The sequence below is a fragment of the Balaenoptera ricei genome, chromosome 7, assembly GCF_028023285.1.
Source record: "Balaenoptera ricei isolate mBalRic1 chromosome 7, mBalRic1.hap2, whole genome shotgun sequence".
Taxonomy (NCBI): domain Eukaryota; kingdom Metazoa; phylum Chordata; class Mammalia; order Artiodactyla; family Balaenopteridae; genus Balaenoptera; species Balaenoptera ricei.
This window is the reverse complement of record NC_082645.1, coordinates 103,508,640-103,784,742: the sequence shown is the minus strand read 5'-3', so window position 1 is coordinate 103,784,742 and position 276,103 is coordinate 103,508,640. Positions and strand designations below refer to the sequence as shown.

General features: G+C 53.8%; 12 protein-coding genes, 1 long non-coding RNA gene and 1 pseudogene across 45 annotated transcripts; 4 read left to right on the top strand and 10 right to left on the bottom strand.

Annotated features, from left to right (window-relative positions):
• Positions 1-39,162: 39,162 nt before the first annotated feature.
• On the bottom strand, positions 39,163-52,687 carry SLC4A3 (solute carrier family 4 member 3). 8 transcript variants are annotated; one of them, XM_059928792.1, is made up of 24 exons: positions 52,527-52,687; positions 52,213-52,357; positions 51,717-51,882; positions 50,841-51,118; positions 50,586-50,701; positions 49,977-50,176; positions 48,190-48,356; positions 47,877-48,057; positions 47,262-47,397; positions 46,797-46,980; positions 46,269-46,368; positions 45,637-45,821; positions 44,737-44,962; positions 44,305-44,523; positions 43,840-43,988; positions 43,469-43,663; positions 42,801-43,019; positions 42,358-42,447; positions 41,666-41,832; positions 40,950-41,203; positions 40,458-40,627; positions 40,128-40,301; positions 39,952-39,981; positions 39,416-39,481 (listed from the first exon to the last, which is right to left on the bottom strand). In XM_059928792.1, the coding sequence occupies exons 2-23, from the start codon at positions 52,261-52,263 to the stop codon at positions 39,964-39,966; spliced, it is 3,645 nt and encodes a 1,214-aa protein (XP_059784775.1). In that variant the 5' UTR covers positions 52,264-52,357; positions 52,527-52,687; the 3' UTR covers positions 39,416-39,481; positions 39,952-39,963. The 8 variants fall into 8 exon arrangements, with proteins under 8 accessions (XP_059784773.1, XP_059784776.1, XP_059784774.1 ...); XM_059928790.1 differs by lacking the exon at positions 39,952-39,981 and having other exon boundaries at positions 39,163-39,481; XM_059928793.1 differs by lacking the exon at positions 39,952-39,981 and having other exon boundaries at positions 39,163-39,481; positions 43,469-43,531.
• Positions 52,688-64,655: 11,968 nt separating this feature from the next.
• On the bottom strand, positions 64,656-79,031 carry STK11IP (serine/threonine kinase 11 interacting protein). Of its 3 annotated transcripts, XM_059928788.1 has the most exons (25): positions 78,971-79,031; positions 78,716-78,801; positions 76,432-76,637; positions 76,145-76,219; positions 75,771-75,866; positions 75,265-75,372; positions 75,068-75,139; positions 73,916-74,042; positions 73,570-73,673; positions 73,345-73,440; positions 73,052-73,093; positions 72,708-72,854; positions 72,446-72,530; positions 71,595-71,900; positions 71,220-71,425; positions 70,794-70,910; positions 70,518-70,695; positions 68,611-68,835; positions 68,414-68,517; positions 67,278-67,375; positions 67,007-67,185; positions 66,719-66,800; positions 66,444-66,514; positions 65,721-65,968; positions 64,656-65,060 (listed from the first exon to the last, which is right to left on the bottom strand). In XM_059928788.1, the coding sequence occupies exons 2-25, from the start codon at positions 78,774-78,776 to the stop codon at positions 64,911-64,913; spliced, it is 3,183 nt and encodes a 1,060-aa protein (XP_059784771.1). In that variant the 5' UTR covers positions 78,777-78,801; positions 78,971-79,031; the 3' UTR covers positions 64,656-64,910. The 3 variants fall into 3 exon arrangements, 2 of the variants coding, with proteins under 2 accessions (XP_059784771.1, XP_059784772.1); XM_059928789.1 differs by lacking the exons at positions 78,716-78,801; positions 78,971-79,031 and having other exon boundaries at positions 76,413-76,543; XR_009504311.1 differs by lacking the exons at positions 64,656-65,060; positions 65,721-65,968 and having other exon boundaries at positions 66,498-66,514; positions 66,719-66,893.
• Positions 79,032-86,203: 7,172 nt separating this feature from the next.
• Positions 86,204-86,932, top strand: LOC132368822 (UBX domain-containing protein 2B-like; annotated as a pseudogene).
• Positions 86,933-92,372: 5,440 nt separating this feature from the next.
• INHA (inhibin subunit alpha) lies at positions 92,373-95,057 on the bottom strand. Its single transcript, XM_059927431.1, has 2 exons — positions 94,730-95,057; positions 92,373-93,365 (listed from the first exon to the last, which is right to left on the bottom strand). Exons 1-2 carry the CDS (start codon positions 94,989-94,991, stop codon positions 92,533-92,535), a joined length of 1,095 nt encoding a protein of 364 aa, XP_059783414.1. The 5' UTR covers positions 94,992-95,057; the 3' UTR covers positions 92,373-92,532.
• Positions 95,058-95,535: 478 nt separating this feature from the next.
• On the top strand, positions 95,536-115,398 carry OBSL1 (obscurin like cytoskeletal adaptor 1). 4 transcript variants are annotated; one of them, XM_059928784.1, is made up of 21 exons: positions 95,536-97,047; positions 98,607-98,876; positions 98,961-99,212; positions 99,378-99,680; positions 99,852-100,148; positions 101,420-101,692; positions 102,785-103,057; positions 103,699-103,971; positions 106,797-107,069; positions 107,839-108,114; positions 108,188-108,475; positions 108,664-108,939; positions 109,567-109,836; positions 109,976-110,248; positions 111,262-111,528; positions 112,386-112,498; positions 113,039-113,195; positions 113,371-113,532; positions 113,838-113,942; positions 114,249-114,518; positions 115,250-115,398. In XM_059928784.1, the coding sequence occupies exons 1-21, from the start codon at positions 96,036-96,038 to the stop codon at positions 115,396-115,398; spliced, it is 5,832 nt and encodes a 1,943-aa protein (XP_059784767.1). In that variant the 5' UTR covers positions 95,536-96,035. The 4 variants fall into 4 exon arrangements, with proteins under 4 accessions (XP_059784767.1, XP_059784768.1, XP_059784769.1 ...); XM_059928785.1 differs by having other exon boundaries at positions 95,537-97,047; positions 115,246-115,330; XM_059928786.1 differs by lacking the exon at positions 115,250-115,398 and having other exon boundaries at positions 95,717-97,047; positions 114,249-114,322; positions 114,427-114,514.
• A 332-nt stretch (positions 115,399-115,730) lies between these two features.
• TMEM198 (transmembrane protein 198) lies at positions 115,731-122,450 on the bottom strand. 2 transcript variants are annotated; one of them, XM_059928783.1, is made up of 6 exons: positions 121,669-122,450; positions 121,330-121,549; positions 120,812-121,016; positions 118,017-118,592; positions 116,761-116,963; positions 115,731-116,405 (listed from the first exon to the last, which is right to left on the bottom strand). In XM_059928783.1, exons 3-6 carry the CDS (start codon positions 120,975-120,977, stop codon positions 116,268-116,270), a joined length of 1,083 nt encoding a protein of 360 aa, XP_059784766.1. In that variant the 5' UTR covers positions 120,978-121,016; positions 121,330-121,549; positions 121,669-122,450; the 3' UTR covers positions 115,731-116,267. The 2 variants fall into 2 exon arrangements, with proteins under 2 accessions (XP_059784766.1, XP_059784765.1); XM_059928782.1 differs by having other exon boundaries at positions 121,330-122,450.
• On the top strand, positions 121,925-126,803 carry CHPF (chondroitin polymerizing factor). Its single transcript, XM_059928781.1, has 4 exons — positions 121,925-122,455; positions 123,503-124,076; positions 124,586-124,765; positions 125,098-126,803. Exons 1-4 carry the CDS (start codon positions 122,142-122,144, stop codon positions 126,355-126,357), a joined length of 2,328 nt encoding a protein of 775 aa, XP_059784764.1. The 5' UTR covers positions 121,925-122,141; the 3' UTR covers positions 126,358-126,803.
• A 1,137-nt stretch (positions 126,804-127,940) lies between these two features.
• On the bottom strand, positions 127,941-149,713 carry ASIC4 (acid sensing ion channel subunit family member 4). Of its 2 annotated transcripts, XM_059927429.1 has the most exons (10): positions 149,117-149,713; positions 133,250-133,394; positions 133,036-133,163; positions 132,683-132,845; positions 132,120-132,176; positions 130,007-130,160; positions 128,836-128,927; positions 128,680-128,759; positions 128,243-128,347; positions 127,941-128,042 (listed from the first exon to the last, which is right to left on the bottom strand). In XM_059927429.1, exons 1-10 carry the CDS (start codon positions 149,696-149,698, stop codon positions 127,941-127,943), a joined length of 1,608 nt encoding a protein of 535 aa, XP_059783412.1. In that variant the 5' UTR covers positions 149,699-149,713. The 2 variants fall into 2 exon arrangements, with proteins under 2 accessions (XP_059783412.1, XP_059783413.1); XM_059927430.1 differs by lacking the exon at positions 132,120-132,176.
• A 7,915-nt stretch (positions 149,714-157,628) lies between these two features.
• On the bottom strand, positions 157,629-164,638 carry GMPPA (GDP-mannose pyrophosphorylase A). 6 transcript variants are annotated; one of them, XM_059928776.1, is made up of 13 exons: positions 164,539-164,638; positions 163,598-163,658; positions 163,395-163,492; positions 162,406-162,509; positions 161,951-162,137; positions 161,532-161,591; positions 160,346-160,476; positions 159,176-159,310; positions 158,965-159,062; positions 158,750-158,883; positions 158,480-158,572; positions 158,189-158,357; positions 157,629-157,928 (listed from the first exon to the last, which is right to left on the bottom strand). In XM_059928776.1, exons 2-13 carry the CDS (start codon positions 163,635-163,637, stop codon positions 157,828-157,830), a joined length of 1,350 nt encoding a protein of 449 aa, XP_059784759.1. In that variant the 5' UTR covers positions 163,638-163,658; positions 164,539-164,638; the 3' UTR covers positions 157,629-157,827. The 6 variants fall into 6 exon arrangements, with proteins under 6 accessions (XP_059784759.1, XP_059784760.1, XP_059784758.1 ...); XM_059928777.1 differs by having other exon boundaries at positions 164,298-164,626; XM_059928775.1 differs by having other exon boundaries at positions 163,598-164,626.
• A 659-nt stretch (positions 164,639-165,297) lies between these two features.
• Positions 165,298-167,144, bottom strand: SPEGNB (SPEG neighbor). The gene is made up of 4 exons (XM_059927428.1): positions 167,017-167,144; positions 166,364-166,671; positions 165,634-165,775; positions 165,298-165,439 (listed from the first exon to the last, which is right to left on the bottom strand). Exons 1-4 carry the CDS (start codon positions 167,142-167,144, stop codon positions 165,301-165,303), a joined length of 717 nt encoding a protein of 238 aa, XP_059783411.1. The 3' UTR covers positions 165,298-165,300.
• A 2,459-nt stretch (positions 167,145-169,603) lies between these two features.
• On the bottom strand, positions 169,604-226,008 carry SPEG (striated muscle enriched protein kinase). Of its 12 annotated transcripts, none has more exons than XM_059928761.1 (43): positions 225,361-225,912; positions 217,844-217,886; positions 216,890-216,924; positions 216,201-216,290; positions 215,782-216,118; positions 211,370-212,673; positions 209,396-209,539; positions 208,869-209,051; positions 199,715-199,890; positions 199,392-199,480; positions 198,287-198,462; positions 195,562-195,822; positions 194,276-194,434; positions 193,983-194,172; positions 193,653-193,876; positions 191,219-191,338; positions 190,869-190,973; positions 190,083-190,289; positions 189,575-189,698; positions 189,285-189,460; positions 186,625-186,737; positions 186,109-186,277; positions 185,765-185,861; positions 185,463-185,663; positions 184,367-184,424; positions 183,696-183,773; positions 183,399-183,577; positions 182,848-182,874; positions 182,061-182,213; positions 181,841-181,883; positions 180,742-180,810; positions 178,223-180,179; positions 177,786-177,920; positions 174,957-175,073; positions 174,648-174,815; positions 174,432-174,554; positions 174,086-174,253; positions 173,342-173,957; positions 172,611-172,850; positions 172,302-172,525; positions 171,421-171,496; positions 171,032-171,181; positions 169,604-170,670 (listed from the first exon to the last, which is right to left on the bottom strand). In XM_059928761.1, exons 1-43 carry the CDS (start codon positions 225,737-225,739, stop codon positions 170,478-170,480), a joined length of 9,876 nt encoding a protein of 3,291 aa, XP_059784744.1. In that variant the 5' UTR covers positions 225,740-225,912; the 3' UTR covers positions 169,604-170,477. The 12 variants fall into 12 exon arrangements, with proteins under 12 accessions (XP_059784744.1, XP_059784745.1, XP_059784749.1 ...); XM_059928762.1 differs by having other exon boundaries at positions 177,786-177,917; XM_059928766.1 differs by having other exon boundaries at positions 215,959-216,118; positions 225,361-225,909.
• An 8,473-nt stretch (positions 226,009-234,481) lies between these two features.
• On the bottom strand, positions 234,482-242,185 carry DES (desmin). Its single transcript, XM_059928774.1, has 9 exons — positions 241,507-242,185; positions 240,195-240,255; positions 239,978-240,073; positions 239,701-239,862; positions 239,415-239,540; positions 238,787-239,007; positions 237,109-237,152; positions 235,499-235,581; positions 234,482-235,286 (listed from the first exon to the last, which is right to left on the bottom strand). Exons 1-9 carry the CDS (start codon positions 242,082-242,084, stop codon positions 235,245-235,247), a joined length of 1,413 nt encoding a protein of 470 aa, XP_059784757.1. The 5' UTR covers positions 242,085-242,185; the 3' UTR covers positions 234,482-235,244.
• A 23,276-nt stretch (positions 242,186-265,461) lies between these two features.
• LOC132369247 (uncharacterized) lies at positions 265,462-266,088 on the bottom strand. Its single transcript, XR_009504306.1, has 2 exons — positions 265,934-266,088; positions 265,462-265,513 (listed from the first exon to the last, which is right to left on the bottom strand). It is a non-coding gene; the product is annotated as an uncharacterized LOC132369247 (long non-coding RNA).
• DNPEP (aspartyl aminopeptidase) lies at positions 265,731-275,487 on the top strand. Of its 3 annotated transcripts, none has more exons than XM_059928758.1 (15): positions 265,731-265,785; positions 266,386-266,479; positions 266,564-266,652; positions 266,748-266,861; positions 267,046-267,171; positions 267,390-267,520; positions 267,816-267,891; positions 268,004-268,111; positions 268,855-268,932; positions 269,917-270,000; positions 271,026-271,186; positions 271,588-271,627; positions 271,753-271,854; positions 274,810-274,977; positions 275,348-275,487. In XM_059928758.1, the coding sequence occupies exons 1-15, from the start codon at positions 265,780-265,782 to the stop codon at positions 275,396-275,398; spliced, it is 1,428 nt and encodes a 475-aa protein (XP_059784741.1). In that variant the 5' UTR covers positions 265,731-265,779; the 3' UTR covers positions 275,399-275,487. The 3 variants fall into 3 exon arrangements, with proteins under 3 accessions (XP_059784741.1, XP_059784743.1, XP_059784742.1); XM_059928760.1 differs by lacking the exon at positions 265,731-265,785 and adding an exon at positions 265,802-265,973; XM_059928759.1 differs by lacking the exon at positions 265,731-265,785 and adding an exon at positions 266,181-266,200.
• The last annotated feature ends 616 nt before the right edge of the window (positions 275,488-276,103 follow it).

The following is a 276,103-nucleotide window of genomic DNA, read 5'->3' as shown; positions in this document are numbered from 1 at the left end:
CTACAAAAAACAAAAAGACATGATGAATACACCCTGCTGTCACATCTCCCAGCTCACAGAGCATTTTCACTTTCAAGAGCCAGTATCTTCTTCACTACTCCCCCTGACAAAGAGGAAACCTGGGGCAAAATCCACGTGCCTTGGGACTTCCCTGGTGGCCCAGTGGTTAAGAATCTGCCTGCCAATGCAGGGGACACCAGTTCGAGCCCTGGTCCAGGAAGATCCCACATGCCACGGAGCAACTAAGCCCCTGTGCCACAACTACTGAGCCCGTGAGCCACAACTACTGAGCCCACGTGCCACAACTACTGAAGACCACATGCCTAGAGCCTGTGCTCCACAACAAGAGAAGCCACCGCAATGAGAAGCCCGTGCACTGCAACAAAGAGTAGCCCCCGCTTGCCATAACTAGAGAAAGCCTGAGCGCAGCAGTGAAGACCCAACACAGCCAAAAATAAATAAATAAATAAATAAATTTATTAAAAAAAAAAAAATCCATGCGCCCAGTTTTCTAAAGCTCATCTTGGATAAACCAAACTACCCAGGGTCACATGTGGCTCTTTGGTGGCAGAGTCAGGACAAGAATTCGCATCTTCCAACTACCAGACCAACATAGCTTTTCCTCTATAACATTCAATAGACAACTTCATGCATACATATCTACTTGTTGATATAAAAGATGGGTGAGGGGTGCCTGAAAATCCCTGCCTTAGCAATGAGCTAAGGGTTAAAGGTATTGAAGCTCCCTTTTAAAATGCAAATAGCATCTAGGATCCTAGACACATAAACCACTATCTTTCGTTAATCCTACATCCCAGACCAGTTTAATCACTAGCTTTTCCCCATGCTGCTCAGAGAACACTAACCTGGGACGTGTCTGGACTAGATACTGAATAGGCTTGGGACAGGGTCTGGCAGGACACCTGTGTTCTGGCCTCAGTGTTTTCACCTGTAGAACAAGGAGGGATGGATTATCTTATTCAACAGTAAAATGGTTGTGTTATTTTGATTACATTCTCATTCCTTGGCAACTGTCTCATTTTCCTTTTGTAAAAGGAATTCAGACACCTAACACAATTGTACATTTATCTCTAAAATCCTGGGGTCAATGCTCCCCCCCTTCCATCAGAGGGTAAACTCTAACTTGGACATGTCTTGGGACTCCTGGCAAAACAATGTCCCCCCGCCAGATCCCCCTCTGTTTGGCATTTTTATCCAAATCTCTTTGTTCTGTTAGGCAGCTGTTTAGGGCTTTTTACTCATTTAACAGGTAGATCTTTTTGAAGTTCTCATTTGAAATAATTTGATATTCAAGCAGTATGTGTGTGGTTGAAAGTCATAAAATTATTCATTTGGAAGATTTCTTTTCTCTTGGATACCAACTGAAGTGTGTAGCAGTTCCCTGGAGCAAAGCTCGCTGCCTAGAAAAGCCTTTTTTCAGCAGTGCTTCGCCACCATCACTAAATTGAGTTATTCCAACAGCCTTTGATGCTCTGGGTTTTTTTTCCTACATGTGCATGTGAAAGCTGAACAACAGCATAATTTAATTCTTCAAGATTTACTTTTTAATCACTGGCGTGGTTCTTCTGGGGTAGAGAGAGTTGACCCTCTTTTCTCAAGTTGAAATTGATTTAGGTCAAATAATTCTTGGAATTTGAATTAGGTATTTTTCTCCTTATCAGCATGAACTTCAAGCTTCATTTTCCTGCAGCTGGGAACATCTTTGCTACCTATGAATCACGGATGATTGGAGGAAACCAAATGTGGACAAAGAAGGTATTCACAACGCACTGAATTCTATCCACAAAATTCTTCATGGTGATCTGAATTGGTGTCAACGTACAATTGTGTTTGTTAGGTGTCTGAATTCCTTTTACAAAAGGAAAATGAGACAATTACCAAGGAGTGAGAATGTAATCAAAATAACAAAACCATTTTACCGTTGAATAAGAAATCTTTCTTTATAAACAACGACATATTATTCCAGAATAAGAAATATTTACCCCAAGGGGATTCTATTGAAAAATATGTAATGAAATGTTAAGAGCCATCTTCCTCTCAACTCCAACATGCACCCACAGCATTAAAGTCTGATTATTTGTTCAATGAGCAAGGGACAACTCTATAATAAAGCACCCAGCTTATATCAAAAAGGTGTTTCTCGGGCTTCCCTGGTGGCGTAGTGGTTGAGAATCTGCCTGCCAATGCAGGGGACACGGGTTCGAGCCCTGGTCTGGGAAGATCCCACATGCCGCGGAGCAACTGGGCTCGTGAGCCACAATTACTGAGCCTGCGCATCTGGAGCCTGTGCTCCGCAACAAGAGAGGCCGCGACAGTGAGAGGCCCGCGCACTGCGATGAACAGTGGCCCCCGCTTGCTGCAACTAGAGAAAGCCCTCGCACAGAAACGAAGACCCAACACAGCCAAAAATTAATTAATTAATTAATTAATTTTTTAAAAAAAAGATAAATGGGCGAAGAACATTCAAAAAAAAAAAAAAAAAAGGTGTTTCTCCAAACAGGGATTGAGTTTAAATATATAAATACTTCCATATGGTTTGTCAATTACCTTTAGTAATAAAAAATGCTAACTTAGGTTCCCCCAGTGGAAAAAGATTCTCTTAAAACTAATTGGAAATGAAAGCAGAAGGTGGGTTAACTTAAAGTTCAAGGACCTAAGGCAGAGCATCTCTGGTGATGTCCACCTGCGGCTCCACCCCTCAGCTGCCTGCAGATTCATACCTTCATTTGTCTGGTCATCTGGACACCCAGTGAATTAAGCTCCATGGATGTCCAGCTACCCTCTCATAAACCCGGGATAGGATTTTTAGGAGGACAAGAAAGGGTAGATCCCTAGACCTGGTCCCCAAGAGGACATCAGTGTCAGGGAAGTCCTAGAGATTCAGACTGGACCAGGGTATCATGAGAGCATTTTTCTCCCCATCAAGGCAACAAAAACATCCCCAGCAAAAGAAAGAAGACTGAGACACCTTTATATTAATTAAATAGGTACCTCCTAAGCACCAATTATATACCCGGAACTGTAATCAAGAATTCAGAGACAACCTATGGAATGGGAGAAAATATTTGCAAACGATGCAGCCGGCAAGGGATTAATTGCCAAAATATACAAATAGCTCATACAGGTCAATATCAAAAAAACCCAAATGGCCCAATAAAAAAGATGGGCAGAAGACCTAAATAGACATTTCTCCAAAGAAGACATACAGATGGCCAACAAGCATATGTAAAGATGCTTAACATCGCTAATTATTAGAGAAATGCAAATCAAAACTACAATGAGGTATCACCTCACACCAGTCAGAATGGCCATCATCAAAGAGTCTACAAATAATAAATGCTGGAGAGGGCGTGGAGAAAAGGGAACCCTCCTGCGTTGTTTGTGGGAATGCAAATTGATGCAGCCACTATGAAGAACAGTATGGGGGTTCCTCAAAAAACTAAAAATAGAGTTACCATATGATCCTGCAATCCCACTCCTGGGCATATATCCAGAAAAGAAGAAACTCTAATTCAAAAAGATACATGCAGCCCAATGTTCATAGCAGTTCTATTTACAATAGCCAAACAAGCCATGGAAGCAACCTAAATGTCCATCCACAGATAAATGGTTAAAGAAGATGAGATAGATAGATAGATAGATAATAGATAGATATAGACAGATATAGATATATAGATTCAGTTATACACATATAACTGAATCACTTTGCTGTATACCCAAAACCTTGTAAATCAACTATACTTCAATTTTAAAATAAATAATTTTTTTAAAAAAAAGGATTCAGGCATAAGACGACACAGGTCGTGTTCCAGTACACATTAAGTATTTGGTATTTATTGAATGAATCAACTGAGGAAGATGCCAGTATGAACCAGAAGAATAAACATAAAGACATTGAGCTCATAATAATCACATAATAATTACACAAAAAAAATTTGAGGAATTAATGAGTGGTTGGATGGAGAAATAAAGGGGGAAATTGAACTCTGGCCCCAAAGGTTTTGAACCTTGGGGCCTATAATAACAGGAATACCATGGATGCAAATACAGGATTTGGAGGGGAAAGTCAAGGATACTTTAGTTTACAGTAACAGCAGGACATTCTTGTGGAAATATGTAGCCTACCTTTCCTCACGTAGGGCCAGCCCAGAGCTGACACAAACTGCCCTAGGATGGAGCCCCAAGGGGAGGACTCTGAAAGTCCAAGTTATAGTTAAAGAAACAGAAATTCTCACAGTTGGGGGTTTCATTAAAGGCCTATATTTCAGCCATCCATATTATCCATTAATTTATGGTTTATGTTACCCAGATTTTCCTTAGATGAGCCCCACATCTGCCTTTCTGTAATAACTCAGTTACATCACGTCATTTCCAAAATTTTGCATTTCCATCTTTTTAAATCAATTCGTCCATGGTATCTAAAAACACATTCTTTGGGTCTTTCTGCCTCCGTTCAATATCGCCCAGCCTCCTCCCTCAGTGGAAATAGCAGCTGCTCATTCCCTTTGCTTTCCTGAGACTTGGCAGATCTGCTCTTTCTCACTTAGGAGGAGTGAGGAGTCTGGTGTCTGGAGAGGGAAGCCATGGGTTCAGGCTCACCCAGGCTGTATCAGTTGTTCATGATTGATCAAAATGATCAGCTTTTCAAAATTCCACTTTCCCATGTAGTGTGACAGCCCCACTCCAGTGCCCTGCACTGAGGATCAGTCTGCCTGTTTCCCCTGGGAGCCCCCCTCCCAGAGGTTGGAGGGGATAGGGTCATGGGGAGGGCGTGGGCATAGGATGGGGCAGTCACTCGACTGACCCAGTGACTCATCTCTGTGGCCGTTCACAAGTGAAAGACAAAAAGAAGCCAGGAGGAAGCCAGAGGAAACTTCCTGCTAAGCACCCTCACCTGAATGTAAAAATGCCCAAAGATGTCACCAATCTCAATATTTTTGTGCTGGAAATTCTTTTAGACAAAGTGACCTAGTCTACTACCTCTGGGAGTCATGTCCCACCGTACTCATTTTACCTTCTTCATTTTCCACTTATATCTACCATTTTCTTAATATTTTTGTTTACATCAACTTACATTTTATTTAGGTAAAGTTATGTCACTAGAAAACAAACTTATGGTTACCAAATGGGAAAGAGGGGGTGGGAGGGATAAATGAGGAGTATGGGATTAACAGATAAAAACTACTATACATAAAATAGATAAACAGCAAGGATTTACTTTATAACACAGGGAACTATAGTCAATATCTTATAATAACTTATAATGGAAAATAATCTGTAAAAATATATATATGCAACTGAATCACTCTGCTGTACACCTGAAACTAACACAATATTGTAAATCAACTATACTTCAATTTAACTTTTTGAATTTTTTTTAAAGTTATGTCACTGTTATAAAGAGACAGTTTCACTCGCCATATAATTAGGAGGTAACCATAAAAATAAATATAATGAAAAACAGTACCATTAGAGTCTAGCTAACTCCGAAACTAAGCCCTGCTCTCTATTAAAGAGAAATTAGTAAATGCCTAGAGAGGGTGTTAAAGACATGTTAGCATCAAACTGAGACCTTCTCTTTAACTAACCAGAATCATTGAAAATAAATTCTTCGTCATAACAATAAATACTTACATAACTATGTGCCAGACACAGTTCTCATGACAACCCCAAAAGGCAGATAATCAATCTTATCCCCTTGAGAAATGTGGAAAGTGAGACACAGAGAGATTAAGTAAATGGTAAAGCTGGGATTCAAGCCAGTGTGACTCTAATCAGAATCCCTTTCTCATGATGTTACTTAATGCTGTATATCCATCACCTAAAATCCCCATCCCTTAGCAACCGCTGAGCAAGAGCAGCCTGAATCAGAAGGGAGACATCCCAGCCCAGGTCCACACGTTTAGAGTCAGGACTAGTATTCGCTACACGGAGACCTTGATAAAAACAACTCCTGCTCTCAAGGTCAATCTGCCTTATTGACATGTTACCTTGAACAAGTATTTCTTTTACAACTCACTGGTCATTTCCGTTTCTAGGTGAGCTCTGCCTGTTGTTCTGCTTCTTGTTCAAATAATGTGGTCCTTCTTAAAAGGAACAGACACATTTCAAGACACTTGAACATTCAGCACTTAATTTTCAGTTTTACCATATTCAGACTTCAAATCTTATCACATGATTCCCCAAGGGATGGGAAGGAAAAAAAAAAAAAAAAAAGACATCCAATCCAGGCCTCTGCAATTCTTCCAGAGAAAACATGGAGGAGGCAGAAAACAGAAGCCTCCCAGCCTCCTCGGTCCTGAGACCTGATTAAAGAGGCAGCAGCAATTCCAGCCATTTTAGAATTACTGACGGACGAGGTGCCGCTGGAAATTGCTAAAGCCAAAGTTGGAGGCTAAATATACGTGTGCTTGGATTAGTTAATAGCTCAATTCCACGAGGTTATGATTGTAAATCCCAGGACTGCTGGTTTAGCTTAATTTGCGGCTCAGGACTGTCTGTAAAGTTGCCATTTACAGTCAATTTCCTGAGAGAAAGAGACAGAGAGAAAGAGAGAGGAGGAAATGAAAAAGGGGAATATTTAAATATCAAGTGAGCCCTTTCAATGGAGTCCCAGGAGAACCACAGTGAAGTTGGCAGCACATAAGCTGCGGCCACATGTTACCCCCTTTGGAGTGACACATTCTTTGATTAGAATCTCCCATGGTGGGTATCAATGGTGGAAAATGTGTGAGCCTGACCCCACATCTCCCAGCTTCATCCCTCATCCCTCACCCAAGCCAGGTCCCTACCCCACCCCCGGGCTTGTCTCACTGCCTCTCCTGGCTTGAATCCTGTCCAAACCCCTCAACTGACGCTCCCAAAGCCACCTTGATCACGTCCCTGTTTTAAGAGCACCCCAGAACCAGTTTCTGGCATAGCCCTGCCAGCCCGGATGAGGGCCAGGAAAAGGCTTTAGAAGCTACGTATCTAGCTTTGCTACCTGCTAAATTACTTATACAAAAGGCCAGGTCCTTGATGAGGCTACAGCAAGACCACTCCCCGACTGGACCGTGTTTATCAAACATGTGCAGAAACAAGCTAAAATAAGTACGAAACCAGCGAAAGGGAAGGAACTGGGGTCATTTGTTGCAACTGATGGCAGCCTGTCCCTTGGAGCCCAGCCAGGAGAATGCCAGCTCCTTTTTCACAGCAGTGGGGTCCTAACTTTGGACTCAAACACTGCAGGGCCCTCCACCTACTGCCTTGCCCTCTTGATAAACCCCTATTCTCCTAAAGGTGGCAGGTTGGGGTTTCCTTGCTCTCTCCCGAGCTAGGATGATAAAAGGCCACCCCAGGGCTTTGGTGAGGTGAGAAAAAGAGATTCCAGGAACGTATTCATGCGCTTGACTTTTGCTCTCAAAGGAGATGGATATTAGCAAGAGAAAGACGCTAGTCTTTCCACTCTGGGATGGCTGGAAAAAACCAGGCACAGAACCAGAAGCAGCTTTTCTGAGAAGCTAATGAGGCCCCCTCGGAGGCCCTGGGTGGGGAGAGAGGGGTTCTACAAGAACTCACAAGGTCAGTGATTTTATAAAATTTGCAAAACAAGACATTTTTGTATTTTTTTTTTCTTAAAGGAGACTCCCCAGACAGCATAAACTTCAGGCCCTATAAAATCCAACTCCACCCGGGCTTCCCTGGTGGCACAGTGGTTGAGAATCTGCCTGCCAATGCAGGGGACACGGGTTCGAGCCCTGGTCTGGGAAGATCCCACATGCCGCGGAGCAACTAGGCCCGTGAGCCACAACTACCGAGCCTGCGCGTCTGGAGCCTCTGCTCCGCAACAAGAGAGGCTGGGATAGAGGCCCGCGCACCGCGATGAAGAGTGGCCCCCGCTCGCCGCAACTAGAGAAAGCCCTCGCACAGAGACGATGACCCAACACAGCCAAAAATAAATAAATTAATTAATTAAATTAATTAAAAAAAATTAAAAAAAAAAAAAAAATCCAACTCCACCCCTGCCCAGACCCAGGACCAGGCCTTCAGCCCCTCCTCCTACTTGCACCATCCCACCCACCAACCACAGGAGCCTGAGGGTAGAGGGGGGAGGAATGGGACCAGGGAGAGGACCGCCAGACCACCAGGGGAGGAAGAAGGAGCTAGGAAAGAGGGGCTTTCTGAAGTGCCCCTGCCCCACCCCAAGATATCCTCCAAGCGGACTGGTGAGCAGCAAGGCAGAGATGTTTCCCAAGGTCTTTTGGACTCAGAGTGTAGTCAGGCAGCAACATACAGTGGAACCAGACCGCCTGGATTCAATACTGGCTTGAACACTTATGGGCTGGGTGACCTTGGGCAAGTTACTGAACTCTCTGTGCCACAATCCCTTCATTGGTCAAATAAAAGAGTAGCTACCTCACTGGATTGCAAGGATTGAACCAGCATATGCATGTAAAAGGCTTAGAACAGCATGTGGCATATAGAAAATGCTAAATGGTGGCAGTACTTTCCTGCTCTTCTAAGCACTAAATGCATAGCCAAGGTATTCTGTAAGTAATGCCAAGACCACTGTATGTTTTGTCACTCCAATCACCTTGCAAATGACAACACTACCTTCCTAAAACATCTGGAGGCCAACTTCCCTCCTGTGTACTTGCTACACCAGCAGTAAAGACCTGCCCATCTTCCAGCATCCTCCCCACTTCCTCTCACACAAACTGCCCTTTCCAGCCGGTGGCCTCCTCTCTGCCATGATCAAGTCATGCTCCTGTCAACCTCAAACCTTTGCTCTCCCCTGTCAGGCATACCTTTCACCCTTCTCTCTAAATCCAAATCTCTGAGTTCCTCTGACACTCAGGTATTTCCTTCTTCTTCATTCTTGCACTGAATGATTGACCTTTGGCTCAATAAAGAATCTCTTTGGGGGCTTCCCTGGTGGCGCAGTGGTTGAGAATCTGCCTGCCAATGCAGGGGACACGGGTTCGAGCCCTGGTCTGGGAAGATCCCACATGCCGCGGAGCGACTAGGCCCGTGAGCCACAATTGCTGAGCCTGCGCGTCTGGAGCCTGTGCTCCGCAACGGGAGAGGCCACGATAGTGAGAGGCCCGCACACCACGATGAGGAGTGGTCCCCACTTGCCGCAACTAGAGAAGGCCCTCGCACAGAAACGAAGACCCAACACAGCCATAAATAAATAAATAAATAAATAAATAAATAAATAAATAAATAAAATTAAAAAAAAAAAAAGAATCTCTTTGTATTTCATGTTAATTATCATCTGAGCCTCAGCTTACACATATCCCCTCATCATCCTTTCACTCATTCATTCATTCATCCATTCATTCATCCATTCATTCCAATAATGGGTATGGATGCCCGCCATGTGCTTAGATTCTATGAAGAGGCGCAGCGTTAAAGAACAGTGAGCGTCAGGATCACCTGAAGGGCTTGTTAAAAACAGATTCCCAAGTGTGGGGTTGGTCTTGTGAATGCATTTCTAACAAGATCCCAGATGATTTGAACACTGCTCGTTCAAGATCACACTCTGAGTAGCGTTGCCACAGAAGGCAGATCTATGATGACAGTGACTGACCTATGATTCCTAATTCACGGGCATCTTACATGCACTATTCACGCACCTTTGCATGAATGTCTGCCTGTGTCAGGGCCTCTGCACATGCTCTTTCCTCTAAAATACTCTCCAACCCCTCCCTGCAATGACCCCCCCCACCTTTCATTACATAGCTGGCCTGTCCTCATCAAAAAGTCTCCCCACCGTAACACACACCCAGACACACACACACACACACTATATCCTCTATTTCTGCTCCCTGTTTGTCTCTTCTATAGAACTCCCAAGAATTTGCTTTAGGTACTTGTTTGTTTACGTATCTCTCCCACTAGACTAGAAACTTCATGACAGCAGGAACAGTGTCTATTTCACTCTTCTATGTATCCCCAGTGCCTAGCACAGAGCCTGGGATACAGCAGGTGATCAAAAAATATGTTGATCCATTGACTAATTCCTTTGACAATTATTTCACGAGTGTTTACTCTGTGCCAGGCACTGTTCTAGATGCTGGGGATACAGCAGCGGACAAAAATGGCAAAACCCCCTATTCTTAGAGCATACATTTTCATGGGGGGCACTGACAATAACCCATGAGTATAATAAATAACTAAACCATATGAAGTGCTATAAGGTGTTAAGTGCTATAGAAAAAATAGAGCAGAGTGAGGGGAGCAGGAATGATCGATAGGGAACTAGGTTGTGGGGTGAGATTTTAAATTGGGTGGTTTCAGCGGGGGGCTTCTTGGAAAAGGTGGCATTTGAGCAGTCAGGATTTGAGGGAGTTTGCCACGTGGATGTCTTTGGAAAGAGCTTTCCAGCCAGGGTAAAGTCTTAGGGCAGCCCTGTCCAGTAGAACTGTCTGTGATGGTGGAAATACTCCATCTGTGCACTGTCCAACATGAGTCACTCACCACATGGGGCTGGTGGGTACAGAATTGGGTGATGCAGCCCTCAAGTGTGGGCGTGCCAGGGACACTGAGGGAAGGCGCAGTGGAGAGAGTGGCGGAAAGCAGGAGCAGATGAGGAGGTCAGGTAGGAGGACCCTGCCAGTCATCACAAGGACTCCGACTTTTATTCTGAGTGAGATGGGAGCCATCAGAGGGTTCTGAGAAGAACAGTGATATGATATGATTTATGTTTTAAAAGATTCCTCTGGCTGCTGTGTTGAGAATAAACTGTAGGGGCTGAGGGTAGACACAGGAAGACAAATCGAGAGGCTGGTAGGGGCAGGCAGGTCAAAGAGGATGGCGGATCAGAGCTGGATAGCGGATCAGAGCTGGATAGCAGCAGTTTAAGGAGGTGCTAAGTGTCAGGTTCTAGATATATTTTGAAGATTGACCCCAAAGGATTTTCTGACACGTGTTGATTAAAACATATATTAAGCTCCCAATATATGCCAGGCACTAGCTATGAACTTCTTCTAAGCCAGATTTGCCCAAGAAATGTCACCCAGGTTTTGACTGGTACCAGCTTTTCCCAAGAGAGATTGCGCTATGGGGCATTTCTCACTTTCAGTCTCCTACAATTTGGTCTTCAAACATTGCCTTTTCAGATCAGAGCCAATATAGCCTGTTGGCACTGGAAAATTTGTTGTTATTATTATTCACCCAGCATCACTCCATGATATGCACATTAATAGATGACCCAAGTTCTCCATAAATCCTTCATCCTCCTGCTTTATTCCCCTGTCCATCACCTCCTCATCTCTTCTTGATATTCAGGTTTTGCATTCAAGGCCAGCAGCTCTCTGGAGGACTTACATCTTCCTCCTCTCATATCTGCCCGGTCCTCCTCCTGGGACTCACACAGCCTGAGGATGGGAAATTAAGTCATCTGTCTTCTGTAACCATATGGATAAAATGTAGTCATTACCATTGTCGGCATTGTTGTGCTTTGGAAGCTAATTAAGACAATTAGTACTAAATACCAAAAACAATTAAGCTAATTGAAATAAAGTATATGCAGTTTACACCCTTGCATAGACAAAAAAATTAGCATGTGGCTAGATGGTGGCACTTACAGACGTTCTGGTGTCAAAATAAATCAGGGAATATGGGAGCCAAAGATGGAGGTGTCTTAGCACCCAACCAGTTTACCACCACAAAATGTTTCTCAAAACCATTTGGCTTGATTCTTGGAGGTTTCTTCTATATTGGGGGAAAAAAAGTGTATTCCTACCCAAATATTTCTTTCAGGCTATAAACCAGCAGAATCGTGCTGTTACCCTGCCTCTGACTCAACTCCATGGCTGGCTGAAGCATCCAAAGACACTCAGAGGAGAGAAGCAGCCTACTCAGGGGCCCTCTGAAGATTATCTGTAAGTTCACCAGATCCCTAGGTGGAAAAGTGTTTCCCGTGGTTTTAGGTTGTGACTGGCAGTTTTAGATCACATAAGTAAATTCCAAATCAAGAACAGGAAAAGGGAAGAAAAGTCATGGACACCAGGGAAAACTCTATAAGGAATGTGTGTTCATCTGGAATTTTGGGCGGCGCACGTGCCAAATACCTCTACTAGAATTTGCTTCTGCAAAAAGTGGAATTACCTGGGAAGGATGAGCTGCAGGCAACAGAGCCTCAGGGGCTCCCCGGAACTCAGCCCAAATAGTACTCTGTCTCTCTGTCTGTCTCTCACCTCTGCCAAGCTCTGTGCTGGCCACACTCGGGCTGCAGAGAGGCCCTCTCTGTGTGGCAGGGGGCATGGAGGCTGCAAGTGCCAATTTAGCAATCCTAGTGGATGAAAAGAACTCATACCAAATGTCCATGTATCCCTTTGTCCGTGCGTGCCCACACCTTGGACCAGTCACTGTGGCCAAAATATGGGATAGGATGGTTGATTGGATCCCTATCCACAGGCCCACTGCCGCCCACTACCATGCCACCTATAGCCAAATGGAGAAGCATGGGAAGGAAAAGTTTGCTGGAATAGCAAAACCAATAGCTACATGGGCCCTAGACTTGGTGCTAAAGAAAGAATCAGAATATGATAGCAAGAGAGTAGAGAGGATATCGCCTAGGGAAACGTACAAAGATATCTGAGCCTTCATGCGGTTCCATTTTTTTGTAATTCTACCATCTTGCCATTTCTTTGCTGAATATTCAAAGAACAAGATAATCAACAGTAACGATTTCATTCCCCCAGAGCCCTCCTCACCTGCAGTCCACAATTGCCTTGTATAAAATGAGGGTAGCAATGAACTAGAGAGGAATTAGCCTTAAGAAGAGCCCAGTTTCTTCTTCCTCTCATAAGTGATCTGAATCATTATTCATTTTTTGATAGACATTTGTTATTTGGGGGGTGAGGTGGTCACCCAGTATCTAAACCCACTTTCTGTTTGGGAAATTCCTTACCTTATAAGCAGTGGTGTCCTGGTAAAAGTTTAACAACCTGCTATGAAGGGAGGGGAGAACTAACTTGCAGTGTTTGCCCATTTCTGTGGTGTAGATCCTCCTACTGTCTGATTTCAGGCTTAGCAATGTGATGTCACCGAATGCAGAATTGGGAAGAGAGGCACCGTGGCACATCATTATAGAGTGTTTCCACCATTCAGATACAAAAGGCAGAAATAACTTCAGGAGCGTCAATAATAGTAAAAGCAATAAAATAATTAGGAAGTGACAACTTTTGAGTATTTAATACCTTTGTTTTTAATATAATGTATTCAATTGAGTTTATATGATTTACTTTTTTTAATTGTTTTTTTATGCTGAGATCAATATCACAACAAGGATACTGACCTTGACACAGACAATATATATAACACTGCCATCACCATGACGACCCTTCATGCTGTCCTTTTATAGCAGCCCACTTCCTTCCTACCCACATCCCCTCCTTAACCCTTGCAAATCACTAACCTGTTCTTTATTTCTATAATTTTGTCACTTTAAGAATATTATATAAGTGGAATCTGGGGACTGTGTAACCTCTGGGGATTGGCTCTTTTCACTCAACATTATGCTCTGGAGATACACACAGATTGTGTGTGTATCAAAAGTTCATTCTTTTTCATTGTTGACTATTATTCCAGTTTGTTTAACCATTCACCCATTAAAGGATATCTGGGTTGTTCCCAGTTTTTGGCTATAATGAGTAAACTGCTAGAAACATTTGTGTACAAGTTTTTGTATGAACATAATTCTTCATTTCTCGGGGATAAACGCCCATGAGTTCAATTGCTAAGTCACATGATACTTACATGTCTAAGTTTTGAAGAAACTGCCAAACTGTTTTCCAGAGAGGCTGCTCCATTTTACCTTCCCACCAGTAATGCATGAGTGATCCAGTTTCTCCATATCTTCATCAGCCTTTGGTATTGTCACTATTTTTTATTTTAGCCATTCTGATAGGTATGTAGTGGTATCTTGCAGTTTTAATTTGCATTTCCTTAAAGGTTAATAACACTGAACGTCTTTTAATGTGCTTATTTGTCATCTGTATATCTTCTTTAGTGCAATGTTTGTGTGTTTTGCCTATTTTTTCAAATTGGATTGTTTGGGTTTTGCTGTTGAGTTTTGAGAATTCTTTATACATTCTAGATACTACTCCTTCATCAGATATGTAGTTTGCAAATATTTTCTCCTACTATGTAACTTATCTTTTCATCTTCTTGGGGTCTATTGCAAAGCAAAATTTTAAAATTTTGATGAAGTCCAACTTATTAATTTTTCCTACTATGGGTCATGCTTTTGTTCTCAAGCCCAAGAACTCTGCCCAGCCTTAGATCTCAAAGATTTTCTCCTATATTTTTCTGAAATTTTTATAGTTTTAAGTTTTACAATTAAGTCTGTGATCTATTTCAAGTTAATTTTTATATAAGGTGTGAGGTTTAGGTCAGGGTTCATCTTTTTGCCTATGGATGTCCAGTTACTCTATCCTCTTTTGTTGATAAGACTATCTTTCCTCTATTGAATTGCTTTTGCACTATTTGTCAAGACTCAGTTGGGCACATTTGTATGGGTCTATATATGAGGTCTCCATTCTGTTCCCTTTATCTATGTGTCTGTCCCTATACCAACACCACACAGCTTTGATTACTGTAGCAATGTAATAAGTCTTGAAATCAGGTAGACTGATTCATCCCACTTTATTCTTCTTTTTTAAAAATTGTTTTAGCTGTTACAGTGGAGGATTACTGGACTGAATGTCAATACTATGACATAGTATGAGTGTGTTTCATGTTTGGTAATTGCAATCATTGTTGCTTTTGTTGTGGTCATCCATGTACAATGCTTGGTGTCAGTCGATTTATCTCTTGTAAAAATAAAATACAGTGTGTGTGTGGAAAAAAAAAAAAAATTGTTTTAGCTATTAGTTCTTATATCTTTCCATATAAATTTTAGGACAATCTTGTATATATCTTCAAAAAATATTGCTTAGATTTTAATAAAAATTGAATTAAAACTATATATCTGGATGAAATTAGAGATTATCATACTAAGTGAAGTAAGTCAGAAAGAGAGAGACAAATACCATATGATATCACTTATATGTGTAATCTAAAATATGACACAAATGAACCCACCTATGAAACAGAAACAGAATTAGGGACATAGAGAATAGACTGGTGGTCGCCAAGGGGGAGGAGGGTGGGAGAGGGTTGGATTGAGAGTTTGGGACTAGCATATGCAAGCTGGTATATATAGAATGGATAAACAAGGTCCTACTGTATAGCACAGGGAACTATATTCAATATCCTGTGATAAACCATAATGGAAAAGAATATGAAAAAGAATGTATAACTGAGTCACTTTGCTATACAGCAGTAATTAACACAACATTGTAATTCAACTATACTTCAATAAAAAAAATTTTTAACTATATATCAATTTAGGGAGAATTGACATCTTTATGATGTTGAGTCTTCCAATCTGTGACCACAGTGTGTCTCTCAATTTATTTGGGTCTTTTTTGATTTCTTTCATAAACTTTATATAGTTTTTTAGCATATAGGTCCTGTACATTTTTGTTATATTTATGCTAAGTATTTCATTTTTTTGCATGGCTATGGATGGTATTATATTTTTAATTTTGGTGTTCACATGTTTTTTACTAGGATATAGAAATGTGATTGATTTCTGTATGTTTATCATGTATCCTCTGACCTTGTCAACTCACTCATTAGTTCTAGGAATTTTGTTTTGCTTTGTTTCTATAGATTCCTTAGGCTTTTCTATGTAGACAATCATGTCACCTGTGAACAAAGACTATTTTATTTCTTCCTTTCTGATCTGTATGCCTTTTATTTCTTTTTCCTGCCTATTGCACTGGCACAATGTTGACTAGGAGTGGTGGGAGAGGACATTCTACCTTGTTCCCAGTCTTCGGGGGAGTGCATTCAATCTCTCACTATTAAGTATAGATTAGCTGTAGATTTTTTGTAGATGCCCTTTATTATGTTGAGGAAATTCCCCTCTATTTCTATTTTTCTGAGAGTTCTGATCATGAATGAATGTTGAATTTTGTCAAATGCTTTTTTCTGTATCAATTGATACAATCATGTGTTAACATAGTGGATTACATTTATTGATTTCTGAATATTGAACCAGCTTTGCATCTCTGGAATAAACCCCACTTGGTCATAATGTATAATTCTCTTTTGTATTTCTTTCTTTTTTTTTTTTTTGGCAGCACTGCATAGCTTCAGGGATCTCAGTTCCCCAACCAGGGACTGAACCCAGACCACAGCAGTGAAAGCCTGGAATCCTAACCACTAGGCCCCTAGGGAACTCCCTCTTTTTTATATTTCTGGTTTATATTTGTTAATTTTTAAAAATATTTCTTGCATCTGTATTCATGAAGGATACTGGTCTTTAGTTTTCATTTTTTGTATTATCTTTGTCTGGTCTTGGTATCAGGGAAATAATTCATCAAATGAATTAGGAAGTGTCCCTTCCTCTTCTATTTTCTGGAAAAGACTGTGTAGAATTGGTGTTAATTCTTCTTTAAATGTTTAGTAGAATTCTCCAGTGAAATGATCTGGGCTTGGAGATTTCTTATTCTGGAGTTGTTAAAGAATTCAATTTCCTTCATTTTTACAGGACTATTCAAATTATCTCTTTTATATTGAGTGAGTTATGATAGTTTGTGTTTTTTGAGAAACAGTACATTTCATCTAAGTTGTCAAGTTTATACGTACAGACTTCTTCACAGTATTCCCTTATCGGTCTTTTGATGTCTATAGGGCTGGTCATGATATCCCCTGTCATTCCTGATAGTGCTAATCTGTGCCTTCTCTTTTTTTCTTTGTCAATCTTGCTAGAGATTTGTCAATTTTCTTGACTTTTTCAAAGAAAAATCTCTTCATTTCATTGATTTTCTCCATTTTTTTTTTTTTTTTTTGGTTTTCATTTCTATTGATTCCTGCTCGTTATTATTGGGTTGGCCAAAATGTTCGTTCGGGTTTTTCTGTAACATCTTATGGAAAACCCAAACAAATTTTTGGTCAATCCAATATTTCCTTCCATTTGCTTTGGGTTTAGTTTGCTCATCTTAATTCTGGATTCTTTAAGTGGGAACTTAGGTTATCAATTTGAGACTTTCCCCCTTTTCTAACGTATGCATTTAGCACTATAAATTTCCCTCTGAGCACTGCTGTAGCTGTGTCCCACAAATTTTCATATGTTGTATTCTCATTTCATTCAGTTCAATATTTCTTTTATTTCCCCGAGACTTCTTTTTTGACGCATGGATTATTTTATTTTTTATTTTTTCAGGTTTAAAAATACAATTTATTCATGATCCTTTTTGTACAATCCAGCATGCATTCCTAATTATAAAGGAAACTTGAAAATAATGTGATACTTTATTTTCCAAATCTAAATATTTTTTTTAAAAGTCTTTGCATCAGTTTGAATATATGAACACTGAGGAACTTAGATGAAATAAAAATCTACTGACAATTGTTAGTACAATTATATACAACTATCTTAAACAACATTACATAAAACATTTTTATTTAGAAATACAACATTTGTTTTCCTTTCTTACCTTGTATTAAACAATTTTATCTAGGCTCTTGACTTGCAGTACTGGCATCAATCATATAGCCAATTTTTGCATCATCTAACACAGTTTTTGCATTTAAAAATATACATATAGCTCTGTTTCCTTATGATGCTTTCACAAAAAAATCAAATCCTAAACCACATATCTAAATGTTACAAAAATTTATACCAGTTCCCCAAGCCTCCCAGTACTTAGTTGGCATGTGTTTGGTACATACACATCAGTTTGTTGCTTTTAAAGGTGAAATTTTAGAGACTTGTTTACCATCATATAGAGACAATTACAATTGTAAACTTCATGTTAAATGTTTTATCTAATTTGATAGTGTTTCCATCAGCTGAGTCTTCTAATCAGAGATATGTTGGGAAATATTTAAAACAGGCTCTGGCAGTGATGGGAAGTTCAAATCCTGATTTGTACTATTTTCCAATTTCCATAGTGTAAATACTCCTACTGTGGTTAATTTTAAGCTACCAACGTGAAGTCAACTGTCTTGCAAACTTCCTGAAATTTTAACAGTGGGCCCTCCTGAGCCAGCGTGAGCCCAACCCACAACACCAATAAAAAACCGCAAACATCTTTCTACCTACAAATCTGGTTCTTTTCCACTTAGCACTCCCAGGTGCTTGTCTTTAATCTGGGTTACTCAACAGTCTCCATCTTTACTGGCTGCTTCTCTTCAATACAAACTCACTTATATTTACTAAAATCTCTCACTCAGTCCCAGCTTAGGCTCATTTTAACAAAAATAATTTTCATAATATTGACATTGACAATATTCAACCTCATGTTAACTCCAAAGCTTAGTGAAAGTTTTGTTCTAATCATTTACATTGCTCTCCGGTCACTAATTACCATGCCACGGCCAAATTTGAAGGTTCCTTTGCAGTTTTCCCAACTCATTTTATGAGACCAGTATTATCCTGACACCAAAGACAGTACAAAAAAACAAACCGACCCCTCTGCATAAAACCACTATGCAAAGTTGATTTAACATATGAAAATCAAATTAAATCCACGATTCCAACATGCTAAAGAAAATTATTTGAGAAAAATCCAACACGATAAAAACTCTCAGAAAGTTACAGAGGAATTACCTCAACTTGATAAAGAAAATCTACAAAAAACAAAAAAACCACTAAAACCAACATCCTACTTAATAGCAAAAGACACAAAGCTTTCCCTCTAAAACTGGAAACAAGGCAAGGATGTGCTCTCACAACTCTCATTCTCCTCACTACAGGAAGTTCCAGCTACTACAGTAGGCAAGAAAAAGACATAAAAGGCACAAAGACAGCAAAGGAAAAAATAAAACTCTCTCTTTGCAGGTGTCCATGATTATCTATGTAGACCAACCCAAATAATCACCAAAAGAAAAAAACAAGAACAAGTAAGTGAGCTCTGTGAGGTCACACAATACAAGATAAACACACAAAAATCAATCACATTTCTATATATTAGCATAAAACAATGAAGAAAATAACGTTCTTATATTTTAGAGTTAAGTACTGATACATTCACAAACAAAATAAAATTTCTGACATTCATTTCAAAACAATTTGCTGAGGAGGACGGGGTAGGGATATACATAAAGCAAGATTGGTCCTAGGTTGCTGGTAGCTGAAGTTGGGTAATATAGAAATCTTTATAAGCACTAACCTCTCTTGTTTCGCTGTTCTCTAAGCGTGGTCCTTGCACCGGCAGCACCGTCCTCCCTGCAGAACTTGTTAGAAGAACAAATGCTCCGCCCCCAACCTATTTATTTTGAATCAAAGGCTCTGCACGTGAGGCCCATTACTCTAGGACTTAACAAGCCCTTCAGGTGATTCTGATCCAGGCTAATGATTCCAAACCGTGGCTTGTCAACTGCTCTCACCTGAAGATGTTACCGAACCAAACTTGGGTCCGCTTGCCCACGCGCTGTAAAGCCAATCTACTGACACTGGGTTCTGGTGAAGGAAAGTGCAGCGTTCACTGAAGGGCATCAAGCAAGGAGGCCAGGACAGCTAGTGCTTAAAAGACCCAAATTCCCCGAAGGCTTTCAGGGAAAAGTTTTTAAAGACAGGGTGAGGGAGGGAGGTTTGGGGGGGGGGGGGGCGGGTGTGATCTGCTCATGGACATTCTGATAGGCTGGTGGTGAGGTAGTCAGGAGTCAAGATCATCAAACTTTAGGTTCCAACCGGTCTGGTGTCTCCGTGCTTGTGAGCAGCAGTCAGTTAACCTCTTTCACCTGGCGGGGGTTTCAGTATCTGCAAAACAGCTCAAAGGACATGGCTCAGAATATTACCTATAGCGTTTGAGGAGGAACTAAAAGTTCTTGATTTTGTTTAATGGCTAAACTGTTATTATTTTCTCTTATTTGACTGTTTTTCTTTTTTTCTGCATTTTCTCACTTCTCTGATTAAATTTATTCTTTGACTAACGTTTTTTTTACGGACAAAAGGCAGGCAGAGGATATGGGGGAAAGGACCATAGGGTCCTGCTCTGTCTCAAAGACTGGTAGATTTTGTTATGTTTTAAATTATCCACAATACGATGGGGAAATAAATGAAAACACCTATGCCAGATGTTTCACTAGCAAATTAGAATAAACTTTGAAAACATACAATTCTAATCTTAAACACTTTCAGAGGACAGCAGAATGGAATCTGTTCCCTAACTCAGTTTATGAGACTAGAAAAATCTTAGCCCTGGAATTGAACAAAAAGTATGAGAAAAGGAAATATCAAAGCCAATCTCACTCAGGAACACAAGATTCAATAATTTTACGCAGGAATTAAGGAAATTGCATCCAGCAGCATATACAAAAACAAACAAACAACAACAAAACCCCCACCATAACTAAACTGCAGTTACACTAGGAAAGCAAAGTTGGTTTAACATTGGAAAAACTATAAACGGAAGGGAGTATGAGAGAGGTTTGTTTATTCCTAATATATTCTGTTTCTTGCTCCAAATGTTGGCTACCTGAGTATGCTTGACTTTTAAAAATGTATTAAGATGTATGCTTATGATTGTTACGTTTCTGATTGTAAGATAAACTTAAATGAATATTTTGAAAAAATCTTTAAAATTTTTTTTTATTCTCAAAGTTCTTAGTCATTATTATAATAGATAAAAAAAAATAGGAAACATAGGAAACTCTATTATCGTAACATAATACACTGAGGAAAGTACAATGATAATAATTCTGCAGATTTTCCTCCAGATAATCTTGAGATACTTTCATCTACTGACATTTGATTTTTAAAAAACCCAAAACTTCAAGGTTTTTCAATACTATAATAAGCAAGTGTTTAAAAGAGTAAATACAGTGATGATTAAAACCAATTGGGCTTTTTAAATATTAAAATAAACTGGAACTTACTTAGAATACAAAATATTAACATAAAACATTTGATTATTTAAAATGAAAATGCAATTATGAATATTAGAGAATGAAATCAGTCTTTGTCTGATGTTTTAAAACATCATTGGTTCACAACTGCAGGAGTTCCTGAGGTAAAATCTGAAACTGGGCCCCTTACACGGAAGGCAAGGAGAGACCAAAGAAAGAGGAGGTCACCCTAGATTGGTAGGTGGCAGGTTTAATAAACAGGGGAACTTATATGTGTGTCTACTGGATGAGTAGATCTTTGCAACTGCCCACGACAATCTTAAAATTTTATATAGAGGCTTTAACTGGGTTCAGTCACATCAACCATCCAGATTGTCTCAACACCACCTCGCTCTCTCAAGAATGTGTCCTTGGAACAGCTCCTAGTGTAGGAATGGTGGGCAGAATGTACATTCCCAGGACAGGAGATGGGTGACGAGCCTCAGATTGCCCCATCCAGCTTGACACATCCAACCTGTGTCACGTCTTCTCAATGACCTCCTCAAACAAGCATAATAAAATTTCCTCCTATCTTTCAATATCCCTTTGGTCCCGAAGTCAAGTATGACACAAAATGTCAATTAAAAATTAATTTAGGGGCTTCCCTGGTGGCGCAGTGGTTGAGAATCCGCCTGCCAATGCAGGGGACACGGGTTCGAGCCCTGGTCTGGGAAGATCCCACATGCCGCGGAGCAACTGGGCCTGTGAGCCACAATTACTGAGCCTGCGCGTCTGGAGCCTGTGCTCCGCAACAAGAGAGGCCGCAATAGTGAGACGCCAGCGCACCGCGATGAAGAGTGGTCCCCGCTCGCCGCAACTGGAGAAAGCCCTCGCACAGAAACGAAGACCCAACACTGCCAAAAATTAATAAATAAATAAATAAATTTATTTTTTTTAAAAATGCTGTTCCTTTGCCACGGGAAACTGTGCATTCTAGCTCTCTAAGAACACCTGGTTTAAATAAAAAATTCAGTGATTGTGGGCTTTTTCACATTAAAAAAAAAAATTAATTTAGAAACAAATTATAATTTTCTTAAACATTTAATTATCACACACCATTGTTATTAAATGAAAAAAAGTCCAAGTTTGGTTTTATATGACTAACAATTTATGCATTTCATTCAAATGAATGAATTATATATAATTTAATAAAATAGTAACCAACAATGAAAATATTTTATATTCTAAATAAAATATTTATATCTAAGAATAATCAAATTATTTTTAATATCTTTAGAGGATTGGTAGATTACATATTGCCATGGAAGATGTTGAAATGCCAAAAAAATTGGAAACTCCTAATTTAGTCTCTAGAAGCATATTAGCGTGTCACAAATTAGAATCTTTTATATTTTTCAGAAATATAGAGTATTTGTACTTGCTTGTCTTCATAAAAAACGTTTTTTACTTGAAGATATTCTGAGCATTTCTTTGATCAAAATCATTATTAGCAAAAAAAAAAAAAAAAAAATCATTATTAGCAGTATTTAAAAGAAGAGAAAAATAAATTAATCCAGGAAGATACTCAATGTATATATTTGACTTTTAGAATAATTTAATCAGCATTATACACACTTTTGATTCTACTTTAATGTTTGTGTGACGAAACAATTTCAAGATTGTAATGATCAAAATAAATATAATAATGACTGGGAATAGTATAACACACCCTTTGGTGAATTGAATCATTATTTTTCCTTAACTAGACAAAATTACAGCCATTTCTAAAGGCTTTTTGACTTCACTGTGCATGTAGACTTTATGAGGAAAAATAAATTTATTATCCAAACTCCGTAACGTCAACCTCTGACTTTTCATGCTGGCACTAATTGCATGTCTGCTGCTTCTATGTTTATATGTCTTATTATCCCAGCTTTCACTGGGTGACCTCTTAATACAAGTGACAATCCCACAAAACATAATGCTGCTTGTTTATTAATTTGTCATCTAAAAATTATCATTCACTTAATTATAAAACTCACCTGCGTGTTTGTATGTTTCCCATCTAATTCTTGTTTATATTCACACAAATATTACCCACGTTTATGTGTATATAATAGGTTTATAGAGATTGTCACTAGTAAAATTGCCATTGTTTTGTTTGCTTCCTTCTTTTCCTCTAAAACATATTTTTTTCCCCCAACTCAGGTATTCTTTATTTTATTTTATTTATTTATTTTTATACACAACACTGTATACATGTCAATCCCAATCGCCCAATTCAGCACACCACCATCCCCACCCCACTGCAGTTTTCCCCCCTTGGTGACCATATGTTTGTTCTCCACATCTGTGTCTCAACTTCTGCCCTGCAACCCGGTTTACCTGTACCATTTTTCTAGGTTCCACATACATGCGTTAATATACGATATTTGTTTTTCTCTTTCTGACTTACTTCACTCTGTATGACAGTCTCTAGATCCATCCACATCTCAACAAATGACTCAATTTCGTTCCTTTTTATGGCTAATATTCCACTGTATATATGTACCACACTTCTTTATCCATTCGTCTGTCGATGGGCATTTAGGTTGCTTCCATGACCTGGCTATTGTAAATAGTGCTGCAATGAACATTGGGGTGCATGTGTCTTTTTGAATTACGGTTTTCTCTGGGTATATGCCGAGTAGTGGGATTGCTGGGTCATATGGTAATTCTATTTTTAGTTTTTTAAGGAACCTCCATACTGTTCTCCATAGTGGTTGTATCAATTTACATTCCCACCAACAGTGCAAGAGGGTTCCCTTTTCTCCACACCCTCTCCAGCATTTGTTGTTTGTAGATTTTCTGATGATGCCCATTCTAACTGGCGTGAGGTGATACCTCATTGTAGTTTTGATTTGCATTTCTCTAATAATTAATGATGTTGAGCAGCTTTTCATGTGCTTCGTGGCCGTCTGTATGTCTTCTTTGGAGAAATGTCTATTTAGGTCTTCTGCCCATTTTTGGATTGGGTTGTTTGTTTCTTTAATATTGAGCTGAATGAGCTGTTTATATATTTTGGAGATTAATCCCTTGTCCGTTGATTCGTTTGCAAATATTTTCTCCCATTCTGAGGGTTGTCTTTTCATCTTGTTTATGGTTTCCTTTGCTGTGCAAAAGCTTTGAAGTTTCCTTAGGTCCCATTTGTTTATTTTTGTTTTTATTTCCATTACTCTAGGATGTGGATCAAAAAAGATCTTGCTGTGATTTATGTCAAAGAGTGTTCTTCCTATGTTTTCCTCTAAGAGTTTTATAGTGTCCAGTCTTACATTTAGGTCTCTAATCCATTTTGAGTTTATTTTTGTGTATGGTGTTAGGGAGTGTTCTAATTTCATTCTTTTACATGTAGCTGTCCAGTTTTCCCAGCACCACTTATTGAAGAGACTGTCTTTTCTCCATTGTATATCTTTGCCTCCTTTGTCATAGATTAGTTGACCATAGGTGCATGGGTTTATCTCTGGGCTTTCTATCTTGTTCCATTGATCTATGTTTCTGTTTTTGTGCCAGTACCATATTGTCTTGATTACTGTAGCTTTGTAGTATAGTCTGAAGTCAGGGAGTCTGATTCCTCCAGCTCCGTTTTTTTCCCTCAAGACTGCTTTGGCTATTCAGGGTCTTTTGTGTCTCCATACAAATTTTAAGATGAATTGTTCTAGTTCTGTAAAAAATGCCATTGGTAATTTGATAGGGATTTCATTGAATCTGTAGATTGCTTTGGGTAGTAGAGTCATTTTCACAATATTGATTCTTCCAATCCAAGAACATGGTATATCTCTCCATCTGTTGGTATCATCTTTAATTTCTTTCATCAGTGTCTTATAGTTTTCTGCATACAGGTCTTTTGTCTCCCTAGGTAGGTTTATTCCTAGGTATTTTATTCTTTTTGTTGCAATGGTAAATGGGAGTGTTTCCATAATTTCTCTTTCAGATTTTTCATCCTTAGTGTATAGGAATGCAAGAGATTTCTGTGCATTAATCTTGTATCCTGCAACTTTACCAAATTCATTAATTAGCTCTAGTAGTTTTCTGGTGGCAGTTTTAGGATTCTGTATGTATAGTGTCATGTCATCTGCAAACAGTGACAGTTTTACTTCTTCTTTTCCAATTTTTATTCCTTTTAGTTCTTTTTCTTCTCTGATTGCCGTGACTAGGACTTCCAAAACTATGTTGAATAATAGTGGTGAGAGTGGACATCCTTGTCTCGTTCCTGATCTTAGAGGAAATGCTTTCAGTTTTTCACCATTGAGAATGATGTTTGCTGTGGGTTTGTCGTATATGGGCTTTATTATGTTGAGGTGGCTTCCCTCTATGCCCACTTTCTGGAGAGTTTTTATCATAAATGGATGTTGAATTTTGTCAAAAGCTTTTTCTGCATCTGTTGAGATGATCATATGGTTTTTATTCTTCAATTTGTTAATATGGTGTATCACATTGATTGATTTGCGTATATTGAAGAATCCTTGCATTCCTGGGATAAATCCCACTTGATCGTGGTGTATGATCCTTTTAATGTGTTGTTGGATTCTGTTTGCTAGTATTTTATTGAGGATTTTTGCATCTATGTTCATCAGTGATATTGGTCTGTAATTTTCTTTTTTGGTAGTATCTTTGTCTGGTTTTGGTACCAGGGTGACGGTGGCCTCATAGAATGAGTTTGGGAGTGTTCCTTCCTCTGCAATTTTTTGGAAGAGTTTGAGAAGGATGGGTGTTAGCTCTTCTCTAAATGTTTGATAGAATTCACCTGTGAAGCCATCTGGTCCTGGGCTTTTGTTTGTTGGAAGATTTTTAATCACAGTTTCAATTTCATTACCTGTGATTGGTCTGTTCATATTTTCTGTTTCTTCCTGATTCAGTCTTGGAAGGTTATACCTTTCTAAGAATTTGTCCATTTCTTCCAGGTTGTCCATTTTATTGGCATAGAGTTGCTTGTAGTAGTCTCTTAGGATGCTTTGTATTTCTGCGGTGTCTGTTGTAACTTCTCCTTTTTCATTTCTGACTTTATTGATTTGAGTCCTCTCCCTCTTTTTCTTGATGAGTCTGGCTAATGGCTTATCAATTTTGTTTATCTTCTCAAGGAACCAGCTTTTAGTTTTATTGATCTTTGTTATTATTTTCTTTGTTTCTATTTCATTTATTTCCGCTCTGATCTTTATGATTTCTTTCCTTCTGCTAACTTTAGATTTTGTTTGTTCTTCTTTCTCTAGTTGCTTTAGGTGTAAGGTTAGATTGTTTACTTGAGATTTTTCTTGTTTCTTTAGGTAGGCTTGTATAGCTATAAACTTCCCTCTTAGAACTGCTTTTGCTGCATCCCATAGGTTTTGGATCATCATGTTTTCATTGTCATTTGTCTCTAGGTATTTTTTGATTTCCTCTTTGATTTCTTCAGTGATCTCTTGGTTATTTAGTAACATAGTGTTTAACCTCCATGTGTTTGTGTTTTTTACGTTTTTTTCCCTGTAATTCATTTCTAATCTCATAGTGTTGTGGTCAGAAAAGATGCTTGATATGATTTCAATTTTCTTAAATTTACTGAGGCTTGATTTCTGACCCAAGATGTGATCTATCCTGGAGAATGTTCCGTGCGCACTTGAGAAGAAAGTGTAATCTGCTGTTTTTGGATGGAGTGTCCTATAAATATCAATTAAATCTATCTGGTCTATTGTGTCATTTAAAGCTTCTGTTTCCTTATTTATTTTCATTTTGGATGATCTGTCCATTGGTGTAAGTGAGGTGTTAAAGTCCCCCACTATTACTGTGTTACTGTCGATTTCCTCTTTTATAGCTGTTAGCAATTGCCTTATGTATTGAGGTGCTCCTATGTTGGGTGCATATATATTTATAATTGTTATATCTTCTTCTTGGATTGATCCTTTGATCATTATGTAGTGTCCTTCCTTGTCTCTTGTAATATTCTTTATTTTAAAGTCTATTTTATCTGATATGAGTATTGCTACTCCAGCTTTCTTTTGATTTCCATTTGCATGGAATATCTTTTTCCATCCCCTCACTTTCAGTCTGTATGTGTCCCTAGGTCTAAAGTGGGTCTCTTGTAGACAGCATATATATGGGTCTTGTTTTTGTATCCATTCAGCAAGCCTGTGTCTTTTGGTTGGAGCATTTAATCCATTCACGTTAAGGTAATTATCGATACAGATGTTCCTATGACCATTTTCTTAATTGTTTTGGGTTTGTTTTTGTAGGTCCTTTTCTTCTCTTGTGTTTCCCACTTAGAGAAGTTCCTTTAGCATTTGTTGCAGAGCCGGTTTGGTGGTGCTGAATTCTCTTAGCTTTTGCTTGTCTGTAAAGCTTTTGATTTCTCCATCAAATCTAAATGAGATCCTTGCCAGGTAGAGTAATCTTGGTTGTAGGTTCTTCCCTTTCATCTCTTTAAGTATATCATGCCACTCCCTTCTGGCTTGTAGAGTTTCTGCTGAGAAATCAGCTGTTAATCTTATGGGAGTTCCCTTGTATGTTATTTGTCGTTTTTCCCTTGCTGCTTTCAATAATTTTTCTTTGTCTTTAATTTTTGCCAATTTGATTACTATGTGTCTCGGCATGTTTCTCCTTGGATTTATCCTGTATGGGACTCTCTGTTGTTCCTGGACTTGGGTGGCTATTTCCTTTCCCATGTTAGGGAAGTTTTCGACTATAATCTCTTCAAATATTTTCTCTGGTCCTTTCTCTCTCTCTTCTCCTTCTGGGACCCCTATAATGTGAATGTTGTTGCGTTTAATGTTGTCCCAGAGGTCTCTTAGGCTGTCTTCATTTCTTTTCATTCTTTTTTCTTTAGTCTGTTCCGCAGCAGTGAATTCCACCATTCTGTCTTCCAGGTCACTTATCCATTCTTCTGCCTCAGTTATTCTGCTATTGATTCCTTCTAGTGTAGTTTTCATTTCAGTTATTGTATTGGTCATCTCTGTTTGTTTGTTCTTTAATTCTTCTAGGTCTTTGTTAATCATTTCTTGCATCTTCATGATCTTTGCCTCCATTCTTATTCCAAGGTCCTGGATCATCTTCACTATCATTATTCTGAATTCTTTTTCTGGAAGGTTGCCTATCTCCACTTCATTTAGTTGTTTTTCTGCGGGTTTTTCTTGTTCCTTCATCTGGTATATAGCCCTCTGCCTTTTTATCTTGTCTATCTTTCTGTGAATGTGGTTTTTGTTTGACAGGCTGCAGGATTGTAGTTTTTCTTGCTTCTGCTGTCTGCCCTCTGGTGGTTGAGGCTATCTAAGAGGCTTGATGGGAGGGTCTGGTGGTGGGTAGAGCTAGCTGACTGTTGCTGTGACGGTCAGAGCTCAGTAAAACTTTAATCCACTTGACTGTTGATGGGTGGGGCTGGGTTCCCTCCCTGTTGGTTGTTTTGCCTGAGGCAACCCAACACTGGAGCCTACCTGGGCTCTTTGGTGAGACTAATGACAGACTCTGGGAGGGCTCACGCCAAGGAGTACTTCCCAGAACTTCTGCTGCCAGTGTCCTTGTCACCACAGTGAAACAGAGCCACCCCCCACCTCTGCAGAAGACCTTCCAACACTAGCAGGTAGGTCTGGTTCAGTCTCCCCCAGGGTCACTGCTCCTTCCCCTGGGTCCCGTTGCACACACTACTTTGTGTGTGCCCTCCAAGAGTGGGGTCTCAGTTTCCCCCAGTCCTGTCGAAGTCCTGCAATCAATTCCCACTAGGCTTCAAAGTCTGATTCTCTATGAATTCCTCCTCCCGTTGCCGGACCCCCAGGTTGGGAAGCCTGATGTGGGGCTCAGAACCTTCACTCCAGTGGGTGGACTTCTGTGGTATAAGTGTTCGCCAGTCTGTGAGTCACCCACCCAGCAGTTATGGGATTTGATTTTACTCTGATTGCGGCCCTCCTACCGTCTCATTGTGGCTTCTCCTTTGTCTTTGGATGTGGGGTATCTTTTTTGGTGAGTTCCAGTGTCTTCCTGTCGATGATCGTCCAGCAGCTAGTTGTGATTCTGGTGTTCTCGCAAGAGGGAGTGAGAGCACATCCTTCTACTCCGCCATCTTGGTTCCTCTCCCCGAGATTATGTCTCTGATGTAGATTCCTGTAGTTTCTCTCTCTTCCTCTTCTTTTTCTTACCCTTTCAAAAGAGAGCGGTGTGTGTGGTGAGTCTAGCCTCCAGCCGCTGGGCCCAACCCTGACTGATGCATGGATTATTTAAAAGTGTGTTATTTAATTTTCAAGTTTGAGGTTTTCCTGTTATTTTCCTGTTGTTGATTTTCTAGTTTAATTCCACTGTGGTCAGAAAATAAATTCTGTATGATTTTGATTCTTTTAAGTGTGTTACAATTTGTTTTATGGCCCAGGATATGGTCTATCTTGGTATATGCTCCATGATCACTTAAAAAGAATGTGTATTCCGATGTTGTTGGGTTACTGTTCTATAAGGCTCATTTGATCCTCCTGGCTGATGGTGTGTTTGAGTTTTTCCACATCCTTGATGATTTTCTACCCATTGTTCTATCAATTGTTGAGAGAGGAGTGTTGAAATCTCCATCTAGAATTGTGACTTGTCTACTTCTCCTTTCAGTTCAGTGTTTGCTTCACATATTTCTTTGCTCTGTTGTTTGGTGCATACACATTTGGGATTGTTAAGTCTTCTTGGTGGATTGACTTATCATTATATCATATTCTTCTCTGTCTCCTACTGCTGGGCAACAGTGAAAGTTCCAACTCCCCACTAGGTCTCTTCTAAAACCACCCTGATGGGAGGGAGAAGGGGCCTCATCACTGCTACGTGGGGTGGAAATCCAGGCCCGCTACTTGGCCTCTATGACACCACCCCAGCAGGGTTGTTGAAGTGCCTTGTCACAGTCTCTCAAGGTTGGAAATCAGGGTTCCCCACTTATCCTTTCTTGGCATGGGTGGGAATGGGGCCACAGTTTTCTATGGTGTTTGGTGGTTACTGTACGAAAGTTTTCTGTCTTGCTGTGTTGTTCCTTTCCTGGTCCTTTGGCTAGAAAAAGCAGACTTTGCTGGAGTTTTTTTTTTTTTTCAAACTCATTGACATTTCTGACTTGCCAGCTACTTCAGCTCCAAATTTTGGAAATATGAGGCATAAAAAAAAAAAAAAACCAATCCCAAGGAACTCATCGATGTGTTCTTCCTCTGGTCCCAAGGTCCCTCCTGCTCTGCCACCTTCTTTACTTTCAGTTTTCTTGTGTTTCTTTTATATATAGTATCCAGGGGGGTTAGTTGTACTTTTCAGAAGGAGTAGGGGAGAGTATACCTACTGTCATTTATTTTTTAATAAAAGTTGTATTCAACAACCAGCTCACCAGTCCCTAAAATTTAACAACTGGCTCTTGTAAGCTGGCTCCAACATCAGACTGCTATGAGTTTCAGAGGGAGTCAGAGACCATCTGCCACCACAGAAGCTAAAAATGCCACATGCTCTCATTCCTAGCCTTCTCTGCAGCTTGGGCACAGACACATGATGTCAGCTTGGCCAAGGAGATGCATCCACCTGGGACCATGGATCAGGCACTAGTGATGCAGCAGGATAGTGGAGGATCCGTCTGGTGGCCATTCCAGGGGCAGCCATGACAGCAGTACCAGGGATGGCATCCACCACCAGGGACTCAAACTGCGGCACCTCACGCTCAGTGGTGACAGCAGCGTTCTCTCCAGACTTTTTCTATGACATGTCTTTGTGGTTCTAGCCAATGTCACTTCTGAGTTGGATTCTCCTACTTTCCCAGTGGTTCTATGAGTGGCTTTCAACAGCTCTGTTTCTGCTTAAATTGGCTAGGTCTGACTTCTATCGGGTGCCAATAAGCATTCTGACTGATTGCACATTGCACTGGCTCTCAGCTGCAAACCCCTCTGGGAAACAAAAACCTCAGCCTCTACCACAAACATCTTTATTCTTACTTAGGGGAAATGATTTGGGGAGTAACTTACAGCTAACACAGCAGTGGAACTCAACCTAGAAGGGGCTGCTGAGAGGAGCTGCTAGGAGCCCAAAGCCTCAACAACGCAGCTCACTATCTTAGCTGCCAAATGCCCCCGTCGGCTATTCTGACCGCCCACACAGTGACTTAATTATAGTCTCTCCTTGTGAGATGAGCAAGTGGCCATTGGGTGGAATGCACTAACTAGCCTGACCTTGGGAACAAGACAATCCAGATGACACTAAAATCTTATTCTCTCTTCTGCACTTCCCACTCACCCTCCCCCCTCCCACACTGCTGAAGACCTGATCACTGGTTTTTTATGTCCTTGAGGGTGGCTTTTGTGCATGAAAAAGACCACTTATAGCTTTACTCAGGTCTTGAAAATTAGAATTTGATTTACTAAATGTATAGATTCAGAAATATATGGCTCTTCCTTAAGCTTTAAAACATCAGCTTATTATCCTATTTATAAGTCTAACAAATATTAACAATCACTTTGAGAGGGCTTTTGATTAATGTTTAGCCCCATTTATACACTTAGCTAATTAAACCTCTTTAACATTTTAAGCAGCTTTTATAAATGTAATATATTCAATTCCTTTTTTAAGTACTTCATCTGGCAAACTTTCCCGAGTACTAAAGTGACTCTTATAGATTTAATAAATTAAGCATACAAAAAACAGTCAAGTTTAAATTCTCTTAAATTTCCAATTTATACGTAAACTTAGATTTCAACTTAAAATCACAAATCTCAATCAATTATTCAAGTGAAAGCACAAAAGAAGAATGTTAGTGGTCTATTATTCTAATAGCCAAATTCTCTTTAAAATTGTATGAACATTGGGGCTTCCCTGGTGGCGCAGTGGTTAAGAATCCACCTGCCAATTCAGGGGACATGGGTTCGATCCCTGGTCCGGGAAGATCCCACATGCCGTGGAGCAACTAATCCTGTGCGCCACAACTACTGAGCCTGCGCTCTAGAGCCCGCGAACCACAACTACTGAGCCTGCGTGCCACAACTACTGAAGCCTGCGCACCTAGAGCCCATGCTCCGCAACAAGAGAAGCCACTGCAATGAGAAGCCCGCGCACCACAATGAAGAGTAGCCCCCGCTCGCCGCAACTAGAGAAAGCCCACACGCAGCAACAAAGACCCAATGCAGCCAAAAATAAATAAATAAAATAAATTTTTTTAAAAAATTGTATGAACATAAAGTATCATTGCTATTGACTGAATGTCTGTGTCCCCCACCAAAATTCATATGTTGAAATCCTAACCCCCAAAGTGATGATATTAGAAGGTGGGGTCTTTGTGAGGTGATTAGGTCATGAAGGTGGAGTCCCCATGAGTGAAATTAGTGCCCTTATAGAACACCCCAGAGATCTCCCTTGTCCCTTCTGCCATGTGAGGACACAGCAAGAAGACAGATGGCCAATTGCAACAACATGGATGGACCTGGAGGGTATTATGCTTAGTGAAATAAACAGAGAAAAACAAATATTGTATGTTTTCCCTTATATGTGGAATCTAAAAAATAAAACAAATGAATGAATATAACAAAACAGAAACAGACAAACAGAACAGAGGACAAACTAGTGGTTACCTCTCCCCAGGGGTAGGGGAGAGGCAAGATAGAGGAAAGGGATTAAGTGGTACAAACTACTAAGTATAAAATAAATAAGAGGGACTTCCCTGGTGGTCCAGTGGTTAAGGTTCCATGCTACCACTGCAGGGGGCATGGGTTTGACCCCCAGTCAGGGAAATAAGATCCTGCATTTTGTATGCCACATGGCTCAGCCAAAAAAAAAAAAAGAGAGAGTGATATATTTTAAAAATAAATAAATAGAGACATCAGTATGTAATGCACAGCACAGGGAATATAGCCAATATTTTAGAGTAACTTTTAAGTGGAGTATAATCTATAAAAATATTGAATCATTATGTTGTATACCTGAAACTAATATGATATTGTAAATCAACTATACTTCAATTTTAAAAAAAAAGAAGACAACTGCTATCTATGAACCAGGAAGTGGGCCCTCACCAGACATCAAATCTTCAGCACCTTGATCTTGGACTTCCCAGCCTCTAGAAGTGTGAGAAATAATTTTCTGTTGTTTATAAGCTACCCAGTCTACAGTATTTTATTATAGCACCTTGAATGGGCTAAGATAATAATATATGCACAAATTCTTTGAACTTGAAAATATTAAAACTACAGCTTTGATTCCCTTAAACAGTTGTGTGCTGAATTTTTAATTTTCCCTAGGCTACGGAAATGTCTATGCATAAGGGAGATAATTTCCTTTTCTCTGAAGTTGTTAATCCATGAGATTTTGGGTAGGATGCTGACTGCATCCTCACTGGTGACTCTGTGGACCAGTCAAGCCCTATTTGCAGTCTCTAATTTTCTGACTTAAAGATGGAGGTGGCCAAAGAGATCACTCCCTTAGATACAAGTGGTTGATTACTGGCTTTCAAATCAGAGCCCAGTGCATGACCCCCATCCAAGACCCATACCTGATTTTGTAACTATTTGACGCTTAAAGTATGTAGCTATGTTTTTTCCCATATAACTTTAAAGGATCCTGCATTCTTTTCATATGATTCTTATCTCTTGGGGCTGCACAATTCTTATGGATGTTAAACTTCTATCTAATTTAATTCTGGTTATCTCTCAGAGCTTTGTTTGATTATTCAGTCATAACTCCCAAGGTCATTCTCCAAGGTCATTGCTCAGCCCCACCTCTTCACCCTCCTTTACCCACTGTGGTCCCTGAGTTCCTAATTCCCCTGGGAATGGAAGAGCAGGCTCCCTCCAAGATCTATGCTCCCTTCTACCTGGCAAGGCTAAGTAAGAAACTTCTTAAGCCTAGTACCTTCTCCCAGAGATTGTCTGGAGTTACCATGGCACTACAGCCTCCTGCTTCCCACCCTCCCAAAGCAGGCACTACAATGACCAAGGTCTCTTGGAAGAACAAGGTCCACATCAGAGGCACTGGGGCAAACCCCTAACCTCCCAGGAGGATGAGAGGACATAACCAAGTCACCAACCAGTTCCTGGACTAAGGTTACAACCCAGGACTCCCAACTCCCAGCCCCGCACTGTGACCACTCAACCACAATGCCTTCAACAACAGCAAAGTCAGCAGAGCCAGGAAGGAGCTCACAGATCACCCCAGCCAACCAGCCCAAACATTAGAGTGTGCTGCGTACAGCCCTTTCAGTTGCTTGGTAAACAGCATAGAAATAGGCATGGCTCCTGCCCTCTCTAAAATAAATATACATACCATGTATTTGTGTTTTCACACTAGGGAGAAGCGACAATAAGAGATGACTGTCAGCTATAGTGGGAAGAGAGGGTAGGGTTGGGCCCCAATGAGCAGAGGCTGGAGGAGAGAAAACAAGGCATAGGGGTGGCCTCCGGGGGTCCCATCCTTGGGGAAAACTCTTACCAAAAAAGCCCTGTACACGATGGGTCCTCCAAAAGCCAGATTGATGATGTTCTGGTCCCTCCATCATTAGCATTTTGAAGAACCACTGGTGGAGCAGGAACAGGACAGCTAAGATAGAACGCAAACCTTCCTGCCGGCTGGAACCCCAGGGCCATCTCCCAGGCTCCTGTCCATGTCCCATCTGGTCTCCTACGGCTCCTGGGGCTTCTGATGGCGCTTCCTCTTTCCCACCTGCCACTGTCTACTCATCAGCCTGGTATGCAGCCTCGCCAGCATCTCTCCCTCCAGCTGGCTGGGAAAGAAACCCATGATGCCTCTTTGGGTTTTGGGGGGATTTTTACTAACAGACACAGAGAAAAGTGACAGCTGTAATTGAAACTAACAAACATGAAAACCGAAACATTCTCAGAATTCTTTAAAAGTTCTATTGCTGTCACCTTGGCTGTCACTGGATCCTCAGCGGGGCAGTGTCCTTGACCTCTTGGCCCTTCCTCCTCTGCCACCTGCTCAGCCATAGGCCCTGAGCAGCCTGTGACCAGGAATTGTTTTGTTGTTGTTCAGGGTACAAAAAAGGCACAGGCTGGGTCTCTGCCCATCTTATGGCCGAGAAGGGAGATAGACAAGTACAAGTCACGGGGGTGCGGCAGGAGAGGTGCCTTGGCAGGCATGCCAAGACAGTCTCTAAAGAAAGTCTGGTCAAATATCATATGATACTGCTTATATGTGGAATCTTAAAAAAGGCTACAAATCAACTTATCTACAAAACAGTAATAGAGTTACAGATGTAGAAAACAAACTTATGGTTACTGGGGGGTAAGGGAAGGGGAGGGATAAATTGGAAGATTGGGATTGACAAAAACACACTACTATATATAAAATAGATAACTAATAAGGACCTACTGTATAGCACAGGGAACTCTACTCAGTACTCTGTAATGACCTATATGGGAAAAGAATCTAAAAAAGAGTGGATATATGTATAACAGATTCATTTTGCTGTACACCTGAAACTAACACAACATTGTAAATCAACCATACTCCAATAAAATTTTTTTTTAAAAAAGTCTTGTTTTGCATGCTCCTCAGCGCTCCCCTCCCCCTCCGTCATTCCAGCAGCATCTGGCCCCTGCTCCATCTCCAGCTGTGCCCCACCTGCTCTCTGTCCCTCCCCTCCCATGGTCCAGGCAGCCTTGTCCCCGGAGCTCCCTGCTCCTCCTCTCGGCCCCCAGATCCAAATGGGACTCACCCACCACCCAGAGAACACCCCAACGGCTGTCTGCTTAGTCAGCACTTGATAAAGCGTTGTTCAAGAAAAACATTTCTAACAAAATTAAAAATAATCGAAGCAGAGGCTTCAAATATTAAATCTTCCTTCTAGGGGCTTCCCTGGTGGCGCAGTGGTTGAGATTCTGCCTGCCAATGCAGAGGACACGGGTTCGAGCCCTGGTCTGGGAAGGTCCCACATGCCGCGGAGCAACTAGGCCTGTGCGCCACAACTACTGAGCATGCGCGTCTGGAGCCTGTGCTCCGCCACGAAAGGCCGCGATAGTGAGAGGCCCGCGCACCGCGATAGTGAGAGGCTCGTGCACCGCGATGAAGAGTGGCCCCCGCTTGCCGCAACTAGAGAAAGCCCTCGCACAGAAACGAAGACCCAACACAGCCAAAAACATAAATAAATAAATAAATAAATAAGTTAAAAAAAAAAATCTTCCTTCTAAAACATAAACCCTACAAATATTGAAGTTTGCTCTTGGCACAAGTGGTGAATCACACAACTGATCAAGTTCTCTCTCAGATAATTATATCTTTTATTTATCTAGAACCCAAACTCCTCACTCTGAGTTTCCTATCTGCCACATTGGATTCAATCCCCGGCTCGATGCTTGCCCGGAACCTGTTTGATTGTTATTTCCAGCAATGGCTTAAGCACCAGCTGTACCGGCAAGTGCCCTTGAGTTCTGTTTCGTCTTTCCACTTTCAGAATTCCCTTTGAGAGCTCTAAGTGTCAACAGGCACGATCATTATTTGAGTCACCTGATACAAGATGAGATGTCACACCGGCTGCCAAACGGGACATATTATTGCCAGGTTCTGTGCCCTAAGGGAGAGGGCAGGGGCAATCCAAGCAGATGGTCTGTGAGCTTCGACAGCCAGAAGTTTTCACGAGGTCATCAGACCACGAGTGAGCTGAATCTTCAGCACAGAACAAGGAAATGCCAGCTGCTCTCTTTGCTCAAAGCCGAAGAATGAATTAGCACTTCTCTGGGCCTGAAGTGGGCTTGAACTAGACCAAGGATACTGAAAGCTTGGGGCAGCTGCCCAGGATGCGGCCCTAACCCCGCACAGAGAGCCACAAGGAGAAGGCTAAGATGGCAACGGGTCCACTATCCTCCTTATTGGAAGGGTCCTGTGCCACCTGGGATGTGCCCACTCGCCAAGCTGCTTCCACTGTAAAGCAGACGGTAGCAGCGCCTGTCACTCAAAAGTACCATGGCTTCTACCCTCCTTGAGTCCCCCAGAGCTGTGCCACCAGGGCCGGATGTGGCTCCTCTCCTTTGGCTCCCCTCCACACCTGGAAGAAGGCAGCCTCAGTCAAGCTGCAGCCCCCCAGGAAGATAAGGTTGAAGGGTCAGTGAAGAGAAAGTCAGAGAAAACACCAAGGCTTCAGGACAAACTCTGAATATCCCCAAATGTGATGATCTCTGAAATGATCTCTGAAAGGCCAGGCCAACTTGTCTTCCGGTGGGTTTGCCACTGTCCCATCACCCCTGTCTTCCCCTGGCCCCCACTGTCATTCTGTCCTCTGCCATCCTTCAAGGGACCCATCCCTGGCAAAAGTTTGGGTTGCTCAGCCCCCTAAGTGCCCTCAGAGCCTCCACAGGCCCCCACCCTGGGTGAGAAATAATCCCCCCTAACCAGGCCCAGCCCAGCGCCTGTGTTGGTCAACTACAGCCTTGTACTTCACTAAACTGCAGTTGCCTTCCCTTGGGGAGTGGGGCTGGGGGAGGGTGGTTTAAAGGCCGTGGTCTTTAAGACTCCAAGCTCTTAGGGCTTATTCATGTCCTTTCCCATTGGGGGAAGCGGAAGGGGCATGTTGATAGCCCGAGGTTATGTCTGGCTCTATCTTTCACTGAAATTTGTTCACCTATTGTTCTAACTGAGGCCTCGGGGCCCAGTCATACTGGAGGCCGCCCTGACCCACTAGCCAGGACCAAGACTCATTCAGTTTCAAAAGCCCCCGCCCTCGTTTCTCATTTTCCAGCTGAGCAACACTCATACTTCTCAGCTATTCGCCAAGCAGAGATGACTGACACAACCTGTGTCCAATGAAGAGCTGAGTCTTCAGGGCTCAGATCACTACTTTCAGGGGCTCTGGAAGAAGCAGGTTCTTTCCCGTGGGGTCTCAGCATCCCACAGACCCAACAGGGAAGTCCGCCCACACCAAGGCCCCGATGGGGGGACCAGGCAACCTGATTTAGGGCTCAGGAAAGGAACAGAGTCCTGCGTGCAAAGCTTCTCAGCCGAGCCTATCTACATGTGTGGCCCCTGCCATCTCTGCGTTTGGAATCTGCTCTGCACACGTCTGTGTTCTAGTTTTTTGTGTTTCACCTTCACTTTGCTCCTTGGCGAAGTTCCTCTGAAATTCCACCTGGCCTTGGCCAATCTAAGGGAAAAGGAATCTTGCCTTCATGTAGGCCAGGAGAATCAGTCAGAGGCCAGATGCAGTTGGAGGCTATCGTGGCGCTAGAGACCGAAGCAGCCGACTGGATTGAAATACTTAAATCTGAACGGCAATCCAGGACAGCTGGAGGGCCACCTCTCTTCCTTATGAGCAAAACAAATAGCCTCACAGCAATCTGTCCCTTCTTTCTTGACCAACTTCAGGGCTCTAGCTGTAGGCCTGAACACCTGGGAGGAAACTGGGGAAAGGTAAGGAAGAAGTTGGGCCACCTCCAGAGTAAATGGGTAATGTAGGGTTGAGGCATCCTGGCTCTGGACGCTCAGAGCTGCCCAGGGCTTTGTCCATGGAACCTCTGCCCATGGAACCTCTCTGCCCCACCCCCTTGCCTACCAATGAGGAACTAAATGTGCTTGAATGGCATCTTTGATCATAGCGGGTCCACCAGGTGGCAGTGTTACCCGGGCCCAGTCCAGACAGAGCCTGCAGTGAGAGAGCGGCCACCAGAGGGCAACACAGGGACAGCCGCTCAACCACGCAGCTGGTTGCCTAGCAACTGTGACGAAATGGGCTCCCAGTTTGCACCCTCTTCAAGGCCTCCCAGGTTATTTCTGGCGTAACAAAGACTGTTGCACGCAAGGAGTGGCCTCAGGAATCCCAGAACTGCCTCTCTTTTAAGCCTGGAGACTCTAAAATGGTCCAGGGACCCCAAAGCCAGCACCACTCTGGCGTCTAGGGGACTGGACATCTCCTGTCCCTGCTCTTTGGACTGCCAAGGATCAGGAAAAGAAAATAAACATTTTCCATTCCCCTCTGTAGGCCCACAGCCATTGGGACGCTCTGATTTCCCTAGTGACTAAAGCAGAGCAACCTCGTCCCTCTCGCGTCCCCCAACCTCCCCCTTCTCAGCAGGGGCTGGATTAACAGCATGTGACCTTGAGCCAGACCTTGAGCCTCCAGCTCCTCAACTGTACTTCAAGCGGGGGGGTCGAGGGGGTGCTGATAAGATCCAGCTCTGACCTTCTGTGGTCTTGATTCTCTCCCTTTCCCCCAAGAATTCTGTCCTTGCCTCAAAACTCTCCCTGATTTTGACGACCCTGAAAACAGAATTCTTCCAATTCCAGATGGATAAGTATGACCCGAGAAACCAGAGATGGAACCAAGAAAGTGAGGCAGACACAAGACAGGGAGTGTGGTTATAATGAGCTCAAAGCCTGTGCCAGTCTGGTCTGTGAAAGGGCCTGGGTGAGACGAGGTCAGCACCCAGGGCAGAGTCAGGGGGCCACTCTAGCCGTGGCATCAGTAGTGGTTCCAGGCACGTCTCTGGGTCATGAGGAGCCCGCTGGCCCTGGGGCTGGGCTCTGACTGGGGCCTGGTGTCAATCACTAAGGTGTCGGGGTCTCCAAGGGGGACCATGGTGGAGGGTCACACGGGCATGTGCAGCTCGTTGTACTCATCCTGGCCATCCTCATCAAAGTTTGGTTCAGCATCTTCGGAGTCCAGCTGCAAAAGGGGGCAGAAGGTTGGGAGAGGCAGGGAAGCGGACTTACCGCCTCCCGTTCCCCAGCTCCTCCTTGGGCCGGCAGCCCTCACTGCCCCTAGACCTTTCCAAGCCTCACTGTCTACAGCGACTGTGGCCCCAGGTTGAAGCACTTCCCTCTGACCAAAACCTTCAGGTCACCCCCCAGCGATACCTCCTAATAATAATAATGATGATAGCAGCTACCACAAAGAAGTACTTTCCTGGGGCTCTGAGGTCCTGTGGTACCTTTGTACACCATGCGTGGGCAGAGGATTTTCAAAAAGATGTCCCTTCCTCTAGCTGACAAAAACAGGGCTCAGAATGGATTTCAGTGCCACCCCACGCCCGCTCATCCCTCAGCTGTGTGCTTTTGTTCAGGACACAACCTGCACAGTTGCCTACAGCAGCCCTGTGCTTCCTTCACACCAAACAACCATTCTCATTGCTTTACCTGGATTTGTGTTTAATCCTCACCACGATCCTATAAGGGAGAACCTATTAGTAGCCACGTCACACGGATGAAAATGAGATTTCAGAACGTTAGGTAATTTGTCTGTGGTCACACAACAGCAGAGACTGGCACCCAGGGCCCGAGCCCCTAAGACTGCCCCAAGCGCCTTCCCTTACCGCCTGTAGCTCCCTGTCCTGGAAGAGCCGGGGCAGGACGCAACGCCTCAGAGGTACCGTGAGCAGCAGCAGGAAGGGAAAGGCGAGCGAGGCCGCCGTGGACTTGACCACCCAGAGCAGTGCGATGCAGCCCAGCTGGATGCACGTAAACAGGTGCATCCGCCAGGTCTTCACCTGGGGAACAGGCGTCAGGTCTCACCACATCTTTAGGAACTCGGGTCCCCAAGTCCCAACTTAGCCTTCAGAGTCCATCTCCAGCCCAGGGATCCCTCGGCACCCCCTCCAATCCCCATCGCCCCGTCGCCCCACCTCTGTGCCTCCTGGCCCTACCTTGGTCACATAGGGCTGTTCGGGATGGTGTTTTGCTGGCATGAGTATGAGCAACAGACGCTGGGACAGCTGGATGCCAGACAGCGATGTGACCCCCATGTACAGGAAAATCCCAAAGAGCACAGCCAGTGGGATCCGGCGCAGCACAGCCCCCATGACGATGGACAGGCCTGGAGGAGGTGACACACACCCACATGACCCCTCAGGCAGCCCCCGTGAGGACGGATGGGCCTGGTGGGGAGGGGATGAGCCGGGCCTCATCACTGTGACCAAGAGAAGATGCAACAGGATAGAGAACCAAGAAAGGGCTCAAGCAAAAAGGCACATGCAGTGTCAAGAAGCAGGTCTGGGGGTCAGAGCAGGGGCTCGTCATGATGCGTTTGGAAACTCAGAAGGGATCTGGGTCAAGCCTGGGATGGAGAAAGGATTGAAGGTCCAAGAACGCAAGTCTGTGGGGTGGGGACCAGGGCCGTGCAAGGTGGGCGCTCTCACCCACGAGGCTGGCGATGAGCACTCCAGTGACCCGCTGCTCCCGCACCTCCTGGATCTGGGGCTTGTCGCCGGGAGCAATGGCAGTGCGCATAACGGTCAGCGCATTCACGTGGGTGACCGAGCGGACGGTGGCGGCCGTGAGCCAGGGCAAGCCGAACAAGCCACAGAGCCCACCCAGGGAGCCGATGAGAAGCAGGTCCAGGTGGAAGCCGGAGCCTTTGAGCAGCCTCCGCGCCTTCTGGCTGACAATGAGCCTGCGGGGAGAGGATGGGAAGTGGTGAGGGTTGCGGGGGGGTTGGCCAGCGACGGGGCCAGGCACACACAGCAGGGACGGTGTAGAGGGGGAAGGACATGCAGAGCAGAACTCTCCCAGGACCTGCCAGCTTCCTCTTTCAAGTTCTCAAATTGAAGTTCTCATATTTAAGCAAATTTGAGCCAAATTCCCATGCTGTGGATATTTAAAACACCACAAAAGCCAGATGCCAGCTCTCACCACGTCATTGTGGTTTAACCAAAATGAGATACATGTGAGCATCACTGGCGGAGAGGACATGCTGCCAGGGTTTTCTGAGGACTGTCAAGTGCCACCCTGCAAGTGGTGGTGGTAACAGACAGATGCCATGCCAAAGCACCACGGGGAAACCATGCCCCAGGCCCACGGACACCCTCCGGCCGCCAATCCCACGGCTCCCCACTCCTCTCCCCAGCCCTCTCACGCAGTGATCTGTGTCTCCATGAAGATCAGGATGAGGACCAGAAGGGCGGGCACTGCGGCTGCCACCATCATCCAGGGCGGGAAAGGACGGGCGCTACCCAGGGGCGGGATGAACCAAGTGCGCTTATCGGGGGAGGTCACTGAGAGCCCCGTGGGCACCGTCAGCTTCTGCATGACCAGAAGGAAGACCGGGTTCAGGGTCGCTAGCAACTCCACGTAGCAGCTGCTCCCACCCAGCTCTGTGTCCCCAGTACCAGGGCTCCGGGGAATGTGGGTGTGAACAGGTTTGGGGAAAACTAGTTTTGTATCCTCCAAAGTCACTGTTCCTCCAAGGGGTCTGGCAGCGAATGAGGAAATGATATACCTTCTCCCTGAGCCCCGGAGCTGCCAGGAGACCTGCTGCGGGGGCACCTGTCATTCTGCCCCCAGTCCCACACCTGCTCCTCCAGGAGTCCTGACTAAGGGTCACACACAGCCCCAGACCCCCTGGCCGGCCTCCTCAGCTGGACCACACAGCTGCTTCTGAAACCCCCAGCCTACCCACCCCTGTGCAGCCCCAGCACGTAGCCATTCCACTAGGAAAGCTGGGTTCCAGCCCTGACTGGCTGCTGGGGCAATGGGGACATGTTATGGCCTGCCTCTCAAGGCCCTGGGGTGAGAAGCAGCTGCCAGAGGGGGTCGGGACTCACTCACCTGTGTGTAGGTGTCTGTAATGGAGTAATCCACCAGGACCATCACCAGAATGGAGATGGGGATGCCGAAGTCCCCGATGATACGGCGAGCCTTGAGAGGGGCCAATGAGGGGAAGGGAACAAAAGGTGGATGGAGGGGAGGGTCAGGAGACTAACATGGGGGTTTTTTACCCGGACCCTTCTTGGGCCTGAGCAGGAGCCAGAAGTCCCCTGACCTGTCCCTTTAAACCCCACAGGTGCCAGCCCAGCCCAGGAGGGCATTCCTCTCCTGATTACACTTCTCTGAGGCTTCAGACAGGGGCAGAGGCTGCACAGACTTGGTTGAGGTCTTCCATGACCGGGAGAAGGGGGCAGCCCCTCTCTGGAGCGGAGCCTGGCAGTGACAGCAGGAACTGAGGGACACCCACAGGGGGTCCACAGGCCCCACTCCCGCCGGCCACGCACCTTGCCACCCAGGAAGCGGCTGTTTCTGAACTTGCGCAGGAAGAAGGCAATGAGGAAGGTCCCGAGCATGAGGATGAGGGACAGCAGAGCCGTGTTGGGTTGGTTCCTGGGGCCCGGCGGCCCCTCGGTGGGGGGCAGGGCAGTCCCATTCAGGTCCGGCTCAGCTGCCAGGGCTCCCTCAGGGGGGTAGAACGGCAGCAGCGGGTGCTCCGTGAACACCTGTGTGGGTTACAAGGTTGCCCTAGCGCTCACCTGGGCAGGTGCCTGATTTCATAGCATCAGTACACCTGTGAGGGAGAGGGCGGGCCCCTCCCACACCCGACCGGGCAACATAACACAGGACATCCAGCTCCATCTCACACACAGACGCCCTTCCTCTACATACAGTGACCCAAGGCCCCCAGACCCGTAGCCCTGACAACGTCCCCTTTCCGTCCCATACCTGTTCAGGTGAATCCTGGACTTCAAACCTCTGGGTTTGACTCCCTGCCCTTCAGCTCAGACCTAGCCCTAGGGCGTCCTCAACCCCCATGCCCACACCCTACAGAGCCTTCCCCCTCGTCCCTCCACCTGCAGTGCTCCGCACCCTCACCCCAGGCTCTCCTTCCCAGGGTGCTGCCCAGCCCCCATCTACACCCACCCCCCCCAAGACCTCTCAGGGCCTCCACCTTGTAGAGCTTGTGGAAGGTCTCATAGATGAAAATGAGCGAGATGAGGAAGGCGAAGATCTCCTGGGTGAAAGGTGAGATGTAGCGGACCAGGAAGCTGCCTTCCGCGGCCACCAGGGCAAGGACAAAGACCACCAGCCAGAGGCCAACCCACACCCGGCCTGTGAGGTACTCCAGGCCCTGGGCTCGGCAGAACTAGAGGTCGGGAGAGAGAGGTGGTTACCCACAGCCATCTGACCTGGCCCTCAGGGCCCCACGGGATGGGCAGGAGGTGAACCCCGAGGGAGAGGAGGGGGAAAGACCGCAGGGGCCCATCACCTGGGCCAGGGGTGGAGCAGGTGACCCCTGGGGAGGGGCGGGGTGGCTGTCACCTTGAAGAAGGCTTCTTCGAACACGAGCAGTGGCCCTGAGAAGCCGACCACGAGCAGCGGCTGGGCCCCCAGCAGCGAGAAGAGGACACCAAGCACAGCCGTGGACACGATCAGCTCAGACACACCCATCAGTCCTTCTGTCTTCTCCCCTGGGGCGGGCAAGGGTCAGTGGGACGGCCCTGGCCTGGCTCCTTCTACCTGGCCCCTCTTTCTTGTCTAGTTTCCCCTAACCTGGGGACCCAAGAAAAATGGAGCAGCCCCCCAGAGTGGTAGATAGGGACCCTCACCACTCTCAGCCCTCCTGCCGCTCACCACCAGCCCCCCAGGGTAATCATCGGATCCCCCACCCCTTGCACCCACCCCCTCTCACGTTATTGTCATCCCAGAAGTGACCACTGGGACACCCTGACCCAGCAACCCTGCAGGTGACAGCGAGCCCCCTCACCTCTCCTCCCGCCCCCTCACCTAGCAGCCCCCCGAAGGTGATGGCGGGACTGAGGGCAGCGAAGTAGATGAAGAGCACGGCAGCCACGCACTGGGAGTGCAGGGCGTCCCGCAGGTCGCTGGGGTAGTGCGGGTACCGGCGCTTCACGTCCCGGACAAGCCCCCCGAACACCGAGCCAGTGCGCAGCAGGGGGTCGTCGTCAGGGGGCGCCTCGGAGCCCCCTAACTCCATCGCCAGCTCTGGGGGAACAAGGGGCTGCTGGAACCTCGTGCTTGGAGCAGGCCCTGGGCCCACTCCTTCCCAGCCTGGGACGCAGTGCAGAGACCTGGGTCAGGGATTGGAAGCTGACGTGCAGGGCTCAACAGTCGGGATGGGGCTGGGGTCAGAGCCTTGGGAGCCGTGGGGGGGGCGGGGCATGTGTTCAGGGGGCTCCAGGCCCCAAAGGGTCTGACCTTTCCCAGGGGCCACGTAGCCGCCCTGGGTGGTCATCTCAACTTTGGTCTGCTCGCGCTCCCGCCGCTTCCTGAGCAGCTCGCGCTGGAAGGCAGCCACGGAGCGCAGCAGGTCTCGGCCCTCCACCTCGGACGGGGGGATCACGATGCTGCCATCCAGAAACTCGCTGATGGCGCTCAGAAGGTCCTGCCGGTCGTCCGCCTGATAGGCAGCATCGTGGAATAGCTGGAGGCAGGAAAGCCAGGGGCTGAGCCCACAGCCCAGGGAGGCCCTGGGAGGGGGGGCTTCGGGGAGGAGGTGCTGGGCCATCAGAGAGCCAGAGGCAAGGTGGACGTTCAGCCACATACACAGGTCCAGTCCACTTGTCAAAACTCTGACTCATGTCCCTGCTGGCCGGCAGGCAGCCACGGCCCTGAACACCTCCCAGACCCCCAGGAGTGCCCGCGCTCTTCCCCCGGGAGCCTCCAGGCTTTTCCACAATGCAACAACTGAAGGGATGACGCCTGGCATAGCGTTACCAATCCAATCTCCATCCTCACTGGAGAGCGCCCACATCCTGTTGGTTGGGAAGTATTTCGAACATCACCCCTGGCTAGAGGACCCTCCTGTCCAAGCCCAGCTTCCCTTTCGAGTCTCATGTCACATCCAAAGCTTCAGCGTCTGGGCTTCTTCGTTCGTGCATCCACCTCCCTGTCCCCTCCCACAGCTCCAGCCCAAGGCTCCCTTTTCCCTCTCAGCTCACCCCTCCCTCCACCACTCCAGAGCGCTGCCTCCACCCCGAAGGGCCGCTAGCACCCCTGCACCCATGGATACCACTGGGGGCAGCGAGAGGGACAGAGAACAAGCAGGGCTCAGGGGAACAGGCCTAGAACGCCCAGCCTGGGGGCTGCCGGACCCACCTTGTCAGACATGAGGGTGGCAATGGAGCGCCCAAGCTCGTGATAGTCAGTGCTGGTGTGGCCGGGTCCCAGCATCACGAAGAGAAAGCGAACCGGCACGGGGACCTCAAGCACAGACTCCAAGAGTACAGCTTCGTTCAGGCGCACAAAGGCTGCCGCTGGCTGCTCCAAGAAAGGCACGCAGCCTGGGGGGACAGTAAGGCACAGGGTGCTGGGCAAAGGGGAGCGGTCAAGGCAGGCCCTGGGGGATTATCTGGGGCCATCATGTACAGTTGAGCAGGTTGTGCACTGCAGAAAGAAACCCCAATCTAAAGAAGCCCTATTTGTTTATATGTCTGTACATTTATTACAATTTACCAGCAGATGGAAATCAAGGGTATTGAGGAAGGGGTGCTTTTTTCTAATTCTCACAACGGAGTTATACGGACTAGAAGCAATCCAAGATAGTAGAAAACTGGAAGGGAAGCAGGCAGAGGGCTAGGGAAGATGGGTTGAGAGGAAGACCAGGGGCAGGGTGGGGGCCTGGCTGGGGATGGACGAGGCAGCCTGCAGGCCAGAGGTCAAGACAAGCAGACCATGGTGGAGGCACCCACGCCCTGCAGCCCCTGTGCCCAGGGCCCAGCGCTCCTCACCCACGAGCACAACGGTAGCCTCAGCATCTTCAGGGATCTTCTCCAGCAGCTTCAGGCTTTTCCCCCGGTGACCATCTCCCCCAGGCATGTGGAGGGGCTTCTGAGGACGCAGAACTGGAATAGGGCTGGGACCCAGACCGGAGGCCATGGCAGGCCCTCCCATCCCTTGTTCCAGGCCTGGACTCTGCCCACCAACCTCTGGATCTGGGCCCTGCTTTTTCCCTCCCCAGCCAGGGTGGAGACTATTGGTGAAGTGCCCCACAGCAGGATCTGGACCCCTCCTCCAAGCCCCCTCCTACATCTCAGCCTTACCTTGTTTAAATGGCTCCCCTGGGTCTGCCCCGTCATCCCATTTAAAATTTCTGTTTCTCCAGGGCAGGGGTCCCTCCTGAATGTAGGTCCCCCACATCCCTAGTATGGTGCCCGGCATCCAACCTTCCTGACCCACTCAGTGAAGCCATCCGTGGCCTCTACTGAAACTGGAAGCCCTCCCCATCCCCCAGCCCAGGTCAGAGCAAGGCGACTGACCTCCTTGGCCTCAGGGTCATGAGGCCAGAGTGGGGCTGGCTCCCCCAGGTCATCAGCCACGGTAGGCACTGCACCATCGGGGCCATGGCTGGGGGTTGGGTGATGATTCCCTAGGACCGAGTTCACGCTGGAACTGGACGCATTTCGGGGAAAGAAGCCACTGTCCTTGTCATCATTGGGATGGCTGGGGAGAGGGCAGAGGGGGCAAGGCAGGTTAGAAAGACAGCCCCTTGGTGGACTGAGGTCATGAGGAAATGAGGAACGGAGGGTCAGGGCCTCCATCCTTTTTGCCTCAATGTAAGAAGGAACTTTCTAACGGTTGGTACTGTCCAAAGATAAAGAAGGAATGAGCTCCCCATCATTTGGGGGTATTCAAGCAGAGGCTCGAGAGCCACTCAGTAGAGTCTGTGCTCCTGGAAGGCAGCTGAACCTGAAGGCGCCCTCCCAGGCGCCCCACCCTGGCACCTGTGTTTCAGCAGCAGGGTGCGAAGGACACTGGCCCTGTCCTCCGGCCGGATCTGGTCAGACACAATCATGGTCTCCACCACGAGGTGTGCGATGCCTGGCAGAGTGGTCTGCTCCAGGTCCAGGAGGGCAGCTCCTGCGGGCACAGTCAGGGGAGGGAGCACGGTCCCGTGAGGTAGAAAAAAACCACCCCCCAGTGGCTTGCTCCCCAAGGGCAGGCAGACATGCTGGGTGAGCCAAGCACCTGATGTGCCCAGGTGCATACACAGCTCCATGTGGCCACAGCCCAGCCAGAGAGGGATGCAAAAAGAGAGCAAGGGGTGAGGGCACAGCCCCTCCTTGCCCAGAGAGGGGGTCATCTGTTGATTTACTGCATGTGGACAGATACCTACTGTGCCCCAGGTACAGTGCCAGGTACCTGGGCACAGCCCCACCCCTCAGAGCTTATGGCTGTGCAGGCAGCTGGACCCCATGTCCCCAAAGTGGCAGCCAGACCTCGCCTGGTCCCAGGGCTCCAGGGAGCAGTCCCTGGAGCTGGGCAGCCCGGCACAGGTCGAGCTCTGTGGTTTGTGAAGAGGGCCTGCAGCTCTAGGCCCAGGCCTGCAGGGCCCCTACCGTGGGCAATGGTCCTCCTGAGCTCCAGCAGGCTGTGGAAGGAGAGCGAGGCCACATGCGGCTTCCCCCAGCGCTCCGTCTCTTCCTCCACGTCCTCCTCAAACTTGATCCAGCGGGCCGTCTCCCGCCAGTGGGGCTCCTGGCTGCGGTCCAGCATCAGCTCATTCAGCTCCACAAACACCTGGGGTGGGCGCCAAGGGTGAAGGCCTGGGGACTGCCAGGTGGGACCGGCTGTCCTGGGGACATGGCAATGGGCCAGGCAGGGAGGGAGGGAGAAGGGGGGAGGAGAGGCGAGAAGAATCCAAAGGCTCACTTCCTCGGGGTCCGGTACCTCATGAGGCCTCCGGTCCAGCTGCTGCTTCTTCTTCTTCCTGCGCAGGATGGGGGCCAGGCCACTGGGGCTGCCCCTCCCGCCCTGCGTCCGAGACGGCTTCTTTACCAGGTGCCGGCGCACGCCAGGGTTGTCCTCCAGCCGGTGACCTGCGGAGAAGATGGGCTTGGCGGTCCCAGGGTTCCAGCTCAGGGCCTCAGGGTCATTGCCAGCCCCTCCAGCTCTGCCCAGACATTCTACTCGGGGGAGCGCCACAGTCACCCAGGGACCATGCTGACAAAACCATATCGTCCAGCTGGGCCATTTCATACATAAGGAGACTGAGGCCCAGAGAGGGGAAAGGACTAGTCCAAAGTCACACGGGGACACTGGCTAAGCCACAGTAAAAAGGCAGACCCCCAACTCAGTCCATAGCCCCGGTCATGGCCACGGCCTCTTACTCGGCAGTGCCAGGACCCACATTAAGTCTCCAGGCCCCGCGCCCTCAGCACCTTCCCTGTGCCCCTCGGCACCCATGTGTACTCCCCCGTGGGCACACATCCAGACGGACTCAGGCAGAGCGTCTCTCCCTTCCTCCGCATCTGCCCCTTCCAGGCCCGCAGCTGGGGGAAGGTCAGCAGCCCCGTTACTCACAAGCCGGTCCCCCCACCATGGGGCTCAGCTGGCCCCTGATGGATTCCCACAGGTCATAGTCCTCAAGGTCCAGCACAAACATCTCTAAGTCCTCTGAGGCCAGCGAGTCTCGAGGGCTGGGGGCTGGAGCCCTCTGAGGGCTCTGACCCTCAGCGCCCCCGGGCCCAGGGCTCAGTGCCCCATTGGGCTCTGTGGCCTCCTCCAGCGGGCTCATCATTCCCCAGATGGCCAAGGTCTCAGCCCCTGCTCCCTCCTAGAGCCCCGGCTCTCCTGAGAGGTAGGAGCCTGGACAGCAGTGGTCCTGGTCCAACCAGAGCTTGAAAGTGGCCGGGCCTCCTGACCCCGACTCCCCAGGTCCCCAGGCCTGCTCCCTGCTGCTTCCAGCCCGCACCCTAGGTCTGTAAACACGCCCTCCCCCTGACCCCCCCCATCCCACCACCGCCACCGCCGCCGCTGCTGCTGCCGCTGCCATCGGATTGTTCCTGTCCCTGTCCTCAGGCCCTGGCAACTTTCCATGACGTACTGCGCTCAGAGCCCTCCCCCCTCCCCCCCACCCCCACCCCCCACCCCCGCACACACACTGTGGTTCCAAGGGGGAGGAGGGCGGGGTCGGTGATGCCCCTGGCTGGGCACAGAGCCCCATGGGTGAGGACAGGTGGCACAGAAACCAGGGCACTGATAAGACGGAAGGAATGTGCCGAGATCACAGCCAGGCCCGGCCAAGGGTGGTGTGATGGGAGTAGGAGGCTCCTGACACAGGGAGAGGCAGGGCCTGGCGGAGTGGCTGGGACTCAGGGCGCTGGTTCAAAGCGGGTAAAAAGAGTTTGCCCGGAGAAGAGGAGCCTCGGGGGAGGGGGGTACAATGATGTCTCCAAACGTCATGTGGAAGAAGGGCTGCCTTATTCCGGGGGTGACTCAGAGGACACAACCAGCACGGAAGGGCAAAGGCATCGTGAGGGGAAATCTCAGCTCTGGCACCCGAGGCATGGCTTGGTGAGGTAGTGAGCTCCCCATCACCGGCCACATTCCAGCAGACAGGGATACCGCAGAGGAGCTCAGCCCTGGGTGGGGGAGAACACAGAGCCTCTCCAAGGTCCCTCATAGGCTGGGCACCCCTGGAAGTGGGTGTCACTCACTCTTCATGTCGTCCAGGTCCGCGGAGCCCAGCATCTGGGCCTCCGCCTCATCAGTGGGCACCTGCTGCTCCGGGCCACCCGGGCTGCCCAGGGCACTGCCTGGGCGTAGCCGTTCCCGCAAGTCATAGCTGGCTGACGGGCTCCGTGGCCGGCTCTTCTCTCCGGCGACTCGGGAGACCCGGGCCCGGGGACTAGGGGAGCTGAGGAGGCAACATGGCAGCCTTGAAATTGGCAGGGAACCTCAGTGGAGATGGGCCAGGTTAGGGGGTTCCTCTGCCCTCCCCCAGCTTGGGACAGGGCCTGGAGAGGCCCCCTGGGGACTAAACATAGGCTCCTCCTGGGCAGAGCAAAAAGCTTACCTCCACCTTCCTGCCCCCATCGCACTGGTCCCCAGTTCCTCTTTGTCCCCATCCTCCTCTTCACCCAGACACCCTCTCTCTCCTGAAGGACTCTCCCTGCAGGCCCTCTGGTTCTCTCCTCCTTGTCAATCATGCAGAAAAGGGGCACGCCCTCCCCGGCTCCTCCGCCCCGTCTCCTTTCCTCCTAGCTTCTTCACTGGGGTCAGGAGGGAGCCTGGGACCTGCTCTGGGCTGGGCTGGAGACCAGTACCTGACCGAGTGCTGGGGGCTCTTGTCGGAGCGCGGGCCCACCGGGGGCAGGGGCTTGGTGAAGGCGGCCCTCCCCGAGAGGCCGGGACTGTCATCCTCGTCACTTCCAATGGAGAACTGTGGATAAACCCCGTGTGCCCTGGGTCCCTGCCCTGACTCAGCCCCAATCCCCCCACTCAGCCCCGCCTCCCCCCCACCCCGCCAGGCCTCCCCTCCTCTCCCTGAGCAGCCAGCCCTCCCTGGGGACAGACCTTACCTTTGCTTTCGGTGGGGACCGTGTGGGTGGAGGTTCTACAGGTTCTGCCTCAGACTCCCCTTCCTCTTCCTCCTCCTCTTCCTCCTCCTCATCCACTCCGGCTCCGCCCTCCTCCTGGATGGGAGGGGTCCCCTCAGAGGGGGGAGCAGAGGTTCTCTCTTTCTTCCTCTTCCTCCTGGTTTGCCGGGCAGAGGTGGGGGGCAGTCGCCGCAGCTTGTGGGGTGGAGGCAGGCGCACCGAGAGCGGGTGGTGGGTGTGATGGGATGTGTGCCGGTGAACTGGGGGTGCAGGAGAGCTGGTTGGGGCCCCCACAGCAAAAGGGGGCCCCTCACCACCCTAGGGACGCACACCTTATTCTAGCTCAAGGCCTCAAACAAGGGCACCCTAGTCCTTCCTCCAGAGTCAGGCTCCCCCCAACACCTGTATCCATAGCCTGTCATTGGGGAGGCCTGGTAGAGTCGGGGGGATGGAGTGATGGAGAGGGGAGGTTGTGACAGGGAGGATGAGGGGATGAGAGGACAGGACACAGCAAGGAAGGGAAAGGTAGAGTCAGCAGAGCTAAGGAGGGGAGGAGAGGTGGCAGAGAGATGAGAGCAGGGCCAGAGGTATGACAGAGCCTTGAGGAAGATAAAGGTCACCAAGGGAGGCCTCAGGCCCGTCTCCCTACAGCTCCCCTGTGTCTGGGGCTCAGCCCCCCCGGCAGGCAGACAGGTGACGGGTAAGTGAGGCAGGATGACTTAACATGGCATGGCGGCCCAGCACAGCATCCAGCATAAGATGACACCGGGTGACCAAGCCAGTGGTGAGCACGGTGATGGTGGCAATGAAGGTGATGGCGGTGAGGGCGGCCACGCTAGGGGTCCCCAGGCTACCCACACTCAAAGTCCCGCTCGCTGTAGCTGCGGCTGGGCTTCTCGGGGTCCCAGGCCGGGGGCTTGCTGATGAGGTCCCCAAACCTGCTCACAGCCAAGGTCTTGCCCAAGTCATCCTCCTCCTCCTCCATGTCTGGACTCAGAGGGGGCTCCTCCAAGGGCACCCGGACCTGCAAACCCAACAGCCTCTTCTAAGGAACCCTGACCCATGAACGCCACACACCCACCCCAACTCCGAGCCCTAGGTGGAGATGGGGGAGACCAGCAGACTCGTCTTCTACTCCCTGTGGCCCAGGCTGGGGTCAACCTCCCAGGCTTCCAGGGCTTGGGAGGAGAGGGGGCAACAGATCCGAGAAATACCAAAAGACCCCCTCTTTCTCCATATCTCCCGCCCAGCTCTATCCCTGGATCTGGGGGTCCCAGGGTCGAACAGAAGACCCCCCTCTCCTCCTTGAGGTCCCTCCCCCTCCTCTTCTCCCACCCCCGCGAGCGTCAGTCACCTGGGGTAGGGGGGAGGCGCCCCCGGGCGGCGGAATCACTCCATTGGCCATGTCCGGAGAGGCGGCTTGGGGGGTCTCTGACTCACTGAGGGACCCGTGACCCGGGTGAGAAGAAGGGGGCGCTGCGCGGACCTAATGGGGAGCCCTGGGGGAGGAGGGCGGGATCAGGAGCTTCGCGCGGCCGCCCCCCCTCCCCCTCTCCCTCCCCCTCCCCGGAGCTGGATCCCCCGCCCGCCCGAGCGACCATCGAGGCCCCGCCGCGCCCGGGATGCCCCGGGGCCCGGCCCGCCGCTCCCCGCCCCGCCCTGCGGTACCTCGGCGCTCCGGAGCGTGCGGGGCTCGGGCCGACCGCCGCGCCCCATCTCCTTCCCGCGCTCGCTCCGGGGCCTGTCGCTGCGCAGGGCCGGACGGCCTGGGGGCGCCCGCGGAGGCAGCGAGCCTGGCGGGCTGGGCGGACGCAGGCGCCGGAGCCCGCAGCCCGCGGCTCCACCTCCTCCCGCTCGGCTCCGCAGCTCCGCAGCCGCCGCCGCCGCCGGGCCGCACAATGGGAGCGGGCGGGCGGTGACTCACCCCGCCCCGGCCGGCCCGGCCCCCACGCGCGGACCCCCGCAGGACCCCACCGGCCCCCCAACCCCTTCTCCGGCGCCCCACGCGTTGCCGAGGGCGGGTGCGCCGCCCTCCACTCCCACAATCCCCAGATGCACGCACCACCTTGCTTTTAGCCTCCCCTCCCCGCAAGAGCCGTGGAGGCGACCCCTCCGCAGACGCCAGCCCCTCCAACCTTGGGAACTGAGCTCGCAGGCCTACGTGAGCACCCACCACCTGTCCCTTCGGTCCCGGTATAGCCTCAGATGCCTGGCTTCTGCCACCAGGCACCGCTCAACATTTGACCTTGGCAGTTACCTCCCTGGGCCTCGGTTTCCCCAGTGTAGCCAGAGGGGCCTGGAATCGGGGTGTTCCGAAGTTCCATCCAGCTCTAAGATTCTGCGGCTCAGTTTCTACACCATCTCTCTCCCTCCTCCACCCCCTGAGGTCACATCTCCTTTTCCAAGGGCAAAGGTCTTTGGAAGGAACGACTGGATCCCAATTTGACCCTCTGGGGGTCTCGCTGAAACTGAGCACCTAGCGCAATGCCATGTCCCTAACAACCCCTCATTAATAGCTGGTGGAGCCACGTCCCTGAATCCTGAGGAGAATTTAGGAGGATGTTGGGGGAGAACCCAGGGTGGAGCTGATGGTCAGGAGAGGGGCCAGGCCCAGGAGAGAGAAACCAACCCCTTCCCCGGGTGGGGGAGGGGGGCGGGGGGGGGGCAGGGGATGACAGGGTGCTGACATGATGGTCTCTGTGTGGGGAAGAGGTTTAACCCTGTGACCTTGGGCACGTAATTTACCCTCTCCCAGCCCTGTCCTCACCTGGGTCTCAGCTCAACCTGAGGGAAGATTCTCTACATTCAGAGCCGTCGGGGGAAGAGGGGAAGGCAGCTAGTATCCGCTGAGCCCTTGGCTTTGCACCAGCAGCCCGGTGCTGGGCCCTCTCCATACTCATCTTGGCTTCACCACAGCAGAGATTCAGGGAGGCTTGTTACCCTGCCATGGTCACAGCTGGGAAGCAGGTGCTGACAGGGCATCATCGGTGTATGTCCCAGCCACAGCCGTTTACCACTCCAAGCCTCTTTCAGGGAAAGAGATGTGTTCGGCCTCCCCATCTCACAGGGTGTGCAGAGCGTGAACCAAAATGCCCACGTGAGAGCCAGCTGTGTGTAAGTAGAGTGTGTGAACTGTGCCCCAAAACTCAGGATATGAGACCCATCTGTTATGGGTTGAATTGCGTGTCCCCTTCCACCACCACCACACACACACACACACACACACACACACACCCCACCAATTCATAGGTTGAAATCCTGACCCCCAGTACCTCCGAAGGTGACCTTATTTGGAAATGAGGTCATACTGGGGTGGGGTGGGCTCCTTTCCCATATGAATGGTGTCCTTCTAAAAAGGGGAAATATGGACACAGACATACTTGGGGAGAACGCCATGTGAAGATTGGAGTCGTGCTGCCACAAGCCCAGGAACTACCAGAAGCTGGGAGAGAGGCTTGGAACAGATCCTTCCCTTGGGCCTTCAGAGGGAACAGGGCCCTGCTGGCATCTTGATCTCAGACTTCCAGCCTCCAGAGCTGTGCGACAACAGATTTCCGTTGTTTAAGCTGCTCTGTTCGTGGAACTTTGTTACAGCAGCCCTAGCACACTAATACATGGCCCAATCCCTTATCGCTCTGAGCTAGGTAACTCAGTTCCAAGTCTCTACCTTGAGTGTTTTGGCAGGGCCTGCCCTTGCTCAGAGACACACAGGAGACTTGGAGTCCCCCGATTGGGAACCTTTCCCAGGGCTCTCTGACCTTCAGTCTACTTTTGACACCTTTGTCCTGCTCATGGCCCCCGTCCCTGTCTTCTAGCCTGTAAAGTCGGACAGTACCTGCTTTAATACCAAAACAGCCTGGGGAGGGTCTTGCCAGCCTGGGTCCTGGACACTGATGCCTTACCACACGACTCATCCCGCTGAGGCCCCACCCTCCCCGGGGAACAGCCTGAGCACGAGCCTCACCTTCCTGGGGCCCTCAGACTCCCACCCTCTTCCCAGATGGGGACTCCCCCCCCCCATGCCCAGTCAGCAGCTTTGGTCTCTAGCCTTGCAAGCCCCTTCCTCTATCCCCTAACCCCTGGGGAGTGAGATGGAGCGAAATCTCCCCTCCAAGGATCTCCAGACACCCATGCTCATCTCTCCTTCCAGGGTGGAGAAAGAGATGCTGACGGCCCCAGTTGTTTCATACCAACTCATCCTATTAGACAGCAGTGTGTGCTTTCGTTATTCCCACTCAGATCTGCTGGCATCCGGGAGGCTTTTTCACTGTGCATCTGTAATTGTCAGTCCCCTGTGGAAAGTTCCCGATGAGGTCTTCATTCCTATGACAAAAGAGTGCTCCTTGCATGCACAAAGGATGGCCATTCTGTCTGTATGCATGTGTGCGTGTGTGTGTGTGTGTGTGTGTGGTGGAGGTTTTGTTGCCCAATGATAGAAGATAGAAGCTCTGGTGAAGTGGCTGTTCATTATTCCCAGCTCTCTCTTCCTCCCCAAACTACCACCTAATATTCACTATTCCCTTTAATAAATTCCTTTCCAGCTTAGAGTAGCTGCTGTTTGCAGCTTGGCGGCCTGACTGATAGAATCAGAGAAACGGGGTCTGAGTCCAGGGCACGAGCTGTACAGGCACCAGGCATTAATGGTACCAATGTCAGGGAGCTGGGGGAGAGCAAGGGAGAGAATAATGTCCTATTAGCAGGCCCGGGTAACCCCTGCCTCTCTTATTACGACATCATTCCTCACCAACTCCATCCTTCAATCCTAAAGATAACAACCATGATCATCTTATTACCTTAAATTTCAGCACAAGCCACTTTAATATTCATATTCTCATGAGCTCACAGCAACCCTCTAAGGTAGAGCATCTTAATCCCATTTGACAAGTGAGAAGAATGAGGCTCAGGAAGTTTAAGTGACGTAGCCAAGGTCCAAGGCTCATAGGCAGCATAACGGAGAATTGAACCAAAGGGCTTCTGGCTTCATGTCTCATGTTTATCCGCACACCCACAGCGCCCCGTGCCCACCCCCACCACGCTTTGGTGCCTTCCCACAAGTGTTAAACTTTCCGTGCCATGAGCACAAACTGAAATATACCACTTGCTTCCCGGATGAGTTTTTTAAGGAAACTTCATCTTTGCTACTAGAAGCCATATAGGGGAGTGATCAAGCAGCACAAGTTCATAGCCCAGCTCTGCCACTGATACTTGCATGACCTGGAGCAAGTTATTTACTCTCTATGGGCCTCAGATTCCCCATCTGCAAAATGGCAATAAGAACAGAGTTGTTGAGAGGATGACATGAGTTCATCTGTGTGAAACACTCAGACCAGTGCCTGGCACATAGTAAGTGCTCGATAAACGTTACGCTAGTTTCAATATTACTACAAATCAAAGAGACACAAAAGGCCTCAGGTAACTTGCAATTTGAAAAATGATGAAATGTACACACATGAAATAAGTAGAAGTTGGCTTATATCTCAAAGCGCAGTAAGTCTTCCAGCCAAACTGAAGATACCAACCACGCCAATTCAAAGAAGACAGAAAGATCTGAGATCTAACTCCACCAGGGTAGATTCGGACAGTCCTTGGCCAATGAACCAATCTTTGCAATTATAATCCTAACTTGGCAGGCTGAAGAGTTTCTGGAAGATGATAGGGTGTGGGTTCAGGTAGCCCCAGGTTGTCACTGAGACTGGCCTGGAATTCCCTCTTGCCAACAGTATCTCCTCCTTGTTTCCCAGAACAGAGCACCCAGTGCCGTATGCTGTTGACTGGCCTCGTGGTGAGTAAGACCTTATTTTATTTTTACTAGAGAAGTAACGTGGCTTTGATAAAAAGCCCAGACTCTGGAGTTAGAGATGCTGTATATAAATGCCAGTTCAATGCTTGGCACAGAATATGTGCTCAATAAATGTCATTCTTCTTATTTACTATTGTTGTTACTCTGCAGTGGTTTATCCTGTCATAATCCATGTGTCCATCAGTAAGCCTGGACTCAGCTTTGAAACAAACCCAATCCCAGGACAACACCACTTGCCCTTGAAGTTTCTCTCGCCCTGCGGAGCCCACCTTTCAGCTCCAGAGGAACAGATTCATCTGTGCTAGGGTGACATTTTGACATATGAGTCTAGGTCCTTTCTTCTCCCCCAACCCCACCCAAGCAGTTAGCCTGCTTTGGATTTTGTCATTTTGGGTGAATGGGTGGGACAGAAAGCCAGCAAGCCTTTTTGCCTTTTGTTCATACAGAGCCAAAGTCTCAGAAAACCTAGGGAGGCTTGCAGAGGAAGAAAAAGAAAAGGTTAGCAAGACCCTCAGTGTCTTGGCCAGAAACTGAGGAGGGGAGGGAGGGGGTGGAGGAGCTACCCTTTGCCCTCCCCGATCAGCAAAGCAGAAGGAGGTTACCCCCCGTTCCCCGAGATGGGGGGAGGTGAGTAAGTCCTGCCAACCCCATGGAATGGGGGCTTGAAATAAAAGGTTGTTTTGAAAATGTTGTAATGTTTCTTGCACTCCCAAGTGTGTAAACTGAGACCCACACAGTCACTCTACACTCTACACCAGCTGTTGAGTATACATCAGTGAAGAAAATCTGACCTGGTCCCTGCCCTGGGGCAGCTTACAGACAACAAACAAGCAAATACATAAATTATAATTATGAAATGTGGCAAGCGCCATGGGGGGAAGCACATTTACAGGGAACATTCAGGTAGCAGAGTTAAGAACGTGCTCTGTAAGGAGGAGACAATTAAACTAAGACCTGAAGGGTACGAAAGAATCAGCCATGCAAAGAGGGGTGAGTTGGGGAAGCAGGAGAAGCATCCCGGGCAGAAGGAAGAGCTCAGGAAAGGCCCCGTGGCAGGAAAGAGTGGCATCTGCACAGGTATCTGGGCGCTGAGGATCTGGATGGTGGTAGGATGCGGTATCTCTGGAACCTGGTACCACAAGGGGGCGGATTTAAAAGGACTAGAGGGTAGGCACCCTGGAAGGTCTAAGAGGCAATAAGGTTTCAGGGAAAGAGAAGAAGGGCCGGAGTTGGAGATCCAGCATCCCCTTGGTGAGAATCACCTTTCTTAACCTGAGTCTCAGCTTCCTCCCCTGTACACTAGAGATCACACTTTTCCCTCAGGGTTGGACCAAGTGCAGTGATGTCAATGAAATGATTAGTACAAAGTAGATCCTCCAAAGTGGCCGTTATGATGATATTCTCCTTCCGTAATCTTTCCTGTCCTCATGACCCAGCTCCAAGGGCGGTAAGCTCCCTCCATGGGCGGTAAGCTCCTTGAGAGCCAGAGCATGTCTGGTTCATCCTCATATCCCACCCCCTCCTCTCACAGAGAGCCTGGCACACTTTAGGAGCTCAGTAATGTCTGTGGCATTGAAGGCGAGTGCACAAGTAGTTATAGTAACTAATAAACTGAAGAATGTTTTTGTGGAGGGCGTAGAAGTCACTGAGTCCAAGATGATCAAGTGACTGAGGATGGGCCAAGAAGAAAGCATGCCATGGTCTGCTCACGTCCGCAGCAGTGTCTGAGGTTCCCTCTGAAGCACCCTGGAGAAATAGCCACTCATAAACACACAGGCAGGAAGATGCAAGCTTTCCCTCTCTGCTTACAAAGGGCATTTCTAGGCAACATGGCAGGTTGTAATAACAAACAGGCAGGGCTTTTAAAAACAGCATTTATTTACTAGTTTATGATTCACATAGTGTTTCCATGTACATCACTGCACTCAACAATTTGGTGACCTGGATAAGATGTCGATTAGTCTCCTCTCCTCACTGTAGACGAAGGAGCCACAGAGCAGCCAGGGCAAGTTGCTTGCTTGTGGTTAAACAGTGAGATGCAAAACTAAACCATAATCCAGGATCTTTTGGGTCTAAATCCCCTGTGCCCTTTCCTATATGACCATCACACACACTGACTCTTGATTAGGTGGATGCAAAATGCTGCACGCACCCAGAGATGGGCAAAGCAGCCACACAGAACAGCGCGTGAAATTTCAGCTGCAGCTAAGCAATCTGGGAGGGGTCTTCTTAGAAGCTACCGCAGCATCTTGGCAATGGAGGAGAAGGACGTCACCCCTCACTCCTCATGAAATGATTCATCAGCAAAGATGGACACTCTCCCATTGAGAAAGAGGGATGGGTCTTCAAGCTGACCTGCTCCCCTCTTCCAAAGTCTTAGAAATCAAAGCTTACACCACTCAGTTTGGCCACTGACCAAACCCCCCAGGGCTTCATATAAATTTTTAATATAATTTTTGAATCATAACACATTAAGAGTTTCTTTAAATACTTTTCAGCTAAAAAGTAACAAATAAATAAAACATAAAAGTCAATACCACCCCTCTCCCCCTTCTGCCTTGTTCTTATCTTCATCCTCTACCACAAATATCTGTTTATTCCCTCCAGAATTTATTTACACAAATAGAAGCAAACGTAAATGTATATTTTATCCCCTCCCACCTTATTTCTACATATGTTGTTATGTACAATTTCAGGGAGCAAATCCTTTCCCTCCACCGCCTTGGGCCTCCACTGCCAGCAAGCCCAAGGCCAGACAGGCAATTGATAAGCACTCATTGGAGGGGAAAGGCCAGACTGAGCGGACAAATCGATCTCCAGTGTCAGTCCAGGGTGTGTAAGGCAAGTCCTGCAGACTGACGTCTGTGCACAAGTGTCAGTGGCAAAGCAGCCCCAGTTTCTCAGAATGTAGCAGGGTCTGAGGAGGAGGTGTGACCCGGCATCTCCTCCAGGTGGGGTGCAGAGCTAAAGGTCAGACGCTCCCAGGAGTGGTCATGGCCTCGGCAGGCAACACCAGCACCTCTGTCCTCTGGCTCACCAAACAAAGAGCATCCGCAGGACAAAGGGCGCAGAGGACTTCGTTGAATTGTTACAGAAAACAAAGATGTGCCCAGAGATTTTAAGCACAAGGAAATGGAAGAAGCTCCTCTTTCAAGTCCCCCAGCCTCACACGTCTTTCCAGATCACCCTAAAATGACTGGAAATTATTCTGCCCCATCCGGACCATGACCTGATGGGGCTTCTGGGAATGTGCTTGTCCACGGGCCCGGCTTCTATGAAAGGTAGCTCTGGGCCAGAGGCTGGAGAAGGCTTTCGTCAGGACCAGCACGGGCTCTTGTTTGCAGATGGTGCAAAATCACTGATGGGGAAGGGGGGTTTGCACACTGCCAAGAAAGTGGACTAATATTTTTGGGAAGTTTTAATTTGCTTCAATTAAAAATTCAGGCCAGCTCCACGCAAAACAGAAGTAGGTGAACTTATTTCCTGAAACTCTGCACCATCCTTTCTGGGCCCCTCCACCCCTGCAGAAGGAGGCTTGTCGCTGAGGGAACCTCCACCCCGGCCAGCTTTTCCCAACTGGCCAGTTCCAAGATTCACACCATTTCCTCCCCATTCTCTGGCCAGACCAGACCTGGGCCCTGCTGGGGATGGGAGAGAGAAACCATCTGGCTCCAAGAGACAGGAAAAACCCATCTCTGGGGCCTCAGCACCAGCCTTCCAGGTCTGGGTCATGTCTGTACACTCAGGGTTCTTTTCTTGAGCTTATTGTCTCTGTATCTTACAACCAGAGGAATAGGAGAAACACTTGAGAAGATCAGATGCTTTGAACAATGCATGGAACATAGTAAGGGCTCACTAAGCCACAGCTGTTAGATTGTTACCTTCATCATTATTTAGGGGTGTTCCTCTATAAATCTTCAACGGAGCCTCAAATACTGGCCCCACCACATCCTCCCTGCAGTCCTGGCCCAGAGAATGTAGTTGTTTCAAGGGAGTAGTTTATGAGCCACTGGGGAACACCTTTGGCCCTGACATATGCTCTAATGGGCTCTGCGATAGAACCTGTGTCCTATTAATCTCTGTCGAGTGAAGGAATGAATAAATGCATCCAGTCAGTGGATTTATGAATGAGTATGTAATGCACATGCTTCAGGAGAGGAACAATGCTGGCTGACCCACATGGAGGTCAGGAAAGGCACAGCTGCTCAGAGTGGCCCTAACCACCCTGACGCCTTCTCCCCGCCGGGGCCCAGCCGTTCTTTTCCCTCCCCGGAATCCAGGGACCTCGATATGGGACTTTCAGTCCTTCATGAGGAGGGCCTGAGGCTGAGTAACTGTCCTCCAGTGGCACTGATTCTTTCCCACACGGTTCCATCCTGCCGGGGCCCAGGGTTTGCAGAGGGCTGGCTGGGTCAAGGGTGGAACAGGACCCCGGGAGGATTTAAGTCTTCTCCCCGCCCCCCAGTCCCAGGAGCCACCCCCGCCTTGAACTTTCCCAAAACAAAGCTTTCCAGTGAGGCCTAAGTTATCAGAACACATTCCCTCCCCGGGGAACCCTAAGTTGAAGGCCTCTAGTCAGGGTTAGGGAGTCACCCCCTAGACCGCTGTGAAAGAACCACTTCCCTTGCCCTCTAGGGCCACACCTTCCAAACCCTCAGCGTTGACCTTTCCAAAGGTAACAGATAGGAATTCCAGAAACATAGTGGTCCCCCAAATTCAGGTGTGCAAAACTAGAACTTTTTCCTCTATAACTCAACTTTATCTTCGTGATGAGTCCCCATTTCTAACCAACAGAAAAGTCAGCATGGTAACATTCTGGTAAACTCAGCCCAATCAGTGATTTAAACTCAATCAGTTCAAGTCTAACTTGGTCACTTCCCCACATGGGGGCCAGGCCTATCCCGTTCTCCTGCAGTGACCCCCGCAGCACCCTCTCAGCTGACCTCCAGGCCCCACTGCAGGCCCGCAGGATCTTCTGGGCCGCCTCCCTTCTCCAGTCAAGAGAAATCTGAGCAAATGTCACCAGCCCTATTCTTTTTTTTTTTTTTTTTGATCTTGCTCGCTTTTTTTTTTTTCTTTTTATTGCAGTATAGCTGATTTACAATGTTGTGTTAGCTTCAGGTGTACAGCAAAGTGAATCAGTGATACATATACATATATCCACTCTTTTTTAGATCCTTTTCCCATATAGGCCATTACAGAGTATTGAGTAGAGTTCCCTGTGTTATACAGTAGGTCCTTATTAGTTATCTATTTTACATATTGTAGTGTGTATGTCAATCCCAATCGCCCAATTAATCCCCACCCCGCCCCTTTCCCCCCAGTAACCATAAGTTTGTTTTCTACACCTGTAACTCTATTTGTTTTGTAAATAAGTTCATCTGTACCATTTTTTTAGATTCCACATAAAAGTGGTATATTTGTCTTCCTCTTACTTCACTCAGTATGACAATCTCTAGGTCCATCCATGTTGCTGCAAATGGCATTATTTCATTCTTTTTAATGGCTGAGTAATATTCCACTGTATATATGTACCACACTTCTTTATCCATTTATCTGTTGATGGACATTTAGGTTGCTTCCACGTCCTGGCTATTGTAAATAGTGCTGCAATGAACATTGGGGTGTCTGTATCTTTTCGAATCACGGTCTTCCCTGGATATATGCCCAGGAGAGGGATTACTGGATCATATGTTAGCTCTATTTTTAGTTTTTTAAGGAACCTCCATACTGTTCTCCATAGTGGCTGTACCAATTTACATTCCCACCAACAGTGTAGGAGGGTTCCCTTTTCTCCACACCCTCCCTGGCATTTGTTGTTTGTAGATTTTTTTGATGATGGCCATTCTGACCAGTGTGAGGTGATACCTCATTGTCGTTTAGATTTGCATTTCTCTAACAACTAGTGATGCTGAGCATCTTTTCAAGTGCTTTTTGGCCAACATTGTATGTCTTCTTTGGAGAAATGTCTATTTAGATTTTCTGCCCATTTTTTGATTGGGTTGTTTGTTTTTTGATATTGAGCTGCATGAGCTGTTTGTATATTTTGGAGATTAATCCCTTGTTGGTTGCTTCGTTTGCAAGTATTTTCTCCCATTCTGAGAGTTGTCTTTTCATTTTGTTTATGGTTCCCTTTGCTGTGCAAAAGCTTTTAAGTTTAATTAGGTCCCATTTATTTATTTTTGTTTTTATTCACCAGCCTTATTCTGCCAGGTCCTTCCCAACTGCCATATCTCCATCTGCCCCAGTGGCCTGGGGAGCATCTGACAGGTCACTGTCCTTCCTAATTCCAAACAGGGAGCAAGGCACAGGGCCCTCCACCCTGAGAGCCCCCCAATGTCAGGGGAGTTGCACCGACACTGCCTCTAATGCTCTTCTCTAAAAACCCTTCCCTCTCCCGCTCCAGACCTCTTATCTAGTTAAGGTCCCTTTCAAATCTCTTCTTACAGCTTAGCCCTTTCACTTAAAACTGCAAGATCCGGCACCTTGTTCTCTCCAGTCAGCTGGGAGGGGTGAAAACCACCCACGAATTAATACTTCTCCTAACATCTCACCACACTCTGGAGGAAAGAAAAACTTCAAATATGGTGCATCTGGGCCTCCCCATCCTAGACAAGTGTACGGTTATTCAGAGATCCCCAGCCCAGGATAAGGTGGGCAGTGATCCCTCTCTAAGCGGGGCTGGCACAGAGGCCCACGCTCTGCAGTGAAGGGGCAGGCAGTGTGCCCAGTGGTTTGCTGACAGCGCAGGTTTGAAGTCACACTAGCCTGGACTCATCAGGTCTCCTCTACTTACTGACGAGATCTTGGGCAAATCATCAACCTCCTCTAGGCCTCAGTTTCCTCACCTGTAACAAGATGCCACCACCTCCCAGGACCCCTGCGTGGAGCAGACTGTCAAAACTGAACTCAGTGCCTGGCATGTACCTGCTCCCGAAATAAGGCCCACCCATTAGTTCTCAAAACCACACACACACTCAACCAGAGCCAGGCTTTGGGGCTCAAAGGGAGTCCCCACACTCCCTTCCCAAGCCCTTCTACCAGGACCTCTCTACACGAACGTGTGGGAGACACTACTCCCCTTGTGTTCATTCTTGGGTGCAGGAAACAGATCCCTACTCAGGCTGGGTCAAGTCAGAATAGGGGTGTATGTAGTAGTTAGGACCCTTTCAGCGGCTCGTATCTGGCTCGAATTAGCTTAAGCCAAACAGAAAAAAGGAGGGGGTCCCCATTGGCTCACACAACCTAAAATTCCAGGGCTATCTGCCTGCGGTCACACTGGACCCAAGGACTCCACGGACACCACCCAGACTTGGCCTTGCCTGCCCCAGCTCTCAGCTCTGCCTCCCTGTCTCGGCATGGTTCCACCTCCCCTCAGGGCCAGCAGCTGCAGGCTCATCCTCTCAGCAGCCCTCCTGGCGGAAACTTGCCTCTTTCTCGGTTGTTCCAGCCAAAGGCCAGGACTGGGCCTTGGTAGGCCAAACCGGGCCACATGGGAATTCCTGAACCAATCACCACAGCCACAGAGACACAGGTAAAGGAGTGGGGTCAACCCAACCAGGCCCCTGGGCTGAGTGAGGCGGTACTGGGAAGAAGGCAGGAACGGAAACCACCAGGTGCCTGCCCGGCTCCACGAACCCGCTCCCCAGTCACACTCGTATTCAGCTCCCGCTGCCAATGGCCTGAGAGTCTCGTTAGTTCCCAGCTGAAACTCAGGAGAGGGACAATGTAACTGTCCCAGCTGTTTGTTAGGCGGTGATTTCCACACCAGGCCTCATGACAGGTGCTGCTGGCTGAGGACTGGTGCCCATGGGTAGGAGTCCTACTGGATCCCATCAGCGGGGGCAAAAAGCAGGGTTGGAAGATGGGGTCTCACAGTTCAAACAAGGCTGCTTGGCCTGTCCACTGGGGAAGAGCCATGGGCGGGGCAGTTTCTGTTAGCAGTAGTAGGGGAACAGCAGGCCTCACGAGTGACACATCCAACTGCACCCATGGCATCCGGAATGGAAACAACTTTATTGATACCTGAGAAAAAGTGCAGGAGAAACATTCCTTCTGACCACTCAGCCCGTTCCCTCGGGCCAGGTCATCTAGAGGCTGGACCAGTCCTCTCACCCTGCCCCTGAGTTGTGGGTCATTTGGGGCCTTGCTGACCAGTGCCCAAAGGCCAGAGAAGTCCGCAGCCAGAGTCTGGAGAGAGAACATCTGTAGCCGTGGCTCCTGAGGCCGGGGGCGGGGCCAGCACGGCAGCCTCACTGGTCAAGGTCTAGAGCCTCTTGGGTCACAGTTCGGAGCCCGATGGAAAACAACTCCTCCCAGGGCTCCCGGATCCAGGCCAGCAGGGCCGTCAGCTGCTCCGGACACACAACATGGAGTGCCCAAAAGCTCTCCAGCCGGGACACCTGGCAGATAACCAGTAGTGAGGTGAGACTCACAAGGGCCACACCAGAGCAGGGGAGGCAGGGAAGGCCTCAGGGGGACCCACTGCCCCTCCCTGCTTCATGGCCTCTTCTCATCCCCAAGCCTGTGTCACTCCCCATAAAAGATCCTGACTCTGAGTTTTTTAAACAGAACCCAATCAGCCTTGACTGAAGGCCCCAAAAGGGCTTTCGCATTTACCACCTGGTTTCTTTAATCCTCCCTGTTTCCAGAATATCATCAGTCCTGGAGTCAATTCCAAGGAACTGCCTGGGGTTCAGTTCCTGGCTCTGCCACTTGTGACCTGGGCATGCTGGTTAACATCCCCAAGCCTCAGTGTCCTCAACTGTAACTGGACTAATAATCATAGTACCTCCTCACGTGGAGGCTGTAAAGACCACACGGCTGGCACACGGGCCCCATCAGACACGAACTCCAAGTAGCCGGGTGCTTCATTAGGGCCTCCCAGCTAACGCAAGGCTGGGTTTCAAGTCCAGGGTGTTTCCGCTGCCTACAACTGCCTCCCTCCCTACTGTCCAAACCCCGTGACAGCCTCCCGGTTCCCTGCACCCTGATCCTCGGTGTCCCCCTACCCTGACTGCCCGTGGTAAGTCCCACACGGCCCGACACACGCGCTCCCACACCTCGTCGTAGAAGACCAGCCGCAGGTCGTCCGGGGCCCCGCGATACAGCAGCACGGAGCTCAGGCTGCTGAGCGGCTGCTGCTCCCTGACACGCACCGAAGGGCCTGGCCCGGGGGCTGGGGCCTTCTCAGAGGCTTCGCCCGATGCCGCTGCAAGAGGGGGCTCCGCCTGGGACCCTATAGGGTCCTCATCTAACAGGTACAGGGTGGACAGAGTCAGCAACAGGGACACAGGGCAAGTAGAAGGCCCTGGAAGGAAAGAGGCAGGGTGAGGCCCGGAGGAGAAGGCCATGGAAGAGCCCAGATCCCCCGGGCAGCGTCCCAGCGCTGCTCAGAAGAGGAGTGACCACACTGAGGCAGCCACAATGCGGCCTGTGCCTCTGGGGGCCAAGGCCCCCCCTTTCCCAAACGCCAGGGGTCTCTAGCCTCCAAGACCTCTGAGGCCCAAGACAAAGGGAACCTGCCCGACCACCCCACCTCCCCGTGGGAAAGGACCGGCTCTCACCTTCACCACAAGGATGAGGTGGAGCAGACCCAGACGATCTGGGTCCAAAAGCAAAGGTCTCTGAGCCACGGACGACCCAGGGCACCTCCTGGCCCCTCCCAGAGAGGCCGGGAACACCGAGGCCGTTATTTGGGTGGGAAGTCCACATCCCAGCACTGAGAATTGCTACAAGGCACGGAGAGGCGCTGGGGGGCTGGGGGGCCAGGGCGGTGGCCTCACCTTCAACCAGGAATGCCCGAAGATAGAAGAACCGGAGAGGCTCCAAGGAAGGGTCTGTCTCTAGCAACGGCCTGGGGAGAAGGCGGCAGGCCCAGGAAGGAGTGGTCAGCCAGGGGATGGGAAGTACCACGAGGGGGTAGAGTGGGGAGAAGGCCAGGCCCGGGTCAGGAGGCATGGGCGCTCAGGGCCCGACCAGGGGCTTGTGGAGAGAGGGCCCGTGCTCCACGAGCAGCCGTCTGGGCCTCAGCCTGGCCTCAGCCTCCTTATCGACTCACCAGAGCCGATGCTTCGGGGTCACCTCCTCTTCCGTGGCGCTGACGCTGCTCCTCCGGGTGGGGGGCAGAGACTGCAAGACATCTGGACAGAGCCAGCCAGGGACAGGGAGCCCTCAAAGACTCCACCTCTTGCATCCCAACCTCTCAACACCTTCCCATCCTCCGCACTGCGGAACTTCCAAAAGGGATGGGTCCCGTTACCCGGCTGTCTCCGCTGCGGGCACCAGAGCTGGCGCTGTGGCCCTCGGCCCCCACCCCACCCTCCCTCCTCCCCCTTCCCTCTCTCACCCGTAAGCTCCTCCAGGAAGGCCCGGCAGTGCCTGGCATCTCGGGGCAGCAGGACACAGCCACCTGCCCCGGCCGCCCACTCCAGCCGCAGGCTCTGTCCTGCCAGGCCCAGCTCTATGCTACTCAGATCCTGCAGGGGAATGGCCAGGGTCGGCTGCAGCCAGCCAGCCGGAGGCCCGCTGTGGAGACAGTGAGGGCAGAGTGGCAGGAATGAGCGAGAGCATGGGGGCCCCGGACGGACCCCTCCCTGGCCGTGGCCCCGCTCACTCACCGGATCTCCGCTGTCACCTTCAACACGTACAGCCTGTGGTCAGACACAACCGCGAGACACAGAAACTCCCCAGGGTGCCCTGCCAACACCAGTGGCACCTAAGGGGAAGAGGAAGTTGATGTCAAACAGAGAGAACCAGAGAGGCGGCTGCCAGGCTGAGGGCCGAGCTACTGGCGACACCACGTCCATCCCAGCCTCTCCATCGGCCTTGCTCTCTGTCCCACAGCCCCGCCTGCACTCAGACCCGCGGCAGGCTCTTAGCAGGTCTCCCTGCCTGTCATCTCGCCCCCTCCAATCCACCCTCTGACAGAACAACTGTCCCCAAACACAAAACCTATTGCCACTCCCCTGCTTCCAAGGCCTGCAGTGGCTCCCGCAGGACTCAGGTTCAAGTCCAAACTCCGTGGCCGACACAAGACAATGCTCCTGAATGAGCCCTGCCTGCCTGTTCAGACTCCTCTCAGGACCCCCACCCCGTGGCTGTCCCGATCACGGCCAGTTCTCCCCACTAGCTACTCTCTCAGGCCTCCATGCATTTGCTGCTTCCTTTTCCTAGAACATTCTTTTCCTCCCTCCTCTGGAACTCATCCTTCAAGACTTGGTTTAGCCATCACCGCAGGAAGGGGAGGCTTCCCTGGCCCACACAGGCTGGATCAGATGCCCCTCTACGGCCTGAGCCTGATTCCAGCGCTTGCACACTGCGTCATGACGGGCTGTTCCTCGCACCAGAAGAGAAGATGGAGGGCAAGACCAACGTCCTCTAGATCCTTAGTTTCCTGAAGCTGCTCAGAGCTCCACAGAGAGGGTCTGATGGCGTGGGGGATATACAATAATGGCCGGAGACCCCATTTACTAAGTGCCCGGGGCTGCACGAGGCAGCCTGCAGACGTCGGCTCTCCCGTGTGCTCCACACCCAGTGAGGTAGGCAGTATCCTCCCCGTGGTAGAGGGGAGACAACGGAGACTCAAATACCAAGAAACGTGTCCACAGCCACACTGAGAGCAGCTGCCCGAGTTTAAACCAGAAGCCAGACCTGGGGGCTCCAGCGCAACCGCCTGGACACACTTTGCTGTGGTGGAAAGAGGCGGGCACCCTGGTCAGTTGGGGGCACAGGGTAGAGCCAGGCTGGCACAGACCTTGAGGCAGCACTGGAACTCCTCTTGGGCATCGGTGAACACCTCGACGTCCAGGAAGAGCCGGAGTCGGTGGTCCACAGAGCGGAGGCCACAGCGCTCAGGGGCTGGGGGCAAGCGGGGGGCCGTCAGCCTGCCCCAGCCACCCTGGCTCCAGCGCCCCTCCCCCGAACACCCCGTCTCTGTTCGCCTAGACTCACGGGGGCTGAGGCTCCAACTGTGGCGGTCACGGGAGGCCGGGGCCTGAGATGGGGCACTGCCGGCCCTGGTGCTGTAGGCACTGTGGCCAGGAGGGCTGTGGCCAGGGCTCGGGGACTGCGAGGGGGCCGGCGATTGCTCTCCCTGTCCCTGTTCTCCACTGGGGGTTCCAGGGGACAGGAGAACCACGTGATCACTACCACAGTTTGGACACACAGCAGGCGATTCTGGAGGGAGGATGGGCACAGTCCCGTGAATCACACACACAGCACCACACCCCCCCCCGCTGTACTCACAGCACTCCCTCCCCACTCCCCCATCTCCAGCTCCACACGCTAGCTGCTCCGCATGCTCCCAGCCCACCTGATGCCCTCTGCAGGACCGGCTGCTGACCAATCGCTCCCCGCCCCAGTGAGGGATGAGCAAGCCCGGAGCCTCGGCCCACAGCCTCCTCAATACACCCTGCCTTCTCATCTCAGGCTGTCTCAGAGAGGGCCAAACTCAGCCAGGCCCTGCTCTGGGCCCCTCCCACAGCCTTGGGCTGGGCGTGTACTCGATGTCTGAAAGCCCCAAATCAACAGATAAGGGTCCGATTCCAGGCTCCGTTACTTGAAGGCTGTCATCTAAGCAACTCTGACAAGTCACCTAAGCGCTCTGTGCCTGGTGCCTCATCTGTGAGATGGGGATGATGAGGGTATCTACCCTAGAGGGTGGTCAGGATGAGGGAATGGAATCGGGTAAAGATTCCAGGACACAGATCAGCGATGAGAAAGGAAACATTCTTTGAGCAGCTACAACGCACTGAGGACGTGCTAGACCCTTTGACGTTGTATCAAGACTCTCCTGAGCCCGTTTTGCAAGTGAGGAAAGCAAAGATCAAATGACTGACGCACCCTGCCCGAGACCACACGGCTGGGGGGTCATAGCGGCAGCTACCGTTTGTGGAGGTCCTTGGTTCTGTGCCAGGCAACTGTGCCTGGTGCCGTTTTGTCACTTTTAAATCTCCTAACGTCATGGGGCAAGTCCATTCTCTTCTCTGCTCAGATGAGGTGACTGAGGCTCAAATCAAAGGAGAATGGAGCACACAGGAACATTCATGACGAATGCCACCACTGAAAGGACCCCCAGGGCCACAGGACCCACGATGCACAGACAGGGTCGGGGCCAGCGTGGGGCTCTTTCCGTTGCACACACTGTGCTGCTGGGCCTTGGGGGGCTGCGGCTGCCAGGGCAAATTCAGGGTGGGGGATGGAGAGGGCTCAATTTTCTGAATAAAATTTAAACCCCTGCTCCAGCTGCTGCCAAGAAGGGAAAAGTGACTAATAAAAATCATACATTTCAACGCAGGTGTTACCAAGCATATTTCTTTCTTCTTCAGTGTCTTCAAAGACATGGCTTTTTGACTGGTCTGTAATGGAAAAACCTCTTGTCTTAAAGAACAGGATGTGAAGAGATGCCACGAGGCACTACTCGGTATCAAGTAGCTCACAAGGTCAGTCAGGGAAGGACAATCCAAGCCAACCCCCACAGCAGCCTACTCAGCAGCCAGAGAACCCAGCACTGCAGTGGGGGCTCAGTAGGTTTTATGTAGGTTTCTGACATATTAGTCAAAAAAAGGAGGGAAAGGCTCCAAGTTATGAAAAAATAATGGGTATGTTTAAGCACTTACAGAGATTGTATTTCCTGACTTTAAGGGGGAAAAAAAGGATGTAATTTCTTCTTTTCTTTCTTTCTTTTTTTTTTTTTGTGAATGCGGCAGGCAGACGGTTTTAATTTTTCCTCCAGGCAGAAAAGTTGGTCCCTGCTCCTCTCTGCCCTAGGGCTCCCCCTCCCCACTCCCACCTCAAAACCATTCTCCCTGAAGTGGCAGGAGGCACGTGGGTAGGGAGGTCAAGGGCAGGGCTGGTACCTGTCTTCCGGAACAGAGGCCGCCAGCCTTCCTCACCGTCCAGTCCTGACCTGGGCTCCTCTGGCTTGAACTCATGGCCACAGCGCAGACACTGGAGTCTGCCGCCGGGTGGGTCCCTCGCCTCCCCAAGCTGATGCTTCCCCAAGGTGGCTGCTGGGCTCAACACAGCCAGCAGCTCCTGAAACAGGGCGGGCCAAACAGCGCCGTGAGCAGGACCCCAGCCCTCGGGCTTCCAACCTCCCGCAGCCTCCTGGGCCCCACGCCAGGCCCCGTCACCTGGACAGCCGCCTGGGCATCTGGCTCCAGCACCACATAGCGACGCAACTGCCGGTCGGGGCAGATGTAGGAGAAGCGGAGAACGAGGACGGGGCCCCCAGGGCATGGATCTGAGCCCTGCGCAGGCAGAGGGGGTCGGAGGGATGAGGGTTACACTGCGAGCGTGGAGGAAAACAAAGCTCTGGACTCCGTCAGAATGCTTTTGCTGACCGCCATGCTCCAGCCCAGAAGCTCTGCTCCTCAGCCCCGCCTCCCAAGCCGCCTGGGGCCCACCTTCCCCCCTCAGCGCCCCTCCGAGGCTCTAAGCTCAGAGAGAGAGTGTGGGAAACAGGCCGCCCAGTGCCTGGCACCCAACGCCATGTTGTCAGAGTCGGCTCCCGAAAAAAGCCCGGCGTCTCTTCCAGAACCCCGGCTCCCACCGCTCACCTCGGGCACCGGCTCGCTCTGGGTCTGGGTCTCAGCCTCTATCTCAGCTGCCTCCAGACTCTGGAGCTCAAGCCGTTCCAGGGTTCGAGCCGCTTGGAGCTCCACCTCAAACAGGTGGCCGGCAGTGACCCAGAGAAAGCATTCCCTGCCCCGCAGGCCCCCGGGCCCCTCCAGGGGACACACCAACATGGGGCGGCACAGCTCCACTGAGGAGAGACCAAGAGAGGGACCCTGTGAGGAGAGACAGGCAGCCAAGACTCTGCCCCCGTGGGGTGGCCGTCCATCCCGAAGGGGTCAGCAGCCCGCACCTGGGGTCTCCTAGCCCCCAGACACGCCCGCGGCCGGGCCGCCCCCGCGCGGCCAGCGAGCACTCACCCTCCAGCTCGCTTTGCTCCTCCTCCTCTTCCTCTTTTCCTCCCTCCTCCTCTCCCTCCTCCAGCTCCTCCTCCTCCTGCGGCTCCGGCTCCACCCTGACCGCCTCTGCCTCCTCCTGTGGAGACCCCTTCTCAGGGGGCGGAGGGCCGCGCACAGCCTCTGGGCTCGGGGCGTCCGGAGGCCGGGTGCCGAGGGCAGCGGGCCCGGAGGCCTCCAGGTGATTCCTGTACTGCAGCCAGTCACGGCCAAAGCGGTCCCGGAAGCTGTTCATGAGCTCCAGCTCCCGATGCTGCTGCACAAACCGCCCTGGGCAGGCGGGGGAGTGCAGCTTAGCGAGCCCGGACCGCCACAGTCCCCGGCGGCCCCGGCCTCTTCTGAGCGGGCTCCTCCGGGTGAGCAAAAAGGGGGTGCGACGGCCGGGGGAGAGCCAGGTCAGAGGGAGCCCGTCCCAGAGCGCCTCCTGTGGGACACTGCGGTCACGTGCGCCTCAGAAGCGCGCGGCACCTGCTGCTTTGGGAGACTGGACAGACCGAGCAGCACATTTAAGGTCCTGAGACGTCCTGAAGAAACTACTTAACTCTCTCTTAACACAGCTTTTCCCAGACTGACCGGGCCACGGAATCCTTTCATCGCCTGACCTCTGACATCCAACAGAAACAGTGTTCCTTGAAAAACCCTCTGGAAAGTGCTGCCCAGGAGCAGTCTCTTCTCCTTTCCCCAGACTAAAAGGAAAGCGGAAGGACGACGAGGCCCCTCACAAGGCTCCACTCCACCAAAGATAAAAGTCCTCCCAGCCAGAAGACTGGAGCGCGCTGGACGGGGGCAGGGGGGCTGGCGGTGGGCTAACTCACCAGCCGGGGAGGGGTCCAGAGTCCGGGGCTCCGGGTCCGTATCACTGGGTTCCGAGATACTCGCCCGCCTCACACGGACTCGGCTCTGAGGTCAGGTAGAGGGACCACATTCTATGAAAGCCAGGGGCCTGCCACCCAACCTGCCCAAAATACCCACCCACAGGCAAGGATAAGCCCTTACTTACTCCCAGTGCATCGGCTAACCAGAGCCACCACTGAGGCACCCAACCCCGGGCACGAGGCAGCCTAGGACACCGTTTACCTTAACCTTACGAAGCAGGGGCTGGGCCACAACGCCCCCCGACGAGGGGCTGTCACTCAAGTCAGGGCCACCGGAGGTTTCCGTGGTACTCCCCACCGGCCAGGGCAGAGGTGGGGCCATGGGGCCAAGCCCTGAGGATGGGGAGGTCTGGCGTGGGGCAACAGGAAGGAGAAAGAGGTCGGAGCCAGGGAGCACCTCTGTCCCGCCCGAGCTCGCTGAGAGACGGGACACGCTTGCCAGCTGAGCAGGCGGCCCCCTCCCGCACAGCCCTCTATTTCCCTCAGCCAGTGCCCTCCCTTCACATCCTCCCAAATCGATCCCGCCATCATTCCCACCATACGAACCTGAAAATCAGTCAGTGACAAGGCCTTCCCATCAAGAAGGAACTGAGTAAAGATAAAAGGGGAGGGTAGTGTCGGTGGGGAGCACACGCCCTGGGGAGCCCCAAGCCAGGGCTGGGGGTCCTCCTAGCCCTGTAAGCACCAGCAGGGTCGGCGAGAGGGAACAGCATGATACGCAGGGGGTCCGAGGCCTTGGTCCCTAGCCTAGGGATGGGGGTGGAGAGGCAAGAGGGTGCAGGGGCTGGGGAGGCCTGGCAGGAAAGGGAAGGCAGAGTAGACGCGGGAAGACCACTCACCCCAGCAGCAGCGTCCCTGGCACGGGGTGACAAGCACCGGGCGGTGGCCGCTCGGTGCTCAGGGTGGAACCACAAAGGGTTCCCCTCCAGGCAGAGCTGGGGACAGGAAGAGGAGGCTGAGGCAGGGCTTGGGTGCCCCCGTGTGAGGAGGGATGCTGAGCAACTCAGCACGGGGGGGAGGGAGGGAAGGAAAGAGGGGCACAAAGCTAGCTCCTGGGTCCTCACCTTGCGGAGCTCAGCCAACAGCCACAGCGGCGACAGCTCCCTGTGTTGTTCCAGCAGGTTGTAGGCCACATCCAGGTGCCGCAGGTTCCGCAGCTGCTCTAGGCCTGGGGCAGGGGTGAGAGGGGAGGAGGGGCATGCGGGTGAGCAAGGGTGGAGGGGGTGGGGGGCAGGGTCGGGGGGGCACAGCAGAAAGGCCAGCCTGGGCACCTCAGACCTGCCCGAAGGCCGCATGAGAGGCTCTCGGGGCACACGGGTCCCAGGCCGCCGAGTCTCACACTGCCGCCGTTCCCCTCCACGTCTGCCCCGCCCTCCCCTACAGCCTGGCCGCCCCATCTCCCCCACTCACCGTGCAGGCTCTGGAGCTCATTGCCTCGCAGTATCAGGGTCCCCAGAGCAGCCCCCGAGGGTCCCATTCTCGGCACCAGACGCAGATGGTTATAGGAGATGTCCAGATGGCAGAGCTCAGACAAGTCCTGGGAGGGGGTGGGGGTGAGGAAGATTCTCTCCTTGACCAGACTCTAGTCAGGCTCCTCTGAACCCTCTTCTCGACTAGGCCTCAACCTTGGCCTATAAAGACTGCAGACTGTCAGCACAAATGATTTCATCCCCCCCCACTTCCCCCACATTAAGGATTGCACAAATCTACCAGTTTCTGATAGCTCCAGAACGACAACTCCAGCCCCCTTACACCACTACCCAGAAAAACTCAAGGCTGCCAGAAGGATTTAGTTTGCTCCAGCCAACGCCTGAAGATAGGGCCCAGGTCTCCCAGCCTCCATGGGACTTCGAAAAGTGCCAGTTACCAAACCAGACAGGTTTCACACAGACCAATGCCTGTTTCCTGCTCTTCGTAAATTTCCCCTTCCCTGACTTCAGAGGAACCCGTCTAGAGTTTGGTCAAGGAGAGAATCTGCTCAAGCCCCCCATCGTCCCCCTTCCCACTAGCTCACTCTCCGTTGAAAACGCCCACCGATGCACAAATCAAACTTGAGTTCAGTTCACGCTGAATAGCTTATTACTGATTAAAATAGTTTTACTACTAATTAACTATCACAAATAGTTTATTACCATTTTAACTAGTATCCAGCTTTATCTCTGACAGGGAGACATGGGAGAAGTGTTCTTCATCCTCACCACGAAAGCTACCCTTTTCTGAGCTAGGCACTGGGCTACGTAACATCAGATACCGTTTACAGTCATTTTAATACTATAAAAGTACGTACTCCTAGGATGTGCACTTTACAGATAAAAAAATTGAGAGACTAATTTGTCCCAAATCACACAGGGATAGGAGTTGAGATTTGAACACTGCTTTGTCTTATGCTGGAATCTGTGCCTCCAAACAGTACCACCTCCCAGAATGCGGCTCTGAGGGGGTTAGGGGCCTGGGGGCGGGGGCAAGGGCAAGGTGGGAGCAAAAGGAGTCCAGGAGAGAGGGTCAGAGCAGAACAATCAGAGGCCCCAGTGGCACCCGCCCAGCCAGGCTGTTCCTACTCACCCTCAGGAAACCCTCACAGTCCTGGACCTGATTGTGGCTCAGGTTCAAGAAGCGCAGAGCTGACAAGAGACGCTGAGGGGGGACGGGAAAAGGAAGTGGAAAATGGGACACCCCCAGGCAGCCAACCGGCCCTCCTCCCGAAGGACCCGTCCCTGCCGTTCCCCAGTTCCCCAAAGCCCCTTCCGAGGCTCACTCACCAGGGAGCTGTCTAAGGCAGTCAGAGTGTTGTAGCTGAAGTCGGCAGAGAGCAGCGCCAGCCAGGGCAGGGCGGAGCAGAGGTCACCACCGCAGGCTGAAAGGAGCTCCTGCGCAGGCAGGCAGGTGCTGTTACCTCCACTCTCCCCTCCCTACCATGCCAAGACCACGCTCTATCAGCCGGCCGTTCATTCACTCTTTATACACTGAGCTCGGTCTGGAGATGAAGACTTAAAGAAAGCCCAGGGCCCTGTCCCCAAGGAGTTCACTGTGGGCAGAGCGGGGAGGCAGACATGAGGATATTGCATACAGTATGCTAGGCGTGACTGTAAACACATGGACGGGCACAGAGTGCTGCGGGAACACAGCAGAGGGAGCAAGGACACTGGGTCCAGAGGGAGGTGGGAGGCAGGAGGCAGGGACGGCTGCAGAGAAGGCGGAACCCCCGAGCTTGGTCCTCCACGTCCCTCAGGACACGGCATCCAGGTTCACCCCTCACCCTCCTCACCTCTAATGCCTGGAGGCTCCTGCTGCAAATCAGGGTCTCCAGCTGGGAATAGATGGCACGGAGGCCACGGAGGCAGTGGAGGGGGACACCTCGGAGCTGGGGCAAGGGAAGGGAGGGAGGGAGGAAGACTGAACTTCACAGAAGACAGAGGTCTCATCCCCGCCTCCCAACAGGGAGGCAGGAAAAGATGACGAAGCCACCTATGGTTCAGGGCAGCATTAAGTGGAAGACAGTGGGTGGCACATCACTGCAGAGCAACGAGCACACTCAGGTCTGCCCCCCACACCCCACCAAAAGAGGCCACATCTCTTTCCCCGCCCCAAATGGCTGCTCAAGCTGGGTTTTGTGCACTGACATCCCCCAACACCCCATACCTCCAGCTGCCGAAGGGACTTGAATGGAAAGATTTTGATGGGCCCTGGGAGGCCAAGACCTGGGACATGGACCAGCTGAAAAAACAAAAACAAAAAAACACTCAGGTCACTGAGGTCCAGCACATGTCCCTTTCCTTGGCCTCTCTTCCCTAGCACTGCCAAGCACAGCTCTCACCTCATCTGAATCTGGGCCCTGCAGACTTCATGCACTCATGCCGTACCCCCAGCCCCGCCTCCACTGCTCTTTCGGGTTTTTTGTATATCCTACCCCATTCCCACCCCAGAACCTTGAGTGAAAGCGTTTTCTGCAGCACATCGAAGAGGAACTGAAGCTGGAGGATGACAGGGGAGTCGGCGGGGTGGGAAGGCAGAGCCACAAAGCCTGTCTGGCCAGGGCCCCATGGCCCCAGGTGCAGCTCAAATACGTGGTTCAGCTGCTGCAGTGTGGCAGTGGGCAGGCTCAGGGTGCTACGGCCAGACAGGACCGCATCCCCTGCAGGGAGAGGGGCAGACAGGAGGAGCATATAAGAAAAGGCTCTTTCCTTTTACTCTAAGACTTGTGACCCCAGGATACACCCACTCCAACTCATATTGTTGATCCTCCACTACAGGATCAAATTTTTTACCTCTTCCTTGCTCAAAAGTCTTCAACAGCTCTCCTCTACCTTCAAAAACTCCTAACTTTTCAGCCTGATATAGCAGACTGCTTCGCTACAAGACTCCAACTTTTCTAAATTTTCCTTCACCTTCTGCCCAAAAGAGCCTGGCCTACTCACAGTGCTGGAAATACAGTCGACTTGGTTCCCAGCTTCCTCATTTTCTGACACACCCCCTTCCACTCTGCCCAGCTTGAGACGTACCTTCTCTCCAGGAAGCTTTCTCAACACACAACACTGCTGAACTTTTCCCCATAATCACTCATTTTATATTAAAGTTGATTGCTTTATCTGTATTTTTTTTTCTGATTGCAAAAGTAACATGCGCACTTACAGAAACTTTCAAACAACACTAAAATACATGTCATGGAAATAACCACTCTATAGCACTAAGGTATTGTTATTGCTCTCCATGTTAAAACTGCTTTCTCCAATGAGACTCTCATCCTTGAGGGCATCTTTGGTATTCATTACTGCAACTAAGAAAGTACAACTACAAGGTAGGCAAAGAGGATTTTTTTTAAGTTTTTTGAAAAAATAAGGATTGACTAGAAGGATTTTGCAGAACTAGTACAGACAGGTCCCTCATACCTTTAAAATGTAATTCCTAATCGTTATATTTTATATGGAGTACAATATCAAAACCAGGAAATTGGCATTGGTACAATGTGTATATATAGATCTATGCTATTTTGCTACATGTAGATTCCTATAACCACCACTACAATCAAGATACAAATCTATTCCATCACTGCAACTCTCCCTCCTGCTACCTCTTTAGTCACTTGTGTCCCTGCACATGCATGCGTGCACGCGCACACACACACACCATCAGCCCTAACCCCTGGAACCAAGTCAGATTTCTGCTGAATAAATTATCAACTCCTACAACCTTGTATGAAGGATTTTCTATGTACTTAACACTGAGGATAGATACAGACAAGGTTCAAGGACTCTCCCCACCCTCAAAGAGCCTCCCAGTCTACAAGCGGAGATAAGACATGTGCACAGTTAGTACTACAAGCCAGAAAGTAAAAATGCTATAGAGATTCCACAGATACCATCAATAGGAGTGCAGAGTGATGGAAGGCAGCTAATGTTGAGTACTATGTGCCAGACATGTTACTTCATTTAAATGTCATCAGAATCTCCTAAAAAGCACTGTTAACACTCTCTTACAAATAAGGAAATTGGACTTCAAAGAAGAATCTCGATTGAGATCATACAGCTGGTAGGAAGTTGTCCATCTGATCTAAAAGCCAATACTTGTTCTACCACAACTAATGCCATCCATTACTGAACAACGACTATGGCTCCACTGTGCCCAGGCTCCAAGGAAAGAAATTATAATAATTACTACCAATTTTGAGCACTTACTATATATGCAATCGTTGTTCTAAATGCTTTATGTGAATTAAAATTAATCCCCATAGCAACCTTTGAGATAAGTACAATCATTATGTCGTTTTCCTGGTGAGGAAAACTAAGGCTCAGAAAACTTAAACAATTTGGTCAAGTTTGAAAGAGTTGGGATTCCAACCCAGGTGGGTCTGACTTCAAATCTCGTGCTTTTAATTATGCTAAACTTAGTGCTTTGCCACAGAACGATGATTATGACCAGTCCTTGGTCTCGAGGGGCTTATGGCCAAGTAACCATCACTTCCCTCTGAGAGTATCAGAGAACGCATGAAGGAAGTGGCACTGGAGTTTGGCCTCGAGGGATGGCTAAGATCTAAACTGTCAAAAGACAAAGGACAACAGAGTGAACAAACCCCGGAGGAGTAAAGAAATGAATTCTTCGCCACCCAAACCCTCGTGACCCTAAACAGCTGTAACCCCATGACTCTTACGGGGCGTTTCTCTGGGAGGTAGGAAGTACCCCATCTCGCCCCAGCCCAACCGGAAGTCTACTCACCGTACTCACGCAGCAGCCCAGCGAGCTTCCACACCAGGGAGTCCCGCGGGGCGGTAGTCATGGCCACAGGACGCTGGGGGCGGAGCCTGAGCAAAGAGGAAGCGGAAGAGCTTCAGGTGGGTGGTAGTGCCAAATGGCCAAGACGTCCGCGCAAACCGAGGCCTCGCGGAGAGAAAAAAAACAAAAAGGAGAGCGAGTAAGAGCTCCTCCTTGGTGCCCTTTCAAGGAGCATAAGGTCTAGCCAGCCAGACTTACCTTCCTGTATAATCCTGCCACCAGCTCTGCTTCCCGGCGCCTATCAATAATGGATAGGAAGTCCCGCCCCGGAAGAAAGGCGCGCGGGAGGGACGGCCGTAAAGCAGGCCGCCGCTGCCGGAAACCACGCCCTAAGTCGTGCGAACGTGTCGGATGGGGGGCGGTGCCCACTGGTTCTGTCAGGGGCGGGCCTTCTGCGGTGGCAGCTGCTTGAGCCCAGACCACTGCTGCAAGTTGGGCCTCCGTCGACCCCGCCCAGCTGTAGGCTCTGCACCTCCTGAGACGCCCGCTGGTCTCGGCGGTGCTCCTCCGAGCCAGTGAGGAAAATCTGACTCCTTGTTTGCAAACTGGGCGGGGAAGCAAAGTTTAGAGAAAAGGAATTTTCTGTTAGTAAGGAAAAGACTCGTCCAAAGAGAACACTCCTTTTTCAATTAAAGGAGAGCGTGTCCGCCATGGAGGGACTTTTTTTGACATGTGTGAAAGAGCTGGAGCTGGCGGAGGTGCCATTTCTGGGGTTTCTTTGACAGTTTTTACTTAATCTCGCTCCAGACTCGCTTTTCTTTTTTGCTTCATCAATATCGGGCTCTCTCATTAGCGCTTGTTAGCCCTCCACGTGCACCTCGTCCTTTGTTTTTTTTTGTTGCTGTTGTTTTTACTTTGTTTTCTAACAGCTGAATTTAAAAGTTGTTATTGTTTCGGGTTTGAAAATGAGAAAACGGATTCACAAAGCTTAGGTTACTTGGGAAGGTCGTTCAATTAGTAACCGATATTGCTGAGACTGCCAAGTTCCCGTTGTAGCTTTCACCTGGCTCCTGGTCAAATAACAGACGTCGACTACAGAATTAGATTAAGAATAATGTCTCTTAACAGAATTTCTTGTTTTCAAGGAGGGTTTGTTTGGTTGGTTGGTTGGGTTTTTTTAATGTAGTGCCCAATTTTCTGATTTATTTTCAAAATGAATCGTAAGCCAGTTGAGAGTAGGAATAAGGAATAAGGTCATAGTCATCTTTATCCCAAGTTGCAAAATTTGAAGGATCTTCTTTTCTGAAGACAAATTATTTGAAATGGCAAGTTATGCCACTAAAGCACACAGTTTGGCGAAGAGGAAGCACGTCATGATCAGCGAAGCAGTATAGAAATATGAAGTAAAAGTAGGACCTCGATATATATATATATATATATATATATATATATATATATATATATATATATATATATATTTTTTTTTTTTTTTAATTGGAGTATAGTTGCTTTACAATATTGTGTTAGTTTACCCTGTACCGCAAAGTGAGTCAGCTATACCTGTACATATATCCCCTCTTTTTTGGATTTCCTTCTCATTTAGGTCACCACAGAGCATTGAGTAGAATTCCCTGTGCTCTACAGTAGGTTTCAATATATTTCTGTTGAATTATTAATCCCATAAGGGTGATGATTGTCAGTCCCTGTTTATCAATCGCCTGGAACCCGGGAGGTCGGATTCTCCCATACTGTTACTGCTAATTCTATCCTTTTTAGACAAGAAGAGACAGATTCTTTTGATGTTTCTGACACTGTAGTGCTTTGAAATCAATTTCAGGGGTGCCTCTCCAGCCCACATCGTTTTTCACCATTCCTGTGGGTAGCCCTTATAGCCATATTTGTTCTGCATCCCCTTGAATGTAAAAGGGGGACAAAGAGCAGCAAAGAAAGCTGAACTACAGAGGGAGAGGAAACCATCTCCCGAGAGAAGCAACAAGAAGAGACCAAGCAGTTCTTTTTTCCAGCCCTGTGTGAGGCCCACTCCCCTTTCTGCCCTTGGCCTGCAGGGGAGGCCTTGGCCACCTTCCAAAGAATTCTCCCCACCCCACCCCTTTTTTTTCCCCTAAGTTAGTTTGAGTGTATTTCTGTAAAGTGCTACCATAAGGACCTGGACTAAAACAAAACCTTTGCAAAAACTTAAAGTCTGAAAGGGAAAAAAATTATCCGTTCACCATAACAGAAAAAGAGAGAACCTACAACATTTTGAGAAATATGCCATCTATATATGAGGAAAACCGGAGAACTTTAAGGACGTTAGAAATGACCTAAGTAATTGAAAGATAACATGTTCCTGATGAGAAGATTCAGTATTATAATGATGTCAATTTAATGCAGTTTCCATCACAATTTCAATGGGAAGATTTTGGAACTTGACAAGTTGATTCTTAAATTCCTCTGGAAGACCAAACATATGAGCACTGCCAAGAAACTTTGAGGGGAAAAAAGAATAAGAGGCACTTAGAGGGGACTTGCCCTACCAGATAACAAAATGTCCTATAAAGCCACAGTAACCAAAGCAGCACGATACTGACAAAGAGATAGACAAATATTGACAGAAACAACCAAGATTACATGGGGATTTTTTTTTTTACTATCCATGATAAAATTGATTTTAATGGTATAAAAAAAAGTGAGTTGTTCAATAATTTTGGGACAACTAGCTGTCCATGTGAAAAAAACTAAGTTCCTTCCCTTACACCACACACATTAAATTCCAGGAGGATTAAAGAGCTAAACATTATTTAAAAAATTAAATGTAAGGACTCTAAAGTTTGAATTTCAAATTCACCTCTTAAAGAATTATCTTTATTAAAAAGGCATGCAATGCCATTTCAAAAAAAAAATTGTCCTTAGAAAGTAATATAATATACAGGGCTTGCTACTGCATAATTTCATATTACCATGAATGAAATTATGTTCCTCAAAGAAATGCCATGACATCATGCTCTTAATTTACAAACACTCTTCTGGGTTTTATTCCATAGGAATAACACTCCACCTAAAATCAGAAATGTGCATCAGGTTTCAGCCCCATGTTATTGTGTGAGGAGGAAAGTGAGTTGTAAGCGGTAGCTTTCCTACCACCCCTAAGTTCCCTGGGGTAGCATCTGCAAAATGCTTGTTACCAAAGGGGTAAGGGAAGGTGTGCTGGTTATAACTTAGGCAATAGGAATGGAGAGAAGGAAAGAGAGGGTATCTTCATACAAGAATGACAAAATCAGCTTCCAGAGAATAGAAACTTCAGCATCCTGGTCCAAAGCTTGCTTGTTTCTGCTGCCTTGGAGCATGCAATCCCCTGGATGGTTGCCCATGGGGGAACAGAAGTTCATCTTTAGGACATGAGCCATTGTCTCCGATCTGGACCTCACCACTCTGGCACTACAGACTCCTGCAGCAGATCGGATAACCGAAACCTAAGGATTCCTCCATAATGAAAATTTCACACTTGAAATTGCATTGTGGGTAGGGAGGGTGAAATTGGATGATTTCTTTGTTTCCTCAACTAGGTATCTTCATGGATCAGGAAGGCAGCAGGGGAGGGGGACACAATGGAAGGGAATGAAGAGGTGCATATATTACCTCCAAAAATAGATTTTGGTAAAAGAGTTTGCACTACTTTGTCTGTGTGCCTGGCCCCCTCATCCCCAGGACTGAGTGGTCAGAGGCAGTTCTTTCTATGTTAGTAACCACATACCATGTCTCTTGGCTCTGCTGCCAGACTGAGCCACAAAAGACTGGTCCAGGCATTGACCAAGTCACCAAAATCAAACATATGGGACAAATAAGCAGTACTGGAGGAGATCTGGCATGAGAACTCTGCTTTGGACCGTGACCAAGCATCCTGCCTGGTTCCAGGAGAGACTGAATGTGAGGCGCACAGAGGGAAATCTGGAGAGGCAGAAGCCAAGTTCAATGCGAAATCAGAGAACCCAGAGCCTGAGAATGGCTGGCTGAAAAGCCACAAAATAACAATATTTCAGTGACCCAACAGCAGCCATGGTCACCCAGCCCAAGAGGAATTTGCAGTTCTGCACAAAATACATTGAGGGATTCCCTGAGTGGCTTTATAGAAAACCTGAGGTCACCTGAGGGTGCCTTTAATTCTTTTCATTATCTAGCCTGGAAACCCACGGAATCATCTGAGAAGGGGGTTAAGAAGGGCTATAAGAAAGATCGGCCTTGTGCTTAATTCAGAACACAGAAAGGAAAAGATGAGATGAAAACTACATTCCCCATTCAAGCTGGTGGGAAAACAGCAAAAGCCTGACTGGAAATGTGAATGGAGGCAGCTATGGAGAAGAGAAGAAAGCAGGCAGAATCCCGGAGAGGAAGAAAAAGTCACTGTTTCAGGCATAACCCAGGGAAGGCCTGTTGGTAAAGTCAGGTACTTATGTGCCAAGTGTCTTCCATCTCAATTCTGCCTACACGCAGGGCTGAAGAGACGAGAGAAATGGTCCACAGCAAGGGAAGAAGCTGCAAATGGAATAGCAATAAAACCTGCTAAGGGAAAACAAGAGACAAGTGAGATCAGAGGGATTAGAGTCTCCAGGACCAGGGGAAGGGGAAAGGCAGAGCCTGCTTTGGAATCTCAGAGCCTCTGTAGAACCTCAAATTCAGAGCAGTCTTTCATTCTTTCATTCGTTCAACCAATATTTACTGAGCACTGACTATGTGCGAGATCCGGTGCTGGGTTCCAGGTAAATACCGGTGACAACAGTATGGCTCTTGTTCTCAAGAGCTGGCAGTGTGGTGGAAGAGAGACTCCAGTAATCACATCTCAGCATTGTATTCGCTTTCTATTGCCGCTGTAACAAATTACACCAAACAGTTGCTTGAAACAACACATATTTATTATCTTATAGTTCTGAAGATCAGAAGTCCAAAATGGGCTAAGTCTCACTGGGCTAAAAATTAAGGTGTCAGCGGGGCTTTGTTACTTTCAGGAGGCTCCAGGGTAGAATCTGTTTTCTTGTCTTTTCCAGCTTCAAGAGGCTGCCTGCTTCCCTGGCTCATGGCCCCTTCCATCTTCACAGCCGGCAGTGACTGATTGAGTCTTTCTCACATCACATCACCCTGACACTGACTCTGCCACCATCTTCCGCATTTAAGGACCCTTGTGATTACACTGGGCCCACCTGGATAATCCGAGGTAATCATCCTATTCTCAGGTCAGTTGATTAACAACTTTAATTCATCCACAATCTCACTTCTCCCTTGCCATATAACATAACATTTTTTTTTAATAAAGACTCTTTATTTTAATACAAGCCCAATACAATTATTTATTTATTTTTATTTTTGGCTGTGTTGGGTCTTCGTTTCTGTGCGAGGGCTTTCTCTAGTTGCGGCGAGCGGGGGCCACGCTTCATCGCGGTATGCAGGCCTCTCACTGTCGCGGCCTCTCTTGTTGCAGAGCACAGGCTCCAGACACACAGGCTCAGTAGCTGTGGCTCACGGGCCCAGTTGCTCCACGGCATGTGGGATCTTCCCAGACCAGGGCTCAAACCCGGGTCCCATGCATTGGCAGGCAGACTCTCAACCTCTGTGCCACCAGGGAAGCCCTAACATAATATTTTTAACTAAATAAATTTGACATATAACATTGTGTAAATTTAGAGTGTAGGTATAACATTTGCCCAGATTCTGGAGATTAGGACATAGACATCTTTGGGGGAGGGGGCCATTACGCTGTCTATCACAAACATGATGCATGTTATGGTAGAGACAGTGCTATGGGAGATGGTTCCTGTCCAAAACTGCAAACTGAATACATGCTGCAGCCTCTACCTCCCATCCCAAATGGTTACAAATAACAGGAAACATATAAAAATAAGTAAATAAATTCATAATCATCCTGGACAACAAGGAGAGCACTTGGTGGGCCAGAAATCATGAGGAATCCCTGAAAGAAGGATGGCAGGTGCAAATTAGTCAGAGAAGAAAACCACAGCTCAAAATGTGCATAGCAGTAGACTGCCATGGGAGTTGAAAACAGCCCCAAGAGCACTCCGTGCCCAGAGAGGGCGGATCCTGAGAGGTCCCGGGCTCAGGAGCCATCAACAGCACACTGATTTTTCAGCATGCCACAGCATGTCAGCCATTCCACACACACTCCCCCTTCTTGTCTCCTGGGGCCAAGAAATTCCAGCAGGATTGTCTGCCTTCAGGTAGGAGCAGTGGATATAAGACCATTAGATGGAGAGAAAGGACAGTGTTCCTGGTGACTGGTGACACATAGGAGGTAAAGGGAGCAGCCATTTGCAGAAGATGAGCCACCAAAACACCCTACCTCGCAGCATATCCCCCAACAGCCAACAGTAACTGACAAGATTTTGATGTACACCATGACATTATCTCATACCCCTTTTGCTAAGGAGGGTACAAACAATCAGACTGGAATCTGCAGTAAAGGGTGAGCCTCCAACCAATAATTACCAAACATTGGGAGAAAGTCAACATCTTAAAAGAGATATCAATGCATAGAGGAGCTTTCATGCAATGAAATAGATCACAGAGCATGACCAAGACTTTAGAATAATTGTAGCATTCTTGGGTGGAAAAGGATATCACACTGATTTTTTTAAATCAACTGAAAAATTGAACATGATTCTGAAGCAACAAAATCCTCAAAAGAATGATCAGAATAAGCACAGCTAAAGGGTACATGTGTGACCCGGAGGACTGAGTAAATATGTTTTTCTATCACATAGCCCAACACCAAATATGCAAAGTATTTTATTTTTTTAAAAGCTATGATACACAGAGGATCGATCTAACACTTTCAATATCAGCTAATAATAAAGTTCTGAAGAAGAAAATAGAAAGAATATGAGAGGAAGTTATACTCAAATAAAGAACGAAATATCCTAGAATTGAAGAAAAACATGAATCTTCAGTTTGAAAGGGCCCACCAAATGCCAGTTAGGATCCCTTTTTCAAACTAACATGAGATCTAGTGTGATGCAATTTCAGATGCCATGGTAAGGAGGAAATCTTGAAAACTTCCAATGAGGGGGAAAAAAAAAAAAGATGAACTACAAAGGTATGAGAATCATATAGACGTTAAGTCTCATTGAAAAACAGGACACAAGAAGCAAAGGGAGAGAATTTTTCAAAATTCAGAGGAAAAATAACTTTGACTCTAGAATTACATACACAGCCCAACCATCATTCAAGTGCAAAAATAAAAGGACTTTTTCTGTAGTGGGGGACTCAGAAAGTTTATCACCTACAGACTTGCTCTGAAATAAATAATAAAAGAGGATAGATCAGTACCAAGAAAAAGGAGCCCAAGAAAAAGAAGTGAGAGGCAAAAAGCAATGGTGAGCAAAGACTTTAGTAAATTTGTTCAAACTAAAGAGTAGGACAAAATGGGGGGGAGGGGATGGAGAGAAACATTAAAAGGATAAGAAGCCAGGGAACTAGTGGAAAATGGCCAAGGCAGCACCTAGCCCGCAGAGTTGGGAGAGGAGGTCTTCAGGGCTGTGGCCCCCAAAAGCACAGGATTTGCAGAATTTAATAAGAATATGAAGAGCTTGCAAAAAAAAAACAAACCTGAAAACAACCAAAGCGATGATGTATCAAGAAATAAATTGGCCTTAGCAGAATTATATGAAGTGAAATGCAAATCTTCCTAATCTGATAGACCTAAAGTTACAGTCTTTAAAAGCCCACAAATGCTACCCCAAATGTTTTCTCACTATTGGGGAGATGTTCATTTGTTTAAGGTGCTGACCACCACATCGTTCCATAGTAAGGTTCTATTCAAGTGAACATGGGTACAGTGGATTACATATAATTCGACCTTCTACTGGGCAAATTGTGAATGAACTTTTCAAAGAGGCGAGGGAACATGGGACTGTCCCTCTGAATTAAGCCTCAAGAGCTTCGGGTGATGACAAATCTAAGTCATCTACAGGTGGAGGATACAGATTGGGTCATTCCTTTTGTAAGCGATCTGAATGCATCATTGGAGAAAATCAGCTTCACGATATCAGATTCTGCTTAAACTGTGAAGCAACAGTTTCAGTTTAGATGACGGAGAACTGAGACCTTACAACGAACCCAACAAATGCTCAGTTTCTTGAGTCTGTTAAGGGAAGGGTGACTCTCTTTGCATGTATACCTGAAATTCAGCAACTAATATTAGAAATCCTTTAAAGTGGCATTATTGCTGGCAGAAGATTGCAAAAGAAATTCCTCTGGCGCTTCTGCAACTGGTTCAGAATGGCCAAGTGAATTTGGATATGGAGGATCATCAAGATCAAGAATACATACAACCTAGAATAAGGTTCAAGGCTTTTAGTAGAGAAAGCAAAAACTTGGAAGCCTTACACCTGAAATAGTCAATACACCTTCCTCCCCAGAAGAGAAGTCAATACTTAATGCAGTTGTTCCTGTTGACGATTCCGTGCCAATGACAAAAATTCTAATCAGGTTAGCCAATGAGAGTCATTTGATACATTGCACACAGGATCCTGGATGTTCCGGACTTTATTGTACAGTCCCATCCTGAATCTGCAACTCTTGACTTTATTCTTGGACTTCATTTCCAGAGAGCTCACTGATGAAAGCCTGAAACAGATATTCTTAAGAATATCCAAGCAGTAGCAGATCGGAAAGATGATGTGCCATATTAATAAGAAACATACTTCCAGCATAAAAACAATCAAATTATTTTTATTACTTTACAGATACATTTTGGTTTTATTCTTATTCTGTTTTCCAGCCTTAGTATAGATACATTTGGACTAGGAATAGATCTTGAGATAAATATGTTTTAGTTTTATGTTGATAATGTTTAAACATCCAGGCAAACCGGTTTGTTACATGCTCAGTGTTAATGTAACCACATTTGTTTGCAGGAAAAAAAAAAAACGAACAAAACCCCTTTTTGATAAATCATTTGGTAGAATTTGCATTAAAGTTTCTCGATGCTGCCTTGACCAACAGCCATTAAGAAACTTTTTTGTCAAATAAGTTTTTTTGATATATACTGAAAAGTATTTGTATTCTTATTTTGAACTAGTTTGATCATTCAATAATTATTTCTCCTATTAAGATTTTATGCATTTTTGACTTATTGATTTAGCTATATCACTAGTATCAAAAAATACAGCTTGGCATTTTTACCTATAGAGCTATGACCATCATAAACTAGAAACAAAAAGACATTAAGTTCAGCAATCCTTGGGAATATGTGTTAAACAGCACTTTAAAATCAAATGATTACAATCCCTTTCAGAGCCTGTCTTGATCACATTCATTTTTTCATTCAACATATTTTTCTAGGGGACACACTATGTTAACACTATTCTAACTGCTCAACCCAGAATATATTCTACTCCAAGACAAAACTAGTGTAGAAATTCAGGAATGTATTTTTTGTGAAACATACTGGATCTAAAGAATGACCAGCATAAATATTCTAAATTGTACTGAAGCCAAGTATTTCCTGGATGAGGCAGACTACATCAGGAATGATAGAAAAGGGTTTTCTTCTTCCCAGACACCACCTCATCTTTGGTCACTGTTTCTGGTTAGTTTTCTGTTACTGCCGTAACAGATCACTACAAATTTAGTGGCTTAAAAGAACACAGATTAATGATTTTACGATTATGTAGAAGTCTGGTATGGGTCTCGCTGGGCTAAAATCAAGGTGACGGCAGGACTGCATTCCTTTCAAGAGGCTCTGAGGGAGAATCATTTCCTTGCCTTTCCAGCTTCTAGAGGCTGCTTGTATTCCTTGGCTTTTGGCCTTCTTCCATCTTCAAAGCTAGCAACATTGCATCTCTGATTTGTCCCTATCATCACAACTCTCTGACAGCAGCCAGGAAAGATTCTCTGTCTTTAAGGGCTCATGGGATTCAATTGGGCTCACTGGATAATCCACAATTATCTCCCCCCACCTTAAGGTCTGTAGTAACCTTAATCACATCTGCAAAGTCCCCTTTGCCATGTAAAGTAACAAATCACAGGCTCTTTCTGGAGACTGCAGGAGAGAATCTGTTCTTTGCTTCTTCCAACCTGTAGAGGCTGCTGGCATCCCTTAGCTCATGACTGGATCACTCCAAGTCTGCAAGGATAGGTGTAGGGTCTATTGTAAAGGGCTGTTATACCACACAAAGCAGGTTGAACTTTGGGTAGACAAGTTTTTCAGTCACCTAAGGGACAAAATCACCAAAGAAGTTATCCTCTCGGCACCAGGTGTGACATGCACTGGAGAGGTATGGAGTGACTGCTTAGAGACTGGTTAAGGAGGTTGCTGAATTGCTCAATCAGGAATCGCCCTTTAGAATGTAAATTGGTGCAGCCACTATGGAAAACACTATGGAGGTTCCTTAAAAAACTAAAAATAGAGCTACCATATGATCCAGCAATCCCACTCCTGGGCATATATCCAGAAAAGACAAAAACTCTAATTCAAAAAGATGCATGTACCCAGTGTTCATAGCAGCACTATTTACAGTAGCCAAGACGTGGGAACAACCCAAATGCCCATCAACAGGTGATTGGTTTAAGATGTAGTGTGTGTATATATATATACACATATATATGTGTGTGTATATATATATATGAATATTATATATATAATGGAATATTAGTCATAAAAAAGGATGAAATATTGCCATTTGCAGCAACATGGATGATCCTAGAGAATATCACACTAAGTGAAGTAAGTCAGAGAAAGGCAAATATTATATGATATCACTTACATGTGGAATCTAAAAAGTAATACAAATTAATCTATATACAAAGCAGAAACAGACTCATAGACATAGAAAACAAACTTATGGTTACCAAAGGGGAAAGGGAGTGGGGGAGAGGGATAAATTAGGAGTATGGGATTAACAGATACAAATTGCCATACATAAATTAGATAAGCTACAGGGATTTACTGTATAACACAGGGAACTATATTCAATACCTTGTAATAACCTATAATGGAAAATAATCTGAAAAAATATGTATATAACTGAATCACTTTGCTGTACACCTGAAACTAACACAATATTATAAATCAATTATACTTCAATTAAAAAAAAAGAATTTCCCCTTAAATGGCAAAATAGTGTCTATGTAGAAAGAGAGAAAGGGCTTGATTTGAGAGGTAATTAGGAGGAGGAACCAGCAGTACTTTTCTTTCAGCATCTATCCCACCTTTGTGTGGTAACTGCACTCTACTTTGGGGAAGCAGGTGATAACTTCACCTTGTGCTTTAGGCTCTGGACTCCAGGGGTAGGACACATGATCTAAGTCATTAACTTATTCTGTTCCCTCAGCCATCTTTCCTGGAGGAGCACATGACCCTAATCAGGACAGTCAGGCCACCAAGACCCAATCTGGGACTTCTATAAGCAGACTCCCTCCTGCTAGACCAAGTGGTGTGATGATGAGAGCCTGGAACTGCCCAGGCTGCCTTGGACCTGGGATGGAGCTCACTCAGGGGATGTAGAGCCTATAGCTGGATCCTGGTACAGTAGTGTCTTTTGACCCCAGAATCAAGCCATACCTTAGCCAGCTATGCTTGTGGACTTGTCATAAGCCAGTGATTTTTTTAATTCTATTTTTTTTTTGGTCTAAGCCAGTTTGAGTTGAATTTTCTGTTCAATTTGTCTCTGAATGAAGATTATTCAAAATGTCTCTAATGATTACCATTGGGAACAGGGAAAATCTCTGAAGTCTACTGCTTTTAGTCTCATGGCCAGGAGTGAAGACAGATTTTCTTAGCCACTGTTGGCCCCTCTTAGGGAGGGGTGGACATTTCTTCCTGACTTGCTAAGTTAGTGGAATCAAAGGCCTTAGAGACCCTGGAAGGGTGGCCCAGACCAGTGACTCCCAGACTTTAGGATTTCACAGATTTCAGCAGCAAAATTACAAAGAAAAATCTTAGGATCCAAACTAGAATTGCCAAGTTTTAATTCTGTTAAGTAAAAACTTAAAAACAAACAAACAAAACCCCTACCGTCTACCATCACTATAATATCATAAAAGAAATAACATATTGACACACATACACACACAGGAAGGATAATTTTAGAATACAGGGCAGCCCTTTAAAAAGAATACCTTTGGCTTTGTGAAAGTTACTATGTGGCACTCATTTCTCTCACTCTGTGTCAGATATGTGAAAACACTTCCCTAGCAACACCCATCTGCTAACTGGCCTAGTAGAGAACCCTGTGGCCCTAGATAGAGTGTCCCCAGCCCTCAAATGACATCCACATCCCTGGCACAGGGCAAGCCTGGACATCACAGGGTCCTAGACGGCCCCAGCAGGAAGAGGGAGCATCCTAAGCCTAGTAGGAGGATTGAAGATCCCAGGGACAAGCCTCGCTCAGGGCAGGGGGGACCAGGCAAGGGAAGCCAGGCAGGGAGAGAGCGGTGCTTAGACGGCCTTGAGGAAAATCTCCCATTCCCACCACTGGCCCAGCCCAACCAGCCCTCTCCCCAGTCCCCCGCCTGAGTAGGGAGCCCAGGGGCCCTGAGCACAGCAGTTGCAATGCTGGGTGTCGATGAAGGTGCTGGGAGAGACCCAGGCCTGTGAACAGGCAGGTTCCCAACTCCCTAGCAGCAGCAGCAACTGAGACCGGGCCTCATGCAGTCGGAGTGGGCTGCCCTGGGGGCTCTGGTGCTGTAAGGAACAATAGCTCAGCTCAAGCAGGGAGAAGGCATTAGCCTAAGGTGACAGGATGGGATTCTCCCCCCTCCACACCCCTTCCTGGGGCAGGAACTTACCGGCCCACTCCACACCCCATCGATCTGGGGTAGTAGGAGGGAGTCTTGTGTTAGCATAACTACACGTTGCAGTTGTGCAGTCAACATCAGAAAGTGCTCTAGAGTTTCAATCTGAGGGACCTGAACATTCCCAACCCTCCCCCTACACACACACACACACACACACACACACACCTTAAAGGGAGACTGGATGGAACCTACTCGCTGACAGCCAGGACCTAGGGCAGGGCAGGAGGATACTAAGACCAAGGGGAGAAGGAGGAGAGTGAAAAAGAAAGCAGGAAGGACAGGGAAGCGGGGCCCAGTCAAGGTGGGGCAGAATGGACTGATAGGAGATGCAACGTGAAAAGAAAAGAAAAGGACTCTGTGCACTCTGGGCTCTCAGTGTGGGCACAAGTTCACACAAGAGCAAATGGTTTCTCTGCCTTTCCACCGTCTGACATTAAGGGCTGAGTTAAGGGATTATATAAAGATACACAGGGCACATCTTTAAATCACCTGACCTTGAGCTAGGCATCCATCAGCTAGGGCAGAGCGTGGCAAGGAGGGGGCAGTTAGGCCACTTGGGCGTAGGCACTATGAGGTGTGCACAGCAGGCCACCAAACCGACACATCAGGTCCGGCTTGTATGAGGGTCAGTTCTGGCTCCAGAGTGGCTGTCCTGAGCTGGGAAGCACCTTTTTGTCATCCCCAGGCATTGTAGCTTCCTACCAGATACACATCCAATTACAGCCGGTGAACCCCACATCTCTGAGGTCAAGTGAGGCTGAGTGACCTGAGATCCCACAATCCCATGCTCCCGGGGCCCAGACCTCGCCCCGACACGCACAACGTGTCAGAGAAGCCTAAGAATACAACCGAGTCATATGCACTATGCTGTTTATTGTCACGTTACCCGTGGGACAGGGACGGGATAGGGAGGGGAGCCTCCAGGCAGAGAGGTGGAAGGAGCGGGGAGGTGGGAACCCTGCCCTTCCTCCAGGCTGGTAATGGTGGGGACTCGGCCACTAAGCAGGACTCCCTTAGATGCAAGCACAGTGCTGCGTGAGCAGGTTGGGCACCGTCTCATACTTAAAAGAGTAACCTCCATCCGAGGTGGTGCGGACACGTAGGGGCCTCATGGTCCCTGGGAGAGCAGCGCAGCAGGGCTGGGCCCCTGGCACCAAAGACAGGGGCTGGACAGGGGTAGGCGGTGCCCCGGGGACTGGCAGGGACAGGTCCGGCGGGGTGGACAGCCCACAGCCCCCATGACAATAGTGGAAGATGAAACTGGGAGGGTGCACGATCCACCGTTCCCAGCCCAGCTCCTGGAAGGAGATGTTGAGGGCCGCTCTGTGGCAGTCGGCATGCGCGGCGGGTTCCTCCGGAGGCCTCTGCAGCAGGCGCAGTGCGGCGGGAGACCAAGGCCAGGGCAGTGGGGGCGTGGAGCGGCGGGCTCTCTCCCCTCCGCTGGGCGGCCTGGCCCGAGTGTGGGCCACCAGGAAGGGGGTGGCCTCGGGCCGCGCTGAGCAGGAACAGAGAGGACAGTGCAGGAGGAGCACCAGGACGGGATGGGTCAGCAGAGGGAAGGCAGAGGCGGCCAGGTGCAGCACAGCCCAGCGAGGGGGTGCCTGGCCCAGTGACATGGGCACAGCTGTGGGACCCCCGGATGACAGTGCCAGCAGGCCTAGCAGGGGCCCAGAGCTATTGGTGGCTGCTGTCTCCTGCCTGTCCAGTCCCGTGTGGAACCACAGCTGGGCCGACGTCACCTGGCGGCTGCGTGTGTGCTGCGATGGCCGGAACACATACGTGAAGAGGCCCTCCTTGGCCTCCTGGGCCAGCTCTCCGGCAGCTGGCTCATCCCCGAGGCTGGCACCTGTAGGAGGCAGAGGGGAGGCAGAGAGCAGCCCTGACTGGCAGAACCCGGGACTCTCCTCCTCAGCAGGAGGTCTGTGGCTGCCACTCATGAGCTTGCCAAGCGCTCTACTGAGTGCTTTGCCAGATGCGGGACTCTCCTCAGTCTCTGGGGAACTGACAGAGGCTCCCCGTTTGTTATTTCATCATTAAAGGACTACAAAAATACCAGACATTGCCAACTTCTCTCTGAAGTGGTTTTACCAATTAATATTCCCATCAGCGATGTGTAAGAGGCCCTGCACTTTCTCCCCTCACCAATGCCTAGAATTGATAGTTATATTTAAATTTTTGTTCATCTGATACTATGAAATGGTACCTTGAATGCTGTGTACACAAGCACTCGTTATATTACTCTTTATGTCTTTTTACATGTCAGAAATATTGCATGAGAAAGTCTTTAAAATAATTCCGCCTTAAAAGGCAGGTTAACACCAAGAAGAAGGAGGAGAAGGAGGACGGGGGAGGAGAAAGGATGTAACTCAGAATAAGGACAGTGCTTTCTAAGAAAATGCAGTTGGCATCCTTACCCTGACAGGTATATAGATGGCACCAAACAATCATGAACCAGCATGAGTTGAAGAACTGGCAACTGGGGCTGTACTGTTATGTGGGTTATCTCAATATAAACCTCACAATTGATCCATTTTGCAGATAAGAAAACTGAGGGTTAGAAAGATGAACTGTCATTTAACTACTAAGCAGCCAGGCTGGGATTCTGCCTGATCCCAAAGCCACACTCACTGTGCTGCACGGGGCCCAAAGTGCAGGGAGGCAAGGGATCCTCTCTGAGAGCAAAGTGGGCCAGATTACAAGAAAGTTTAGCCAGAGGAGGGCTTTACTCATTGAGTCAGTGCAACATGGGGAGATGAGGAGAGAACTCAAGAGAAGGTAGACTAGTTTCCCAACTAATCTTTCTCCTGCATCCCTGATATCTTCTCAAGTCTCAGCTACTTGGGGCTAAAGAAACAGTGTTTGGAGCAGGGAACAAAAGCAAAGATAGAAGGAAAGATGGCAGGAAGGGGCCCATGCCCAGATATCTCTGTCCCTAGAGACCCCTGGCGTCCCAGACAACTATCTCCCAAATGCCTCCTGTGAACCATGCACGCTAGATACACCATCTCACTTAATCCTGAGAGGTAGGCATTATTGCCCTTTTTACAGATGAGGAGACAGAGGCTCAGGAAGGTCCAGTAACTGGTCCATTACTGCAAGGCCAGCTGAGTCGCAGGTCTGGGATTCAAACGCAGACCTGCCTGGCCCCCAAGCCCCTGCAGTACCACACTGTTTATCAAAGTCAAGGTGCCAGCTCCCCACCCTCGTTACCTGTAACCGGGAAAAGGATGGCCTGGGAGACATCCTCTTCCTCGGGCTCAGAGGCCCTGCGCGTGAAGCCCCTCACAGCATGTCTTCGGGGCAGACGCCTGACTCCAGGATTCCCACCTTCCCCAGTCACCGCGGGGGCTCCCAAGGCATCCAGGAACAAGGCCCTCACCTTGGCCAGGACAAGTTCCCGGTCCAGCTCCGGCCCATGGCAGCCATGCCCACCCCGTGGGGCCAGCAGCAAGAGGAGCAGCTGAGGCCACATAGCTCACCTGGCCCTGCCAACGGTGAACCCACACCCTGCCCCGTGCCCCTTCTGCCAGGGTCTGCCCAGGGCCTCCCCACTCTGCCCTCCCCATCCCACCACCCGCCCTCTTCTACCCTTCTCACCCCAGTCTTCCCCAGCCCTTCCCACGCCCCGCAGTCCAGTTGCCCCTGCCCATGGCATTGAGACCTCCTATCTCTGACGTAGATGTCTGTGGCCCTGAGCCTTATCTCCCACTCCCGCCAGGAATGTGGGGGAGGGGCTGGCGAGGGCTTTCACCCCAAGTGACCTGACCCACACGTACAACCCCTCCCCGCTACATACACACACACACACACACACACACAGTGAGTCACAACCCAGCACCCAGCGCAGAGGTGACACCAGGTGGGACAGGAGCCTGGAAGCCGGGGTCTGCCAGCTCCTAAAAGCGTTCCTTGTCAGGGAGACAGAGCGCGCCAGCCCCTCAGAGCTTCTGGGGCCCCTTTCAACCACGCAGCTGCTGGGCCGGTCCTGGGGGGAAGGGCTGGGGTGGGGCTGGAACTGGGGCTAGGGCCGGGGGCAGGTGGTCCCGCCTGCTCTAAACTTGGCCTGGAGGAGCCAGTCTGGGCTCTCGTCCTCCAGCTGTGTCATCAGAGAATATTTTGGGGATTGGCAGCTGCAGGCGCCTCTGCCACTCAGGCCCAAGCCTGGCGGGCGGCTGGGGACCTGGCGGCTGGAGGTGGGAGGGAGGAGGGGAAAGAGGCCCTGGCTGTGGGAGGGGGCTGGGAAGGCTGGCTCTCCGGAGCAGGAAGCCAGGCCGCAGGCAGGGGAGGCTGCGGGGCCCCTCGCTGGGGAGGCAAACAGGAAGGACTGCCCCCTGAGCCCTGGGCCCCGACCCGGGAATCGCCGCCGCCAGAGCCGCAGCTCCGGGCCGAGGGTAAGGAGGTGAACCGGGAGCGGGCGGCCAGGGGAAAGCCCCGCGGGTCCCGGCGCCCGGTCCCCAGACGCGCCCCGCCTCCCGGGCTCCCGCCGCCGCTCCCGGCCTTCCCCCGCGCCGCCGCGATGAAGGCGGGCTCGGGGGACCAGGGGAGCCCCCCGTGCTTCCTGCGCTTCCCGCGGCCCGTGCGGGTGGTAAGTGGCGCCGAGGCCGAGCTCAAGTGCGTGGTGCTGGGGGAGCCTCCGCCCATTGTCGTGTGGGAGAAGGGCGGGCAGCAGCTGGCGGCCTCGGAGCGCCTGAGCTTCCCGGCGGACGGCGCCGAGCACAGCCTGCTGCTGAGCGGCGCGCTGCCCACCGACGCGGGGGTCTACGTGTGCCGCGCCCGCAATGCGGCCGGGGAGGCCTACGCGGCGGCCGCCGTCACCGTGCTGGAGCCGCCGGCCCCCGAGCGCGAGCCCCAGCCTGCCGAACGCCCGCGGCCGCCGCCCGGGGCCGGGGAGGGCGCCCCGGTGTTCCTGACGGGGCCCCGGTCCCAGTGGGTGCTGCGGGGGGCGGAGGTGGTGCTGGAGTGCCAGGTGGGGGGCCTCCCCGCGCCAACGCTGTACTGGGAGAAGGACGGGATGGCGCTGGACGAAGTGTGGGACAGTAGCCACTTCTCCCTCGAACCTGGCCGCGCGGAGGGCCGCCCGGGCGCGAGCCTGGCGCTGCGCATCCTGGCGGCGCGGCTGCCCGACTCCGGCGTCTACGTGTGCCACGCCCGCAACGCGCACGGCCACGCGCGGGCCGGCGCGCTGCTGCAGGTGCAACAGCCCCCCGAGAGCCCGCCCGAGGACCCGGACGAGGCCCCCAACCCCGTGGTGGAGCCGCTCAAGTGCGCGCCCAAGACCTTCTGGGTGAACGAGGGCAAGCACGCCAAGTTCCGCTGCTACGTGATGGGCAAGCCCGAGCCCGAGATCGAATGGCTCTGGGAGGGCCACCCGCTGCTCCCTGACCGCCGCCGCCTCATGTACCGCGACCGCGACGGCGGCTTCGTGCTCAAGGTGCTCTACTGCCAGGCCAAGGATCGCGGGCTCTACGTGTGTGCCGCGCGCAACTCGGCGGGCCAGACGCTCAGTGCCGTGCAGCTGCATGTCAAAGGTACCGCGGCGCCCCCGGGCGGCCGGGGCCCTGGGGAGGGGCCTCCAGCGCCCTCCCAGACTCTCCTAACTCCAGCCCCACTCAGTGCCCAGAAGACGGTGGGGGGTAAGGGAGGCTGAGTATTAAAATGCCATTTCCCGCCCACCTCCCATTCCCCAGGGATTCGAATTTAGTAGGTCTGCAGGGTACCTACTCCAGGAACTTCTTAGCAAGCTCCCCAAATGATTCTGAGGCAGATGTTGGAAAACCACTCTTAGATAAAGGGCTTTAAGGAATGATTCATGTACAGACCCAGAGGGACCTACAACTCCTGTAGTTCATTGTTTTTCAACCTCTTTGTTATTTCACCAACCTGTCCCCGGATGGAAATCCCATCTGGGGCCCCAATATATAAGACAGATAAAAGGATCATTCTGTGGGTGTAAACTTCTAAATCCAAATTTATAACATGTACTTATAAAGTCAATCAGTGAGAACAAGGGGTCTATTTAATTGAATATACACATTTTAACCATACATAACTGGGTCTAGTCTGTGAGCCCTATGGGGAAGGCCTAGCTGCAGGTGTCACATTGAGAAACTCCTGATTCGCACCAAAGGGAGAAAACTTGAGGGAGAGAAAAAATGCCCCGCAATTTTTGACCATTCTTTCATTAGACTGCTCTCAGGTTTGCAAGAAGAAGAAGGTGAAGGAGAGGAAATTTATATATCAAAGTTGAGTCCCCAACAGTATTTAATAAATGCTTACATTGCTCATAAATAGAAAATTCAGGGAGGGAAAACACCCCAAACTCACACTGGAAGTTAAAGCTCTCCATAATAGGAGTTCATCACAACTCATGACATTATACCTTCGCTAGTTATTACCCAACTTTTTCCCTCAGAGGAAAAAAAGTTGGCAAATCTCCTGAGCCCTGCCTGGCACGCAATCAAGCATGTGGCACCTGTGCCACAGTGGTGGCCTCTTGGGTACAGTTTGATGTGTACAGACTGGCCGGGCAGGGCTGAACTCTAACCCCCTGAGGAGAGAAAAGCCCAACATGATGGCAGAGCTTCCTTCCCAGAGCCGCATGACAAGACAGACGTGCTTCCCCAGCAGCCCAAGTGAACCCACTGGCTGTTTCCATCATCGTGCTTTCTTTCTGTAAAATGCAGTTTTGAAAGTGGTTCAAGTACTTTCAAAATGAAATTCAACTCAAACCTTTGCAGAATTGTGTGTGGTGCCTGTGAAGGGCCCCAGGGAACAATTTGAAAATCACTGATGTGGTCCAAGCCCTTCCATCCCTTTCTCCACATTACGAGTAAAGAAACTGAGACCCAGGATCATGAAAACAGCCTTGGTCAAGGTGATGTGGCTAGCGAGTGTCAGGGTCAGATGAGAATATGGGTCGCCTGACTTCCCTTCTGGGGGTTTCTCTGATTCCACAATGCCTGCTGGCTCTGGGAGAAGAGCAAATGGCCGGAGCTAATGTGGGTTTAGGCAGTAGATGATGGGAGGAGGGTCTTCCTCCTGGTCGGGCCCTCTCCAGAGCCTTCTCTGGTCTCTCCCTTCTTCACAGAGCCTCGCCTCCGCTTCACGAGGCCCCTGCAGGACGTGGAGGGCCGGGAGCATGGGATTGTGGTGCTGGAGTGTAAAGTCCCCAACTCCCGCATTCCCACGGCCTGGTTCCGCGAGGACCAGCGGCTGCTGCCCTGCCGCAAGTACGAGCAGATAGAGGAGGGCACGGTCCGGCGCCTCATCATCCATAGGCTGAAGGCAGATGACGACGGAGTTTACCTGTGCGAGATGCGCGGCCGGGTGCGCACCGTGGCCAACGTGACGGTCAAAGGTCGGCTGGCCAGTGGGAGGAGGCCGAGACCAAGGCAGGCAGATGCCCAGACCCCGGGCTGACGGACTCCCATCCGTGTCTCAGGGCCCATCCTGAAGCGGCTGCCCCGGAAGCTCGATGTTTTTGAGGGAGAGAACGCGGTGCTGCTGGTGGAGACCCGCGAGGCTGGGGTGGAAGGGCGCTGGAGTCGAGATGGGGAAGACCTGCCAGCCACCTGCCAGAGCAGCTCCGGCCACATGCATGCCCTGGTCCTTCCAGGGGTCACCCGAGAAGATGCTGGCGAGGTCACCTTCAGCCTGGGCAACTCCCGTACCACCACTCTGCTCAGAGTCAAATGTGAGGGCCTGCAAACCCCTAGGCAGCCTCCTCAAGGGCTGGCCAGGAGGGTCAGGGCTGGAGGGTGATCAGATGCCACAGTCTGGGTTGGCAAAGTGGACTTCAGGTCAGAGGGCTGTGGGAGGCTGGAGCAGGGCTCGGACGCAAACCCTGCCTTTGTCTCAGGCGTCAAGCACAATCCCCCGGGACCCCCAGTGTTGGCAGAAATGTTCAAGGGCCACAGGAACACGGTCCTGCTGACCTGGAAGCCTCCCGAGCCAGCTCCCGAGACCCCCTTCATCTACCGGCTGGAACGGCAGGAGGTAGGCTCAGAAGACTGGATCCAGTGCTTCAGCATTGAGAAAGCTGGGGCCGTGGAGGTGCCGGGAGACTGTGTGCCCTCCGAGGGCGACTACCGCTTCCGCGTCTGCACCGTCAGCGAACATGGCCGCAGCTCCCATGTTGTGTTCCATGGGTCTGCTCACCTCGGTGAGTCGGTCCTGCCAGCCCAGGCTGTCAACCGCTGTACCCCAAGTCACACCCTCCCCATCACCTTCCTCCCTTCCCTGGCCCTCAGTCCCTGTTATATGCCTTCTACCTGCCAGTCTCTGCCCTCTGCCACGCCCCTGGTTCTGATGGACAAACTCTGTCCCATCTCAGTGCCCACAGCACGCCTGGTGGCCGGTCTGGACGACGTGCAGGTGTATGACGGGGAAGATGCCGTCTTCTCCCTCGATCTCTCCACCATCATCCAGGGCACCTGGTTCCTTAATGGGGAAGAGCTCAAGAGTAATGAGCCAGAGGGCCAGGTGGAGCCTGGGGCCCTGCGGTACCGGGTGGAGCAGAAGGGCCTGCAGCACAGACTCATCCTGAAAGCTGTCAAGCACCAGGACAGCGGGGCCCTGGTTGGCTTCAGCTGCCCAGGTGTGCAGGACTCGGCTGCCCTCACCATCCAAGGTTCGTGCAGGTGGGGACCAGGGTGGGCAGATAGGGTCAAGACACAGAAGTCCCATTAGCAAAATGAGGCCGATGCTATTGCTGCTTCTCACATCTGGGCCAAGAGGGTAAGGAGCATCCACGGTGAGCTCAGATGGAGGGCTCAGTAATCCAGGAGTTCAGTTTCAACTCATGCACAATGTATAGGGGACCCCTAATTATCTTCACCAGCATCATATCCAAATTCTCTGGGGCACTTTGTGGTTTGCAGAATTCTGTCATGTTTCTCATCTCAGAGACACAGACCTTGGCTCCTAGTCCCTGACTGCTTCCTGCCCTATCGTGTAATGACTAACGCTATCAGAGCAACTTTCTGTGTGCCAGGCACAATCCTAAATCGCTTTATATATATTAATTAGCACAGTCCTCTCAATAGCCCTACAGGATGGGTTCTTTCATCATCCCATTTTACAAATGGGGAAACTGAGGCACAGAGAGGTTCAGTGACTTGCCCAAAGTCACAAAGCTAATGAGTGCTGGTGCTGGATTATGAACCCAGGCGGTCTGGCTTCAGAATCACACCCTGCCACCTGGGGAAAGAGGGAAGGAGAGGGAATGAGGCCTCCCCGAGGACGACAGATCTTGGTAGGGGTCTGAAAGTTCAGGGAACATGCTGGCATTTGCCATTGCACCATTGCTGGAGTTTGTATGGCCAATCAAGGGATTCCTCAGTGCCCAAGTGCAGGGCCTTGAGGTGGTTAGCTGCCAGCATCCCAGGAGGAGGACAAAGTGAGAAATAACCGGCAACCAGAGCAGCGTTTCTAAAATGCAACCCAGGTTCACCAACATCAGAGTCATCTGGAGGCTGGTTTATAATGCAGATTCCCGGGCCCCTGCACGCTTGGGGGGAGGGGCCTAAGAATCTGCATTTTCAGCAGGCTCCCTGGGAATTCTTATGCACACTAAAACCACTGCTCTTAAGGGTTGTTGTGTAAGCGTAAAACTATTTTTTTTTTTTTTTGGCCGCGCCATGCGGCATGCGGGATTTTAGTTCCCCGACCAGGGACTGAACCCGTGCCCCCTGCATTGGGAGCACGGAGTCTTAACCATTGGACCACCAGGGAAGTCTCAGCCCAAAACTAATTTTTTAAACCAACAAATGCATCGATGGCAAACATCCGGCCTGATGTGCCCACCCCCCTACCCTGAGCACATACCCTGGAGTGGGGTGTTTATTGGGGTAGCAGAGCACAACTAGGGTGCCGCACGTGACCACACCTCTTCCCAAGCAGAGAGCCCGGTGCACATCCTGAGCCCCCAGGACAAGGTGTCGTTGACCTTCACGACCTCGGAGCGGGTGGTACTGACCTGTGAGCTCTCCCGGGTGGACTTCCCAGCGAGCTGGTACAAGGACGGGCAGAAGGTGGAGGAGAGCGAGTCGCTGGTGGTGAAGATGGATGGGTGCAAACACCGCCTGATCATGCCTGAGGCCCAGGTCCAGGACAGTGGCGAGTTTGAGTGCAGAACGGAAGGGGTCTCAGCCTTCTTCAGCGTCTCCGTCCAAGGTCAGGGACCGTGGCGGCCTGGGCTCCCCCCAGCTGAGGCTGACCCTGGGGGCTGTGCGAACCCTGCCCCCCTGGTCTGCCTGCTTGGGGGTCCCTTCCGAAGGGCCCTAGGGGGCAAGGGGACATGTTTGCAGATCACACTGCCCATGCACCACCCTCCAGCACACTTGGCCCCCATGTACCCTTGGCTGGCGGGAAAGTGGGGGGGCCTCAATTCAATTAAGGGAAGGGAGGTGGGAGCTAACATTTGTTAGGCACCTACTAGCCAGTTCCTATGCTGGATACTTCAAATGTACACTTGCATTCAGTGTTCACAACTACGTGAGGGGCAGTATATCTCCATTCACAGATGAAGCAGCTGAGGTTTAGAGAGGTTATGCAACTCGCTCACGATCACACAGCAGCAAATACCCTAGGTGGGTTCACACCCAGGACTGCTTATCCCACTGCCTCAGGCGGCCAGGGTCAAAAGGGAGTTTTAGGTGCAGTGGTCCAGAGGCTCTCAGAAACCAGTACATGTCTGGCTGCTTCAGAACCACCCTGGAAGCCATAAGTGCATAGGCTCCCCCAGGCCTCCAGAGCCAGAATATCCAGGACAGAGCCTGGAGAGCCACTCTGGGAGAACAACTCAGGAACCACTGATCCAGCTCCATCTTCTCACTTTGAGTGGCCCCATTGCCAGAAGGTCTTCTGGCCCCTGCCTGAATGTACCCAGTGACGGGGAACTCACTACCTGTAGGGAGCGCTGCCCCACGGTATCACCACTAAATTGTTCCCACCTCTTCCCCGTCCTGCGATCAGCCCTCCGGGGGCCTCCTTGAAAAAGCAGCAGCAAGCACGGCCCTGATGGGACCTGCGACAGTGACCTCCTCTCAGCCTAGACGAAGCCCTCTGTGTCCCCAGCCAACCCCCTCTGATCCTCTGGGAACTCACAGAGCACTCCAGTGCCATGTGATCTGTCACACCGCACCCGCCACGCCCTCAGTAGTCCGTGTCATTGCCCCAGAGCACCCCACCCCAGCCAAGCAGCCAGTGTGCACTCATGTCTCCTGTTTTTGGGTGTCTGTGTGACCCCATCTCTGCTCCCCCCAGACCCCCCCGTGCACATCCTGGATCCCCGGGAGCACGTGTTTGTGCACGCCATAACCTCCGAGTGCGTCATGCTGACCTGTGAGGTGGACCGGGAGGAAGCCCCCGTGCACTGGTACAAGGACGGGCAGGAGGTGGAAGAGAGCGACTTCGTGGTGCTGGAGAACGAGGGGCCCCATCACCGCCTGGTGCTGCCCGCCGCCCAGCCTCCAGATGGGGGCGAGTTCCAGTGCGTCGCTGGGGACGAGCGCGCCTACTTCACCGTGACCATCACAGGTGGGGTTCCAGGCAGTCCACAGGAGGGGGACGGTGTGCCCTGCCCCTGCGTGGGCAGCTGCTACACTCCTGGGCCACTGTTCCCAGCCCCTGCTTCCCTTCCCCTAGCTTTCTCCCCAACCCATGCTCTGCACCCTGAGGTTCAGTCACCTGCAGAAAATGCATTGTCATAAACACACCAGTCACAGCTACATCAATCAAAGGAAAGCCTGCCTTCTCTGTTCTGAAGATCCTCCAAGGGGAGCTTTAGGGGTGGCAGTGCTACCACAGGGCAGGGTCTAGGGTGGGTGGGCCCAGGCACTAGAGGGGTCAGAAGGTCTGAGGCCTGCAGGAGACCGCAGCTCCATCTGGGCACCCAGCCCTCCTCTCCCCAGTCCTACCCTTCGTATTGTCCCTGTCCCAACCCAGAGAATGTAGGGAGTTTCTACAGCCGAGGCTGACACCACAGTCCCCGCTGTGCCACCGTGCCCCAGCCGTGAGTGACTGTCCGAGCAGCTGTGAGCCATGGTCCGAGGGAAGACCCTCTTCTTCAACACACAGCCCACCTTGCAGGAGTAGGGAACAGGCGTGGCTCAGGTGGGGCAGCCAGGCACCTCGGCCCCAGCCCCTGACGCCCGGCCACAGCTGTCCCTGTCCTCCAGATGTCTCCTCGTGGATCGTGTACCCCAGCGGCAAGGTGTACGTGGCAGCCGTGCGCCTGGAGCGCGTGGTGCTGACCTGCGAGCTCTGCCGGCCCTGGGCCGAGGTGCGCTGGACCAAGGATGGCGAAGAGGTGGTGGAGAGCCCCGCGCTGCTCCTGCAGAAGGAGGACACCGTCCGCCGCCTGGTGCTGCCCGCCGTCCAGCTGGAGGACTCGGGCGAGTACTTGTGTGAAATCGATGACGAGTCTGCCTCTTTCACCGTCACTGTCACAGGTGTGGGCCCACCCCAGCTGCCCGCGGTCACCAGAGGACAGTCCTGAGCCCTTGGGGGAGCTGGCCACATAGCCCCTAGCTAGCATGTGGGGGAGGGGGGGGGGCTGCAGGTGCATGGACCGGGGGGCCCTGCCCGGAAGACCCCAGGGTCCGTGTTCGATAAGCAGGCTCTTCCCCGGCGCCCAAGGCCAGGAATAGCTATCCTTCACCGTCTCATTTACTGAGCACTTTCTATGTGTCAGGCACTGGGCCAGGTGCTGCAGGTCACTGGTGCGTATTGCAGACGTGGTCCCTGCTCCCAGCTGCCAGAGAGCTGGGGAGGCAGCCGTTAACCAGGGGTCGCAAACGGGCAGTCCCTAGGGCCCCATACAGCCCACAGATATGTTTTGTTTGGCCTGCAGAGTCTTACCAAAGTCAGGACAGTTCAAATAACAACCCGGAGCTATGCGTCCTCTTGAAAAAGCCGAAGACCCGGCGCCTCTGGTCCCGCTTCCCCCCTTGGCGACGAACAGCTGGCGCTGAGTAGCAGCTGCCCCTGTAACACGGGGCCCACATTCCTCTGTCCCACCCTGCCCGCTGTTCCTTTTTGCTCCCCCCAGACCACTTCAGCCACTGACCTTACCTTACCTGGCCCCCGTGGGCATTTGAGTTTGCGACCCCTGTGTTTAACCAATAAACACGCAAATAAATGTACAGTGACACCTCGTGACAAGTGCTGTGAGGGATGAGGGGTCAAGAGAGCAGAGCTGGAGATCAGGGAGGGCTTCGGAGAAAGTCGGTCGCCATGCCACCCGCAGGAGCCAGCCCCGGGGTGGGCTCCGGACACCGAGCAGCTCACAGACACACACGCGCACGTCCCTCCGGGAGTGCCCAGACTGGCAGGAGAGCCGGACATATTAGAGGGTCTCAGAGTGAGGGTTGCCGGGTGTCGTGATAGGGTGCAGTGGGTGTCCGAAGCTGGGGGCTGCTGACCTGGTTGGCAGGCAGGAAGTGCCTTCAAAATGGCCGTTTGGAGCAGCGGCTGAGTTAGCTAAGTGGGGGTCAGGGTTTGGGCTGAAGGTGGGGAGAGAATGTTCAAATCGGGAAAGCACAGGATGACTATGGAAGTGACGGTTCAGTGCCAGAAACTTTGGGACTGCAGCCCACAGCACCAATCCCAGTGTGTGTGCGGGGGGGATGGGGAGTGTGGGACCTAGGCAGCTCTGGGTGGCACAGAAGAACCCACTGGCTGCACTGGAGCGACCATCCTGATGCTGGCATCATCTGGTTACCCTGCCCTGCCCTAGGAACAATGCTTCAGCCTAGGCTTGAGCTACTTAGGGCCCCCCGACTCCCTGCACCCCAAATAGTGCAGCCTGAAGCACACAAGTCACAAAGCCGAAGAGGCCTTTCTGCACATATTCTGTCCCGTAGTGAATCCCTTTAACCTCTCCCGCCCCAACCCCTGGCCAGACATAATGGCCGCAGACACACACATTCCAGCTCATAACTGGCCTCCCCGCAAAACACCAGATTCTTCATAAGAAGCTCACACAACACACCTTGTGTGGACCAGGAGAATCAAGTCTGATGCCAAGCTGAGGGCCCCAGCTGTGCAGGTACCCCAGCCCCATGGCTGCACCCCATTCTCACTCCACTGCCTCCATCACCTCCCCCACCACTCAGGCAGCCTCACTCTGCAATCTACTGGTGCTGCTGGGCCTCAGAGAACCACCCTGCATCTTGTAGACTCTTAGAATAAGCCCAGTTAGGGAGGAGGCGGAGGCAAGGGCTGAGTGTGCACTGGTGGGCACATCTGCCCGTACACACCTCTGCGAAGACCTAGACCAGGAAGCTGGCAGTTCCCCAGCCCAGCCACAAGGGGGCCAAATGCTAAAGGAACACGAAAGTGTCCTGGAGACTTGATTCTGGGAGACCTCCAAGGTACGTGAAAGCATGGGCAGGCCTGGGCTCAGTGCACTGGTCACCACCAATATGGACATGGCTCCTTTCTGTGAAAGACTGACCACTCCAGAGCAGCTGCAGATGAACTCCTAGAAACAGCATTTAATATCCCTGGGGAAATCTTAGGTGTTGACAACTCATGCACAGATGCAAAATTCATTACTGAGTTTCCAGCAAGCCTTGGCTTGGAGTCCTTACCACTGCTTGCAGAGTCTGACCCTCCCTTTATCAGATGGTAGTTCTTCCTCCTGCCCTCGAGTAGGTATAGCCAGTTGTGACCATAAGGAAGTTGTTTAATCACACCATGCCTCAGTTTCCTCATCTGGGAAATGGGTATAAAATAATACCTACTCCTTAGGATTGCTACGAGGGTGTAAAGTGCTTATGACTGTTCCTGGAACTCTAGCAAGCTGTATATAAGTACTTGCTATTACAAATGCACCATCCCTTATCCACAATTCTGAAATCAAAAAAAAACACCTCAAAATCAAAAGGCTTTTTGTAAGTTTGGTATTAAAAGTCATTTCAGTAAAACCTGAACTTAACTCTGTGAAGCTATTTGTACTTTTTAATTAGCCTGCTTAGGGTGAATCTATCTATATGTTACATTGCAGAAATGTTAATGTGATTGATTATAGGGGGGACCACAGTGGGGGCTGAGGGCGGTAGGTGATATATGATAAACGCACCATTTCTGGAATCGGAAGCATTGTGGATTCTGTAGCACTTCTGGCCCCAGGGATTTCAGAGAACAGATTTTGGACCTATTATTATCCTTATTACTCTTATGATTGTGGGTGACCGGGACTTCATGCTGCCAGATGGCTCCAGGGAGGCTGACGGTGAGTTTGTGACAGGCTGTGGTTGTCCCCACTCTGCAGAACCCCCGGTGCGCATCATATACCCCCGGGACGAGGTGACCTTGGTCGCCGTGAGCTTGGAGTGTGTGGTGCTGATGTGTGAGCTGTCGCGGGAGGACGCCCCCGTGCGCTGGTACAAGGATGGGCTGGAGGTGGAGGAGAGCGAGGCTCTGGTGCTGGAGAGTGATGGGCCCCGCCGCCGCCTGGTGCTACCTGCTGCCCAGCCCGAGGACGGGGGCGAGTTCGTGTGCGACGCTGGAGACGACTCAGCCTTCTTCACTGTCACCGTCACAGGTGGGCAGTCTGTGGGACACCCTGGGGAGGAAAAGAGGCAGGAGGCTGAGGGACAGACACCCAACCCTCCCAGTTCTTGCACCTTCAGGGTCCCTGACTGCTGCACACAGCTCTCCCCTTGTCCAGCCTTCCCCCTCCCCCAGCCTCCTCATTCTCAGCCATTAGAGAGCCCTGACTTGCCCAAATCATATCAGGACAATGACCAGAGACCTGGTGGAGAGAGCCCAGCAATCAGGAGCACTCATTCATTCACTTATTCAACAAATACTGATGTGCTTAGCACCGTTCTGGATGCTGAGGGATACAGTAGTGAACCAAGGAGAGAAAACCTGTCTTTATGGAGCTTGCCTTCTCGTGAGAGTGGACAGACAGCAAATAAGGAAAATAGATGGTTTTTCAGGTGGTGATCGGAGGCAGAGCAGGCAAAGGGGTTAGGAAGTGTGGGTGGGGTAGGGAGAGATGTGCATTGGGGTCAGATAGATGTGGCTGTGAGTGTGGGTCTACCTCTTTTTTTCCCATGTGACCTAGAGCAAGTCAGTTTTCGATAAAGAGGCTTCAGGTCCTCATCTATAAAGTGAAGCCAACAATAGGGAGTGTCAGGAGTAGCTGAGAAAAGAGCTGCAGTGTGCTTAGCACGCAGTGAGTGCCCACGGATTGTAGGTGGCACCGTTCCCAAGAGCTGCACTGCAAAGGGCTGAGAATCTAGTGGTGAGGGAGGTAGAGGCCTGCTGGCCGAGCCCACTCTCCCCTCTCTCTGTCCACCCACCAGCCACTCCAGAGAGGATTGTGCATCCGGCGGCCCGCTCCCTGGACCTGCAGTTCGGGGCTCCAGGGCGCGTGGAGCTGCGCTGCGAGGTGGCCCCGGCTGGGTCCCAGGTGCGCTGGTACAAGGATGGGCTGGAGGTGGAAGCATCAGATGCCCTGCAGCTGGGTGCCAAGGGGCCCACTCGCACCCTGACCCTGCCCCACGCCCAGCCTGAGGACGCCGGGGAGTATGTGTGTGAGACCCGTGATGAAGCCGTCACCTTCAACGTCAGCCTGGCTGGTGGGTGCTCCCGGCCAGCCAAGGTGCGGGAGGTGGGGGCATCACCGAGCTGATACCTCTCCTCTCTGTCCAGAGCCCCCAGTCCAGTTCCTGGCCCCAGAGGCAGCGCCCAGCCCGCTCTGCGTGGCCCCCGGGGAGCCGCTGGTGCTGAGCTGTGAACTGTCTCGGGCTGGTGCCCTCGTCTTCTGGAACCACAACGGGAGGCCGGTGCAGGAGGGTGAGGGCCTGGAGCTCCGAGCCGAGGGCCCCCGCCGTGTCCTCTGCATCCGGGCTGCAGACCCGGTCCACGCAGGCCTCTACACCTGCCAGTCAGGGGCAGCCCCGGGGGCCCCCAGCCTCAGCTTCACCGTCCAAGTGGCTGGTGAGTATAGCCCGGGCAGGAAGCCTGAGAGTCGCACCCCGAAACCCATGAGTCTCCCCCTTCTCTAGCACACCTGGCCCACCCCCTGCCCCACCGCTCTCGGTCCCTTTCCCCGTCTTGCCTCCCACTGCCCTCCTCCCAGCCCACGGGCCACTCCCTCCCGGTGACCCCTGGCTCTGAGCCCACAGAGCCCCCAGTGCGGGTGGTGGACCCCGAGGCAGCCCAGACGAGGGTTCGCAGCACCCCAGGTGGGGACCTGGAGCTGGCGGTGCACCTCTCCCGGCCGGGGGGCCCTGTGCGCTGGTACAAGGACGGGGAGCGCCTGGCGAGCCAGGGGCGGGTGCAGCTGGAGCAGGACGGGGCGAGGCAGGTGCTGCGGGTGCAGGGGGCCCGGAGCAGGGACGCCGGGGAGTACCTGTGCGACACGCCCCAGGACAGCCGCATCTTCCTCGTCAGCGTGGAAGGTAACAGTGCACCCCTCACTGGCCCCCCCAAGGGCCACACGCCCGAACCACTCTGGGCCCCCGCGCCCCGACCCCACCTCGCTGCCTCTGGCTCCAACCAATGCATGCGTGACTATTCCTGGGATGAGGGCTCAGGGCTCCCTTTTCCAGGAACCCTCAAATAATAGGAGGGGCACAGACCAGTGGTTAAAAGCAGGGCTCTGGAGCCAGCACTGCGCACACCAGGTTCCAATCTGGATTCTGCTTCCCAGTAGTTGTGTGACACTGGCAACTTGCTTAAACTCTCTGAGCCCCAGCTCCAAAGTGGAGGGATAGTGCTTGTCCTATAGGGCTGTTGTGACAGTTAAATGAGATAAATTGGGTCCATAGTAAATGACCTACTATTATTAGGGAGTCAGAGAGGGGGGTGCCAGGCCAGCATTGGGCGGAGGTGGCTAGGAGTAGCAGGGCGTTGACATCTTGTCCTTTGAAACACCTCATGGCTGACACACAGTAGGTCCTCAGGAAGGTTCTGTTCAATAACTGGAGGATGAGGGCCTGTTATTGGAGATGAGGGGATGAAGAAGGGATGAGGAGGAGGGAGGCGGAAAGACCCAGCCCACCTCACTGCCCGACCCCACCCCCCAGAACCACCGCCGGTGAAGCTGGGCTCGGAGCTGACACCACTCACTGTGCACGAGGGTGATGATGCCACGTTCCGGTGTGAAGTCTCCCCACCAGACGCCGACGTCACTTGGCTGCACAATGGGGCCATTGTCACCCCAGGGCCCCAGCTAGAGGTGGCCCAGAATGGGTCAAGCCGCATACTGACCGTGCGAGGCTGCCAGCTCGAGGACGCGGGGACCGTGACTGCCCAAGCAGGGGGCACGTCCACAAGTGCCCGGCTCCATGTTCGAGGTTTGGTACTGATGGAGACACAATAGTCTTGTTCCTGAACCTATTCTCCCAGCCCCGGCCATAACAGGGGACAGATCCCTGAGAGGGAGCAAGGGGTCAGCCCACCAGGCTCCATGGCCCCCTCTCTCTTTCTCCCCAGAGACGGAGCTGCTGTTCCTGCGGCGGCTGCAGGACGTGCGGGCAGAGGAAGGCCAGGACGTGTGCCTCGAAGTAGAGACAGGCCGAGTGGGTGCGGCAGGGGCCGTGCGCTGGGTGCGAGGTGGGGCACCCCTACCACCCGACTCCCGCCTGTCCACGGCCCAGGATGGCCACGTCTACCGCCTCTTCATCCACGGCGTTGTACTGGCCGACCAGGGCACCTACGGCTGCGAGAGCCACCACGATCGCACCCTGGCCAGGCTCAGCGTGAAGCGTGAGTGCCCCGTCCTCTCCTAACACATCGCCCGCCCTGTGGCACAGTCTCTCCTGGCTGGCCCAGGGCCCCTCAGACCCCCACCAAAGTGCCCCTCGCCACAAGGCAAGTCAGCCCTGGCTGACCCCCAGGAGTGTGACCTGAAGCAGCCTGCCCAAAGCAAAACTCTTCTTTTTCTAATGTTTTCTATTTACCTTAGAAGTCCATGTGGATTTTGCATTCCATTTCGTATGTCCAAGTTGGCTTTGCTATAAACGTAAATATTATACTCCAGAAAGACTTGCCGTGTTTATCCTTCAGTCACCTGCCCCAGGATACATGGGCCCAGCTGAGAAGCAGGGATGGTTGGCAAATAGCACCCACACCCCCAAGATGGAGCCCTCTATTAACTGTGTGACCTCATGCAAATTACTTAACTTCTCTGAGCCAAGTTTTCTTTAAAAAGGGTCTTTGGGAACATTGATTGGGATAATATGAGAAATACCCACAGAGAGCTTGGTAAATGGTTGTTGGTGATGTGTATTCTCTTCTAATTTACTTCATTCATTTAATCACAATAAACCCATGTCTCAATGCTATTAACCTTGTATAGCTGGGGAAACTGAGGCCCAGAGAGGTCAAGCAATTTGCCAAAGGTTACACAGCACACAAACTATGTGGCAGGGTCCAGTCCTGGTGTGTCTGACTTCAAATTCTGTGCTTCCTCCAGTGTCACAGCACCCCTCACCCAAACTCCTCACCCCGCTAACCACACATCACCCCCTTCATGTATCTCCTCTCCTAACCCTAGGAAGCCCCTCTCTCCACCCAAGTCTGAATGGCTCTGCTCCCTTCTTCCTGCACCCTGGTTCTGAACTTTGTTCTATAGGGCCTTACGAGGTTGGGTGTTAGGGGTGGCGCAGGCAGAGCCAAGGTGTGTGTGTGGCGGGGGAGGGGGGGCGGGGAGGGGGGCCGAAAGCCCTGCCCAGATTTGGAGCCCTCGTCCTCCCTCTTCCCCCATCTCCTCCCACTAGCAAGGCAGCTAAGGGTGCTGCGGCCTCTGGAGGACGTGACCGTCATCGAGGGGGGCAGCGCCACCTTCCAGCTGGAGCTGTCCCAGGAGGATGTGACCGGGGAGTGGGCCCGGGGTGGAGTCCGGCTGCAGCCGGGGCCCACGTGCCAAATTCACGCAGAGGGCCACGCTCACTGCCTGGTACTCAGTGGCCTGGGCCTGGCCGACTCGGGCTGCGTCTCCTTCACTGTGGATGCCCTGCGCTGTGCAGCCAGACTCACTGTGAGAGGTGCGGCCTCTGGAACCGCTGCCTGCCTGCTGACTGCTCTGGGTGTGATTCTACTGATCCCACTACCCGTGTGGCCCCCACTGACCCTGTCCCAGTGTGGCCCTCACTGACCTCCCTGCCAGAGTTTGACTCCCCTGACCCTTTGGCCATGTATGGCCCCGGTGACTGCCCTGCCTGAGTGTGTCTCCACCAACCCCCCGTCCCAATGGACCACTGACTGTGCTGCTGTGAGGTGCTTGTGCCGGTGTGGTGTCTGTCTGCCTAACCACGGCCCTGCTGGCCACTCTGAGTGTGAGCCCACTGACCACGCCTGCCTGCTGCAGCCCCCTCTGCCTGTCTGAGTGTGCCCCTCTCACCACCCAAGTCCCAACAATCCACTTACTATGCCAAAGGGTGGCTCCATTGGCAACTCTGCCTCAGTGTCCCCCATTTTTGCTTGCAGCCCTGGTGTGTTCCCCACTGACCACATCTGCTCTAGGGTCCCCCCCATTGCTCCTGTGAACCCATGGTGTCCCCCACTGGCCAGTGTCTCCTGTCCATTCCAGCCAGTGTGGCCCCCACTGACCACACTTGCCTATGGGTAATTCCACTGGCATGTCTGCTCCAGTTTCCCCTATGCCCCTCTAGCCCCAGCATGTCCCCCACTGACCACCTTAAATGTGACCGACCCCCAGCGGGCCATTCCTACCCTGTTGACCCCTCTGATACCGCTGTGTTCCCCACTGACCAGCATCCCCTTTGGACCACTTTGTCCCAGCATGCCCCCCACTCACTGGTGGCCTCTGTTGATCACCTTGTCTAAATGTGCCCACCAGTGACCCCTTGTGCCCAACGTGTCTGCCTTCTCCCACTCCCAGAGGCCCCAGTGACCATTGTGCGGGGGCCACAGGACCTAGAAGTGACCGAGGGTGACACAGCTACTTTCGAGTGTGAACTTTCCCAGGCCTTGGCTGATGTCACCTGGGAGAAGGTCAGAGCCCAGCCCCAGCCCAGCCCACCTCGGCATCATAACAGCAATAACAACCCCCAACAGAAATAACTAATACTCACTAAGCCATGCACCTGGCACTGTGCTAAGATTTGCTTTACATTTAATCCTCTAAACCTTATAGCAGCCCTATGAGGCAGGTCTTATTATCTCCATGTTATCTATAAGGAGACTGATGCGCAGTGGGGTGAAGTATTGCCCAGGGGCAGACGTAGAGCCCATATTTGAATCCAGGTTTCCTGATTCCAGAATCCACACGCATGGCTGGTATGAGCAGTACATGACTCTATGCTTCCCACGCCCGTGGCTCCCTTCTCAGCCCTAAGGTCCCCAAAGGGTGACAACTTCCCAATGAGACTCCTGGCGAGGTCCCGGAAGGCGCGGGACGGCCCTGCTCCACAGCATAAACGTGCCTCGAAACCGCTTGGCATAAGCAGAGGGCGCGGCCGCCTACGAGGAGGGCAGGGGCCGTCTGTGCCCAGACGACCTTTCACCACGACCCTTTGCAACTCCCGCCCCCAGGACGGGCAGCCGCTCACCCCCAGCCCTCGGCTCAGACTCCAGGCCCTAGGCACCCGCCGCCTTCTCCAGCTGCGACGCTGCGGTCCCTTGGACTCCGGGACCTACAGCTGCGTGGTGGGGATGGCCCGAGCCGGGCCCGTCCACCTGGTGGTGCGCGGTGGGTACCGAGCGCTGCCCGGGCGGGGCACAGCTGTGGGTGCGGCGGCTGCGGACCAGACTTGCCCCGGGGTCCTGCTCTGGGGCATCTAAGGAGGGGGCGGGGGCGTGGGCGGGGCATGGTACCGCCCCCTCCGCTCCGCTCCGCCCACCTCACGGCCCCGGCTCCGCCCCAGAGCGCAAGGTGTCTGTCCTCTCGGAGCTTCGGTCGGTGAGCGCCCGCGAAGGCGACGGAGCCACGTTCGAGTGCACCGTGTCGGAGGTCGAGACCACCGGGAGCTGGGAGCTCGGAGGCCGCCCGCTGAGACCCGGAGGCCGCGTCCGCATCCGACAGGAAGGTCTGACCGACTTTCTACCCGCTCTGGCCCCTCGCTGCCCCGCCCTACCAGGATAAGTCCCACCTCCAGGTCAAATGGGCCCCGCCCCACGGCCCAAGGAGAAGTCTCTCGATCTCTCCCTGGCCCCCAGCTCTGAGCCCTCGGTCCTGGACCTCCCCTCTTACCCCTCGGCATCTCAATTCCGCCCCGCCCAGCGCACACTTACCGCGTCCGAACCGACCCGGGGACCTACTCTGGCCCCACCCTCATCCCCGAACCCTCCCCAGAGGCGGCTCCGGCCTCGCTAGCGCCCCCTTCACCCCCAGGGAAGAAACACATTCTGGTGCTGAGCGAGCTGCGCGCGGAGGACTCTGGTGAGGTCCGCTTCCAGGCGGGACCCGCCCAGTCCGTGGCTCAGCTAGAGGTGGAGGGTAAGCAACTGGGGCATGGACGACCTGGAGTGAATACTGTCTCTCCCTGGAACTGGCAAGCTGGTGGCTGGTCCGAGGAACCCTACCTTCCCCACCCCTTCCTCCCGGGGCTCTCCGGGGGCGGATCACAGAGAGCAGTGTATTTCCTGGGGAGCAGGAGACTTTGGGTTGAGGGTAGAGAGAAACGGGGTGGTGGCATAGAGGTCTAAGACCAGGAGTGGAGGCCACAGCGGGAGGGAACATGCGTCTCTCCTCCTGGGGCCCTGTGTGTCCCTATTAACCTAAGCCCTCGTCCTCCACCCCCAGCATTGCCTGTCCAGATATGCCGCCGCCCCCCTCGCGAGAAGACAGTTCTGGTCGGCCGCCGGGCGGTGCTGGAGGTGACTGTGTCCCGCTCGGGGGGCCAAGTGTGCTGGTTGCGGGAGGGGGTCGCGCTGTGCCCGGGAGACAAGTACGAGCTGCGCAGTCATGGCCACACCCACAGCCTGGTCATCCATGACGTGCGACCTGAGGACCAGGGCACCTACTGCTGCCAGGCCGGCCAGGACAGCGCTCACACACGGCTGATGGTAGAGGGTGAGTAAAGCCGACGGGGCAGAGGTCAGAAAGGCACGCCGGCTGGCCAAGGGTCTCCTAGGAGCTGGTGGGCTGAGACACACCTCCTGCAGGTTTTCCAAGACTTGGGACGGCGAGCTGGTTCTGAGATGTGTTGGAGGTGGGGAATGGGGAGGCGGGAGATCACAGCCAGGGCTGAGGAGAGGAGGGAGTCCTGTGTTCTCAACAGGAACCACTGGGTTCAGGGCAGCTGTTTCCACCCTTTCTACACCCCTTCCTGTCCGAGCTTCTCCTTACTCCCTCCTGCCTCTGGACCATGTTCGTCTCTCCTGAATGCCCCATTTGTACCCAAGTTCCTCTTCTTCCCACCTACCGGCCCCTGGTCTGTGCCCCCCGCCTGTCCCTCACCCTCTCCTGCTCTCTGCCCAGCTGGCTTCTGCCCATCTCAGCAAGCTGCACTCCGCCTGGGCAGAGGGCTTCTGCTAGTCCCATTTCTTTCCTCTTCCACTTAGGAGGTGCCCCCCTCTCCACCTGAACTCCTGTGTTCCCTTCAGGTGCCTACCTTCCCCACCTCTGACTGGCCACCCTCACTTTCCTGCCCCCACAGACAGCCCTGACAGAGGCCTAGAAAGGGTGGTTCAGAGGGTGAGGGCCCAGCTCTTCCTGTGTGGGTGCCCAGGCTCTGCCAGGGGAGAGGAGTGTGGTGCCCACTGTCTCCCCAGCCCCACTCGCAGTCATTCCTCCGCAGGTAGCTAGGAGGACCGAACCAGGCCAGGCGGGTGCCCTCGGACAGCTTGGAAGGCGCATGCCCTTACCCTGGGAAGGGGTGGGGAGGGAGGGGAACCAGAGGTGTTGGGAGACAATAAAAGTGGTACAGCCCCTTTCCTGGCTCTCTGTGTGACGTGGGAGGGCAGAACTTGCCTGGAGCCCCTGTGTAGTGAGTGACACAGGGGACCGAGGGCTGCAGTGCTTCCATCTTGGCCCATGAAAGTGCCAGCCACCAAAGACCACCACTCCTGGCAGAAGCCTCACAGTTTGGCACGTTTATAAAAGATGTCAAACAGGGTGGGGTGGGGGGGAGACAGAAGCATGAGGTGTCCAGGGTGGCATGACCGACACCAGACATGCACCGTGCATTTAAGCCCCTCCCCCAGCCCCCTTCCCTAACCCAGCCCAGAGCAGCACCCGCCCACCCCCATTCCCTGCCACTGCCCTCAGGCTGGTGGCTTGCAGAGGACAGGGGACCAGGGTGAGGGCTGCTGCAGTTTGCCCCATGGACAAGGACAAGAAGTCTTAGATGAGTCCGGCTGAGAGGTGGAGGCGATAGGGGAGGAAGGTAGACCTCCTCCGCTTAGACATGCAGGAGAGTAGCCCATGGGACCCCAGCAGTGGGAGAGGAAGCAGGGCCACCCTCGGAGAAGCCCTACCAATCAGAAATCTAAGGCAGGGGTCCCAGTGTCCTCTCCAAGCCCACCCCTCCACGCACGCACACACAGGCGACACACTCACAACCCTGAGCACACCCCAGCGGGGCTCACACTCGCGTCCCTCAGGAGCCCCTCGGGAGCTTGGGCGGAGGCTCTCCCCTCAGGTCAGGCCGAGCCTGAGATAGGTCCTTCCTTCTGGAGGCCAGGCCATCCCTCTCCAGGGTGGGGAGAGACACAGCCAAAGGCCACAGGGCCAGGTGGGCTGAGTCATGGCCCAACGGGCCTCCCCAAGCTGGCAGAGCTGGTGACCGATGAGTGTAGGCGGGCAGGAGCAGAGAGACTGCTATACCCGCATGGGGGGCCCAGAGCAGGCCGTCAGCGGTCCCCGGGACCCGTACTCATAGTCTGCATCTGTGGGCGAGGCCATGAAGGAGCTCAGCGAGCTCCCTGTCTGCCGGTCCCGGAAGCTCTGGATGTAGCTCTGTGGGAGAGTAAACACAGGTGTGAGAGTGCCACTGCAGAGCCCTTCCCTGAAAGCCACCCAGGCAGACATCCTCAGCCTGCACTGTCACAAGCCTGAGACGCATCATGATCTGCTGTCAGCCTAGGACCTCGCCACAGACCAGAGTCCACAGCACTGAGACGCTACCCCGCACTATACCTCATTAAAACTCGCTCTCAGGACACCTCTCCCCCACCCATCAGGCTCCCAGTACAGGGGTTACGATGGGTGGACAAGCGCTAGGCCTTCTAGACAGTGACCAGCCCCTGGGGAAGGCCCAGTCCTGCTTGGACAGAGTCTACAACACTCCCTTCTCCCCACTCGGGGTGCTCACCGGGGAGAGGATGTCTCCGTTGAAGCGTTTGATGGGCACTGGCCTGCGCCGATAAGCAGGGTCAGGGGGCCCAGGCCTTGGAGGAGCCCGGGGGCCTCTAGGGGGAGGCCTTGGGGGTCTCTTCTTGCGCCGCTTCTCCTTGCGCTCTTCCTGCTGCCGAATCCTCATCAGCTGCACACGACGGCGCTGCCGGCTGATGACCACTGTGAAGGGGTGGGCAGAGCAGGGTCTCAGAGGCCCACGTGCCTCATCTCGCCCAAGCCTCCCCATCCCTTCTAACCTGAGGGCTCCAGGCTCCCAGATTCCCCTCATCCGAAACCTGTCCTCCTTTACTTTCCTGGTGTCCCACCTCCCAGATGGGACTTCGCACAGTTCTTTTCTTCCAAAGGTCTTTATGGAAGCTTCCTAGACTCTAGGTGCCTGCTTCCCAGCTGCTACCCCTCTCCCAGTCTGGAGCCATAGGTGACTCACCTAGACCAGCCATCATCATCTCTCGACTGGACAACTAAGCTGCCTCCTCACTGGTTCCCCTTCTATGCCTGCCTTCCCTGATGCTTTCTACACTCAGCAGCCAGAATGAGCATCCCAAATGCTAAATTAGACTATATCCTCCCTCCTTTAAACCTCCAGTGGCATCTCACCACCCATCTAATGAAATCCAGAGTCCTCATCATGGCCCACGGTGCCCACACAATCGGCATCCCTCACCCACCACTCCCACCCGACTTCCTCAACAGGCCAAGCTCATTCCCTTCGCCCTTGCTATTCCCTCTTCCCGAGCTCTTTGCATGGCTGGCCCCTTATCCTTCAGGTCTCTGCTTAAATGTCACCTCTTCCAAGTGACCTTCCTTGGCCAACCTGTCTGTATTTCACATCACTCTGCACGTCTCTTTCATATCACTCCACACAATGGGAATTATCTTGTTAATTTGCGTGTCTAGTGTCTGTCTCCCCCACCCTGAATGCAACCCCATCAGGGCAGGGGCCCTTTCTGTTTTGTCTCTGTTGCATCCCCAGTGCCTGGAATGGGCTGGCACAGAGCCGCTGCTCCATCTGTTGTTGTGGCAGGAATGGTGGCACTGAAGTGCCCATCCGGGCACTGAAGCTCCCAGACCCGGAGCCGGTCAGCTCTCTAACTCAGCTGAGGCCTTCCGCTGCTGGTGTGTACAGCTCCTTCCCCCATCCACCGTTGCTCAGACCCACCCCCCCTCAAGCACCCATTTCTCTCACGGCCACCCTGGCCTGTGCCTCCTCACCTTCCGTGTGGGAGTCCCGCTCGGCGGTCACCCGCCACTGCACCAGAACGCCCATCAGGCTGAGCAGGGGCCAAAGTGCCAGCAGGGCCCAGCTCCGCCAGCAGAGGGGGGGCACGGGGGCGGCCCGCAGACGCTCCACCGCGTAGCGCCCCAGCAGCAGCAGCTCGGCAAAGTAGTCGGCAGCCGTGGCGATGAGCGCGGCACCCGTCACGGCGGTGGCCAGGGTGGTGAGCGGGCGGGGCCAGCGCAGCGTGAGCAGGGCGCAGAGCAGGCCGCCCCCCAGCAGCAGCCCCAGGGGGCCCCAAACAGAGCCTGGCTGGTAGTAGGGCGCGGAGCCCAGTAGGGCGGCAGCGGCGAGCAGTAGGCCGAGCAGCAGCCCGACCAGGAAGAGGCCCACGCTGCGCACCAGCATGGCCACCAGCCCGCAGAGCAGCCCGATGCCCAGCGCGATGCCTGCGCTCGCCCCGGCACTCAGCTGTGTCTCCAGCACCCGCTCTCGGTAGCACAGCAGGAAGATGATCACCGAGCCAAACAGCAACCCAGTGAGGAAGAGTACTGCCTTGAAGCAGCGGTAACCTGGAAGGGAACAGCGGCTAGTGAGAGCCCAAAACGAGGTCACTGGGCTGGAGGTAGGAGGTCAGAGGGGTCAAGGACAAGGAATCCCAGGGGAACCAGAGGCAGGCCACTAAGATCAGAGAATTGGGGGTCATTGGGGTCCAGAGGGTGGCAGTGAAGGGACCACTGGGGTCAAGGAATGATCAGAGAAATAGGTCCTCGGGAGTCACTGGGAAAACAGAGCGGCAGTCATTGAGATGAGTGCTGGATTTCTGAGATAGCGACGGATCACTGGAGTCAAGGGCGACTCAGTAATAGGGTCACTGGGGTCTTTGGGATCGTAGAGGTCAGAGAGAGAGGCCCCTGAGGTCACAAGTGGATCAGCAGTAGAGTCACTGGGCTCTTTCGAGAGGGATTGTTCAGGGTGATGAGGCATTTGGAAGTCAGAAAGAACTCAAGAGGTGAGGTCACACGGGTTCAGAAAGATGAGGTCTTTTCAGGTCAGGGGAACTGACGGATGTGGAATCATTGAGAGTATGAAATGGTTTCTGAGCGAGGGTAATACTGAAGCCAGAGAAATGGAATCATTGAAATCATGGTGGCGGCAAACAGATGATGGGGTCATAGGGATTCCCCTATGTTAGGAGTAATAGAGGGAGTCAGAGGGATGGAAGGTAATGAGATAGCTGGGGGGTAGTTAGGGGTCACTGGGGCTTACAAGGAGTCATAGGGGGTCAGAGAGGATTATCGGGGGAAATAGTGGCTGTGGTGTTTCAGAAAAATGGAGGTTATAGGGCCATTAGGCCCATTAAGGGTACCTGGAAGTGTGAGGGACTTGTAGATCCTGAAAAGCTGAGAAGATGGAAGTCAGAGATGGGGGTCAAAGGGTCAGGGAGAGCCAAAGAGTAAGGTCATAAAGAGGAGAGTCCGTTCTAAGAATGTGGGGAAGCATTGGAGTCCAGGAGGTTCTGGGGTCAGAAAGAGGAGTAGGGCATGCACAAGGGCTCAAAGAGTCCAAGAGCCCGAGAGTGGGAGCCTCCAAGAAGGGTAGGGTGTCAGGGAAGCCCAGGAGAGGGAATGGCAGGCTGCACTGAGCAACTGTAGAGGGAGTGGGTACGAATAGTGGAGGGGGCGAGGTCACAGAGACTCCTTGGAGACCCAGAATGTGTCCTGAACCCTTAGAGGGGCTCTTCCCCCTGCCCACTCTGCAGTTGTTTGGTCCCGAGTCTGGGGGTGGAAGTGGAGGGACCATCTGGCTCCCATCCCTGCCTACTATCCAGCCATTCGAGGGGGAGATGTAAAGGCTGCCGAGCACAAGTCCTGCCCCACTTCTGCTCAACCTGGAACTCGGACCTCCAAGCCTCCTTTTCACTTCACCCAGCCACCTATAATGCTCTGCCTGGAGGCGTTCCTCGGATGCCCAGCCCATAAAGCTCTCCTTTACCTGAAGTTCGGTACCTCTTGCTGTAGAGTCACTGGGCACTTACTCCACTAGACCATCTGGCACCTTGGTGCAAATTAGAAATAGTTGTGCCTTCCTCTAGGCAAAGCAGCCTTGTGCCAAGGTCTAGAGTTTGGCAAGTAGAGCATGGGCTGGATTTCAGCCCCCACTTGCCTTTCCAACTGAACTCCCTTGTGCATCCTGGACAACTATCCACAGCAGCCCCAATTACTGGAGGCTGACTTGTACACACATCTCCATGTGTGTGACTCTAATATGTATCATTTAGCTTCCTGTAATATGTATCACAGATGTGAATGTTCCAGAAGTCTCTTCTTCATCAGACAATATGCCCTGTGGTAAGGGACCACGTTAACTCACCCTCCTAAATGTTTTCAGTGCCTACCTAGCACAGTGACCTAAACACATCTTCACCACAATAGCTATTATTTATTGAGTACTTACTAATTCTCACAGCGCCCCCGCCCCCCGTGTGAGACAAATATCTTTGTTCCCACTGTTCAGATGAGAAAACTGAGGCTTAGAAAGGTTAATGTGCCCAAGGCATCATAATTAGTAAAGTGCAGAACCAGGTTCAAATTCAAGCATGCCTAATTCAAAACCCTGTGTTCTCTAGGATCTAGAGTCTAAATTATCTACAAACGTGTGGGATGAAAAAAAGAGAAACGAAAGCTAGTTCATGGTAGTGGTAAAGTTCTAAAGAAGGTTTGGGGTGCCTCAGGAAAATAACTTGAGGAAACAGTGGGGGGCCCGAGTGAGGAATGAGATGGGGTCTCACCGAAGAAGCAGTAGACGACTCCAAACAGACAGCACATGATGCAGACGAGGGCTGGCAGTGCCTGGTACCTGCGCTCCAGGGGCTGTTCGCAGGGTGCACCCCAGAAGGCATCATCTGGCTCGGGGGGCAGCAGCTGGAACCGAAGTGTCGCCGCAGTGCCCGGCATAGTGCTGGGAACAGTAGGGAGTCACCCTCCCACGTCAGCCTGACAGAGAGGAAGTTGGGGTCAAGGAGGAGTCCTGGGTCTCCACCAGGATGAGGGTGAGAATAGGAGTGGAGAACTAGGGAAGGACACAGTGGACAAAGGAGTGGTGCCCACATCACACAGCTCTGGAAGCATCCCTGAAGTAAGGGACAAAAGACAAAGGAGGGGAAAAGTGCCTGGCTAGAGGGAGCTGGGATGAAGAAGTTAAAAGGGGGACTGGGTTGAGGGGAGATGAGGGCAGCGTGCTGCCGGTGAGGAGGCAGCCAGGAGACCGGTCTGTGGGCGGCTAAATCTGGGATTGTCCAAGATCTACCTGGGCTGGAGGCGACCTGAGCTTCTGAGCGAAGGAGGCTCTCCGGCCGGGGTTGCCGGGCGCCAGAGGCTCCAGCTGACTGGTGTCCGGTAAAAGTCCGCGGTGAGGGGAAGGGGGCTGTTGGGCCGGAGGGACCGGTCCCTGCGCGGCGGCGACGCCGCTCCGCCTCCAACACCGGCTGGCACTCCAGTCCCGCGACGTCCGGGCACTTAGGCTGGGCCTGGGGGAAGGGAAAGGAGCAGGAGTAGGGGCTCGGGCTGCCCCAGAGCCGCGGCCCCATGCCCTGAGCCCGCCCGCGGCCTTTGGTGCTGATGGACAGCTCCGGCCTCTGCTCCTTACGTCACTCAGGGCGCACCATCCAGGCAGGGGCGGGCTGCTTCTGACGTCACACAGGACGCACCAACCACGCCGGAGGGAGGTAGGGGACTCCGCCCCCGACGTCTGCCTCTCCCGCACTGAGGAGGGGGCACTTCCGGGGGTCCTTCCCCTTTAACCTCCCCCTTCTCCTCCCTCTCCGGTAGCCGGAGCCCGAGACCCCACCCCGGGGGCGGGGCCCTCCCAGTGACACGTCGGACAGCGGCGGCCTCCGCTGAGGCTCCCGCGCCCAGCGCCGGGACCCTGCGCGGTACCGAGCGGCAGCTGGAGGGCGATCGGAACGCGGCGCAGGGGATTCGGCTCGGCGGGGAGGGAGGGCGGCCCGCCCGCTTGGCTCGGGCCCTCCGGATCCGCCCCCTCACCGGTCCCGCCCCCTCGAAGCCTCCTCTTGCTGCTCTGGGGCTGCTCCAGGGCCGGGGGCCCGCGGTCCGGGCGCCATGCGGGCATCGCTGCTGTTGTCGGTGCTGCGGCCCGCAGGGCCCGTGGCCGTGGGCATCTCCTTGGGCTTCACTCTGAGCCTGCTCAGCGTCACCTGGGTGGAGGAGCCTTGTGGCCCAGGGCCGCCCCAACCCGGAGATTCTGAGCTGCCGCCGCGCGGCAACACCAACGCGGCGCGCCGGCCCAACTCGGTGCAGCCCGGAGCGGAGCGCGAGAGGCCCGGGGCCGGTGCAGGCGCCGGGGACAACTGGGAGCCGCGTGTCTTACCCTACCACCCCGCACAGCCTGGCCAGGCCGCCAAAAAGGCCGTCAGGTAGGGATCAGACTCGCCAGTCCCACCCCCTGGGAACCGGCTGGGACGGACGCGCAGTGGAGGCCGCCAGGGGCTGGGTCAGGCCCCGGAAGGAAGGGTCTGACCGGCCAGGAAGTCTTTGGGCCCCGATAATTTCCGACGGCCCTGCTTCCCAGGGAGGTTTGGAGCCCATCTGAGGCCTCTCTGGGCCCCATCCAGGCCTGGGCAGAACTTGCCCGCCTCTGCCCTAAACCTGCTTGACCCCATGGACCCCCCAGAGGTCCTCATAGCTCCCTGGCTCGGTGTTAGGTTTAGAGAAATGACTAGTATATAGAGTGGGTGCATAGAGAGAGGGAAAGAGAAAAGAGAGAACTAGGATTACCTGTATCTCTTGTTCCTGGGTGGGCACCTGGGGGAGGGGGGGTGGAGGTTTGTGGGAAAAGGGTGATGTACCCATTCCATTAATGCCTCTCTGCCTATGAGTTGAAATAATTTCTCCGAAGTAACACCGAGTTCAAATTCCAGTTCTGCAACTTACCTTCTGTGTTACGGAAGGTAAGTTTCTGGAACCCCTGACCCCCCCCCCCAAACACATTCACTACATCTCTATGCCGTTTATTCTGTTACATCATTTACGTGATGTATTTGTGGTATAATGGCATATTATTTAGAAATAAGTGTATACATGATGTGTGGAGCACCTATGTGCCAAGCATTTGGCTAAGTGCTTTAAAGAGATACAATCAGCCCCATTTTACAGATGAGGCTACCCAAGGCTCGGATGGGTTTAATAACTTGCTCAAGGACTCAACCACTAAGGAATGAAACAGGGAATCAGACCCCAAATATATCTCTCATATCTGCATGGATAATGCCATCTCCCAAAAGCACTATGGTAAGGCCAGTATTTCCCTTAAATACTCGTGATCCCTGGGGGAGAGTTGTTATTCTATCATAAATGAAACAGGCCCAAAGAGGACATGACCTGCCGGAGCCTGTGTATGCTGCCCTCTACCTGCCCTGTTGTCTTTTTAGTAACCTTGTGCCATCTTCTTCCCCCACCCCCAGGACCCGCTACATCAGCACAGAGCTGGGCATCAGGCAGAGGCTGCTCGTGGCGGTGCTGACCTCACAGGCCACGTTGCCCACACTGGGTGTGGCTGTGAACCGCACGCTGGGGCACCGGCTAGAGCGTGTGGTGTTCCTGACAGGCTCGCGGGGCCGCCGGGCACCACCGGGGATGGCCGTGGTGACGCTAGGCGAGGAGCGGCCCATCGGGCACCTGCACCTGGCACTGCGCCACCTGCTGGAGCAGCACGGCAACGACTTTGACTGGTTCTTCCTAGTGCCCGATGCCACCTACACCGAGGCGCACGGACTGGCTCGCCTAGCTGGCCACCTCAGCCTGGCAGCCGCTGCCCACCTCTATCTGGGTCGGCCCCAGGACTTCATCAGTGGAGAGCCCGCCCCAGGCCGCTACTGCCACGGTGGCTTTGGGGTGCTGCTGTCACGCACACTGCTGCAGCAGCTGCGCCCCCACCTGGAAGCCTGCCGCAACGACATCGTCAGTGCGCACCCGGATGAGTGGCTGGGCCGCTGCATTCTCGATGCCACCGGGGTGGGCTGCACTGGCGGCCACGAGGTAGGAAGATAAGCCACCCCACTGGTGCCTCCTGTCTGGGCGTGTGCATTTCCCCCTGAGAGGCAGAGGGGGTGGTTGGAGATATGGGCCTGGGTTTCCATGCAGTTCTGTCATCTTCTATCCCTGTGACCTTGGGTAAATTACTGAATCTCCTGAGCCTCGGTATCCTCATCCATACCAATGGAAATAATTTTTTCTCAGGGCTGTTATAAGGATTAGAAAAAATAAGGGAGCCTTGCACATACTAGGTGTTTGGTGTTGGCCATTATTATTTTATTTGAGCCCCTGGACAGCTCTGAGATAGGATGCATGCCCGTTTCACAGATGAGCTAGCAGAGGCTTGCTCAAGGTCACACAAGCTCACAACTGGTCAAGATAGACTGAAGCCCACAGAATTCTGACCCCAAGTCCACAGCAGGTCATAGGATGGAGGGATGAGACACAAACTATGGGGTAGGGGTGGGGGGCGACTCTCCCCTCATGTTTCCCACTTCCCTTCCTCTCCCCAGGGAGTCCACTATAGCTACCTGGAGCTGAGCCCTGGGGAGCCCGTGCAGGAGGGGGACCCTCGTTTCCGCAGTGCCCTGACAGCTCACCCAGTCCGTGACCCTGTGCACATGTACCAGCTGCACAAGGCTTTTGCCCGAGCTGAACTGGAACGCACATACCAGGAGATCCAGGAGTTACAGGTATGGTCTGGGCTGGAGGTGGGGGGGTGAGGGCATCCTGAGAGGTCTCAGAGATCCCAGGGAAATACAAAATTAGCACAAGAATCACAGAACAAACCTGCTTCCCACTCCCTGTCTGCTTCTACCTTTTCTCTGGAGCCTCTCCAGAGACCCCCATTTAAGTCTTAGGCTGCCTCCATCTGGGGAAAGAATAAGTGGGGGCCCTGGGTGGGCAGAGGTTGGCAAGGGACTGGGAACCTGTCCTGAGTGGCACCTTCTGCCTGCCCAGCCCCCCAGCTGTGTGCTGGCCCCTGTGGTCTATGCCTCGCTCATGGCCTGTTCCTCCAACCCAGTGGGAGATCCAGAACACCAGCCGTCTGGCAGCGGATGGGGAGCGGGCAGCCACCTGGCCCGTGGGCATTCCAGCGCCGTCCCGCCCGGCCTCCCGCTTTGAGGTGCTGCGCTGGGACTATTTCACAGAGCAGCATGCTTTCTCCTGCGCTGATGGCTCGCCCCGCTGCCCACTGCGTGGGGCTGACCAGGCTGATGTGGCCGATGTTCTGGGGGCAGCCCTGGAGGAGCTCAACCGCCGGTACCACCCGGCCCTGCGGCTCCAGAAGCAGCAGCTGGTTAATGGCTACCGACGCTTCGATCCTGCCCGGGGTATGGAGTACACGCTGGACTTGCAGCTGGAGGCATTGACCCCCCAGGGTGGCCGCCGGCCCCTCACCCGCCGAGTGCAGCTGCTACGGCCACTGAGTCGCGTGGAGATCTTGCCCGTGCCCTATGTCACCGAGGCCTCGCGTCTCACCGTGTTACTGCCACTGGCTGCAGCCGAGTGTGACCTGGCCCCTGGCTTCCTGGAGGCCTTCGCCGTGGCCGCACTGGAGCCTGGCGATTCTGCGGCCACCCTGACCCTGCTGCTACTGTATGAGCCACGACAGGCCCAGCGGGCGGCCCACGCCGATGTCTTTGCACCTGTCAAGGCCCGTGTGGCAGAGCTGGAGCGGCGTTTCCCCGGTGCCCGGGTGCCCTGGCTCAGCGTGCAGACAGCCACACCCTCACCGCTGCGCCTCATGGATCTGCTCTCCAAGAAGCACCCACTGGACACGCTGTTCCTGCTGGCCGGGCCAGACACGGTGCTCACCCCGGACTTCCTGAACCGCTGCCGCATGCATGCCATCTCTGGCTGGCAAGCCTTCTTTCCCATGCACTTCCAGGCCTTCCACCCGGCCGTCGCCCCACCCCAGGGCCCGGGACCCCCTGAATTAGGCCGAGACACAGGCCGCTTTGATCGCCAGGCGGCCAGCGAGGCCTGCTTCTACAACTCCGACTACGTGGCGGCCCGAGCGCGGCTGGCGGCGGCCTCGGAGCAGGAGGAGGAGCTGCTGGAGAGCCTGGATGTGTATGAGCTGTTCCTGCGCTTCTCCAGCCTGCACGTGCTGCGGGCGGTGGAGCCCGCGCTGCTGCAGCGCTATCGGGCCCAGACGTGTAGCGCGCGGCTTAGCGAGGACCTGTACCACCGCTGCCGCCAGAGTGCGCTCGAGAGCCTCGGCTCCCGCACCCAGCTGGCCATGCTGCTCTTCGAGCAGGAGCAGGGCAACAGCACCTGACCCCGCCCTGCACCCCTGAACCCTGGCAAGGCGGTGCCCCGCCCCGCTCTTCCCCAGCCACCCGGAGCCACCTGCCAGCCTCGCAGGACAGGGCTGGCCGCAGCCTCAGACCCCAGGGCAGCCCGCTGGCCCCCTCTCTCTGGCTTGGGGGACCCTTGGGCTTAGAGCAAGCCTGGAAGAGGTACCCTTGGAGCCACCCCTTTCTGCCCCAAACCCGGTCTCCCTGCCCTCTTGACGCTGCTGATTCAGGCTGTGGCCTCCGAGTATTTATGCAGTGCAATCTGCCTGACGCCAGCCCCACCTCCTAGGGTCCCCTGGGGGGCTGGGCTGTAGATGAGTTGTTGGAGAAGGGGGGGAGCTGAGAGAGGAGGGGCGGTGTCGCCCAACCTCTCTCCTCTGCAGTCCTGATGAAGCTCCCTGCCTTTAATAAACTGGCTGAGTGTGGACTAGTGGTTCTTTTTTTTTTTTTTAAAGTATTTATTTATTTGGCTGCGCCGGGTCTTAGTTGCAGCACATGGTATCTTCATTATGGCATGCGGAACTTTAGTCGCGGCGTGCGGCCTCTTTTAGTTGTGGCATGTGGGATCTAGTTCCCTGAACAGGCATCGAATCCGGGCCCCCTGCACTGGGAGCACAGAGTGTTAACCACTGGACCACCAGGAAGCCCCGGCTAGTGATTCCTGAGTTTTTGAAAGGCAGGCATGGGGACAGGGAGGGCTTTGAGGATGGAGGCTCCTTGTCCTGGCTGGGGCCTGTATTTCCTTTTCCCAGGGACCGAGTCATGCATATGCCCAGCCCCGCCCCAGCTCCCAGCTTAGTCACATATACACACAGAGAATTCTTTATGCCTCTTTATTCCCAACTTTGTCAGCACTTTATAAAACCAGACTGGAGGCAGAGAGGCCTGAGGAGGCCCACTTCCCCACCCCCAAGCTCAGCCAAGTTCTGAAAGATCTGCCTCTCCCTGTGGAGGGGACTCTGGGAGTGGGGTTGGGGCAGAGGGAACTGGGAGCTGGGCCAGGCCTGCTGGACCACACACTCCCCCTGCCAAAAGGGAAGCTGGGCCTGGAGAGGGGCAGGAAGCAGGACCAGCCCCGCAGTCCTGAGTCCTGGGGGCCTGCCCTCTCCTGCTGACACTCTAGGGCTGGGACCCCGGCTGTCTCTAAATTACCGACCCTCATAGCCCCACCCACCTGCTACATCTGTATCCCCACCCCCACCCTGTCCTCCCTAAATATATACAAATGTACAGAGAGTTCCACCCCCTCTGGGGTGGGCCCCTTTTTCCACCTCCCTTTCTCCTCCCCTCCACTCCCCTCCACTGGGGCCCATGGCCTGGTCCCCAGCCCTCCCTGGGCACCAGCCTGGGGGTGGAGGGTGTGGACAAGAGGGACCCTTGTGCAAAGCAGCTGGCACTAGGGTGGGTGAGAGCAGGGACCGAGTCCCCACCCTCCCAGTGAGCACCGCCCTCTTCCCCTCAGCTTTGGGCTGCCCCCAAGCCTTCGGTCCTAAGAGCGGGAGACTACGGTGGGGATCTGGGCTGGAGTCCCAGACTCCTGGGTCCTTTTGGACGCAGCACCATCCTAGCAAGCGAAGTCTTCAAAGAGGCCTCCTGGGGGGTGGTGGTTTGGGAGCAAGCTGCCGGTGCCTCTGCCTTCAGCGTGGCCCTGGCTTGGGCAGGGACTCTGCGAGGCGAAGAGGGAGTGGGACAGGGAGAGCTCAAGTGGTACCCCCAAACCTCACACAGCCAGCCTTTCCCTGTCCCCTGGGGCAGAGGCCTCAGGGGAGCCCAGGAACCCCTTCCCGCAGGCTAGTTCAGAAGTTATGGGGGGATTCAGTCCTGGGAGAGGACGCTGGCTGCATACGCTACAGCGCTCACCCTCACCTGCTCCTTCAGTTCCTGAAGCCCCAAAGTGGAGATGCCCCCAGTGGCGGTCCGGAGGGGGGTCTTGGGACGACGCCACGCCCGCCTCAGTCGGTCCCAGGACACCTGGGGGTTCAGGGTGGGGGGGTAGCAGTGGGCTCAGGAAACTCGCTAGAGGAGAAGGACGGGCCTCACCAGGCCCACCTCATAGGACTTGCTGGCCCAGCAAACCCCCACTAGGATGCCCCAGTCCTCCTCACCCATCCCCCTCTCCTGACTTCTCAGCGCGCTCGGGCCTTCCCACCAGTCAGGGGACCCTGGTAAATAACCCTGAGCTTGACCTCCCGCCAGTCCAGCTCCACCAGGAAGCCTGCGCTGCCCCTCTGCTTTCCCCCCAGCCCCTCCTCCTACCCGCCACTCCCCATCTGGGTGGCCCCCACCAGGGCCCCACCCCTTGCCTCATAGATGTAGTCTAGGATCTCGAGCAGCGTGAGGACACTGGCTCCGATGAATAAGCCCATCTGTCCCCCGAGGTCTCCTGGGGAGCACGAGAGCAGTGTCAGAGGGGGCAGGCTGGTCCGGTCCACCCCCGTGGAATCGGGGCCGGGGCTCACCCAGCAGGGCTGACAGGCCGTAGGCTGCTCGCTGCTCCATGGCCTCGGATGTCAGGGCTTCAAAAAAGACATCTAGGACCAGGAAGTTCTCCCTGCAGAGACAGGAAGCAGGGTATCCCTAAGGGGCCGTCTTCTTGAGGAGACGGCTGGCGGGACATCCCCGGCCCAGCAGATCCAGATCTGAGGCCCCCCTGTGCCAAGAAGCTCCCAAAAGCTGTGAGGGGAGACAGGCCCAGATGCCTGTCAGCTTCATCTTTTGAGGGCTAGCAAAGGGCCTGGGAGAATAAAACAAAACTCCTGGGCCGGCAAGATTCCCCCCCTGCCTTCTCTAAAGCAGCAAATAATAGTCACTTTGCCTCATCCCCATACCTCTCTTGAACCTTCAGTGGCTCCCTATTGCTTGACGGTCTACTCCAGAATTCCTCTTCCAGACTTTCAAGACTGCCCATGATCAGCTGCACTGTACCTTCTTATCCAGACCGCTTTTTTATCTGCTTCTTTCCACATAGCCTCCCTGCTGCTCAGGCTGGTCTTGACATCAGCCCACAGATCTCTAACTGGGATGCCTCCCCTCTCTCCTCTTCTCACGGACCCAAACCCGGGGTGCTCAGAGGCCCAGCTCATGCCTCCCCTGCTTCCCCTATGCACATTCATCTCTCCTGGGGCCTAAGAATCAGTACCACACCTTCAAACATGGCCCCATCCACAAACTGGGGCATGAGTTTTGTGTTATAATCATCTCTGTCCCCATAGGAGCCAGCGCTGGGCTTGGCACTCAGAGGATGCTCAGCATTGGTAGATTGGCAGCAGGGTACCAGGCCCAAGGCTCAGTGGGACCCCTCCTGTGGGCCACCTGGCTCCTCCCCCATCCCTTCCAGTTCCTCTCCCTCTGCACAGCATTCACTGGACATGCATTTCACGGCTCCAGGTTGCTGGGGGAGAAAGACACGCAAACAGACATACAAAAGACATGTAAACACAAAACAGTGGGTAAATGCAACGACAGAGGTATGTACAGGGTGCTGTGGGAGTGCAGGTGAAAGGTGTTTGGACTAAGAAGGGCTGCCCTGGAGGTGGAGACACAGGATGTGACTTGGAGGATGGGTAGGGGTTAACCAGAGAAAAGGACACACACACACACACACACACACACACACACACACATACATACCGTATGTAGGTCTCATTACGGTTGTATTTTCTTGCCAGGTACCGGGCTGAGCCCCTGTTGGGGATCCTGACCATGGAGATTTCTTTCCCGTAGCGGGTCAGGTTGCAGGGGGTAGGGCAGAAACACGGGCCTTCGGAGCCCCCACCCAGGGAATCTGCAACACAGAGGCGCCAGCTGTTGTGCGGGGTGGGATGGCCCAGAGGCCCACCAGCTGCAGGGAGGAAGCCTAGGGGCTGTCCCGAGGCAGGCACACCCACACTGAGGGCCTGGTCTGGCCAGCACTGGCACTGCCTGGAGGAGACTGGCTGGGAGTCCCTTCCTGGACCAGCTTCAGACCATCCAAGAAAGTGGGTGGAGGCAGAACCCCCAGCACACTCCTATAGGCTCGTCCCTCTGCTGCCCAGCCCCCAGGGACAGAGAGGTCCTCATGGCTCAGAGGGAGGGCACGGGCCATCCACCAGAGCTAATCAACCACATGAGGCCTCAGACACATGAGGGGCTTGGAGGGGATGCTGGGATGAAAGGGATTTATGCATGTTTTCACATATGCCTGTGGATGAGTGGATGGATGAGTGGATACATGGATGGATGGATGGACGGACAGAAGAACAAATGGGCAGGGTCATTATGCTCAGTATGCTGGGTTTTCTCTGTTCGCCCCTTCAGATCCACTCTCCACTCTCCCCACCTTGCTCTGTCCCAGGATGCTGATCTCTGCCAAATGCATCACCTAGACTCCCTGTCCTGTGGCTTTGGGTTGGGTTTGGCCAATGGGAAACCCCGTCAGGATCACAGGGCAAGGAGGGGAGAGATGCCAGGGTATTTCTTCCCTGGCTTCCTCACTGCAGGGCTTAGGTTGGCAGAGGCTGCGTCTTTCCTCTTGTGGTCCCGGCTCCCGGCTCCTGTCCATCTCAGACAGCCACAGGTCCCTCTCTGGGTGCCAGTAGCAACCCCTCCCTTTGCCCCTTCAGGCGCGGGGGGAAGAAAGGCTCCTTAGTTCTGTGGAGTCTCACCACCCCTTGTGGTTCCCTTATCCCCACTTACATCTGTTCCTTCATTAAACACGCTTCAATCACCCCTTTGGCGGATGTAGTTGGTGTGTGGGACACAGAAGGTGTGATTCTACTGCCCCAGCACCTCAAACCTGCCCCCGTGGCCCCAGCATCTGGATTACCGCAGTGCTCTCCTGACCAGTCACCCTGTTCCTAGTCTTCCTCCCCGCTTGTCCATCCTCACATCTAATCAGAGTCCCCTTCCTAAAATCAGAAGACATTCTTGCCTTGCCTTAAGCCATTGTTGGCTTCCCAGAGCCTCCTCCACACTTTCCACGCCCTCCTTTGTTCTCTGACCTCCAGCCACACTGACCTTTCAGGGCTCCAGACACACACGCTCTCTCTGGCCACAGGTCTTTAGCACGAGCTGTTCCCACTGCCTAGAACACGTCCCCCCTTTTCACCTGGCTGACTCTTCCACACCCTTCCAGTCTCAGCTCATATGTCACTTCCTCTGGGAATCCTCCCTGCCTGCCCAGGTGAGGCTGCATGCCCTTGCTGGGGCCCTGTAGGATCGCTGAGGTTCCCCTACACAAGGACTAACACGCTGTGTTGTGATGCCCACCCACAGCCCTGCTGGGCAGTAAGCGCCACAAGAGCGGGGCTCTTGTTCCCACTTTTACCTCTGGCACCAGTGCAGGCTGTAAACATCTGTAGAGTGAATAAATGAATGAATGAATGAAGTGTGGATCAGGCGAGACCTATGGACAGATGGGGTTGCCTTACCCACACGGACAGCCAGCAATACATCTTTCCTCATACCAAGGGAGAAGTCATTTCACTTTCCCAGAGAGGCAAGCTCATTGGCTGAACCAAGATGAGAAGCCCCGCCCTTCACTCTCAGTTCCAGTTCTCTGCAACCCCCCACCCTGCTGCCTCCACCACAACTGCAAAGGTCCTCAGACCCCTGGAGGTATGGGATAAGGCTCAACCCCCGGGGGGAAAAAACCCCAGGAAGAGACTAGGAGGAGGGGAGCCAAGGCAGTGAGGAGCAGGGTGCACAGAGAGATGGAGAGGAGGAGGGGGACGGAGAGGCAGGGAGGGGAGAAGGCAGCACGGACCCAGTGTGTGGTCAGCACACTCGATGTAGATATTTGGCGGGCAGATGGTCTCATTGCCTGAAAGGAGAGAAGATTATTCCTGGAGTCTATAGTTCCATGCACTCTCCCCTCCCATATTCCCAAATGTGGGCACACACATGCATGCACACACATACATGTGCACACATGAATTTATACATGTCTGTGCATAGAAGCATGGAGATGTACGCATGCATATATGCACGTAAATCCATGCGTGCTTGCACACACACACATATGCACATGCATTTGCAAGCACATGTTCAAGCACATGCACACAACCTCAAGTACAAAAGTACAGATATGCACAAGCACATGTACGCATAAATACATGTTAACAGGCACACAAACATGCATGTGTGCATCCCATATGCATACGTGAAAGCATGCATAAAATCCCGAACACATACCATGTACACTCACGTGGGCAGAGACGTGCACAAACGTTGTCATACACATGCACCTGCCCCCCTGCACATGAGCAGTGTTCTGCCCTTGGAGGTTCTGGAGCCTGGCAGGGTGACACAGGGGGGTGGGGTGCCCACCTGGCATGTGCACCATCCGGCAGTGGCAGCGCTGAAGCACGGCCTCCTTTTCACAGCGCAGCCGGCAGGCAGACACACTGTAGGCCGAGTAGCCTTGAAGCTCAGGCTCCCTGAGCCCACTCTCCGCTCGGCAGTTGCCCCAGGGCTGGGGCAGATAGGTCAGCTGCAGAGGTGGGGCATGACGGGGTCACGCACAGACGTCCCACCTGGCCCTCCGGCGCCCACAGCCCCAGTAAAGTCCATGGGAGGACTGGTGGGATGCGAGCTTCTGGGGGGCAGATCTGGTCAGCATCCCCTCTGAGCCCAAAGGCCCGGCCCCGTGCCTGACCCAGGACCGAGCTGGAGGTGCTCACCCGCTGTTCCTGGCAGGACACAAAGGTCTGGAAGCCTGGGGACACGCCGAAGCCCAGCTGGTGGATGTAGGGTGGCTCCTCCTGGCTGTGGATTTGCACTCGGATGCCTGCCTCAAACGATGTCTCGTCTGCATGGTAGAGATGGGGACCTTTGGAAACCCATCCCAGGCAGAGGACCCAGGCCGGAGCCCCTGTCCCTTTCCCGCCTGCGTACTTGTCTCTCTCCAGATGGGCAGGTACTCCTCCTGCTGGATGTCCAGCATGATCTCCAGGCCACTGCCCATGCCCCCCACCCTGCTGGGCAGTGAGCTCTGTGGATCCGCGTTGAAGGTATAACACTTCCCATAGCGAGTATAGACCTGGGGATAAGAGACAGGAGTGGGAGGGGCGGGGGTGTGGAGGGGGGGAGATGAAAGACAATGCCTTAGGCTTAGGGTTCCCTGTCCCCTGTGAGGGCCACCAGACCTGCCTGGTCACCCCTGTCCCATATCCCAGCAACCAACCGACAGCCCAGCCTCCCTTGAGCTCCATCTTTTCTACTGACATCCTCTCTTAGATGATTAAAAGGCACCTCCAGCTTAACATATCAGTAGCAGAACTCTTGGACTTCCCTGGTGGCGCAGTGGTTAAGAATCCTCCTGCCAATGCAGCGGACACAGATTCGAGCCCTGGTCTGGGAAGATCCCACATGCTGTGGAGCAACTAAGCCCATGGACCACAGCTACTGAGCCTGTGCTCTAGAGCCCACGAGCCACAACTACTGAGCCCGTGTGCCACAACAACTGAAGCCCGCGTGCCTGGAGACCATGCTCCGCAACAAGAGAAGCCACCGCAATAAGAAGCCCGCGCACCGCAGCGAACAGTAGCCCCCGCTCACCGCCATTAGAGAAAGCCCGCGTGCAGCAACGAAGACCCAAAGCGGTCAAAATAAATAAATAGATAAATTGATTTTAAAAAATTAGCAGAACTCTTGATGTCTTCCCAAATCCTGTCCCCGACCCATTCTCCTCTTATGAGTAAAGGGCCCCACTATCTACCTAGTTTCTCAAGTCAGAATCCCTGAAATCTCCCTCTCCCTGTAGGTTGGTTGCTGGGATATGGGACAGGGGTCACCAGGCATACAATCCAGCTGCTGTCCCAGGCAATATCTATTTAGAACCCATCTACTTTCCTTCCATCTCATGTCCCCCTTTCACCATCATCCCTCCCCGGCCATGGCGGCAGGCTCCTAACTGGTGTCCTTCATCTGTCTTTGCCTCTCCTTCCAAGCCATTCACTACACAGTAGCCAGAGTGCTCATTCTAAACTGAGGAGATGCAATCAAGTCACTTGCCAACTTGAAGTCCACCAATGGCTTCCCATTTCCCAGAGAATAAAGCCAAATTCCTTCCCTTGCCTGAAGGTCTACACGTGAGGTGACCTTTGCCTCTGTCTCCTGCCTTTCCACTCCCAGATCTCTGAGACAAATTCAAACTTACTGAGCGACTTCCCTCCCCAGGCCTTTGTTCACGCAGTTCCCTCACCTGGAATGCTCCCCTCCCCCCAGTTGGCATGGATAGCTGCTCACCTTTTAAGCCTGAGGTTGTGTCCCTTCTTCAGATGCACACTCATATACCACACACACGTTCCCAGCATCAGCCTCCCCTCATCAAACGCATTTGTTGGTTTGCTCAAAGTCCTCATCAAGACCTGAGATGATCTTGCTTATCTGTTTGCCTCCGTGTTCATTGCTCATCTTCCCCCCACTGGAGTTCATGCTGCACAGGGGCAATGAGTCCAGCACCTGGCCCAGTGCGGGGCACAAGGGATACTTTAATAAACGGTTCCGCCAGAGCAGAAGCTGCCAATTTCCCTTTTCCTCTGCGGAGAGTCCTACCATGTGGACACCAGATGGCGCCAGAGCCCCGGAGATGGAAGCCGAGGCTCTGGCGGGGACATAGCTGCCGTTGGGAGTTGCAAGCAGCTGGGGTGGGGAGGAGGTTGAGGGAGAGGCAGACGGGAGTTCCCCCCTGCCAGGCTCACCCCACAGAGACCAGCCCCCAGGTCAAACCCATCACAGGCGGCACCTTCCCTGGGGGTAAGGAGGTCAGCGCACTCAATCACTCTCTCTCTCCCTGGCCCCTCTCCTTGGGAACATTTTCACTCTGGTGAAAGCTGGGAGAAAAGGCATGAGGCAGTGTAAGGGAAAAGATTCCTAAATGCCTAGCTCCAGAGGGAGGCTGTGAGGGAGAGGGCTGGGTGGAGGGCAGTAGGAGTGAGGAGTTCTAAGAACTGGGGACCTGGGGGTGCCCTCGTTGTGAGGCAGGGTTGTCTCCCATCCCCATCCCCCTAGGCTAATCGCCCTGCTGATTCTCCCCTCTCAAGACAGTTCTTCTATCACCCAAACACCCTGCCTCAGATTCCCAAAACAAAAGCACGCAAATAACAAGAACTGTACAGTTTACAAAACATGGCAACATCTGCCACCCCATTTCATCTCCTCAGCCACTCTGGTATCAGGTAGGTTTAATTAGCCTGATTAATACAGATGAGGAAACCAGAGCTCAGAGAGGTGATGTGACTTGCCCAAGGTCACACAGCTTAGGGGGAGAGGTGGAACTCATTGAGATGCAAGACTCAAGGTGTTCCCACAATCCATTACTGGCAACTCCCCCAACCCAAGCCTACACCACCCCAAGCCCCGGCTCCTGCTTCAGCCCCATCCAGCTGAAATGAGACTGGAGTCTCAATGCTCGACCCCTTTTCTTCCATCCCTCCTTCCCTTGCACTCTACTCCTCTATACCTTCCTTACTCTCTTCTCCATATCTGCTGCCTCTCAATTCAATTCCTCACCTGTCCCTCGCCCCCTCCTTCTGCACCCTCGCCGGCTTCTGGGTTCCAGTCTTTGACTTTGTCTGTATCACCCCTGCCGCAGCTCCCTGTTGTGTGTCCATCTGTGGGGCAGGAGTAGGCATCACTGACAGTCACAGAGCATCCGCTCTGCCCCAGGCACTGCACTAAATGCTTAATATGCTCTTTCCAATCGAATCTCACAATGACCCTACATCCTACAGATGAGGAAACTGAGGCTCCGAGAGGTTGGCTGATTTGCCAAGGTCTCCAGGATCAGTGCTTCTCAAACTTTAATGTGCACACAAAGCACCTGGGGATCTTGCTAAAATGCAGATTCTGATTCAGTGAACGTGTGTTGGGGAGCAGGACTGAGAGTCTGCATTTCTAACAAGCTGCTGGTCTGCAGACCGCACCGTGAGTAGAAAGGCCCTAGTCGAAGGGACAAGAGTCCAGTGAGACAGCCTGACTCTAGACCTGTGCTTTTACATGTCACTGGAGGGAGGAGAGCCCTGAAGGGGGCTGGAGGCAAGATCCCTGTGTCCTCAGTGGTGTGGGAAAGGCAGATGGGGGGAATATGTAAGTATTTGCCCCAAATCTCAAAGCACTCATCCCCTTCCTATTTTAGGCCAAGAAGATGCTGGAATCAGCTCTTGCTGCTGCAGCCATTTTTCAGTGTGTGCTCCAGTTGGGAGGCTAAACAAGGCATGAGCTGCGTGGGGGATCCCAGTAGTGAGCTGCTCACTCGTGCCCCCCAGTGTGCAGCGGCTGACCCTGACCGCTGGGCACTGTCATGGTCTCTCCTATGGGACCATGGTCTCCCTGAGGCTGGGAGCCCCGTTTCATCATCTTGGTATCCCCAGAGCCCAGTGCAATTTGCAGAAGGAGGAGTGAGGTCAAGGGAAGGAATGCAAAGTGAACATTATCAAACATTCCCACTTTGTACCGGGTCCTGTACTTTTGATCTATTTTCTCCTTTGAGCCTCCAAGAAAACCACATGAGGTAAGCATTGCAGCCCCCGTTTCATGTTGAGGAAGCTCAGAGAGGGAAAATGACTTGGCTAAGGGCACACAGCAAGTAAATGACAGCAGAGATTCGAGCAGAACTGAGCCTGATGCCAAAGCAGAGTTAGTGCTTATAAAACACCTGGTAGGTGTTCAGTGAATGAATGAGTCTGGTAGCCTCCTGAACCTGGGTGGGGCTGGGGCAGCCCCCCTACTGGATACCTCCACCACATAGACACAGACACAGGCTACATGACACTGAGCCTCTCCCTGTGCAGGGCAGAGCCAACTGGGAAGGCTTTGGCTCCAGTGGCTTCAGATGGTGGTGGCTACCTTGGTACGCCTGCCCTTGAGGCGACTGTGCAGAGTGGGGGTGACAAAGGGAGATGGGTGGAAGGACTCTGGGTCTGCTGATGGACAATGCTCTGCAGGGAGTGGACAGGCCAGACTGGCAGGGCCAGGACACCTGCACAGCCCGGGTCAGGCCCGACTGCGGGGCAGAGCAGAGCGTTGCCCTGGAGACGGTCCCTGGGCCAGGCAGGCAGCAGCGGGTGGAGCCGCCAGCTCCTAAGTGGCAGAACTCTGGTAGCAGCACAGCCCACAACCTCTTCCATGGAGACGGCACGGCGGCTCTGCCACAGGGTCCCACTGGCTGTCCACTGCTCTCTCCCGAATGGCCCTAGAGGAGGGTGTGTGGACAGGAGTTGAGGGTCCAGAGTCCAGCCACGGAAAGGGGCAGCTCCTGGGCCAGGATGTGCCCTGACAGGCCAAGGGGCTATTTCCAGATCCCGCCCCACCCCCCCAACCAGCCTCAGCCTCTGGGCCCTGTCCCCATCTCAGAGCCCACCTTCTTCTTCCGTCTGGCTCTCCCTCTTCTCGGCCCTCCCTTGCTCTCTGCCTTCACTCCTAGGTCCATCCCCCTGGCCCTGGGCTGAACCCCTCCGGACCTAGGTTGGACGGCTTCTAGACAGGTCTATGTCCGTGCTGCAGGCAGACCCTTGGACCAGCTTCCTTCCTGCCAGCCCTCTGCCTGTCCCTCTAGGACCACCTCCCCTTTAGTGTTGGCCTGGACCCTGCCCTGGGTCTGTCCATCTCCCTAGCCTCGGTCGCCTGATCTGTCTCTCTCTCAGGTCTTTCTCCATCCTCCTGGCCTGTCTGTCCTCAGCAGCTGATCAATTATCCGTCTGGCCTGGGTCTCTGTCCCTTGCCCTCTGTCAGCCTGTCCATCACCCTGGCCTCGCCTTTCTCCCGTTGGCCTGGCTGCCTCCCCAGTCTCTCTGTTCTTTTGCCCGCTGCATCTCTACCCTGTTTCCTTTTCTGTCTATTCCCTAGTCTAGGTGTCCAGTCACTGACTCTCGTATTCCTCCTCTTGACTTTTCCCTGGGCCTAAAGCCACCTCCCCAAGCCAGGAACCCCTCCCCAGGTGCCCTTCCCTCCTTCTCCCTGCCCTCCCCTCCAGGTCTGCCCTAGACAATGATCAGGGTCGGAGAGATCCATCCAGAGCTTGCTCCTCTGAGCAGTGGCTTCTCTCTCAGTCCCTTGAGTTCCATCTGTCCACAGCTCCCATTTCCTTGAAAAGCTCTCCCTGGCTGGCTGACTGGCTGGCTGGCTGGCTCGAATTCTTACCCACCCCTCCCCACCCCACCCCCTCATCCTCCCTGCAGTCACGGAGCCCACAGGGTTAACAGGCAATTAGCAGGGCCAGGGCTCAGAGCAGTGGGGGAGAGGGCTCCGGGCCTCCAGGAGATAAGAAGCAGCCAGGAACAGCCAAGGCTGGGCTAATCCCAGCGCTAATCTGCAGCCTGGGCTTTATCTCCAGCGCCTTCTGGGCACCCTGCCTCTGCCAAGGCCTTGGCACCTCCCCCCCAGCCCTCTTTTCCATGGCAGCTTTATCCCTCCAAATTCCATCAGCCCTCTCCTGATGTGGTCTAGCCCCATGCCTCTCACTTAGGCCCCTGGAACGAACTCCTCTTAATCCTGCAGTGCCCTGGGGTCCAGAGTGGGCCAATGGAAGCGGGTACATCTTCATCTGCCCTGGATTGTGGCTAGCATCCCAAGTCAGATGGCTCTCGGGCCCCAGCTTCACTCAGGGGTGGCCCAAGCATCCAGGTTCAAAGCCTTCTTCTCCTCTGTCCTCGCCAGGGAAGGTAGAACCAACTCAGAATGCCTGGGGTGTCTGAGCTGGTCAGAACTGGGAGGTAACTCAGTCCAAACCCTCATTGTACAAAGGCCAAATCAGAAGCCTAGAGATGGCAAGGGACATATCCAAGGGCATACAGAACAAAGAAGGCACATTCAGAACTAGAACCCAGTCCCCCGCCCCCCACTGGGCCCCAGCATTCTCCACTAACCTCCATCACCCCCCTGGGGGTCAGTAGACCCTGATGCCAGCTCTGGCTCCACCAGTGACAGCTGTGTAACCTTGGTTAGTAAAGTGATTTTTTTGACTTCTTTGGTCCTCAGTTTCCTCATCCGTCAAGTGGGGATAGAAATTCCTGCTCGACTTATTTCACAGGTTGGTTATAAGTCTCAAAAGAAATGAAGTAGGTGAAAGGCATTTGCCAGGTAAAATTATACACATGAGCCCTCAATATTAGTAACAAGAGTGTTGTGGAGACCAGTAAGGTCCAACCTGGGGCAGAGATCGACCATTGAATATGGTGCTGGAAAAGGATCCACCTAAACTTCATAACATGGAAAAACGGGTGCACATTTTGGAGCCTGACAGAATAGGGTTCAAATCCTGGCTCTGCCACCAGCCTTGGACAAACAACCTTGGGTGGCGATTTAACCTCTCTGAGCCTCAGTTTACTTATCAGTAAAAGGGGGAATGGTAAATCCTCCTCCTAAGGTTAGTAGTGAGGATCAGAGATAAGTCCATACTGATGCATGCAAGGTGCCCAAGAAAGCAGGGGAGCCCATTTAGGGAATCTTCTTGCCAAGATGGTGCAGCCATTTGATCTTGGCTCCCCACTGGGCCCATTCTCACATGGCATCATGCACCTTGGTAAAAGCTCTCTCAGCAATTGTGGGAGAGGATGGAATTCTGTCAGAGCAATCCCCCCAGGATTTGAGATCTGGCTCTCCTATCAGAGGAGGATACAGGCCTGCAGCCCTGCCCTTACTGTCTGTGGGATTCGGGTTCAGTCATTTAACCTCTCTGACCCTCCATTTTTCATCTGTAAAATAGGAATAATAATAGGCATCGTCGGAGGTGTTATGAGGAAAGAGATAATGTACACAAAAAATAGCCACAGTTAACATTTATTCAGTGCTTACTCTGTGGCAAGCAAAGTCCTAAGCCTTTTATATAAATTAACTCCTTAATTCTCACAAAAACCCTCTACTGGAGGTTTCTAAACATCTCCATTTTACAGACAAGACAATGGAAGTCCAGAGAGGGTAAGGAGCTGGCCAGAGTCACATGACGTGGCAGAGGAGGGGACCAGGTGATCTGGCACTGGACTCTGCGCTCACAGCCACTGTGTGCTGATACATACCTGGCACAGCCCCAGTGAATAGTAGGTGCTCAAGAAATGGTGGGTGGGGACTTCCCTGGTGGCGCAGTGGTTGGGAATCCGCCTGCCAGTGCAGGGGACACGGGTTCGAGCCCTGGTCCAGGAAGATCCCACATGCCGCTGAGCAACTAAGCCCGTGTACCACAGCTACTGAGACTGTGTGCCACAACTACTGAGCCTGCACGCCTAGAGCCCATGCTCCACAACAAGAGAAGCCACTGCATTGAGAGGCCCGTACACCGCAACAAAGAGTAGCCCCCGCTCTCCGCAACTAGAGGAAGCCCGCGCGCAGCAACGAAGACCGGACGCAGCCAAAAATAAATAAATAAATGAATAAATTTATTTAAAAAAAAAAAAAAGAAATGGTGGGTGTTCACATAACACTTACTTGTCCAACACTGTTCCTTGAGCCTGTACAATATGCCAGGTACTATGCTTGCTGCTGGGGACGATTCGGAGAACAAAATCACTGGTCTCTGCCCTGAGGGAGTTGGCTGTCTGGCCCCAGAGGCATTCATTCATTCCAAAAGTGTTTATTGAGCACCTAGCCTGGGAGCCAGGTGTACAGCAGTGGTGAACAAAGCACACAAAACCAACAATCCCAGGCATAGGCAAATCATTACTAGCTGGGATAGGTGGTATGATAGGGAGACCAATCCAAGTCCCTTGAGAGTGGAACAGGAATTCGACTTGGGTTGGAGAGTAAAGCTTCCCGGAGCAAGTGCACTCATCCACCCAGGAAAGGCATCTGATCACACCACAGTCAGACACAGGGAGAATAGCCCCCCACGCTACCCCACCCCCCGCCCCTAGTGCGCCTGCCCTCCCCCACAGGGTCAACGCAGCATCCCCCCAGCCCACAGCCACCCAGGTGCTTTTCAAGGCGACTTCTTCTCCAAGGTAGAAGTGCTTGTGAGTCTAGGAGGAAATGGGCACGATGTTTGAGCAAATATAAATGTGTGGGCAGTAGTGAAGTAGGAGAGAGTCAAGGCCGTATGACTCCAGGCTGAGGCCGAGCTGGAGCTGGGAGCCCGGAGCGCTTGGGACCGTGGAAGAACACGGTGAACTCAGGCAGCGCCGCGTCTCCACTGGAGAGGAGAGAGCGGGGCCTCCAGGATGCAGGTAAACAGCCAAACCTGTTCCCAGGTAGCGACCGCATAAGCCTTAAACCCTAGAAAGTCAGTTTTGCAGACGGGAATATTTTTAATTTGTAACGAAGTCCTTCCCTGATGTTCCAGCCCTCGATGCAAAGTTATTCGTTAAGAGCTTGCTTACACAGTGGATCGCATCCGTGTCCTGGCGGGAGTTCAGGAACCGAGACCGAGGAGGTGGAGGAGGTGGCGGCGGTGGGTGGGTGCGCCATCGCCCCCACCCCGCGGGTGCACCCAAGCCTCCAGGCTGGGCCCAGCCGCACCCAGAAGGCTGCACCCACCGCCTCGTGCTCCTCGCTGCCCCCCTCCTCCCTCCCGCGGGGCAGGCATCCATCACGGCGCCCGAGCGCCCTCCCTCCCGTCTCCTCTGGGCTCCTCCGCTCTCCTCCCTGGGTTTGCCTCATTTGCATTCCCCCGGCTCCCGGCTCCTCGGCAAAGTGACCTCCGCACACAGCCGCGCCAAAGGCTTCCACCGCGGAGGGAGACACCGCCTCCCGCCGCCCTCCGCGGCCGGGGAGGAGCGAGGGGCGCGAGCCGGCACGGCGGGGCGGAGGCTCCGGCCCCAGCGGGTGGATGCAGAGGGAAAGGCCCAGTGCCGAGGGGCGCAGAAGGACTCGGATGGGATTTGAACCCGCGGCCTCAGATCCTCAGCGGGGCGGGAGTGGGACGTAGAGGTCAGCACAGGCCGGCGAAGCTGCGGCCCCGAAATGGAACCCCTGCTTGGAACCCGGGGCTCCCCGACACCCCGTTTGCTCCCCCCGCACCCCTACTGGAGAGGAGCCAGCCCTACCGGGCAGTCGCCCAAGGGCCCCCAGCCCTTCCGGGGGCCTCCTCAGCTCCCCAGCCCCGCTCTCCTGGCCCGCCGAGCCGCCTCCCCTCCCCCCGTTTGGTATTTACACCTTTCACACATTTGTAAGCTATTATCCTGTCCACGCTTAGTCACCGCTGAGCCAAGCGCCATGGATTTAGCTCCTTTAATCTTTCCTCCTAAATCAATCCTCCATTTCCCCTTAATCATCCCGTGGCTCCTCTCTGAACTCTCTTGCTGCTGCCTATGCCTGTCTTTCTGGAACTGTTCCCCCTCTGACTCAAAATGGGTGTCCCAAGGGCATGGTGAACATTTGCGGGGGGGAGGTGGATTTTCAGCGCTGCCAGCCCCGGCCTCGGGGCCTGAGAGCCGGGGAAGAATTGCAGATACCCCCTCCCTCTTCTGGAAAACACACAGCACTCTGAAGCCTCTTATCTCCACCCATGGGGTCTCTGTCCTCCTCCTGCCTTCCCACCCCCATTCATGTGGGATGGCTCCAAGACCCTAAGCCTCCACCAGGATTTACAAAAAAACAAAAACCCAAAAGCCTCAGGCCTCCTGTCCACGGTTCTGGCTGTCACCACCCCGTCTGCCCAGCTGCTCCAAGGAGGTGGCATTGCCGGGAGAAGGACAGGGGAACACTGATAACACTCACAGCCTGAGGCTGCCCTCTCATCCCCTCCTCCAGGGAGGCTGTCCATCTCTCCCCAGCACCCTGAGTCTCCACCCCGCATTCACTCCCCCTCCTCCGCCCAGTGACCTCAGCCTGAGTAGCCCCGAAGCTCTGCACTCCTGCTGCTCCTTGGGGTGCTCCTGCCTCCCTGCCCCCTGGTCCTGGTCCTTTCTGTCCCTGGCCTGGGCTTGGCAGAGACAGCCCTGCCACCAGCCGCGAGAGGAAGCAGATTCCTCCCGAGAAGCAGAAGGGCTGGGGTGGGGGTCCAGGAAGGAGCACGGGTAGAAAGAGGGAGGACAGGAGGGAAACGCGGGGGCCATTTCTTCAAATGCTAATCAGCATCTTCCGGCAGTGCCACAAGAAGCTGAGCTGATAATGAGCCCAGCTCGGGGCTGATTCCTGATTAATGAAGAGGCCACAGGGCTGCAGAGCGGGGGGCCAGGCGGGGCACGTCCCTCCTGGCACTCCCCGTTGCCCTTGCAGCCCAGCCCTGGGTAACAGTAACAGTCCCTGCCGCTGGTTGCTGGGCTCAAATCCCCCTCCAGCAACTCCACCGGCCAATGGGAGGCAGCCAGGCTGAGAGCGCCCCCTCCAGGAGGGCCTGAGGGGCAGCAGCCAGCAGTGGGGCAGGCGGTGGCGAGGGCATGCACGCTGGGTCCTGCAGTCGGAGTTGTAGATAGCCCTCTGAATATTTTTTTTACTCAGGAAATTTTTAATTAAAATAATCAAGACTCGGGGCTTCTCTGGACAAATTGGAAGGCCCCCTAACACCGGGCATCCCTGACCACAGGGCAACAGTTAGCTGGGGCTGAGAAACAGCTGCTCCCTTCAAGGGTAAGTGACCTTCACTTCTCCTCATACCCCACCCTTCCCTACTGATGCCTTCTCTGACCTGATCTGCCTGGCTCCCGAAGGCAGGACCATCCCTGAACTGGATGTTGAACTAAATGTTCTCAAGGTTCACGCCTCAGGAGAAGGTGGGGCCGGAGGGCACGGAGGGCTGGGCTGGGAATGAGCGTCAGAGGTAAGCTCATCCGGTAGATGAGAGGCCTCAGTGGGAATCCTCTCCCTTCCTGAGTCACGGGGGCAAGGGGCAGCCCTCAGGCCCTCGGAGCCAGTGGCGAAGGCATGGAGTTGGGATGTTTGTGGAGTAGCCCCTCCCACAATCAAGGAGTGGGTGCAGAGACTGTCAGTACCGGCCTGACCACACCAGGGAAGGGGCGGGCTCAGGAGGAAGCTTGTATAGAAGGCAGGGGATGGCGGAGGAGCCTGGGATTGTGGGCTGGGGGAGCCAGAGAGTGGTGGAGGGCTGGCACGCAGCTCCCTCTGCCTCAGAGCCGTCCTGACTGAGCTGGGGTGGGGCGGGGAGAGGAGGGAAGAGGGCAGGGAGGAGGACTGCCCAGCTGGAAGAGGCCTTGTCTAATTGTGCCTGATTAGTAGAGAGGAAGAGAACAGGGCGAGTGATTAATAGTCTCGGCAGTCACCAGCGTGTGGGGAAGGAGGGTTGGGAGGCGGGGAGGGAAGGCTGAGAGCCCGAGAGGGGATAGAAACAGGGAAGCGCCCACAGGTCTCTGGTCACCTGCCCCTCCAGGGGCCGCCTGGACCCCGGAGGACCCCACAGAGAGGGGCTGGCCCTCCCCCCGCCTCCTCATGGATCCTCTACCTTCCCCATGCCTCCATTTTCCAGACAATAGAATGGAAAAGACCAAGGTCACGTCCTGCACCTGGGAAGAAAGGTATATCTGTTCACGTGGTGTTTCCAGACACCTCGATGTCCCCAGACACAGGCCCCATCCTCAGCTCAATCTGGGACCTCAGCCCGGAGAGTAGATGGCCGGACTTCTGATCACAGCCCACCACCATCACTTTATATCCTTTGATGCCAGTTGGAAAGCCTAGCCCTGCCCAACCTGGCAGCCTGAACCACGTCCCCAGGACCACCTAGAGCAGCAGTGTCTGATATGGCAGCCACTGGCCACGCTCGGCTGTTTGAATAGAACATTCATTCTCTCTGTCACACTAAGCACACTGCAGATGCTCACTGGCCGGTGTGGCTAGTGACGACCACGCTGGACAGCGCAGATGCCGGACATTTCCGTCATCACAGAGTGTTCTGCGGGACAGCACGGATCTCAAGTGTATGCACTACTACACATGCACACGCACGCCTGAGTCCTGGGGAGGGTTGGGAAGCATGGGGATGCTATAATAGGGTTGGGGGCGGAGGCTTGAGGGTCAAGAGAGGAGGAAGGCTAGGTGATGGAGACTAGCGAAGATGCCAGCACATAGGTTGGAAAACAGCAGGTGGTGCTGAGAACAGTCAGGTTAAAGAGAGCCAGGAGCTGGGGTGGTGGCATTTCTAACAGCTGACACTCTGAGTGCACATGTGTGGCAGGCAGTGTGCTACGCCCTTTACAGCCATCTCTTTTCATCCTCACAACCACCCGAATTGTTTTAGGTTCTAATATTCTATATCACGAAGACAGAAACTGAGGCTCACGGAAGCTAACTTCTCCAAGGCCACACAGCCAAGGTTTGAATCCAGACGGTCTGGCTCCAGAACCCACACACTTGACCGCTCCACCGTACAGTCCCCAGCTGAGAGGAGACACTGGAATTTAGAGCCGCATTTTACAGCTGAAGAAACGAAGCCTAGGAAGAGTGATTTCTGCCTTCTAGTAAGTGGGCAGGCTGAGAGCAGCCGCAGGGGGGGAAGTATAGATGGGGCTTGGCGCGCTGGGGCAGGGGAGCGGATGGTGGTAGGAACTGAGGAGGAAGAGAGAGAACATATAAGTGGTGGTGGAAGGAGGAGGTGGAGGTGGGAGTGGGTTGGTATGAGACTGGGTGAGGAGGGGGCGGGAGAGAGAAGAGATGGGGTGAGCTGGGTGGAGGGGCATATGGGTGGAGAGGTGGGAGCCTCACTCCTCTCGCCTCTCTCCCCTCCCCTCCTCTCCAAACCTCGCCCAGCCTGCTTCATCCGTTAAGCCTTCCCAGCCCTCTTCAGCCCAGAATGGCCTCTCTCTCTGAACCCAGGCTCTTACTATCCACGTACCTCGTTTGGCAATTAATCCCGGCTCCTCCTGACACTGCTTGCATGGCTGGTTAACTCTTCCATTGGTTAAGCTTTTTAAGCGTCCCCATCCCAGCTCCACCACAAGACTGGAAGCTGCTTGAGGACAGGGACTGGGGACCAAGGCTCCCCTTCTTTGTTCTGCACCACAGCACCTGGCAGCGAGCCTGGCATGTAGTAGGTGCTCAGAACTCCGTGTTGATTGAGTGACTGATTGGGAACCGGTGAGGGGATATTAGGGAGCATGGCGGTGAGAGCGACTGCAGTGGTGACAGAAGCAAGAGCAGCAGCTGAGGGGACTGGGGGAGGGCACATTACCCGGAGTAAAAATAGGCTGGAAAATGTGACATTTATTAACTTGGATTCCGGAAGAAAGGTCACAGCAGAGTGGGGAGTGGGAAGGAGGAAATGGGGAAAGCAACAGAAAACACATACCTTCCCCAAAGCGCGTCGTTGTCACTGACCATCTCAGCACACGTGCCCTGGCAGGTACCCACCACTGATTCCTGCACCCATCACCCCTCCATAGATCCCAAATCCCCATCATGGGCTCCATATTCTCACCACGGAGTCTATTGTGGACCTCATGTCCTCATCAGAGACCCCTGATGTCTTTGTCTCCATACCCCTTCTCCAGTCTTGCCCACACCATACACCCCCATCTTCCCCGTTACCATGGATCATCCCATCCCAACCGTAATCCCAGACCCTTGTAAACTGGCAGCAGACTCAGCCTTAGAATGCCAGGTCCAAGGGAGCGTTACACTCAGCAGATGGGGGTTGGGGTTTGGGCAGAAGGGTATGGGGACTAGGCTGAGTGGGGGGGCACCGGAATTCCCCAGGGGACAGGTGGGTCCAAGGGGAATTCCTGGCCCCCAGTGCTTGCTTTGCTCCTCTGCCCTCCATTGTCCCGCTGCAGCCCCAGAGCAGAGACCCACAAACTTCTGTCCTTTTCTCTCCATCCTCAGGGTACGAAAGGGCCTGTGGGATATCCACCCTCACCTCTGCCTGGCCATCCCCAGATTAAGAGGGACTCGCCAGCTTTAATCAGGGGGCTCCCTGTTCCCATATCCTCCAGGCACCTCCTCCTTTCCTGGAGGCCAGGCAGCTACCCCCTGCCTCCCTCACCTTGCTTCCTTGCCCCTCCATCTCTTCCTCCTCTCCCCTCCCCCCGAGGCTTCATTACTCTTCCCCTTGCCCTTCCACCCCCCACCGGGGCCTGGGACACAAACTCCCACTCAGGGACACAAAGCCCCCATTGATTTCTGCCCCAACAGCACCTGCTGACACGGGCTCTGTCCCCACCCCCAAAACTCAGGGGTGACGATGTCTCACAGAGGAGCCCCACTGACCCGAAAGGCCACATTCACACACTGCTCCTTAGGGACAATCGCTTCGAGAGCGGTGATTTTTTCCTGGAAGAAGGGGCATGCAGCTGGACAACAGGCCAGCGCCATCCCCGCCCCCCCCCCCCCGCCCCAGTTCCTCTCCCAGCACGATCCTCCTTCTCATCCCTTCCTCCATTTCTACGCAACTCCCGCCATCCAATGGCAGTAGGACCCCGAGGCTGCAGGCGTGGTGGGGGCAGGAACACGGGTGGAGCACGTTTCCTGGTGCTACTGAGGCAGTGAGTGAATGAGAGCCTGGGTGCGGGCACCGGGCCATGAGAAGGAAAAGGTCCCCATCTGGGGCTGGCGCTGGAGGCTGGGCTGGATGGGCACCACGTCGATGCCATGGATTTGCACATGCGCTGGGCGGTGGTCCCAAGAATGAAAACACACACCCCACACACCACACATACACAATGCCGGGGGTAAACTGTGGACTGGGGACAGCAACTCAAGCACCAGGAATAATAGACAGCCTGTGACTGTGGGTGAACAGAGCACCGACAGACAGACAGATAGACAGCATACAAGACACACCCCCCACACACGCCTCACACACCCGATTGTGGGAGGTGTGCATGGGAGGGTAGCCCAAGCCGACACTGCACTCCACTCCACTCCTCGTGAGAGTGTGTGTGTGTATTCGCACATATGGGAGAGACAGGGAGCAGGGGCTGAGGTAGATGGGGGTGTCACAAGGGGGGACGGCATCCACGGTGTGACCCTGTCCTCAGCAGCTTAGTAAGAGCTGGGACGTGGCACGGGCATGAGCAGCTCTCCAGGTGCGTGGGTGTGCAGGTGTGCATGTGAGTGTAGTGACAGGGGCACTGAGTGTGTGTGAGAGAGTGTGCAGGAAACTATGTCCCCATGCAGTAGGGGTGTGTGTGTGTGTGTGTGTACGCTGGGCAGCACTGAGGGTGAGCCATGCACATAAGAGTGAATGAGTGATCCTCAGTGTAAGAGCCAGAGCTGGGCAAGGGAGCAGCAAGAACCAAGAAACAGAGGGAGGGCCTGGAAAGCGGGAGAAGCTGGAGGGGCAGCATGAAAGAGGGATGTGTGAGGGAATCAGTGAAAGGGGGTGTGTGCGAGAGACACAGAGACAGATAAGAGACACTGGCGCCCAGTGTATGCGAAGATCGGCTCTATCCAGCCTGCCGGCCGGGCCAGCTCCCCCAGAGGCAGCCCTGAGTCCCTCCTTTGCTGGAGCCCCCAGAACACCCTCTCCCCATCGCCCCTGTTGGGTGGGGAGAAGAATCCAGTGGCCACAGAAGAAAAGGAGAGCAAGAGGAAAGCGGGGGTCACTTGGTCTGTCTGTGGCATGGTGCGTCCCTTCCCTGCAAGCCGACCAGCTTCTGGGCCCCCGGGTCCACTCCAGGACCCCCGGCCCCCAGACCTAGGCACTGCAGCGGCGGCAGAGCCCGAAGAAGAGTGGCAGCAGCAGGAGGGTAAGCCCCCACGAGCGTCCACCGCTCCATGCTGGGGGGCCTGAGGGCAGCACCGGGCTTGGGGGCGACACGAGGCCAGCCTCTGGCGGCGGCAGGAGGGGAAGCCCTGGTGAGGATGCCCTGCGCACCACTCCCTCCCCCACCGCCAGCCTCTGGCCACCCCAGGCTGGGAGGGCCGACTGGCAGGACTCACCACGGAGAAGTTGCTGGCGGAGCAGTGGTGCCCGCTGAAGTTGCAGCTCTTGAGCATGTCGGCGAGCTGGTGGCCAGTGCGGTTGAAGATGTCTACCATGTCGGGCTCCGGGTAGCGCAGGCCAGCGGCACGGTGCCCGTCCCGGTCTTTGGGGGGCAGCCCGGTCAGATTGGCCAGGTGGAAGATGTCGGCGTCGCTGAGTGCCGAATGCCGGAAACGGTTGATGTTGCAGAGGGTGACGGCTGGGAAGCCCGCCACTGGGGCTGGGGCAGCCGGGTCCATTACCACCAGGTGAGGCCGGGTCAGGTAGCCCCGGGCCAGGCCAGCCGCCTGGTACAGGAAGGCAGCCAGCGAGGTGAGTAGGGCCAGTGCCCACAGGGTTCTGCGCAGTCCATGGGGGCCTGGGCCACAGGCCCGGCCCAGCCCGTGCAGAGTGCTGGTGCTGGCAAAGGTGGCCAGATCCCGGGGGGCTGTGGCCCCCCGCGCGGCCCCCAGGAGGCTCTGCTCATCCCCTGCCTCCTTCTCCTTGGGTTTCGCATCCTCCTCTGCAAATTTGATTTTGCACACAATCTCGATCGGCATCTGTGCCCAGCTGCTGGGACTGGCCGGAGCCTCCCTGCCCCTGTCCCTCTCTGGCCAGCAGCTCCCGGTGCCCTCCGGAGTGGCGGCGGGGGCAGCGGCTGCTCTTCTAAACTCAGGGCAAACGGTAAGAGGACGGGGACAGGGTGGGGGCCTGAGGTGGGGGAGTCACTCCCACTCCCGGCAGCTCCGCAGCCCTGGCGCTGCCGCCGCCGCCTCTGCCGCCGCTTGTCTCTCTCCTCGATCGTCTCCTTGTGGCTTCCCTTATCAGCACCGGCACAGCTGTCAGCCCCTGCGTGTGTCCCTGCGAGCGAGCGAGCGAGCGAGCGAGCGAGCGAGGGAGCGAGCGCTGCTCCGCCACGCCGCGCAGCCCCAGCCGCTCCGCTCAGCATGTGCTCCGGAGCCCACCCCGTGCTTAATAATTCAGGACATGTCAACAGCGTTTCACCGGCGGCACGGGCGGCAGGAGCCAGGCCAGGGGAGGGGGCGGCCCCCAGCCCGGGACAGGGATCGCCCGTCCCTACTGCCTTAGACCTCGTCGGGATAGCCCCAAACTCTTGCTACACCCTAGCCATTCGTGGGGTCCCCGCATGGCCCCACTCCCAGGCCACCCGGAGAGGAGGGTTGCACCCGGAGTCCTTCGCTCATTCTGCCACTTTTCTGGACCGCACCCCAGGAGGGGTCAGCCGACTCCATCCCCGACCTCCTGGCCTCCCTGACTCCTGACTGCAGCCACCCAGCCGCCGCCTGACCCCACTACCCGACTCACGGCGGCTTCCAGAAACTCCTTGGGAGAGCCACTTGTTTGAATGAGGGAGGGGAGGGGAGGGCAGAGCAGAGAAGGGCAGGTGAGACAGACAAGGGGACAATGGTGGCTCCACCAAGATTCTTGGCTTTCCTACAGCTTTGCTCCCGACTTAACACCCACCATACCCCCGCCCCCTCTGGGATGCTGGCCGCCCTCTCCCCGACTTCACCTCCACCCCCGAAACTCAGTCTCTCGTGTGTCTGGGACAGAGGGCACCCTGGCTGACTTGCACATCTGTGACCGCTTTGCTTCCCCAAATGTTCCCCAAATCCCTGGCCAGGCCGGGGGTCGGGGGGAGCGTGTTGGGTGGACAGGCCGGGGAGCAGAGGAGGTATGATGTGGGCGAGAGGGTGTGGAACGGAGGTCAGGAAGAGCCCAAATGGGGGTGCTGGAGGGAGCAGAGATGTGCTGCGCTTGAATGGGAAGGAATGCAGCCCTAAGGAGACGGATGCAGGGGGGCCTGGCAGAGGGGCAGGGGAGCCCTGGGATGGCTGCCGCCTTGCGGGGAGGAAGCAGGCATGCGGGCTACTATCACAGGCAGGGATGGGGCCCCTGGTGGCCAGCGGAGAGGAGGTGATGCCTGGGTGCCCCCAGGGTGGGGGTGGTCACCGTGAGCAGCTTGTGCTCTGGGGGGGGGGGCCGTGTGAGAGCGAGAGCCCTCATGGGAGAGGAAGTACTCGTCCCCTAGAGGAAAGGGGGGGGCTGATTAATCGGGGCGCTAATGAGCAGCAGGGAGAGGAAGCTCAGAGGGGCGGGGGAGGCGGCTCCATCGATCCGAGCCGCGGAACCAGCAGCTGAAAAAAAAAAGTGAGAAGGGAATCGATCTGAGGGAAACAGCAGCTGCTGGGGATTAGAGCCCGAGGTCCACCCGCTGCCCAGTGGCCACCCCTCCCCTGCGGCGGGCCTGCCCTGCCGGTCGCAGCCCCTGCCTGGCCTGGGAAAGGGGCCCAGGGATGGCTCCCCTGGGGAGCAGGGAACCACTCTGCTCACCCTTGGTTGCAAGGCCAGGTCAGGCCCCGTCCATCACAGGTCACCCCAGCACGGAGCCCACCCACACGCAGCCGCCCACCAACCCTGGCCCTTTGGGGCACCCTGTCTCCAGCCTCTCATCAACGTAGCTTCCCCAGCGGCCCCTTGGCTGGGCTTCCCCACAAGCCGTCTCCCCCAAGCTGGGGAGCTGAGACCCCTGGGGTCAGGGGCTGCATCTGGCAGCATCCCAGAGGGGAAAGGGGCTGGCACGGAGAGCAGCTGCTGAGTTAGCACCCAGAGCCTCCAAGCGACGACAGACTGTCCCCATCTCTGCCCCCTGCCCAGGGGCAGCCCCCTCCCATGCTCACCCCTCCCTGCTAGACTACCAGACCCTTCCAGTACTTCCTCCCCCACCTCCTTATCCTCCCCAGCCTCTCTCTTCCCCTTTCTCCTGGTATTGATTTTTCTTTACTGGGTTTTTTTTTTTTTAAAGGTGATTTAATTGCTTTTTTAAGGTTACTTCAGTCTGGGGCTCTGCCAGGAAAGCGGGGAACTGCCCCCCAAGCTCTCCCCAGCACTGGTTGCCACCCAGGACTCAGTGTGTGTCACTAAATTGTCCTGCCATCCAATGAGATCACAGGGTCTTTCTCCCCAACATACTGGCCTCCATCACGAGCCCGAAGCACGCCCTCTTTTCTCCTGAGGGCATGTCGGGGAGCCTTCAGCCTCTAGAAGGAATGAAGTTGGGTGGTAAGCCGGTACTGGGGGGCGGGCAGGGGCAGGGTGGTGAGGGGAGTTCCAGGCCACCAGGAAGTGGAGCAGCAGTTAGCTGCATGCCCCCCCTCCACCCCCGCTGCCCTACAGCAAGCTGTCTTCAATTGTCCCCAAGTCCTCATCCTCCAGTCTCCCAGGCCCCAGGGATATGGTTGTGCTCAGTGGGAGCCCCCCGCCATGTCCTTTCAGACCATCCCTTGGCCTTTTCCCGCCACTCCTCCAGCCTCTTCTATCACCCACCCTGTCCCCTTCCACCCTTTTCCCCTCTGGCCCCTGTCCTTTCTCCCCTCCCTTTCCCTGCTTCCCTGCCTGCCTCCCTCTCTGCCCGGCTGCAGTTGGGTGATAATCTCCCTCATTTAGCCTCCCGGCTGCTTCCCCGGCTCATTGCCCAGCTGGTCCCTGGGGCCCAGCCCAGCTTCTTCCCCACCCCCACGCCCAGCCCTGCGCCCAAGCTCCCCCATCCCTTCCCCGCTTCCCCCACCCACTCCCAGGGGACCAGCTGCCCCCTGCAGTGAGCATCAGGGCCAAGTGTGGCTAGCCAGGACCCAAGCTGGGTGTGAGCAAAGGGGGAGGGGCTGCCAAGGACTCTGGGGGTGGGAATGTGGGTGCAGGTTCCGGAGGGGCCGGTGGGGGGGGAGTGTGGGGTGCAGGGTCAGGATGTGAAGCCTCAGCCAGGCATCCTCTGCCCACCAGTTGTCCCCATTCCCCAGATTTGTTCGCAGTCCAATTCTCCACCCACCCCCCAGGGGCTGAACTAGGCTTCCTTACAGAGAGAGAATGGTGGATGGACTGAGAGGCAGAGATTAGAGTGCCATCTGTACAGCCTGACAAGGCAGGGCATGGGGATGGGGGGCAGAGAGGTAGGGAGGGCAGGAGGGTTCTGACTCAGAACACCTGGTAGGGGGCACGGAGGTTTTCTTTGGGCAAAATGCTCCAAAAGGCAGACCTGGAGACCTCCCAGGATCCTGCTTGTGGGGCTCCAAGGAAGCTCCAAGGCCCATCCTGCACCCCGAGCTCTGGGGTTGCCTCTTCTCCCAGCAGGGACCCCCAAGCTGAGCTGCATTTGCCCCTTCCCCCCATTTGTGGGCCTTAGACTTCCAGCCTGGGTGGCCCCACTCCTAAATGACATGACCCCCAAACTCCTAGATAGCATTCTAGGGGGAGGCCCCAGTCTCCCCCTGCTCACAGAGTACACCCCTTGCCACCCGGCCCAGCTCAGACACCTGTCCCAGGCCTGGCTCTGCTGCGGACCAAGGCATGAGCCAGTGTGGGACAGACGTGGGTGGGAAGGGACACGGATGGGGGAGGCGGAGGCCGGGACTGGGCCAGGCCTGGCTGGTGAGCGAGCAGCGGTGACAAACGGGCTGTGCGGGGGCCGAGGGGCGGGGGGCGGACGGCGGCTGATTTATCTGGGTTATTTATGCTGCGGACGAGGCAGGAGAAGCGGTTAATGAGAGTTCCAGCGAAGGGGGTGGGGAGGCCCGGACGTGATCTGAGGCAACTGAAGAGGGTTAGCGTCCCGCTGCCGGGCCCTGCCCCCACTGCCCGCCAGCACTCTGCACACCCTACCCTGTCCAAGGACCAGCCCAGCCCTGCCCAGCCCTGAGCCCTCTCCTGTGGTGGGCACCAACAACCCAATCCGGGGCAGTGGGTTACTGGGATTGAAGGGGACCATGTCCAAGATTGAGGGGCTGCTGGAGGAACCGGGGGAGGGGGCCAGGAGATGGAGGGGGCAGGGAAGGAAGAAAGATGGAAAATCTTGGCTGGTCAGAAACTGACCAAGTCTGTGGGGCCTGCGGGGGAGGGTTGAGGCGGAAGGAGATCAGTGTGGGGCTGGTGGGCAGCTGCAACCTCGGGGCTGAGGCTGGAGAGAGAGCAAAGGACACTGGGGTGCAGATCTAGTGTCAGCCAGGAGTCATTATGGGGGGCCTGAGAGGCAGAGACAGGCCAGGGGGTGCTGGTCAGAGAGAAGAGAGAACCGGTGAAGGAGGGGGGAAGAAGATCCCGAGAAGGAGGGGGAGAGGGCTTTGCAGCAGCGAAAGCTGCTGGGAGCAGATAAGGCGGCACAGTAGCAGCAGGGATTAAAGCTCTGAGGGGCAGGGACGGGGACGAGGCGTGGGACACCGGGGTGGGGGGAGGCAGGGAGGAGAGGGTTGAGGGCAAGACACCTGGGCCAAGGAGATGAGAGCGAGAAACGAGGGCTGCAAAGGGGCAGGATTTAATCAGAGGCCAGAGGTGGTCATCGCCTGGGAAGCGGGATGGTGGAGGCGGGGAGAAGGGACTCCTGATCACCCGGGCTGAGTAGGGGGGACTTTTCCGCCACCAACGGAGGCCCCATACCGTGTGCCTTTTGGGGTAACAAAGCTAAGCAGAGGGGTGCATTGCTGAGCGGAGGGTACTGCAGATTGTTGGGGACGGGAGTACCAGGGCCCGGCCCTGGGAGCCACCGAACTCTGGCTAGAACTTGGACGTGCAGGACATCACCTCCTTGAGGCGGCCAGTGGAACACAAGAGTGTCACGGGGACCTTGACCACACTCAAGGGTGCCCAGCCAGTCGGCCCTGGGATGGAGACCCCATCACGTCCAGGGTGGCAAGGACCAGTGCTTCAGAGGGGGTTTCTTTCTGGGGAGGGGCATGGGCACGGAGGGGGGCACTGGCTTCCCGAGGCTCAAGCTTCGGACTCAGATGCCCCTTACCACCCCCTGCTCTCCTGTTCTCCAAGCCTCCCAGAAGCGTGTGCCTGGGGAGGGTGAAGCCCCTGTTCCCTCCAGACGAGGGCGAGAGCGGTTCAGAGGTGGCCAAGGCGGTGGAAGGGAGCCTGGAGGGAAGGAAGGGAAGGAGGAGGAAGGGGTGAGGGCGGCAGGCGGGGCAGAGTAATTGCATGTTTGTCAGTTCTCCTGTCTCTGCACACGAGGGAGCGTGTGTGGTGGTGAGTGTAGCTTTGCCTCGACGAGTCTGTGTCTGTTGGCAGAAGTGTCAGTGTGTCTGTCTCAGGGGTCTGGGTTCTCCTTGGCCCCCGCCCCAACTTTTTGTTTTGGGGAGCGCGGCTCTGGGCACACCCAGCTGTGCTCCGTGCTGATGCGGCAGATGTGGCAGGGCCCCAGCTGTGCCTGCTTCCCGGAGAGGGGGAGGGGGCTGCAATCTGCTCCCCCACGATGGCTGCTAAGTGCCAGGGGGAGGGGATGGGGATGGGGGTGGGAAGGAGGCCCAGGCAGGAGGGAGATGAGGGCCCTGCCACTCCCCCCACCCCATCCTGGCCAGCCTCCCCCAAGTCTGCGTTCTTGGCTCGGCCTCTTCCCCCTAGCTGGCTCCCGAAGCCCATCCAAATTTCTCTCCACGCTCAGTCCCGGTCGGTCCCCAGCTCTCCTCCTCTGTCACCCCATCCAGCTCAGTGCCAGGGACCCGCCCCCCTCCCCGGCCCCCAGCTCGCTCCCCCTCGCTGATTTTACAGAATAATCTTTTTATGGAAACTGAAAAAAGCACTAATGGCAGGAGCGCACCCCTCCCCCGCATCCCTCCCCCCTCATCCCCTACTTCCCACCCCAGTTCCCTCTGTTCTCGCAGGGCCAGCACCCTCCTACCCTTACAGGGCCAATGAGGTCCCAGAGGTGGTGAAGGGGGCTCCCTGCCCTCTCCCCTCCGGGGGCAGGGTACTCCCACATCCTGGGCTCTGGGCTGTGCCCTCAGAGGTGGAGGGATGCTAGGCCCTCCCAGGGCAGACTAGGCTGGAGAGGAGTGGGGGGCATCGGAACTTCTCTCCTTAGACCCCGCTCCACCTGAGCACCCATACATCAGTAACATCCTCCGCGTTGCTGGGGGGGGGGGGCGCACCACAGAGACCTCAGCTTCACTAACCCCCCTTCACTTTAAACACTGACCCCGTCCCTGTCCAGTGCCTATCCCCACCCCCACTGGGCCCAGGAGGGGGGGGTCCCGGGGGCCAGGGCCTGACACAGACTTATTGGATTTCACAGTGTTTTGCTGAGAAAATAATTAAATTATCATATTTATGATGAAGCTGCCATGGCCCCTGCCAACCACTCGGAACAGAAGGGTCAGGACTCGGGGGAGGAGAGGAAGGGACCCAGCCCCTGGCCCTGTGGCCCACCCCTCTCCCAGCCCTGCCCTCAGGGGGTTGACCCCAGCCCAGAGGAGGCATCTGCAGACCCCTCCGGACCCCACACCGAGGTGACGGAAGGTGTGGGCTGGAGGCAGAGACTGGAGGGACCAGGAACGGGAACCAGGAAAAGGGCTGCGTCCAGGCAGGTTGTAGGTCAGGACCGCTAAAACCCCCGATTGTTTCACATGCACGTGCGCTCTGACACAGCCTGCAGGGCCTCCAGGGGCTGGGTGGTCACACCTAGCCCAATCCCCGGGCCGCCCTCGGCCCAGCTCCTGAGAAAGTGCATCCTCCTAACAGCCCAGCTCTGAAGCTCTGAAATCCTGGGCTCTGTCCCAGACCCTGGTGCTGATAACCAGGCCCCGGCACCCTGCTGCCTGCCACCCTGCCTGCTGCCAGGACCCCCTCCTCCCTCCCACCCACGCCCTGCTCCCCCCCCATTCTCTTCGGGTAATTAGATTCCTCTCAATTAGCAGATTACCATCATTACCCGCTCATCTGGCAACTAAGCTCTGCACCCACAGCTGGGGAAAGGGGGGCACCGGGAGGGGCACACGGGGGTCATGGGCAACCACGAGAGATGGCTGGGTATCTCTGGGGCTTCAGGAATGTGGAAGGAAGACTGAGACTCCCCCCAAAGAGCAGAGCCAGGGTGGTGGGAGGTGGCCAGGGCCCCTCCCCTCCCAGAATGGAGTAGCTCCCACTGTGCTTCCGGAGAGAAAGGCACCAGCTCAGGCCCACCCTGCCTGCCAGGGACTAGGAAGCAGATACCAGGCCTCGGGCGGGAGAGAATCCCCGACCCCGCCAAAAGCCAGGCTGGGAGCAGATGGAGCTGGCAAAGCAGAAAGCAGGCCGGGCCGGGGCTCAGCAGCCACCGAGGAGAGCGGCTCCGGGTGATCCAACCTCGGGCCCAGGGCTCCCAGCCCGCACCCCACTGCCCAACCGAAATCCTCCCCCCTTCCCTTCGGAATCCTTCCACTCTGGAGCCTGAGCCAGGCCCAGTGAAGACGAACAGGGAGGCGGCGTCGGGGTAGGGATGAAGGCGGGGGCCAGCCGGCTGGGAGCCTTGAGGGCCTTCCTCCAGAGCAGCGCGAGGGGCTGAGGCAGTGGGAGGGGGAGATTTACCAGGGCTCCAGATTCATTATTCATGAGCCCGAAGCAACGACTCCAATTTAAATGCTAATGTGGGGGGGCCTGAGTCAGCCACCCCGCTTCCACTCTCACCCCCAGCCCAGGCACAAGCGGAGTCCTTACTGGCTCCAAGGTTCACCCGGGTTTATTAGGGAGTGGAGAGGGAGGCCACCAGTCCCCCGGCCACCCACGTTGCTCCCCGTGTGCGCGTGCGCGCAGGAAGAGCCTGGCTGGCTTCCTCCGGTCCCTCCTGGACAGAGGCTGGCCATGCAGGCAGGAGCCTCAAGGGGAGCGGATCAGAGTTGGGGGGAACTTCAGGCAGCCCCCCTCAGAGGATGATCTGGTTGGTGAAGCTGCGGCTCAGCTCCTTGTGTGGTAGAACAATCGAGTTCAGTATGAGCACCTCGGCAGGGATCCGGACGCGGCAGCCTGCAGTGTGGACAAGGGCACCAGGGGGAGGCCGTGGGGAGGGGAGGCGAGGGGCAAAGAGCTGGGGGCCACCACCATCCGGGAGGGATCCCTCCCTGCCCATCTGTGCCCTGGCCTCATACCCCCTGTGACTCACATAGAGCAGACACTGGGTAAATGTTTGCTAAAGGAATAAACACACACACACACACAAATGCTCCCACAGGGCACGGCCATCACCTGTGGAGGTTTCTCACAGCCTAGGGCCCTGGGAAGCATACCTAGGATGGTGATGGCAGGGAGCAGCTTCCCATCCTTGAATAGGCTCTCACTGTCCATGTGGGCTCGGGGGTCGTTGGGATTGGGGTCACTGGGGGTACCCTCCACGCGGGCCCAGCGCCCCACGGTGCTCCCCCAGCCCACGATGCTGTGCAGGACACACGTGTGTTCCTGCCAGACAGGACGATGTGAGGTGAGGGGGTGAGAAGGGGCCAGGTGCAGAGCCCACGGGGCTCACCCCTCCCCTCAGCCTCTTGGGGCGCCACGGCTGCTGGGTGTGCCTGGGTGCCTACCTGCAGTGTGGCTCCGTGGAGGACAATGCTCTCTCGGAGCCGCACACCCTCGCCTATGGTCACCCCCTCCCCGATGGAGACGTTGGGGCCCAGCTGCGGAGAAGAGCACAACCATAGCCTTGGAGGGCCCCAAATCCAATCCCCTCATCAAACACACAAGGCTTGAGGCCATAGGACAGGCTGTGACAAAGTGGAGAGACCGCTACTCCGAGCACGGGAGGTATCTGTAACGCCCCACCCATGCTTCCCCTGGGCTGGGCCACCACTTACCACAGCAGATGGGGCCACCTTAGCTGTTGGGTGGATGTAAACGTTTCCTAGAAGCAGAAGAGAGGACCTGGGGGCAAATACCCCAAACCACATCTGGTTCAGGGAGGGCAGGGATTGAGACTTCACATCTGGATCTAAGGTCAGGAGTCACAGCTCAGAGGGGAGAGGGGGCTGGGCTGGGGGGCAAAGGTTAGGAATTGGGGCCGGATGGGTACCTCGAATCCGTGGACCCTCTGGGGTGTGCTTGGCCAGGCGTTCTGGGTGAGTGAGCTGGTACTGGCTCAGATAGAGGCGGGAGGCATAGAGGGCTGAGCTGGGGGCCAGAAAGTGGTGCAGGGGCTCAGGGGCCAGCAGGGCCTGTGCCCACCACCCCAAAGTTTCAACCTCCAGGTGACCCAACCACCCCATCAGAGGCCCCTCCCATACCCTGCAGACTTGATCTGACTCCAGATACCATCAGTGAGGTGCACATAGATCTGGCCCTGCCCGGCCAGGGCGGAGAACACATCCTGCTCCAGGCGGATGGTACCTGCCCCAGGCCACAAGCCTGACGAGTCCTCCCTGGCACAGAGGAAGGGATGCTGACATCAGTTCCCCAGCTGAGCCCAACTGGGGGCCAACAGTCTCTTGGGGATAGGAATGAGAGTGAATCCCACCACCTCTCCAGGTCTGGTCAGATCTGCTCCAAAAGGATGCTCACATCCCAGGAAGCTCTCCCATCACCCTCATACACATCACCTCCTCTCCTCCCTGAGCTGTCAGTGTCCCCAGGCACAGACCTGCTGTTCATCCTGCCCCACATCCAGATGGAGTTCGACCAGACCTGGCTCCTCCCCCTTTTCCCATTCTCCGCCACCCCATCCACTCCTCTGAACCCCGCCTCCGGTCACCCTCCCTCTCACTCACTGGATGGAATGAAACACAGACAGACTCACCCCAGAGGAAGGCAGCTGGTGGGGGCAGAGACAGTCACAGAGAGAGAGAGAGAAGAGAGAGATGGTGGAGATGCCAGCTCAGCAGAAACAGACAGAGAGGCCGGGAGAGATGGAGAGAGAAGCAGAGAGATGGATGGGAGTGAGAAGATGGTGATGAGTGAATGAGCCTTGAGATGGGGAGATGGGCGGGGGAGGCGGGAGCAAAGGCAGGGATCCACAGAAAGGAACAGGTTCCAGGCCTAGGAGGATGACCCTGGACTTTGGCTTGTGGTGAGCAGGGCTCTGGGGCACTCAGCCTGAGTGTGTGTGTGTGTGTGTGTGTGTGTGTGTGTGTGTCTGTCTGTCTCAAGCCTGTGTGCACCCAACTGTGTGTGTTGCCGTCTGTTCTAAAAGGCATCTCTGGGACACTCAGGGCTTGAGAGAAATGGACCAGAAGGGGAGTGGGCAGGTGGTGACAGAAGAGGAACTGGGATGGATAAGGAAGAGGGACAGAATGAGGTTAGGAAGGGAGGGACTGGGAGGCCCAGCTGGAGAGGACAAGTAGAGATGAGAAGGGGAAGGAAGGTGAGCGGGTGGAGGTGGAGCCTGCAGAGACTGGGGCGGGGGGGCTGGTCTGTGACCGGGGGCACTTGGGGTCTCAGGGCCATGGGGCCTGCCTCACAGTTGCCCATCCTGCTGATTACGCTGGAAGACATCCCGAAGGGGCTTCAGGGCTTCCGGGGAAAAGAGATAGATGCCACAGTTGATGATGTCACTGACAAAAGTGCTGGGTTTCTCCACATAGTGCAGGACCTGAGAACACAGTGGGCTGGGATCAGTGTAGGAGAGGCCACTGCCATCACCCCCTAAGACCCTCTGACCTCCAGGTCCTCCCTGCTGCCGGAGTGGTCTTCCTAAAATGCAGACTGCATCTTGCCGCTGGCCTTCACCTTCAAGATAAGTCTGAACTACAGGCCTGTCTCCTCCCCACCTCCCAGAGCTTCCAGAACACAACTCCATGCTACTGCACGCCTGCACTGGGAATGTTCCTTCCCATCTCTTCATTTGGAAAACTCGGCTTTCAAAACCCAGCTGGCATTGTCACTTCCTCTATGAGTCCACTCTGCCCCAGAGTTGGCTTCTCAGGTCTGGGCACCCCTGGCCTCTGGCCACACCTCACCGGTAGCACTTGTATCATTTGCGATGGTTGGTTTTTGACTGTCTCTCCCACTAGTCCAAGGGTTCCTGAGAAGCAGGGATTGTCGTTCGGCTGTGTTTCCCTCACACCTAGCTAGTGCCTAGCACAAAACTTCAAAAAAAAAAATTCGTGTGTGTGTGTGTGTGTGTGTTTACATGTATTTTTAATACTAAAGCTTGAACAAATAAAAGGGGTGCATGGAAGTCAGTCAGGCTCAGGGGCAGGGAGCTTCACAAACAAGGACAGAGACCCTCTGCCTTGATGATTATGCTCCTCCCTCCATAAGTCTGGACGCATGCTGTTTCCTGCCTCCTGGCCTTTGCACATGCTGGTCCCTCTACCTGCAACGCCTTCCTGTCTCCGTCATCTAAACAAATCTAAAACTCAGCTCAGACCTTGCCTTCTCCAGGGAGCCCTCCCCTCCCCCACCCAGACAAGGCTGGGTTGGGCCTCCTTTTGTGCTCTCATAGCACCCTGATCATTCATCTACTGTTACCCCTTCACTCTCGACGATCTCTGTAGAAAGGATATAGGATGAACAACTGAGGGTATGCCCCACCTGCTTGACAAGACTGGGGCCCATCCCAAAGCATTCCAGCATTCTCTAGAGGCGGAGTGGGAATGATGATACACAGAGCAAGCGCCCAGCCAGCCCCCTCTCTGCTCTCACCTCATGCGTCTGTGGATTCTCTACGATGCAGCCGTAGTTGAGGGATTGTGTCCTGTTAGCCTGAAAGACAGACACACCGAGACAGTGACCTGCCAGCTCCACGGCAGCAAGGTCTGTTTTCTCTTTCTTTCTTTCCCTCTCCTATAGCACCTGGCACGCATCTCTGCTGCTGTGGACAGGGCTTCAGCAAGGGTGAGAACTGACAGCTGCCGCCACTCCTCCCCCACTCCCTACTGCTGAGCAGCCGAAGGGCTTGGGGTCTCCACCACCACCTCCACCACTGCTGGGGTTTCAGGCACATCTCCCTCCTGATGCCTGATCCCACCGCCTGGGCTGTCCCTGCCTCCCTGACATCCTGCACTCCAGAAACCTTCCTGGATCACCCCCTCTGCACCCTCCAGCCCCCCTGGCCCCCTCACCGTGGTGCCAAGGAGCAAGAAAGGGTGAGGCTGGTGTCTGTGGACATCCAACATAGTGCTCAAGGGGAAGTCGGAGCAGACGTCAGCGTTGAGCACGAAGAAGACTTCGGGGCCTCCAGCCAGAATTTGGTCCCGGAAATGGTAGAGACCACCCCCTGTGCCCAGGGGGGCAAATTCTTGCAGGTACCTGTCCCCAGGGACCACATGGCCAGCTCAGTGAGATCAGAGGAGACAGATACCAGGAGCCTGGGCACCTGACTCCTCCTGCTCCCAAGGTTATACCTGCCCGAGGCCCACAGAGAAGGCAATATACTCAGGGATTCAAAGATGCCCAAATAGGAATCCTCCTAGTGTGTGAGGGTGAAGCCTGGCGAATGCTGACTTACCCCACTCCTGAGAACCAGAGGCTTAGTGCACTGACCCCCCCAGCCCATACAGCATGTGTGCACAAATACCTGATCGGAAGGTTAAACTCCTGTTGGGCAGCTTCTAGGAACCGGGTAAGGGGCTCATCAGGTTGGTAGAAGCCAATGAGCAGAATCTCCTGCATCCCAGGGACCTGGGGACAAGGGAAGAGGTTGGAAGAAAAAAATATCTGAAAGGAGGGAGAAATCCCTGGTACTGGCCCATAAGTCTGGAGAGACCAGTTTCATTCTCAGCTATGGGGCCCCTGGGTACTCACTTTCCCACTCTGGCCCGTTTTCTCCTCTGGACAATGAGGAAGTTGGAGGAAGTCTCAGTCCCTGATCTTTTAACCTTTTATTATTCTATTATCCCCTGCCCCCTCACATCTGAATTGGGGCTCACCCTAGGGAAGATTTTGCCTACCAAGCTGCGTTAAAGAATAACCCATAATTTCCCCCCATATTTATTATGTGTCAATCTGAGCTTGAGATGAGGATATCATTTATCAGGTGCCTACATTGTACAAGGCACTTTACAAACATCATTGCAAGCTTTGCCACCCCACAAAGCAGGTCTAATCACCTCCATTTTACAAATAAGGAAACTAAGGCTCAGAAAGGATGGGAAATTCGCTCAAGTCCTTACAGGAGGCAGAGACTGGATTCAAATAAAACCATGCCTGCCTCAATACCAAAAGCAATAAAGAAATTAGCTCCACAGTGAGCAAAGGTATGAGTTCTGTGCTTTGCTATCATTAAGGTTCCCCCTGCTGCAGTGTTAAATTGTCTCTAAGAGTCTTGCCTGATCCCACATTCCATGCTTTAAAAATAGGAGTGCAATCTGAGCACGAGGCCAGAGGAGACACTAGGTTAGGGGAAGACAGCAGAGCAGCTGTACCACACAACTCCAGGGGGCGACATTCACATTTTCACTTCTAAATGGTGGTCCCTGTGGGAAGGTCATGGCTGGAAAAGGGGGAAATACAGCAAGAAGGAGATGAGCAGGAAGTGAGGTGGGAGAGGGGAGCCTATGGGGTTACCTGGGCACAAGCCTCAATGTGGTGCTGGATCATAGGGACCCCCGCCACAGGAAACAGTGGTTTGGGCACCTCAAATGACAAAGGCCTGAAGCGAGTCCCTGGGAGAGGAGAAAGAAGCACATTTCAGCTTCCTGCCTCCCTCTGTCCCCACCCCACCAACCACTCCAGCCCAACCTCCTCCCCCAATTCCCCTGGCTCCTCACCCTTTTGAGGGCCTCCAATCAGGATCACAGCTTTGAGCATGATGGCGATTGCTACCTAAACCTCAAATCCCAACAGAAAAGTCAGGCTCAGATCTCACACCCCAACCCAGGAACCTGACTCATACCCCAACCAAGCCCCCAAACCCCAAATAGCAACACTTAGTCCCCTCGGAGGATGTAAATCCGAAGTTCAATGTAGACCTGCCCCGGACACAACACCTCACAAATCTCACACAACTCAAATCCTAGCCCAGCCTCCAGCCAGCCTTCAAACCCCACAGGGATTTCATCCAAATTCTGAAATTCACACCCCACAATTTGACCCCTAACAGACTTCCCTCTGGCCACAAATTCAGCAAACTCAGAAACTCAGCAGGAGAAGCCCTTCTCAGACCCCAAACCTCAAAAAACCCCAAACCCACCGATTCCCAATGGTTGCATCCTCACTCTAGATGTTAAGCCCTGAACCCCAACAGTGAACCCTGAATACTGAACCCCAGACCCTGAGTGAGCCCCAAATATTTAACTACAATCCTAAGAATGAATCCCAAGTACTGAACTAGTGCAGATCCGCATCTGATGCATCCCAAATCCTAGCAAAAAAAACTATATAGGCTGAACCTGAATCCTAAAACCAAGCTCTAGGTGAACTCCGACTCAAAAGACAAGATTCCTTTAGCATCCCAAACACCCAACCTACCAAGCCCTGAGTACCGATACTGACGACAAGTACTGAATCTCTGGATTCGGAGAACTGATTGCTGACCCTCTGAACCCCACAACTGACTCTAATAAACCCTAGCCTCGCGTAGCCAGGGGTTGTGGAACCAACACAAGAGCGGAAGTGCGGAAAGCCAGCCGAGGCCTCCGAGCCTCTCTCGGTCTACCGTCCGTCCTCTGCCCTCTACCCCTTTCGCCGCCCCTCCACCGGCTCCCTTTACCACTGGCTCCCTTTGCCACTAGTTCCCTTTCGCCAGATCTGTCGCCCACTACTTCTTGCTCCTTCCGCGCACGTGTCTTCTCGCAGGTCGCGAGAACTCCTTCGCGGAGTCTGCCGGGAATTGTAGTTCTTACTATCTCCTTGCTTTCTAACCGAGGGAGGAGGTGGGATTTATGGGAAAGTACGGGGGCGTGGCCAAGGAATCTAGGGGCAGATATAAATAAGAGGGATGGCGCCTGAGAAGCAGAGGTTGGAATTTAAGATTAGGACCTAAGCTGTCTAGGAAAGGGCCCAGGGGTACCAGCCAAAGCCTAGAGCCGGGTCACAGGGAAGAGCGAGGCTAGAGACCTGAGGGGGGTGTGGCCAGCCTTGAAATGGGAGGGCCCAGAGTGCAAACCCCCAGGAGAGGGTGGGGCTTGAGGTATACAAAAGGAGAGAAGGCGGAGTCGTAGACTCCTCTGACAGTTTGTCTGGGAAGTGAAGGAACTTCTGACCGTGAGAGAAGTTCTGTCTCAGATTTACTGTCTGCAGAATGAAGCACTGGACTAGGCACTCCCCAAACATTCTGACCCCAACATTCTGTGACCTTAGGGTGTAGGTCTGGGAATAAAGTGTGGGTGCAAATGCAGGGGAAATGGCGTCTCAAAAGAACCGAATAGACGCGGAGGGTCAGCGAGAGCAGCTTTATTAAACAAGATGAAGGAGGGTTGTCTGTCCCACCCACCCGGGGCTCCAGCCAGGGTGAAGGGTCTGAGGGTCCCTTTCAGGCCACGTCCACGCGAGCGAAGCTCTGGTCCATGCCCAGGCTGTTCTCCACGTACACCTCGTACTTGCCGCTGTCCTCAGGCGTGGCCCGGCGGATAGTCAGCGTCGTGGTGGTACTGCCGATCTCGAAGAACACTCTAGGTGGGAAGAAGGGGAGGGCAGGGCCTGCGGTCAGTTTACGCGCGCCCTGATCGGGCTAATTATCCAGCTCTGTTCTTCGCCTCCCAAATTCCCCGCCCCCATCCCACTCCCTCCAGTTTCCGGGCCCCGTCCCGCCCAAGCTCCTGCTCCAGGAGCTGTCCTTGCTGCAAGTCCCGCCCCGCCCCCACACCTGTCGTGCTCATCGATGTCCTCCCCGTCCTTGGTCCAGCCCACGTCGGGCGCAGGCTCGCCCATGATCTCGGCAGTCAGCATTACCGTGGTGCCTTTGCGCGCCTTAGTGTTATCCGGTCCCTTCTGAATCTTCGCCGGTACTAGAGGAAGGGAAAGGGCCACCCAGTGAGGAACCTAGAGGTGAGGCGGGCAGGGGCATCGCCTCCCCAGCTAATACCCGGCTCTAAATAGGAGATGGATTTAAGCTCGCTGTGTGACGTTGAGCAAGTCTTTAGCCTCTCTGGGGCATCATCTCCTCAACTGTCAAACGGGACTAATCCTGCCCTTCGCAGAGGTGAAGGGAGGATCAAAAGAGATTCTAGGGGTGAAAGTCCGGGAATGTTCACACATCTCGCGGCGCCTTGGAAATTGCCCTGGGCTGAGAGCCAGAAGACAAGGGCTCTAACCCTGGCTCTGCTTCTGGCTCGCTGTGACCTTGAGGCCCTGGAATCGAGTGACTGAAGCCCATAGCGGACTCCTTAGGCTGTATGGGACAGAAGTCTGGGGTAGGAAAGGACTACGCGCGGCCGGCGCTGCGCCCTGTTCTGCGCCTTAGGCTGTGCCGGGGCTGGGCCACATCCCCATCCGGACTCGGCAAGGCTCAGAGGTAAACGCGGCTGGAGCCGGCTGCGGCCGCCCGCTGTGTGGCGCTGCTCTGCACGGTGGCACTGCACCCAGGGCGCGCGTACCTTCCACGAGGATGCGTGCCGAGTCGGAGCACTGGCCGAAGGGGTTGGTTACGTTGATGCTGTACTGGCCCAGGTCTGCCAGCTCGCCGTCGCGCACCACCAGTGCGACTACGTCAGGGTCCTCGAAGACGTAGCGATACTTGGGCCCGTCGCGCAGCTCCTTGCCGTCCTTGCTCCAGCGGATGAATGGGTCCGGGAAAGCCGAAATGCGGCAAGTCAGCTTAGCCGCGCTGCCCTCAATCAGCACCACATCCTTCAGCGCCTCCAGCACTCGTGGCGGCCCCTTCTCGCGCAGCTCCTTCCGGGACCTACCCGCGGCCCAGGTCAGGGCCCAGAGTTCCCATGACACGGCCCCGGGCGGCCTGCAGCCCTGTCCATCCGTACAGCGTCCCCTGCCCACCCCCTCAGCCCACTAGACCCTTAAACATGGGACTGGGTAGGGAAGGTGATGGCTACTGAATTGTTCCCCTAATAAAATTGTCTACTCTGTGTCAGCCACCCTTCCACACCTCAGTAACTGCTCTCCCCTAAGTCCAGTGACCCCAGTGGTCCATGACACTGTGCTCAGCCCCCGTCCATCCCCCAAATGCAGTCATGAGCGTTCTGCAGCTCCAGCTCCCTTCCTCCAGAGGTTCTCCAGGGCTCCCCCTCACCTGTGGCCCCGGTAAGAGGCCTGGATGCGAATGGCCGCCCTCTGGACCTGGGGGTCCTTGATATCCAGGGTACATCCTGGAGGCGGGGCTGCAGCCACTGGTTTTTCGGCAGGAGCTGCTTTGGACATCTGCGGAACAGAAAACAAAGGGGTCTAGGCTGACACAGAGACTCCAAACTTCAGCCCTTTCCCTGCGGATTCAGAACATCTCCCGACGTGGGAGTGTCTAGGGCTGACCTGAGGATCTGAACTCACCGTGAGGGATCGACTTCAGGACTCGGGTCCACTGGCTGTGTAGCAGGAGGCACGGAGCCCTTCCAGATGGCACAGCAAGGGCGCGGGCAGGTGCTCAGCCCCAGGCCCAGGTTTTATACATCACTCCTCTCCTTGCCTTGTTTGGCGTGGTTGCCCCAAGCCCCTGGGGACCCCAGCCCCCGCCCCCTGACCCAAACAGGCTCCTTATTTAGCCTGAGGATGCCTGGGATGCTAACTCAGCCACTGGGGCAGCCCCGGGGGGAAACCCGAGCGGCTCTGGGGTGCATCACACGTCAGCGCCCTGACAGCTGGGCAGCTGGATGTGGCCCCATGCCCTCCCAGAGCAGGAGGTAGCCATCCCACTCCCAGGAGGACCAGACAAGGCCTCAGGTCGACAAGAGACTCAGCTCTTTGCTGGGGTAGTTTACACTCAGGTCAGTCCCTGGACAGTGGGACAACGTGTCCTTCCTGGACACAGTCAGTTAAGGGGTGCGAGTGTTTGTGGAAGTGCCCTTGACTGAAGCCAGAATAGCGATGGACTTCACTGTCCATCTAGCCAATTATGAGAGGGCCACGTGGCAGTCAGAACCAATCCGGAAGCGCCTTACTCCCCCCACCCCAGGAGTCTAGGGTTGTCATTTCCACACTGTGCCTCCTGGTGGTAAACTGAGATAAACCTAGAGGGGACCTTAAAGATTTTTGAGAACAGCATCCTCTCCTGCCACCCCATTCCACTCACTCCCCTCCATGTGACATGGTCGGGTCTGGTGCGCTACACTGTCTCTGGAGATTGGCACTAATACTGACTCTAAAACTCTAGGTCTGCCCAAGCTCCCTCTCTGGACATCAGCTGGTGCATAGGGGCATCAGAGCACCTGGGATGAAGGGGTTAATCCCTCTGAGACTTGCCTGGAGTCCAGTCTGCCCAGGCCAGGGCACCAGGTAAGCCTTGCTTCTATTCATTGTAACTGCCCGCCCAGGTGCGGAGCGCTGTCACCTTTTGATCAGAGCAATTTTGACATGGCTCTGCTGACATAAATTACCTTTGCTCCTCCGGGTTTGGAACAAGCAGTTCACATGCCATTTCCAATGGAGATGAGAAGGAAGCTCAAGATCAGAGGGGGAACGGGAGAAGAATTTTACCGTTTATCAAGATATGAGTTCAGGCACCTGATTTTTATATGAAAACACTTGCAGTGTGTAGGGGATTAGAGATTCTCACAGGCAAACTGTATATCTTCATCGCTAAAATGGCAGGTGGGAAAGGTGTCCCTCTGGCCCCTTCCAGCTGGCTTTAATATCCTCTTATTTTATGATGATGGGGCTTGCCTCTTCCCTGGGGTCCTGGGAAGCCAGAGAGACTGGGGTGGGCTGGGCAAAGGGTTGTTTGGGCTACATCCAAGGGGCCCTCAACCTCAATCAGCACCACACCAGCACCAGCTCCCTCTGCTCATGGTGAAAGCCTTTATTCCTTTTACATTGCCAAGAGCAGAGTTGTAATGGGAGGAGGGGCAGGGGGGAAAAGTCCCTCCGGACACAAGAACTGGCTCCCCCTCCCCCCACCTCAGGGCAGGGCAGCTCAGTTATAGGACCCAGTGACCCTTCTGTGGCACCGCAGGGGGCACTTAGAGTCAAGGCCCCTTAGCCCCCAGTGGACCCCTGGCTTGCCATGGGACTAAGAAGGTCCAGACTGAGTGTCCCTGGGCCCTAGGAAAATGCTCGTCTACAGCCCCATCACAGCAGACACGCCAACCAGAGCACTCACAGCTGCCCTGTGCAGCTGGTACCCCATGTGTCCTGATCGGTGCTCCAACACTGAGAGCATGGGCACGTGGGCCTGTCCTGGTTTCCTCTATAGCTCTTCACACATCCTGCTCTGACCAATCATCATGATGAAACCCCCTCTGCCCCAGGGGTCAGGACCAGAGCTGCCCTGTCTCCTGGGTAGAGTGCAGAAGGCTGAGCCAGGATTGGGGTGTGGGCTGGTCCATTCCAGAGCCCAGCGTCCTCCCAGTTGTGATGATGGAACATGTGAGAAGAGGTGGGGGCCACCAGTCTGGTTAGAGGGCAGTGGTGGGGATTCAGTGGTCCTGCCAGGATTCCAGAAACTTTAGGTGGAGAAACAGACCTACATCTTTCATCCCTCTAGGAATAAGGGAGAGGTGAGGGTCCAGGAGGGTCAAGGGGTGGGGTAGGAAGCTCCCAAGGTGCTAGCTAGTATACCTTGGCTCTCACTGGCCCGGAGAAGGCTGGAATGCCCCTGTCCCAGTACCCCCAGCATCGTGCACCCCCTGTACCCCTAGCCATCCCTCCCCATAGACCACACACATAGGTCCTGCTGCTTGCCGTTTTTATTTTCCTTGTGACAGACAGACAGACAGACAGCTGCACAGACACCTGAATGGCTTGGGGGATGGTCAGGACAACATAGGCAGTAGGGATTGGATGGCAGAGAGACTTCATAAAAGTCAATAAATAAATAAATATTAATGGGAAGAAGGGCAAAGGCCACGGAGAGGTGATGAGAACATCCTCGGGCCAGCACAGTGCCCAGAGCTGCATCCACTGGGATAGGAGGAGACCGCTGGCTCAAGAGACCACTACTTCCAGCCTTCAGCCCTCCATGCTTCTCCTTCTGGGGATGCTGGCAGCTGGCCACCCCAGCCCCACCTGAGAGTCATCTCTCCTCTCCCTCCCCCACCTCACTGCCCCCTCTCACATACTGGCTCTGGCTTCCTGGCACCGTCTACATGTCCTGTCCCTGCTTCACTGACACTCCCAGCCCATGGCCCGTAGACACCCTGGTCTCCCCCCTTTTCCTCCTCTTCAGCCACTCACACCCTCCTGGGTTGGTTCTCCCCCAGATGCACTGTCTCCCTCCCCCAGAACCTTCCGAGAGTCTCCCCTTCCCTATTCCTCATCTTCTTTTCCTCGTCACTTGCCCATTCCCTTCTTGCCCCTCTTCCTGTTCCTGACCCCACCCAGCCTGGACAACGGGTCTCCCACTCTGGCTCTGGCCGGGTGGCATTGGCCAAAGCCCGGGGTCTCTGTCCCCGCAGGTCCATGAGGTAATAGCCTGGTCGGATGTTGCTGCTGCTGGTGTCCAAAGCCCCGGGCCCACCCGGCTCAGCGTGGGCCCTGGAATGTCCGGGGGGCGTCAGCAGGAACCCCGAGTCGAAGCCCGAGGCCGGGCTGTGGTCCGAGCCACTAGGGGCTGCCTGGGTAGGAGCGGAGCAGCACCTTGTGACGGGTGGCAGCCTCGGCCCGGCGGCGCTGCTGCTCGCCCAGGAACTCCTTGAGCCGGTTGGTGGTGAAGGTGAGCGTCTGGCGGCGCAGCTTCATCAGGTAGGCGTCCTGCAGCCACGGGTGGGCTAGGCAGTCCTGCAGGGAGGGCCGGCTCCTGCCAGGGGAAGCCAGGGACAGTGAGCCTGCAGGCATGGCTCCCAGAGCAGGGAGGGGGCCCCACCCTCCCAGAGGGCTTTGCCCCGAGTGAGTGAGCTTAGACAACTCTGGGACTCAGTTTCCCAGTCTCTGAAACGGGGACAGTGATTCTGCCTACGTCATAGGGCTATTATGGGCTTTAAATGGTGGTAGTGCAGCCACTTAGGAGGAGTAGGAGTAGGAAAAGTAGTAGTAGTAGCAGCAGCAGTGTATTACTGGGGCGGGGGAGGAGTTGGGGGCTTAGGCATGGGCTGGGCCAGGGTAGTCTGAGGCCAGAGGCAGGTAATGCTGGGAGGTTGGCAGATGTGGGACCCACTCACCAGGGATGTACTGAGAGGACCTTTCGCAAGAAAAGGGTGGCGCTCTGGGACGTGTTGGGGTACAGCTGGAAGGCATCAAAGCGGCCCCCCACAATGCGAGCCTCCGTTTCCTGGGGGTCTGGCTCATAGAACGGGGAGCGTCCACTGAGCCTGTGGAAGAGACAGTTCAGTTGACAGATGCAGACTGAGGGTCAACTCACAGGTCCAGGGGGACGTTAGTGTGGAGGTTCTTAGGGGCACAGCGCTCGGGGACAAGGCTACCCGCACCTGGGTACTCGTGTGTGTATATGTGTGTGTGTGTGGGTGCGTGCACGAGTGTGCACATGCATGTGTGGCTGGGGAGGCGGGGGGGAGGGTACAGGCAGAGGGTGGGTCCTGGGGGCACTCACATGATGTAAGTGAGCACACCCACTCCCCAGATGTCCGTGGCAGAGCCGATGGGGTCTCCCTTTACCATCTCAGGAGCTGACAGGAGACAAGAGGCCAAGTTGAACCAGCTTCCTGGTGGCAAGGGACCAGGGAGAGGCAGAGGAGGCCCCAGACCATTGGTACAACCAGAGCAGGAGGCCCTGGATGCCAGTGGGCAGAGTGGCCCCCAGGGGAGATGTGGGGCACCTGAGGAATCAGCCCAGGCACTGAATGGTGGGCGGTCCCCAGAACTGCAGAGGAGCTAAGAACCAGGGTCACAAGCTCTCCTGGATCAGCTCCGAAGGTGGGCGCCCATTCACAAAGGGTGTGGCCCACACCAAGATTAAGCACCTTTGAAATCAGCCTGGCTGGCTCTAAGCCCAGCCTGCCCCTTCTAGCGACAGGGCCCTGGGCAATGTACGAAACCTGTCTGGCTCTCCATCTTCTCATCTGTAAAGTGTGGCTTGCAGAATTACTCTAAGGAATGGAGATGACCAACAGAAAGTATTTAGCAGGTAGCTAAATGGTAGCTGGTTCCCCTTTTTTACATAAATTAATAATTGATTCTCCTGTCTTTCTAGCTTTATCAAGTTCTGGCGCTACCATTTATAACTGTCTGATATTGAACAAATACCTCACGGCGCCTCTGTTTCCTCATCTGTAAAACAGGGGTAATATTATGCCAATCTCCAGGGCTATTATAAAGAGAAACTGAAAAAAATCCATGGAAAGGACTTAATTCATTGCTTGCATACAGTAAGCACTCAATAAATGGCACACATGTGAGTGAAGTGGGGTGAGCCCTGGCTGCTGCCCCTTTGGCAGTACCCCACCTCCCCCCCGGCTGGCATGGTGCCCTCACCCATGAACTCCAGCGTGCCCGTGCGGTGGCCAAGGGGCCGCAGAGCCTGGGGGTTGTAGGGCTGGGCGCTGCCAAAGTCCACGATCTTAAGGGCGTTGTCAGGGGCCAGGAGCAGGTTGTCTGGTTTGACGTCCAGATGCAGCACATGGCGGCCATGGAGATAGTCCAGGCCTTGTAGCAGCTGCACCACGTAGGTGGCCACGTCGTCCTCTGAATACCGGAACCTAGAGGAATGGGGGTGGGATCAGGTGATATCCCAGCTCAACTCCCCCCATCCTTGCTTCCTGCTCCCCCAGAATGCCCAGCTACCTGTCGCTGAGCCCACAGAGGAGTTCCCGGTTGCCACAGTTCTCAGCGATGAGCACGAGGTAACGTGGGGTGATGTAGGCCTCGTGCAGGGACATGAGCCGCTCGTGGTGCAGCGTCCGCAGCACTTCGTACTCCTGCAGGACCTGCCACTTGCCCTCGGCCACATAGGGCACGATCTTGGCCACGAACATTCGCCCGGTGGCATTCTCCCGGCAGGCGCGCACTACACCAAAGCGGCCCCTGTGTGTTGGGGGGGATATCATAGGCTCAGAGGAGAGAGGGGAACACTTGCACTCTGTGGGCTAAGCAGGGAGTAGCAGCAACTGCTGGGGGCAAGGATGCTGTGGTTCCCAGGGGGGCTCTGGAGTTCAATCCCAGGAACCTGGGTTTGAGCCCCAGCTCTGCCACTAACTGGCTCAGTACCTCAGGCAAATCCCATAACCTCTCCAACCTCAGTGTTCCCATCTGTGGAATGGAATAATGCAGTGTCTCCCTCTCAGTTGTGAATGTTAAATGAGATCGTATGGCCAAAGCACTTAGCACGGTGCCTGGCACAGAGAAAATCTGAACTTAATCATGCTAAGGACCCAGATCTCATCCCCTCCCCCGGCTCCCTGCCCCCTCCCCAGGCCCCAGCAGGCTGGTCTTCTCTCCAAATCCCCGTGTTGCCAAAGTTCCACACACTCCCCACCTCTGTCCTCCTTCTCTTCCCCAGCCCTGGCCCTGCTTGCCTGGCCTTCTCCTCCAGGAAGGTGTAGGGCTTCTGAGGGGGGCCCTTTCGAAGAGTGGTGCCCTCTGGCCTGGGAGCACTGGGGGGACCACCCGCAGGGGAGCTGACCACCTCCTTGGCCAGGCTGAGGCTCTGCACAGTCACCTTGGTGGGCTCAGGAGGGGGCTCGGGGGCTGGGGGCTCAGGGGCTGGTGGTGCAGACACAAAGGAGGTCACCATATACAGGGGAGTTGAGGAAGATGCTGTTTTCACCCCTTGAGAGGTGGAAGCTGTGGTCGGGGTCCCAGTGTCGGGGACGGAAGGCTTGGGCTCACTCGGGGGGACCTGGGCACTGGGTGGGGTAGCTTCTACTTGCTGGGCAGCCTGCAGGCCCCTGTGCTTTCGTGGGGGGGTTTGGGGTGGTGGACCCACAGCCTTGAGTGAGGACAAGGCCTGGCTGGGGGGTGCTGGGGAAGATGAGGGGCTGAGAAGGGCTGACTGGGGGCCTGGGGGAGCAGGAGCTGGGGAGGGGCTCAGTGAAGGGGCCAGTGAGGTAGGAGAGTCAGGAGGCGGGGCCCTGGCTGGCCCTGAGGTAACAGGGGCGTCTCTGTGAGCAGCAGATGGCAGAGCCGTGGAGTCTAAGTGGAGACAGAGAAAATCATCACCGTGGTGCCCCAAGGGCAAAACCGGGTGCTCCAAGGAGGGGGTGGACCCTGGACTCAGGGTTCCTGCCCTCTCTGGACATCCCCCACCCTGTCCCACTGACCTCGCATGCCCCTGACGAGGACCTTGTCAGAAGGGCCGCTGAAAGGCCCTTGCCCAGCACGGTTGGCACAGGCCACACGGAACCTCACAGTCACGCCAACTGGTAGGTGGGTCACGTTGTAGTAACAGTCAGGGATGCCCGAGCTCACGAGGTGCCAGGAAGACTCACCTACAGGCAGCATGGGGGAGGGGCTGAGGCCACAGAAGGGATAGCCCAAGCTCCCAGTGCCATCTGTGAGGAGCCTGGGGACCTGTGCCCAGGGAAGGCACTTGTCTCCCCAGCTTCTCTGCCCTCCACCCGCCCTCCCTCCCCCCCCGCCCCCCCAACCAGCCTGCCGGTCCCTCACCATCTACCCGCCGCTCCAGCGTGTACGTGCAAGGTGCCTTGCTGTCTCCTGGCTTCCAGAGCACCAGCGCCGTGTCCTGGTAGGTCTGGGGCACCTCGGGAGGGGCTAGCTTCCCTGGGATGCCTGGCAAGAGAAAGGGAGCCACAGTGAGCCCCTGTGCCTTAGCTTAGGGCCCATCCCCCATCACATCCCCCTTGGTCCCTGCCCCGGGCTCACGGGCCACAGCCACGGTACAGGAGCTGGTGGTGCTGCCCAGGACGTTGGTGGCTGAGCACTCGTAGAGGCCGGCGTGCCGCTTGCCCGCCCGGGGGATGCTCAGCATCTGCCGGCCGTCTTTGCAGGACACGATGATCACTGAGGGCTCTGACCGCAGGGACTGCTTGTCTGGGGGCAAAGGAGGAGCAGGAGGGGCTGCTGAGTGAAGCCCCCCTCTGGGCACCCCCGGTTGCCACTTCCCACTGAACATCCCCTGGCCTTGGGGCCACTTGCCTACCCCTCTCTGTGGGGGAGAAGTGGTCTCCTCACCTTTCATCCAGGAGATGTGGGGTGCAGGGCAGGCCGCTGGCAGGCAGAGCAGGGTGGCTGCCTCTCCCTCCAGCAGCACCTGGTCCTTGAGTTTGATGTGGAAGACGGGGGGGAAGTCTGGAGGGAGAGCAAAGACAGCCATGGGTCTGCGGGGACCCTGGGTCGCTCGCTGCTGACCGACGGGAGGATGCATGTGAGAGCTGGCGCTGCCTTCAGGGAGCAGCCTGAAAGGCCGTCTCTTCCCGGTCAGAGGTGGGAAGTAGAAGGCCTTGCCTTTGAGAATCTCCTTCGGGGCAAGCATCAGTTTCCCAGGCACTCACTGTGTGTAGAATTATCTTTTACTGACTATTGAAGATGCTTGGTAGCTGCTACCTCGTATGTTTGTAAGTCACTTTGAGCAGGGCCTGGCACTAAGTAAGTGCTCTGTAAGAACTTACTAGATAAAGCAAAAACAAATATTGAAAAACTACAGTGGTTAAGCTCCTGCAACACCTATGACTTCTGGGGCACCGTAGGGCAAGTGACAGGAGCTGGTGACCTGAGCTGAGACTCCCAGGAGTGAACAAATGTTCAGTCAAAATGTGCAATCTCAAAAGACCTGAAGTCAAGGCAAACCCGAGGCAGACCCCGAAGGTGTGTGTCAGTCTCCCCCATCCCTCATGCCCCCTGGGGTCTGGGGAGCCCGTCCCAGACCTTCTACGCACTCCCTCAGGTCAGCTAAGTGGTGAGAGCTTTTGAAGGGGAAACAGACAATATCTGCATGACCTTGGACCATGTCTGTAAATTGAGGAAAATAATAACACCCAGCTCAGAGGGTTGTTATGAGAATTCAAAGAGGCATGTAAAGCGCTTAGCAGATGTCTAACATATAATAAATGCTCAAAGATGTTAGCTTCTATTGTTGTTGTGATTATTATCTTGTTAATATGCCCAGTAGAGAAGCCAGGCACAGACCCCCAGGGGAAGAGGCTGTTTCAGCAAAGCTGGCTTCACAGCCGGCTGGTGAATGGGCCCACGGCAGGGCTGCAGATGGCCAATGTCTTTGCTCCAGGTCTTTGCTGGCCTGTGGCTCCTTAGTGCCATGAGGATTTGCACTCCTGCTCCCTGGGAATGTCTTTTTAGAAAAATCCCATTCTGGTCCAGGGATGGCGGGGGCGGGGTGGGGGCGGTGGATTTCTTTCATGTGGGCAGAAAGAGCTGAGAGGTAGATACCCCTGGGAGCCCCAGCTGCTGCCTGTCTGCGGAATCAAGAGGGAGTGGGGTACGGATGAACTGGGCCGAAGAGGATCTGCAGAAGTGGATATCAGGACAGCAGCGTGCCCCCTCTCCCACTGTACCCCAGTGTTCCCCAAGGAGGGGTCCCACACCGAGGCTCCAATAACATTAAGTGAATATAGTTTCGTCAGTGGGCTGCCTTCAGACCAAGTGAGGGTACTGGGTAGGGGGGAGAGAGAGGGAGCCGAGGAGGAGAGGTGAAAGGTGACCCTGGCCCAGCTCTGCCAGTCCCACCCCCACCTCCCCAGGGGCCAGCCCTAGTTGGTAAAGTGGACATGGGGCCTTCCTCCTGCGGGGAGCGGGGAGAGGATGAAGTAAGGGGACACGGCCTCGCCTCGGCAAGAAATCAGCTGCACAAGCAAAACGGAGGTGGGAGGGAGGCCCCAGGTGGGAAGGGATCAGCTGTCCCCAGGCCTCAGTGCTGGCTTCCCTCTCTCTCCCCCCTCCTTCTCCACCACTGCCCCCACCAGCTGGCCTCCCTCCCTCCTGTTCCCTCACTAGAGCCCCACCGTCTACTGCCTCGAGTGAGATGCCCTGGCTCCTCTGGCCAAGGCGAGACACGGTTACGTGTCCAGTAGCAAGCCTGGCTGAGGCGCGTCTGCGACAGTTCTGAGGAGTTTTATCGGAAACTGGAGAAGATGGTGACTGATAAAGGTGCTGCACGCAGCCCGGTTTGGTGGGCCTGCTGCTTTCTGCAGGCTGGTCTGGAAACCCTGGCCTCCTGAACCTTTGCTTGTTGTCCTTGAGTAACACCCCCCTTTCAGGTAGAGGACTGAGGTGACCCAGGTGGAGAATACCTCCCTCCCTGCAGCCCCAGGACAAGTGGCAAGAGAAACAGACCAGGGCATATCCCAGGTGTCCCTCCCCCCAGCAAAGAGCCCTAGAGGCTGCTTATCTGTGCGAAGTGCCTTCTGTAGGGGCAGAGGGGACAGGGAGGGGCGATCGGGTGTTTGGGGCTACAGAGAAATGGAAGGTTGGAGGCACAGTCCAGACTGCGGGCCGCTAGGCTGGGAGAGAAAGGGTGTCTTTGGGAGCATGTTCATGCATACACACATCTGCAGGGGGGCTGAGAGGCAGGGAGCCCTATCCCGAGCTCCGTCAGTACCACACCCAGTGACAGAGACCTTCTGGGGAGGAGGCTGGCCAAAGAAAGGCATGAGTACGATGTCGCGAAGCCACTTGTGGGCTCTGACTGCAGGGGGTCATACAGTCCAGCCCTCTGGCTGCTCCACTTACTACCAGCTCTGTGACTTGGACAAGCTACTTAGCATGGCTAAGCCTCTGTTCCCTCACCTGTAAGACACGGAGATCATGAGAATAGTTCCTAAGCAATGTGGGAGGGTTGAGTGAGGCAATGCTTGTAAAGTGCTTAACAGGACCCTTGGCATTGCTAATTAACGGTAGCTGCTGCTATTATTGCTGTTGTTGTCGTTTCCTGACTCCAGGCTCCCTCCACCGCTGCCAGGGCTCCCCCAACGTGGGCCATCTCCCCACCCGGCTGTGACCTTCCCGGGCAGCTCAAAGGGGACTACTCACAGAGCAGGCCTCTATTACCTGACTCGCTCCGCACATACTGGTGACCCAAATTCTCCTGGACGCTGCCAGAGAGGCTTGGCTGTGACAACCCCTTGTCCTTCCGCAGCCGAGAGAGGCCCCAGCGCAGGCGGCTTCGGCTTTCTGCAGGAGCTGCTAAGAACCAGGCCCAAGAGCACTTGCCCAGCCGGTACGAGAGAATAGACAACTTCTGGCCCCGACCCTAGCCTGTTCGCACACCAGCCTCTGCCCCTCGGCCTCCCGTCAGCCCAGCCCTGCCAGTTCCGTCCTCAGGGCCTCCAGAAACGCCTGAGCCTCTTTGCGGTGGGTGTCCCCGGCCCTCTCCTTCTCCCAGAGCATCCCTCCAGCGCACCTGTCATCCCAGCCCCACACCCGCACTCCAAACACACTCGTTCACACACTCGCCCTCCACTCTCCCCTCCTGGGCCCCTCCTCACCTGAGGAGCCTGACGTGGCGCTGGCCTCGGAGCCCAGGGACTCCGCGGAAGGCGTGGTGGCGCCGGCCTGGACGGCCAGCTGGTTGTGCGCGAGGCCCAGGCGCCGCAGACTCTCGCCCTCGGACGTGGCCCTGCGCAGCCGGCTGAACAGCGGCGTGCTACGGACCGACGCGCCCCCGGAGTCCTCGCTGCTGCCGCTGCGCTGCAAGCGGCTCGACAGCCGCTCCAGCGTGGAGCTGAGCCTCCTGCGCACCGTCGGTACCGGGGAGCCCCGCGCCGAGCTGCCGCCCTCTGAGCTCTCCCCATCCCCACCGCGGGCCTCCCAGGCCGGGTGGCGCTGCGCGGGTGGGGTCCGCCGCAGGCGCTGGGACAGCGACAGCGAGAGGCGGCGGACGAGGCCCGGCTCCCCGACCGCCCTGAGGTCCTGCACGGAGCGGGAGCGCTCGGGCCGTCGCACCAGCTCCAGCGGCGTTCCCGCCGGGCTGGGCCGGTACATGCCATCCTCCTCCTCCGCGCCGCGGAAGAGGCCGCGCTCCTCGGAGCGCGAGCGGCTCAGCAGCCGCAGCCCCCGCGACAGGGGCGACTCACGGCTGCGCTTGAACTTGGCTTCGAACACGGCCTCCGACTCCAGGTTCTCGATGCTGCAGCTGAGACTGCTCCCTGGCCTGCGGGGCACCGTAGGGACCCGGGCTTTCTCGAATGGCCCTGGCGGAGACCCGGCCGAAGGCAGCCGCTTCTCGGAGGCTCCCGGAGGTGGGGAGACCACCCTGGCGAACACAGCCGCGTGGGGCTTGGGCTCCGACGGCGATGGGACAGGGCCCTGCGGGGGGCCTTGCGCGTGGCCTGACAGCTGGAGCGACTGCATGATCTGGGCATAGGGTGTGAGGGGGGCCGCTAGGGTTTGCGGAGCTAGGGGGGGCTGTGTAAGCTTGGGGGCTGGTTCTGGCGTGGACTCTGGGGCCTTCTCTCGGGCAGGCTGGGGTGCCGAGGGCTGTGCAGCATCACTGGGTGTGGCGACAGGAGGTTCTGAAGCCTTAGGGACACTGGGCTTGGGGGCGCTGGGCCGCACAGGGCTAGGTAGCTGGGCCTCGCTGAGGGCGGACAAGGAGGGAGACTCCTGCAGCCTGCGGGCCCCGAGCCGGGCCACGGGGATCTCGAGGGGTGCCCCAGCTCGGCGGTGCCGGCCCCCGGGCTCCGCCTCAGCCTGCGAGAAGCTGCTGCTCTTCTGCAGGCCCCGGGTCTCGGGTGGGTGCGGGTGGTGGGGTGCTGCCTCACTGGAGGCCGCCCGAGCCAGCCGGGGGTCCCGGGTACGGCCCCCCAGGCTCTCCAGCAGGGGGCCCCTTAGGCCGCTGACCTTGCCATCCTCAGGGCCACCCCGCAGCAGCCGCTGGCGCAGGGCCTGCAGCCTCTGGGCATACTCGCCCTCGCCCAGGCCTCCTCGGGTCAGGCGGGTGGCCCCCGGGCTGGGGCTTCGGCGCTGCGGCAGCTCTACAGACGCTGCCTTGTGCAGGCCCCAGCCCGGCTCCCTCGGCCCGGCCCGGGGCAGGGCGCTCTCAGCCGAGCTGCCCCTCCGGAGCTCTCCCCGCCGGGGGCTGGGCTCCTGGCCTGGGGAGGGGAGGACCTGAGGGCTGGGGGTCTCCTGGTCCTGAGAAGGGGCCTTTCCTTCCTCCTGCCAGTCCATGGGGGTGGCGGCTCCAGCCTCTGGGGTGCCCAGGGCCTCATCCTCAGTGGGAATGTCAGTGAGGGACACCCGGGAGCCCGAGAACTCAGGCTGCAGCGGCCGGGGCACTGAGGGCAGCTCCTCCAGCTCTTCCTCTTCAGAATCGGAGGAGGACGACAGCCCTCCACTAGGGGGTGGTCTTCTGGGTACGGCCACCCACACACGCTCCGGGGGTGCCCGCAGCAGCTCAGGGATGGGGCGCAGCACCAGGTGGCACTTGTAGCTGATCTGGGAGCGCTGGAGACAGGGTACTAGAGTCAGACCTGAGAGACCCATGGGGCCAAACTGACCCACTCAGGCCCACCTCATCCCCGGGGGAGAAGGCTACGGCAGGCAGAAGTGGGAGCTGAGAGAATTAAAAGGTGGATGGGGCTTCCCTGGTGGCGCAGTGGTTGGGAATCTGCCTGCCAATGCAGGGGACACGGGTTCGAGCCCTGGTCTGGGAGGATCCCACATGCCACGGAGCAACTAGGCCCGTGAGCCACAATTACTGAGCCTGCGCGTCTGGAGCCTGTGCTCCGCAGCAAGAGAGGCCGCGATAGTGAGAGGCCCGCGCACCGCGATGAAGAGTGGCCCCCGCTTGCCGCAACTAGGGAAAGCCCTCGCACAGAAGCGAAGACCCAACACAGCCATAAATAAAGAAATAAACAAATCAATTAATTAAAAAAAAAAAAAAAAAAAAAGGTGGATGAAGACAGATGAGCAGAAGTAAGGGCACCTGATAGAAAAAGCAGGGTTAGAGAGAGAAGGCTGTAGAATGAGAAGATGAAGCCACAGAGCAGGGCCCAGCCAAACTCACCTGCCATCTCCGCCGGGAGAGGAATAGCTTTAAGTGATCCGTGCTCACCTCTGCGCCCCTTGCCTGTGCCTGTAAACCAAGAAAGAGGGCCTGAGGGAAAGTCCTCTGTCAACCCTAACCTTCCAGGTTTGGCAACGGAGAGACAACGTCCACAGGAGGGGACAGTAGACAGAGCAGCGTCGAGTCTGGGCTCCTGGGGCTCCCTTTCCCAGGGGATCTGTCACAATAACTCCCACAGTCAAGGTTCCCACGTGTGGACAAATTCCCTGAACCTAAGCGGAGAGGCAGGAAATCAGTGGCTCCTAGGCTTCAGAGCTTACACCAGGGCTCAAGGCCCTGTCCTGGTGCACTGGCTGCCCTGGGAGGCCTGTGCTCAGGCCCGCAGCTTGAACCCTGCTCCCCAGCTCACCATCTGTCTCCATGTAGAGACAGTGCCCCAGACATCTATCTGGAGCCCTGGGGGGCCAGACCTCAGATGCTTCCCTCAGCCACCTTTTCAGAGCTCATTTCTGATCTGAGAGACCAGGTTTGTACCCCAAGGACAGATACCAGAATGACCTCAGCCTTCTGTTGACCCAGCACAATGCTCCCTGGACGGTTTGTTCAGTCGCTCTTTCTGGGTCATTTGCTGAACCCCTCCCTCTGCCTGGCGCTGTGCCCTGCAGTGCTGGAGTTTGAAGATGAGTGAGAACTCTGCCATAGGGAGTTCAAAACCAAGAGGACAAGACAGCCAGGCCACCCACCAAGCACACTGTGTGGGACCAGGGCAGGATGGAGGCGAGCCACAGGAGTGAGGAGGACCGGGGCTGGTCTCGAGAGCCAGGGAGAACACAGATGAGCATCCCTAGGACGAGGGGTGGGGGTCCAGACCTGTGCCTCGGAGTCCATGATACCCCAAGCTGAGCTTCAGTTTCCTTATCAGCAAAAGGGGAGTGATAATACCTTCCTCTGTAGAGCTATTGTCAGGCTAACAGATCATATGTAAATAAAATGCATATCATGGTTACTGTACACACTAGGGACTCAATAAAATGGAGCTGTTAATAACGTTCTCGCTCCTTCCACCTCTTCTATCACCATTTTGCAAGACAAGACTCACTTTAAACCAAGGATGTTCTAGGGTCTCCTCTGCGGTAGGCCTCCTGCAAAGGAAAGAGGATTAAGAAGGGATTTATCATTCATTCATTCAATAAATGTTTGGGAAAACAGGGCCTCTAAAGAGTTGGGGGATTGACTGTCTATGGGCGGAGGCTTGGGCAGGAGTAGGGGCGGCGTGAGGGGACTCTGCATGGGGGAGGCTCCTCGGGCCTCGTACTCACAGCCGGTCCCGCACCAGCACTTTGATGAGGAAGCCCCGGGCCTCCCTGCTCAGGCTCAGGAACGTGGTCTCCTCGAAGGCCACATTGTAGTTTCGGATGTTCATCAATGTTGTCCGATCGTTCTCCCCGACAAACGGAGAGATTCCCGTCAGGCTGCAGGGGTGGAGATGGCTGGAGTGAGAGGTGGGCCCTGGGGCTGAGATGAGACAAAGTGGGGTGCCAGTGGGAGCACAGGGCCAGGGACAGGCGGAGGCTGGGTGAATCTGGGCAGAATCCTGCAGATTTTTGCCTGTCCTGCCCCTACTCGATCCCCTGAATGGGCAAGGAGGCAGTACTGCCTTGTGACCTGGGCGACCAGGTCCTTATCCCAGGCCTGTGCTCTAGAGGACCTGTTCCAGCCCTCCTCCAGCCGCGGCCTGTCCCTGAGGTGAGGAGCCTATGCCAAGGGGATATGCCCCTGGAGCCTGGGCCTTCCCTTTGTAGCCCACGTTCTGGACTAGTTCCCTGCCTAAATGGCACTGAGCCGGCACTGGCCTCCCAAGCACGCCACGTGTGCCCACCCCTTATGGAGGAGTGTGGTGGCGGACAGAGCTTGGACACTCAGTCTGGGCGTCCATATTCATGCATGTGAGGCCCCTCCCAGTGCAGGAAGGAACCAGGGTGCAGAAGAGAAGAGGCAGGCTGCAGGCCCCCAACTTCTGTCTTGCCCCAGGCTCTGCAAACATTAGGGGTGGGCCTGCTACGAGACTGTTAGGAGATGGGGTCCTGAGTGCAGAGGGGTCCTTACCAGAGGAAGGCGACGACACCCACGGGCCTGAGGGGAAAGGAGAGTGGATGGATAAGAGGACAGCCCAGGTCCCACCACAAGTGAGCAGTCCTCTTGCTACCACTGATCTACTGAGGAAAGGTCCTCCCTGTGAACACTGCCGTGGACAAATGGGCACAGGGCTGCCTCCTTGGGGGAGGACCCTGAACCCAGAGATCCTGACATGCCTGGAGGACTCAAGGGTCATGGCAGGGCCAGCCTAGGAAGCCCAGAGGAGTCTGGGGACCAAGAGACCGTGCCTGCCTCACTGGGGGCGACAAGGTGGCTGTAGGTACGGAGGCCCAGCACCCAGGACTGTGAGGGCTGAGGCCTTGAGTGATTGGGTCAGCCCTAATGGATGAGGGGGAGGTAGTGACATGGGCAGGAGACCCCCGTGAGCAATGCCACCAGCCAACTGTCACAGTAGGCATCCGGGCTTAGTAAAGCTCCTCTCTGCCACTGAGCGAGCCCTCAGCATGGCACTGAGGGAAGCTGCCCTGGCCCGTCCCAGCAGCCCAGTATGCCAACGTTACCAGATATCAGTGACCCCAGAGACAGGGGTCTGGTTGACAACCTCGGGTGCCACGAACTCGGGTGTGCCGTATTGGCAGTACTGGGGCTCTCCCGGAGTCAGCTCCTGGGCGTTCCCGAAGTCACAGATCCTCACCTGCTTCTCACCCTCCACACCATCCCACACCAGCAGGTTCTCAGGCTGTGGGACACAAGGCAAGACACGGGAGCTGAGTGCAGCGGGGAGGACACCCCAGTCCCTGGCTCCCACAGGACACCCACAGGCGCTGCCCGCTCCCCACCCCACACCTGCATCTCACCTTGACATCCAGGTGCAGCACACGGTTCTTGTGCAAGTAGCATATTCCCTCTAGCACCTGCCTCATGTAGGCCCGGATCTGTGGAAACAGGAGGCCCAGAGTCCGGGGCGGGGGGGGTATTATGTTTGATCACCACCAGGGTTGTAGCAAGAAGCCAGGCCATACTTGGGAAGTGGCCTTCAGGTGGCTGGTGGAGGGGGCTGAAACATAGGTTTGGGCTTACTGAGATTCAGGGCTTCCATATACAACTGCACAAGTTGGGCACAGCACCATTATAGGAGGGCGCCATTTGCATGATAATAAAAAGAATTGTGCAGTGCACAACTTGTACAGCCCTACATGGCAGGACAGCACTGAGACTGAACACAGTCTAGATGGGGCTCCTTCTGGGGTAAGGCTTGAGGAACCTTTATGTGAGGAATACTGGGAAACAACAGAGTTGGGGGCCAGGGTGGGTGCCGAAATTTTCAGAAGACAATTTAAGTCCCAGCGTGGGGGTGTGCTCTGATGGGGGAAGGGGGCTTTGCTGCCTACCTAACAGTGCTCTCCACCACCACCCCTGGCCTATTCGCGGGCACAGATGGCATGCCCAGGACGCACCCCTCGGGTCTCAGAGCTCAGGAGGGTGAACACTGGTGCCCAACCTGGCCCCTACCACCCACTGCCCTCACCTCAGACTCACACACGGTGGGTTTCCTGGCCATTCGCTCCAGCAGCTCCTCTGTGCAGCTATGTCCTGGATCAAGGAGAACAGTGACCAGTGCCAACTGCTGGGCCTGCCTTAGGCAGTGCCCTCCACCCCCAGAGCTCAAGTCGGGTCCCAGCTCAGCACAGGGTCCTCCCTCCCCGAAAAGCACATCTGCTACCAGTGAGCAACTGCACCTTCCCTCTTCCCCCTGTCATCTGGGTGCTTAGATGGGACAACCGTGCTTGAACTCTCACTTGCTGTGGGATCTCAGGCAAGTCACCTAACCTTTCTGAGCCTAGGTTCCCTCCGGTGTCAAACAGGGATAAGACTCCTCTCACCCACCTTGTGAAGTATCTATAAGGATCAAGTTAGAGCAGCATTTTGTTGACTGTGGATGGAACTCCTTGACTCTATTTGAGAATGACCCAGAAGGCCCAGGACACATAATAATTTGTCATTTTACTGAGGTTTGGGTTCGAACAGTACAGACTGGGAGGCTAGCATGTAGGACACGGTCACCCTGCTAGTGGCAGTGACAAGCCAACCATCCAGCATCCTTACCTCAGTGTGACTTTGTTTAACCATAGCTCTTATGAAAGGATAAAATCCATTCTTTATGAGAAGAGCCTCTCAAATAAAGCCAAGTATTAATGGGGTCACTGCCAATGTTCAGATATACTGTATTGCATTTCATGATAAAAATCATGCGCCTTTTGCCACCCGTGTGACCTCAGGTGAGTTACTTAACTTCTCTATACCTTAGTTTCATCATCTATAAAATGAGGATAATAAAATTACAAGAGATAAGCATACGTGATGATTAAATAGATTAATATCTGTAAAACTCCTAGAACACTGCCAGGCACACATCAAGCGCTATGTAAATTTAAGCTAAAAAATGTTGTTTTTCACACAAGTCTCCAGACTCCACTCTGTGAAGTATTTATAAGATGTCTTCAGAACTCCCAGTTGTCAATGGGACCATTTTGTAAAGTGTGAAACGTGTTGCTAATTGGCTGTTACAAGGACCAGTCATTTAGGCCATGTGTCCCCCACCCGCCCAGCCTGTCCCAGGATACAGCTCGGTGACAATGACCAGTCCCCGGCGCCTCTCGAAGGCCTCATGGAAGTAGAGGATGCACTCATGCTGGAGCCGGGCCAGCAGCCGGGCCTCTCGCCACGCCGATGCCTTTGGCTTGGCCTGACTGGGGATGAACTTGGCTGCAAACTCCAGGCCGGAGCTTCGCTCCACTACACGCCGCAGGTAGGAGAAGGCACCCCTGGGTGAGGACACGGGGAGTGGACAGGGCTCAGGCGTTGCTGAGCCTCAGGCCCAGCCTCCCTTGGGCCCCGGACACCACACCCCCTCCTAGCCCCACACCTGCCGATCTCCTGGTGGATGTCATAGAAGTCGCTGAGTCTCCTTCCTCGCTGCTCCTCGTCTTCCCTGACCCCCTCCACCTCCATAGCTGTCTGAGCTGAGGAGAGATGCCTGGTGTTAGGTGGAGAGGGCAAGAAGGAACGAGGGCAAGAGACTGGGACAGGGAGGGCAGATGGAAGACACGGAAGAGAAGCAAGAATGTTGGCGCCCGAGGCAGAGCTGCTGGGGCTGGAGGAGGTGGTGGTCTGGAGTGAAGGGCCGGGTGAGTGATTCCTGGTGGGAGGGCGCTCACATAGGATTCCTGGGTGAGCACTTGGCCTTACTCCTCTTGAACTCCAGCCCACCTGAGTGCACAGCCAACTCTGCTTTGCAGGAGACTTCGCCAGCCAGGTTGCGGGCCGTGCAGGTGTAGACGCCTCCGTCCTGGGACCCCGCGCTGAGCACCACCAGGGAGCACTCATTCTCCTCGTACACGAAGCTCACGTGGTTGCTCTCGGTCAGCAGCATCTCGTCCTGCAGAGGTGGCCGTCACCTCCAGTCCAGGCCTGGCTTCCCCTCCACCTGGGACCCAGCTTTACCTCCACGCCAGAGACCCAGTCTCATCCCTACCTTAGGGCCCACCATTATCTCCGCCCTAGGGGCCTTGCTCAGACCCAGGATCAGCTCCACCCTTACTTCCCAGGTCACCAGCACCTCTGGGTCCCACTTCCTCCTCCTTATCACACCTCTGGCAACTGCTCTGCTCTCGGTCCAGGCTCCCCTGACCCCTCCCACACCTGCAGGAAATCATGCCTCCCTTCCCCCTAGGCTCCTGGCCAGCCCCAGCTCGGACTCCATGGAGGCCTTCATCAGCCTCTGACCTTGTACCACATGATGTCCGGCAGTGGTTTCCCCTCAACCACCACGGCGAAGCGAGCGGTTTCTCCAGCTCCCACCTCAACGTCCTCCATGATGGACTCAAACCGAGGGGCCTCTGAAACGCACAGGGGTGAGGGTGGGGGAGGGAGGGGAGAGAATATGGGGGTCACGGGGCCTGCCTCTCTAAGCCCTCCCTCAGCAACTGGCTCAGGCGGAACACCAGACCCCCCTCCCGCCCCCCCGCCAGAGCCCCAGCAGCCCACCCTGGGGCTCTCAAACTCCGCCCCCAGCAACATGAGTTCCTGGCCTGGACCAAATGGTGTCCCTGCAAATCCAAATGTGACGTTCTCCAAATCTCAGAAAACCCAAGCCGGGGGTGCAGGCTTGCTTTGTTTGGCTCTCAGTATTCATTTGCCAGCTTTGAAATTAGGAGATTTTCACACACAAAAGAAATCTGGACTTCCTGCCTCTCTTGGAAAATCAGGACTGGCTGTCCTGAGCTGCTTTCCTCACTGCATTAATGGGCTGGCGAGGAGTGGCCGGCACTGCCCCCTGTGGGTGGTGGCCCTTCAGCACAGTCCTACCGTGGGCTTCTCGAACTCAAACCGTTCTGGGCCCTGCAGGCGGCTCAGTCTGTGACCCTGAATCAAGTTCACGGAGGGCATTGCCTCTATCTTGAAGTTTTCTCTCTGAATCTTATTTAAATATTTAAGGGGCCTTCAACCATCTGGGAGATGGCAAGATGAATCCACGGGTACCGATTCTCAGTTTAGTTCTCCCACATGTGACTGATTTTATTCTCTGCACATAACATGCGGTTGTGTTATTTCCTGGTAAAGCAGCTTCTAATTCTCATGATGGAATTAAATACATATTCCAATGTGCTTGTGCTTTTCGGAGAAGCCTATGACTTCTTGGTGCCCTCCCCCTCCTCTGAGAATGTTTGAGGATCTGGGCTTTAAAGGGAGTGGGAGAGAGGCCCTGAGGGAAAAGCAGGGGTGCTGGGCAAGGAGCACTACCCGGCCACAGGCACACAGCTCAACTTTTATACAGAGAAAGGGGGAGGTCATCCTGGGGAAGATGCATCAGCGGAGCAGGTGTGGAGGAAAGAGGCCATTCCACCCACCTGGGGGGTAGGGGGTGGGGCACAGCAGGAGGGGGTGTGGATCCAAGCCCCAGGCCTGCTCTAGCCCTGGCCAGCTGGGACTCGGTCTCCCTCAGTCACTGTCCCAGCCAGGCTGGCTGCAGGGCTCTCAGTGTCCAGAGCCTCCCCAAACCCCAGGGCTCCTCCTATATCTGGGAAGAAAGATGAGTCCTGCAGATGGTACAGTCAAGGAGCAAAGTGGTTGGGAATTCCCTGGTGGTCCAGTGGTTAGCCTCGTGCTTCCACTGCATGGCGGGGCGGGGCGCCCAGGTTCAATCCCTGGTCGGGGAACTAAGATCCCACAAGCCACGTAGTGCGGCCGACGAAACAAAACACACACACACACACACAACCAAGGAGCAAAGCAGTGGCTGAGTAAGAAGTGCCAGGGTGGGGTGGGGGGAAGCTGGGCAAAGGGGAAGACACATAAAAGGGAAACCAGTACCCCATCTACCGCGGGGCCAGTAGCACCCCTGCATCTCCTCCTCACACACCCTACTGCCACCTCTCTCCTACTTTAAGACTGCCTGCCCTGCCCTCTAGGAATCTGGTCCCTGGTCTGCTGGGAGTGGAGATGGGGGCAGTGACAGAGGTCAGTCTATGAAGGTCAAAGGATCAGAAGGTTTCAAGTGAACTTCAACAATTTTTTTTAAAGCACTAGAAAATGTACATTTACCCCGTGATAAGATGGCCTGTGCTAACTAAAATGTCACTTTCTTTGCATTTGGTTGGAATCTTATCTACTCAGCAGGTAACACTGTTTAGCTCACGCTGATCTGACGTTCGGAGTGGCAGTTACATACGTCTAGAGTTAATTAACAAACCGGAAAACAAGATAATTACTACTTCATGCATGTTACAGTCTGAGAGACTACATCTCGAAAGGAGAAATTATAAAAAGGGTCCTCACTGCAAAGGTTGGAAGGCCCTGTCAAACAGGCTTGTGTGAAAGGGCAGCAGCCAGGATCCCCAGAGCTGGGAGTCTGGGGATAAGATGCCTCACTTGGGCCTTTTTCTTTTTTAAATTGACTTGGTCCCCCACCTCCTCCCAGTTTGTTTCATTTGAAGTACTATTTCCTGTTGTGTTTAACACAGGATCTAAGAACACTGGCTGGCTTTGTGGGGCATCCAGGCTTGAATCCCAGCTCCTGACTTATTAGGTTGTGTGACCTTGGGCCTGTTACTTAGCACACTCTCTGGGCCTCAGTTTCCCCATCTGTAAAATGGCGATAATAACTGACTCCATCTCACAGGGTTGATGTAAATATTAAATGAGGTGATACACGTAAGGTACTTAGCACTGAGCCTGGCACATACTAGGTGCTCAATAAGTATCTTATTAGTACTGCTATTGTTACTAATACTGCTATTATTATGGCAGTACTATCTAATTATAGTATTATCTAATGATGGACAGGCCTGAGAGGGGAGACATAGGATTGGCAGGTGGATGTGTTCACCTGGGGGTGTGAGGAGAGGGCTGTGGGCCTCAGAGGGAGGGAGGCAGCTGTCACCTACCTGCCAGCTCCAGTGTGACCGAGCAGGACTGTGTGCCATGGCGGTTGTGGGCAGTGCAAGTGAGGGTCCCCACATCCCGGCGGCCCACCCGGCAGATCCGAAGACAGTACTGGTCATCGTCTGGCTGGCTCAGCTCATACACACCCGCCCGGGCCTCTAGGAGGGCCCCTCGGCAACTAAGGGACACAGCACAGAGAGGTCACCCAGGATCCAGCCCCAGGGAGGTCGGCCTGGCCGGCTAGAGCGGGACTGCCTCATGTGAGGAGTAGGGCATGCCAGGTGGGCCCCACCTCCTCCAGACGACCTGGGCCTCCACGTGGTTGAAGGTGACGGTGACACTGGCAGGCTGTCCCTCCACCACGCACACGATGTCTGGCTTGTCCAGCACGGCGGGCGCCTCCTCCAGGGGCGGGCCTGGGAGCAGGAGGGCTGGCTCTATGCTGGGCTTGACACCAGATCCTCAGCACCCACTGCTCCTTGAACCCTCCCAATCGCCATGCGAGCTCCATTTTTACAGATGAGGAAGCCGAGGTTCAGAGAGGTTTAGCGACTTGTCTAGGGAACTCAGCCAGAAGCAAGCAGCAGAGCTGGGATTGGACACCAGAGCCTCAGCCTTGCCCACTGCGTGTGCTGCTTTTAGGAGTAAGAAGGAAGCACTCTGACAGGCAGGGGTCGCGCCCAGCCACGCCAATCCCGCCCTAGTTATCACGTCCACACCAGCCCTGGAGCCTCCTCCATGGACACCCAGTTCCCTGGCCCAGTAGCTCTCGCCCCCGCCCCACAGAACACCAGGCTCACCGCGGTCCAGCAACTGCACGGGCTCAGAGGGGGGCGAGGGCTTGCTGCTGCTCTTGATGGTGGTGCTGAGGACCCGGAAGACGTGCTGGACCCCCTTACGCAGCCCGGTGGCCGTCCACCCAGGCTGCCGCAGGCCCGTGACCAGTGCTGTCCAGTGGTCTGAGCTCAGCACCTGGTGCTGCACAGTGTAGGTCAGGGCGTCCGGGTCTGGTGGGGAGGCAGCTGCTAGAGGCGGGCCTTGCTGGGGTGCCCCCCGCCCCTGTTCAGCTGGCTCAGGACTCAGGGATTCATCATCAGTCTGCTCTGAGGACCTGCCTCAGTTTCTCCTGTCGCTTCTGCCCGCCCCCTATCTGCTCCTGCCCAGCTACAGGCCTGGCCAGGCTCAGAGCCCACGAGGTGTCAGGCATGGCATCCAGTTACAGGCATGGAGGGACCTTGACTTAGCCCCGATTCCTTGCAACTACCTGAGGTAAGGAGACTGAGGCACAGAGCAGTAGGAGATCGTGCACAGGGAAGGAGAGGGGTTCCCCGGGACTGCGACCCAAGCACCCAGTCCCTCTGAGAAAAGAAGGGCACGTGGCAGCCCCCCTTTCTCTCCTCTCCTGACCCAGAGCCAGGGCTCTGTCCACCATGGGGAGGAGGCCCACAAAGCCGCTCCTGGCCAGGCCCCCAGTGCTCCATCCATTCCTACCCGCAGCACCTGTATGTCCTCCTGGGCCTTGCCCTCCTCTCCTGGCCCCCTCAGTGCCCCCGCCCCCACCCATAGCCCTGTGTGGCTGGACCCACCGATGGCCATGTCCAGGCTCCTGGGGGCGTTCCATGCGAGTGTGATCGTCTTTCCGGTCACAGCCACTACCTGTGGGGCGCCATCTGGGGGGCCTGGAACCACATCTGAAAGCCACAGGTCCGACATCTGCTGGGTCCTTTCGGGCTCAATGGCCCCGCAGGATCACCAGGCCTCCAGGCAGTGGACTGGGGGCCGGGGGCACAGCCACGGGGGCAGAGGCAAGGCCAGCTGGCTTCCCAGGGGACCGAGGGGGAGGGAGCTGGTGTGGAGGCCCCGCCCTCACCCAGGCCCCTGGGTGGGCCAGAGGCTAGGCTGTGCACACAGCTGACCGGGAGGGTACCTGCCTCACCTGTGACGTAGAGGTGGGCATAGCAGGCCGCTTTGCCCAGTTTGTTGGCAATGACGCTCTTGTAGACGCCAGCATGCTGAGGTCCCACAGTAGGGAACACCAAGCGATGGACATCCCTGTCTGTGGGCGGGGTGGGACAGTGATACTGTGTCTGAGCTAGGAGGATACTTTGGAGGGTGGGCCCATGCCACCCAGGCCTGGCCCTTCACCCCACCCCGCTACAGGTGGAAGGGAAGGGTGGGGCAGACACAAGAAGGCTGTCCATCGTGCAGCACACTCTAGGTCCAGGCTACCAAGTGCACACCTGCAGCCCTGCACCTCTTGCCTGTCCCTCCAGCACTACAGGCCCAGCCACTTCTCATCTTCCTCCCACGCCAGTTCACTCTCTGTGGGTTCCTGCCCTGGAGAGCCTCCTCTTCTCCATCCTCACAACCACTGCCGGTCCCATCTCCAGCTCAGAGCCCATGAAAGCCTCCACGCATGCGGTCCACACCCCACCAGCAGCATCGCATGTGATCTCTCGATCTAGGGACCTTAATGGCACCTATTGCTAACTAGGTGGCCTCCAAAGCCCTCAGCCCAAACCCCCGTCCAGCCTCGTCTCCTGCTATTCCTACACGTCCTGACCCTGACCCACCATCAGGTCCCCTGCTATTCCTACACGTCCTGACCCTGACCCACCATCAGGTCCCTGAACAAGCCACATGAGTTCCTTCTCCAGGCCTTTGCTAACAAAATTCCTCCCTTCTGGACTGTTCTTCTCTTACCTAAGGCCTCCTTCTCCTTCAAGATGCAGTTCAAGTGACTGCCAGCCCTGGGAACTCCTCTCCACGCCCCTGGTCCCCTCTGCACCTCCATCTCTGACTCCCTCCCCGGGACCTCCAGCGCCCAGCCCACAGTATACATTAGATTATAAATTACAGTAAGAGTTGTTCGCATTGTACCCAGCCCATGCCAGATACCTGACATACATTTTTCCTCCATAATCCTTTCAGCAACCCTGCAAAAGTATCCTCATTTTACCAGTGAGGTCAGAGACATTAACAAACTTGTCCCAAGGTCACACGGCTAACAAATGATGAAGCCATGGCTTGAACCTGGTTCCCTCTGATTCCAAAGCCCTCTCCCTACACCGTGCTTCCTGAATGATGGTCAGGAGGCCATTCCTGGCGGGACATGGAGGGGAAGAGATCTGCACTGTCCTCTTTCCTTGACGTCAGGGCCATCCCCAAACACCCCTCCCTTCTCTTAGCGGTTATCTCTGCATGGAACACCCACCCATTCATTCATCTCTGCTGACACTATTTATAAAGGAAGAGAAGCCCAGGGCTGCCACTGACCCCAGATACAGAGAGAAGCAGAGGCGCCGGCTCAGATCCTGAGACAGACACCCACCGGGGGCCTCAGAGCAGATTGAGAGATAGGAAGCCTGTGGGCTGAGCAAAGACAGTGGCAGAGGGGGCCGAGGGGAGGGTCAGAGCCGCAGTGGTGACACTGGAGATGGGAGGGGAGAGTGGGGCGCGGGTGACAGGGGACGTCCTGGTTAGGAAGTCAGATGGTATTTGTCTGCTTTTGGGTAAACCCCTGTCCCTCTGTAAGCCTCAGTTTCCCCATCTGTAAACAGCAGTCATAGTACCTGCCTTACAGGCCCGTGGTGAGGAAGGTGAGATCATCACGTCAGGCCTTTAGCACTCAGGGCCTGGCACTCAGGAAGCGCTTAAGAGAGGGGAGTTTTGTCACGTGGCAGCCGTAAGAGGAGCTCACCACGGGTCATGGGGTGGCACTGTCTGATGAGGCATAGGTAGACTTTCTCACACGAGACTCAGACTCCTTCAAGGATGGAACTGAGATACGCCGTGAGAAAGGATTTTTCCCTGCTCTGTCTTCTTTATCTACAACCCTGGACCAAGCATCCTTTTGACGGCAGACACGACCCACATCAGGCTTTTCACTGGAATTTCTCCAGGGGGGCGTGAGAGCATCACTTCATCAACACGGATGGTGATGGCAGCAACAATAACAGCAGTAACGCTAAGATTTAACACTCACTGGCCCCTCGCTATTTGCCAGGCCCTGCTCTAAGTGCTTCTGTGTATTAACTGCTTCAGTTCTCCCAACAAGCCTACCACAGATGAGGAAACTGAGGCCTGGAGGGGTTCTGTAACTTGCCCACGGCCAGCAGCAGGCTGGACTGCCAGTCCAGTAAGTGCTAACAGGACACCGAGGCCCAGTGTGGTGACCCAGCAGATGGGTGCCGTGTGGGCTCAAGGAAGGAGGCAGTGACCCCATAGCCTCTCTGGGCTCCCCTCTCCCAGACGCCCCATCCCTGACCAGGTGAGAAAAGGAAGGCCCGAGGGTAGGGAGAGGGGGCGGGCACTGCAAGCAAAGACGGTGCTGGAGGGGACACCCGCAGGGTCCCTTCCCGGACACCTACACTGTGTCATGCGCCGGTCCTCGCTGCTCTGGATGCGGTGGCCGTTGTGGAACCAGCTGATGGTGGGGTAGGGCAGGCCGGTCACCTGGCACTCCAGCATGGCTTCCTTGGCCAGTCCCACGTCCAGGTCCTGCAGCGGCCGCAGGAAGTCGGGCATGGACAGCCGCTCCAGCTCGCCCTGCTCCGGCTCCTCGGGGATGGACGGCATCTTCTCCAGCTTCGAGCTGTAAGAACCACACAACTGCCCAGAGGCCCGGAGCCGCACCTCCCACCACAGGGCCGGGGCCCCACAGAGGCAGCCCCGGCAGCACCGGGGGCCCCGGGTGGTACCTAGGGCCAGTGGCAGCCGTCCGAGGCTCCTCCACGTAGAGCTGGGCTGAGCAGTGGGCCTGGCCGTGGGCGTTGGCGGCACTGACCTCGTAGAGCCCCTCGTCCTCACTGCCCACGTGCGCGATGTGCAGCGAGTGCAGACCTCCTTCCTGCCGAAGTCGCAAGTTCTCGCTCTCCACCACGGGGCGGCCTGGGAGGGAGGGGCGGGCGTGCAGAGTGGCCTCAGCCAGGGGCCCTGCCCTCTGGCCCTGGGGGGGGGGGTCCCCCAACATCTGCAGGGCGGAGGGCCATACCAAAATGAGTCCAGGTAACAGAGGGGGGAGGGCTGCCGCTGATCTTGCAGTCGAAGCGGGCTGCGCGTCCCTCCAGCACCTCCACATCCTCCAGCAGCCGCGTGAACAGGGGCGCCAGCGAGGGCCTCACAGTCAGCCGGGCACTGCAGGTCAGCTCATCTGGTGGGGATGGGTCAGCACTGGGGCAGGGAGGGCCACAGAACCCCAGGCACCCCGACCCGTGGGTCCTGCCCTCGTGCTGGGCAGGAAAAAGGAGCTGGGCCAGAACCTGGAGCCTGGCAAGAGCCCAGCGAGGTCCCAGGGCACCCGAGTGAGGCAATGCGCAAGATCTAAAGAGCGGACCATCTCAGGAGGCTGGCAGTCAGCAAGGGTGGGCGGCAGGCTGCCACGGTGGCTGGGGATACGGCAGGATTCCAGGGCCCAGCCTGGCTCTCCCCCCGTCACCTCATCCTGCCCACCCAGGATGAATCTCAGCACAGCACTAGGAGAAGGGTCTAGAAGCTGAGCCCACTCCCTCCCCCACACCCCTTTCCCCTACCCTTGGAACCCTCCTCTGCCCCTGGGTTGTGCCCACACTCCCTCACCCGCACCCCAGACCCAGAGCAAATGCCCCTGTGCCCCACTCTACCACCGCACACAGAATCTTCTGGGGGAAATAAGAGCCCCTTACGCTGACCTGATCCTTTCCTGCTTACAAAGCCCCTCTAGTGTCACCTTAGGTGCTCATCACCACGACCAGATGAGGCATTATCTCAGCTCTTCAAATGAGGATGAAGACCAGGTCAGAGACGTCGTTAATAATAACAATGGCTGACATTTACGAGGTGCTACACTTTGCCAGGTGCTGTGCTTTGTTCTTTACATACATTATCTCATTAGTCTTATCGATCCCCCTACGAGGTAGGTATTATCACGATCCCTTTTTACAGATGAACAGTCTAAAGCTCAGAGGGATGAAGTGACTTGTCCAAAGTTACGTGACTGGTACATGGCAGGGCAAGAACTGGAACCCAAGCGCAGGTGTGGTCACCACACTTCAGCAGCTGGCTCCCTAACAGGAACCAGAGCGAACACTGACACAGAACGTGCTTTGTGTCAGCTGCGACAACAAGTGCTGATTTATGGAGGCAGGTGTACAGCACCATCTCCCACCCCACCGCTCTTCTCCCAGGAGATGGAGCCCCGTTTCCTGGGCATCTTATTCTGCGCCCGGTCCTTCACCTCCACTCCCCTCCCTCCAGCTCTTGGGTGCCAGCGGCAGCCCTCTGGCCCAAGCAGGCAGTTACCTTTGGCCGTGCTGAGCTTGCAGGTGTAGACGCCACTGTCGTCCTCATGCACAGAGGTGAGCAGCAGCTTGCATTTCCGGCCATCGAAATGCATCTTGCATTTCAGCAGTGCGGGCTGCAGCAGGCGGCCTCGGCACAGCCAGTCTACCTCCACGTCGGCAGGACCTGCCACCAGGCACTCAAACAGCGCCATCTCCCCGGCCCCCACGTCCACGTCCTGCAGGGGGGCCAGCACGGCCAGGGACCGGCTTTCAGGGTGCGCTGGGGGAAAGCAGCCACAAGGGGCACACGTGGAGCAGAGAAACACGGGGCAAGGGAGACACACACGCACACACAGAGAGACAGACAAGACACAGAGAGAGAGATGCATTTTGTTCCTTTGGAGACAGGGAAAGCCCGCCCACCCAGCAGGCCAAGACAGCAAGGAGCTCCCAGGCCTGGCTTCAGGATGGCAATCCCACGTGGGACAGAGAGGGTGAACTCAGGGAAAGTGGGAGGGAATCAAAGGCATGAAAACTGAGAGGGCCACATAGGGGCAGAGACGGCGGCGGAAAAAGAAAACACAGCACACCAGCTGGGTACAAACTGGACTTTATTTGAGCTAAGAAACAGGTATTTCTGAACATGTCCACACCCACTACAGCAGGCCCCTACTCCTGCGCCAAGCCTGGCTAACTCCCTCACTCCCAGACAGAGCATCCCTGGCCCTCGCCGTGAACAAGGGAGCCCCAAATGGGCCCTAAGCCTGCCCCGGGCCAGAACTCAGCCAGGCCTCTTCATCAGCACAAGGCCCAGGGGCCTCTGGCTTTTGGTCTCTTGTGAAATAAAAAGTATTGTGCCATTTGAAACCCATTTCGGGAATGGTCAGTGCCCATGTCCCCCTCTTCTGGAATGGTCAGTGCCCCCTGATCCCCTTGTCCACAGCCCCCTGCCCCTCTGGCCCCCTCCATCCTAGGGATGCCATGCCCTGTCCTCTCCCCCTCTGCCTCACCCCACACCAGCTCGGAGGCATCCTTCCCTGACTGTCACAGACACACAGACAAACGGAAAGACAGACAGGGCCTGTAGCAGCGGCAGCACATGCACTCGCTGGGTGCTCCCCTTCGGGGACAGACTGGGGGGTGGTCTTGATACCCCTCAGGGCCGCCCCCTCCTGGCACTCAGTCCGTGGGGGGGGGGCTCCCAGCCTGCCCAGCCATATGTCCACTGGGGGAGGAAGGGTCCACAGGGGCTCATGGGCTATCCCAGGATGCTGCGTGGGTGGGGAGGGGAGGGGAGGCTGGGACAGGGTCCGGGCCGGCAGGGTCTGTGGGCAGGAGGCAGTGAAACACAGCGAGGTCCGAGAGGTGCCTGAGACAGGGGCGCGGCTCGGAGGGTAGCGGGGGGAGCGCAGGCGGCCCCTGAGCTCACTCGCCTGTGTACAGACAAAAACCTCAGTCAGCAAGCGGCAGGTTAGTGCAGCACACGCACACCCACGCACAGGCACGCACGCGCACGCAGACCTGGCTAGGGCCCCTCTAAAACGGCCAGGGCGGCACTGCCACTTTCAGCTCCCCCAAGGTCAGCGCTGGGGTGAGGGCTGGCAGTCAGCCAGAGGCCAGGTCTCCGGGGCTCCTGGGCAGGCAGAGGCCCTGGGCAACCAAGGGAGAGGCATTCCTAGGCGTCAGGGGCACCCCAAAGCCTGGGGGATAGTGGGAAGAATTCCAAAGAGAGAAGCACCGAGATGGGGGTTAACACAGAGAAGCAAGGCAGAGCCAGACCCTGGAGGGGAAGGAGCAGGCCAGAGAATGGGGCTGGGTTCAGGGGGGTGAGAGCTGAAGAGTTCAGAGACGGAGGAGGTGGCAACCCCAGGAACCGGAGGCACAGGGCAGGGGAACTGAGGCTGGTGGGGCCCAGGGAGATGAACATGACTCTCAGGGTCCAGGCTCCAACAGGGGGCTGGGGGTCTCCTCAGAGCCTCTGCCAGGAAGAGAGGGGTGGTGGCTGAGTGTGGAGCTAGGGAGGGGTTCCTGGCCCTGAACTGCCCACGGGGAAGGGTGAGTAGAATGTGAGGCAGACGGCCTGCTCTCACGAGGAAAACCATTACCCCCGAGGGCAGCCTGGCCAGGGCCTGCCGTCCCTGACGCCCAGAAGGCCACCCGCCATTATGCCCCGAGTCCGGGGGCCCAGCCCTCTCCACATTTCCCAGCTCTGCTCACCCTGACACCCCTGGGGGCCCTGCGATGCTCCATGCCCAAGTCACTCCAAGGGCCCCTCCGGACGGGTCCAACTATCAGACACTCCCCACTGCCACCCCCAACCACAGTATCTTCTGCATAGTCGTGGGATGGATAGAGGAGGCGAGAGATGAGTGGGGAGTGGGTGTGAGGAAGGGGCCTGGCAAGGGCAAGGTGACAAAGGCTTAGAAGAGTGTGGGAGGAGGACGGCCGGCAACAGGAAGCAGGGTCTCTCTGGCTGGCACCAGGGCAGGTGTGATTGAGCGTAGGGGAGGCAGTACTGTGTAGGAAGCTGAGCACTGAACAATTTGCTGTGTGGCCTTGGGCAAATCACCTCCCCTCTCTGGGCCTCCGTTTACTCAACTACAGCATAAGCAGCTGAACTTCGGGACCTCGAAGGCCCTCTCAGTTGTGGCATGCTATAACTAAGCTTGTGTCAAAGTTGACAACTGGGCAGGGACAAGGCGGGGTCCAGGGCAGGGGGTTCGTAGAGAGTGTGAGGTACTCACCTCTGACCTCCAGGCGCGCCTCGCACTGCCGAGCGCCATATTCGTTAACCGCCTTGCAAGTGTAGAAGCCGGCGTCGCCCCGCTCAGCGGCCAGGATCCGAAGCTGGCAAAGCCCACCCTCTGCCTCCTCGGCGAAGCGCCGCTGGTCTGGGCGCACGGGCTGACGGTTTCTCAGCCTGTCAGAGGGGCTAGAACTCAGTCCCTGGGCCCAAGGTCCTGACCTGCAGGCGTGGGGAAGTGGGGCTGCAGAGCCAAGCAGGCCTCCCCTCCCTCCACATCATCTGTCCACTCCTCAGACCGATCCCGCTGACTGTGGGCACCCCTCACCCCTGGGTTACGGGGCTAGCTTTTCACCCTGACTCTGCCATCCCACCCCCTCCAGGAACTTCCAGCCCCCTCTGCCCACCTGGGTCTCTCCCCTCTTGGAACCTAACTGCACTTAGAGCAGCACCAAAGCTATTCAGATCTTAACAATTCTTAGATTTCATGTTTTGTTTTTATTTATTTTAATGAACAGATAGCTTTCCCACTTCCCAAAAGGACTATGAATGTTAAAAGATCGCACTGGGGACTAGATAATCAATTAAAAATGAAAAACAGAACCCAAACCAATAGGAAGCTAAGTGAACTGAATAATCAAATGGCACCTGGGATGAAGCACTGCAGCTGAGGCCCGAGTTTAACTCTGGACTCTGGCAGCTCAGACACAAATTGTTGTGTGTGGGTCTAGCACAGGGCCGGGCGCAGAACAGGCCTCAAAAATCACCCTATTGTCAAAGGATGGGTGTTGAGGTGGGAATGGCAGGGGACAGGCTTCTTCAGGAGTGAGATGACTCCTGGCTAGTCATGCCAAGCAGACAGACAGGAGACCATGTGTTACCCAAACCCCTCCCCAGAGGGGAAGCCCTGAATGAGCATGAACACCAGGCAAGGGGCAGGGGCATGTTGGGGGTAGTGGCACCACTGCACCTGGGGTGAGGCCCCCCCGGGCAGATCACTGGGAAGTGCACAAAGGGTCCACTGCCCTCCACCCAAAGCCAGGCTTCACAGGGCCCAGCCTGGAGTGGGGGAAGCTGGCAGATGGTGGCCAGTGACCGCTACTCACCAGGAGACCACCGGCTTGGGCTCGCCCTGCACACAGATGCTCATGGTGACATCTTGGCCTTCTCTTACTGACTGGTCCATAAGTGAGACCTGAAGGGGGACCCCAAAGTGTCAGGTGAGACAAGGCCCAGCTTTGGCTCCTAGGGGCAGGGGGATCTGGGACAGAGGCCTCTTCCACACCAGTCTAAGGCTGGCTCTGGATAAGAAGGGTTAATGGGACCAGGCTCCAGGCCTTACTGGAGCCTGGTGTGGCCCGAAGACCAAGGGGCCACACAAAGGAATAGGGGCACCCAGGGATCTGGGGGCTGGCCTCAGGGTTCTGACCTTGAAGGTGGGGGGCGCCTTGGAGCCAGTGTCGGAGGAACGGCGGTTCTGGCCAGGACTAAGCTTCATGGTGGGGGCTCGGGGCCAGGTCTCCCCGGGCTCTGGGAACTCCTCTGGGGGGCTCAGGTACTCCTCGTCAGAGGTGATAGGGCTGCTGAAAGGGGATGTGGACCCGCCTGGAGGAGAGACACAGGAGAGGTAGTGGCGTAGAGATGCCAGGGGAGAAAGGGGGGCAGGGAGACTGAGAGAACTGGATGGAACAGCCTGGGGTCAAGGTCCTGATAAGGTCTGCAATGTCCCAGAACCCAGGAGCTCAGGCAGCTCCCACAGGCCAGCCCTGCCCTGACTTCACTTCCCGGGGTTCCTACTCACTCGCTGAGTAACCTTGCCCAGGTGCTTCCTGTCCCTGAGCCCCTGACTCGTGCTCTGCCACAGACTCTCCCAACCCTGACCCTAATCCTCTTGAGTGGGGGAACCATAGGGAACAGCCTGGGGCAAAGGATTCAGGCACCAGAGGGGCCATTCCTGGGCCCTGTGGGAGACTTGGAATTCCACTGGAGCAGGGAACCCACATTCCCGGTACAGAACTGCAGGCTCCCAATGCAGGTGGTTCACATCTCTGGACCCCAGAGCGGCACAACCAGGACACCTGTTTCTCGGGTGAGCCGGGCCTGGTGCAGAGGAACACACACCTCAGACAAGCCCTATCCTGACCTCAGTGCCAGGGCCAATGAGGCGGCACTGTCCAGCCAGCCCTTCCCCCGCTCCCTTCTCAGCTTCCTGCCCCAGATACCCCAGGGACACCTGTTGGCCCCATCCCTACAGCAGAGACCCCAGAACTCTCAGGGGCTGGGAAAGCAAAGTCTGACTCATCCACAGAGAAGGGCAGCTCAGCCTGGGGAAGAGGAGGGGGCACCAGCATTGCTTTGGGGGAGGGGTGTCCCCAGAGCCCTGATGCCCTCCCCTGCAACTGGCCAGGGGCCCAGCCTCACTGAGCTGGCTCCTATCCGACTGCCAAATACAGACATGAATCTGCCGCAGCCCCCTGGCCCCTCCTCCTGACCCCCCACCCCAAGCCCCTCTGGCTATGCCAGGGGCAGGGCTGCACCCCAACTCACCCCGAGACTCTGCACACGGACCCCAGCCTGCGCTTGCCCCGAAGGCTCTGTCCTGGCACCAGGCCCTCCGGCTGCCTGCCCACTGCCCACCCCCGGCCGGCTGGCTCCCCAGGGAGCAGGAGCCCAGCCTGCCCAGCCCCACTCACTCTGCTGAGGCTCTGCACGAGGTCCTGGGGGAGGGGAAGGAGCCTGAGGAGGGGGAAGGAGGAGGTGAGGGCTGGCCAGGCCGGGACAGGCTGGGTGGCAGGCAGGCAGCTGGCTGGGGAGGTGGTGCCTGCTGAGACCACAAGCAGCCTGGGCCCTGGAGTGGAGGGGGCGGGAGAGGGGAGGGGCAGAGCGGCCAGCTGTATTTAGCCACCCTGCTCATTCCCAAGCAGCGGGATCTGCCTTTTCTCTCCTTACAGCTTCTGGACCCTGACAAACAAAGCCCCCTCAGTGGCACCTCCACTCAAAGGATGGGGGCCTCAGTCCCCAGGGGAAGATGGGGGTGGCACTTCACTGCAGCAGCCAACATGCTCGCACTGACCCATTTGTTTTGATGTGTCCACCAGAGGAGGTACTGACGGCAAATGGCCCCTGTGGTGCCCCTTTCCCTGACCAAATTGCCAAGATCCCTGATGCTGGAATCCACACCAACAAGCCTCAAATACTCTAGCGCCGGGCCATACCCAGTCTTCTCTGGTGCTAAGAATCAGAGAGCTGTTCGGCCTCCTTCCCAGAGATGCTGGCCCCTCAACTTGAGGAGCCCAGAATCCCACCTCTGCCTCCCCGTTCCTGCCATGGCAGGTTTGGCCCAGCAGCCCCCCGGGTTCCTGGGTCTGCACCCAACCACCCTCCTACAGACTCTATCAGGGACCTGTTGGCAACGGTCCCTCACCCCGTCAGCCCCACCAGAGCCAACAGTCAGGAGGATGGAGGCTGCTCCCCTCAGCGACCCCTCACAACTAGCACCCATCTGGACTTGGTGGCGACGGGGCTTGGAGAAAGAGCAGCACAGCAGGGGAGCCGCTGAGGAGAGGTCACATGGCCTTCTCCCGCCTCCTACCACCCATGCCCCAGGGCCACATTCCCAAGCTGTGACCCGTGTTTCCCAACATTCCCAGTGAACAAGGGCGGGGGGAGGCACCATTCAGGTTGGCTGTCCTGACATGGGGGTGGAAAGGGAAGTCAGGATGGCACTTGATGAGCCTCTGCTCCGGGCTGGGCCACTAGCTGATGCTGAGATCACCGGCATGGTCCCTGGAGGAAGGCACTCCCTCCCCCTCTGGGGTCACTTCCAGGTTGCACGGCACTGAAGCAGCTCAAGGGCCCAGGGAGGGACTGCGGAGATTAGAGCTGGATGGGCAGGGTTTGCAGGGAGCCAGAGACCCCTGGTGGTGTCTGGGGGAATAGCACCCTAGGGGCATCAGGGGACCAAGTGATTCAGGAGTCCTCAAGCCCCTTAGAGAGGGGAACTGTCAGAGCAGCCCAGGCAGGACGCTCAGGCTCCAAAGGAGTCAGAACTAGGCCTCTTCAAAACAAGGCAGTGGCCCCTCACCCCTCTGTACCCCCAGAACTGCAAGAACAAGGAGGCTGATCAAGGATTTGTCTCCAGCTCGCAGAGCCTCTGGGGCTCCACACCAGGCCCTGGTGCCACCCTACTTTTCACTGGCTCCACTGCCAAAACCATCTCTGTCCCTATATCCCAGCCCTGCTCCACCCACAAGCCTGGCTCTCACTGTGGGAAACATAGTTACACCAGCCAGGGAGACGGCAGCAGGTGCCCCCCAAATCTAAGATGCACATATGCCCGCCATGTGCTGCCCCTACACACTCTGTGCCCTTGTCTCGCCTTTCAACACTGCTTCCAGGTCAGATTCATTTAATGAAAATAATGGCATTGGGGAGCCCACAAGTTGGGAAGCCATTCATCTCCAGACCAGTGCATCTCAACATCCCCTAAGGTGTCCCCAGGATGGATATAGTCACAGCCACCTGCATGAAAGGCATCACACAGGGCCCTCTACATCAGGGTTTCTCAGAGTCGTCCCTGAACCACCCACATCAGGACTACCTGGGAGCCTGTTTAAACTATAAATTTCTGGGCCTTACTCTGACCTGAAGAAACACGGGAAATTTGTTAAAAGGCACCCCCCAGGGTGATTCGTATGCACACAAAAGTTTAGGGACCCCTGGAACCCTCATGGGAGGAGGACAACCCAAAGAGGTAGTATCACTAAGTCTCACCTCACTCGGCTAACACACTTCAAGGCCAGGCTCCGAACCTTGGAGGCCTGGCTCTACAGCCCACATGCTCCGCACTGCACCACCGGGCCTGCGACCTGGCGCAAGGCCCCTGACTCACGGCAGTGTCGCTCGGAGTTCACCGGGCACCAGAATCGTGTGGAGTGCTCCTTAAATCACAGCTCGCTGGGCCCCAGCCCCAGAGTTTCTGATCCAGTAGGTCTGGCTGGGGCTGATATCACGTATCTCTAACACATTCCCAAGGTGCTGACGACGCTCCTGGTCTGGGGACCACACTCTGAGGACCACTACTCTGTGGTCTCCTCTGCCATCCCAACCTCCACTCTCTCGTTACCCTTTGCAGACGCAGGTCCCGCCCAGCCTCTGCATGTGACCCAGCTTTTTCCAGGGCCTTGTGAAAGTCTCTACCCCCATTGTGCCACCTCACACACAGTCCCTGCGGTCCACTCAGCCCCTGACTGTCCAGGAGGGCCTCAGGTATGGCTGGAAGGGCTGACAGTGGTGAAGGCATAGTGATGTCCTCAGGAACCTTCTGGCTGGTTGGGATGACAAACCAGATACACACACGACTATACCAGCAAGCACGAATAAGGCGGCAAGAGAGGGGCAGATAAGGGCCAGACAAGTACAGAGAGCAGGACATTGCTTTTGGCTCAGGGAAGAAGGGAAAACTGATGGAAGGGTGGTATTAGAATTAAGAGTTTGGTTTAAGCAGGAAAAAGCAGGTTTCCTGGCAGAAGAAACCACTTGAGCAAATGCTCAAAGGCAGAAAGTGTGTGCAGAGAACTGTAGCTCAACCTTCTGGCTCAGAACTGGGTAAACAAGAAAGAAGTGGGACATGGCAGTGTTGGAGCAGGTGCCTCCAGCCACCCTTGGGTCATCCTCAGGTCCAGGTGGTCGAGGCCAGGAGTGTGGCCTTCACTCTGAAGGCAAAGGGGAGCTCCGTGAGGTTTCTGAGGAAGGAGTAACATGCTGGAGGTTCACAGCACGTACATAAATGGTCTGGCTGTTCACAGCCGGCTCTCCACACGCACCGTCTCAGGATTTCTATATATGTCTGCTGTGCAATCCCACCACGGAAGTGAGGGAAAAGAATGCACAGGCTGGCCTGCAGCTGGGAATTTCCGCAGGTGCTGCCGTGAGTATCTCCCCTTGGAAAAGGAGAAGGGCTGTGCTGAGAATGTTTCCGTTTTGGCTTAAAATGGACAAGGAAGCGGAGAGAATTTCACCTGGGCAGCCTGACCTAGCCATGGAAGCGGTTAACTCCCTACATGTGTTACTTGGGGTTGCTGCATGTTTAGATAAACTGGCGCCCATGGTAGATTAGGTCCCCATTCTTCTTCTTCTTCTTTTTTTTTGGCCTTACCGCACGGCTTGCAGGATCTTAGTTCTCCGACCAGGGATGGAACCCAGGCCCTCGGCAGTGAAAGCGCTGAGTTCTAACCACTGGACTGCCAGGGAATTCCCCACCCTCATTCTTCTAACAGCTGTGCGTGAGGACCCCCATTCTGAGGTAACAGCCTTGGGGGAAGGCACCGATTGGGGCCGACCTGCTTCTGGTAGACAGGAGTGGGGAGGGAGGGCTGAGTCGGGTCAAGGGACCACACTGGTTTCTTAGATGCTGTCCAAACCCCCATCAAGGATGGACAAAAGGGCCGTGAGGCATTTCAAGATCCTCTCCATGGGCAGCCACTGCCTTCCCAAGGGAAAACCTGTAATTCTGCAGCAGCCGGCCAAGACCCGGGCCAGGAAAAGAGGGGGGCAGATGTTGGTGCCGTGATTTCTTCTTCCTTTCCTTTTATATTCATGACCTCCAATAAACCACCTCTTTTCTGTTATGGTGGTGTTGGTCCTATAGGTGGGACCAGAATGAGCTTTGTTAAGCCTTATCCTCTGGCCAAAATGTCCTTAGCTAAATCATTAGCCCCACAGAGCCTCACAAATCTTATCAAGGAAGTAGCCCAGGAGTTACAATGACCCTTGCTTTGTAGATGAGAACACGGTGGCCAGCTGAGGAGAAGTATAGAAGCCAAGGTCTCAGCTGGAAAATTCTAGAAGCTTGGGCTCAAATATATGAGACCTGGGCCTGAGGGGAGGACTGAAGGCAGCAGGATGGAGGCCCGGGTGCACGAATCCCCTATATTCCCGCTACTCCTGACCAGAGCCCGCGGTGGGGGTGAGCTGAGCATGGGCACACCAGGCACTCAGGGAAACAAAGCAGGACCAGAGCCACGGGGAAGGTGGGGATTCAGAGAGGAAGGAGAGGAACCCTCCCCCCAGGCTGACCCACCCACAGAGGGCATCCGATAGTCTCTGCCTCCCCACCCCCTGCCCCAGGAGCTCATGCTCACAATTCTACCTTAACCCTGAACCCTTTCAGAGTAGTGGGAAAGGGGATGGTACAGCACAGTAGTTTGGAGTACAGGTTTGGGAGACCCAGGGACAGGGCTTCATTTCATGACCCAGCCTCCCAGTGGCTTCCGCTCCTAGAGCTGAGCACCCCAGTAGGGTAGCCACTAGCTTCCTTAGACTATTTCAGTGCACTTTAACTAAATAAAATGGAAAAGTCAGCTCTTCAGTCACACTAGCCGCACTTCATGTGCTCACCGGCCGGCCACATGTAGCTAATGGCTACCCTTTTAGTGCATATAAGAACATTTCTCTCATCGGTTCTATGATTAGTGATGCTCTGGAGTAATTTGCTAAAGCTTTCCAAGTCTCAGCTTTCTCATCTGTAACATGGGCATGATAATAGAGGCTACCTCCCAGTGGGGGATTAAATGTGATAACCCCATCAGCACAGGGCCTGGTACACACGAAGCATGCAGTAAATGCTAAGGAGTCATGTTATCTTATTCTGCCATCCACACTAAGTTTATCTGCTTCACAGGTGACTATTTCCATCACCCTAAATCACCTATTGCTTTTAACATTCTTAGGCAGATTACAGATGCTCAGTAAAGGCTGCTGGCCTTGTGCTAACTCTGTCACTTTATGCTTTCATCTTCCCATCTGTAAAATGGTAATATTACTACCTGAGATGTCCCTCTCCAACGGGTATATGTGGTGCAGTGCAGCTCAAGTAAGGGAAGAAATGTGAAAGGGTTTGGAAAAAAGTATCTGGCACTCTCCAAACACAAGAAACTGCTTAGAGAGATGTAGCACTCGGCACCCGATTGGTGCTCAGTAAAGGCTTGTGTGATGGATGCGGGCAACATTGAGAATGCTTAGCTTCGGTTAAGCACACCTCCCACACTCCCCAACCCCCCGCCCCAATCCACACACCCCCTTTGGGAGCGTGACCATGGTCTCCGCAGAGTTTATCAGTGGGGTGGGGCAGGCTGGGAGGGAGCCAGGGCTGGGGTGGGGCTGTCAGAGGCAGTGAAGACAGGCTCTGCCCCCCAAATCACAGCACCCAGGGAACTACCTCTTCAGTTCTCCCTGTTCCCGAAGTTCCCAACCAGGAACTGAGATCTGTGGGATCTCAAAAGCTTGTCCTGTTGAGGGGGGAACCCCAAGAGGGCACTGGGAAGCCAGCCCTGGTTAGCAGGGGGGGCCGTGAGGAGCAAGAAAGGGAGGTGGTTCCGTGAGGCCTCTTCCCACAAGACGCTATACACTCCCTCCCCCAACCCGCTCTGCTACCAGCCACAGCGCACACCCCCTTCCCTTGCTCCGCCCCCTCACTCCCTACAGACTCCAGGCCTGGGACCCCCTCCCTTGCCAAATGTCTGTGCCACCCACTGGTTCCGCCCATTTCTGCTGCTCTCTGGGTCCACTGGTCCCTGTCCAGCTGCTCTGGACCAAACAGTGCCTTGTAGGGTAAGAAAATCTGCTTTTTCCACGACAGCCAAATCTAGACTCACATGCCTGCCCCTCAAGCCCTGGGGCCCTCCAGCCAGCCTGACTTACGGAAGCTGTTCCCTGGCCTGGCCACAACACCTGGTACAGCTGACTACTGTGATGAAGCTTTCTGGCTCCCCAGGGTGGAGGAGGCGCAGAGATGCTGTGATGGGCTGAAGACCCAGGGACTGGGAAATATGGAGGGACTGCAGGCTTGGCAAGGGCAGGGGAGGAGTCCCCAAGGCACAGACAGTCTGAAGAAAGGGCAGAAGAGGAAGAGGCAGTTTCCCAGGAACCTCATGGAGACCCATGCTCCTGTGCACATCACCCCTTAATGACGCTAACAACTAACATTTGTCTACAGTTTTACAGTTCATAAAGCTCGTTCACACATTTGCCTTCATTCGTAAGGACGGTATAATTATCTCTGGTTTACAAACGAGGAAACTGAAGTGCAGGGAGCTTCGGCGTAGCGAATGCAGAACTCCCAGTCAAGTGCTGACAGCTGCCTTGCCCAAGCCTCCTTCCCAACCTTAAAAGGCTCCCAAATGGCCCCAAGCCAGTATTGGGGCAACCCGCCCACAACCCCGTGCCAAATCTCAGCCCAAGCCAGGTATTGACCGGAGTCCTGGAGCCAGGTCCGAGCCACCTAAGGGGAGCTGGGAGCTGAGTCAGAAGGCAGATCCCAGAGGTGATGGAAGGACGGAAGCATGCAGCGGAGGGATGGGTATGATTCAGCGTGGTGGGAGGGGTGAGGAGGAGAAAGCCTAACACATGGGTTCCTGGGAGGTGTACGTAAGCTAAGGAAGAGGGAGACCTGCAGTTCTGCAAAGCCAGACATGTGCGGCCCAAAGGATCTAATGCAAGACTGGGACTCAGGTCAGATGCCACCAAGAACTCCCTAATCGTGAAGGTGCTGAGGCCCCAGGACCACAGCAAACTGGGCTCTGTAATCTTGTCTCCTGCAGCACTGAGTGAAAGAAAGGGACAGAACAGTGCGTGCTGTTCCCTCTCCAGGCATGCCCGGCCCCGCCCCCTGCCCACCTAATTCCCAGGCTCCTTCAGGGCTCTGATGTCTCTCAGTCCAGCATCCCACAACACTGACCAACCACTTGGCTGTTCCAGGCACTGGGTTCATCTGCCCTGCACTGTCTGCCAACCCAGGTCCTCTGATCTAAGTTCATTACCCAGTGATAATGTCCTTAAGGGTTGAGTCTGTGACTTTTCCTTCTGGAACACCCCCTACCCAGCCTCACCTATCCCCCGCCCCACCACTCCCCGCCCAGGGCTAGCACCTTGTCAGGTCCAGCAACCTGAATGACTTTGAACTGGCCATGCACACTGACACCAGTCCTCAACCTGAAAGAAAGTGGGCTTAAACCCAAAGGAAGTAGTCCGACACCAAGAAAGGACTTTCATAAAAATAGAAAACGAGGCAGCCTCAGCCACTGCCACCTCCCGAAAGGCGCTCTCAGCTGCACCTTCTTTAGGGCTCTGGGTTCAACAGAAGGTGCAAGGGAGTGGGGGAAGGTTGTGGCACTTAAAAGCATCTCTTTTTACTGTGGGGGTGGGGAGGGTGGCCGTTCTAGACAGGAAATGGCCTCAGAAGACTCCTGATGGCTTTTAAGCCCTTTGAGCTGGGAGATTCTTTTTCTCTGAGACTCAAGAATAATTTGCTTTCTCCACAGGACCCTGATCAGGGAAATGCCATGGGAGGATGGCATTTAGATGATGCTAAAGACAAATTTCAACGACTTCATGAGTTGGCCCATCTGGCGTGTGCCTTGGGAATTTGGCCCCTGCCCTGAGGCCAGGGCCATTTAAAATGCTTCCACCAGAGCAGCCAACACAGGAGAACAGACTGCACACTGGTTGAGAGCCCAAGCTCCAGGCTAGGAATGGGAAGGGTCACTGCTCACCCCACCCGGCCCCAGGGCCCGCGGGCTCCCTACCAGGTCTCACGGCCAACGCAGCAGCACAGCTGGCCTGGCCCAGCTCGTTGGTGGCAGTAGCTGCATAGCTCCCTGAGTCGGCTGCCCGGGCCTCGCGGAGCAGCAGGGTGTGCCGCTCGCCTTCGGCCCGAATGAGAAGGCGGCCATCACTGCGCAGCGAGGACCCATCCTTCTGCCAGGACACTGTGCGGAAGCAGTGGGATAACTAGGTTGCCGTTGCCCAAAGGGGCCCACGGGGGCTCGCCCCACCCCACACAGAGCCCACGGCACTCCTCTCCCACCCTAGGGAAACCCGAGGACTGCCCCTCAGTCACAGAAGCCCAGGCCTGCCCTCCCCTCTCTCAAGGGATTCTGGAAAAGCTCCCCTAACACACACACAGAGAAGTCCAGCCAGCCCCATGGAGCAGATGATCTCCCCCCTTCACCCACCCTACCCCGCCCTCTGAGGACTGGGGTGGGGGGCAGGGAGGGGGGGGAATCTCCCCTCCCTCTCTCCATCTTAGCCTGGCCCCAGGCCTAGAGCTCACCTTGGGGTGGGGGGTTGGCGGTGACAATACATTTGAGCAGCACATCCGCCCCCGGGGCCACCACCGCATTCTGCAGGGGGATCTCAAAGGCTGGAGCCTCCAGGGGCTCCTCTCCAGCAGACACATAGGAGTCATCCGAAGACTCTGCCGGAGACATGGGTGACAGGGTAAGGGGACACGGTCCCTGTGGGGATGACTCAGGGGGAGAGGGGGCAAACCCAGAGAGAGGGGCTTCTAGAAGGCAAGGGTTAGGGAGCAAATGGCCTCTCTCCTGAATGTCCTGAGACAGGAAAGAAAGGAAGACAGAAGGGAGTTCTTAAACAGGACAGGGCGGCCTGGACTCTACAATGGTTTGGCTGCTCAATTTCAGCCACAGTAAGAGTGCTGGTTTCTGAAGGAAGACAAGGACTGTGCTGTGTATGTCTTTACACAAATCAGTCATCAGGGTTGGTAGATCAGGCCCTGTGTAAGGTGCTCTCAGGGGCACGAGACTTCACAAGCTTCCAAACAGACAGCAGACAAGCCAACAGCAAACCAAGACTTGAGCAATGATAGTGTCACAGGGCAACACGTGGTGAACTATCAAACTAGTGATGCCACTGGATTCAAAAGAGGGAGTGGCAGGTGCTTCCGGTAGCCATCTGAGAGGACTCATGAAGATCAGCTTAGATTGTGTTCATTCATCAAACAGTAATACTGCACTTACTGCTTACTCTGTACAGGTACCAGGGACACTACAGGAAATAAGATGCAGTCCCTGCTTACAGGAAGCTTGTACACACAAAGAGATCATAAAACTCCACTGTTGTGGCTCTCTTTGGATATTTTCTAATTCTGACATTCTATAAGCTAGATAAAGCACAGCGTATGTAGCCAAAAGAACAGTGAGGGTTCCAATTACGCTGTTTCCTGGCTACATAACCTTGGGCAAATTAGATAACCTCTATGCCTCAGTTTTATCTGTAAGATGGAGCTGATAAATAACACCCAACATCTTGCAGAGCTGACATACAGATTAAAATAAAGTAACATCCTTAAGTGCCCAGTTAACACAATGCCTGGGACATGGCTGTGGATATGCAACAATGTGGCTAGCAGGACCATGATCATCTCTAAAGATCTCTAATCATCTCTAAAGATTTTGAGACAGTAATACTAAAATGAAAAATAACGTGATTAAAAAAAAAAACCAGGGGTGGTATAGGCACTAAAAGAGATACTGACAGGGCATCCTAGGAGCAGGGGGTAGAGGTATCTGGCCTGAGAAAACAGCTGAGGTGGGAGCGAGTCAAGGACGGCTTCCTCTGTCTCGCTCCAGGAGTGGCCCCAAGTCGATGTTCAGTTAGGCAGAGTAAGGGGCAGCAAGGGCATTCTGGCTATTGGCCACCACCCACGGGAAGACTGAGAGACAACACACAGTCAGCTCAGTCATGCAGGGACTCAAAGATGGGAGAGAGGAGGCTAGAAGGGAGGCTGGGTCAGATCTTAGTAGCTATGATGGCTCAGGAGATGGTGCCGGGATGGGAAGGTAAACATTGAGAACTGGCTGGCCCAAAGCTCACCTGTAATAGGGACATGACCAATTATTTATTGAGACGGGCTTCTGTCTCTTCCCCCACAGAGGGGTGGGGGGTGGAGGGGCTCCTTAGGTTCCCACAGTACCTCCCCCCACCATTAGGTTCACCGTTAGGGCCAGCAGGCCACTGGACTCAGGGGGTCTATAGCAAACATTGGGCACCAGGTCTCTGCTCACACCTCGGCTCCGCCCAGCCTCCATCAAAACACTCTCACACTCTGCGTCACCAGCGGGCAGGTTATACACAAGGGGCCTTCACAATCCTTCACTCAAACCCGAACGTGGGTGCATGCCTTCCCTGGGAAACCGCACCCTTGCAGCTGCCTAGCAGCCTCGCTCTTCCCAGACACGCTCCCACCCAGGTCTCAGCACCTCTTCTACCCTCCCCGAGGCCTTACCGAGGTCAGGCGAGGTGGGCCGGGCCCGGCGACCTCTGCCCTGGCTGCGGGCCCCTCGGCGGTCCCAGGCCCCCCAAGGGCCGTCCTCCTCCGGCCCTCTGCGCAGCCTCTTCTCGGCCTCAGGCCCCGCCCTGTTCTTCTCCAAGGTCTGGGGCACAGCAGCGCCCTCCTGGCCCGGCGTGGCCCAGGGCAGGAAGCGCACGGCCTGTGGCGGGGGCTCCCGCTTCCGACCCGGGGTCGCTTTCGTCCTGGTCTCGGGGAGATCGGCGGCCGGGGACGGCACGGGGCTCCGGCACTCCTGGATGGCTCTGCCCCGGGTCAGCGGGAACTGGTCCCGGCGCCTAACCTCCTGCTGCGGGCCTTCCCCCGGCTCCGTCCTGCCCGCTGGCCCGCGGCTCCGGGGCCTCCCTGGCTCATCCCCCGGCTTCCCCGCGACACTGGGAGGGGGCAGCTGGGCGGCGGCGGCGGGGCTCAAGGCCCGCGGGGTCTTGGGGGTGGAGGGCTGGGAGAAGAGCGGGGGCTCGCCGGGCTCTCGAGGGGACGGCGCGCGCTGCAACGTGGCCCGCAGGGACTTGTGCGAGCGCACCAGCTCCTCCCGCGACGCGGAGCGGCGGATGCGGCCCAGCTCCTGGGCGAAGCGCAGCTCGAGGTCAGAGGCCTGGCTGCGCTGCCGCGTGCGCTCGTCCAGGGAGGCCGCTTTCTGCCGGAACAGGCGTCGCTGCTCGGCCACGCTGCCCGCCGGCCCTCGCAGCTCCTCCTGCGAAGCCCCGGGCGTGCCCCACGGCCCGGCGCCCTCGGACTTGGGCTGCTCTAGCGAGCGGGCCTTGCGCAGGGGCACCCAGGGCCGCAGGGGCGCCGGCGGTGAGTCGCTGCGCTCCAGGCTGCGCCGGCGCTCCTCGAAGAACTGCAGCTTGTCCAGGATGCGGGAGCCGGCGCGCACCAGCCTCGGAGAGCGGCCCAGCGCCGACTGGCGGCCCGAGGCCTCGCTCAGGGGCGTCTGGGGCCGGGACTCCGCCGTGCCCGCTAGCGAGGGCCCCGAAGACTTGGACTTTTTCCCTCGCTTCTCTTCGGCGGTGGCGTCCTCGGGCGGCACCGGCTCCCGGGTGCGCCGGTGGGGCGGTGTGGGGGCGGCTGGGGGCTGGACGCCGGGTCCCGGTGGGGGCCGCTTACCCACCCGAGGGGACGGTGGGCGCAGCAGGGCGGATTTGGAGGGAGGCGGGAGGGCCGGGCGACGTGGGGCTTCGCTGGCCGGCTGAGGCTGAAGGTCAGGCTCCTCCCTGTGCAATCCGCTCTGAGGGAGACTGCTGCAGGACCAAGACGAAGAGGGGCAGAAGATTCAGGGGGTCTCCCCTCCTAGACCTTCAGGTCGTGACAGGAATCGGGCGGTGGGCATGCTGGGAAGGCTTGGGGGTGACATGGGCCAGCCCCTCCTCCTCCCCCCGCCCCCAAGAGGAAGGCACAGCCAGAGCAGGTGCTGGGGAGAGGCTGGCAGCTCTGGCACCGGAAGATTGGGCTGGTGGCTGGGTCCAGGTACAGACTCAGTCCCAGGGGCTCTGGCCAGCCCCCTCCCCCCAGCCCCAGAAGCTGGGAAACAGCAGAAACATAACTGAGTGGTGGGAGAGAAAAGAATGAGGCTTAGCACCCGAAGGACGAAGTGGTGAGGGAAGGCAGGAGGGCTGGATGGGGAGGGGCCCTCTCAGGAATGCAGCCTCCCACTCATTCCTGCCCCCAGCTGGCCCCCACAGCCCTGCCCATCCTCAGCAGGACATACCCCCTTCACCGTGCCCCTGGAAGAACAGGCATAAGCTTTCCAGGAGCAATGCCCTTATCCCTGAGATTGCCTAGCACCTCGTCAGACCTGAGCCCCTCAGCAGTGCTAACAGCAGGTGGCAGGCAGTTGGGGTCCCTGGAGTGGGAAACCCAGGTTCCTGTTCCCTTTGATAAATCTGCCCCCAGTACAGGGCTTTGACTTTGTCCTGTCCCTGGGAAAGTTACCTTGAGTCCTTGAAAACCCCCCTAAGAAACACAGAAACTCCCCAGAGGGGTATGCTCCGAAATAACTCAGCTCCTGAATAACTACTGCATGGGCCTGAACGGTGGGTGTGGGAGGAGAGGAGGAGGGAAGGAGCTGGTCAGCGCAGAGTGCCCCTCTCACCTTCAGAGCTTTGATGCCCAAGAGCTGGGCTTCAGTTTCCCCCATCTGGACTCTTAGGGGCACATCAAGTATAAAAATTAGCAAGAAAAGGAATCTGAGATATTAGCGTCATACCTAACACATAAGAGACAGCTTAATAAAAACTTATGGGGACTTCCCTGGTGGCGCAGTGGTTAAGAATCCACCTGCCAATGCAGGGGGCACGGGTTCGAGCCCTGGTCCGGGAAGATCCCACATGCCGTGGAGCAACTAAGCCTGTGCGCCACAACTACTGAGCCTGTGCTCTAGAGCCTGCGAGTCACAACTACTGAAGCCCGCGCACCTAGAGCCCGTGCTCCACAACCAGAGAAGCCACCGCTATGAGAAGCCCGCGCACCGCAACGAAGACTAGCCCCCACTCGCCGCCAACTAGAGAAAGCCCGCGCACAGCAACGAAGACCCAACGCAGCCAAAAATAAATAAATAAATTTATAAAAAAAAAACGTATCAAGTGGCTCACTGAGTACTTATCATGTGTCAGGCATGTACTGAATGCTTAAAATGCATTGAGTCATTTAATCCTCACAACAGTCCTTTGCAATAGGGCTGTTATTATCTCCATTTACAGATGAAGAAACTGAGGCTTAAAGAGGTGAAGTGCCTTACTAAGGTGACACAGCTAGTAAATGGTTGGTGCTAGGTTGAAACCCAGGTAGTCTGGCTTCTGAGCCCTTGTTCCCTGCAATATGGGATTTTGGGGGCACAGAAGGGAGGAGAAATAGTACGGTACTGGCCAAAAGCAGAAGTTCTAGGGATGCCCGAGTGTCAGGATGTTTTAAACTACCCGGGTCAGCCACCTACACTGCAGACCTCACCTCTGGTGGGGGGCGGGGATGCAATCCAGAGTGCCCTAGGGAGCAGAACCTCAGCCAGCCACCTACAGGGAGGCAGAGTCTACTCTGGGTGAGGGACAACAAAGTCCCTGAGGAATGGCCTCTGGGAACTGGGTGAGGCATGGAGAGAAACTGGGGACAGCAGAGGAGGCCTCTTGCCGGCAGTGTCGAGCTCTAGGCCAGCCTCTGTACCACAGATATCACTAAGGAAATGGGTTCCTCCGAAGTTGCCATAGCAACTCCAGGCTCAGGCTGGGGCCTGGCAAAGAAAGGCAGGGAAGGAAAAGGCAAGTCCAGGGCACAGGAGTGCCTGGCTAGCGCCAACCAGATAAAGCAAGGGCGCCTCCCCTGCGCCTGCCCGGGACCTCTCCCCTGCCTACCGCTAGCAACCTCAGCCACTCTCACAAAGGCCTCCCCCCACCAGGCCCTTTCTTTCTCCTCCATGATGGTACCTCCCCCACACACCCATACCCAGCACGAATCAGGCCCCCCGTCAGCTCCCCAAATGCCCCCTAATACCTCTCTCATCAGCCACTCCCCTCTTCTACCATAGCACTCCCTCCTGTATCTGCCAGCCTCCAATCTCCAAAAATGGCTCCAATGCCTCCCTCCAACACCTCTGCTCCTCACCACCGCCTACCAGGACAACCTTCAACCCCACCCTTGGGCATCTCCCGCAAGATCCTCACATGCCTCCACCTCCATCACTCCAGCCCTCTGCCTCCACCCTAGGCCCCCCCCATCGCCATTCCTCCCTGCCCCAGCCCCCTGCCTTCCACCCACCTCACATCCCCCTGCTTTCCCAGGCCCCTGGACCCAACTACCCCCTGACCACCTCGCTCGCTTCTGTCTCCTGGCTGTGCTCTTGCTCCCTCCTGCTCTCCCGGGAGCTGCCGTGCGGAAAGGTTCAGTTCCTCCCAGAAAAAGGCCCACATGGGAACAGGAATGTGCAGAGAGATGAAAAGGCAGCAGCTGCTGAGACAGCAGGCACGGAGGGGGCCCCTGGTGGGGGGGATCCTGGGGACAACTGGAGCCTGAATGGGTGAGGCTGGAGAGGGCCCCCGGGAGAGTGGAGATTTTGGAGGAGACCAGGAAGGGAGAGAGGGGTCCACGAGACCATGGAGATGGCACAGTGAGCCAGGACAGGTGGCAGCAGGAGGATGTGGGTGGTGACGGCACAGGAGGAGGATGGAGCCGTGTGGGAAGACAGAGTGGGTAGCGGGGGCCAGGAGTGGAAGCAGTGGGGGGGGTGGGGTGGAGAAGTGCACAGAGGGATGGATGGTGCAGGGGATGGGGGGGGGGTGGAGGCTGACGAGCAGTGAGGGGCAGTGCAGGACAGCATGGTAAGGTGGGACAGTGCGGGCCCAGGTGAGGCCATTACTTACACGTGGATCGAGAGCGCCCGTCCTCTGTACAGGCTGAATGCGCTGCCGTACAGGTCACTGGCCACCGAAAGGCTATCCTCTGACCCCCAGCTTGCGCCCACCAGATTAGCTCGAGACGCCCGTACCAGCGGCTCCACCCCCAGGTGCCGTGGCCCGGCCCCGGTTGCCTGTGCTTGCCTTGGGCTGCCCAGGTGGCGGCTGGTGCCACCCCTGCTGCCCGCTTCCTGTTCCAGGACCGTCTGCCCGCTGCCCCACCAGCTCACTTGCTCCTCTGAGGTGCCTGTCACGGAGGTCGGGGGTGTGTCCAGGGAGGTGCCCACCAGGGTGTCGGAGCCCCCTAGAGAAAGGAGCACAGTGAAGCGAGGCACCTCTTGTGGGAAGGCCGCCTGCCGGCTCTGTGAGTGCCCCAGAGAGCTCACCCGTTGGGGTGCTGAAGGCCCCGTCATCCCGAAGCTCCAGGCGCTGGGTGCCCTGCACGTCGCTGATGTCATCCTCGCCCGTCTCCGAGTCTGGAGCAGAAGGGGTCTGTGTGGGCAGGGCTCCCCTCCCTCCGACTCCAACTCTTCCCTCTGTCACCTCCTGCCTCCCCCACAGGAGGCTCCGTATCGCCACCGGCAGGGCTTCCAGCATCTATCTCCTCCCCCCCTTTTCTCCCCACATCCTGCTGCCCATCCTGAGAGGCGCAGGGTAACCCCTCCCGTGCCAGTCCCCTGGCTCCATCTCTGGGCCCCTGGCTCCTCACCCTTGCCTCCTTGGTGGTGCCCTCAAAGCTACCTACAGTCCCCCCTCCCGGCCACTTAACGGACTGCAGAGCTGCAGCCCCTCTCCCTCCTCCCCTGTCAGTGATACTTAAGTTCCTGTGCAGCCCCCCAAATAATAAGGTCCTAGGTTCCAAGGCTCTAAGTTCTGGGTTCTGGCACCCCAGGAACAAAGGGGAGTCACCTCAGAGTCGTACTGTCAGGGCACTCGACCAACCGCAGGGCCAGCCTGTCCTCCACCCCAAACCAGCCGGAACACATCAGGGTGCAGCTGAGGCAGGGCGAGGAGAGGCCGGGGTCGGGCAGGGAAGTGGGGAAGTGGAGGGCTAGGGCAGGAGCCAGTTTCCTACCGTAACTTTGCTTTCTGCAGGAGCGGAAAACTTCGCTTCCATAGGAGCAGCAGGAGAGAGACATGGACAGACTGTTATCAGAGGGTTTGTGGGGTAGGGCACGGTGGGCAGGCAGGACAGAGGGGCCATGAGGCTACCCAGTGCCCAGAGATGCCCTGTTGGGATGGGAGTCGGGGGAGGGAGACACCTGGGATGGGCAAAGCATCTCTCATTCACTGACTGCCTGCAGGCTCCACAGGGCCCCGCACTGGGGAGCCCATGTGCTTTGGCAGATTCTTCAACTAACTACCCAAGCGATTTGGCATCCTTGGCACTTTCACTGGTGCTCCCACTGGCCACACACACACATGTACACACATACACACACCTACTTGTGCTCGGCCCAGCCACAGACCCAGGCCCCCATTAGGGGTCAGGCCCACCCTCTATTACAATATCTGCATTGTGCATCTGCCTTGAGACCTCTCCTTTCAAACGAACCTCCCCATCTGTTCTGCATCATGATGTGACAGGCACCCTCTTCCCGATCCCTCTCTTCTACTGCTGAATGGTCCTCAGAAATGTGGTCAGGCTAGGAGCAAAGTTTCCTGGGCACATTTTTTAACTTCCCCAAATTCTATCAGGTTCTGTGCCTCAGTTTCTCCCCGGGTGCCATGACAAGCAGGAGCCGTGTACTGGTTATAGAAGCATGGCACTGAACTCATCCCCACAGGGCCCACATTTGGTGAACAGTAAGCCCAGGCCCATGATGGGGTGTGCCAGCTAACCCCTCACCCCCATTGCTAGGTCCTCTCTCAGCTGCAAGGGGCCTTCTTGGGTGGGTGGGTGAGTGTGGGCATGTGGGGGGTCCCGCATCTCATGGGCCATCTTCAAGGCCTGGGTGCCTCATGAAGGGACATGACCCAAGAGGAGGAGTGCTCATGGGTTACAGCAGGCAGCTCATGGTCCACGCACCATGGGTGAGTCGGCCAAAGGCCCGGCGGGAGTGGCCGGTTTTCTGAAAGAGAAAAGCCAGGATGAGTTGTTGAGGGGAAGGCTTGCTCCTGACCTCCCTATACCTCTCGTCCAAACCTCTATATCAAACAGAAAGTCATTCCAGGGGCCAATGTGGGTGGGGAAAGTGGAAGAGACCCCGGGCCGCTAGCTTCCCCTGTAGGGAATGTCTCCACTCTTCCTTGCCTGTCAGCCCTCCCAGCTGGAGCTCCAGCATGCCTCTGGGGAGGAGCGGGGAGGAAGGAGAGAGGACTAAGGGCCACAGGCTGGAAGGAGGACTGGGGACCTGAGCGACACCCCCCAGAGACAGAGGCTGACTGATGTGAAGGAAGAGACTGGGGTGGGGGGGGGGTGGAGGACATGCTTGGATGACTGGGAGATGGAGGGACCAGGACACAGATTCCTGCTGGGGGAAGGACAGACACCTGGGATAGGTGTCAAGAGGGCAGGGAGGGTGATGAAGGGGCAGAGGGCAAAATCCCCCAAAGGGCCGGAGCCTCACGAAAGCAGGAAGGAGGCCCGGGTCCGCGGAGGACGGGGCAGGGCTTGGGGAATGCACTGAGCTCAGCGCAGATCCCTGCGCGGTGCTTTCAGGAGCACCGGAAGATGGAAGGCTCCGGAGTGGGGGGCTGGGGAGAGCCAGACGGGGGCCAGGGGTTGGACAGAGACGAGAGGTGGCACAGAAGCCCGTGGGCGCTCCACGCCGAGGGCTGCTGCGGGGGCCTCCCCGGTGGTCGCGGGGATCGCGGGCGCTGGAGGGGTCTGCGCTTGGGCGAGGGGAGGGGCCTGACGCAGGCTGGGGAGCCCCCCGGAGCGCGCCCGGCCCGCGGCCTCGGGGACCGGGGTTGGGCAGGCGCGGCTCCGGCGCCCCCTCCCCGGGCCCGGCCGCGGCGACCCGCCCTCCCTCCGGGGCGCCCAGCCCTTCCTGCCCCCTCCCTGCGCCGCCCGCCCCCAGAGCCCTCACCTGGAAACGCTTCTTCACCCACAGCTTCTTCATGGCGGGGGAGGGGGCCGGGCCGGCGGCCGGGCGAGGAGGGGACGGGCGGGGGCGGGGCGGAGTCGGAGGCGGGGCCGGGGGCGAGGCGGGGAGCGGGCGGGGGCCGGCGCCGGTGGCGGAAGGAGCCTCGGGGCCGCGGGAGCCCAGGCGGGGGGAAGGCGGCAGCGGCGGCGGCGGCGGCCGGAGCCGGCCCTTCCCCCGCCAGCCCGCACCCCCCCCACCGGACGCCCCTTCCCTCGCCTGCTCCCCTGCGTCCCCTGGGGCGACGATCACCTGCCTCGCGGCCCCCCCGCCCCGCATCGGCACTTGGGGAAACTGAGGCACAGAAAGGGGTGCAGTGGCCCCTAGGAGAGTTCGGGCCATTCTCTCATTGGCCGCCCAACGCGGCGTCCACGCCACCCCCACCCGCCTCCAGCGGGGCTGCTGCGGAAGGTCAGCCGCATCCCCACTGGCTCACTCCACAAACATGCGCACGCGTCCGCCTTGCTAGGCAGTACCCAACACGCCGCAAGGCACTGGCGCCGGGCAGGGGCGCTCAGATCATACACAGGGCAAGGATCCTCGTAGTGACATATGCCCAGAATGCGAATCCCCCCAGGCTGCTTAGGAAAGCCAGAGAGGGCCCTCGAGTTCAGTGATGATATGTACTTTGTGCATCTTGGCGCACGCGCGCGCGCACACACACACACACACATACACACACACACGAACTAAGGTGCCCAGAGATGCTCCTATTATTCACACATATAACCCACCTTCTCATTCACAGGTGCGCACACTCACCAAATTTTCTTTGTCCTCCTCTCATTTGGTACCATGCATATTTTGCCTACACAAAACTACCCGCCCCAACAATCATTATAACTAAGTTCTTAAGCATTTATTAAATGACAGGCACTTTATAAACGTTACCTTATTGACAACAACACGGTGAGCTTGAAACCCTTATGAACATGTAACTGACTCCATTTAATTGATAAGTGACTAAGGCTCAGAGAAGTCCTATCACTTAGCCAAAGCCACACAGGTTCTGTGCCTCCACGTGTCGCCAGATCCAAATTCCCACCCCAGCCTGCACAAGTAGTGCCAATCTGGTTTCTGAGATGTGACTACTAAGTCATTATCATTAATGCTGACAGCATGCTTAGTATGTACCGAGCAATGTCCTAGGCACTTGATATAAATAAACTCATTTAATCTGTGCACGGAGGCACAGAGAAGTTACTTGCCCAAGGTCACAGAGCTGGTAATTGGGAGACCAGGATTCTAACCCAGGCACTGTGACTGAGTTACTGACCACTGTGCTATAAAGCCTCATGTGCTGATTGGTCAGTGGGACGCCTAACTTTTTTTCTTTAAAGCATGGGTCCAAAATAAATACAGAGCCAACTGATGAGTTTTGTTCAGCCTGCCCAATATTTTGTGTGGCAAACACGCTCAAATTCAGCTGCTGACAACAGCACCTCGCTCCTTTTCAGTTTCTACTTGGCTCCTGAAGTTATTTGAGTTTGTGGCCCTTTAAAGTTTTAGGTCATGTCTTGTACAATCTCAGTGCCTACAGGTGGTCCTGTTTCCCAGACCCCCAGAAGCAGAGGTTGCGCCTACAGACACACGCACAGGACATGCAATGAGAGGGTACATGTGCATGTCCACATCAGTTCCAACCAGAGGACCCTGGACTCACACAGGCGCTTTCCCTGCCCACCCCCAAACACACCCACTCACAGATGGGAGAGCTGACTGAGGAGAGGGGGTAACTTGAGCCCCTGTTGCCCAGGAGAATCCGAGGGGCTGGCACATTCCGTAGCAAAAATAACCAATGGGCAGCAGGCCTGAGTGACGGGACAGCTGGGCCAAGGAGAGGCCCATGAGATTCTGGGTTCCTGCTCTGGGCCTGCACTGCTCACCCATATAGGCCAGCCTGGGGCATGCTCTCAGGGCCCCAGCTGGCCCCAGAATGTCCCATTTCCCTCCAAGGCTGGGCAGCTGGGCTCCCCCGCCATTTCCCCAAACCAGACTTCCAACTTCTGCCCCGCCAGCATTTCTCCTTAACCAGAGAAAACCCGTCATCATGCCGTGCCTCATCTCTCACACAGACCCTCCTCTGAGCCAGACCCCCACTCCCCTCTCTCTCCTGCCTTGCTTCAGTCTTCTCCCTTCCTTCCTCCTGCTTACCCTGCTCTGTATTTCTGACATACTATATCATTTTCACATATTTATTATGTTTATTGCATATAAGCTATGTCCCCTCCCTAGAATGTCATCTCTAGGAGGACAAGAATTTTGGTCTTCCCCCTCCCCCACTTATAAATCTCAAGCACCTAGCACAGTGACTGGCACACGGTGGGCACTCAATACACATGGGAAGGGGCGACAGAGCTGCTGGTGGAGAGGATGGGGATGGGGGGATGGGGACTGTAAATCTTCCCGGAGCAGCTCATTCTCCAGCCTTCCTTCTCTGTTCTGACGCAGACCCTTTTCCAGAAACTGGAGAAGTGACAATCTTGCTTTCCACTCAGGATCTTCCTGGGAGGGCCTGCCTTAGCTTCAGGAAAGTTCTCCTGCACAGGCTTTGGCTGACTTCATGGGCTCTCTGTTCTTCCCTTTCTTCCCTCCCAGGGCTCCTCACCGCTCCCTCTCTGGCCCCTCCTCCTCTCCCTAATTAGGGCTTGGCATGAATGAAGGGGGCCACTCTAAATAACCATTCCCAACTCCATACTAGTTTCCTCCTGGCTTTTCATCCGGACATTCCACATTGTAGGTGAAAAAGATACTGCACAATCTACCCGCATGCAGTTCCTGGTGTATTCCCCACCTTTCCCTTGCTAACTGGCCTTCTCTCCTTCTCTCTAATCTCTCCTCTCCATGCCTTCAAGTCCCCTGCGTGGTTCACTACCATCTGTTGACCTTTGGTCCTTCTGATTGGCACCAGGGTCTCCCAGGCCCTGGCTGTGAGACTTCCAACTGCCAAACACGGTGAGCATTGTCAGCTTGTGCCTTCCCTTGGCTGTGCTCCCTCCTCCTTACCCCCCATTCTTCAGTGCAGGCCTCCCGCTCCGGTCACACATGCCCCAAGCTTTAATGGTGGTGCTTGCTCTGGTTACTTGATTGGCACATGGCTCCTCAGCCCATGCAAGTGGGAGCCTGATGTTTTGAGAGAGAAGCATGCCTGCCTATCTTGGAGACTGAGGCAGAAGACGGCTTTGGGGATATTGACAGAAGGATGGTCAGGATGACAGATCCCTGCCTCAGTCTTCCCACACTTCTCTTTCTAAGGACAGGCACTGTGGACCTAGACCCAGAGACCCAGCTTTCAGATCTGGTCCTGCCACCTCACTAGCCATGTGACCTGGGGTAAATTCCCTCTTTGAACCCCAGTTTTCTTATACATATAATGGTCATAACAGTAACCTGGGGCTTAGAAGTTTAAATACCAAAATGAGATAGGGTGCTTTACACATGACATATTCTGCAAGTATCCTGCATCTCTGCCATCTTCACTATTTCTGGTCTTTCCTCATTTCTGCACCCCAAATCCCACCCTCCTGTTTCCCATCCTCCAAACTCTCCTGCCTGCAGCCCTCTTGTCTCCTCAAGGCCCCAGCCTCCCCAAGCCATGCCAATATCCCTCTATCCCTGAGCTAACATCTCAGGCTTCAGGAGTGCCAGGAACCTTAGCATCACCCCGTCTTGCCGAGCCAGACAGCAATCCCAGCCAGGATACTGTCTTCTTCCCTCTGTAGCCAGGTCCTGGCTGGACTTCCTCGAGAACCCTGAAGTCCTCCTGCTGTTGATCCCAACCAAGAAATTTTCCATGAGTAAGTCTGAGCAATGCTGAGCTGCCTGCCCAACTGACCTTGACCAGGGACCTGTCACTAGGCAGGGACTGGTGGAGGGCGGGCAATAGGAAGAAGAGGAAGACAGACTCACCCAGTCAGTCCCTCAACATCACCAAAGCAAAGCCCCTCCCTTGCCAATCATGTTGGAGGGGCATAGTAGTTAAGCATGTGGTTCTTTGCAGTGGGACAGACCCAGGCTTCCATCCCTGCCTTGCCACCTCCTATCAGTACAACCAAGATGCTTCATTTAATCCCTCTGGCCTCAGTTTCCCTAGGGTTGCTCTGGGACTTAAATGATATATCAAAGGATACAATAGCATATTGCCTACCACACAGCAGCATAGTAGCTATTCATATTATTATGAATTATCAATACTACTAAGAATTATTACCAATTAATCATAATTATAAACCTGCTCTTGGGGCAAAGATTTACCATCATGAAAAAGTTCTCAAATGTGACTTGCTGAAGCCAACCCTCTTCTTGTTTTAACATGACTGGCAAAAGGCCCCCAATCCAGTTCCCCAGCACCCAGGGTCTTTTCCTCACCTCAGCCTTTCAAACATGCTGTTCTGCCAGAGCAGCCTGGAGACCGTCCTCCCCAGCCTCTGGCTAGGTATGCCCAGCCACAGCTCAGCTCTACCGACCATGCCACCCGGATTACAGAGGGTCTGGGGAGCTCTAGCATGATGTCACTCTCCCCACTTTGGGGGACAAGGACAGGTTAGGAGCCTCTCATCTTCAGAAAGGCCAGGGCTGGGCTACTACTCTCCATACATGGACAGCTCCCCCTCCCTTTTCTCTCTCCTCCCTCCAGAACTTAAGAGGTAAAATGCCCCCAGAGCCCAAGCCAAAAGGGACTGGGTTCTGAGTTCTGGGATGGACATAACTAGCTGTTTGTCTTTCAGCTAGTTAGCTAGTGATGGCCTCTCCCTCTGCTCTGGACCACAGTGTCCTCACCTGTAAAAAGGCAGCCTTTGCACCTGCGGTTCTCTGTGGTCCTTTCTGACTCTAAACAAACGTTATGACACCAAGCTCCTTCTCAGCGCTTCCTCTCTCTGCCCAATATCTCTCTCCTCCAAGTTGTATTCTCATCAATCTATCTATTGTGCCTTTATTTATGTTCTATTTTCAGTCCCCTTTGCCCCTGAGGGCATCAGAGCAAAGACCCCCAAGGAGTCCAATCCTTCCCCAGCTCAGAGCTCTGCCAGGATGGGCCCCAGCCCCGGACCCCAGAAGGGTGCAAGGAAAGCCTTTACCTGGCCAAGTGCGAAGGCAGCCAAGAGAAGCCAGCCTTGGCCCTCTATGTCATTGAAGAGGAAGGTGGGCAGGGCAGGGCTAGGGAGACAGTGGAGATGCTGACAGAGGGAGGCTGAGCCCCTGCTCCAGCTCCTGACACAGCTGCACCCTGCGGCCTTCTTTTCCCTCCAGCTGCTGAGTTCCTTCAGGATGCTAGAGCCCCCAAGTCCCACTGTAACCCAGGTGGCATGGTATGCCTCCCCCTCAGCCCCCAAGGATGTACCCTATATGACACTACCCAGCTGGAGTGAGAATTCCCTCTTGAAAATATCCAGGGCAGACTCAGTGACCCCGAGCTCTTTGCCATCTCCTCCAGCTGCAGCCTGCTTCCTCAGAATTCTATTTCTTAAGACTCAGTCTGCTGAGGCTATGTCTTCAGCCTAGAGAAGAACTGGCTTGGGGCTGAGGAAGTCAAAAAGAAAGCCCAAACACTGACCCAAGGAGATTCCATCCTGGCCTGCACCCACATCAGCCCCAGCAGGACCCTGAGCACCAGGCCCAGTCTCATACCCCTCCCCTTCTGCCTTGGAATGCGGGGATCATCCACCCCTTCACCCACACAGGCAGGGGCCCCAACAGCGGCCTAAGCATCCCCCTTCCATGCCCTCTGAACTTCAGACAGACATGGCCCATGCACTTTCTATACCAATTCCACAAACCCCTCAACTGCTGGTACCACCAGACCCCCGCACAGCCTGTACGTGCACACGCATATGCACACAGGCGTGCTTGCATGTGGATTTTCAAGCACTCACCTCCATACATGCCTAGGAGCCCCCAGCCCTAGCTCTACTCCCTGATGCTCTGCACCCTTTTCGTACGTGTCCACCCACTGGCCTCCTCCAACCGGCCTGGTGCTGACCACACCAACCTGCCCTAGCAATGGCCCGTGAGGAGTTCTGACCCATCCCCTCAACATCGCAGCAGACCAGGGGAGCTGGCCTCGTCCTTCAGACATGCACGCACCTGTAAGAGGCTGATTAGGAGTCTCCAGTCTAAATTATCAGAGCCGATGAAAACAATTTCCCCAGGAAGCCTCCCTCTACAGGGAAACTAGGAGGGTTCCCACTATGGAATTCCCAGAAACGCCTGGGTGGGGCTCAGGCTTTGCTTACCAAATGCTGACCCTTAACCTCTGACCTTCTGTGGGGAGCCTCTCTACCTTGACACCCCTTTCCCTGCACGTTCCTCTTGATGGGCACTCCTGGGTCAGCACAGCTGACAAGCCAGAAATGCGGGAAGAAGGCTGGATGAACAGGTACCTCCCTGGTGTGGCCCAGGTAACCCTTCTCTACCTGTGGGCACCCCTCCCTGCCAGGCTTGGCCCCCACCTCCCCATTACCTCCGACCGGCAGCACTGTGAGAACAGCCTCGCAGGAGGCCTGGCCCCGCTGGTTCTGCGCCCTGCAGCTGTACACGCCGGCATCCCGCGCCCCGCAGCTCCGCAGCCACAGGCAGCTGGGCTCAGGGGCCGGCGCGGGCAGGAGCTGCCCATCCCGGAACCAGCTGAGGCTGGGCTGGGGCGTCCCGCTCACCACCACCCGGAGCTGCACGTCGCTGCCCGCAGACACCGCCGCGTCCTTCAGGGGCCGCAGGAAGAAGGGCGCCCCGGCCCCCGCCCCTCCGCCGGCCCCCACTTTGGCCCTCTTCGGGGGCACCCCGGGGCTGGGGGGTGCCCTCGTGCCCGCGTCCTCGCCTCGCGTGCCCCGGGCTTTCTGCATGGTCTCTGCGAGTTGGGCTGGGGGGACGCTGGAACCGGACGGCCACGGGGGCACCCGGGGGATTGTTGCCCTGGGAGATGAGTCCTGGGGGACCGGCGCCCTGCCTTCCTGCTGCCCGCCCGCCTTCGGCCTGTGCTACCCAGAAGGTCACCAGGGCGGCCGCCGTTGCGCCTCGGGGGCTATTTTTAGGCCCCCCGTCTCGGGTTGCCGAGGGAGCTGTGGAGGGAGGGGGCAGCAGAGGAGGGGACTTGGACTCCACTCTGCTCCTTCTCCCCCTCTAGGAGCCCCCATCGCCCGCCTTGGCTTAAGGGGGTCCCCGAGGACGTATTCCAAGCCCCCTCCCCCGTGGTGTGCCCCACCCCCCAGCCACCCACTCATGGAGTCAGGTTACCCTTGGGCTCAATCCCATTTCCCTGCCTCCCTCCTCTCAGGTCCCTGATTCCCAGCCCCACGCGGCTGCGGGAGAGGGAGAGGAGGTCCTGGGTGAGACCTCTGAGAGGCAGATGGGCAGGCAGGCCCAAGTGGAGGTGAGCAGACCCTGGGGAAGAGGGACCAGTGGCCTCCCACAGCCTCCAGGACAGCCGTGGTGAACAGTAAGACCTGGAGCAGGAGTCAGGTGGACTGGCTCCCAGCTAGTCCTGCCCTTACTTACTGGGTGACATCAAACTTCTCTCAACCTCCAAGTCCTCATTTGTAAAAAATGAGTAGTTGTATAGAGTTGCAACAGGCAGAGAAGAGTGGGAAGGATGTTCCAGGCAGAGGGAAGAGCGTGACCAAAATCAGAGCATGATGAATGTAGATGACGTGTGTTAAGGATCAGAGGAGTTTGGGGACTTCCCTGGCGGTCCAGTGGTTAGGACTCGGCGGTTTCATTTCCGAGGGCGCAGGGTTCGAACCCTAGTCGGGGGACTAAGATCCCTCAAGCCCCATGGCGAAGCCAAAAAAAGAATCAGAGGAGTTTGGAGGGACTGAACCGCAGTGGGGTGAGGTGAGTAGAGGTGAGAGGTGGGGTCTGACAAGAGGACATTTGCTTGCTAAGGTCTCTATCCTGATGGCTGATGGGGGCCACTGCAGGGCGTTAAACAGTAGGAGAATGTGGTCAGAGGTGTGTTTTAGAAGGATCCCTCTAGCAGCCACAGTGTGGAGGGTGGATTCGAGATGGGAGATGTGGAAGGCAGTTAGACCCATGGTTCTCAAAATATGGCCTCTGTTAAAAATACAGATTTCCAGGCTCCACTCCCACAGGTGCAGGTTCAATGTGGGGCGCTGGGAGGGCTCAGGAACTGGTACATCAGTAGCCCAGTGACTCTGATGCATCTAAGAGTTGTACCTTGAGAAACATCAAGATAGGACATTACTGCTTTTAAAAGTCTAAGTGAGACTTTTGTGATGAGACAGTCTGTATCTTGACTCTGGTGGTAGTCATATGAATCTACACATGCAATAAAATTGCACAGAACTAAATGCACGTGCGCACACACACACGCAAACACACACACACACACACACACACACACTGAGTGCACAAATTGGTAAAACCTGAAGAAGGTGGGCTATATCAATGGCAGTTTCCTGGTTGTGAAAACAGATGGGGAAAACCATTGGGGGAAAACAGATGAATGATATACAGGATCTCTCTGTATTGGGTTTTTTAAAAAGTATTTTTTTATTTGGCTGCGCCGGGCCTTAGTTGCAGATGTGGGATCTTTTAGTTGTAGCATACGAGCTCTTAGTTGCGTCATGTGGGATCTAGTTCCCTGACCAGGGATCAAACCTGGGCCCCCTGCATTGGGAGTGTGGAGCCTTAATCACTGGGCCACCAGGGAAGTCCCTCTGTATTGTTTCTAGTTCACATAACTGCATGTGAATCTACAATTATCACAAAAAGTTTAAAAAGATGTTTAGGGGCTTCCCTGGTGGCGCAGTGGTTGAGAATCTGTCTGCCAATGCAGGAGACACGGGTTCGAGCCCTGGTCTGGGAGGATCCCACATGCCGTGGAGCAACTAGGCCCGTGCACCACAGCTACTGAGCCTGCGCGTCTGGAGCCTGTGCCCCGCAACAAGAGAGGCCGCGACAGTGAAAGGCCCGCGCACCGCGATGAAGAGTGGCCCCCGCTCGCCGCAACTAGAGAAAGCCCTCACACAGAAACGAAGACCCAACACAGCCAAAAATAAAAATAAATAAATAAATAAAAAATTAAAAAAAAAAAGATGTTTAGGTGAGAGACGCAGGCCTGACCTTGAGCCCTGAGGAATGAAGCCTGGGAAAGGCAGGGGGGAGCCAAAGGAGGAGCCGGGAGTCATTAGATGGAGAAAGGTACTCTTATTCACCCCCCATGCCCCCCACCCCGTCATTCTGGGAGGCCCAAGTCAAAGTGTGCTTGTGTCTGTGTGTGCATGGAGAGGGCAGAGAAGAAACAATTTAAATTCTGAATTATGCCTACAGGGACCAAGAGCCTTGAGGAATAAAACCTTTGGTTTTAGTTTACATACATTAAAGCTTACTCTTTGCGATGTGCAGTTCTCCTGGTTTTGACACATGCAGACAACTGTGCATCTGCTACCCCAGGACCGTACAGGACAGTCTCTTCACCCTAAAGATCGTCTGGAGCCTCCCCTTTGTAGTCAACCTCGCCCCCTCCCCAACCCAGGCACCCACTGATGCTGAATTGAATTCTTAAATGTAAATTGAATTCTAAAAAGTAAAAATGTGGGGGAAGACATTGTAAGCAGATGGAACACCAAGACCAAAGGATTTGGGACTTCCCTGTGGCGCAGTGGTTGAGAATCTGCCGGCCAATGCAGGGGACACGGGTTCGAGCCCTGGTCTGGGAAGATCCCACATGCCACGGAGCGACTAGGCCCGTGTGCCACGATTACTGAGCCTGAGCATCTGGAGCCTGTGCTCCGCAACAAGAGAGGCCGCAATAGTGAGAGGCCCGCGCACCTCAATAGTGAGAGGCCCGCGCACCGCGATGAAGAGTGGCCCCCACTTGCCACAACTAGAGAAAGCCCTCGCACAGAAACGAAGACCCAACACAGCCATAAATAAATAAATAAATTTTAAAAAAAAAGACCAAAGGATTCAAGACTGTTTTTAAAAACCAATAATCCAAAACTTCCTACCACTGTGCCTCAACAATTTGCATGGAAAACGGTAGGTGGTCTGCAAATAAATGTTGGCTGGTTGGCTGGTTGGTTGAATAAATGAACTGTATGGTCTTGATCAAGTCACCTAACATCTCTAAGCCTCAGCTTCCTCATCTATAAATTGGGGGTAGCCCAACTCAGGGTTTACTCATTCATTCAACAAACATTTTTGAGTTCCTACTGTGTGCCTGGCGCTGTGCTAGCCACTAGGGAAATAGCAGCAAACAAAACAGATGAGGGTTCCTGCCCCCATGTTGCTTATATTCGAAGAAGGAGACAACTATAAAGAAATAAAGAAATGATAGAAATCATTAGAAGAAGATGAGTATTGTGGGAAAATGGAGCAGGATAAGGGAGATGGGAGTGTAGTGGGGGCTTGCACTTTCAAACAGGGTGATGGTGGGAATTGGCCTCGCTAGGAGCAGTTGAGACAATCTTGAAGGAGTAGGGAGGCAAACGGGGTAGAAATCTGGGCAGGACTGCTTCAGACAGAGGTGGGATATGCCTTGTGGGCTCCAGAAGAGCCAGGAGGCCAGCAGGGCTGGAGGGAGTGAGGGGGGAGACTGGAGGGACAAGAGGTTGGACAAGCAGCAGGGGCCAGGTAACCTAGAATCTTGTAGGCCATGGTTTGTTTTTTTTTTAAATAAATTTATTTATTTATTTATTTATTTATTTATTTATTTATGGCTGCATTGGGTCTTCGTTGCTGCACGCGGGCTTTCTTTTTAGTTGCAACGAGCAGGGGCTATTCTTCCTTGCGGTGCACAGGCCTCTCATTAAGGTGGCTTCTCGTGGCACACGGGCTTCAGTAGTTGTGGCTCGCGGGCTCACTAGTTGTGGCTCACGGGCTTAGTTGCTCTACAGCATGTGGGATCTTCCCAGAGTAGGGCTCGAACCCATGTCCCCTGCATTGGCAGGCAGAGTCTTAACCACTGTGCCACCAGGGAAGCCTGGCCATGGCTTTTTTATTCCTAGTGAAAACAGAAGTCATCTCAGAGGATTTTGTGAGCCAAGGAATTACATGATCTGACGTAGGTTGTTGTGATGGCTTTAAATTAGTATATTAAATATTAAAATGAATATTAACTATTTAAAAGGGCCTGGCACAGAGCCTGGAACATGGATTGTGCCTCTTCGGTTTGAATGTCCATTATGGGGGCATTCACTGAAGTGTGGGCAGGAGTGTGTGGGCCTGGGTAGGGAGGGTACAGGCCCTTTCAAGTCGCGGACGCCCTCTCCTGGAGGAGCCTGAACTAGCTGTGACACTGGAAGCCCTCAGGTCCTAACCAGGGCCCTCACCCAGAGCAGCTGGCTGCAAGGCGCTCATCTGTCCCTCAGAATGGCCCCACAGTGCCCTGCGGCCTGGCACCGGGCTGGTGTGTACTGCCAGTCTGCCCTGCCTTGCAGTCACAAGCCTGTGGTGTCATGGAAAGAAATATGCGCTCTGGAGGCCAAGGAGCAGGGGCCCCGGTACTCCTCTGCCATTGATACGCTGAGTGACCTTGACAGCTCACTCCACCTCTCTGGGCCATGGGGAGTTTCCTCCAAGTCATAATGATGCACCATGTGCTTGGCACATGGTAAAAGCTCACTGTTTGTTGAATCAGTGAATGAAGTGGGGACCATCAGCCTTTCTGATAAATATTTAATTTAGAGAAAAGTAAATAAAAGGGCCCAGTTGGGTATTCACTCAACAAGTATTTAAATATTTGATGGGCACCTTCTGTGGACCAAGCCCTTTTCTGGGCACCAGGAATGTAGTAGTGAATAAAATGAATGAAAACCTTGCCCTTGGGTAGCTGACATTTTAGGTGTCAAATTAAAGGTCTATGATATATTTGCATATGTGTCCTGGTCAGGCTTGTGGTCAGAGGAGGAATGAGGGAGGCGGTGAATGGGTGGAATGATTTGTCTCCAGGGAGAGGGGTGGCAGGGTAGCCAGAGTGGACAGACAGGGTAGGAAAGTACCCACTGAGGCCTCAGTTCTTGGCTTAGGGACCTATTTGCCTCCACAATCCTTCCCACTCCACCTCCTCAAGTGGGGCCTGATTTGGTCTGGAACTGGTCCCACCGGTCCAGTGCGAAGCTGGTTAGCCCTCTCTGAGTCCTCTCATTTCCCAGTATTTAGAGTCTTTTTTTTTTTTTTATCTCTGAGTAGGGTGATTTTGGTTTTCTTTTAATAAATTTTGTATTTCCTAGATTTTCTAAGAACAGTTTGCAATATTCTGATAACAGATTTAAAAATAATCATGCTGATATTGCATTTTTATTTGCTTTTCTCATGGAGTTTCACATTTTTTTAACAACACAAGTAACAACTGGGTTCTGTTCCATAAGAACTGTATTAAGTATTTGACTCTGAGCTGCTAGAGGGCAGGGTGTATTTTATTTAGCTTAACTTTCCTCCACAGTACTTTAGAAAACAGTCTATATGCTCAAAAAATACTGAATCAGGGCTTCCCTGGTGGCGCAGTGGTTGAGAGTCTGCCTTCCAATGCAGGGGACACGGGTTCGAGCCCTGGTCTGGGAAGATCCCACATGCCACGGAGCAACTGGGCCCGTGAGCCACAATTACTGAGCCTGCGCGTCTGGAGCCTGTGCTCCGCAACAAGAGAGGCCGCGATGGTGAGAGGCCCGCGCACCGAGATGAAGAGTGGTCCCCGCTTGCCACAACTAGAGAAAGCCCTCGCACAGAAACGAAGACCCAACACAGCCATAAATAAATAAATAAATAATTAATTAAAAAAAAAAAAATACTGAATCAAACACATATTAAGACCTCATCTGTTACCTTCTATTTATACGGTTGTACTCTACAATTAAACAAACATCATGCAGCATTAAACCTTTTGTTGCTTGTATTCAAAAGTAAAAATAAAATACTTCCAACTGCACGATTTATGGTTTAGTCACACACCCCACTGTCTTCTGGTTAGGCTCAGGAGGGCAGAAGGTCCAGAGGTGCTGTGGGTAGGGTACAGAGGAGCAGAAGACAGGACCGAGGGCTCAACCCCCCTCATATGCTCTCACTAGAGCACCACTACTTTGACCTTCTAACTCCCTTCCCCCTCCCCCATGACTCATGGCTGAAGGAGGTAAAACCCAGCAATGCCAAGGGTGAATTAACACCTGGTGGTTGCAGAGTCTTGAAGGAGAAGATGCCAGTGTCCCAAGGAGCAGGGAGAGGTTTTGCCATGGAGGTGATGGCGTGTATGTGTGGGCGCAGGGTGAGGGCACACTGAAGGTCTGGGTGTATGTGTATGACCACATGAGACCCAGATCTTTTTTGGTTTATTTTTGTCCATTCTCTGGGAACCCCACATCCATCTCCTCTGCCCTAGATTCCTGGGTCACTGCTCAGCTCCTAAGGAGAAAGACAAAGCAGAGGGCTTAGAATCTCCAGAATCTCCAGTCCCAGCAAGGCTCTGCTCAGAGAATGCTTTCCCCTGGGCCTCCCCTCTTCTCTGAGGACAGGTGGATAGCCGTCACAGGGGCAGATGTGTGCCGAGAAGGAAGGACTTTCTGACCTTCAGAGCTGTCCCAGCTAGAAGGGGCTACCGAGGAGGCACTGTGTTCTCGGACCCAGAGACATTCAAGCAGAGCCTGAGGACTGCTCATCAAGGTGTGGGACAAGGCCGGGGAGGGGATTTCCACATTGTGGAGGTCATTGCTTGGGGGACTCTGAGGTCTGGATCTGAGAGTCTAAAAGTCCTACACTCCCTCCTTCTTAGTGACCAGTCTGCACATAAGCTTTTTTTTTTTTTTTAAGGATTTAATTTTATTTATTTTTGGCTGTGTTGGGTCTTCGTTGCTGCGCACGGGCTTTCTCTAGATGTGGTGAGCCGGGGCTACTCTTCTTTGTGGTGCGCGGGCTTCTCCTTGCGGTGGCTTCTCTTGTTGCAGAGCACAGGCTCTAGGCACACGGGCTTCAGTAGTTGTGGCTCACGGGCTTAGTTGCTCTGCGGCATGTGGGATCTTTCCGGACCAGGGATCGAACCGGTGTCCTCTGCATTGGCAGGCAGATTCTTATCCACTGCGCCACCAGCGAAGTCCCTGCACCTAAGCCTTTTATGGGAAGGTAGGGATGACTCTAAGACCTTCTCTGACCTCTGTGTCCCTTTATCCTTTGTGGGGTAGGTGAGCGCATGGAACTCATTCAGGGGAAAGAAGAAAGAGGCGAGAGGCTCCGGAGATTACTCACAGATACACACACACCACCACTTATCCACTCGGGCCCACCTCACCCAGGTGTTTCTCTCACAGAGAGACTAGCTCTGATTCCAGTGCCCCCAACAAGCTCGAGGTTAAGAAGCCTCTCACCCATCCCTCCTCCTTGATCCCAATGTGAAGACACAGAAAATGCTACCTCTAATTTCATTTGGAGTTCCACCACCAGTTGATTGGGGGCATTCTGGGGCCTGCAGGGTTCACTCCGTTGGAGAATTTGGGGGAAAGAAAGGGACATTAGTCACCAGTGGCAGAGGGTGTGGACATGGGGTGTAGCCCCAGATGCTCCCAGGGCAAGGTGAAGGATAGCATACATCGAAGAAGGGGTCCTTCCTGGAGGGAGGGACCACACAAGCTAGAGGGGGAGCCTGGCAACTGGTGAGCCAAGGCCACATCCAAAGAGGGGGAGAAAGTGACACCAGAAAGGCTTTGGAAGCTTCTGGAAAAAGCCAGTTAGGAATGGCACACTAGGGACTTTAAGAGTAAAACCGCATTAGAGTTATTTCACCTACAGACTGTCCGAATTTATCATGTTTGTGATCTCTACCCTCTCCCCACCTCTGAAGTGTAATCCCTTAAATCTGAGGAGTGGCTGGAAGGCTGAGACCTATGTGGATCCATCAAGCTTCCTAAATCTCTGATCCACCTGGAATTTATTTTTTGGAAGGAGTGATAAGACAGCCAGCTTTCACTCCTGCTCTTGCCCATGGCTACCCAAACGCCCCCACGCCCTATATTGAATAATTAAGGTTTCCCCACAGAAACCTTTAACGTACCTGTGTTAATGTTTCATTCCATGATTTCCTTTTTTTTTTAATATGTCCTACCTTCCCCTCCCATCTTCCCAAATTCTCCCTAAATTTCCCTTTGGTATTTTAATTGAGATTGTATTGCACTGAAATTATAAATTAACATAGGATGACTTGACATCACATCTTCAGAGTACTGAGTTTTCTTCTCCAAGAACAAGATAGAGCTTTCTATTTTTCTCAACATTGTTATTTTTCCTGAATCTGGCTTTGAGCTTAAAAGATGCAGGTTTAGTGGAAAGAAAGTGTAAGCTTCTTTAGGGAAGGGACTGAGGGAGCCCTACTTCAGAGCCAGTCTGTGGGGTCAGTCCTGGAACTGGGGCCTAACGAGAGGTATCTGTGATTCCCCAACCAAAGCCCCCTGCCCAGCCCCCTCCCCCATATGCCACACACATACAGCAAGGCTGGGAGGCTCTGGGGACAGAAGGGGTGACAGGCCCTGGAGGACGGTCTAGCTGGGCAGGAAGGCAGCACACAGTCCATCTCAAGAGGTGGTGCGACAGGGCCCTGGGGTTCCCCAGAGGAGACCTGGCAGTCAAGACAGCAGGGGCCATGCTAGGCTTGTGCTTATCTTTTTATTGTTTCTGTCCAGAGCCTCTGCAGCAAGGGAGGGGCAGGCACAGGGAAGTGGGCACCCCGGCCACCTGCCTGAGACCGCTCTCTGCCTCTCTCCTCTCTTCTCTCTAGCATCTCGCCCACCCTCTCTCCTTCTGAATCTCCTGCTCCCACATCTGGCACCTTCGGGGGTTCCCTCTTGCAGCCCCTGCTTTCTAAGCCCACCCTGGGAAAGTAATGGACCATGGGGTCAGTTTCAAGCCCCACAGTCTCCACAGAGGGCTCTGTCCCTAGTTACCTGCCTGGCTTGCTGAGGATGCTGCCCTTTCTGACTCAGGCTGGGGAGAGGGGGTGGGGGAGGTCCATGGGGCTTGAGCCTGACCCTGCGGGGTCCCTACACCCTGCTCTGGAGTCCTCTCCAAAGCCAGAGGCTAGAGCCTGAGGTCACGGATGTGGGAGGGGCAGGGCCACTGCTGTGCCTTGGCTCCATCCCGGCTCTGCCCAGCACACTACAAGGGCAGCCAAGGGCCAGGCTCACTCACTTCCAACATCCACACCTCACACAGCAGGGGGCTCCCTGTGCCTGGGAGGGTTCAGCCACGTCCCCTGTGGGGACCATGAGGGGTGGTCGGTGAGCAGGGGTCAGAGGCCGTGAGGGGAGCACTGTGGCTGGGTGCGGTGTCCTGGGATAGAAGGAGGCTGGCTTTAGGAGGCAGTGAGGACAGGGGTGAGGACGGTCTCTGATGGCAGAGGGGTCTCTGGCTTTAGAGCACCTCGTGTTGCTGCTGTGTGGCCTCACTGACGACCTGGAGAGGAAGAGAAACCCAGTCTAACCCAGTGCTGGCCAGAGAATGGAGCCATGGCCCCGGGCCACCTCCACCCCAGCACAGCAGGATCCCCTCTGCCCCCAGGCAGGAGCCTGAACCAGCACAGCTGGTGGAAAGCACCTGGCTGACAGCCCCCCGGACACACCCCAGAGGCCCCCGTCAAGGGTAAGGGGACCAGGCAGGCCACTCACCTCCCCGTCCCGGGTCTCGATGGTCTTGATCATCACTGTCTTCTTGGTATGGACCTCAGAACCCCTTTGCTCAGGGCTTGTTTCTATAACAGATCCATCCACATACTCAGACTGACCAAGGCCACACCTGGGCTCTTCCTGTGGCTGGGAGTCCTTCCCTGGTCCCACCCGGCAGAGCCCGGAAGACGCCCACCCCCTCAAGATGGGCCTGTTACTTTTTCAGCAAAATGTCCTCACTTGTTCTTAAGCCCAGCACCCAACAGGTGGCTCTGCAGACCCAGGGACCTGTCCCAGGGCTGGGATAAGATCAGGAGCCAACAGATGTGCTCCAGGTGCCGGCGGGTTCAGGACGGCAGGGGATCCCCGAGGCCCAGGCCGCCCAGCATTCCCACCACAACCCCCACACACACCTCCTCGCTCCCTCTACACCCCTGGCTGCAGGAGAGCCCTGCATGAATTTGTACCCTGACAGGACTCCAAAGCCCAGAACCAAGATACTCTTTTGGAGGACCTCATGGTGCCCAGCCCCCTTAAGACCCCAGATGAGCAGTTTGATGTCTTAATAAAAGAGAGATGGAGAGGAGTCAGTCACTGATTCATTGTGCCCTTGGCCAGTCACTTGTCCCTCTGTGCCTCAGTTTCCCCACTATTAAATGGTAACAATGGTACTTTCCCTATAATGGCCCAGAACTATTGGCTTGTAAAAGCATTAAGCGATTTTAAATGCAAGGCTCACACTTGGTGTCTGGATTAACTACTAACTGAAAAGAGACGTTCTGAGTTTTATAGGAAGGGTCAAATTTAGGTCCTTGGTATTATGAGTTTGGTGTTGGTGAATCTCCTTAGCAGGCAACCAGCCTGTGATGAACATTGTAACTCGGTGGAGCACAGCGTGTATTTTTTCCTGATGAAAATGAACATCGAATATATAAAAGGTTTGATCTAGGAAAGGCGAAGCTGCCAAGGGCTCCAGCTTGCTTTCCTAATGTATCATTATAGCATGTTTTTCTGCTCTCCGGGGTTTGGAAACCACTCTATGTGCATATTACTAACATCAGAATGGCAGAATGCCCTAGGAGTTCGTTCTTTTAATTGTTTGGCTTTGCTAAGGTTTGGCTTCATTTTTTAAAACATGCACCCAACACCTTGCTCCAGCAAACTGGAGGTGTTCAACAAGCAGCTGGGGGTGGGGGGGCGGGGGGGAGTGCTTGGCAACTTGCCAAACGGACAATGAGTGGTGGGTGCCTTGTAGCCCAGGATATATGGTTCTAGATGCTCCTGCTGCCTGGTCTCCAAGGACACCCCTGGTACCTTGGAGTTTGGGCATATTAGGAAACAGAAACTACTGGCCATTCAATACTCCCAGAAGGTGCAGGGGGCATGGTCATGCAATACAATACCATGAAATAAAATAAAATTAAAAGCTCCCTCTGTTAGAAGGCGCCTCTATCTAAACTCCCCCGTCCTCCTGTAGCAGCCCCCTTTCTCTTCCCCAGACCCCAGCCCTGTCCCTACGGTTCTATCCTCCCCTCCTGGCTGGCCTTGGGCAGTGCCCACGCTGGACTCCTATCCCCTGCCACCCCAGCCTCCACTTGCCAACATGCACTCACCTCGGAAGTTGAGGGCAGAGAAGGTCTGGATAGGGAGGTTGATCCTGAAAGGGGAGAGACCAAGCCCCCAAAGGGTTAGAACCCTCCATCTCTCTCTGTGACCACCCCTCAAAGCTTGCCCTGGTCCTCTGTAAACACCATCCTCAGCTGTCCCAGTCCCACTGACTTCAACACTGCTCGGGGCATGGGGCCAAAGGCCAACTCCCTTCTGGAAGGATCACCCATTCCATCTCTGACCTGCTGGTGTGACACCAGAACCCCCGACACCACTGCACCCTCCATTGTACCAGGATTTGCTTCTTGCCCTTGGCACTGCAGGGTGTATCAACGGCAGCTGTGGGTGACATCCACTGTGTGTGCCCACCCTCCAGTCAGGCTGGGAACCTCTAGCCCATTATTCACTTGAGGGCAAGTTCCAGGAGCTGCCACCCCCATTTATGCCTAGTGCTGGGAAAATGCAATGCCACTTAAGGGGTCATTATATGCAGATGTTATTCTACAATATCTGAAATCTTTCTTTGTATAAATCTGTATCTAAATATGTCTGCCGAGTTTTTTAAACTTCAGATTTTATCATTTTTGTGAGTATCAATGGGCATCATTTTGTTGAGTAATTGACCTGTTATTAATTGATGATAAATTTACATAGTGAAGGGGCTTCCCTGGTGGCACAGTGGTTAAGAATACGCCTGCCAATGCAAGGGACACGGGTTCGAGCCCTGGTCTGGGAAGATCCCACATGCCATGGAGCAACTAAGCCCGTGTGCCACAGCTACTGAGCCTGCGTGCCACAACTACTGAGCCTACGTGCCACAACTACTGAAGCCCATGCGCCTACTACAGCCTGTGTTCCACAACAAGAGAAGCCACCGCAATGAGAAGCCCACGCACCACAACGAAGAATAACCCCCGCTCGCCGCAACTAGAGAAAGCCCGCGTGCAGCAATGAAGAACCGACGCAGCCAAAAATAAATTAAATAAATAAATAAAATAAATTTATATTAAAAAAGTCTACATAGTGAAATGCATAGATTTCTAGTGTGCAATCCAGTGAGTTTTGATCAGTGTCTACAACCATGTAACCACCAGTTGAAATCAAGATATAGAACATTTCCATCAATCAAGAAGGTTCCCTCGTGTCCCTTTCTGGTTGTATGTTGTTTTCTGTGTCTAGAGGTGATTTGCCCTGAGCGTATCATTGTGTCTTCTCCTATGAGCATATGTGTGTGTATACATGTGCATGTGCGTATGTGTGCACCCTCTGAGCACAAGTCTCTGCACCTTCTCTCTTAGCCTATCGTGTCCAAGCCCCTCTGTCTCTGTTTGTCTCTATCTGCCCCCTCCCTTTCCTTCCTCATCATTCCCCGCTCTGCTTCCATCTTTCTCTTGACTGGCAGTAATGTTTTATTACTGGTTGCTGAATATGGTTTTATGCTGCTGGTTCTTAATTCTGAAGATGGATGTGGGAATACTTATACTTCTCTTTTTATAAAAGCTATTAATTAAATCACTTTTTACCCAGGTGGCCTTGGTTAATTCTCTGCAATTAGCAGAGTGGTGGACTCATATAATATTGTTTCCAGATCTTGTGAAGGTGATCCTGAGCCCTGCTTTAGGGCAGGAATGGGCCCCCAGCACCCCCCAGGAGCCCACGGCCAGCCCCTGCCTTGCCCCTCACCGGCTCTCCTCGCCCTCCAGCAGCTTCCGGTAGGTGGCAATCTCCACGTCCAAGGCCATCTTGACATTGAGCAGGTCCTGGTACTCGCGCAGGTGGCGGGCCATCTCATCCTTGAGGTGTCGGATCTCCTCCTCCAGGCGTGTGATGTTGTCCTGGTAGCCGCTGGCCTCACTAGCAAAGCGGTCCTCCAGCTCCCGCATCTGCCTCATCAGCGAGTCGTTCTGCAGGGGAGGGGCGCCCGGGTCAAGGACAGGCTGCGGTGGTGGTGGGGGGTGGGGACACTCGGGGCCCAGGATGGAGAGAGGCACAGCCTCGGGGCTGGGAGACAACCCCAGATGGCCAAGTCTAGGGCTTGTCAAACTCTTCTGAGCCAGGAAACTCTAAATTCAAATGAAGTCTCATGTGGAAACTCATAGAACAGAACTGATACAAGGGAGCATGACTGTTTGGCCTCCTCGCCTCCATGCAGGAGTCCCATGATTCCTGAGAGCCCCATTGGGAATCCACCTATCTTTTTTTATCCCTGTGGTACATTTGAGCAGACAGAGACTCTGTGATGGGCCCGAGGTCACAGAGTGTGAGCTGCAGACAGGAAGGGCTAGACCAGGCAAGGTGGGCAGGGACTCACAGTGCCCTTGAGGGCATCGATCTCGCAAGTGTAGGACTGGATCTGGTGGCGGTACTCCATCATCTCCTGTTTGGCCTGGCGCAGCGCATCATTGTTCTTGTTGGCTGCCTGGGTCAGGTCAGACACCTAAGGGCAAAGAGAGGGGCCCTGAGATGACCAGGACACAGGTAGGGGTGGGCAAGGGAGCATGGAGACCCCAGGATCACCCTCCTCCCCAAAGATGGAGCGAGCCATAGGAAGTACCTCCAAACTGGGATTGAGGGGGACAGAGGGGCCAGAGTCCCACCTTTGACTTGTACCACTCCTCAGCTTCCGAGATGTTCTTAGCTGCGATGGTCTCATACTGAGCCCGTATGTCCCTGAGGGCGGCCGTGAGGTCTGGCTTGGACATGTCCATCTCCACCTGGACCTGCTGTTCCTGAAGCTGGGCTTGCAGCTCACGTATCTCCTGCAGGGTACAGCTGGGCTTCAGTCCCCGACCAGGCCCCGCACGTATCCTCACACCCCCATTCCCGGACCCCAGCACCACCACCCCCCTTCCAGCTGCTTTCACAAGGGCATACCTCTTCGTGCACTTTCTTAAGGAACGCAATTTCCTCGTTGAGAGATTCGATCCTGCGCTCCAGGTCAATTCGAGCTAGAGTGGCTGCATCCACATCCTGGTAAAGGTCAAGTGAGAGGGAGAGGGTCACTGATCACCCGATCAGGGCAGAGGGAGACCAACGGCGACACAGAGGGGACAGAAGGGGTAAGGCTGCTGGGGGACCAAAGAGGGCTCACCGCTCGGAAGGCAGCCAAATTGTTCTCCGCTTCTTCTTTCAGCTGAATTTCCTCTTGCATCCTGGCAGAGACAGGCAGAAGGACAGACAGTTGGTGGGGATAAAACTGGCAGTGGAGAAGACTGACTGGGGGCTGCCCAGGGAGTGGGCTCAGGACAGAGAGAGGAGGCCTGGCTGCTGGATAGAGACAGGAGGCCCCGCCCACACAGGGAGGGAACAGGAAGTGGCCCAATCTCTGCCCTGGAGCCACACCCTGGAAGTCTATGTCCCCACCAGATTGTGACTTCCCTGGGATTAAGAACCATGTCTATTTTTTGTTTGTTTGTTTTTAATATTTATTAATTTATTTAATTTTAGCTGCATTGGGTCTTCGTTGCTGCACATGGGCTTTCTCTAGTTGCGGTGAGCGGGGGCTACCCTTCGTTGTGGTGCACGGGCCTCTCATTGAGGTGGCCACTTCTCTTGTTGCGGGTTTCAGTAGTTGTGGCTTGCGGGCTTTAGAGCACAGCCTCAGTAGTTGTGGCGCACAGGCCCAGTTGCTCCACGGCATGCGGAATCTTCCCGACCAGGGCTCTAACCCCTGTTCCCTGCACTGGCAGGCGGACTCCCAACCACTGCGCCACCAGGGAGGTCCAAGAACCATGTCTATTTTATCCACCTCTGCGTTCCCAGGCCCCAGCCCCAGCCTGGCCCACGCAGGTGCTCATTTAACATTTGTGACCTGGGTAGTGGGCCAGTGACTTGGCTCACTACACCTGCTGCCTGTACGTACTGGGAGCCTGGTGGAGCCCACCATCTGGTCCTCCAAGCTTTCTGAGGGCTGCGGCCCCCACCCACTCTCCACTTTCCTCTAGCTTATCGGTCCCCCCTGGAAAGCTTCAGCCGGGCCCAGGGGCCAAGATCCCCTCTCTACCCCCATCCGCAGGGCCTCATCACAGATGAGCTGAGAACTACTGCTGGCCCCAGATTTCCTTGTCTCCTACCAACCTCCCCTCTCCCTCTGACTGCACATGGGCCTCCTTTCTCCATCCATGTGCCTGCCCAACCCCCAGCAACTTAAGATGCTTTTTTAAGAAGCACCTGGTCTCCCAAGGTCTCCCGTTTCCACCCCATCATGTCCCCAAGAAAATTCCTCGTTTGCAGACTGCGGGCACAGGGGAGAGACCTGGCGTCCCTCTCCCCTCCTGGGGGGACACAGGTAGACGACCCTCTCCCTGGGTACGACAGGGTGCTGACAGCTGGACCCAGCCCCAGGCCTAGCCTCCCGCGCCCAGCCCATGGAGAGGGGGGTTCTGGGAGCGCTGGGTCCTCACTTGGCCTTGAGCCGCTGCAGGTCGTCCAGCAGGTTGTCCCGCTCGACGTCGACGCGGGCGCGCTGGTTGGTGAGCACCTCCACCTGGCGCCGCAGCTCGCGCAGCTCCTCCTCGTAGATCTCGGCCACCCGCGTCGGCTCCCGGCCCTTGAGCCGGTTCACCTCGGCAGCGAGCGCCGCGTTCTGCTGCTCCAGGAAGCGCACCTTCTCAATGTAGTTGGCGAAGCGATCGTTGAGCTCCTGAAGCTCCACCTTCTCGTTGGTGCGCGTGGTCAGGAACTCCTGGTTCACGGCGTCGGCCAGCGAGAAGTCTAGCAGCTCGCCCGCGCCGTAGGAGGAGGGCGCGCGGGTTGACCCCAGCCGGCTGGCCCGCAGCGACCCCAGGCCCCCGGCCCCGCCCGACGTGCGCGACACCTGGTACACGCGGGATGTCACCGAGCTCGAGGAGCCCTTGGTGCCGAAGCCCGCACGCGGGAACACCGGCGAGCTCAGCGGGGAGCCGAGCGGGAAGCCCGGGGCCCCGCCGAAGGTGCGGCGGTAGGAGGACACGCGCTGGCTGGACGAGTAGGCCTGGCTCATGGTGGCGGCGAGGGCGAGGCTGGGCGGCGCGGCGCGGAGGAGGAAGCGGCGGGCGGCCGGCCGGAGAGTGGCTGCGGCGAGGGGAGACAGGGCCCCAGGCCGTCGGCACTATTTGTATGCGTCCTGACATCAGCCCCCGCCGCCCCTCCCCTGACAGCTGCAGGATCCCGCTGTCCTGCCAGGAAAGGGCGGCCTCTGGCGTGGGGGCAGGGAGGCCAGCTCCCCCGCAAGAAGCCTGAGCCCCTCAGCCGGCGGGTGCGGGGCCCCTGAGGGGCGTGGGAGAGGCTGGTGAACCTAGGGGGGCAGAAGATGGGCAGGCCTGCCAACCGCCTCACCAGGGCTCAAGCATGTCTGGAGCCCCCAGGTAGGCCCGCCTGCCTGCGGGCAGGGGAGAGAGCAGGGGAGAGGCTTCCATGTAGTTTGAGGGGCTCCTTTTTGCTGCAAGCAGATACTTTGGGTCACTTCCTGAAGGGACAAGGCCTATTTCCAAGAAAGGCTCCAAATCACCTTTTTTTCTAAAGAGTCTCTGAAAGTGACGAACATTTAGGAGGGCTCAGGCAAAGACCAGGAGCCCACTAGCCAGGCCTAGAGGGGGAGGGTCTCTAGACAGGCAGGGAGGATGGGGGGGACCAGCCCGGGGCACTCAGCCATCCCCGCCAGAGCCCGCCTGCTCAGGTGTGTCCACTAGCCCCTGGGTTCCAGCTCCCAGCCTCAGTTTCCCTCTGATCTAGTGAAGGCCCTTTTCCTCCCCCCTACGGGTGAGGGCAGGGCCTCAAGTTTATAAACAACAGGGTGATTTCCAGAAAGGGTCTGGTAGGCTCTCAGTTTCCAATTATAACAATTATAACATAACTGCACACTCTCAACCCTGCACCACCAGCTTCGCCTGCCTTCTGCCCCCCTTGAGCCCTCCCCCACCCCCTCTCTGATTCATACCCCTCCTCACACCACCCACGCCCACACACACCAGGGGTTTGTGTTTTGTCAGGAGCCTCATGTCAACCCAGCCATCTCCCTGGCAGCAACAGCTGCCAACCCCGAATACCAGAGCTGGTATTTATAGAGGAGAATGCATCAGTCCGGGAAACAAGCGCACAGGAGAGGAGCTCTGGGGGGTGGGGGCCGAGTACTTGAGGAGACAAGGGTGTCAGATGGTGGAGGAAGGCTTGGGGTGATGAGCCCCAATCACTTCCCACCCCCATAATGCTCCAAGCCCCCAGCAGGAATGGAGCCCTGCAGAGGGCTTGTCCATCCCTTCACAGGCCTCCTCCTTAGTACAAGGCCCTGGCTGACCCCTAAGGACATCCCTACTCCTCCATGAATGCTGGCTGTCTCTCTGTACCTTCACCTGGCACTCTACAGGCCTCTCTCAGGCCTGACCCTTTTGGAAGGCAAAGCTTGGAAATAGAGGACTGGTCTTACCCTAGCTCTGCCATTACCAGCAGATGTAATTACAAGCAGGCAGGTCCTTCACTTCTCTGTGTCCTCAACTATAAAGTGGGAGTGGTCAGCCTGGCTGTGTCTACCGTCTAGGGCTTTGAAGGGGCTCAGGTAACAATATGCAGATAATAACACCTTATGTATTCTGAGCACCCATTGTGTGCCACTCTGCTAAGCACTCCCCACCCATGATCCCCAATTCTCTGACAACCCTATGAGGTAGGAAGTAGTACCATTCCCATTTTATAGCTCAGGAGGCTGAGGCAGTCTGACCCCAGAGTGGGTGTGAATGTGCCAGGTGAACTGCAATGGGCTTTGTTGCTGCTGTATTTGCAAAGCCCTTTCACATTCAGTTTCTAATTTTTATCCTAGAGAGGAGCTTATGAGGTGGGTGGGGAGTTCCAGGTATTCTTATCCAGCCTTAGAGTCGGTGCAATCTGTTGTGTTCTGGTTATTTTTGTGTCTCGTCTCCCAAAGTAGACTGTAGGCTCCTGGAGAATTTTGGAGATCATGTGAATCCTTAGCACATCCCAGGCAGCACTGTCCTTGTTTTAGTTCAGGCAGCTTTCTTTCCCATCCTCTTATTTTGCTGCACACACACACACACACACACACACACACACACACACACACCCCATGAGTGGACAGGTGACTCAGCTCCCAGTCAGTCTTATAACTGCATCCCTCTGACTGCAGTGATTGGCTCAAGGGGCAAGCCTAGACCTGAGTGGGGCCAATCAGAGATCTACCCTGGAATTTATAGATGGAACTGGAATTACTAAACTGGAGCCTGTGGTAACCATGTTTCCTGCCCACTGGGGAGTTCTTTCTGGCATAGGAAGAAAGAGAGGTCAGCATGTCAGGAGAAACAGAGACACCCAGAGAGGAGGAGAACGCAGGGCTAGAAGTCCTAAATTCCATCCCCTGGGGCCCTGGTTCTGCAGTTCTCCCCTCAATATTGTGAGCTTCCCCAGTGTCCTTCCTGGCTTTGGGGCCAATAAACTTTTCCTTTATTTTTCCTTGAGACACTTGGTAATGGCTACTGTCACTTGTAACCAGAACAATCCAACAATCCTGGCTAATATTCTGTAGGAGACTGTGCAACCATTTCCACAACACTAGGGAGGACAGAACATATTTGGGACTCTTCTCTGTGAATAGTCTCCAGACCACAAAAGGAAATTGCCCTTCGGACAAGCCCAAGGCCTCAGTTCCTTAGTGAAATGAGGTAGAAAACAAATAAATAAATTACGCCATCTATTCTCTAGTCAAAATCAACATTTACCAGACTTGGCTCTGAACCACTTGGAGCTACTTCCAAAATTTGGTTCCACCCCTGAGGATTTGCTGCCATGGAGGGCAGCAAAACAACACTCTGAGGCTTGGAAGGCAGGTGAAAGAGGAGCATTCCAAACTATGTTCTGAACCAGGCAGGGAGCACCACTGGAGTAAGATTTTAGACTCCCCTGAGGACTGCTTAGAACTGGACTTGCTAAAAATAATGATAATTTATCTGGATGGGTAATGTACTTAGCACATAATTCAAGAGGTCCTATTCTGTGGGTTGCCTTTTCACTCTCTTGATAGTATCCTTTGATGCACAAAAGTTTTAAATTTTGATGAACTCCAGTTTATCTATGTATTCTTTTATTGCCTGTGCTTTTGGTGTCATATCCAAGAAATCACTGCCAAATCCAATGTGATGAATGTTATCCCCTGTGTTTTCTTCTAAGAGCTTTACAGTTTTATGTCTTTGATCCATTATGAATTAATTTTCATGTATAGTATAAGGTAAGGGTCCAACTTCATTCTTTTGCATGTGAATATCTAGTTTTCCCAGCACCATTTGTGGAAAAGACTGTCCTTTTCCCCTTGTTGAAAACAATTTAGCCATATATGTGAAGATTTTTTTCTGGGCTCTCTATTCTATTCCATTGACCTATATATCTGTCCTCACACCAGTACCACACTGTTTTGATTACTCTAGCTTCATAGTAAGTTTTGGAATCAGGAAGTGTGAATCCTCTAAGTTTGTTCTTTTTCAAGATGTTTTGGCTATGTAGGGTCCCTTGAGATTCCGTATGAATTTTAGATAGAAGGAGTTTTTCTATTTCTTCAAAAAACATTGGTGGGGTTTTGATAGGCATTGCACTGAATCTGCAGATCACTTTGGGTATTATTGACAGCTTAACAATATTAAGTCTTCCAATCAGTGAATACTGGATGTCTTTCAATATTTTTGTGTCTTCTTTATTTCAGCAATATTTTGTAGCTTTCAATGTACAAATCTTATGTTTCCTTGGTTATGTTTATTTCTAAGTATTTTATTCTTTTTGTTGCTATTGTAAATGAAGTTGATCATGAGGGGTTTTCCCTTTATTCTGTTAATGTGGTATATTATACTGATTGATTGTCATATGTTGAACCATCCCTGCATTCCAGGAAAAAAATCCCATGTCATCATGTGTATAATCCTTTTAATATGCTGTTGAATTTGGTTTGCTAATATTTTGTTGAGAATTTTAGCATCAATATTTATAAAGAATATAGATCTGTAGCTTTATTTTCTTGTACGTCTTTGTCTGGCTTTGGTATCAGGCTAATGCTGACCTCATAGAATGAGTTAAGAAATATTCCTTCCTTTTCAAATTTTTAGAAGAGTTTGAGAAGGGTTGGTGTTAATTCTGAAATGTTTGGTAGACTTCACCAAGAGAGCTGTCTTGTCCTACTTTTTTCTTTATTGGGAGGTATTGAGTCATTCTTCTTAATATCCTCATTTGTATCTATTTTCCTTTTTTTTTGGCCATGCCGCACAACATGCAGGATCTTAGTTCCCTGACCAGGGATGGAACCCGTGGCCCCTGCAGTGGAAGCACGGAGTCTTAACCACTGGACCACCAGGGAAGTCCCTCCTCATTTGTATTTCACTGAATGGATTTACCATAATTTATTTGGCCAATTGGCCAATTTTTTACTGATAGACATTTATATTTTTTCCACTCTTTTGCTATTATAAACAATGCTGATATGAACATCCTTGGGATAAACTTTTGAACATATAAATTTTGGTAAGGTGTCTAAAAAAAAAAAAAATGTAGCACTCACATTATTTTATGGTCACACCTCTCACCTGAGCTAAATAATATTGGAAACAGGAAGGTCCACCAAGACAAACCATTTCATTCAGGGTTTGCTGGGAAAAGGGGACAATTTATAAATGTGTGCACATGGTATGGTCCCTTGTACAATGGATGTTACCAATATATTTTGTTGAATCAATTATAGAAGGAAGTCAGTCCTGTTGTTTGCTTGAAATCTTCCCAGATTACTCTGACCTTGGAGAATCTTGGAAACTTAAGGTTGGAGGTAACTTCATAGGTCATGAGGTCGACCAATCCCACACCCCCACTTCTCAGTTAAGGCTTAACTAGTTTCTACTGTGACTCCAGCAAGCACTGCTCTAGTTTGAACCCCTCTACTGCCTGGGAACTCCAGGCAGCCCATTCCATTCCACAAAGAGTATTGGGTACCTAACAAGCCTCTGTTATGGGACAGCGGACAGCTTGGCTGTTAGAAAACATTTCCTTATATTTGAACCCAGGAGATGTCTCTGCTATGCCTATTATTTCGCCCTGGGAGCCAAATAGAGCAAGAAGAAACTGCTTTCAGAGATCCACTCTTCAAATATTTGGGGGCAGTGCTCACGCCTTTTGGAGACTTTGCCTGTTTCACCATTCCCAATTTCTCTCCCTTCCCTGAACTAATGAACCAGCAAAACCCAAACTCATCATAGCCTCCAAGGCCCCACAGAACTGGCCCTGCCCATCCTGCCAACCTCAGCTCACTCACCTCTCCTTTGGGTTCACCTCACTTCAGCCACACAGCCTCTTTTCTGCTGGGTGACACTGCCAAGCTCTCCCTTGCCTTCCCCTAAGCTCAGTGACTAGAGGGCTGTGGATGCCTGGGCAGATCTCTGAACCTCACAGAGGGCTCCCTAGAAGACAAGGGCTCTGGCTACCCAAAGGACCTCCCAGACCCCATAGATGGCATGGATAGGGGGCAGGTGGCTGTTTTGGGTAGATCGCTGGGATGGGGACACGGACTTGGCCAGCACAGGGCATTTGGATTGAGGAAAAAACTGAAAGAGGTCAAAAAGGAGAGAACCAGAAGTAACTTTTCCACCTTGCACTGTCAGGGAGTATCTCATCCACCCCTGGTCTGCTCCAGGATCCCAGATGTGAGACGGGGCTGATGCCTCCCCACGGTGCGCCCTCCTTCCACTGACTGACCCCCACCTCCAGGGTTGCCTTTGTCCCTTTATCAAGAGCCCATCCTCCTCTTTCTGCCTTTGTCCCTTTATCAAGGGCCCATCTGCCTCTTTCTGCCTTTGTCCCTTTGTCCAGGGCCCATCCTCCTCCTCTTTCTGTTTCCCAGCATCCTCATGCTTCCATCCCAAGCTGGGTTGGGCCAGGAGACAGCCATTGCGTGAGAGCCTTGGGGACAGTGTAGCAGGTATGAACTCTGAGACCTGGCTCTTGCCTCAGCTTTGTTGGGAGGTAGGAGGCCCAAGCAAGGGGGTGTGGAGGTGGGGTGGTCAGCCAGAGGCTAAGATGTGGGTGCTTATCCTGGAAGTTCACCAACTAACCATCTGAACTACCTGGGCAATTCCTGTTTCCTCTCTGGCCCTGTCATGCCTAGATGTGAAAGGGGATCAGGCTGGGTCATCTCTGGAGCCCTCACAGCTTCTGACATCCTGAGTCTTTGGGCTCAGAGGGTGGGACATGGAGCGGTCCCTGGCTGAGCCCTCCCTGGCTCAGTGCTCCCAGAGCCCCTTCCCACGACGGTCCCCTTCCGTGCTGCCCGCCCCACCCCCATCTTCCTCTCAGCTCCACAGGCGGCTGAGGAGCCGGGAGTGACTGTAAAAGGGAAGGAATGTCCAGAGGCAATTGTTTCATCCTGATATCACCAGGGGGAGGTTGAGTTGGGGGGCCCAGCTGGAAGGGTGGCGTCAGGATTATCCCTGAATCTCATCCCCCCCCCCCACCGCGCGCTGCACTGGCCCCCCTGCCGCGCGCTTAGCCAGCAATCCACCCCCTCTCGTCTGCCACCGTCCACATCTCATTGGCTTAAGGCCTCCTAGCCTCCCTCTCCCAATTTTCTCCACCTCCTGACCCCAGACCCTCTCCTGGGCCCCTTCCTTCACGGCACCCCACCCCCCTGACCTAGCTCGTTCTCTGGGTAGGCTCCGCAGCCCCGGCTCCAACACCCTCCAGCCCCACACTCCTTTTACAGACATGGAGCGCTGCAGGTTTTCTGCCAAAGTAGGAGAAGTCTGAGGCTAATCTCACCTCCTCCCAGCTCCCAACTTCTACCAAATAGGATGCCTTGCACACTGGGGAGGAGGAGGGGGGGAGGAGGGGTGGGGGAAGCTGAGCCTCAAGGGGAGGAGCTAACGAGATGGTGGAGATGAAAGTGCTTTGTGGACTCCGAGCATCCTGTAAATTTCAGGTGTTATTTGAATCAGTAAGAGGTTTGAGGTGGGGAGGATGGAGACGGAAGTCAGGTTGAAGGCAGAGGAGGGGGCTTTGCTAGCATGAAGGGAAGGTCCCCAGGAAGACATCCTGGTGCATTGGAAGCAGCATATGGCTGGGAGTCAGGAGGCCGGAGTCCTGGGCAACCCTGGATAAGCTGAGTGACCTTGGACTGGTTGCATCCCCTCTCTGGGTTTCAGTTTCTCCTTGCTTAAAATGAAATATCCTGGACATCCCCCCCCCCCCCAATTCTGACCACCAAAAGAGGAGTGAGAGAGGCCCTTTCTTCTGTAAAGTTGCCTCCCTGGGCTGCCTTCTCTGAAGCCTTTTTGCTCAGATAGACTCATCATCAAGCCAAACCCAGACACTGGCGCATCCCCAGAACAGACCCAGTCCCACCCTGTGTTGATGAGACGTGGCTACACCTGCCAGCAGAAATGGAATCAGCCTCCTCCATAGACACACGTTCTCCCTCCCCCCAGGTTCCCCCTGACCGGCCGGCCTCTCCTCCTCCCTCTCCCCTGGGCCCCACCCTGACTGTGTGAGCGTTCGGTCCTGCCCAACAAAATGGATGCAGCCCCCCACCCCCTCCTGGGCTCTTGGAGTCTCAGTTGTCCCCGCACATCTCTCCCCCCACCACATCCAGCCACCTCCCCACAATTCCCAGCTATCTGTGGAGGATACCCCTGAACTTCTCCAAATCCCCCCAGTCCTGAGCCATTTCCTAAAGAGGCAGGGGAGCCCACTCTCCCCAGCACAAACACGCACCCTCCCCTCAGCTGAAACCCCCAAGAAGAACAAGAGAAAACTCTCTTTGACCAGACCAGGGTATATCTGGGTGGAAGAGGGGCAGGGGTGTGAGAATTGGAGTGGGAAGGTGTCAGGGTGAGTTGGGAGCAGCTGAGAAGGTGTAAGGTGGCACTGAGACCTGCTCCCACCTCCGTGGAAGGGGATTTCATGGGCTTCTCTACCTGCCCACAGACTCACACCCTAGAGAGTCGCTCAAGGCTTAACTCTAATCCCTCTGCTGAAATGTAAGCCCCTTCTTTCCTTCTTAGACCTTAACCCAGATAGAGAAAAGCAGCTTCCTTTCTTCCCTGGAATTCTCTGCCAGGTTCTTAGTGCCATCACTCAGCCCTCTCTTCTCCCTGCTTTATCCCCATTCCTTTCATCTTTCTTCATAGGCTTTTTTTGGTTTCAGCCCCTCCAGTTTGGTCATATCCCTGCTGTCTTGGGTGCTTTCCAGGTTTTCTACATCCCTCTGAGGCTGTAGAGTGCTTTAAACAGGGGCTGAGCACGCTGGCAATGACCTCACAGGGCCGCTATGCACAGTTGCTATCTATAGCCTTATAGGCTCACCCTCCTCTTCCTCCAGCCAACTGAGTCACAGTCAGCTCGGAGTCCACTCAGACCCCAGGGTCTTCTCTGCCACTCCAGACCACAGCCCATGACAGCACCCTGGGCTGTTCTTACTGCTGGCTCAAATGCTTATTCTCTGAATCATCCAAATACACAGTGAAAGTGAGTCTTGGGTTCCAGAAGACACCTATTCTTGGTCTCTCAGTGTTTGTTTTTTTTTAATTTATTTTTATTTATTTATTTTTGGCTGTATTGGGTCTTCGTTTCTGTGTGAGGCCTTTCTCTAGTTGCGGCAAGTGGGGGCCACTCTTCATCGCGGTGCGCGGGCCTCTCACTATCGTGGCCTCTCTTGTTGCGGAGCACAGGCTCCAGACGCGCAGGCTCAGTAGTTGTGGCTCACGGGCCCAGTTGCTCCGTGGCATGTGGGATCTTCCCAGACCAGGGCTCGAACCCATGTCCCATGCATTAGCAGGCAGATTCTCAACCACTGTGCCACCAGGGAAGCCCCCAGTCTTTCAGTGTTTTTATAGCCCCAGTCGTCTACCCTCTCACACCTGTCCAGATAGACAGTCAATGGTCTAAGTTCCATTTGACTCTGCGGAGGTAAGGACAAGGGAAGGAATTTGGGGAGCAGCTGCTGGGCCGCTGCCTGGGTTCAAACTGGATCTACCACTCTTCAGTGAGTTGCTTCACCCCTCTGAGCCTCGGTTTCCTCACCTGTAAAATGATAAAGCAGCATAGGATTTGGGGAAGGTTAAATGAGAAATTGTCCGTAAAGCACTTAGCACAGTGCCCGGCACACAGTGAGCGTTCAGTAAGTGCCAGCCATTACTAAAATATTTTATCCCCTTTGGACTGATAAGGAAACTGTTTCACAGAGGTCCAGGAACTAGCTTGAGTCCTTGCTTTAGGACAGCAGATAGAGGGCCAAGTTTCATAGCCGAGACTGCCTAACTCCAAATCTATCACAGGCTATGCTGCCTCTGATAATAACGTAGCTACCACTTACTGTATACTAGGCATGGTATTCTGGACACCTGCCACATAAAATCACTGCATCTCTGATCTTCACAACACTGGGAAGTAACTATTAACCTCATTTTACAGTTATGGATACTAGGCTCAGAGAGGTTAGGTAAGTTCCCTAAGGTTGCACAGCAAGTAAAAACAAAGTCTGGTTTTGAGCCTTAGTCCATGGCTCCTAGAAACCCAGCTCATTTCTCTGTGTGGTCGCTAAGGCCTTGCCACAGACTGACTTGGCAGGCTCAGCTCTAGGTCCTTCCCCTTTTAACTTGGCCTTACCCGGGGATCTCCACTGAAAAGTCCTTTGTCCAGTACTGGACAAATCCCTCCTGACAATCTGCCCTGCTCCTGTCTCCAACTCCACTGCCCTCCAGAGAGGGGGCTGGGCTTGGAAGGGGCAGGTTTTAGGGAGTTAGGGACCAGCAGCAGAGGGATCTGGCCTTCATCCCACAGGAGCTGGGGGGCACTGAAGATTTCCTGTCTGGGGAATATAGGGGCCACTCTGCCCTGTACCACCGTCAGGCCAGTCAGGCACTGGGGCTCCCCCTCAGGCTGGAGAGGCTCCCTTCAGGGCACCCTGGCCCCAGACTGCCCCCAACAGGCCTGGGAGGAGGCCTCAGGCAACAGCACCCACAATCCTGTCCTGAAGAGGCTGCCTGGAAGACTGGGACTGGGGGCTGGGCTTGGTCCTGTGGCCTCAAGGTTCTAAAGAAACTCTGGGGTCCACTGTCAGCTGCTGGGGATTCCCACTGCCTTGCTCCCAGGCCCCAGAGCCTAAAGACATCCCAGATACACTCCTCTTCCCAATTTTAAAGGTCCTGAGAGATACGATTTGTTGAAAACGGAGAGCACTGGAATTTTTGTTTCCCCACCCACAGTGCTCAGAACTCTATCTCCCCAACTGTCCCAGAGAGCCTCCCCCATTGCCCCCTCCCCATCCAGCCTCAAAAAGATGGGCCAGGCTCTCCCTCTGCCTTTCCCCAGGCTCCCCAGCCATCCTGGGTACCAGAATAGACCACAGACCACCTGCCCTGGGGGCTGGGAGGGGCCACAGCCGGCGCTGCCACTCAGGCTGGGGGAGGGGATTGGGAAGGGGGAGCTGGGGCTGCAGGAGGGTGCTCCAGGGCCCCAGGCCACTTCCAGCTGCTTCCCAGTGTAGTGCAACGGGCTCCCCACCAACACCCGACAGGCAGCCTGTGTCCCCACTCCACAGCCTGGACGGGCTTGCAGTGCCAGACACCCTCTCAGGACGGGGCTCCGGCTGAGTCTCTGCCCACAGCTTCCCCTCCTCTCCAGGTCACTCCTCTTCCCCTCCCCCTCCCCCTCCAGGTCTGTCTCCACCTCCCCCAGGGCCCCTGTCCCCCAACCCCCAGCCGGGTTTGCTGGGTCTCTGCCCCCATCCCTCCCCCAGCTCCCTCTAAGTGAGGATGCCCTTGCTTGGTGACCCCACATTCCAGCCTTACTGGGGTCAGGAGGGCTTCCTGCCCGATGTGGGATCCCCGCCCCCACCCCGGCTCCCGGCAGCCTCTCCTGGTCCTCCAGCTGCTGGCCCTTTGCTGCTCCCTTCTCGCACACCTCCCCCAGCCTCAGGCCCAATTTAGCTCCTTTAATCTTCCCTGTAATCCAGTCCGACTGCTTCCTGAGCACACACTGCACTTCCCAAACTGCCAGTCCCTGGAGAGGGGTGGGGTGGAGGCAGGGTGGCCTCCGCTCTTCCCTGCACTGGAGCACCGCCCCACCCAGCCCCATCCCGGGCACTCCTGCTGTTCCCCTCTTCTTTTCCCCACCCCTAGGAGGCCCCAGGGAGCTCTGGCTGCACAAGTCTCTGCCATGTGGACTCTGTAGCCCAGGCCTGACACGATCCTGATTCCTCACCTCGTCTTTTCCCACCTCCTCAGAGCCTTTGCCCATGCTAATTCCCTCTGTCTGGAATACCCTCATCTCCACAGTGCACTTCTTCCTTTGAAACTCTTACCCTCTCCCCTCTCAAGGGCCAGCTTCAGCCTGGTTTCCCAAATTCCAGAGATTGCCTGGGCCCCTAATCCCAGGTCTGCCTCACACCAGCCATGTGACCTTGAGCAGGTCGCTTCCCTCTCCAAGTGTCCATTTCCTCATCTGTAAATGGGGATCATAATAGTGCATCCCTCAGAGGGTGGCTACGAGGATTGAGTTACTTTACATAGAGTGCTGAGAACAGTTCTGGGTACATGGTAAGTGCTATTTAAGTGTTAAACGAAAATATCTTTTCCTGCCTTGTATTACAATGACTTTATTTCCTCCAAGTTAAGACACCATGAACTGTGAAACACTTCATTTATTTAATTACATCATTTCGGGGGAAGAAAAGAAACATTACTGTATGAAACGTACAAATTATCTGTAAGCCGTCTTCCAATTTCATATATGTGTAAGTTGTTCAGTAACAATATTTGTGTAGCAGACTCTCTGCTTCTATCCAGTCTCCTTTTCAGCTTCTTGTGTGTTCATTGTTTATGGTCGGTGCCCAAGGGCTTGGTTTCAGGTTCTTACTCCCAAATTGTATTTAGCTAGGGGGTTTTCAGTAAATTCTTCGGCTCCTTTAAGCCTCAGTTTTTCCTAAATAGCTAAAATAATTCACAATTGTAGTGAATATTAAATGAGATGATATATGTTTAAGGCGTTTAGCCCCTTATTGGATATTCAACCAGGACAGCTATCATTATTGTGATGATTTTTAAACTTTTGTTGAAATCTGGGCTCTCCAAGGACAAGAGAGGTGGAGGAGAGCTGGTATTACTTGGTTGAAGTGCCCTCCAGTGGCCATATCGGAAAACTGCAGGCTTCTGATGTGCTTCGGGAGTCTTTCCTTTGCTGGTCCAGGAACTAACTCAGCCACCCCCAGCCCAGTACAGGCTCGTCCAACCCTCCTGGAATTCTTCACATTATCTTTCCTTTTACAGAGGCCGTAAGAGGCTTTTAAAAAGTACTTAATAGGATAAGAGACTAGGAGCAGAGCTTTAACCCAGGAAGGCTACAGCCTGGACAGACACTGTCTCTCAAAGCTTGTGGGCCCAGGGCCTCCCTCTCTTCCTTCCTTCCTTCCTTCCTCCATCTATCGATATTTGTTGAACACTGGCTGTGTACCAGGCCCCACATCCTAGGTGCTGGGGGTTAGAAAGATCAATTTTAACACAGCTACCAAGAGTTGTTCACAATGTCCCAGACACCACACGCAGAGTTAATCCTTGTATCTGAGTGTTTACGGCTTCTCCGTGTGGCTGAGTGGGAGGGCAGGGGCAGGAACATCAGGTCCAGGCTGCCTGATTTCTCCTGATGAAATGTGTCCACAGTGGATGCTTTGTCTGACCAGGTTTGAGGGCTGGCTTCCTCCTCCCACTCTGCTCCTCTGAGAAGTCCTCCCCATTTCAAACACTGACCAAACTCCTAGCTCCAACAGCACGGGGGTCCCTGAGCTCCCTTCCCTTCCCCCACCACTTCCCTTTCTCCGGGGCTGAGAATCAGCCAATACTTAGCATCTAAACCCAGCTCACAGGCCAACTCCCCATTGTCCAGGACTGAGAGGAAGGAGCCTTCCTCCAGAGTCATTGCATGGGAGGGTGACTGGAGGTACCACCATGTTTTTGGAAGACGTCAGGAACGGGAGGAAGGGCTGGGTCGGTGATGTGTACATGGTTCCTGGGACTCTGTTGCCTCCTTAAGCTGCCATCTCCCCTCCTTCCCTTCATGATCAAACTTCTCAAATGTCTTCCCACACCCTTCCTCAGTGTTCTGTTGCTTGCTCCTAATTGTTTCATTTCCTCAGAATTCTTCCCAACTGTAGTAGCACAGGCTATTGGGCCCTCGCTGAGTCCCCTCAACTCCTAGACCAGTGCTGTCCAACAGAAATGTAACCAGGAGCCACATATGTCATTTCAAATGTTCTAGTAGCCACCTTTTAAAACGGTAAAAGAAACAAGTGAGATCAATATATTTAACCCAATGTATCCAAAATATTATTATTTCAACATGTAAGCAATGGTCAAAAATTGAGATATATGAATATTTTGTCATAATCTGATGTATACATTATTTTATATGTACAGCACCTCTCAATTCGGACTAACCACATTTCAAGCTGCTCAGGCGGCTGGTGGCTAGTGTATTGGGCAGTGCAGTTCCAGAACCTGCATTCACTACTTGGCATACACTCTTTCGCTCTGTGTGACTGATCATCTCATTTCCATGTGTCCTGTCTCCCCAGGGAGATTCAAAGTCCCCTGTGTCAGAGTCCTCACTTTTTCATCCCCGTATCTCCCGTGGCACCTTAAAGCTGTGCGCCACACTCACAAGGCTCTGCAAGCACGTTTGTTGATGGGAGTGAGCGCTGGGGATTGATTTTTGTGTTTTCGTTATGGCTGTAAATGGTGTGCTATAGATTGCTTCTATAGATGCACCCTGCTGCAGTATTAGCAGAAACAAGCAGCCTGGTCGTCCGCACGGGCAGAGCCCTGGGGCCGATGGGGCTCGCCTACCCAGGCTGGGGAAATCCTGCCAGACCACGTACCATTTCTCTGGCTTAAGAGCCTGTCGTTGCCATCGTGTGCTCCTCCCTGCAACCCCACCTCCGTTAGACCTCGGATAGAGCCCTTGTCAGGGACCATTACACAAAGGAATTGTCTCTGGCATCCCACCACCAGGCTGGGAGCTCCTCGGGACAGAAAAGGAGTTTTATTCAGATCGACAAGAGCCTGACCCGCAACAGGTGCACAAAACATATTTGTCAAATGAATAAACGAATGGATGGCTGGAGCCAGCCAAGCCTCTCACTCATGTACTCATGCACCCAAAAAAACCCTTGAGCACTTACTACTTGTCAGGCACTGTGCTAGACACTAAGGACTCAGCATGAACAAGGCCGACGTGGGCTGTGCCCTCCTGGAGCTCACAGTCTGAGCAGGGGAAACAGACCTCTGTAGCCTCCTGGAATACAGGACAGCCTTCCCCAGGTCAAGGGTCATCATTTAGACCCTTGGCCACAGTAGGCTAGACTGACCCTTGGGTGCTGTGAGGACCTTACTGTTTCAAATTGCATTGATGATATCAAAATGGGCCCTGTGGGATAGACCAGGACCCTGCAGTTCAGAGCAGAGGGGTCAAGACAGGGGAGGGGCTGGTGGTGCCCATTCAGCCTCTGACAGACCCGGGCTCAGCTCGGAAGGAGGCCAGCAGGTGACCACGGCGCTCAGCCTCTCCGCCACGTCCATTCCCGACAACTGGCTCCCAGGCTACCCTGAGGTAACCAGGGCTGCATTCTAGGCCTGTATTCTCCTGCGGGAAGGTCCCAGCCAGCGCAGAGCGCCCAGCTGTGAGCCATGCACTGGCTCGGGGACTGGGGGGATAAAAAGACGAACAAGACTTCGTTCCTGTCCTCAAGTTGCTGACAACTTAGACCCTGAGCAAGTGGCTCACCGGAACATATTCATCATCCTCTTGGTTAACTTTGGCAGAACAGTGTGCTAAGTGGTGATGGAAATACTCCACACAGGGAATTCCCTGGCGGTCCAGTGGTTAGGACTCCACACTCTCACTGCTGAGGGCGCAGGTTCAATCTCTGGTTGGGGAACTAAGGTCCTGAAAGCCACACAGCGAGGCCAAAAAAAAGGAAATGCTCCAAACAGCCCAATCTAGCTCCCTAACTTCTCTCCGTGTCACCCCACAACAGGGCACTGAGCTCAAGGGCAGCCCACCCACTGGCACTCGTGGTTTGGGGAATCTAGATTAGTGTTTCTCAGAATGGTCTAAAGATAGAATTATTTGCAGCATGGTTAAAAATGCACATCCCCTGGGCCTTCGTGCAAATCTTCCGAAGAAGAATTTTCAAGTGTGGGGCTCGTGAATCTGCACTTTAAAAAGCACTCTAGGTATTCTTATCCTAAACACTGCCCTGGAGTGGAAATACCTACCATGGTCCCCAGGTCCCATATCTGGCTAACCAGGGTTGGTTGGTTTCTCTGTCCAGAGATGGGTGTCGGCTTTTGATGCTTTATTACTGATGAAAAGCTGTGATTCAGAGGCTGCTGGTGGCCAGCTGTCAGCTTGGAAGGAGTCAGTAGCCACTGAGAACAGAATTCTCTAACTTTCGATTCATCTATAAAATGCTTACCTGAGCAGACACTGTTTAAAGGCCATTAAAATACCAGACAAAGAATAAGCCAGTCCCTGGATCTTTATAGACATATTTACTCAAACCCAAGTGCTTGCAAAGAGTACATAATAGGGAAGAAAAATGAGCAGGCACACCTAGAAATACGAACTGAAATTAAACAGCCCTGTTCACCAAAATAAACAGGACAAATCCAGCGAGGATTAAATGACCTCTAGTCAGAGAGGTTCGGAGCCAGAAGCGCCCCATCTTGGCTCCTAGAAGATGAGGTGAGGGTCTTTCCCTGCCACCTGGGGGCATGAGCCGGCTTTGCAGAGGCACATTAGGAGGTCAGGGCCAGGCCTGCAAGGGCAGCCACTAGCCTTGGGGGTGTGAGTGCTCCCCAGAACTCCCCAGCTGCCTGCTACAGGGCCTGAAACCTCCAAGATTAAAGATCAAGAAGTGTGCCCTAAAACACCTCTGATGAAATGTGCATTTTCTGGAGGTGTAGCCCCTCAAGTCATTACTACTTGTGGTTTATTCATTAATTTCCTAAACATTTGTTTAGCACTAACTGTGTTTCAGGCCCTGTGCCAATCACTAAAGGTATCAAAGTAAGGCATAAACCTGCCCTCAAGTTACTCACAGTTTACTATGAGAGATAAGATTCAGAGATGATAATAGCTAACTTTTTCTTAACCTTTTTTTTTAATTGAAGTATAGTTAATTTACTATGTTGTGTTAAGTTTCAGGTGTACAGCAAAGTGATTCAGATATATATATATATATTCTTTCTCAGATTCTTTCCCATTATAGGTTATTACAAGATATTGAATATAGTTCCCTGTGCTATACAGTAGGTCCTTGTTGTTTACCTATTTTCTATATAGTAGTGTGTAATCATAGCTAACATTTACTGATCATTTATTATTTGACAAACAATGATAAGCACTTCACATGCATTATGTCATTTAATCCTCCTAGCATTATAAGGTTATTACTGTTATCTTCCCCCATTTTACAGGTGAGGAAACTGAGGCTCAATGTCTGTGGTATGATGGTAAATGTTTAACAGTCAGCTCTCTGGAGGAAAAGAACAAAGCCCTGATTTGTAGGATGTGCCAATTGCGGTGGTGTAAATACTCCCAGGCCGGTCTCAAGCCACCAGCCTGAAGTCACTGAATGTGGAGTTGGAAGGGGTGAGAGTGTGAGCTGGCTCCGTCACAGCACTGCAAATGGCCAGTCAATGAAGGAGCCAGAACTTAAACCCAGGGGTGTCTGATCCTGAGCCCACGTGCTTAACCACTTTGTTATACTGTCAATAACTACACAAGGTCATTGACATTTGAGAGGGAAACATATTAAGACCTATGTGACATGCTGGTTTTACAATGCTCCATAAAACTCCCAAGGTTAATCACCAGCACTTCCCTATATCTCTTTGTTTTTATCACAGGAACAGTTGGTTTTCTTTTGAGGGCCTTTAAAAAAAACAAAAAACTTTTTATCTTGAAATAATTATACATTCACAGGAGGTTGCAAAAATAGTACAGAGAGGTCCTGTGTACCCTTCACCTGGTTTCCCCCAATGGTTACATCTTACACAACTACAGTACAGTATCACAACCAGGCCAGTGACATTGGTGAAATGTGTGTGTACAGTTCTATGCCATATTATCCAGGATTGTCAGACTTAGCAAATAAAAAAGGACACTCAGTTAAATTTTGGTTTTAGTGTAAGTATATCCCATGCACTATTTGGGACACACATATATTAAGAAATTATCCTTTGTTTATCTGAAATTCAAACTTACCTGGGTGTCCTGTGTTTTAACAGGCATCCCTAACTTTATCACATGTGTAGTCATGCAACCACTATTATAATCAAGATACAGGGACTTCCCCGGTGGCGCAGTGGTTAAGACTCCGCACTCCCAATGCACGGGGCCCGGGTTCGATTCCTGCTCAGGGAACTAGATCCTGCATGCATGCTGCAACTAAGAGTTCACATGCCACAACTAAGGAGCCCACCTGCCTCAACTCAGACCCAGTGCAACCAAATAAATAAATAAATAAATATTTGTTAAAAAATAGTCTGATCTAAAAAGAGTTTTAAAAAAAATCAAGATACAGAACCATTCCACCACCATAAAGATGTTCCCTGCGCTGCTCTTTTAGAGTCACACCCATCCCTTCCCCCACCTTCCCTGGCCCTTGGCAACCACTCCTCTGTTCTCCACGTCTATAATTTTGTCATTTTCTTCACTTAGCATAATGCCTATGAGATCCATCCAAGTTGCTGCGGTTATCAATAGTTTGTTCCTTTTTATTGCTGGGGAGTATTCTACAAGGGCCATTTCTCACAAATAACAATCACTTTAAAAAATTTCATCCATTCAATAAATATTCATTGTATATCTACCATGGGCCAGGTGCAGACATGAGGCATGGGGAGCTGGTTGCTGTCAGGGTTTGGGTTTTCGCCAGACAAGTAAGCAAACCTAGAGCAAGCAAGGAACGTGGACGTGTGTGCAAAGGAGTGATTATAGATGGAACAGATGAGTTATGATGGGTCGGAGGGGAGTGGAGATGAGAAGAGTGAGGAACAGGGAAGAGGTAGGATCAATACTTTGTAGTTCTTGTGTAGGTGAGGAATTAATAGAGTTGGGTACCTTTTTCTGAGGGTTTCCCTACCTCATTCGCAGTTTACTTTTTGTTTAAAATATCAATATCAAAAGAAATATTCCATCCAACACAAACGACACAATTTCTATATCAGAGGATAATATGGATTTTTTTAAAAATAAACAATGTAACTTTTTAAAAAAATTTATTTATTTGTCTGCGCCGGGTCTTAGTTGCGGCATGTGGGATCTAGTTCCCTGACCAGGGATCAAACCCAGGCCCCCTGCATTGGGAGCACGGAGTCTTAAGCACTGGACTACCAGGGAAGTCCCGATAATACAGCTTTAAGTGGGGTTTTTTATTTTTTATTTTTGGCCATGCGGCACGCTTGTGGGATCTCAGTTCCTGGGAACCCCCTAAGTAGGTATTTTTAAACTGAAGCCTTTAGGGTTAAATGCTAACCAACAAATGCTTACCAACTCAATCAGGGTACAGAAGAAAACAAAAATGATGGTCACAGAAGGTATTTAAAGATCATCTTTCCACCTGTTACTTTTTAGTTTAGTATTTTAAAGTTTTAGTTTTCAAAACTTTTTATTTAGTTTTTACTTATTTAGTTTTTTAAAGTTTTTCTACGTACACACATAGGAAAAAAATTCAAAAAGTGCAAAAGGATTCATAGGATTCATAAGAATCCTTTTTATAGGATAAAGGAAGTGTTTCTTCTACCCACCTCCCCAGCCCTCAGCTACCCCATTTCTCCTTTCCAGAGTCAGTTACCATTTTTTGTGGCTCCTGACATACATTAAACACATAAGAATATGTGTGTATCTGTGTATTTATACTCACAAATGACAACATACCATAACAGCTATTCTGCACCACCTTGTTTTTTCACTTAGTAATATATCTTGGAAATTGTACCTGTAGAGGCACTTCATTCTTTGTAACTATATAAAATGCTTTTCAAACCTCCCTCCTAGAACATGATTGGTTGAAAATTATAATATTACCTGAGCTACTCATCTCAAGGCATCCTGGGATTTGCAGTTCTTACTCAGCTGAGTCTTACTTGGAAAACAGGACCTGAGCAGAAGACACGTGTTGGAAACTAAACTACCCTTCCAACAACAACGTAAGAGAACAAACTGTACCGTGTTATGCAAGACCCTATCATTCTACCCAGAAGCAAATTATTTACTTATTGAAACAACCAAGATATCTACCAGCGATGAGATACCCAGGGCTGTCTTGGCATCAGGAAATCAAGATCATGTGATTCAGCTCCTCACTGTATCCATTTTAGCAGACAGGGCAGGGGACACACACACACACACACACACACACACACACACACACTCCACATGCCTTCTCTTCCTTACAGCCTTACAGCTTTGCTTTGGTCTTCTGTATCCCAAATGCATTATGTGACAAATTACTACTTAGGAACCTTCTCTCATAAACTGATGGATCAGAAAGGACCCACATATCAAATCAACTCACACTGAAATGTGTAACCTACTGCTATGTTAACTCACAGGCATTTGCACTTTAATAGTTGTTAAACCAAGAAGATAAATGAATAATGGTAGCATTGTAAACACCAACTAAGGGCTGGTAGGGAAGGTTTTCTCTGGAGGCTGAGGGCAAGAATGATTCTCAGAGACTTTTTTTTGGATAGCTGAGGTCCCCCCTTGACTCTTCACTTCATACCCAATACCATTTCCTTATCCAGAGATGACCACTCTCCTTCCAAACCCGTTTCCATGAATTTACATACATATTTATATAAAATCTAGGAATTTAGCTCACTGTGAGAGTTTTACCAAAATACTCTTGTCCTATAAATATTATTCTGGAAATTACTTTTTTTTTTCACTCAATAAATTTGGCCCTTTTTCCTATGATAATACATAAAGATTGACCTCACATTGTTTTTTACTGCCATACGGTACTCTGAAACACTGTGTCTCAAACTTTAATGTGAATTCAGATCATCTAGGGATCTTGTTAACATGCAGATTCTGATTCGGTAGGTCTGGGGTAAACCTTGAGATTCTGAATCTCTGAAAAATTCCCGGGTCAACGAATCACAACTTGAGGAACAAAGGTGTAGAGTATGGGTGAAGTTGTGTGGTAGAACTGACTTGGACCAGCTCATAAGAACTGATTGTCAAATTTCCAGGAATTTTGTGGTCCTATTGTGAAACACAGCAATCATTAAAAATGAAATTATTTAAGCTTACAATTAAATAAATTATATTACAAACAGATAATAAATACTCAAAAATCATCACTTTCCTAATTATTTTACTATAAATCTATGTTCCTAAGGTTATTTGTGTCTATTACATCTGTTTGGTGGAAATCTACACAATGGTGTACCTTTCCACATTCCTTCCCAACTCCACATTCAGTTCACGTTGGCAGCTTAGAATCAGCCACGGGTAGAGTTCACACCACAGAAATTGGGTAGAAAAGCATACTTCATTACTCCAAGCCTTCTCCGACATTTGATGTTACCAATCTTTTTCATTTTTGCTAATCTGACAAATCAAAAATGGTATCTCATTTTTAACTTGCATTTCCCTGGTTACAGTGAGATTGGGTCATGCATGTGCTCATTCCTAGGAATTTAATAGTATTTCTTGTTCTTGTAAATAAGACCTTTTTACTATTATATTTTCTGGTTGATTACTGTACAGGAAAGCCGACGATTTTTCCAATCAGGCCACCCCTTCTTCCAGTTCTAACAGCTTGTCTGTTTATTTTCTTGCTAATCAAATAATCTACAAATAGTGACAGACTGTGCTTTTCTATATATAATTGTTTGTTTTGTGACACTGGCTCTGACTGCAGGTCCACACTGACTACCAGTGATAATAGCTCATCAGTACCTTGCTTCTGATTTGAACAGGGACACTTTTATATTTCCCTACTAATGTCTGCTGTAGATTTCTGGTTTCTTAAGAGGATTTGGGGTTTTTTTGTTTGTTTTGTTTTTGTTTTGGCACGCTTGAACCTGCCCCCTTGGCAGTGAAAGCGCGGAGTCCTAACCACTAAACTGTCAGGGAATTCCTGGTTTTGTTTTTATTAAGACCAGCTGTTCCATTTTTCAAACATTTAGTTTCACTTTCTAAGTTTTGCATTTTGTTGATATTTGAATTGCTCACATTAACATGTACTCTTTTTTTAACTACCAGACAATGCACTTTTATTTTTATTTGAATTAAGTTTTATTTTCACTTATTTTTTTATTGAAATATAGTTGATTTGCAATGCTGTGAACATGTACTCTTTTTTGTGATCAGAATGTTAAAGATTTTTAAGTCCCTCTCCCTTACCGCTGTTTGTATCCCTGTTTTAGCTCTTGTCACCGTCCTTGAGTGTGTCCCTTCCCCAGCAGCCAGCCTCTGGCTCCTCAGAGAACAAGAATGTTCTCTCCATGTTCCACTCAGCAGTGAAACTTTATACATAATGGCATTGCAGCGAATGGTTAGGGAATGTCATGAATTTAACCCATCACCTAGTGTGTATATTCCTGAATACTCCATTGCAATATCTACTCCTTTGAATTGAGGGCTGCAGGATCTTTCCAACTACTCCCCACTCCCCTGACATTCCTACTCCAGTACATAAACGGCAGATTGCTCCATCGACCTGTAATCCCTGGAATGTTGATAACAACCCTGGTAGTTGGCCCCTGTTTTGAATCTAGGGGCCACCAAAGTCCTGATCAGAATCGATGGCTAGGCAGGGGCCTGGGGTTTTATTTTTTTTAAACTAATTTTTAGTAGAGGATAGTTGATTTAAAATGTTGTCTTAGTTTCTTCTGTACAGCAAAGTGAATCAGTTATACATATACATATATCCACTCTTTTTTAGATTCTTTTCCCATATAGGTCATTACAGAGTATTGAGTAGAGTTCCCTGTGTTATACAGTAGGTCCTGCTTAGGTATCTATTTTATATATAGTAGTGTGTATAAGTCAATCCCAATCTCCCAATTTGTCCCTCCCCCCCCCCCTTCCCCCTTGGTAACCATAAGTTTGTTTTCTACATCTGTGACTCTATTTCTGTTTTGTAAATAAGTTCATTTTTACCATTTTTTTGGATTCCACATAAAAGTGGTATCATATATTTGTCTTTCACTGTCTGACTTACTTCACTCAGTATGACAATTTCTAGGTCCATCCATGTCGCTGCAAGTGGCATTATTTCGTTCTTTTTATGGCTGAGTAATATTCCATTGTATATATGTACCACATCTTCTTTATCCATTCCTCCATCGATGGGCATTTAGGTTGCTTCCATGTCCTGGCTATTGTAAATAGTGCTGCGATGAACACTGGGGTGCATGCATCTTTTCGCATTATGGTTTTCTCTGGATATATGCCCAGGAGTGGAATTGCTGGATCATATGGTAGCTCCATTTTTAGTTTTTTTAAGGAACCTCCATGCTGTTTTCCATAGTGTCTGTACCAGTTTACATTCCCACCAACAGTGTAGGAGGGTTCCCTTTTCTCCACACCCTCTCCAGCATTTACTGTTTGTAGATTTTTTGATGATGGCCTTTCTGACTGGTGTGTGTCTGGGGTTTTATTTATTTATTTATTTTAAATTTATTTATTCATTAATTTATTTTTGGCTGCGTGGGGCCTTCATTGCTGTGTGTGGGCTTCAGTAGTTGTAGCGCGTGGGCTCAGTAGTTGTAGCACAGGGGCTTAGTTGCTCCGCAGCATGTGGGATCTTCCCGGACCAGGGCTCAACCCCATGTCCCCTGCATTGGCAGGTGGATTCTTAACCACTGCGCCACCAGGGAAGTCCCTGCCTGGGTTTTTTAAATTGCTACTTACCACTCTTGACACAGGAATATGGGAATTGCCTCCAAGAACATATGGAGTTTGTCTTTTTCTGTCGTTTTAAGAAGGGCAAAGAGTACAGATGTCAGAGTCAAATTCCAGATGTATCCAAACAGCTATGTGATCTTGGACAAGTCATTAATTTCTCTGTTGCTTAGGGACCTCCCGTGTAACGTAACATTTACCAAGAAAAAAGCCCAGTAAAAGTCTGAAAGTGGGTTATCCCAGGCCCCGGGAATCAAATTAATTGAGTCCAAACCCCACCTCTGCCACTTACCACCTTGGACAGGTTACTCGTCTCTGTATTTCGGTTTGGTCACGTATAAAATGGGACAGTAAAGATATAAAGTTGATAGGGCAGTGGTGAAGATGAAACAAGCTAGCACATTAAGCTTTATCATAAAGCTAAAACTTACTGTGAACCCTCCATGAACATTAGCCACGTTGCTTTTATTATCACCAGGGTGCCTGTGGAGAGAGAGAGCACTTTGTACAGCACCCGTCGGCCCAGGTGAGCTAGCAGGGACGTTTTTACCTGGAGTCCCTGACCTGGGGGAGGGGCGGGGGCTGGCGGTTCCCGGCTGTCCTAGCACCTCCCGGTCGGCAGAGGGCGCCCGCTACCACCGTGGAGGGGGCGGGGCGGGCGGGGCGAGCGGCGGGGGCGGGGCGGGACGGGGAGGGCGGCGAGAGTGGGGGCGGGCCGTGCGAGTGGACTCAGGCCCACGCGTAAGGCCATGCAGGTAGGTGGCCACCGCTCGCTCCGCACGAACTTCGATCGCAGACCCGGCCAGGCGCCCGCTCAGGCCCAAGCGCAGAAGCGCGCTTGCTGACGTGGGGGTTCCGCCCGACCCTAAACGAAACCGAAAGTCCGGCGCCGGGTGACCTTACCTTCCTGGGGTTGTTAAAGGGTGGCCTGCGAGACACCGAGGTGGAGTGTTCCCTAGAGAACAGGGCTTTGGTTCCGGGATGGGATCGCGCGCTTGGTACAGGCCGGCCCAGAGTTAGGGGCCCGATTGCGAGCTCGGAGTTTGGGAACTGACCGGGATTTCCAGCTGGTCGGGCACTTGGGGCGGGACTTGGGGGGCTGGGCTGAAGCTCGGATTCGGGGGCGGGCCGTCTGGGACGAGCCGGGCGGGGAGCGCAGCGCTGGTTGTGGTACTTTGGGGGTTGGTTGGTTGGCTGGAGGGCCGGCATCTGCGTCCCTCGGTGGGGAAAGGGGCGGAAGCAGAGGTCTGAGCCTTGGAGCGGTCACTTCGTGGGGATTGGCTGGGAGAGTTCCCGAAGCTTAGATAGATCAGGGGTCCTAGACCTCGTAGGAATCTGAGCGCCCCCTCCGCTAGGTGGCCATGAGCGGCAGGGCCCGCAAGGAGGCGGTGCAAGCAGCGGCCCGGGAACTCCTCAAGTTCGTGAACCGGAGCCCCTCTCCTTTCCACGGTGAGTGACCAGGGCAGCCGAGGCAGGTGGTGGCCGGTATGTTCTACCGGCTTCCATCGCTGTAAGAGGGTTCTTTCCCTACAGCTGTGGCCGAGTGCCGCAACCGCCTCCTCCAGGCTGGCTTCCATGAACTCAAAGAGACGGAGAGCTGGGATATCAAGCCCGAGAGCAAGGTACTAGGGTGGGGTGGGAGAGGCAGGAACCTAGGCTGGGGCTCGAAGTCCTGCGCCAGCTGGCTGGCTAATCCAACTCAAAACCGCCACCCCAGTACTTCCTGACCAGGAACTCCTCTACCATCATCGCATTTGCTGTGGGTGGCCAGTATGTTCCTGGCAACGGTTTCAGCCTCATTGGGGCCCACACGGACAGCCCCTGCCTCCGGGTAAGGAACTGGGGCTGTGCTGGGGACGGGAGGCATCAGGGAGTGAGCAGGGAGGAAGACTTGTCACCCCCTTCCTCCACACCTGGGGCCCTTCTCTGTCACTTAGCTTGTCAACCGTCTGTCTCATCTCCAAATCACGTCGGGTGGCCTTCGCTGAATTCTTATTCCCCATTGTCCCACTCAGGTGAAACGGCGGTCTCGCCGCAGCCAGGTGGGCTTCCAGCAGGTTGGTGTGGAGACCTATGGTGGTGGAATCTGGAGCACCTGGTTTGACCGTGACCTGACCTTGGCTGGACGTGTCATTGTCAAGGTGGGAACTGGGGTTGGATCTGGGAGGCTGTCAGCTTCAGCCGCCTGAAGATTGACTGTCACTTTCCTTCAGGGAACCTGTGGAGAGCACCCCGGGGAAGGGGGGGTAGGGGCAGTCCAGGTCAGAGGACCACCTTGGTCAGTCTGGCTGAAGTGGGGGATTTAACCAACTGCAGTTGGGGGAGGGCACCCTGGGCTGACCCGCCTGTTTGGCCACAGTGCCCTACCTCAGGCCGGCTGGAGCAGCGGCTGGTGCACGTGGGCCAGCCCATTCTTCGCATCCCGCACCTGGCCATCCATCTGCAGCGAAACGTCAATGAGAACTTTGGGCCCAACATGGAGATGCACCTGTGAGACTGGAGTGGAGGCTGTGGTGACTGGGAGGGGTAGGGTGTGGCACCAGTTGATGGAAGGGGCCCCGCTGGGACCTGGGAGACCACTACCTAACGGTGGCCACTGTCAGGTTCTACTCTTGGGAGCCAGCTGATGTCCAAGGGCCCTCACAGCTCTGCCATGTGGGGAGCGAGCTGGGAATTGAAGGACCAGGGCAGTTCCCCATCAGGGGATGCCTGAGCTCAGGGGTGTCCCGCCCTGCTGTGTCCTCCGGTCCTCCCCACACACACCCCCTCACGTGTCTCCCCACAGGGTTCCCATTCTTGCTACAGCAGTCCAGGAGGAGCTGGAGAAGGGGACTCCTGAGCCAGGCCCTCTCAGTGCTGTAGTAAGAGCCTCCTGCTCATGGGAAGGGGTGAGCAGGGGGGAAGAGATTGGTCCTCTGAGAAGGGGAGAGAGGGAGGAGCGGACCCTCCTCCCAGCATCCTTCTGTCCTGCAGGATGACCGGCACCACTCGGTGCTCATGTCCCTTCTCTGTGCCCATCTGGGGCTGAGCTCCGAGGACATCTTGGAGATGGAGCTGTGTCTTGCGGACACTCAGCCTGCGGTGAGGAACAGCTGCAGGCACTCGTGGGTGGGGACCTCTGGGATCCCAGCATGTCCCCTCAAGCGCTCGTCACCTCTGCCAGTCCCCCAATTACTCTCATCCCTGTTTTCCCAGTAAACACCACCCCACTCTGCTTCCAGGGCAGTGGGTCTCAAAAAGGGCAGGTTTCCCACTTCAGACTTGCCTACTTGACTGTGTAGGGTGGGGTTTGGGCATCAGCTTTCCACAGATTCCCCAGGAGTTTCTGCTACAGGGGTCCCTGTCCACTTTGACCTGTGCTGGCTCCAAACCTCTAAGGACAAGAGGCCTGGATGTGGCCCTCCTCTTCCTGGAGCCTGTCCTTGTGTCTCTCCCAGTTGCCGACAGTAGGAGATTGCTATGTCTTTGGACGCTTGGCCTTGTTTGAACATGCGCTGTTTCTGTTTCTCATCCGGTCTCCTCTGTTTATTTCCTTAGTTTTCCTTCTTCTTTTCTTGTTCAGCCCCTCCCTTTTCCTGTCCCACAGGAACTGGTCACGAACTACGGGCCTCCACCCTCCCATCCCTCATCTCCAGCCCGGCACTTCTCCATTCTCTGCTCAGCTCTGCACAGCGGGCTCCTAATGCTTGCTCTAGGCCAGGGGCTGGGAGAGGTTGCACAAGGAACCAAGGAGACTCGCTCAAGCACAGGCCCTTTGGAGCTGGGAGAAGAGGGTGAGTCCGGGGGAAGGGATGAAGGTCAGGATGACTGTCCTGTCTTTCTAGGTCCTGGGTGGTGCCTATGAGGAGTTCATCTTTGCCCCTCGGCTGGATAATCTGCACAGCTGCTTCTGTGCCCTGCAGGTGAGGAGCCAGGGCACCCCCAGGAGCACTGGGGCGGGGGGACCGCCTCAAGCCCTATGGGTCATAAGAAGGCCCCTGGTGCAGGGTGGACCATGGGGAGGGGCCTAAGTGCTGCAGCGTCAGCATCGCTCCTCTTGGCCCCATCCTTGCACTGGCCTGGGGCCAGGGGCTGAGGTAGGGGGAAGGCTGAGAGGTTGTTTAGGGCATCACAGTGTCTTGTCCTAACCCTGCTCCTGTTGCTTCTCCTTTAAGTTAATCTCTGCTTCACAGGAAAGGCTCTCGAATCCCATACGGCAATATCATCCTTCTGTCTCTGCTCCCTGCTCGCCTTCCCCGCCAAGCCCTGGCTTAAGCCCATCCAGCCGTCTTTGAGCCTTGGGATCTCAGTGGTGTGGTCTCTCTTCCTCCTGGTCACCTTGATGTTCCCTACCATCTTTCTACCCTGGTTACTTCCCTCGCTTCCTCACGTCTCATCCCTGTTCCTCCCTCTGTCCTTTTCATACTCTCCTTTGTGCCCCATCCTGTTCCTGGAGACACACTTTGGGCTGTAACTGAGACCAGAGCCAGACGTGGGACCCATATCCACTTGTGCAGCCGGCCAGCCAGTCACGGCACCTTGACGGATCACAGTCTCCTCTTTGGACCTCAGTCTCTTCACTGAGGCCAATTAGTTTACGTGATCTGTGTGGTCCTTCTGACTTTCCAGGATTCTCAGCCCTTCCCCTCCGTCTTACACATCCTCCTGCCTTTGTGTTTGGGAGAACACTCAGAGAGGGGTTTCTCCATCCCATTGTAAAGGGCCCTGCATGTCCCCTCACCAGGCAGCGCCCTGCGAGATGCAGGCCAGTGACAGCCCAAGCCCGCTTCACTCCAGCCATGACGGTGGGAAGCAGGCCGGCGAGTGTGAACCCCCGAAGTGCTGGTGGGCTGAGTTATGGAAGGAGGAGCGGGGAGGATGATTCTCTGGTTCTCTCCCCAAACTAGGCCTTGATCGATTCCTGCGCATCCCCTGCCTCCCTGGCCGCGGATCCTCACGTGCGCATGATTGCCCTGTACGACAACGAAGAGGTACGTGAAGGGGTCTGGGGAGGGTCTCCTCTGGGGAGTCTTCTGTAGCCAGCCGTGTCCAGCAGCCACGGTGAGCCAGGGCTATTCTGGAGGCTGCAAAGACAGGTGGGACGCTGCCTGTGCTTCCTCAGCGCTCGGTGTCCCCTCTGGATCAGCACGTATCTGCTCTTAGCGTGACCACACCTCCCACGTCTCTCTGTGTGCCACGTGGTGAGCTGCTCGAGGACAGGGGCTCTGCCCTTTCACCCTGGTGGCGCCAGGACTCAGCCCAGGCTGGGTCCTCTCCCTGTGTGCTTGGGTTAGGGTGCAGGCTTAGACGCCATGGAAGAGCCTGCACAGCTGCGCAGTTCTCTCCAGGTAACCGCACAGGTCGGAGTTAGCAGTTCAGGACAGGTCTCTGCCGCCGCAAACACATGGTGTCCATCTCAGGGTCCAGGGCGGCTGTCCAGCTTCTGCTGCCGTGTCTGTACTGAGTTAGGACGGAAGAAAAGGGCAAAGGGGCAGTGTCCACCCATCCTTTTAAGGGCATGACCCACAGGTGGCATTCATCACTGCCTGCATTCCCTGGAACTTGGCATAGCCATGTTTAGCTGCAAGGGAAGCTGGGAATGTCATCTCTAGCTGAGCGGTCCGATGCTCAGCTACAACCCGGGTGTTCTATTATAGAAGGGATCATGGACAGTTAGCAGCCTCTGTCACATGCATGAAAGAAGATTGACCAGTTAGGTGGGGCACCTGTGCTAAGCCCCAGATGTGAGGGTCAGCGGAGAAGGAAGGGAGCCAAGAAGGGAAGTAGACTGGAAAGTGCTATTTCTGCCCCGGAGATGGCCGAGGATCAGTTTGGCCCCAGCTCACCATCAGCTTTTTGGTGGCACAGGGTTGGGAGGTTGCTGATAACAGCCCACATTCCCCACCCACTGACTCAGTGGGGTCCTGGGCCAGTCTGGGTCGTGGGCCCCTCTGCCTGGCCTCCAGCTCCAGCCCCCGAGCCCGGACCCCTAGAGCCAGGCCTCTGCTATCGCCAGGTGGGGTCGGAGAGCGCACAGGGTGCACAGTCACTGCTGACGGAGCTGGTGCTGCGGCGGATCTCGGCGTCGCCCCAGCACCTGACGGCCTTTGAGGAAGCCATCCCCAAGTCCTACATGATCAGCGCAGACATGGCCCACGCTGTGCACCCCAACTACCTGTGAGTCTCCCGTGCCAGGCACGCAGTCCTCACACAGCCGGAGACCCGAGCGTGGCCTGCCTTCGGGCTCAGCCCTGGGCCTGGGCCTCGGCCTCTCCCCTTCCCCTTCCTCCGCATTCTGCCAGGAGGTTCAGAGGGGACTTCATTCTGACTGCTCCAAGGCTCAGCTGGGTCAAAGTCATGGGTGCCTAACCAATCCAAATAGGTCCTATCTGCAAATCTATCTCCCTCTGTAGCTGGAGGCTGCGTGGAGCACTGTGTTTCGCGTGATTCTCAGGTCCTGCCGGGCTGGGCGGGAGAGAATGCTGTGATCCATTAGTGATGTCTGCTGTGGGAGAGAGGTGGGTGTTGACAGGCCCAGCTCCTGTTTGCCATCCCCGTCCCTTCTCTGTCTCTTACAGGGACAAGCATGAGGAGAACCACCGGCCCTTATTCCACAAGGTGAGGAGCTCCTGCTTCTCCCTAGGGACTTGGAGGCCTGGCTGGTTCCGGGCCCTAATCTTGTTCCCTCTGGGCCTCTCACCCATCTCTGCCTCACTCTTGACTCCTGGTTTTGCTCTCCTCAGGGCCCTGTGATCAAGGTGAACAGCAAGCAACGCTACGCCTCAAATGCGGTTTCAGAGGCCCTGATCCGAGAGGTGGCCAGCAATGTCGGGGTGCCCCTGCAGGTGAGGGTGGGCCCTACCTGGGAAGGGGTGATGGAGGGAGTGGGGGGGTACAAGCAGATAGCTCCCCAATGAGGGAAGCCTTGTAGATAGTCTGTAGTGGGGGGGTGTCCCAGTAGAGTGAGGAGCATTGGGGTTTGGATATAGGCAGAGCTGGAATCAGTGCTGGTTCTGCCATGGTGCTGGTCTGTGACCTTGGACTCATCTCCTAATACGCCTTGATTTCCAGTTTCCACACCTGTAAAATGGAATTCAAGGTACAGTGTGCTCATGGCACATAGTGGGTTAGTCCTGCCTTTTCCCTACCCAGCACTCCCAGCTCCTCTGTGTCTCTCTTACACACCCTGGCGGCTTCCATTAGAGAAGTTCAGGGCCGAGAAACCTGGAACTCATTGTCAATGGCACATCTAGTCGAAGAGAACGAGAGAGAGAGATATGCAATATATAATACACATGTTAGGATAATACATATATCAGGGACTGGGGCTCAGGTGGTCCAGTGACAGACATAGCAGGCAGGTCCTGGTGAGTCAGGCCTAGGACCCTGCAATCCTGATCCCCAGCCTAGGGCTCTCTCTGCTGCACAGTGCCACGCCCCCCTTGTAGAGCTGAGTTGTTCCATTCTCAGGAAGGCCTCTCTGAGGAGGTGACACTTGAGCTGAGACCTAAGTATTGAGAACAAGGCAGCTAGGAGCGAATAGCATCCCTGCCAGAGGGGACAAGGGCAAAAGCTCCCAGGGGCACAGGAGTGAGCTTGGTCTACGAGGAGGAGCCAGAGCCAGAGTGGTGGAGCCAGGGTGAGAGCAGCAGGGGGACGGGGGAGAAGCCTGCCCAGGCCAGTCATGCAGGGCCTCCTAGGCTGTGGAAGGGTGTTTGGATTTTCTTCCAAGGCAGTAGGAAGATGTTAGGGGATTTTTCTTTAATGGCTTACAGCAGAAGCAGGACATGTATACTTTAGAAAATATAAATGGAAATGAGAAAATAAAACAATCCCCAGAGACTTGTGTATATTCTTCCAGATTTTTTTCTATGTATATACTTAACACACATTTTTTAAAAAATGAAATCATTTTAGATACATCTTTTGCTTTATTTTTTCACTCTTAGATATTTAGATATATCTTTTGCTTTATTTTTTTACTTTTATCCATTTCAGTGAATTTTTGTTTCAGTAAATTTGTATCTCATTTAATGTACAGATCATTTTCAGTTCTCCCCAGTTTTCCCCAAAACATTCTTTACAGTTGTTTGTCCCACTTTAGTTTCCAGTTCAGGACCACAAGTTATATCTGGTTGCTAATCTAGCAAAGCTGCACCGCCTCCTTTTTCTTTTTTTCTTTTTCTTTAAATGACATTGACTTGAAGAAACCAGGCTGGTCATCCTTTATAATTTCCTTCCTGGATTTGCTTCCTCTTGGCGTCATTGAGCTTGTGCCTCTAACCCCCGTATCTCCTATAATCTAGAATTCATATCTAAAGGCTCGGTGGATTCAAGTTAAACATTTTTGGCCAGAAGACATCGTGACTGGTGTGTTCTTCATGCTGTGTCATCCACGTATTATCTGGGTGATTCACTCTTAGCGATAATAAGATTGATCACCGGATTTGGGGGGGTGCCCTCAATCCCTCCACCATCTGGAGGTTTTTCTCTTTTGATTGGATAGTAAACCTGTACAAGTGATGAGTTCCCCATCAACCAGAAAGGTGTCTGGTTTTAACACCAATTGATAATCTTTGCCTAAATCCATAATTTCATTAGAGTTTACTGAAAAATGCCCCCCCCATTCTTTTATTCCTTTTACGTTTATTAGCTGTCATTCTTCTATGAAGTAGAACTTTCCCCCATCAAGTAGGGCCATTTGGTTATTGTGAAGTATGGTTCCTCCTGGAAAGACAGGACAAATGTTATTCTTTCCCTTAAATAACCACTTTTCAAGGTGAGGTGTTTTAATGGCTGCCTCAAATGCTGGCAAATACAAGGATTTTTTTTTTTTTTCTTTTCCTTTTTTGATGATCATTATGTAGAATCATAGATTTTCATTGGTTCAGTTTTGTTGGTTCAGTGTGAACCTGGTCCACTGTAATCATGTTATTTCATGCTCAAATTGTCATGACTTTGACCAGTGGGAGCCCTTTCAACATAACTCCTGTGGCCTTTGTCATGACTCTGGAAAGTTGTCTTGCATTTTGGCACAATAAGAAATTGCAGGCTCATCTTGTTCATTTCTCTCCCCAGACTTGGTAGCTTTTGATGGATACTGATGTTAGAGACCGAAGTCCGGCACCATGAGTGTTCATTGTTATTGGGGGCGGGGAAATGCTTTGGAGCCATTTCTATGGACGTGGCTAGGAAAAAATATATGTATTTTAAAAAACATGAGTTAATACTGTGATTCTCATTTTTTAAGAAAGAATAGTTATTACTTACTTTATTTGGTTTTGTAATTCTCTTTTCCCTTATGTGGAAAATCTTGATGTCTAACATCATATTATGATTTTCTTATTTTTTTTTTTACCAGAATACAAATAAAATAGTTTAAAAATGCCAATAGCCATGTATTTAAAACCACTAAGATTACTGAGTGATTTTTCTTTGTGTGTGGGTAGGGAGGGGTGCATGTTAAGGAACAAGGTGACATAAAGGATACACATATTTTTTAAATCCCTCTGCCCAACATGTGGGGAATGGATTACGTGGGAGGCAATATGATGGTAGCTGGATGAGGGTGGTGGTAATGCAGATGCAGAGAATGGGACCAATTCAGAATCTGCTGTCCTTTGGTCCTGCCATTTAGTGTTGGCTTTGTGATTTTATGCTGGTCACATTCACCCTCCGAGGAGGTCGAAGTGGACGATGTACCAGACCCCTTTCAGCCCTGCAGTTCTAAGGTGACTTCCTCCTGGGCCTTAATAAACACACACCTCATGTTGCTCATGAACCTCTCCTCCTCTCCCCAGGATCTCATGGTCCGGAATGACTCGCCCTGCGGGACCACCATTGGACCCATCTTGGCTTCTCGGCTGGGGCTGCGGGTGCTGGATTTAGGCAGCCCCCAACTGGCCATGCACTCCATCCGGGAGACAGCCTGCACCACAGGAGTACTCCAGACCCTCACTCTCTTCAAGGTGACTCCCACCCCACCGATCACCGTGGCAACTGGGCTCCTTCCCCATCTAGTGCTTGGATTGGTTGCTGGGGCAACATCACCATCACTAAGTGGCTGGCCTACGTCATGGGGCTGGTTGTCTTGGTGCTACCATGTAGGAAAAGAAGGGTCCCCATTCTTCTCAAGGCACAGGGGCCCTGATCAGCCCCCAGAGGATAATGAAATGTCAGAGAGGGGATCAGGGATGGGAAGCCTGGGGCAGTTGTCAAGTGTGCGTGAGGCAACTATGCCTTCCTCTCTAGCTGGGGCCATGTTGGTGGACGGTGAGCAGTGGGGCACCCCCATCTGGTCTCTACTAATCTCAAATTCCATGTTGCCTATTATTTTAGGGCTTCTTTGAACTTTTCCCTTCTCTGAGCCATAACCTCCTCGTGGATTGAGGCCTCTTGGAAAGACTTCTCTTGCACTTGAGAGGGGAAGTTCTCAGCTGAGCTGAAGCTGGATTATTAAAGTGGATTTTTCACTCAAACTCATTCTGTTGTGCTTCTTTGGAGATTGGAGGCGTGGGCGTTCAGCCGGCTTAAACCTCTGGAACCAGAACAGATGGGGAAGTTGGGGTACAGGTAGAGGAGGCTGCAAATCCTGGGAGCCTGATGGAGGCCTGATTTCAAATCTCTTTTCTCTTTTTTAAGCTCATGCCTGAGTGGGCGGAGATGGTAGGTTCACTATGGGAAGGTCACTTCTTCTGCCATCCCCGGTCCTTCCCTTCCCAGAGTAGTTCAGGAGCCCAGCTCAGCCCTCTGAGGTCTGGGTGCTCAGCATTTGATGCCCCCAGAGCCACCCTGGGCAGCCCAGGCTGTTTCTCTCCCCCAGTCCCTCCCCATCTCTCCCAGGCACTGCCAAGAGAAGGACAGAGTCCGGGCTTCAGCATCACCCTGCATCATCCACTTCACTTAGCAGCCACTGGTGTTACTTAATTGTTAACAATTACCAAGAAACAATTATTACTGAAAAAAATCAAAACAGGAAAAGTCAATGTCTGCTTATAAACTCTTCTATCAAAATAATTGTGCTAACTGGTGTCTTTCCAAATTTTTGGATACCAATACGAAAATTAATTTTTATATAAATATGATCATTTAAGT

What these genes read in the sequence shown, in the direction of transcription:
- SLC4A3 (XM_059928790.1), bottom strand. Translation starts at nt 52,263, where the DNA reads ATGGCCAATGGAGTGATTCCGCCGCCCGGGGGCGCCTCCCCCCTACCC. An exon ending in ATGACCCTGAGGCCAAGGAG is followed by an intron (nt 46,369 to 46,796) that starts GTCAGTCGCCTT and finishes CTGCGTCCTCAG; the next exon opens with AAGCCCCTCCACATGCCTGG. An exon ending in CTACGTGGCCCCTGGGAAAG is followed by an intron (nt 44,524 to 44,736) that starts GTCAGACCCTTT and finishes TTGTTCCCCCAG; the next exon opens with AGCTGGCGATGGAGTTAGGG.
- STK11IP (XM_059928788.1), bottom strand. Translation starts at nt 78,776, where the DNA reads ATGACTACCGCCCCGCGGGACTCCCTGGTGTGGAAGCTCGCTGGGCTG. An exon ending in GGAGCCTCCAGGCATTAGAG is followed by an intron (nt 75,373 to 75,770) that starts GTGAGGAGGGTG and finishes CTGCCTGCGCAG; the next exon opens with GAGCTCCTTTCAGCCTGCGG. An exon ending in ATGCCCAGGCGGCTGTCCAG is followed by an intron (nt 70,696 to 70,793) that starts GTGACGGGGCCT and finishes GCCCTGTTTCAG; the next exon opens with GAGCTGCTGGCTGTGTTGAG.
- INHA (XM_059927431.1), bottom strand. Translation starts at nt 94,991, where the DNA reads ATGTGGCCTCAGCTGCTCCTCTTGCTGCTGGCCCCACGGGGTGGGCAT. An exon ending in CATCCTTTTCCCGGTTACAG is followed by an intron (nt 93,366 to 94,729) that starts GTAACGAGGGTG and finishes TGCCTCCTACAG; the next exon opens with GTGCCAGCCTCGGGGATGAG.
- OBSL1 (XM_059928784.1), top strand. Translation starts at nt 96,036, where the DNA reads ATGAAGGCGGGCTCGGGGGACCAGGGGAGCCCCCCGTGCTTCCTGCGC. An exon ending in CTTCAACGTCAGCCTGGCTG is followed by an intron (nt 108,115 to 108,187) that starts GTGGGTGCTCCC and finishes CTCTCTGTCCAG; the next exon opens with AGCCCCCAGTCCAGTTCCTG. An exon ending in CGTCCGCATCCGACAGGAAG is followed by an intron (nt 113,533 to 113,837) that starts GTCTGACCGACT and finishes CTTCACCCCCAG; the next exon opens with GGAAGAAACACATTCTGGTG.
- TMEM198 (XM_059928782.1), bottom strand. Translation starts at nt 120,977, where the DNA reads ATGCCGGGCACTGCGGCGACACTTCGGTTCCAGCTGCTGCCCCCCGAG. An exon ending in AGTCGTCTACTGCTTCTTCG is followed by an intron (nt 118,593 to 120,811) that starts GTGAGACCCCAT and finishes GTTCCCTTCCAG; the next exon opens with GTTACCGCTGCTTCAAGGCA. An exon ending in ACGGAGACATCCTCTCCCCG is followed by an intron (nt 116,406 to 116,760) that starts GTGAGCACCCCG and finishes ACTCTCCCACAG; the next exon opens with AGCTACATCCAGAGCTTCCG.
- CHPF (XM_059928781.1), top strand. Translation starts at nt 122,142, where the DNA reads ATGCGGGCATCGCTGCTGTTGTCGGTGCTGCGGCCCGCAGGGCCCGTG. An exon ending in GCCGCCAAAAAGGCCGTCAG is followed by an intron (nt 122,456 to 123,502) that starts GTAGGGATCAGA and finishes CCCCACCCCCAG; the next exon opens with GACCCGCTACATCAGCACAG. An exon ending in AGGAGATCCAGGAGTTACAG is followed by an intron (nt 124,766 to 125,097) that starts GTATGGTCTGGG and finishes CCTCCAACCCAG; the next exon opens with TGGGAGATCCAGAACACCAG.
- ASIC4 (XM_059927429.1), bottom strand. Translation starts at nt 149,698, where the DNA reads ATGCCGATCGAGATTGTGTGCAAAATCAAATTTGCAGAGGAGGATGCG. An exon ending in GCCCATCTGGAGAGAGACAA is followed by an intron (nt 133,164 to 133,249) that starts GTACGCAGGCGG and finishes TCTACCATGCAG; the next exon opens with ACGAGACATCGTTTGAGGCA. An exon ending in CGGCCTGTCAGCCCTGCTGG is followed by an intron (nt 128,760 to 128,835) that starts GTGAGCCCCGGC and finishes CGTGCTCCCCAG; the next exon opens with GAGACCTCGGGGGACAGATG.
- GMPPA (XM_059928776.1), bottom strand. Translation starts at nt 163,637, where the DNA reads ATGCTCAAAGCTGTGATCCTGATTGGAGGCCCTCAAAAGG. An exon ending in ACATTGAGGCTTGTGCCCAG is followed by an intron (nt 162,510 to 163,394) that starts GTAACCCCATAG and finishes CCTTGTCCCCAG; the next exon opens with GTCCCTGGGATGCAGGAGAT. An exon ending in AGTCAGATCAAGTCTGCAGG is followed by an intron (nt 159,063 to 159,175) that starts GTATGGGAGGGG and finishes TCTGGCCCCCAG; the next exon opens with CTCAGCCCTCTATGCCTCCC.
- SPEGNB (XM_059927428.1), bottom strand. Translation starts at nt 167,144, where the DNA reads ATGTCCAAAGCAGCTCCTGCCGAAAAACCAGTGGCTGCAGCCCCGCCT. An exon ending in GGCACGCATCCTCGTGGAAG is followed by an intron (nt 165,776 to 166,363) that starts GTACGCGCGCCC and finishes CCCTTCCTCTAG; the next exon opens with TACCGGCGAAGATTCAGAAG. An exon ending in GACATCGATGAGCACGACAG is followed by an intron (nt 165,440 to 165,633) that starts GTGTGGGGGCGG and finishes CTTCCCACCTAG; the next exon opens with AGTGTTCTTCGAGATCGGCA.
- SPEG (XM_059928761.1), bottom strand. Translation starts at nt 225,739, where the DNA reads ATGCAGAAAGCCCGGGGCACGCGAGGCGAGGACGCGGGCACGAGGGCA. An exon ending in GTATGTGCGGAGCGAGTCAG is followed by an intron (nt 175,074 to 177,785) that starts GTAATAGAGGCC and finishes CTCTCCCTCCAG; the next exon opens with ACTTCCCCCCCGTCTTCCAC. An exon ending in CTCTGTGGGCTCAGCGACAG is followed by an intron (nt 172,526 to 172,610) that starts GTAGCTGGGCAT and finishes CCATTCCTCTAG; the next exon opens with GTTCCGGTATTCAGAGGACG.
- DES (XM_059928774.1), bottom strand. Translation starts at nt 242,084, where the DNA reads ATGAGCCAGGCCTACTCGTCCAGCCAGCGCGTGTCCTCCTACCGCCGC. An exon ending in TTAAGAAAGTGCACGAAGAG is followed by an intron (nt 239,863 to 239,977) that starts GTATGCCCTTGT and finishes TGTACCCTGCAG; the next exon opens with GAGATACGTGAGCTGCAAGC. An exon ending in CTCTGCCCTCAACTTCCGAG is followed by an intron (nt 235,582 to 237,108) that starts GTGAGTGCATGT and finishes GATCTGTTATAG; the next exon opens with AAACAAGCCCTGAGCAAAGG.
- DNPEP (XM_059928758.1), top strand. An exon ending in CTGGACGTGTCATTGTCAAG is followed by an intron (nt 267,172 to 267,389) that starts GTGGGAACTGGG and finishes GTTTGGCCACAG; the next exon opens with TGCCCTACCTCAGGCCGGCT. An exon ending in TTGCGGACACTCAGCCTGCG is followed by an intron (nt 268,112 to 268,854) that starts GTGAGGAACAGC and finishes CTGTCTTTCTAG; the next exon opens with GTCCTGGGTGGTGCCTATGA.